Raw genomic sequence first — 241348 nt, 5'->3', positions numbered from 1 at the left:
CCTAGATAGAGTGAATGTGGGGAGGATGTTTGCTGTGGCGGGTGATTGTAGGATCAGAGAGCACAGTCTCATAATACAAGGAACATCCCTTTAGAACAGAGGTGAGGAGGAATTTCTTTACCCAGAGGGAGGTGAATGTGTGGAATTCATTGCCACAGACAGCTGTGGAGGCCAATGCATTGGGTATATTTAAAGCAAAAGTTGATGGGTTCTTGATTAGTCAGGGTGTCGATGATTACAGGGAGAGGGGGACTGAGAAGGATAATAAAACAGCCATGATGGAATGGCAGAGCAGACTTGATGGGCAGTCTCCTGTGTGTTACAGTCTATAATATATGCAATTCACGTTCTTGTGTCTCTCTGTTGCAAGTTGCCCTGCAGGTCTTCTGTGGAGATGTGCTCTGCAGCTACTTGTCCGGTTCAGCCCCTCCCTAACCCACAAACACCAAATACAAATGCAGCTATAAAGAAATTATAAAATGCAGGTTTCCTTCGCAGTCACACACCAGCTAGGCTTTAACTCTAGCGCACACCCACCACTCCCTGGGTAACAAAAAAACTGCCTCTGACATCCATCCTGTCCCACAGGCTCATCCAGTCACCTTCCGCAGATGCTGGAAATCCGGAATAACACACACAACTCGCTAGTTCAGGCAGCATCTACGGGAAGGAATAAACTGTGGACGTTTCAGGCCGAGACCCTTCCTCAGGACTACACTAACAAAAAGGGCAAGAGATTCTGCAGGTGCTGGAAATCCAGAGGAACACACAAAATGCTGGAGGAATTTAGCCGGTCAGGCAGCATCTATGGAGGGGAATAAACAGTTAACAGTTCAGGCCAAGACCCTTCATCAGGACTGGAAGAGAGTGGGACAGAATCCAGAATAAGAATGGGTTGGGGAGGAGTACAAACTGACAGGCAATAGGTAAAACAACACACAAAACACAGGAGGAACTCAATGAAATGGTGACTATTCCACAAGTATTACCTTGTACTTCTTCCTTTGCTCTGTCTGTATGTTTATCCGTCTATCTTATTATTATTATTATTGGGACAGGTTTTTCCTCTTTTCAACATTGGAAGTTTGGAGGTATTTTGTTATGTCCCCCCCCCCCCACAATTTTTATTGTTTTCTTGTAGATTCCTGCAAGAAAATGTATCTCAAGGTTCTGTACGGCATTGATACTTTGATAATAAATTTACTTTGAACTTTGATCTATCTATTTTTATTTATTCTTGTAACCTTTAATGTCTTGCACCGTACCGTTGCCACTGAACAACTAATTTCGCGATGGTAACACTGATTCCGAATTAAAAGTACAGAGAACAGTACAGCATGGGACCAAACTCTTCGGCCCAAGACGCTGTGCTGAACCGATTAAGCTAGTGACATGTGAAGAAGTGTGTTTTCTAATGAGGACTGTGGTTCGGGTTTTACGCCGTTGACAAATTCCTCACGGCAGTAACCTGCGTCACAGATTGAGTGGCTGGGGGAATATTTTGGTTGTCCACCTATTTGCTGTGCGGTTTCCTGGTGCCGCCAGGGTTCCTGGTTTGCAATGTCTGTGGAGCAACGCGAACGCGGGCCTGACGCGGCTGGCCAACGCTCGGGTCTGCGGGAGGAAGACGATGAAAGAGAGTGGTGTTGCACGGCTGACGACAGAAAAACCAGCCTTTTGGCCCTTGCAGTGGCCAGCAGTGAGCTAACAGGTACCAGTAAAAACTACAAGGCAGTTCCTGTCTCAACAAACCCAGAACGCTTGCTGTCTGCCAGACTGGAGGTGTGCCAAAACGTAACTAGTTAGGGGAGAACTTCGTCTGCTTTAGACGAGTCCACAGCAAATAAGCAGAGGCGACAGGAAGAACTTGGCTTTGATATTTACTTTGCACTGTCACTGAACACTGGCTCCAACCCTTGCATTCAGAAAATAATAAACAACAACTTATTTATCGAGCACAGGCGATATAGTTCGAAGTCCTTCACAATAGGATAAACGTGCAAACATAATGTCGAAATAAAAATAAACACGAAAATAAAATACAAAAAATACGTTAGTTAAAAAGAGTAAATAAACGGATTTTGAGCTGGGCTTTAGAAGTGTCAACGGAGTCTGCATTTCTTATAGTTTCAGCTTTTAAATTACAGTCTAGTGCGTAGTTCAAAGAGAAGCCGACCTGCCAATTATCTTTTGAGGGGAAATATTTAAATTTAAGAGACCGCCGGAAGAAGATTTGAGAGCAAGAACAGGATTATAAAACGAAAACGATTCGGTGATGTACTCCGGTCCCACAACATTAAGAGCTTTAAAAACAAGTAAGAGAACTTTAAAATCAATTCTAAAAGATACAGGAAGCCCAAGCAGAGAAGATGGGACGTCCTGGAGTTAGTCTGGCAGTGCCGTTCTGAATGAGTTGATAGAAATAATTGAAAAAAAAGGAACGTGCTGATTTTTTAAAAAAAAACAAAATCTTACAATGCCTGAATCACACTTTAGAATTTATTTTTAGTGATCCTACAGGGTAATCTGGTGAGGTGATAGCATGATTTAAGCGTGTTTAATCATGTTGGTATGGGTGATTTGCCGTTTTTGGTCCTTGTGCAAGAAAGGAACAACTAGTACGGTTATGTATTTTGGATCTGGGCATCTCATGAATGGTTTCTAAATTTTATGACATTTTACATTATAAGTCTGGCTTCAGTACAGGACCTTTTCCAAACCAGTTTTTGTGATTGTATTCCAGCACATTTATGACATTCTAAGACCATAAGGCCTAGGAGCAGAATTAGGCCATTCGACCCATCGAGTCTGTTCCAGCATTTCATCATGGCTGATTTATCATCCCTCTAAACTGTATTTCCATGCCTTCACCCCATTACCTTTGACACCCTGAGTAATCAAGTATCTATCAATCTCCACTTTAAGTTCATCAATTCTATTGTATTTTTTGCTCTACTGTGAATGCCTGCAAGAAGATGAATCTCTAGCAGTATATGGTGACATATACTGGACATACTTTGATAATGATTTACCTTGAACTTTGAATGCCCAATGACTTGGCTGCCACAGCTGTCTTGTGGTATTTAATACCACAGATTCACCACCCTCTGGTTAAAGAAACTCCTCCTCATCCCTGTTCTAAAGGAACTTCCTCGGATTCTGAGGCTGTGGCCTCTGGTCCTAGACTCACCTATTATAGGAAACGGCTACATCCCACCCACTCTATCTAGCCCTTCCAATACCCGAGAGGTTTCAATAAGATCCCCGACATTCTTCCAAACTCTACTGAGTACAGCCCCAGAGGCCATCAAACATGCCTCATATTATTCCTTTCATATCCAGGATCATTCTCATGAACCTCCTCTGGATCGCTGCCAATGCCAGCATATCCTTCCTTAGATATGGTGCCCAAAACTACTCACAATCTTTCAGATGCAGTTTGAGCCATGCTTTCTAAAGCATATATCTTGGCTTGTCCGCCAGGTTTCAAGGTCTTGTCTGATTGGTTGAGCTGTCAATGTTCAGGCTTGGGTTACTTGTGGCTGTATACAGTACTGTAGCATTTGTAGATACAACTACAGGCCCCAATGCACTGGAACCTTTTTGTCTTGTTAATATGTCATGTTATTTTCTCATTGTAAAATTAGTTTGAATAATCCTGTTAAAAATGCCACTTGATAGCGCAGGCGTGTGTTATCCAATTACTTAGTGACTACTCATGAGTCTACAACCAATTCTCAGTATTACTTATTTATATTTGCACAGTTTGTTGTCTTTGTTTATGTAGAATTTTTCATTACTCTATTGTATTTTATTTTTCTGTAAATATTTGCAAGAAAATTAATCTCAAATTTGGACAGTACTGTGTTTGTCAACATGGAGCGGAGAGTGAGTTTGTAAATCTGGTGGGAGCAAAGGATGTTGGGAATGGTTGGGGTGGAGCACTGTGGGAGGGGTGTGGGGCAGAGTATATTTACATGCTGCTCCGTGAGGTTTACTCGTCTCTGCACTGAACTGCAACTAATGGGCTCCTGAATCAGCTGCAGTGATGACTGGCTTCGTGGCTGAGAACTCACTTTTGTGAACTTCAGTTCTGAATGTTATTCATTTACTTCTATTGTTTGCACGATTTCTTTCCTGCACATTGGGTGTTTACCAGTCTTTTTAATGAGTTCTACTGGGTTTCTTTGTTTTGTGGCTGCCTGTAAGGAGATGAACCCCAAAAGTGTATACAGCATACATACTTTGATCAATGTACTTTGAACTTTATTTTGACTTTGATAACTGCTTAAATATTTACCCTTTTGTACATCCCCAAGTCACTTCTGCTTTTAAGGCAATCTACTCACTGAAGGAAAACATCACAGTCCACTCACTGAAGATGCAGAGAACATAGGAAGTAAAGGGCAGATAGATGTCAGTCATGTGTGTCCAAACAGTGACACAATCAGAACTTGGCAGATGGGGTATCATGTCGGAAAATGTATGATTCATTTTCCAAGGAACAAAACAATGGTGGGACAGAAAATGGTGGAGCGACTCAGAAGGAGAATCAGGTTTATTATCACCCTGTAATGTGACGTGACATTTGTTCTTTGTGGCAGCAGTATAGTACAGGTGTGTCCTGGGGGGACTGCCTGGCTTGCTAGTCACGGAAGAATGCATTGCCATCGACGGAGGAGCTGAGCAAAGCCAACGACTATGGGAAAGCCCCAGGCAAAGATGGAATTCCCCCTGAATTCTTGAAGAGCGGGAAGCCTGCCTTGCTGCATCATCTACGCGAGCCTCTTGCTGTGAGGAAGGCCACGTCCCCCAAGACATGCGAGATGCCAACATTGTCACACTGTACCAGAACAGGGGCAGCCGTCGTGGTTGTAACAGCATCTCCCTTCTTCGTATTGTAGGGAAAGCATTTGCCTGCGTCGTGTTGGCATGACTTCAGAGCCTTGCACCCAGCATCTACCCGAGTCGCAGTGCGGGGACAGAGCTGGCAGGTCTACAGTGGACATGATCTTCTTGCTGCACCAGCTGCAGGGGAAGAGACAAGAGCAGCAGAAGCCACTTACACAGTCTTCATTGACCTGAGCAAGGCATTGAACCTTGGCCGCAGCAGGCTCTTCAAATTCCTGCTAAAGATTGACTGCCCCAACTCGTATCATCCTTATGTAACTCGTCAAGTCACTTTTTATTGGCTTTTTGACTATAACTACTGGTACAGTACACAGTAAAAATGAAACAAACAACGTTTTTCAGGACCATGGTGTTACATGACACATTACAAAAACTAGACTGAACTACGGAAAAAAAACAAAAAAAAACTATACTAGACTACAGACCTACCCAGGACAGCATAAAGTGCACAAAACAGTGCAGGCATTACAATAAATAATAAACAGGACAATAGGGCAGTAAGGTGTCAGTCCAGGCTCTGGGTATTGAGGAGTCTGATGGCTTGGGGGAAGAAACTATTACATAGTCTGGTCGTGAGATCCCGAATGCTTCGGTGCCTTTTCCCAGATGGCAGGAGGAAGAAGAGTTTGTATGAGGGGTGCATGGGGTCCTTCATAATGCTGTTCACTATGCGGATGCAGCGTGTAGTGTAAATGTCCGTAATGGCAGGATGAGAGACCCTGATGATCTTCTCAGCTGACCTCACTATCCGCTGCAGCGTCTTGTGATCCGAGATGGTGCAATTTCCGAACCAGGACGTGCACAACACTGTCTGCTTCCGTGGAGCAACTTCTGATGCCTTTCCAGCGAGCAGCAGAGTGAGACAAGGTTGCATCCTGGCACTGACCCTCTTTGGAATCTTCTTCTCCACGCTCCTCCACTGTGATTTTGCAGCGTACACGGAACGCATCTCCCTTTGCGCAAGAGCTGATGGCAAGTTGTTCAACATGGCTTGCTTGTGCTTCGAGACCAAAGTTAGAACAGCCCTCATCTGTGAGATGTCGTTTGCAGATGATGCAGCACTGCCGCCACACACTGAATGCAAACTCCAGCCGCTTCGCCCATGCCCGCGAGGAGCCAGCAGTCTGAAGAAGACAAACTTCATGGCCCAAGATGCAGGATCTTCCTCCAAACATCACCATTGATGGTTGCTCTCTCGACATAGTCGACTCCTTCACCTGTCTTGTGTTGACCATTGCCAGCACCCTGTCCCTCGAAGCAGAGGTGAACAGCAGGCTTGCCAAAGCTGCAGCTGCCATTGTCAGACTGAACAAGAGAGTGTGGGACAACAGGCAGCTGACAAAGACCAAGCTGCGTCTCAGCACACCCCTGTGCGCCAGCAAGGCTCGGACACCATACATCAACCAAGCTCATTCCACCTACGCTGCCTCTTCCCTTCTAATCCTTAATGAGGGCCTTGGTCCGAAACATTGCCTTTTTATTCATTTCTACAGATGCTGCCTGATCTGTTGAGTTGCTCTGGATTTTCAGCATCTGCAGAATATCTTGTGATAGTGAGGTGATCTTTATGCTGGGTGAGACAAGAACCAGAAGTCGTAGGTTTAGCTTGAAAGATGAAGTATTTGAGTGGAACCTGAGTGGGAGCCTGTTCATTCAAGTAGTGGTGCAACAGTGGAACAAGCTGCCTGCAGAAGTGGTAGATGTGGGTTCAGTTGTATCATTGAGGAGGAGATTGGATAGGCACAGGCATGAGAATGGAGGACTATGGAGCTCCAGGTAGGTGGGGCTAGACAGAAAACCGGGCTAGTACTGACTAGATGGGCCAAAGGCACATTTCTGTGCTGTAGTGCTCTATGACTTTGAGTGTAATTGGAACTATTACAGAGAGAGAACAAAAGAGCATGGAGAAACGGACGTGTTGTTGGACGATCAGGAAGCTCAGTCTGACCTAGTGAATCAGCATGAGGTTTATTATCACTCCCGTACATTCTGTAATGGAATTTATTTCACAGCAGCAGTACAGTGCAACACATAAACATACTAAAGCTTACAATTCAGACATAATTACAAAAAGTACAAAGATTGAGATTGTGTTCACGGACTGTTCAGCAACCTGATGGTGGACGGGAAGAAGCTGTTCCTAAAACGCTGTGTGTGTCTTCAGGCTCCTGTACCTCTACTTACTTGCAGGAAGTATGGCAACATCTCTACCGCAAGAAAGAACAAACTTTCATGATGTAACACTTTGCATGTTATCAACATTTCCTCAGTGCTTCACAGTGGATTTCTTGTTATCCTGGTTTATCATACTTTCACAGCCAGAACCATTAAAAAAAATGACGAACTGGAGGAAAGAGTTGGGAATCTCAAAAGACATCAGAAGTTCAAAGTGAATTTGTTATCCAAATGTATATATACTGTAAACAACCTTGAGTTGGGATGGCATGATGGCATAGTGGTTAGCACGATGCTTTACTATACAGGTGACCCAGGTTCAATTCCCACCGCCTCCTGTAAGGAGTTTGTACATTCTCCCTGCGACCTCGTGGATTTCCTCTTGATGCTCCAGTTTCCTCCCACAGACCAAAGGCATACTGGTTAGTAGGTAAGTTGTCCTGTGATTAGGCTAGGATTAAATCAGGGGTTGTTGGGCATTGTGGCTCGAAATGCCTGTTCTGCGCTGTACTGTATTACAATAAATACATAAATAAAAAATGTTCCATGTGTCGTCTGCATCTACATGCCTGTGATTATGTTTCAAGCAAGTTTTCCATACCTTGACCTCACTGTACTTTGAGTATGTCAATTAACTTGGTACATCAAGCCCACAGACAGATAGCTTGATAAAGACTCGGTAAGCAAGTTGATCCAAACAGCTAGGCAGGTGCCAGAATGATGGGCTGTTAAAATTGTCTGGGTAACTTAACCTCTAAAATTTTGATTTATTTTTAAACTGCTCTTTTGAATAATTACCACCTGCCCAAAGTCTGACAGAAATACTGAGAGCTGATGACATACAAACTTTGTAGAAGCATAGAGTAAAAGGGCACCATAGCACAGCAGCAGGCCCTTCAGCCCATCTAGTCCATGCTGACCTGGTCTTTTTTCGAGTCCCATGGGCTTGCACTTGGACCATAGCCCTCCAAACCCCACCCATCCATGTGCCCATCTCAACTGCTACAGTTGAGGTCTCATCCACCACTTCCGCTGGCAGCTTGGACTAAAATGACCTTAAGTCACAGGAGCAGAATTAGGCCATTTGGCCCATCGAGTATGTTCCACCTTTTCATCATGGCTGATTTAATATCCCCTCAACCCTATTCTCTGGCCTCCTCCCCTAAACAAAAATTTGATGCACTTTAAAAGTTCAGAGTAAATTTTTTACCAAAGAACCTTATGTCGCCAACTCTGAAACTCATTTTCTTGTAGGCTTACCCAATCAATCCAATAATCATAATAGATTCCTTGAAAGACTGCACCCAACAGGGTAGACAGCCAGTGTGCAAAGATAACAAATTGTGCAAATACAAAATGAAAGAAATAGTAATAGTAAATAAGTAATAAATATTAAGAATGTGAGAAGAAGAGTTCTTGAAAGTGAGTTCATAGATTGTAAGAACAGTTCAGTGTTGGGGCAAGTGAAGTTGAGTGAAGTTATCCCCTCTGATTGAAGAGTGTGATTGTAACTGTTCCTGAACCTGGTTTTGTGGGTCCTGTGGCTCATGTACTTTGTTTCTGATGACAGCAGCGAGAGGAGAGCATGGCCTGGGTGGTGGATGTCCATGAAGATGAATGCTGCTTTACTGCAACAAACCTTCATGTAGATGAGCTCAGTGGTGGGAAGGGCTTTACCTGTGATAGACTGGACCATATCCACTATTTTTTTCTATATAGGACTTCCCATTCAAAGGCATTATTGTTTCCATACCAGGATGTGATGCAACCAGCAATATACTCTCCACCACACATGTATAGAAGTCAGTCAAAGTTTTAGAATTACAAATCACCACACTCGTGCCACCCTCCAAGTGAAGAAGGTCCCCTTCAGATTCCCGTTAAATATTTTACTTTTCACCCTTAACCTATGACCTCTAGTTCTGGTCTCACCAAACCTGAGGGGATAAATGTTTAATCTCGGGATTTGATTTTAATTCTAGTGCAAGTATCATAGTGGTTAGCGCAACATTTGCAGCCAGCGACTGATTCAATTCCTGTCGCAATTTGTATGTTCTCCCAGTGACCGCATGTGCTTTCTCCCACATTCAAAAAATGTACAGGATAGTAGGTTAAATTGTCACATGTGTCATTGAACAACCTGAGCTCATAGCCCTAAATTTTTTAAAAATCTCTCCAACCCCAGGAAGGTTACTTTGCTGGAGAGGCTATGAGGAGGGTCACCTCAGGACCTCTGGTCATCTGCCCTGCCTGTACATTCCCTTTTTTATTGAGATACAGTACATAGAATAGACCCTTCCAGCCCTTCGAGCTGCACCACCCTCAATCCCCTAATTTAATCCTAGCCCAGTCACAGGACAATTTACAATCACCAATTAACTCGCATCTTTGAACTGTAGGAGGAAACTAGAGCACCCTGAGGAAACCCATGTGGTCATAGGGAAGGACGTACAAACTCCTTACAGGAGGACGGTGGTGGGAGTTGAACCCAGGCCACCTGCACTATGAAGTGTTGTGCTAACCACAATGCTACTGTGTATGCCTGTGCATGTCCTCTGGGTCAGTCTATGAATTAAATTCACCGAGGCCTCACTCTGAGGAGGCCATACACCAGAGGGCGCCGGGGGTTGATCTGATACACCAGGTTACTCTGAATACTCACTGCTGGCGTTTTAGGGCAGTAATGATGGTCCTCAATCTCTGGCAGTGCTCAGGGCTTCCTTCATCATGTCAGTAGCTTCCTCTTGGTTTCCAGTACTGTCAGTCATACAGGTCCCAGGTGGAGTTTCAGGAATACTGTCACACTCAGATGTTGAAGGGTATTTCATTGCTGGTTCCAAAACAATTTTGTTTTGCCAGTCATGGTTGTTAGCCTGGAGTTGAACTCCCCAAAACTGGAGAATTGTGGACCACTTTTAATCTAGTCTCTGCCCTTTGACCTGCTTGGCATGGATGATAATACCAAAAGCCAAAGCATTAAGCCCTGACTGCAGCCACATAGTTCTTCTAGTCATTGAGGTATGCAAGCCACCAAACCTCGACAAAATTGTGGTCCTCTTGGGGGTTCTTCTGAACGACAGGGTGCAAATGTAGGCTTTTCCTTGGGTGGCTAAAATTTGGCAGGATATGAATAGTATACAGTACCACTCCCATCCCAACTTTCGCAAAGGACGTTACTGAGAACCAACTTGCATTTGTTCTTCAAAGGGCCTTTATTACAACATTGAAAAGGCTTACTACCCAAATCAGTCACATCATTCACTGGTCTGAAGGACCTGCCTTTTGTCACGATGACAAGGGCTGAAGCTAGGTGTGGAGAAACGGCAGACTCCGTCACAGAGAACACTGGTGAAGCCTGAATCAGGCATGGAGATATGGCAGATTTTGTCACAATGACAAGGGCTGAAGTTAGGTGTGGAGAAACGGCAGACTCCGTCACAGAGAACACTGGCAAAGCCTGAATCAGGCATGGAGATATGGCAGATTTTGTCACGATGACGAGGGCTGAATCAGGTGTGGAGAAACGGCAGACTCTGTCAGGGTGACAAAGACTGGACCCAGGTGCAGAGGAATGGCCAACTCCCACGTAGTGATGGAAGCAAGAAGTTAAACTTGGGAATACCAACAGAGCATCAGAGGCACGATCAAATGAGACCACGAGGCAAATCTTTCTCTACATACAAGAACTATGCCAAGAGTGCGAAACAAGAATCCACTTTAAATAGAGAGTGTGGAAAACCCGTGCCGGTCACAATTAACTCGGCAAGATGAAACAGAAAGCACAAGGGTTTAAGGACTCTAGTTAAGACAACAATTAGTAAATACAAGTGTTCGAGAAACCTTGAGGTCCGACACTCTCCAGCAAGCCGCACAGATCCGCAGGGCTCGCGACACTTTTCTACAGGGTGAATAGTTGTCTCTGGTATTCAAGAATTGTTATTGATATTGGTTCGTTATTGTCACACATTGAGATACAGAGAAAAATTCATCTTGTATGCTATCCATACAGATGAAATTATTCAACAGGACATGGGTAGGTACCGGAGCTAGAACAAGGTAAAACAATCACAATGCAGAATGAAGTGTTAACAGCTGCAGAGAAAGTGCGGTGCAGGTAGACAATGAGGTACAAGATCATAATGAGGTAGATTGTGAGGCCAAGAGTCCATCCTGTTGAACTGGGGAGCCATTATGATGGCTGTTTATAACAGTGAGGTAGAAGCTGTCCTTGAGCCTGGCAGTGTGTGCTTTCAGGCTTTTGTATCTTCTGCCCGATGGGAGAGGGGGGAGAATGCCTAGGCTGGGTGAGAAAGCACATTCCATGGGCCAAATATACTGAAATGCTGGAAATCCAGAGCAACACACTCAAAATGCTGGAGGAAATCGGGTTAGGCAGCATCTATCGAAAAGAGTAAACAGTTGACGTTTTGCGATGAGACCCTTCCTCAGGCCTGGAAAGGAAGGGCGAGGAGTCAGACGAAGAAGGTGCGGGGAGGGGAGGAAGAAGTACAAGGTGGCAGGTGAGAGGTGAAACTGGAAGGGGGAGGGGTGAACGAAAGAGCTGGGAAGTTGATTGGTGAAACAGATACAGGGCTGAAAAAGGGGGAATCTGATAAGAGAGGACAGAAGAGCATGGAAGAAGGGGAAGGGAGAGGAGCACCTAACAGAGGTGATGGGCAGATAAGTTGAGAGAGGGAAACAGGAATGGGGAAGGAGAGGAGACAATTACAGGAAGTTCAAGAAATCGATGTTCATGCCTTTAGTTTGGAGGCTACCAATCTTCTTAGAATGGGAATTGGAAGTAGATTTGAAATGACTAGTCTCTGGGAAATCCTGCTTTTTGTGGCAGATGGAGTGAGGGTGCTCAAAGTGGTCTCTCAATCTATGTTGGGTCTCACCAATGTACAGGAGGCCCCACCTGGAGCACCAGATGCAGTAGATGACCCCAACAGACTTGCAGGAGAACTGTCGCCTCACCTGGAAGGTCTGTATGGGGCCTTGAATGGTTGTGAGAGAGGAGGTGTAAGAGCAGGTGTGGCACTTGTTCCGCTTGCAATGATAAGTACTGGGAAGGAGATCAGTAGGGAGGGTCAAGTGGACACGGAGGTAACTGATAGGAAATTATAAAGTAGTGGAGGGATGGTATTAATAGGTGGAGGCATTGATCAGCTTTGTACATCAGAAACTGATAACTCTGTTTTTAGTTACAAAATTAACGTGGTTAACGCGATAGACAAATTTGCAGATGACATTTGAAGATTGGGGGTGTAATGGACAGCAAGGAAGACGATCAGAGCTTGTAGCAGTATATGGACCAGCTAGAAAAATGGGCTGAGAAATGGCAGATGGAATTTAATGCAATCAAACGGGAGGTGTTGCTCTTCAGTAGGACCTATCGGGATAGGCCTTACACAGTGAACAGTAGGGCACTGAGGAGTGTGGCAGAACAAGGGGCCTGTTTCTGTACTGTACTTTCTATCACTCTAAAATATTTTGTGGTGGGTTGAGAGTTAACTTTAGAATTCCACTTGGCCAATAAGTTAGTCATTTCAAATTAGCTTTGGTGAAAGTCTTGTTGAAATATCTGGACATCTAATTTATTGTAGAGTAGAACAGAAATCTTCTAAAACTCAGATTTGCTGATCTGTTTATCCCTGGAGTCAATATCATCTCAAAACTGGTATCAGAACTTTCACACAAAGTGCTGGAGGAACTCAGCAGACCAGACAGCAACTATGGAAAAGAGTATGGTTAAAATGTTTTGGGCTACGACCCTTCATCAAGACTGGGGGATAAAAGATGAGGTGTCAGAGTAAAAAAAGTGGGGGTAGGGGAGGAAGAACTGCTAGATGATAGGTGAAACTGGGAATGGGGGCTGAGGTATTAAGTAAAGAGCTGGGAAGTAAATTGGTGAAAGAGCTACTGGGCTGGAGAAAGGGGAATCTAATAGAAGAGGATAGAAGGCTATGGAAGTAAGAGAACGGGGAGGAGCATCAGAGAGAGGTGATAAAGTGAGCGATGGGAATGGTGAAGTGGGGGGAGGGGGGAGCATGACCAGAAGCTTGAGAAAACGATGTTCATGCCATCAGGCTGGAGGCTACCCAGATGGAGAACCTCCTCCCCCACCACCACTCCACAATCCTGTGACTCTCAGGTCTGACTGCCAGCTCTTGGGTTCTCAGAGTCTCCATCTTCCTCTCACCCCCTTCCCTGAACAACCCAACCCTCTCCTCTCCTCTGACGCTACCAACTTCCTTCCCGATCCCAGCCCTCATTCATACTGGGTCTTCACCAACCCCTCTCTGAGGCAGAACGTTTTGTCCTCCATAAGGGCATCACCTTTGTCCCCTTACCCCCACACCTCAGTGAGTTCTGTGCCCACCATGACATTGAGTTCTTCTTTCGCCACCGCCGTCTCTGAGCCTAAGTCTTTGACAAGGACTCTCCACCTCACCCTGATGACTTCTTCTCCTGTCTTCAACCCGCCTCCTCTTCCTGGACACCCCACTCTGGCCTTCTGCCTGCTCTGGATCTTTTCTCATTGCTAACTGTCGAAGGGACATAAACCGTCTCGACTTAACTCTCATTTCTCCAATTCAAATATCACTCCTTCTGAAAGCACTGCTCTCCACTCTCTCTGCACTAATCCTAACGTCACCATCAAACCCACAGATAAGGGGGGTTGATTCTGTTATAGTCTGGCAGACTGACCTCCACTTGCCTGGTGACAACTGTCAGACACTTCTTACTTGCCCCTCAAACTATAGGACAACATCACCTGACTGTGTGGGTGATGCCTCCCTCCCAGATATGCTGAATAACTTCTACGCTCATTTTGAGGCAGAAAATGACGTGGCGGCGAGGAAGTCCACCCCTCCAAATGACCAGGTGCTGTGTCTCACCGTGGCTGATGTGAGAAGAACCCTGTGCAGGGTCAATCCACAGAAGACTGCTGGACCAGACAATATTCCTGGCAGAGTGCTTAGAGGATGTGCAGACCAACTAGCAGATGTTCTCACTGACATCTCCAACATCTCCCTGAGCAACGCCACCATTCCAACGTGCTTCAAGGCCACCACCATCATTCCAGTGCCAAAGAAGTCTTCAGTGTCCTGCCTAAATGACTACCGTCCTGTTGCACTCACATCCATTATTATGAAGTGTTTCGAGAGGCTCGTCATGAGGCATATCAAGACCCTGCTGCCCCCCTCACTGGACCCCCTGCAGCTCGCGTACCGTCCCAACTGCTCAACAGACGACACCATTGCCATCTGGCCCTAACTCATCTGGACAAAAAAGACACGTATGTATGAATGCTGTACATAGACTTCAGTTCAGCATTCAACACAATCATCCCTCAGAAACTGATTGGAAAGCTGAGCCTACTGGGCCTGAACACCTCCCTCTGTAACTGGATACTAAACTTCCTGACTGGGAGACCTCAGTCAGTCCAGATCGGGAGCACCATCTCCTACACCATCACACTGAGCACGGGGGCTCCCCAGGGTTGCGTGCTCAGTCCACTGCTGTTCATTCTGCTGACCCATGACTGTGCTGCAACACACAGCTCGAACCACATCATCAAGTTCGCCGATGGCACGACCGTGGTGGGTCTCATCAGCAAGAACGACGAGTCAGCTTACAGAGAGGAGGTACAGCGGCCCACAGACTTGTGCAGAGCCAACAACCTGTCTCTGAATGTGAACAAAACAAAAGAGATGGTTGTTGACTTCAGGAGGGCACGGAGCGACCACTCCCCGCTGAACAACAACGGCTCCTCAGAAGAGATCAGTAAGAGCACCAAATTTCTTGGTGTTCACCTGGTGGAGAATCTCACCTGGTCCCTCAACACCAGCTCCATAGCAAAGAAAGCCCAGAAGCGTCTCTACTTTCTGCAAAGGCTGAGGAAAGTCCATCTCCCACCCCCTATCCTCATCACATTCTACAGGGGTTGTACTGAGAGCATCCTGAGCAGCTGCATCACTGCCTGGTTCTGAAATTGCACCATCTCGGATCACAAGACCCTGCAGTGGATAGTGAGGTCAGCTGAGAAGATCATCGGGGTCTCTCTTCCCGCCATTACATGACCCACTGCATCCGCAAGGCAAACAGCATTATGAAGGACCCCATGCACCCCTCATACAAACTCTTCTCCCTCCTGCCATCTAGGAAAAGGGACCGAAGCATTCGGGCTCTCACGACCAGACTATGTAACAGTTTCTTCCCCCAAGCCATCAGACTCCTCAATACTCGGAGACTGGACTGACACCAACTTACTGCCATCTACTGTGCCTATTGTCTTGTTTATTATTTATTGTAATGCCTGCACTGTTTTGTGCACTTTATGTAGTCCTGGGTAGGTCTGTAGTCTAGTGTAGTTTTTTTTCTGTGTTGCTTTCACGTAGTTCAGTGTAGTTTTTGTACTGTGTCATGTAACATCATGGTCCTGAAAAACATTGTCTCATTTTTACTATGTACTGTACCAGCAGTTATGGTCGCAATGACAATAAAAGTGACTTGACTTGACTTGAACCCCACGAAGAAGCACCAGGCCAATGTCTCCTACATCACCAACTCTGTTAACTCTGGGGATTTCCTATCCACTGCCACCAAACTCATAGTTCTCTTACCCTGCACCTCCTGTTTCTACACCTACCCAAGAACCACAAACCCATTCTTTCTGGTTAGTCCTGCCCCACTGAACATGTATTTGCATACCCCGACTCAGTTTTATACCCCCTGGTCCAGTCCCTTCCTACCTACATCCTTAACACTTCACATGCTCTTGATCTTTTCAATGATTCCAAGTTCCTGGCCCCGATCACCTTATTTTGATGATGGATATCCAGTCCCTATACACCTACTTGCCCCCACCAGGAAGGCCTCCAAACTCTCCATTTCTTTCTGGATGCCAGAGCCAACCAGTTCCCCTCCACCACCACTCTCCTCCGTCTTGTGGAACTAGTTCTCATTCATAGTAATTTCTGCTTCGGCTTCTCCCATTTCCTTCAACCAAAAGGTCCCAGCTATGCCTGGTTGTTTGTCAGCTATGTGGAACAGTCTCTGTTTGAAGCCTACGCTGGAGTCACTCCCCAACTTTACCCACGCTAGATCGATGACTGCATTGTGCTGCTTCCTGCACTCACGTGGAGCTTGTTGAATTTTTCACTTTGCCTCCAACTTCCACCATGCCCTCAAATTCTCTCTCTCTCTCTCTCTCTCCCCCTCCCTCTCTCCCTCTCCCTCCCTCTCCCCCTCTGCCCCAGATAGCTTATCCACTGATATCTATTATAAACCCAATAAAAGACACCATCCCCTGCTCTCAATTCCTCTTGTCTTCAATGCATCTGCTCTCAGGATGAGTCTTTTCATTCCAGGACTAAAGAGCTGTCCTCCTCCTTCATAGAAAGGGGCTTTCCTTCCACAGCCATCAACACTGCCCTCAACCACATCTCTTCCATTTCACACACATCTGCCCTCACCCCATCCTCCCACAACCCCACCAGGGGCAGGGTTCCCCTTGTCCTCACCTACCACCCCACCAGCCTCCACATCCAACACATAATCCACAGGGATCGCTCCCTACATGATTCCCTTGTCCATTCGTCCCTCCCCACTGATCTCCCTCCTGGCACTTATCCTTGCAAGTGGAACAGCCGCCCCTACACCTCCTCCCTCACTACCTTTCAGGGCCTCAAACAGTCCTTCCTGTGAGGCGACACTTCACCTGTGAGTCTGTTGGGATCATATACTGTATCCAGTGCTCCCAATGTGGCCTCCTGTAAATCGGTGAGACCCGACACAGAATGGGAAACTGCTTCACTGAGCACCTATGCTCCTGCCAAAAACACGTGCTCTCCCAGTGGCCACCCATTTTAATTCCACTTACAATTCCCATTCCAACATGTCAGTCCATGGCCTCCTCTATTGCTACGATGAGGCTACACTCAGGATGGAGAAGCTGCACCTTATATTCTGTCTGGGTAGCCTCTAGCCTGCCAGAATATAATCATCCCCTTTTTCTTTCTTCCATGGTATTCTGTCCTCTCCTTTCAGATTCCCCCTTCTCCAGCCCTGTATCTCTTTCACTAATCAACTTTACATCACCCCTCCTCACCCTCCTTGTGTTTCTTCCTCCCCTCTCCCCACTAACTCTCATCTTTTTTTCCCAGTCCTGATGAAAGGTCTCGGCCTGAAACATCAACTACGGTCTGTCCTATAGATGCTGCCTGGCCTGCTGAGTTCCTCCAGCATTTTGTGTGTGTGTTGCTTTGGATTTCCAGCATCTGCACTTTTCTCTTGTTTGTGATCGGAACTTTCAGTCCAGTTCAGGCTAATTGTGATATGAAGGATCTATTTCTGCTTCCATCTGTTTTTTTTTGACTTCTCTGTTTTTAATTAATTCACTCCTCTGACTGTCTTTGTTTTGTGAGTCAACAAGACTCATTTGGGCCATCAAGTCTGTTCTGTCAGCCACACTCCAAGTGAGATTAGGTAATAAGCAACTGCAGGTCATCATCATTATGAGCTGTGTTGTATGATGTGCCGAACGTGGTTTATGACCATGATTATACTTGGCAAATTTTTCTACAGGAAAATTCTGGGCAGTGTATTACAAGATAGGTGACCCCAGCCACTATCAATACTCTTCAGAGATTGTCTTCCTGGCATCAGTGGTCGTAAAACCAGGACTTGTGATATGCACCAGCTGCTCATATGACCGTGTGCTGCAGGTAACATACACAGAGTGCTGGAGGAACTCAGCAGCATCTATGGGGTGGCATGGTAGCATAGAGGTTGTCACAACACTTTATAGCATCAACTGTAAGATTGGGGGTTCAGTTCCTACTGCTGCCTGTAAAAGGTTAGTTTGCTCTGCCAGTGACCTTGTCAGTCTCCTCCAGGTGCTCAGTTTTCCTCCCACGTTCCAACGTTGTACAGGTTCAGGTGAGGGAGTTGTGGGCAGGGAAGTCTGGTGACTCTTGCAGCCAGACAGACATACTTTATTGAGCCCGAGGGAAATTGGGTTAAATTTGTGCTGCCCAACACAATCCTCACTGATTCGATTTATCACAAATGATGAATTTCCCTTTTGTTTCAATGTACATACGACAAATAAAACTAATCAAATCTTCTTTGGGGGACCCCCATCACCAGGACATACCCTCATCTCATCACTACCATCAAGGAGAAGATACCGGAACCTGAATAGGCATTCAGTATTTCCAGAACAGCTTCTTCCACTGAGCTATCAGATTTGTAAATGGACATTGAACCCACAAACACTACCTCACTTTTGTTCCTGCACTCCTTATTTAATTAAATTATGCAGATACCTTTTTGTAATTTATAGTTTTTTAAAATTGTGTATTGCACTGCACTGCACTGCTGCCCCAAAACAACATATTTCACAACATATACCAGTGACATAAACCAGATTCTGATTCTGATTCCCTGGAGTTACATAGTTAACGTGTTGATCTGAGTCCTTTCATCTGCAGTGGTGGTAGGATTATAGTGGTCTTGAACTCATTCAATACTTCCATTGAGAAGCAGATCGTGACAGAAGCTGCAGCATAAAACAGTTGATTGCAAATCTGTTTTACATCTATCATCGTTTTTGTTTGCTGTTGCAGATTGTCACTTGATCGAGACCATAATCTGAAGCATTAATCATTCTGTACTACAGTGGGGACGATTACACCCTTTACCCTCAGACAGAGGATGTCAGTGCCCTGCTGTCTCTGTGGCTGAGATCAGCTGACTGAGTGCTAATGAAACTAGACCCCTCTGCCCCACACCACCCAGTAATCCCCAATTTAATACTAGCCTAATCACAGGACAATTTACAATGACCAGTTAACCTACCAACTGGAACTATGGAGATGTCCTTCTGCAGAAAAAGGGGCTTCCCTTCCTCCACCATCAGCAGTGCCCTTAACCGCATTTCTTCCATTTCGTGCATGTCTGCTGTCACCATATCCTCCTGCCAGCCCACCAGGAATAGGGTACCTGTTGTCCTCACCAACCACTCCACCAGCCTCTGTATCCACTACATAATTCTCCTTATCTTCCACCATCTCCAACGGAATCCTCCCATCAAGAACATCTTCTCCATTCCCCCTTCCTTCCACAGGGATCACTCCCTGTGCGACTCCCTTGTCAATTCATCTCTCCCCACTGATCTCCCCCTTGGCACTTACCCTTGCATGCGGAACAAGTGCTACATCTGCCCCTACACCTCCTCCCTCACTATCATTCAAGGGCCCCAACAGTCCTTCCAGGTAAGGCAACGCTTCACCTGTGCGTCTTTTGGGGTAGTATACTGTATCCGGTGCTTCCAGTGTAACCTCCTGTATATCGGTGAGAGCCAATGTAGATTGGATGACCACTTTGTCGAACACCTACTTTCTATTTGCCAGAAAAAATGGGATCCCAGAGTGGCCTCCCATTTTAATTCCACTTCCCATTCCCATTCTTACATGTCACTCCTCTACCGCCACAACGAGGCCATACTCTGATTGGAGGAGCAACACTTTATATTCCATCTGGGTTGCCTCCAGCCTGATGGCATGAACATTGATTTCTTGATCATCTGGTAATCGCCCCCTCCCCCATTCACCATTCCCCATCCCCTTTTTCCTCTCTCACTTGCCCATCACCTCCCTCCGGTGCTCCTCCCCTTCCTTTTTCCCATGGCCTTCTGTCCTCTCTTATCAGATTACCCCTCTTCCAGCCCTGTATCTCTTTCACCAATCAGTTTCCCAGCTCTTTACGTCACCCCTCACCCCCTCTCCAGGTTTCACCTACCACCTTGTGTTTCTTCCTCCCCACCTTCTGACTCCTCGTCTTTTTTCTCCCCAGCCCTGATGGAGGGTCTCAGCCCAAAGTGTCGACAGTGCTCTTTTCCATAGGTGCTGCCTGGCCTGCTGAGTTCCTCCAGCATTTTGTGTGTGTTACTCAGATTTTCTCTTGTTTGTGGTCTAACCTATCAACTGGTATGTCTTTGGACAGTGTGAGGAAACCCTCGTGGTCATGGGCATAATGTGCAAACCCCTTACAGGCAGCAGCGGGAATTGAACCCTGGTGGCTGGAACTGTATGGTCTTGTGCTAACCACTATGCTACCATGCCAGCCCATTTTCCTCCTCAGATTAGATGTAATCAATTACATTTAGTTGAAGCTCTAAAATTTTGAGACTATTGAATAGTCCCCTAGTACATTAAAGTGTACTCTCGACCTCACAATCCACCTCATTGTGATCTTGTACTGCACGCTCTCAGTAGCTTTTATGATTTATTCTGCTATTGTTTGTCCTCGTAATTCCACAATGCACCATTATGATGAATTGATCTGTCTGAACCTTTCCACTGTGGTTGGGTGAGACTACAATCAGGGCTCGAGGGTTAAAGGTGAAAGGTGAAATGTTTCAGGTGAACATGAGGGGAATCACCTTCACCCAGAGGGTGGTGAGAGTGTGGAACAAGCTGCTGGCACAAGTAGTGCATGAGAGCTCGATTTCAATGTTTAGAAGAAGTTTGGAAAGCTACATGGATGGTTGGGGTATGAAGGGCCAAGGCAGTTTAAATGGGATAGCATGGATTCGATGAGCCAAAGGGCCTGCTTCTGTGCTGTACTTTTCTTGGACTGTGAACAGAATACAAGGCACTGTATGACAGTTCATATGGCAATTTACCAATTGAGCACATGGCCGTAAGATGGAACATGCGAGACAACCTCTACGTTAGAATAAGCTGTGTGCAATTCTGTTTGAAAGATGTGGAGGGTTGAAAAATTTGCAAAACAGCATCACCAGGATGTTGTCAGGATTTAAGAGAATAGCAGCTACAAGGTTCAGTTTCTCTGGAGGGTCAGTCTGAGGGGCAATCAGATGGAACTATGTAAAATTGAGAGGCAGAGATCGTGTAGACCGCCAGTCTTTCCTACGTTGGAATATCATGTTCCAGAGGACATAGATTTAAGGTGAGGGGGGGAAATTACACAGCAGGGGCTTGAAATGCACTGATAGAGATGGTGGAGCAGATACAATACTGTCATACAAGTGGCACTTAGATAAACTTTGCCAACCTTTTTCATGCCAAAGACCCCTACCATTAACCTTGAGAAGAAAGGTCTTTCAGCCTTCCTTTAACCTACTCCAACATCAATCTAATTCTTCCCTCACATATAGCCCTTCATTTTTCTATCAGCCTTTTTAAGAGTCTCCGAAATGTCTCTAATGTAGCTGCCTTTACCATCTCCCCTGGCAGTGTGTTCCATGCACTCACTGTTCTCTTTTTTTTTAAAAGAACCTACCTCTGACATCCCCCCCACCTATATTTTCATCTAATCACCTTAATATTATGCCCATTCATAATTGGCATTTCCAACCTGGGAAGAAGTCTCTGGCTATACTCTTATCATCTTGTACACCTCTCGCACGTTGCCTCTCCACCTCCTTTGCTACAAAGAGAAAAGCCCTAGATTGCTCAACTTTTCCTCATAAGACATGCTCTCTAATCCAGGCAGCATCCTGGTAAATCACCTTTGCACCCTCTGAAGTACAAAATTCATCCTTCAGGTGATCCTCCACTCCAGTGATAACAAGAGATGACCAGTTTTTTGAAGCATCTTTGGTGAGGCAAACAAGTTAAACGGTTTTGGCATTTAACAAACATGGCAGTTCTCAGTGACACACAGGAGATGAAATTGGTGGTGTTTCCTCAGTCCATAAGACATTGGTGCAGAATTAGGCCATTTGGCCCATCATCTGCTCTGCCATTCTATCATGGCCTATTTATTATTCTTCTCAACCCCATTCTTTTGCCTTCTCCCCATAACCTTTGATGACCTGACTAATCAAGAACCTACCAACCTCTGCCTTAAATATACCCAATGACTTGGCCTCCACAGCCACCTATGGCAATGAATTCCACAGATTCACCACCCTCTGGCTAAAGAAATTCCTATTCATAATGTCTTCAGTTCAGTATTCATCAATCCTTCTGATTCCCCCCCCCCCCCATGTTACAGTTCAATTCTTCCCACCGACTGCAATTCTGCCCTATCATCTGCCTGTCCTTACTCAGTCTCACGCCACACTACCTGTATACCAATTGCCCCATCCTCAGCCCTACCACTCCAGTGCCCTGCCAAATTAGTTTAAGTCTTCACCCAACAGCTCTTGCAAACCTGTTGGCAAGAACATTGGTACCCCTTGAGTTCAGGTGTAAGCCACCTTTTTCTTACAGGTCATACCTTCCCCAGAAGAGATCCCAATGAACCAGAAATCTGAAACCATGCCCTCTGCACCAGTTCCTCAGACACAATAAGACAAGGGTTTTAATGAGCTGCAACATCACCTTGCAGGCCTTGATCTCAAAGAAAAATAAAATCTTCTTTTCAGATTTGGAGTCCTCCATTGGATGTTTTGTTTTTCTCTTTCAGGCAATTGTTATAAAGATGTTTTTCAAGCTGCTGATCTCCAGGGATTCAGGGTAATTGTGCATATTGATCTCGATTGCTTCTACGCTCAGGTGGAAACAATGCAGCATCCTGAATACCGAGGAATGCCTTTGGGTACCTGAACATTTTTTGTCATTTTTAAATGGAATGTCTCATGTTATATATCAGAAACTGTGATGCATTAATTGTAGCAAGTGCACTTGATGTCTCTGTTGGTAAGAATATCACTGGTCTGGAACTGTTATAGAATAGTACAGCATGGCAGTCTCTGAGGCCTAAATGGCCCAGGCCGAGCACAGCGTCCTCTCTGCTGCTCCCAGTTGCCCTTATTCAGCACACAAGCCTCCAAACCCTTCTCCTCCATGTATCTATCCAAATGTCTCTTAAACCTAGCAGGTCTACATGCCTCAACCACTTCCTCTGGCATCTTATTTACCCTTTGTGTAAACAACATACCTCTCAGTTTTCTTTTAAATATATTTCTGGAGGTGCTATTAAGAAAGCAACTCAATGGAATGCATTAAGAAGGCAGCTCCGATGAAAACCATCAAATTTTATGTTGCTACAGCTGAAATCTACAGTTACAGCCATAGTCAATACAGTAAGCAACATTGTCTAAAGGTATTTTTTAAAATAATCTATCACTCACTCCTTACTTGATTTAACATTTGAAAAATATGTATGTTATGTGCTGTGTCCTATGACATGTGATCACTGTCTTTCCATGGCCATAGCTGTTCCTGGCAAATTTTTCTACAGAAGTAGTTTGCCATTGCCTTCTTCTGGACAATGTCTTTACAACATGGATGACCCCAGCCATTATCGATGCTCTTTGGAGATTGTCTGTCTGGTGTCAGTGGTCATAAAACTCGGACTTGTGATATGCACCAGCTGCTCATACGACCATCCGCCACCTGCTCCCATGGCTTCACGTGACCCTGATCTGGGTGGGGAATTTAAGCAGATGCTACATCTTGCCGAAGGGTGACCTGCAGGCTAGCAGAGTGAAGGAACACCTCGCAACTCATTTTGTAGAGGCACATCTCCACCCCACCACGTTGTGCAATTTACGTTTTTTTTATTATTACGTGTTGCAATGTACTGTTACCACGTAACAACAGATCTTGCACCATATGCTGGTGATACTAAACCTAATTCTGATTCTGATCTCTCCCTTCTTGTCTTGTATCTGTGCCTAACCCTGGGGAAAATACAATGACATTCCATCTTAGCCGAATGCCTCATGCTGTTATAAGCTTCATGAGCCCACCTCTCGTTCTCCCACAATGCAAGGAATAAAGGTCCCTGTAACTCTGGCCCTCTAGTCCAGGCAGCATCTGGTAAAATCTCTTTTCCACCTTGACAATGTCTTTCCTAAAACAGGGTGTCCAAAACTGTACACAGCACTACAAGAGTGGTCTCAGCAATAGCTTGTATATTTGCAGCAGAACATCCCTTTTCCGAAACTCAGTGCCCTGACTGATGAAAGCCAGCTTGCAAAACACTACCTTCTCTACCCTGTCTATTTGTGCGTCTGCTTTCACTTATATTCCCAGATCCCTCTGTTAAATGACTCTCCTTAATGCCCTGTTAGTTACTGTATAGGTCTTACCATAAGATATAGGAGCAGAATTTGGACGTTAAGCCCATCATTTCATCAGACGTAATCTATTTCCCTCCCAACCCCATTCTCCTGCCTTGCCTCTGACACCCTGACTAAAAAGAACCTATTGACCTCTGATTTAAATATAAGACATCCATTCTTATCAAGGTCTTTCACCATTCAATAGGTTTTAGGTCACCCCTCACTCTTCTAAATTCCAGTGAAAACAGGCCCAGAGTCATCAAATGCTTTTCATATGACAAGCTGTTCAATCCTGGAATCAGTTTCACGAACATCCTTTGAACCCTCGCCAGTTTCATCACATTCTTCCTAAGATGAGGGGCCCAAAACTGCTCCCAATACACCAAGTGAGGCCTCATCAGTGCTTTATAAAGTTTCAACATTACATCCTTGCTTTTATATTCTAGTCTTCTTGATATGAATGGTAACATCGCATTTGTTTTCGTCAGCACAGGCTCAAACTGAAAATTAACTTTAAGAGAATCCTGCACGAGGACTCACAAATCCTCAGATTTTTGTATTTTTTCTCCATTTAGAAAATAGTCAACCCTTCCATTTCTCCTACCAAAGTGAATGACCATACACTTCCTGACACTGTATTCTATCCGTCACTTATTTGCTCATTTATCTAAACTGTCTTAGTCCTTCTGTAGTGTCTCTACTTCCTCAAAACTACCTATCCCTCCACCTATCTTTGTATCATCTGCAAACTTTGCAACAAAGCCATCAATTCCATCATCCAAATCATTAACATATGATGTAAAAAGAAGCAATCCCAACACAGACCCCTGTACAATACTGCTAATCTCCTGCAGCCAACCAGAAAAGGCATCCTTTATTCCCACTCTTTGCTTCCTGCCAATCGCCCACTGCATTATCTTTCCTGCAATACCATGGACTCATAGCTTGTTAAGCAGCTTCATGTATGGTATCTTATCAAAAACCTTCTGAAAATCCAAGTACTCAATGTCAACCAATTCTCTTTTGTCTATCCTGCTTAATATTTCTTCAAAGAATTCCAAAAGATTTGTCAGGCCAGAGTTTCCCTTGATTTTTTCATGTGCCCTGAAACCACATCCTTAACAATCGACTCCAACGTCTTCATCTGCCCAACCACAGAAGTCAGAGAAACTGGCCTATAATTTCCTTTCTTCTTCCTCTCTCCCTTCTTGAAGAGTGGAGTGACATTTGTAATTTCCAGTCTTTTGGAACCTTTCCAGAATCTAGTAATTCTTAAAAGATCATTATTAGTGCTCTACAATGTCTTTAGCTGCATTTTTCAGAACCCTGGGGTGTACACAATCTAGTCCAGGTGATTTATCTGCCTTTAGATCTTTCAGTTTCTGAAGAACCTTCTCTGTAGTAATGGTGACTTCACACACTTCATGACCCCTGACACCTGGAACTTCCATCATACTGCTAGTGTCTTCCACAGTAAAGACTTAGGCAAAATACTTACTCAGTTCATCTGGCATTTCCTTGTTCCCCCGTTACTACCTCTCCAGTATCATTTTCCAGCAGTCCGATATCCACTCTCACCTCTCTTTTACATTTTATGTATCTTAAGACACTTTTGGTATCCTCTTTAATATTATCGGCTAGCTTACTTGCATATTTCATCTTTATCTTCCAAATGACATTTTTTAGTTGCCATTTGTTGGTATTTAAAAGCTTCCCACAAATTTTTGTTCTATCATACCATATGCCTTTGGCTTTTATGCTGACTTTCATATACCTTGTTAGACATGGTTGTGTCATCTTGCCTTTAGAATACTTCTTCCTTTTAGGGATTTATATATCCGGTGTCTCTGAATTGCTTCCTGAAATTCCAGCCATTGCTGCTCTGCCAACATCCCTTCCTTTGTTCCTTTCCAATCAATTGTGGCCAACTCCTCTCTCATGTCTCTGTATTTCCTTTCCTGCACTGTAGAACTGATACATTTGTCTTCAGCTTCTTCTCAAATTTCAGGTGAATTTGATCACTTTCCCCTGAGGTTTCTTTTACCTTAAGCTCTCTAATCAATTCTGGTTCATTGCACAACACCCAATCCAGTATAGCTGATCCCTAATGAGCTCAATAATGAACTGCTTTAAAAACCCATCCCATAAGCACTCTAGAAGCTCCCCCCTTGGAAACCAACACCACCCTGATTTTCCCAATCTACCTGCATATTGAAATCTCTCTTGATTATTGTAACTTTGCCCTTTTGGCATGCATTTTCTATCTCCCTTTGTAACTTGTAGACCACATCCTTGTTTGGGGTGGTATATCAGGATCTTTTTACCCTTGCAGTTCCTTAACTCTACAATGATCGAACACCTTCTGACCCTGTGTCATCTCTTTCTAATGATTTAATTTCACTTTTTACCAACAGAGCCACACCACCCTCTCTGCCTTCCTGCCTATCCTTTCAATGCAGTGCGTATGCTTGGATATTAAGCTCCCAGCTATAATCTTCTTTCAGCCATGATTCATTGATGCCTACAGCATCATACTTGCCAATCTGTACCTGCTCAAAGTTTAGAGGCCTTATTCCATATACTATGCTCATTCAAATATAGCATCTTTTGCCCTGTATTCACCTTTGTCGATTTTGTCCACCTTTTACATGGGAACTGCAATTCCAATGTTGACTGTAATTTTGCCCTGTCGTCAGCCTCTCCTTGTTGGGAGTCTCACTACACATTGGCTCTGTAAGCCAACTACCGCATCCTCAGCACTATCACTTCAATGCCTGTCCCCCGCCAAATTAGTTTAAACCCACTTAAACAACTCTAGTGAACCTGCCTGCAAGGATATTGAACCCTCTTAGTTTCAGGTGTAACCCTTCCCTTTTGAATATGTCACACCTTACCCAGAAGAGTTCCCAATGATCCATAAATCTGAACCTCTGTGCCCTGCACCAGTTCCTCAGTCTCATACTCACCCATCAAATCATCCTATTCTTGCCCTCATTGGCATTTGGCACAGGCAGCAATCCAGAAATTAGTACCCTGGAGGTCCTGATTCTTAACTTTCTACCTTGCTCTTTAAAATCTCTCTTTAGGACCTTCTCACTTTGTCTACCTATGTCATTGGTGCAAATATGTACAAAGACTTCTAGCTGCTCACCTTCGCCCTTGAGAATATCATGGACCTGATCTGAGACATCCCCAACCCTGGCACCAGGGAGGCAACATACCATCCAGGTGCCTCTATCGTGCCCACAGAATCTCATCGCTGCTCCTCTGATTAAGGAATCTCCTATCAACACCGCAGTCCTCTTCACCTCTCTGCTCTTCGGAGCCACAGCTCCAGACACATCACTGGAAGTCTCCCAGACTTCCTGCATTCCACACAGTACAAAACCCTGCCCTGGAGATATTCTCACTATACAACACAATAATAAATGAGGAATGAACAAATAAGAACAGAGAATTCCACAGATTCACCACTTTTTGGCTAAGAAAACTCCTCGTCAAATCTGTTCTAAAGGGACTTCCATCTTTTCTGAGGATGTGCCCTCTGGTCCTAGACTTTCCCCACTATAAGAAACATCCTCTCCACATCCACTCTATCTGGGCCTTTCAATATTTGTTAGGTTTTAATGAGATTCCCCCCCCCCCCCGCCCCATTCTTTTAAACTCCAGTGAGTTCAGGCCTAGAGCCATCGAAAGCTCCTCATATGTTAACCCTTTCATTCCTGGGATTATTCTCATGAACCACCACTGGATCCTCTTCAATGCCAGCACATCATTTCTCAGATAAGGTCTCCAAAACTGCTCACAGTATTCCAAGTGTGATTTGACCAATGCCTTATGAAGCCTTACCCTGGTTTGAATATCCAAAATGAATCACCTCATACCTACCTCATCCCACCTCCTTAACTGATCAACACACAAAGTACTGGAGGAACTCAGCAGGTCAGGGATCATCGATGGGGAGGAAAGCCAAGAGCCTTCAGCAGGACTGATGAAGGGTCTCGGCTTGTAATATCGACTGTTCATTCCTCTCCATAGATGCTGCCTGACTTTTATTAATTTGGAGGTACAGCATAGTAGCAGGTCATTACGGACCATTGATCCCGACCTTCCCAATTACACCCGTGAGACCAATTAACCTACTCACCTGTATGTCTTTGGAACGTGGGCAGAAGCTGGAGCACCCAGTGAAAATCCATGCTATCACAGGAAGAACAAAGGAACTCCTTACAGGCAGCAGCGGGAATTAAAACCAGGTTCTTGGTGTTGTAAAGTGTAATGCTAATGACTATGCTACCATGCACCCCCTTATTTTTCAGAACATAGAACTCTTTTATGTTCTAGTTTAGATGATTGTCTAGAAAAAGTAATTTCTACTTCTCAGCAGGTCAGGATGAGTTCCTCTAGTATTTTGTATGTGCTGCTCAAGATTTCCAGCATCTTCAGAATCTCTTGTGTTTAGGATTTCAGAGGTTCAAAAGGTTCAAAGGTTCATCTGTGATCAAAATATATATCCCTATACAGCTCTCTGATTTGTCTTCTCCAGATAGCCACGAAACAAAGAAAGAGCATGGAAGTTTTTTTAAGAGAGAAGCATCAAATCCACCCCCCTCACACAAAAATGAATGACAACATGATCATCAACCCCCAAAAATCCTGGCCCCCACACAAAACATTACAAGAACATTGACCCCTCCCCAAACGCCCCTCCACTACACAAAACTAAACAAGAACACTGATCCCCAAGTCCCCTTCCCTGATCTCAAAGGTTCATTTTATTAACACAGTATGTGAGCAGAATGCAATTCTGAAATATGTCTTCTCCAGGTAGCCATAGAATACAGAAAACTATATAAGTAGCAACAAAAAAGAATGGGTGAGAACTTGAAAAAACATAGAAGTGAAAGAGGCCAGTATGAACTACAGTCCAACCCATAACTCAGAATTTCGAATACATTTCTGACAGCAGAGGCTCAAACCCAGCGGCCCTCCGGAGGCAGCAGCGTAAGCCCAGTGGCCCTCCTCTGCATTTTCCTTGATATTTCAAACTACCTCAATACTTGAATTTGTGAGAAATTTAATGGATCGTGGCCCTTTGTCTTGTCTCTTCTCCTCATGGTAGCTCGTGCTTGCATGTTTCTCCTGGAATTTTCTCAGGGACAGCAGAGTACTAGCTCACTCGATCGAACTACAGAATGTAAGTCACAGGCTTTGACAGTTTCAAAAGCAAAATTAAGATGAAAGACTAAGTAGAAGATGTAGAAAAGCTGAAATGATTGACTATCTGGAAGATGTCACCCGAGGAATTGTTCACTGGTGCTACTTTGACCGGTAGCATCTTCACATCACCCTGACCTACCTTGATCTTTTAGAATCATAAGACCATAAGACATAGGAATAGAATTGCTCCATTTGGCCTATTGAGTCTGCACCGCTGTTCCATCATGGAATATAATTTTTTCTCTCTTTTTTCTTTCAGCTGTTCATCAAAAACACCTGGTGGTCACTTGTAATTATGAAGCCAGAAGGTATGGAGTTAATAAAATGATGTCAGTTAGTGTTGCCAAAGAAAGGTGCCCCGATGTAATTCTTATCTGTGGAGAAGACCTGACCCCTTACAGGGAAGCATCGTACCAAATAACAGGTACTTGAAAACTCTTTTAAAAATAAACAGGTCATTGTAATAGTTTTTAATTTTCTCTTCACAGTGTTTTTGCCTGTAAGTCTTTGATTTTCCATTTTTGATTTTTGATTTTCAAAGGTTCAAAGGTCCAATTTAATGTCAGAGAAATGTATACAATGTACATCCTGAAACGATTTTTCTTCGCAAACATCCACGAAAACAGAGAAGTGCCCCAAAGAATGCAGGACAGTTACATGTAATTACCCCAAAGTCCCGCCCCCCCCAGTCCCCCTCCCTCTCATGTGTAAGCGGCAACAAGCAACAATCCCCCCTCCCCCCACGGGCAAAAAAAAAAGCATTGGCTCCGCCACCAAGCACTTAAGCGTGAGCAAAGCAGCAGCAAAGACCCCTAGGACTTCACGTTTCACCCCGCATTCGACATACCATAGGTTCTCTCTCTCTCCCTAATAAGGGAGAAGAAGGTGTCTCCATTTTCCCAGCGAGTAGGGAGACTTAACAAGCAACTCGCTGGTTTATGTTGTTAAGAGTCTGTTGTGTCGCTTTTTTTGAGCTCTGTGTCTGAAGATCGCAAAGATCCCGAGTCTTCGGGCCCACAGCAGTAGATTTTCTCAATCCCCTGACGACACCAACCCTCAATACGCCCGTCATCAGAGTGCCGAGATCTTAGGTTTCCAAATCTGAGCTGGACTCTCAGGCGGAACCCTTGGCGTGCCAAACAACAGTCTTGAAACCCCAAGAACGGGTTCTATTCCTGCAAAGAACCAAAGTCAACATGTAACTCCAGGTCAGGGTCTTCAAAAGAACCCTGAAAGGGAAAAATAAAGATATTAAAGATGGAAATAGAGCTGTTTCCAAAGATGCAAGCAAAGGAGTCTCCATTTAGTGTCATCTTAACTTCACTCCGCCTCCATTTTTCCTTCCCCATCTTATACACAGTACTGTGCAAAAGATTTAGGCACTGTATTACTGCCACAAAAAAAAACAAATTTCATGACATAGGTGAGTGATAAACCTGATTCTGATATGGGTCTCTAATGTGAACGCAGATTGGGAGGGGGGCAAGGAGAGGGGAATTATGGTTGGGAAAAGGGGAAAGGAGAGGAGAGGGAGTGGGAAGCACCATTGAGACATTCTGTAATGATCAATAAACAAGTTGTTTGGAATCAAATGACCTTGCCTGGTTTCCCAGGGCTGGGTGATGGCACCCATGCCATCACTTTCATGCCTGCACTCCTTCTGTGCCACCTGTCCCACACACCTCTCACGGCTCACCACCCTTGTCATTCCCAACACCCTTTCGCGCTTTTGCGCTTTGGCAAATAGAGTACCATGCAAAAGTCTTAGGCAGCCTAGCAGTACATTTATACCTGAGACTTTTGTGTTATATATGTCATCATATACAACCTTGAAATTCATTTTCCTGTGGGCAATCACAGTAACTAAGTAGCAACAATGAAAAGAATGGAACCAATGAAAATCGCACACAGTGAAGATGGACAAGATAACAAACTGTGCAAATACAAAAAGAAAGCACAAATAATAATAACCAATAAGTTTCGAGCATATGAGATGTAGAATCCTTGAAAGTGAGTGCTTAACTCGTGGAAGCAGTTCAATGCTGGGGTGAGTGAAGTTGAGTGGAAGTTATCCTCTATGGTTCAAAACACAGAGAAATCAGTAAATTACTCAACTCAAAAGGCATTAAATCCAAGCCTTCTTCTGTCTCACCGGTCGAGTTCAGCTGGTGTCAGCCGATACTGACAAAGGACAGAAACCCTGGCTGTCTTTGTTTCTTTTTAAGTTGAAGAACATTGGTCTGGAAGTGTACTGTATGTTAACTAACATAGAACAGTGCAGCACAGTACAGTCTCTTCACCCCACAATGTTGTTCCAACTTTTACCCAACTTCAGGAGCAAATTTGATTATTGGAGAAATCCTGGTAGTACTGTGGGAGTGAGCGTAGAGAGCACCACTCTTTTAATCCAGTGGTACTGATTGAAGACATCAGTCTACTCTTCTCTCCAACACAACCTTTTTTTTTCTTCTTCTTCTTCTTCTTTCATCCATGTGCCTATCTAAGAGTTTCTTAAATGTCCCTAATTATATTTGCCTCTATCAAACCCCTGGCAGTACTTTGCAAATACCCACCACTCTCTATGTATAAAAAAAACCTGTCGCTGACAACCCCGCATATAATTTCCTTCACACACCTTAAAAATTATGCCCCCTGTATTAGCCATTGCCACTCTGGGGGGAAAAGTCTCTGGTTGTCCATTCTACCTACACCTCTTTATTTATTTTTAATTTTAATTTATTTAGAGATACAGCATAGTGACAGACCCTTCTGGCCCAATGAGTACACGCTGTGACCAGTTAACCTACCAAATCGTTCGTCTTTGGACAGTGGGAAACCGGAGCACCTGGAAGAAATCCACACAGTTATGGAGAGAATGGAGAATGTACAATCTACTTACAGCAGATGGTCATTGATGGTCATTGGCACTGTAATAGGGTAATGCTAACACTACACTCCCGTGTTCGCCTTCCATCCTCTTGTACACCTCTGTCAAGTCTCCTCTCATCCTATTTTGATCCATAAAGTAAAAAGCCCTAAGTCGCTCAATCTTTCCCCCATAAGGCAAGATTTCTAATCCAGGCAGCATCCTGTTGAATCTCTTCTGCACCCTCTCTAAAGTTTCCACATCCTTCCTATAATGAGGTGACCAGAACTGAACACAATATTCCAAGTGTGGTCTATCCAGAGTTTTATAGAGCTGTGACATTACCTCATGGCTCTTGAACTCAGTACCCTGATTAGTGAAGGTCAACGCACCATACACCACCTTAACCGTCCTATCAACTTGCCTGGCAACCTAGAGGGAGGGATCTGTGGATGTGGACTCCAAGAACCCTCTGTTGCTCCATCCTGCCAGATATCTTAGTAGTGAGTTGCAGCTCGATAAATTCCTGGTTCGACCACATTTGGATTACTGCGATCAGTTGTGTTTGCCTTGTTGTACTGTAAAAACGATGTGAAAGTTTTGAAGAGGGTGTAGAGGAGTTTTTCCAGGATCCTGCCTGGAATTGGAGAGCATTTCTTACAAGGAATGGATGAGCAAGCTAGGGCTTTTCTCTTTGGAGTGAAGAAGGATAAGAGGTGAATTGATAGAGATGTACAAGATGATAAGAGGCATAGATCAAGAGGATAACCAGAGGCGCTTCCCCAGGGTGGAACTGGCTAATATGGGAAGAGGTATAATTTTAAGGTTTACAATATATGAGGAAAATATAATTTAAATTTGGAGGAAGGTATAGTGGGGGATTTTAAGGTAAGTCGTTCTACACAGATAGTGATGGGTGTGTGGATCCCACTGCTAGGGATGGTAGAGACAAATGTCAGTGGAAATCTGAGTCTCATTATTTGCCAAAGTTGGTCTGATGACTCTGTGGTGGTTGGGTGTATCAGGGAAGGGCAGGAGTCACAGTACAAGGACTGGTGGACAAGTTTGTGGAGTAGTGCGGAAGGAATCACCTGCTGATGAATGTGGCCAAAACCCAGGTGATGATGATTGATTTAGGAGGAAGAAGTTGTTGTAGGGGTGGAGGAGTTCACCTCAACAACAGACTTGACTGGAAAACCAACACCATAGCTGTTTACAAGAAGGGATAGGCAGACTCTATTTTCTTTTCTTTTTCAATTTTTTAATTATTATTATTAATATCAACATAATAAGATTAATACATAGATAATGGGATTACAAACACACACATTTCAACTGAACATGAAAGAATAGTTACAATAAGCAGTAGTTACAATATAAATATAAATGAGTCTTCCCAAATCATGGACGATACAAGTAACATATAAACAAAGCAAACCTAGGTATATCATAATATATATTAAAAAAAAACAAAAGAGAAAAAGAAAAAAATTTATGCAAGAAAAACTAATCTAACAATCTAATAACTAATAAGGAAAAAAAACAAAAAAAGAAAAAAAAGGAAAAAATATTGAGAAAAAGGGGCTGTTTATAATATCTAACAAGAATACAAAATCATCTATTTTCTAAGGAAGCTGAGATCCTTCAATGTGTGTAACAGGATGTTGGAGATCTTTTACCAATCTGTTGTAGTGAGTGCAGTCCTCTTTCCAGCTTTATTTGGGGGAGCAGCATCAGTGCTGGTGATGCAAAAAGACTAAATAAACCCATCAGAAAGGCTGGATCCGTCCTTGGTGACAACCTGGACTTTTCTGAGTTAGTGTTGGAGAGGATGTCACTAAATAAACTGTTATCCATATGGACAATCTGGCACATCCTCTCCATACCTACTGAATAAGCAGGTTTGAACAGGATCATTCAGCTCCGCTGTCACAAGGATTGTTACAGAAAATCTTTCCAAAAATCTTTCCAACCAAATGCAATAAACATATACAACAGTTCATCTCTGTGCAACAGAACACACATCATAGTACGATAGTCTCTGTTTTATTATTTCGTACATTGTTATTGCACATTGGTACATTATCATGTATATTATTATTCTGCTCTTTATTAGTAGTTAACTCTGCACACTGCTAAGTGTGTTTTTAAATATTGATGCTGTATTGAAACAATTTCATACTCAGGATCAATAAAGTTATTATTATACATTTAGGGAAATTTAAGAGACTTTTAGATAGGCATATGGATGAAAGGAAATGGAGGGCCACGTGGAAGGGAAGGGTTAGATTAATCTTGAAGTAGGTTTATTTCTGTAATTATTTGAAAACTCAATAAAAAAAGTTTTAAAAAAATCTTGAAGTAGGTTAAAAGATTATCACAACATTGTGGGCTGAAGGGCCTGTACTGTAATGTTCTATGTTCTAAATCATGCATGTTCTAAATCATACATGCATTACTTTGTCATCCCCACATCTAAACTCATAGCTGTAGAGGACCAGAAATAAACTAGACTAACTTGAGAACTATGTTTAGCAGTTGGGCTTTTATCTCCTTTGGTTAATAAGTAAAATGTTTTGCTGTGCAAAAAAATTTCTAGCACTCAATTTACAAGATAAATATTTTTCGGCAATCAAGTTGTTGATCCTTAAGATTGTAACTTCAGTTCATGAAACCCTGGGCTGAGACACTAATTGGGATTGTTATTAATCAAAGGTTGACATCAATGGAGACAGTTTACAAGTCGTCATTCTAGAAACATCATCATCAATCTTTGTTCATCTGTAAATTTACTAATTATTACCTCCTGCATTCAAATCCAGATTGCTAATACATGTAACAAACTTAAATTTAATGAGTCCCCACACCAGTCTCCATAACAATCCTTAATCCTTATCCAACATCTTCTGCCTCCACCTGCCAGGACAACTCTGGAGCCAATTTGTCAATTGCTCTGGATGGTATAGGGTCCTACCTTTGGAGCAGCCTCTCATGTGGGGCTCTTCTCAAAGGTATTACTGAAGTAAATGTATTTATTTAGAGATACAGCGTGGAACAGCCCCTTCTGACCCACTGAGCTGTGCCGCCCAGCAACGCATGTATTTAACTCTAGCCTCATCACAGGACAATTTACAATGACCAATTAGCCCACTAACCGATACGTCTTTGGAGTGTGGGAGGAAACTGGAGCACACAGAGGAAACGTGCATACATGGGGAAGACGTGCAGACTCCTTACAGGCAACATAGGAATTAAACTCTGAACTTCGAGCTGTAACAGTGTCACACTAACTGCTATGCTATCATAGCACCCCAACTTTGCTTACTTACTTACTAACTGGCCATTACACCACTGGCCACATAGCCATGAGGTTATGGTCTTGGAGGTTTTGAATGCATAGTCACTTGCAACAACTTAATTAAGACAATCATTCTATTACAGATTTGCATAGCCATCTTACAGAATCATAATGTCATAGTCATGGAACACTACAGCACAGAAACAGGCCCTATGGCTCATCTAGTCCACTCCGATCTGTTATTCTGTCTAGTCCCATTGACCTGCAACTGGATCAGAGCCCTCCGTATCCCTCCCATGTACTCATCCAAACTTCTCTTAGATGCCGAAATCAAACGCACATCTATCACTTCCTTTGGCAGCTTGGTCCACAATAGCACCACTCTTTGAGTGAAGATCCCCCTCGAGTCCAACTTAAACATTTCACCTTTCACCCTTAGCCTATGACCTGTACTTCCAGTCTCACCCACCCTCTGGAAAAAACCTGCTTGCATTTACCCTATCTATACCACCTTTAGTAGAGATAGTACGGGTGTCTGGCTGTCTTATCTATCTATATCTGTCTGTCTAATCTATCGTGTGTATTTGCACAGATTGCCATCTTTTGTACTTTGGCTGTTTGTGTGTAGTTTTTCATTGATTCTGTTGAATTTCTTTGTTCTAGTATGAATACCTGTAAGATGGTTAATCTCAGGGTAGTAGATGTTACATGCAGTACTGTGAAAGTCCAAAGCACCCAAGCTATGCATATGTGCCCAAGACTTTTGCACAGTATTGTAAGTACTTTCATAATAATTCTTTTGAACTTTGAAGGTAATCAGGAAGGTAATTCTTGCTGTTGCTGCATTGCCTAGCTAAAAGCAACACACACAAAATGCTGGAGGAACTCAGGAAAGGAATAAACAGTCAACATTTCAGCCAAGACCAAGACTATAAAGGAAGGGGGAACCAGCCAGAATAAGGAAGTAGGAAGAGGGGAAAGAGTACATGCTGCAGGTGATAGGTGAGACCAGGTGAGGGGGAAGGTGGGTGGGTGATGAAGTAAGATGCTGGGAGGCCATAGGTGAACGAGGTAAAGGGCAGAAGAAGAAAGAATATGATATGAGAGGACTATGGAAGAAAGGAAAAGAGGAGGGGTAGCAAAGTGATGGCATGTGAGGAGGAGTGAGAGGGTAATCAGAATGGAGAATGGGAAAACGAGAGGAGGGAGGGGAGGGAATTACCGGACGTTGGAGAAATCAATGTTCATGCCACTGGGTTAGAGTTCCCATCTGGAATATAAGGTGTTGGTCCTCCAATCCCATCGTGGCAGTAGAGGAAGCCATGGGCAGACAATATGCATGGTCATGCACTTTGATAGTAGAAATATATGTGTAAAAGGGGGAGAAAATCCAAAAAATTGAGATGCAGAGGGACTTGGGAGTCTTTGTGCAGAACACCCTAAAGATTAATTTGCAGGTAGAGTCAGTGGTGAGGAAGGCAAATGCAATGTTAGCATTCATTTCAAGAGGTCTAGAATACAAGAGCAGGGATGTGATGCTGAGGCTTTATAAGGCACCAGTATTGTGAATAGTTTTGGGCTGCTCATCTAAAAAAAGATGTGCTGGCATTGGAAAGGGTTCAGAGGAACTCACAACGACGATTCTCAGAATGAAAGGGTATTCATTGAGGAATGTTTGATGGCTATGGGTCTGTACTTACTGGAATTTAGAAGGATGGGGGGGATCTCATTGAAACCTTTCAAATGTTGGAAGGCCTGGACAGTGTAGATGTGGAAAGGATGTTTCCCATGGTGGAGGAATCTAGGACAAGAGGGCACAACTTCAGGATAGAGGGGTGTCCATTTAAATGGAGATGTGGAAAAATTTCTTTATCCAGAGGGTGGTGAATTTGTGGAATTTGTTACCACAGGCAGCTGTGGAGGCCAGGTTGTTGGATATATTTAGGGCAAGACTTGATAGGTTCTTGATTGGACATGGCATGAAGTTTATAGGAAGAAGGCCAGATGCGGGGCTGAGGTGGGGAAAAAAAGATCAGCCATGATTGAATGGTGGAGCAGACTCGATGTTTCAAATTGTCTAATTCTGCTCCAATGTCTTATGGACATTTTGGAATGGAAATGAAATCAAATTGAAATGGGTAGCCACCAGGAGATCCTGCCTTTTCTGGTGATCAGAGCGAAGGTGCTGAAAAATACCGCAGCTTAATTTGTTGTTACATAGTCCTGTTTGATAAGTTACATACTATATGCATATTACTGCATAATGCAGGGTTACATAGCCTACAGATTTAAACATGAGATTCTGCAGATGCTGGAAATCCAGAGCAACACACAAAAACATACAGGAGAAACTCAGCAGGTCAGTCAGCATCCATGGAAATGAATAAACAGTTGACATTTCAGGCCGAGACCCTTCATCAGCACTGGAGAAAATGGGGGTGAATGCCAGAATAAGAAGGTGGCGGGGTCGAGTGGGGGGGGGGGGAAGAGGATAAGCCAGAAGGTGATGGGTGAGACCAGGTCGGTGGGGGAATGTGGTGAAGTAAAAAGCTGGGAGGTAATAGATGGTAAAGGACTGGAGAAAAGGGAATCTGATAGGAGAGGAGAAAGGGAAGGAGGAGGGGCTCTTTTACCTTGAATAGAGAAGTTGTTTCTGAGGGACTTGCTGGTTTATACATGAAAGACTCAAAAGTTTCCTTTGTTCCTGTCAAGACAGCTGACTGTTCTTCTAAAACAACAATGAGAGAAATATTGTTGTCTCCTAGTAACCTAAACCATATTGCCTACGTTCAATACATTTTCCACTGATCAGCATTATTCTGTCCCTTGAGTAGGTAACTGTAAATGTGAAAAAAACATCATGTTTAACTTTTGAAATTGCACCATATGGAAAAATCAGTACCTTCTGTTTGTTTAATTCATATTTTGCACTTAATCAATAAAACATGGGGTATTTTATTTATGTATTTATTTAGTGATACAGCGTGGAGTAGGCCTTTCCGGCTCTTGGAGCCAAGCTATCTCAGTTACCCTTGACAAACCCAATTAACCCTAACCTAATCAGAGGACAATTTACAATGACCTGTTAACCTATCTGGTATATCTTTGTACAGTGAGAGGAAACGGGAGGACCCAGAGAAATCCCACGCTTTCCATGGGGAAGGTATATAGAGATTCCTTAACAGCACAGGACTGGAATTGCACTCCGAACTCCGGAATGCCCCAAGATGTGCTGGGGGTAGCCGGCAAGTGTGGCCATGCTACAGGCGCCAACGTAGCATGTCCGCAACTCTCAAACCCTAACCCTTACATCTTTGGAAAGTAGGAGGAAACCATGTCATCACTGGAAAACAAACAAACTCCTTACAGACTCCTTGCTTCCCTCGAGCATGGGAGAATGAGGGGAGATTAGACAGAAGTATACAAAATTATGAGGATATGGATAGGGCAAATGCAAGTAGACTTTTTCCACTGAAGTTGGGTGAGACAAGAGGTCATGGATTAAGGGTGAAAGGCAAAATGGTTATGGGAACATGAGGGAAATCTTCTTCACTCAGAGGGTGGTGAGAGTGTGGAACAAGCTGGCAGCACAAGTGGTGGATGTGGGTTCTATAGTACTGTGCTAAAAGTCTTAGGCACCCTAGCTATATATATGTTGCTAAGACTTTTCTGCAGTACTGTATTTCAACATTTTAGAAAAACTTGGATAGGTATGTGGGTGGAAGGGTTATGGTCTGGGTGTAGGTCAGTGAAACTAGGCAGAGTAATTGTTTAGCATGGACTAGATGGGCCAAAGGGCTTGGTTCTGTGCTGTTGTATTCTATAACTCTATATGTAGGCATGACATTGTGGGCCGAAGGATCCATTCTGCTCTGTACTGTTCTGTGATTTATTTACTGAATTAATCTTCTCTGTATTGTCTTGGATTATTTCTCAGAATTGCTGGAGGAGTTCAGTCCACTAGTGGAACGACTAGGCTTTGATGAAAATTTTGTCGACATAACTGAACTAGTGGAGAAGAGATTGCAACGGATTGGAAGTGGTGTTGTTCCTGCAGACTTGTTTGTATCTGGTCATGTCTACAGTAACCAGGGTAAGAACAATTCCACCACTAACTGCACCGTCTAGCTTTTGATTGTTGTTCCTTCATCCTTCATTGCAGTTAGCATAACGCAATTACAGCGCCAGTAACCTTTTGGGGAAAGCACCTCATCTTAAGAGAGTTTTTCCTTTCAAACGAGCAGATTAAAACTGAAAATGACTCTGGTTAAAATCATCAATGTAATAAATCTGTTGATGTGTAATTGAATGAAGGTATGATAGGCATGGCAGCTTAGGGGGTCACACAGTAGTGAAGCAGTTAGCATAATGTGATTACTGTGCCAGCAACCCGGGTTGAATTCCCGCCATTGTCTGTAAGGTGTTTATGTTCTCCCAAACAAGAGAAAGTCTGCAGATGCTGGAAATCTGAGCAGCACACACAAAATGTTGGAGGAACTTGGCAGGCCAGGCAGCATCTTATTTCTCCAGGTGCTTTGGTTTCCTATCACATTTCTAAGATGTACGGGTTAGAGTTAGTAAGTTGTGTACATGCTGTTGGCACCAGAAGCATGTTAACACTTTTCCACAGTGCATATTTGGATTACATTGGTCGTTGATGTTAATGATACATCTCACTGTATATTTTGATGTTTCAATGTACATGTGACAAATAAATCTGATCATTACATCTTTCTTTAATCTTTGTACAACCCTGTCACTTCAGTTCTGTTCATGACATGCAATGTTCTCGCTAATTGTTTTTTACAGCTGTGCAGACCAAGCAGTGCTCCAAGCAGAAAGTTTTTACATGGCCTGAAAAATGCACGGCATTTTAAATTCTTTTCGTAGTATGTATCCCAAACAAGCACAGACCACAACTCAACACAATAAACAATACAGGGCAGTCAAATCAACCGACAGGCACAATGACAAAAGTAAAAAGTTTTGCCAAACGGCATCAGCTATCAGATGATCAGTAGTATATTAACAATGAGCTACCGACTTCCATTCTGTGTTTATTGTTTCAATTTATAGCAGTGTTGTAACTTGAAACACTGACAATGTAAATACGTTGAAACTCTAAAATATTTCAAAGTATGGATTATATTTATGGATTGTATTATTAGCACATAATTAATTACAGGGTATTTCCCAATTATATTAACATATATTTCAAAATTATATTTGCATAATTTCAAAATTTATTCTCATTATACAAAATTAAATACTAGCTGTCTGGCAACAGAGGATATGTGCATGAGAGCATTTCATTTTCTGCATGGCTGTGCCCTCGCACAGTTTAGAGGAAATACGATGATGTGTTTTTCCCCTCTATCTTATGAGAACATGGTGGCATAGTAGCATAATAGTTAGCACAGCGCTTTACAGTACCTGCAACCCGGGTTCAATCCCCGCCACTGCCTGTAAGGAGTTAGTACATTCCCCCAGTGTTCCAGTTTCTTCCCACAGTCCAAAGACGTACCAGTTAGTAGGTTAATTGGTCATTGTAAATTGTGCTTTGATTAGGCTAAGATTAATTTGGGGGATTGCTGGGTAGCATGGCTAGAAGGACCTATTCTGCGCTGTATGTCGATAAGTAAAAAAAATTTAAAAGTACCCTTTTGACTTTTTTCAGGCTAGCTACTAATATCTTCTTCTTTTGCTCAGAGTCATATTTCATCTGATAGAAGATCTATAAAGTCCTTGTTTTTTTTTGCTTAATTAAAACTGCTCAACAAATGTAAATTATTATACTCCTGTACATGATCATTAAGTTGCATCTTGGGACTAGTTATCTGAACACTATAAACACAAGAGATTGTGCAGATGGTAGAAATCTTGAGGAACACGCACACAAAATGCTGGAGGAACTCAGCAGGTCTGGCAGCGTCTATGGAGGGAAATACGCAATAAACGTTTCAGGTCAGGACCCTTCGTCAGACCTGGAAAAGAAGGGGGAAGAAGAATGTGGGGGAGGGAGGAGGAGGAGCTGGCAGGTGTTAGGTGAAGCCAGGTTGGTGGGTGGTGGAATGAGAAGCTGCCAGGTGATAGGTGGAAAAGGCAAGGGGCTGAGAAAGAAGGAATCTGGTGGGAGAGCAGAATCTGGTGGACCATAGGAGAACTGGAAGGAAGAGGGGCATCAGAGAGTGGTGATGGGTAGGTGAGAAGAGAAAGGGTGCGAGGGGAATGAGAATGGAGAAAGAGAAGAGGGGAAGGGGAGAAATTACAGGAAGTTAGTCCAGTAAGCCTCTGATGTCATCTTGCTCTTTGCACGGTGTTCAGTTCTGATTATCAATGGGGGGGGGAGGGTGGAAGAATTTCCCCTGGGAAGTGTAGGCAGAGTAAGACCATAGCACTGTAGTGGGCACAGCTGAAGGAGGGGGAAGAGAAGTGTCGAGAGAGTAATAATTGTGATGGGTTCTGTGTTGGTGGATTGCCCCTCAACAGAGCTAGGACCAATATCCTTCTGCTGTGGGCAGAGGTTTCAACCGAACCTGCAGGGGGATGAACCTGGAAAGGAGCTTTAAAAAGGCTGAAAATCACATTGGGGGAGCTAAATAGCATCAGAACAGGAAATCAGATTATACATAGGGCTAGCCTGTGAGAGACTGCAGGAATGTTAGATTACATTGATTTAACATAAACACAAGCCATGTATCAAACTAGATTTTTATGTGTATTGCTCAAGATTTCCAGGGTGTTCAGAACCTCTTGTGTGTATGGTGGGAGGGCAGATAGGTAGTCAATAAAAAATGTGAAGTGTTACGGTTTGAAGCACAGTTCTAAATGTCGTGCTAGCACAAAAGGATCAGAATCAGGTCCAATATCATTGGTGTACAGTACATCATGAAATTTGTTCTGTGGGAGCAATACAGTTCAAAACATAAAGAAACAGTTTCAATATATATATATAGGGAAAAAATAGGCAGGTGATGTACATGGGTTCATTGTCTATTCAGAAATCTGATGGTAGAGAGGAAGAAGCTGTTCCTGAATCGTTGAGTGTCTGCCTTCAGGCTCCCATACCTCCTCCTTGATGGTAGCAATGGGAAAAGAACATATCCTGTGTGATGGGGGTCTTAATGATGGGTTCCCCTTCTGATGATGTCCCCGATGCTGCGGAGGCTACTGTCCATGATGGATTGGCTGAGTTTGAAACTTTTGTGCAACTTTTCCTGATCCTGTGCCTCTATATTAGCCAGTGTCACAAACAATGGAGAATGCTTTCCATGGTACATCTGTAGAAAATTGTGACATACCAAATCTTCTCAAACTCCTCATAAAATATAGCTGCTTGCCTATTTCTTTGTAGTGGTATCAATATGTTGGGCCCAGGATAGATTTTCAGAGATGTTGACACCCAGGGACTTGAAACTGCTCACCCTTTCCACTGCTGATCCCTCGATGAGGACTGGCTTGTGTTCCCTCAACTTCCCCTTACTGAAGTTCACCATCAGTTCCTTGGTTTTATTGACATTGAGCGCGAGGTTGTGTTGTGTGTTCAACCAGCCGAATTATCTCACTCCTGTACACTTCCTCCTTGCTTTCACCTGAAATTCTGCCAACAATAGTTGTGTCATCAGAAAATGTATAGATGGTATTTGAGCTGTGTAGTCACACACCGTCCTGTGTGTGAAATAATTGTTCCACTGTATCCCATGCAGCAATGCAAAAACACAATTAGATAAACGCTGTATCTCTAGATAAATAAATTAATAGCAGCTCTGTGAAACATTATACAAAAGGCTCAGTCTTTATTGCTATCCCCTTGGGCCCCAATATAGCATTACACTTTACATAACGTCTTTGGATGCAAATATTATTTATTCCTGGCAAATCTCTTGCTACTTAATTTAGAAGTGAAGAGGAAGACTAACACAACCTTGTGAAACTCAGCCACGAGCAACGCAAGATCTCTGAGCTCCAAGAAAATGTTTCAATAAATACATTTATTAATTAAATGTTGTGCTCTCAAGTGGAAAGTATTCAATTTTAGCTGAAGACTTAAGTATTAATTTGATAAATTGTTTTTTATACATAACATATATCATCTGACTATCGATATTAAGTGTTAGTATGTTAAATAATGCATGGGTGGATCAGAATCAGGTTTATTATTATCACTGGCATAGGTCATGAAATTTGTTGTTTAGTGGCATAAAATGTACTATAAATTATAATAAACCTCTCTCTCCTCTCTTTCCCCTTTCTCTTCCTCCCCCTCTCCCCCCCTTCGCTCTCACACACACATAATTTATAAGGACATATGTATATAGCTAGGCTGCCTAAGACCTTTGCACAGTACTGTATTCGTCAACGTGGAGCGGAGAGTGAGCTTGTAAATCTGGCGGGAGCAAAAGATGTTGGAAATGGTGGGAGTGGAGTGTCCCGAGAGCAATAGTGGCAGAGAAGGAGTGCCAGTGATGGGGGTGGGGTGGGGGTTGGCACGAGTGCAAACACATCCAGCCTTGAGATACCAGGCACAATCATTCGATTCCAAACAGTTGATTTATTTATCATTACAGAATGACTTTCTGGTGTTTCCCACTCCCTCTCCTCTTCCTTCTCCCTTTCCCAACCTTGGTTCCTCTCTCCCTGCCCCCTTCCCACTCTCAGTTTGTGATAGAGAACCATATCAGAATCAGAATCACGTCACTCACGTGTCATGAAATTTGTTTTTATATCTACATATATGTATTTGTAGAGAAACAAGAGATGAGAAATAGTGTTCAGTGTCTGTTCAGAAATCTGATGGCAGTGTGGAAGAAGCTGTTCTTAAAATGTTGTGTGTCTCTTCAGCTTCCTGTAATTTCTCCTTGATGGTAGCAATGAGAAGCATCTTGGGTAATGGCGATCCTTAATGATGGAAGCCACCTTTCTGATGCATCGCCAGTTGAAGGTGTCCTTGACGGTGGAGAGGCTAGTGCCCATGATGGAGCTGGCTGTTTGCAATTTTCGCCAGCTTTTTTCAATCCTTTGCAGTGCCCCTTAATATCAGAGACTTATCTCCATATATGGTCCCATTCTGCGATGGCTGAGTGGTGCCACAACAACAAGCTCCTACTCAATGTCAACAAGACCAAGGAGTTGATTATTGACTTCAAGAAGAGGAAACCGGAGGTCCATAAGTCAGTCTTTATTGGGGGATCAGAGGTGGAGAGAGTCAGCAACTATAAATTACTCAGTGTTATCATTCCAGAGTGTCTGTCCTCGGTCCAGCATATAAGTTCAATTATAAAGAAAGTACCGTAGCACCTCTAGTTCCTTCAGTTTGTGAAGATGTCATGCCGAACCTAAAACTTTGCTAGACTTCTATAGATGTGTGGTGGAGAGTATATTGACTAGCTGCATCACTCACTGGTATGGAAACACCATTGCCCTTGAATGGAAAATCCGACAAAAATTATTAGGTACTGCCCAGTACATCAGGGTAAAGCCCTCTGTACTTTTGAGCACATCTACACAGAGCGCTGTCGAAGGAAAGCAGCAACCATCATCAAGAACTCCCATCTCCCAGATCATGCTCTCTTCTCACTGCTGCCATAAGGAAAAAGGTACAGGAGCCTCAGGACACACAGCACCAGGTTCAGGAACAGTTATTACTGCGCAACGATCAGGCTCTTGAACCAGAGGGCGTAACTTCACTCATGCACCAGTAAATTATTTCCACAATCTATAGACTCCCTTTCAGGAACTCTCCTTCTCATGTTCTCACTAAATATTGCTTACTTAATTATTTACTATTGTTTTCTTTTGTATTTGCGCAAGTTGTTGTCTTTTTGCATATTGGTTGTTTGCCCGTCCTGTTGGGTAAGGTCTTTTGTTGATTCTATTTTGTTTCTTGGATTTATTGATTATGTCAGCAAGAAAACAAATCTCTGGGTTATATATAGTGATATGCATGTAATTTGATAACAAATTTACTTTGAACCTTATCATGAGACAATTTATGATGACCAATCAACCTACCAAGCGTTATGTCTTTGGATTGTTGGAGGAAACTGGAGCACCTGGGAAAAAAAATTCCATTCATACCACAAGGATGTCACACAGGCTCCTTATAGATGACTTTATAATTGAACTCCAAACTCTGGTGCTCTGAGCTGTAATAGTGTTGGGCTAACGGTTATGCTATCTTGGAGCTTTGTAACATATAAGAGAAGGTTCAAACATCAGAGGTGCAGATGGATTTAGGAGTCCTTGTGCAAGACTCCCGGAAGTTTAATTTACAGGCTGAGTCTGTGGCAAAGAAGGCAAATGCAGTGTTGACATTTATTTCAAGGGGAGTGGAATATAAAAGCAAGGCGATAATGCTGAGGCTTTATAAGAGACTAGTCAGGCTGCACTTGGAGTATTGTCAACAGTTCAGAGCCCCATATCTCAGAAAGGATGTGACTGGTGTGTTGTCATTGGAGAGAGTCCAGAGGAAATTCACAAGGATGATTCTGGGAATGAAAGGGTTAACACATGAGCAGCGTTTGGCAGCTTTGGGCCTGCTGTACTTACTGGAACTTAGAAGAACACAGAGGAATCAAATGTTGAAAGGACTAGATAGGGAGGATGTTTCCTTTGGGGGGGGGCTATCCAGAACTAGAGGGCACAGCCTCAAAATTGAGGGATGACCTTTTAGAACAGAGATAAGGAGGAATTTTTTTTAACCAGAAAGTAGTAATCTGTCACAGAATGTGGTTGAGACCAAATCTGTGGATATATTTAAGGAGGAAGTTGATCATTTCCTGATCACAGGGCATCAAAGGATATGATGAGAAGGCAGGTGTATGGGTTGAGTGGGATCCCGGATCCACCATGATGGGATGGCGCAGCAGACTTGATGGACTGAATGGTCAAATTCTGCTCTTATGATGTCTTACAGTCTTATGATCTAACAAGAGATTTAAAATCCATCTGGAAAACATTTTAAGGTACTTAAATGAGTCAGTAATTTTTGGCTGTGCAGAACTGTAAGGGAATGTAAGACACAGGTCTGAATTTGATTACTATTGCAGGCCTGGACACGGCCTTTTCACCTGTACCTCCACTGCTTTCAGCAAGACTACAGGGAAGTCTTTTCCCTGGACAGAACAGCTCTCTGTTGTGCCACCTGCACATTCTGAGCTGTCAGATGACTGCCTGCAGGACACATGACAACTGCTGCTGTCTTGGTAAAAATCTGGTAAGTTCAGTGCTCGCCCCAGCCCTCAGGAATACTTTGAGAGGAGGAAATGTTAATCGCCATGACAAATATTCAAGTCCAGGAAGCCTGCTTGTGTCTTCTTCACATCTTCTAAATGCCCCTGAGAGACTCTGCTTGCTAATTCCTCTGTCTGAGTTGTACCTTTAAATCCCAGTTCCTTAGACACAAGATACTGGACATCCAGAGCAACACACGCAAAATGCTGGAGGAACTCAGCAGGTCACGCAGCAGCTATGGAAATGACTAAACATGGATGCTTCGGGCTGAGACACTTCATCAGAACTCATCCTTCCCCTTCATAGATGCTGCTGGACCTGCCGAGTTCCTCCAGCATCTGAGCTCCTCACTACCTCTGCCTAACTGTAGGTGGTTTCACTCCACACTCTCACTGCTCCCAAGAGATATTTGGCATCACCTTGAATTGGCCGTGGCCTTTATTCCTTGTCGTTTTCCATATGTCCAACAGGCATACAACAAAATTAGGCCATTTGGCCCATCGAGTCTTCTCCGCCATTCCATCATGTCTAATTTATTTTCTCACTCAACCCCTATCTTCAGTCTTCTCTCCCATAACACTTGATGTTGAGAGTTAAGGGGCAAAAGTTTGGGGGTAACACGAGAGGGAACTTCTTTACTCAGAGAGTGGTAGCTGTGTAGAACGAGATTCCAGTAGAAGTGGTAGAGGCAGGTTCAATTTTGTCATTTCAAAAATATTGGATAGTATATGGACAGGAAAGGAATGGAGGGTTATGGGCTGAGTGCAAGTAGGTGGGACTAGGTGAGAGTAAACGTTCGGCATGGACTAGAAGGGCCGAGATGGCCTGTTTCCATGCTGTAATTGTTATATGGTTTTATGGTTATATGTCCTTACTAATCATCCAGACAGTGCTCCCTTCTTGCTTCTGCCATTGGGTAGGGATACAGGGGCATTTGGTCCCATACCACCAGGTCAGGAACAGTTAATACCCCTCAATCATCAGACTCCTGAACCAGCATGAATAACTTCACTCACCTCAACACTGAGCCAATTCCATAACTTATGAAGTCACTTTCAAGGCTCTATAACCGATGTTCTCAATATTATTTATGTAGTTGTTTATTTTTTATTTGCACTCATCTTCTTTTGCACATTCATTTTGTCAGTCTTTGAGTGTATTTTTTAATTGATTCTATTGTAATCCTTTGTTTTACTGTGAATGCCCGCAAGAAAATGAATCTCAGAGAGTAGTATATGTTGACAAATACTGGTATGTACCTTGGTAACAAATTTAATTTCAACTTTGAATTTTGAATCAAGAACCTATTGACCTCTGTTTTAAATATACCAAATGACTCGGCCTCCACAGCTGTCTAAGGCAATGAACTTCACAGATTACAAATATCTGCCTAAAGAAATTCCTCCTTATCCCTGTTGTAAATGTACTTCCTTCTATTCTGAGGCTGTGCCCTCGGGTCCTAGGCTCCCCCCATTGTAGTAAATATACTCTCCACATCCACTCTATCTAGGTCTTCCAACATTCGATAGGTCTCTGTGAGATTCCCCCCCTCATTCTTCGAAACTCCAGTGAGTAAGGCCCAAAGCCCAGAGCTCCTCACACATTAGCTCTTTTATCCCTTGGATCATTTCCCAAGGTTAAAACTCAACTGAATGCTTATCTCCCAGTGAGAGCTGATGTTCTGTAACCTCAGGTCAGACTACGCTTGAAGATCTTCACTGAAGCTGGAAGGTTGCTGCAGGTAGTGACCGTGTATGTGGTGGTGATATTCAAAGTCCCAGGTTCCTATAACACAATATATTTCTTCAGTTTATTCACAATTTGCCATATTATTGAAAGCTTCAAGTGATTTGCAGAAATAAAAGTTCAAAGTAAGTTTATTATCAAAGAATGTATAGTGTATATCTTAATATACTACGCTAAGATTTGTTTTATTCATGGTAAAATAAAGAGATAATTGAGAATCGACCAACCAATGTACAAAAAAAGACAAACTGTGCAAATACAAAAAAAAATCAGTAAATAAATAATACTGAGAGTAATTTGTCATATAAATGAAAGCAGACTTGCACAGGCTATGACCGTGTACTGGTAGGAAAATTGCTAAAACCTTGTTTGCAATTTCGTGAGTAAAACAACTTGAGTCTAACTGTGGACAGGACGAAACAGATGATTATGGACTTTAGGAAGATGCAGGCTGACCACTCCTCAGTGCACAGAAACGGAACCACTGTAGTGAGAGTCAGGAGATATAAATTTCTGTGGATCATAAGGGACGATCACATCTGGTCTCTCAATTCCACTTCTTTAACAGAACAGTGTCTCCACTTCCTGAGGAGACTGAGGTGAGTGAGACATTACCCACCCCCACTCTAACTAATTTTTACAGGAGCATTATCGAGAGTGTCCTTACCAGCTGTATCACCATCTGGTAGGGAAATTGTGAAGCATCTAGCAAGACCCAACAAAGGATTGGAAGGTCCGCTGAGAGGACCATATAGGTCTATCTTCCAAACCATCTGAGATACCAAAAGTATTACATCAGCAATCTTCAACCTCTTTGACCCCCCACCATCAGGCAGGAGGTATCATAATATTAGGATAAGTACTGGGGGAAAAGCTTCTTGCTTCTTTCCCCAGACCATAAGACTACTGAACTCCTTGCCACCATCCAGGTCTCATCACTTATGAGGTGCCAGAAGTGTTATATAGTTTGCTTATTTAACTTGTATCATAAAAGCATCCTATGTGACATGTCAATCTTCTGAAATACGTTTTATTAGTTGTTAATTTATTTGTGGTGATATTACTTTATCTGTTGTGTGTGGGTTATATGTTGTGCACTTTGGCCTGGCGGAATATTGAGGCCACGATGAGGCCACACTCAGGTTGAACGAGCAGCACCTTATATCCCACCTGGGTAGCCTCCAACCTGACAACATTAACATTGATTTCTTGAACTTCTAGTAATTGCCGCCCCCCCCCCCCCCACCCACCGCCCTTACCATATCTTATTCCTGTTTCTCTCTGTCATCTTTTCTTCTTACCAGCTCATCACCTCCCTCTGGTGCTCATCCCCTTTCCCTTTCTTCCATGGTCTTCTGTCTTTCCTATCAGAATCCTCCTCCTCCAGCCCTTTATCTCCTTCACCAATCAACTTCCTCGCTCTTTACTTCATCACCTCCTCCTCTCCTGGTTTCACCTGCCACCTTGTACTTCTTCCGCCCCTCCTCCCACCTTCGTACTCTGACCTCTCCCCTTTCTTTCCAGTCCTGATGAAGGATCTCGGCCCAAAACATCAACTGTTTACTCTTTTCTATAGATGCTCCCTGGCCTGCTAAGTTCCTCCAATATTTTGCATGCATTACTTGGATTTCCAGCATCTGGGGATTTTCTCTTGTTAGGGATGTTGCTTCATTTGGTAGTACATGTGGATGGTTGAATGACCATAAACTTGAAATTTATTTTCACTATGAACACTATGAATATATAATTTTCTGAAAATAAAGCACAGCTTTGTTCATTAATTTATTTCTGTACAGCATTAAATCCAGCCGATGAAAAACATGTTCGTTTGGCTCTTGGATCGAAAATCGGAGATGAGATGAGAGGAGCGATATACGAACGGATTGGTCTCACCAGTAGTGCAGGAATTGCGTCCAATAAGTTGCAGGCGAAGCTGGTGTCTGGGACATTTAAACCCAACCAGCAAACAACATTGTTACCAGAAAGCGTTCTAGACTGTATGGGGAACCTCATGCATCTCAAACAAATACCTGGTAAGACTTCTGCACTAAGCTACTTAATTTTCAGGGTTTTTTGGTGTTCATTCATGGGATCTGAGCATTTCTGTGTTTCTAAGGTGTACAGGTTTCGGGTAGATGGGGCTCATTACCGTGGCTGGGAGAAGGAAAACTGATCTGCAATGTCAGCTGCCTTATGGCCATACCCACTCATGGAAAGGCTTTAGGAGTAAACCTTGTGGGAAAAATCTGGAGCTGGAGTTCCTAAAGCAGTCCTGCCCTGAGTTCAGTGCTAACTGGCAACTCCAGTGACATTGCTGGTGCCAAAATGTATTGGTCTCTGCCTTTCCTTTGGATTTGCCAAGCATGTGGAGAGTTGGAGCTACTCGTTCTCCATATCATTCTTCCCTGGTTTGCATATCACAGTTAGGACAGGACATCCATGGTGGAAACCAATCAAGGGAAGGCCTCCTTGACAAGTTAGGTTTAGTAAGTCGTGTGTATGCTACGTTGGCACCAGAAGCATGACAACACTTTACAGGCTGTGTTGGTATATTGTATATTTCAATGCTTTCATGTACATGTGACAGAAAAGCTTATCTCTCTTAATCTCCAGGCTTTGTTGTGCTTCAGTGAATGTACAGGTGAAAATATTCTATGCTTTCTACATTTTTATTTTTATGCACAAACTTGCCTTTCTGAGTAAAAAAACTTAACTCTAACATCTCCCACCTCCCTATACTTTCCTCCAATCACCTTAAAATTATGCCCCCAGGTATTAGTTATTTCCAACCTGGGAAAAAGTCTCTGGCTATCTACTCAATCTATGCTTCTTTTAGAACATCATCATCATCATTATGTGCCGTGTCGTATGACATGGGTGATGATGGTCTATGGCCATGATTGTTCTTGGTAAATTCTTCAGAAGTGGTTTGCCATTGCCTTCTTCTGGCAGTGTCTTTATAAGTCAGGTGACCCCAACCATTATCAATGCTCTTCAGAGATTGTCTGCCTGGTGTCAATGGTTGCACAACCGGGACGTGACATGCACCAGCTGCTCATATCCACTACCTGCTCCCATGGGGTGGCTTGGGGTGGAGGGGACTAAGCTGATGCAACACCTTGCCCATGGATTACTCGCAGGCTAGCAGAGGAAAGGAGTGCCTTATGCCTCCTTTGATAGAGATGTATCTCCACCCCAATACCCATCTTGTTTTACGCCTCTATCAAGCCAGCTCTCATCCTCTTTGCTCCAAAGAGAAAAGCTTTAGTTCACTGAACCTATCCACATAAGACATGCTCTCTAATCCAGGTGGCATCCTGGTAAATCTCTCTACTTCTACATCCTTCCGATTATGAGACATGAGACATTACATCTGTTGTATTTTAACATGCCATTCCAGGGATTGGTCCTAAAACTGTCAGGCGCCTTGAGTTTCATGGAGTTCACACTATTCATGCTCTGCAAACGTTTCCTTTGGACCTGCTGGAGAAGGAGTTAGGAGTGTGCGCAGCACAGCGAATACACAAGCTCAGCTTTGGAGAAGATAATTATCCTGTCACCCCCAGAGGTCCACCCCAGGTAGGATCTTAACCAAGAAAAAATACAACATTGGAGAAACTGAACAGGGGAGCAATATCTGTTTTGGGCAGAAGTTATTGACATTTAGAACTTGGAACGTGCACTCAGTGGACAGTTTATTAGGTACAGGAGGTATGTATTTCTGTATGTTTGTGGTCTTCTGCTGTCATAACATCTGCATTCAGGGATGCTCTTCTGCACACTACTGTTGTAACATGTGGTTATGTGAGTTCCAGTGGCCTTCCTGTCAGCTTGAACCAGTCTGGCCATTCTCCTCTGACCACTCTCATTGACAAAATATTTTCATCCACTGAAATGCCACTCACTGGATGTTTGTTCTCTGTAAACTCTGGAGACAGTTGTATGTGAAATCCCAGGAGGTCAGCAGTTTGTGAGATGCTCAAACTACCCCATCCGGCACCAACAAGGTCAAAGCCACTTAGATGACATTTCTTCCCCATTCTGATGTTTGGTCAGAACCTCTTGACCATGTCTGCATCTTTCATGCATTGAGTTGCTGCCACATGATTAATGATTAGATATTTGCACTAACAAGCAGGTGTACCTAATAAAGAAGCCACTGTGTGTAGAACACAACAGCACAGTATTAGCCCTTTGGCCCATGCGGTTGTGCCAATGTTTTAACCTACTCTAAGATCAATCTAAACCTTCCCTCCTACACAGTTCTCTAGTTTTCTATCATCCATGTGCCTGTCTCAGATCTGTTAAAAATCTTTGATGCATCTGCCTCATTGCCACCCCCTGGTAGAACATTCCACTACTCTGGTAGCAAAAAACCTACCCCTGACATTCCTCTGATACTATCCTCCAATCAACTTAAAATTATGCTGTGATGGAGACCATTCGGTAAACACACTCCTTACTCACATGCATTCAAACACACACAAACATTGCCTTGGCATCCTGCTGTTGTTTTGCTGAGTGTATGCACGTCAATGCCTTCCCCCTCTATATCCTCATAATGGGTCCTAAACCAAGCTGATGTGCTCAGGTTGGCATTATGGTGCCTTTCCAGCCTTACATGGTGGAATATTCCATTTCCAGGTCAGAAACGGACTTTTTAACATCGTAAACCAGCGGGTTGTTGTTATGTCTCCTGCTCACTATGAAAATGGGAGACACCTCCCTCTCCCTTATTAGGGAGAGAGAGAACCTGTGGGTTGCCAAATGCCGGATGAATTGCGATAGGCTTTGGGGTAACTGCAAGTTCTGTGTCTTTTCTATCGCTTCGCTCACGTTTGTGCTCAGTAGCGGGTGCACTTTTTGTTTTGCCAATGGTGGGGGAGGGGAATTGCTGCTCACTGCCATTTACACGCAGGAGGGGGAGCTGGGGGGAACTTTGGGGTTCTCATGTTTAACTGTCATTCATTATCTGGGGCACTTCTCTGTTTTCGTGGATGTTTTGCAAAGAAAAAGCATTTCAGGATGTATATTGTATACATTTTCCTGATATTAAATTGAACCTTTGAACCTTTAGTACATGTTCTTTGAAAACTGTATATAAGGTGGATACTGCTGTTTATTATGTAATCTATTGTAACTACATTGTGGGATGCCTCATATTCTAATTCATGTGTAGTCTTAAGTTAACTTTGTTGGTAATTAAAGATGCTACGTCCTGGTGCCAAATAAAAATGGGCTCATTACCCAAAGTGAGGGAGAGATTGGGGCTGCTAGGAGTTCACACTGAACAAGAATAAGTATGGAGGTATTATTGTGTTTTCTGGTAGAAATCTGTTTGTAAATATTGGCAGTTTCCACTAATTTCACTAATTTTTGTAGGTTTGATTTCTGACACACCTAATAGTCACCCTTGCACTAGGATGCTAAGTGACTTTTGCCATATTTTCTTTGGTCATAGCCCATGTATCTAACATTTGCCCTCTCATTTCGGGCCAAGACCCTTCATTGGGACTGGAAAGGAAGAGGGAAGATGACAGAATAAGAAGGTGATGAGGGGGAGGGGAATAAGGACAAGCTAGAAGGCGACAAGTGAATATACGTGTTGAGATCCCAGTGATACACTAATCAGTCAAATAACTTGATATTGACATTTTCATGCAGAACAACATTAATCTCCAACAAGGGTCTAAAACAGGTTGTTAATTATTTGCATGTTTTTTCCTCAGTCCCTCAGTAATGAAGATTCCTTCCGAAAATGTTCTTCATTGGTGGAAATCCGAACAAAACTTGAAGAGTTACTCATTAATCTCCTAATCAGGTTTGTAAGACCTTTATGGTTGACCTTTTAAATACTGATGACATTTCCATTGTGATATTATCCCATGTTTATACAAAGAATTCATAATACTTAACACCAGATTCAGGAGCAGTTAATACCCCTCAACAGCACAGTGGCATAGCACAACGTTTTACAGTACAGCAACCTGGGTTCAATTCTTGCCACAGCCTAGGAAGAGATTATACATTCTCCCCATGACTGCGTGGGTTTCTTCTGCATGCTCCGGTTTCCTCCTACTGTTCAATGACGTCCCAGTTTGTTGATTAGTTAGTCATTTTAAATTGTCCTGTGACTAAGTTAGGGTTAAATTGGGGGTTGCTGGGTGGTGCAGTTCAAGGGGCTGGAAGGGCTTATTCAATGCTGTATGTCAATAAATAAATATATAAATACAAAAATAGATAAAACCATCAGGCTCTTGAACCAAAGGGGATAACTTCACTCAACTTCACTTGCCCTAATACTGAACTGCTCCCACAATGTATGGACTCAGTTTCAAGGACACTAAGGCTGTCTACAAGAAGGGTCAGAGCCGTGTCTACTTCCTGAGGAGACTGAAGTCCTTTAACATCTGCTGGACGATGCTGAGGATGTTCTACGAGTCTGTGGTGGCCAGTGCTATCATGTTGGCTGTTGTGTGCTGGGGCAGCAGGCTGAGGGTAGCAGACACCAACAGAATCAACAAACTCATTTGTAAGGCCAGTGATGTTGTGGGGATGGAACTGGACTCTCTGACGGTGGTGTCTGAAAAGAGGATGCTGTCCAAGTTGCATGCTATCTTGGACAATGTCTCCCATCCACTTCATAATGTACTGGTAAGGCACGAGAGTACATTCAGCCAGAGACTCATTCCACCGAGATGCAACACTGAGCATCATAGGAAGTCATTCCTACCTGTGGCCATCAAACTTTACAACTCCTCCCTCGGAGTGTCAGACACCCTGAGCCTATAGGCTGGTCCTGGACTTATTTCCACTTGGAATAATCAACTTATTTATTTAATTATTTAATTATTTATGGTTTTATATTGCTCTATTTCTTCACTATTCTTGGTGCGACTGTAATGAAACCCAATTTCCCTTGGGATCAATAAAGTATGTCTGTATGTCTCTTCACCTCATGTTCTTGATATTTATTACTTATTTATTACAGTATTATTATTTATTTTTTCACTTTTTGTATTTGCAGTTTGTTTTTTTTATTGCATATTAGTTGTTCGTCCTGTTGAGTGTAGCCTTTCATTGCTTCTATTGTGTTTCTTGTATCTATTGTGATTTCCCATGAGAAAATGAACCTCGTGTTGTATACGGTGACATATATGTACTTTGATAATAAATTTATTGTGAACTCTGAACTTTGAAATATTCCCAATGACTTGGCCTTCACGTGTGTCTGTGATGGTTGTCCATTATTTCTGACAGTGACAGGAGACCCAGATGGGAGAGATTTTAAAGTGAAAAGAATGTTGCACTGGGTCAGTTCCACTCTCTCGACCCATATGTCCAGATCCAGTGGTAGGAGTAGTTATCACAGCTGGTGTCTTCCTTGGCTGCAGGGGATGACCATGACCTCTGTGCCAAATCATGTCCTTTGCTCTCCACAGAGTTGCAGAACCACCTTCCTGGCTGTTGGATCTCACAGTAAATCTCATCTGCCCAGTCTACCAGAGCTGACTTTGCATGCTAGGACAGGCATGTCCCTATCTCACTGGGGAATGAAACCCACCACTACCCTCACCTGGTTTAGCCTGACTGTCGAAGTACCAAAGTGTGACCACTGTCACGTGCAAACTGCTACTTGGAGCCACAGGAGAGAGTTGAGTGTCCAGTGGCCCAAAGGTGAGTGAGCTGTCCTGGGATGGACAAGCCCCTTTAGCAGAGGTGCTTCCCCTCCCTGCAACCCTATAATTCTCAACAAAGAGAGCTGACTATCAGTTAAAAGAAAATCTCAGGATATCATCCCATCAGATATGTGACTGCCAGCATATTATATAAATCAGATTGTGAGAACATTGACATCTGATCTACCTCCCTGACATCCCTTGCAACTTTGTCCTTGGACAAGACAGATGAAGGTTGTACCTTCACAAAGTTATTTACTTAGTTAGTTAGTTAGTTAGTTACTTATTTAGTTACTTTCTTTCTTACTTAGAGATACGGCACGAAACAGGCTCTTCCAGCCCACCGAGCCACACCACCCAGCAACCACCGATTTAACCCGAGCCTAATCACAGGACAACTAACAATGACTGATTAACCTTCTAACAGATACATTTTTGGATTGTGGGAGGAAACCGGAGCATCTGGAGGAAACACACGCATTCATGGGAAGAATATACAAGCTCCTTACAGTGCAGGAATTGAACTCTGAACTTTGCCACCCTAAGCTATAATTGTGTCATGCCAACCACTACGTTGCCATGGCACCCTATAAAGTTAAATAGAAAATGTGAGGCCCGTGATTAAATCCTAAATCAATTGCGCTGGCATTTGGTTTCCGGTTCTTATAGCAAACTTAATCCACCAGTTTAACTGCTGGATCTTTTTTTAAAAAAATTATATTAAAAATGGAATTTTAAATTCCCTCCCCCCCCCCCTCTCTTCCATTCCCCATACTGGCTCCCCTCTCATCCCTGTCCTTCTTCTCGTCTGTCTACACTTTCCTCTGGTGCCCCTCCTTCCCTTTATCCCATGGTCCACTGACATGTCCTATCAGATTCTTTTTTCACCCTTTACTGCTTATACCTATCACCTCCCAGCTTCTTACTTCATTCCCCTTCCCTGATCCACCTACCTTCCCCCTCTCTTGATCCCACCTATCACCTGCCATTTTGTACTCCTTTCCCTCCCCACTTTCTTTTTCTGGCTATCTTTCTTTCCAGTCCTGGTAAAGTGTCTTGGCTCCAAAACCTGACCTCCTGAGTTCCACCAGCATTTTGTGTTTGTTAATCTATATTGGAAATAGATTAGATTGGTCTTTTCAAATCTCTGGAGTTGAGTGAGAAAGGACAGAGGGAGCTTAATACTACATTAATAAATAATTCTACGGAGGAAGAATTACTGCCTATATTTCCATGAATACCTATTGTAAAAGACTTCCTGTATCATTTAAAGTTCTCTTACTTGTTTCTAAAGCTCTTAGTGGTCTGGGATCAGAGGACATCACCGAATCATTTTTGTTATATAATTCTGCTCAGGCTCTCAAGTCTTTTTCTGCCAGGCTCTTCAATCTCCCCCAAAAGATGATTAGCAGGTCAGCTTTTTTGAACTATGCTCATAAACTGCGGAATTCAATATCTAAGGGATGCAGGCTTATTTTTTACTTTGAAACGCTAGGTCAAAACCCATTTATTTAACCTTGCTTTTAGTTAATTTTTGTCTTTTATTTTCATGTTTATGTTTTTTAATTTTATTTTCACTTTGCACTTTTATGCCATAGTAAAGCACTGTGAACCACATCATCTGTATGAAAAATGCTCTGTAAATAAGTTGTTATTATGAAAATTCTTTGAAAACTAATTGTTAACTTGCTTACGAATTTAGCTATTATTGCGCATAAATCGCCTCAAATAGTTGTGTTACTTTAGCTTTTTATACCCAGTATAGAGGCCACCATGAATACCTGTCATAACATGAATAATGTGCATGGGTGAAGTACCAGGTAAGGTTATCAGTGCTGAGGACAGCAAGGTTACAGGGTGACTCCGTTCAGTGCCAAGCAGCATGCTGGCAGTTTAGTAACTGAATTGCCTGGATGCTGTTTTATTCCAAATGGAGTCGCACTACAATCCTCAGCAGTGACAGTAAAGCTCCAACGTATCATTCCAATGCCCTTGAACTCCAACACCAGCTGCTAAACATAGTAAGTGACATATTGGCATCCCTTTTTAGCAGCTTATAAAATTCACGAATTAAGATGTGCACCCAGTGGCCACTTTATTAGATACACCTCCCTGTATACCTGCTCATCGATGCAAATGTCTAATCACTCAATCATGTGGCAGCAACTCAATACAGGTATCGTCGGGAGGTTCAGTTGTTATTCAGAACAAACCTCAGCATGGGGAAAAATGTGATCTAAGTGAGGAATGATTTTAGTGCCAGATGGGGTGGCTTGAGTATCGCAGAAACTGCTGATCTCCTGAGAATTTCACACACAACAGTCTCTCGAGCGGAGGTTCCCAACCAAGCCATGGATGCTTACCGTTAACTGAGGTGGGGGGGTCCATGAGCCCCAGGGTGGGAACTGCTGCTCTAGGGTGTATGGAGAAAAAGGGTGCGAGAAACAAAAAACACCCAGTGAACAGCAGTTCTGTGGCTAAAAATGCCTTGTTAATGAGAGAGGTCAGAGGAGAATGGCCAGACTGGTTCAAGCTGACAGAAACTCAAAGAGCCACAAGACCATCTCCAAATGCACAACACATTGACTCTTGAAGTGTGGGTTACAGCAGCAGAAGACCACGGACATACACTCAGTAGCCTCTTTGTTAGGCACATGATTATAAACTGGCCACTGAGTGCATGTTCATAAAGTGGAATCGCTAAGTGCTGTGATCAGTGTTACTATGGTAATATTTGCAATCTTTGCTGGAAGAACTAAAATGGGGTATAATTTTAATGTGATTGGAGGAAAGTATAGGGGGAATGTCCATAAGACCATAAAATATAGGAACAGAATTAGGTCATTCAGCCCATCAAGTCTGCACCGCCATTCCATCATGACTCATCCTGTATCTCATTCATCCCCATACACCTGCCTTCTCGTCATATCTTTTGAAGCCTTGACCAGTCAGGAAACAATCAACTTCTGCCTTAAATATGCCCATGGACTTGGCCTCCACCACAGTCTGTGGCAGAGCATTCCACAGATTCACTATTCTCTGGCTAAAACAATTCCTCTTTACTTCCGTTATAAAAGGTTGCCCCTCAAGTTTCAGGCTGTGCCCTCTAGTTCTGGATACCCTCACCATAGGAAACGTCCTCTCCACATCCGCCCTATCCAGTCCTTGCAACATAAGGTAGGTTTCAATATGATCCTCCGTCATTCTTCTAAATTCCAGTGAGTACAGGTCCAAAACTGCCAAACACATCTCATATGTTAACCCTTTCATTCCTGGAATCATTCTCTTGACCCTCCTCTGGGCTCTCTCCAATGATAACACATCCTTTCTGAGATATTGGGCCTCAAACTGTTGACAATACTCCAAGTGCAGCCTGACTGGTGTTTTATAGAGCTTCAGCATAATCTCCCTGCTTGTCAGAGACAGGTTTTTTTACACAGAGAGTGGTGGGTGCATGGAATGCCCTGCCATGGGTGGTGGTAGATGCAGATACATTATGGACATTGAGAAAAGTCTTAGATGGGCAGATGGACGATAGAAGAATTGTGTTATGTAGGTTGATCTTAGAGTAGGTTAACACATTGGCATGGCATTATGAGCTGAAGGTCCTGTATTGTGCTGTAATGTTCTATGCCTTGTGAACTCAACAGGTTCTGTGGAGGAAAATGAACAGATAATGATTTGTGCCAAGATCCTTTGTCAGGCTCTTCACCATAGATACTGCCTAATCTGCTGAGTTACTCCACTAGTTTGTGCATTCTTCAGCACCTGTAGAATGTCTTGTGTCACTGTATTGGCCATGACACTACAGTTACTGTATATCAGAATCACTTTATTGCCAGTATGTGAAACTTACTTCCTTGGAACATAGAAGACTGAGAGGATATTTGATAGACGTATACCAAATAGTGAGGGGGAAATGATAGGATAAATGCATAGAGTGTTTTTCCACTGAGGTTGGGTGGTACTACAACTAGAGGTCATGGATTAAGCATGACACGAGGAGAAACATCTACACTTCTATATGAGAGTGTGGAACGAGTTGCCAATGCAAGTGGTGCATGTGAGCTCAATTTCAACATTTGAGAGAAGTTTAGATAGGTACATGGATGGTAGTGGTATGGGGGGGTGGGGGTGCTATGCTGCAGATCAATGGGAGTAGGCAGTTTAGATGGTTTGGCACAGACTAGAAGGGCCAAAAGGCCTGTTTCTGTGCTGTACTTTTCTATGACTCCATGATTCTGTACCAGAATTGATTGTGATTCGGCACCAAGAATAAAACACAGGACAATATCATAACAGACAACACAATAGCAACCAACAATTTAGAAGAAAACAGTGCAAGCAGCCATGAGCCATCAACAATTAGCAGAACTGTTACATGCACAAATGTCAATAACCAAACTTAATAAATGTGAACATATGAAGAGACTCAATAAAGCTCAACAGAACAAGGAGAGCCGGAAAGAACACTGAATGGATGTTAGATAAATCTCTGTGCTTCAGTGAATGAATTGTATTGGTCTTGAGAACTATACAGTTTTTTTTTGCAGGTTACAGAAAGATGGGCGTGTACCACGGACCATAAGATTAACAATTAGACGCTCTTCGGCTACTAACCAATGGTTCAATCGAGAGAGTCGACAGTGTCCTGTTCCAAACCAGCTTATGCCGAAACTTAACACAGGTGATGTTATTGTTATTTTCATATTCTCTCACATTTCCTTTCAAAATAGAAAGAGGACATTCAGCCTACATTCAGTAAATGCCAATTATCCATGAAACCAGCTCAAGTCCTCTTTAATTTCCCTGTAACCTGATTTCACTCTTACACACTCTATTTCTTTCATGATGGCCTGGAGAGGTGGCACAATAATATGATTATTGTAATGCTTAACTGTGCCAATGATTGGAGTTCAATTCCTGCTGTCTGTAAGGAGTTTGTATGTTCTCCCTGTGATCGTGTGGATTTCCTCCAGGTGCTCCTGTTACCTACCACATTCCAAGGACATACAGTACAAGTTAGGGTTAGTGAGTTGTGTGCATGCTACATTGGTGACAGAGGTGTGGTGATGCCTGCAGGCTGCTTCAGCACATCGTCGGACTGTGCTGGTCATTGACACAAACCGTTTCGATGTTTTGATCTACATGTGACAGATAAAGCTAATGTTTATTCTTTATTTAGCAATTTTATGTTCAGCACTGTACTGCTGCTGCCACATTATTGTGGCCTGAAGGGCCTGTACTGTGCTATAATGTTCTATGGTTCTGCATTCTTAAAAATGCCGTTTGCTACACTGCAGTTCAAAGGCTGCTGCCATTCTGAGGCAAGTCACCATTGTTCACGATGGAAGTCCAGAGCAACACGCACAAAATGCTGGAGGAATTCAGCAGGCCAGGCGGCATCAGTGGAGATAAATGTTGACCGCTTATTCATTTCTGCAGATGCTGCCTGACCTGCTGAGTTCCTCCAGTATTTTGTGTGTGCCACTATTCAACATAATTCAGAATCGTAATAATGGAGATTCTTTGATTCAGCAGAGTGCATTCCTGTCCTCAGTTGGAAACAACACATAGCCGTGATCAACAGAATGTGGTCAGTAACAAAACCACTGGTTATCTTGGACTTTGTTGAAGTTCTCCTGATGTCAAATAGTCTTCTAGCAATGGAATGAACCGTGCCTGAGGCTTGAGTCAGTGTCCTTGGCCAGAGAAAAGCAAGGCCAGCAAGAACACTTAAAAACAAATGAATCAAAATCAGGGTTATTATCTATGTACAGTACTGTGCAAAAGTCCTAGGCACACATACTGTATGTCACCAGGGTGCTTAATACATTTATACAGTACTGTATTTGTCAACATGGAGCGAAGAGTGAGTTTGTAAATCTCGCAGGAGCAAAGGAAGTAGGTAATTTGATTCCAAACAATTGGTTTATTGACCATTACAGAATGTCTCTCTGGTGCTTCCCACTCCCTCCCCTCTCCCTTTCCCTTTTTCCCAACTGTGATTCCCTTCTCCTTGCCCCCTTCCCACTCTCAGTCCACAATAGAGACCCATATCAGAATCAGGCTTATCATCACACACATCTGTCATGAAATTTGCTTTTTTTTGCAGCAGCAGTACAGTGCAATACACAAAATTATTACAGTATTGTGCAAAAGTCTTAGACACATATATATAGCTAGAGTGCCTAAGATTTTTGCACGGTATTGTATGTCTTGAAATTTATTGTTTTGGGACTGAAATACTATGCAGAAAATAAAACTACTTTAAATTACAAAATAAATAGTGCAAAAAACAAGAAGTAATGATGTAGTGTTCATTGCCCATTGAGCAATCTAATGGCAGAGAGGAGAAGCTGTTCCTCAAATGTTGACTGTGGGTCTTCAGGCTCCTCCCAGCTGTCGTACCTTAGATGATGATGACGTTGCCTCTGTGTTTGTCCTTGATGGTGGGGAGGATGGGGCTCATAATGGAGCTCGCTGAGTCTACAGCCTTGGCAATCCTGTATATTGAGGGTCCACACCATGCTTTAATGAAACCAGTGTAAATGACTAACCAAATCTCCTAACGAATGTGAACTACTGATGTGCCTCCTTTGCGATTGCCCAGGATAGATCTCTGAGGTGCTAATGCCCCGGAACCTGAAGCTGCTCACTGCTGGCCTCTCTTTGAGGATTGCTGGGCGGCCTCCTGACTTCCCTTTACTCAACTCCACAATCAATTCAAGGATAAAGGATCAAAGATCAATTTTGTTCACCAGATATATTTACATATATTATGAATTTATGTGCTGATCAGGGTATGACATGAAAAAAACAATAACATTCAACAATTATGAAAAATAAAGAATTATATAAAAATAATGTTAGAAGTACAGAATAAAACATGCAAAAAAGTACATGAACACCAGCATGTATTTACAGAGTAAACAGCCGTATAAAAAGTGTTTTAAAGTGTTTACAGTTTCTCGACCTTGCTGACATAGCTCAGTACGGGCCTTTTGACCCACAAGGTTCTGCTGACCTGTATAAACACAACATTGAGTTGCTTCTATGACACCACACAGCCAGCCAATCTTTCTCACTCCTGTATGCCTCCTCACCAGCATTTAGATACTACTTATAACTGTGGTGACAGGGATAGGTTTGAACTGAGATAAAGGTAATGTAGTCTGTGACAGCTCTTTGATTACAGAGGGTTGACAAGAATTATTGTGGGAATGAAAGGGTTAATGTGTTTGGCGTTCTGGGCCTGCACTCCCCGGAGTTTAGAACAATGAGTGGAGATCTCATTGAAACCTATCGAATAGTGATAAGGTGGGTTTGGATTGATGTTTCCTACAGTTTCTGAGTCTAAGATCAGAGGGCACAGCCACAGAATAGAAGGACATCTATCTAAAACAGAGATAAGCCACAGGGAAGTGAGTGAGTCTGTGGAATTCATGGCTGTGGAGGCCAGATCATTGGGTATATTTAAAGTGGAGGTTAATGGGTTCTTTATTGGTAAAGGCATCAAAGGATACATAGAAACATAGAAAATAGGTGCAGGAGTAGGCCATTTGGCCCTTTGAGCCTGCACCGCCATTCAGTATGATCATGGCTGTTCATCCAACTCAGAATCCTGTACCTGCTTTCTCTCCATACCCCCTGATCCCTTTAGCCACAAGGGCCATATCTAGCTCCCTCTTAAAATATAGCCAATGAACTGGCCTCAACTGTTTCCTGTGGCAGAGAATTCCACAGATTCACCACTCTCTATGTGAAGAAATTTTTCCTTGTCTCGGTCCTAAAAGGCTTCCCCTTTATCCTTAAACTGTGACTCCTCGTTCTGGACTCCCCCACCATCAGAAACAATCTTCCTGCATCTAGCCTGTCCAATCCCTTAAGAATTTTATACGTTTCAATAAGATCCCCGCTCAATCTTCTAAATTCTAGCGAGTATAAGCCTAGTCGATCCAGTCTTTCTTCATATGAAAGTCCTGCCTTCCCAGGAATCAGACTGGTTAACCTCCTTTGGACTCCCTCTATGGCAAGAATGTCTTTCCTCAGATTAGGGGACCAAAACTGCACACAATACTCAAGCTGTGGTCTCACCAAGGCCTTGTACAACTGCAGTAGAACCTCCCTGCTCCTGTACTCAAATCCTCTTGCTATTAATGCCAACATACCATTTGCCTTTTTCACTGCCTGCTATACCTGCATGCCCACTTTCAATGAAAGTGACACCCAGGTCTCGTTGCACCTGCCCTTTTCCTAATTGGCCATCATTCAGGTAATAATCTGTTTTCCTGTTCTTGCAACCAAAGTGGATAACCTCACATATATCCACATTAAATTGCATCTGCCATGAATTTGCCCACTCACCTAACCTATCCAAGTCACCCTGCATCCTCTTAGCATCCTCTTCACAGCTAACACCGCCACCCAGCTTCGTGTCATCCGCAAATAGGGAGAAAGCAGGAAAGTGGGGTTGAGAGGGATAATATATCAACCTTGATGGAATGGTGGAGCGGACTCACTGGGTTGAGTGGCCCAATTCTGCTCCTATGGCCTATGGTCTTATGGTATTATTACTATGATGGAGGAATATTTTATCTTGAAGGATGAGATGTAAAGGGTTAAGGAATGAGGTATGTGAAAATGAAGGAAGCTGGAGATCCCTAGCACAGGGGTTCCCAACCTGAGGTTCACAGACCCCTCAGTTAAGGGTAGGGGTCCATGGCTTTAAAAAAAAGTCAGAGACCCCTGCCTCAGCAGGTCTAGCACCACCTGCAGAGACAAAATTAGAGTTTGTGGAACGAGCTTCCAGTAGAAGTGGTGGAGGCAGGTTCAGTATTGTCATTTAAAGTAAAATTGGATAGGTATATGGACAGGAAAGGAATGGAGGTTATGGGCTGAGTGCGGGCCAATGGGAATAGGTAAGTGTAAGCGTCAGCACGGACTAGAAGGGCCAAGGTGGCCTGTTTCCATGCTGTAATTGTTATATGGTTACATGGTTAACGTTTCTGGTGATGACAAATAAACAACACATCCTCAGTAACACAAGAGATTCTACAGATGCTGGAAGTCTGGAGCAACACACAAAAAATGCTGCAGGAGCTCTGAATGAGAGGCAGCATCTATGAAGGGGAAGAAAGAGTTGATAATTCCCTTCATTAAGTTGCTAACAGACGTATAACCAGAAATGCTTGTTTTTATTTTAGATTTTCAACACCTGTGTTGTTTTCCTGCTGATGAATGAAGAGGAGGGGTTAAATGAGGAAGTGCTCATTTAAGAGGTTTCATAATACCCCAGTGACAACAATTTTCCGATGATGTCACTGTTGGTAGAGTTGCAGATGGTAACGAGGAGGCGTACAGGAGTGAAGTGGATCAGCTGGTTGGTGTTGCAACAGAAACCTCACAACAGTGGCAAGAATAGGGAATTTATTGCAGACTTCAGGAAGGGAAAGGTGGGAGAACACATGCCAATTCTCATTGAGGGAGCCAGCGTTGGCAAAGGTGCACAGCTTCAAATCCCTACATGTCAACATCTCCAAGGATCTATCCTGGGCTTAGCATATTGATGCAATCATTAAGAAGGCATGCCAGTGGCTCCTCTTGGGTAGGGCCAAAGACTCTAAGAAATTTCCCCACGTGTACGGAGGGGAGCGTTCTGACAGGTTGTATCGTCACCTTGCATGGAGGCTGCAGAGGACTGTGGACTCAGCCAGTTCCTTCATGGCCACAATCCTCTCCACCATTGAGGACATCTTCAGAGAGGCAGTGCCTTAATGAGGTAGCATCCATCATTAAAGACCCTCAACATCTGGGTAATGCCCTTTTCCCATTAATACCATCAAAGAAAAGGTTTGGGAACCTGAAGCCAGAACATCTTCAGACTGTGTTGGCTGTTCACACAGACACATTTTACTGTATGTTTTCAATGTTTGGATGTGTATGTAATAGATAAGGTTAATCTTAATGATGCACATTCAACGTTTTAGGAACAGCTTCTTCCCCTCTGCCATCAGATTTCTGAATGGTCCCTGAACCCAAAGCACTATTCCTCTTTTGCACTGTATTTTGTATTGAAACACACTGAATTTTTTTGTCTTGCACAGTACTGCTGCCAGAAAGCAGCAAACTTCACAACATACAGTAGGTTAGTGATAATAAACATGGGCATTCACAGTAAATACAAAGAAATGCATTAGAATTAACAAAAGCCACACACAATACACCCAACAAGATGGGGTAATAACCAATATGCAAAGACAACAAATTCCAAATACGAAAAGAATGGGGGAAAAATAGAAATAATAATTATAATAAATAAATAAGCAATAAATATTGCGAACATGAGATGAAAAGTCCCTGAAAGTGAGTCTATTGGTTTTGGGAACAGATTAGTGTTGTAGTGAGTGAAGTTGAGTGACATTATCCCCTCTGATTCAAGAGCCTGATGGTTGAGGGGTAATAACTGTTCCTGAACCTGATGGTGTGGGTCCTAAGGCACCCGTACCTTCTATCTGATGGCAGCTGCGAGAAGAGAGCCCTGAAATCTGTTTCTGATGAATTAGGCATGATCTGTGAAAGTAGTAAATTATGTTTGTGGGGGTGGATATATTGATTGATGGTTATCTATTATATTGCCCTTCCTCACGGCTTATTACCCCTCTTCTCTCTAGGGACCTGTGAACTTGTGCCTCCACTGGTTGACATCCTAATAAAGCTGTTGCAAAAGATGGTGGACACAAGATATCTGTTCTTCGTAAGCCTCCTGAATGTGTGTTTCTCTAATCTGATGCAGCCCGCCTTGCCTTCTCCTCTCAAAGGATCGATTGGCTTCTACTTAACGCAGAAATCTCCCGGAAAATTAGACACAAGTCCAAAGGTAAAAGTAAAAAGGCAGCTTCTCGAACAATGGAGAGAGTCTGATGATTTGGGAGATGCTACAAGTCCGTTGAAAAAGAAAAGAAATTTCTTAGAATCTGCTTCAGAGGACAGTTCTGATTCAGCCCAGGTGTTCTCAAATACTGATCTGCCACCTGGGATTGACCTGAATGTATTTAGAGAACTCCCCGCTAATATTCAGAAGGAAATTATATCTGACGCCAGCCGTTCACCGGATCAGCAGAAATATCACAGTCCCCAAAAGCAGAGTATTGAGAAAACACCTCGTAAAAGCAGCTTTTCCTTCAGGTCTCTCACAGAGGATCAGAGGAAGTTGCTGGTACCCCCTGATCCTGAGAGTAATTTGTCCAATCCTAGTGCAGTTCACTGTATTGCTCCAGATTTTCACAGCAGGATGTCAGCTGGTCCTGGAAACCACTTGGAGGCACGAGCTGTGCCAGGCCCTTCACCTCCATGTGAAGTTTTGCAGCCTGCTAAGAGGGCTCCTGAGGCACCCACCGATCAAAGTTCCCCACCCTTCCCCAACAATGTGGATGCAAAGGTGTTCTCACAATTGCCAGCTGAACTTCAGAAAGAACTTCTCGGGGAATGGAAACAGCAAAGGATTATGTCGAAGGTAGATGTAACAAAACGAGACAGCAAAGTCAAACCCAGCACAGGACCCAGACACTGCCAAAAGACTCCCAAGTCCAACAGTATTCTAAGGTACTTTAGCAAAAGGTAGAACTCAAGCTTGATGTGTTTATAGTGTACCACAAAACAAGAATAACCTCTTCAAAAGTGTATATTGCAGAACTGAAAGGACCGGTACTGGAAATTGAGACAAGTCACAACTACTGCTAATAGAACAGAAAACATCCCAGCACAGTACAGGCCCTTCGGCCCACGATGTTGTTCTGACCTTTTAACCTACTCCAAGATCAATCTAATCCCTCTCTCCTACATAACCCTCCAGTTTTCTTTCATCCATATGCCTATCTAAGAGTTTCTTAGAAGTCCCTAATGTATCAGTCTCTATCACCCACCACTCTCTGTGTAAAATAAAAACAACTTGCTTTTGAAATTCCCCCTGTACTACCCTCCAATCACATTAAAAGTACATCTTTACATTTTGGCTATTTCCACCCTCGGAAAAATGCACTGGCCGTTCATACGCCTATCATCTCTACCAAATCTATCTACCTATCTATCAAATCACTGGACGTCCTTCTTCACTCTGAAGAGATAAACCCTAGCTCATTGAACCTTTCCACATAAAGGTATGCTCTGTAATCAAAGCAGCATCTTAGTAAATCTCCTCTGCACCCTCTCCAGAACTTCCACATCCTTCCTACAATACCAGATCTGAAAATATTCCAAGTGTGGTCTAACCAGGGTCTTATAGAACTGCTCTTGAACTCAGTCTCACAACTAATGAAGGTCAACGCACTATACATCTCCTTAACAAACCCATGAACGATAAATTCTAATTTTAGTGGGAAGGATTCTTCTCAAGTTCAAGTTCAGTTTATAGTCAACCATACACTACCAAGTGAAACAATGTTCCTCCGGACCAAGGTGCACAACAAAGTACATATACCTTATACACATAACACATAAAGTAATATTACCTCAAATAAATTAACAAATATTAAACAAATAATAATTTACAAAATAAGTTAAAAAGTAAAGAGTATAAATCTACTGGCACTTCATACATGATGAGACCTGGGTGGTGGCAGGGAGTTCAATAGACATGGCCTAGGGGAAGAAGCTGTTACTCAGCCTAACAATTCTTGTCCTAATGCTATGGAATCTCCTGCCTGATGGTAGAGCAGGGGATCCCAACCTTTTTTTGTGCCATGGACCAATAGCATTAATCAAAGAGGTCCATGGATCCTTGGCAGGGAACTCCTGTGATAGAGGGTCAAACAAGTTGTTGGATGGATGGGACCAATCATTGGTAAGAGCTCTGCATATGCAGTGTTCCTGACAAATGTTTGAAGTCAAAGGATCTTTTCCAAATGTAGTAATACAGAGGATCTAATTCTGTCTACATTTGGCAAAAGTGAAGAAATACAAAACAGAGATTTAATTACCTTCTTCCTCTTCTCACCTGCATCTCTCCAGAGGGGACGGGCAGGCAGTGACTCCCAGGTAATAACAATGGTGCTTGTGTTTTGGACAGTAAAATCTAGGAAAGTTCTGATGTAGGAAATAAAGTGAACACTGAGAAATGGAAGCCCAATCACGAAGTCTATCCTTAAAGCCGGGAACAGTTGAAATTTTAAAGCAGAAATATCAATTTTCAAAGAAGGAAGCTGCTGTTCAAAGTAAATTTATCATCAAAGTACAAATGTGTCACCATATACACTCTGTGATTCATTTCCTTATAGGCATTCACAATAAACACAATAGAATCAACAGAAAAACCACACAACAATCAATATGCAAAAGACAATGAACTGTACATGTACAAAAAAAGGTGATAATAACAAATAAGTAAGCAATAACTATTGAAAATGTGAACTGTAGAGTACTTAAAAGTGAGTCCAGAAGTTGTTCTTAGGTTGACTAATCAGTTCAAAGTTGGGGTCAATGTAGTTCAAGAGCCTAATGGTTGAAGGATAATAACTGTTCCTGAAACTGATGTTCTGGGAGTTGAGGCTCCTGTATCTCCTTCCTGCTGGCAGCAGTGAGAAGAGAGCATGGTCTGGATTGTCAGGGTCCCTGTTGATACATGCTGCTTTCCTGCAACAATGCTTTATGTAGATGTGCCAAATGGTGGGGAGGACTTTACCCGTGATGGTCTGGGCCATATCCACTACTTTTTGAGGGTTTTCCCCATTCAAAGTCAGTGTGTTTCCATACCAGGCCATGATGCAATCAGCTAATATACTCTATAGCAGTTTATCTGAGTTTAAGATGACGTACCAAATCTGCACGGACTTCTAAGGAAGAGCTGCCTTTGTAACGGCACTTGTGTGCTGGACAGGCCTAGGCCAGGCCCATGTGTAACAGCTCGTGTATTATGTTCAGCGTTTTAACCTTAAAAAGTATATCAAAAATCAACGTTATTTGCAATATCCATTTACATGTATTAGGAATTTGCTGTGGTGTGTTAGAGCGACATACAAAGAAATTCAACAATTATAAAGAATAAAGGTTAAAGAATGGATATGAAACAAAATAAGCATAAATACAGAAATACCAGCATGTATTTACAATATAAGCAGTATTATAAAAAGTGATTGAAAGTGTTTACAGTGGAGTGATTTTGGGGCGGGGCTGTCTATGGTAATAGAGAGGGGTGCTGTGGCATGGAACGAACTAGAATGGTTGATCAGATTAACTGCCTGGGGAAGAAACCTTTAAGATGGTGTGAAGTTTTTGTTTAATAGCCTATCGCACTTTCCAGAAGTGAGCTTTTGGAAAAGGCAGTTTACAGAATGGGTTGTATCCACGTTATTTCCTGCCTGCTTCTTTGTCCTGCTCACACAAAAGTTCTGCGGTGACGGTAGACTGTTTGCCAATATGACTGTACTTGGACATGACAATGAAACAAAATGACTGAAAGCAACGTTCTTGAATGCTCGCAGTGTTCCTAAACATGTGGTGTCCTTCAAAGAAAACATTAGATGTGCAGTGGAATGTGTGGTCTGTGTTGCATGGCACGTCAGCTGTGTCTGTTTGCCAATTCAACAGATTGCCGTGATAGTGTTGCTATGATTGTTATAAACTCACTGTGTTTACAAAAATAAAGTTAACTGATTGAATTGTTGTCATTAAAAATTCTGACATGCTGTGCATTTCAGCATTCTGTGGAATTGCTCTAAATTATAATTAAAATGTTTTATAGAATCTATTGTTAGCTGAAAAATCACTGACAATGAGTAATGATGTAGAATTACATTCACAATTCACTTGGTGTTTGTTTTATCTCTGATGGATATCTACCTTTAGATTCAGATTTATTTTATTATGTGTATACTGAAACACACAGTGAAGCATGTTATTTGTGTTAACAACTAAGGATGTGTGGAGGTGGGGTGTGTTAGTGTCGCCACATATTCTGTACCAGTGCCAACATAGCATGCCCACAGTGTTCCACAGAACAACACATGCATATACACAGTCCTCTAACCCCTGGACAGATCACTTTCAACCTCCAACCTCCAATAGTCTCGTGAATTCGTAAAGTCAGGGCTATGTCCATCCAGGCTCAACTTCCAGACTACTGATCTAGAACTAATGAGTGAAGAGAAATCAATTCAATTCTATTCACGTTTAATTGTCGTTCAGCCATACAGGAATACTCATGAATACAGCCAAACGAAGAAGTGTTCTTCAAGGTCAAGATGCAAAACGCAGTACCGACAATCACACACAGCACAAAGCACACACAAAACAGCAGGCACAATGGTATCGTATTCACACAATAGGAGTCAAAAGCTCGTGGCATCAGTCCACAGTTGACCACAATAGAGCCCGTCTCCTGCTGTGTGAACACTGGGGGGAAGCACCAACTTCAGCCTGGGTGCCACGTCACACCTCCCTCAGGTGATACAGCAGCTTAAAGCCAAGTCCTCACATACATAAGATAACAAGCCCATTAGACTCTCAATCAAAATGCAACCACACAAAATATACTTGTATGTAATCCAGACCCTTCAGTCCATTGAAATCTTCAGTTGACCAGAGATTAGTTTTATTTGCCACATGTATATTGAAACGTACAGAGAAATCTGTGATTTCATCAACAAGCAAAGTTTCAAAGTAAATTTATTATCCAAGTCCATCTATGTCACCATTGAGATATTGCCCTGAGATTCATTATTCAATAAATCCACAGAATAATAACAACGGCAGCATCAATGAAAGATCACACCAACTCAGCATTCAACCAGTGTGCAAAAGACAACAAACTGTGCAAATACTAATAGAAAGAAATAATAATAAATAAATAAGCAATAAATATCAAGAACATGAGATGAAGAGTCCTCAAAAGAGAGTCTGTAGGTTGTAGTGTTGGGATAAGTGAAGATATCCCCCTCTGTTTCAAGAGCTTGATGGTCAACGAGTGCTAACTGTTGCTGAACCTGGTGGTGCGAGTCTTGAGGCCGCCACACTTCCAGCACCATCATTTGTGGACATCCTGGTGTTGGGGCACCGTCATGACAAGCTTTTTGCACCAAACCCCCTCCAGGTTTTATTTTACGAGGTTGAGTTACAAGCTCGACACTCAACCCAGGCACGGATGGAGGTCGTGTGAGGGAGCCGGCCGGATTTGAACTTGGGATCTCTCGCCTGGAGTCCAGCGCTGCTACCACTACACCACCAGCCAGTAAGTACCATCATAGCACACCTATAACTTACTAACCCTTATGTCTTTGGACTGTGGGAGGAAACAGGAGCATCCAGAAGAAACCCATGCAGTCACGGGGAGAACATAACATCTCTTTACATAGAGAGTGGCAGGAATTGAACCCTGTAAAGCATTGTGCTAACTGCTACACTACCAAGCTGCTGATCGCACGACGTCCACTGGTGTGAAGTGGAGCTGGCTGGGAAGAGAAAACTACACGATGGCACAAAGAGTTGTGATTGGGACCAAGAGAGCTTCGAACTCTTGGAGGATGGAGGCTGACGGCAATGTGTTACCTCAGAGGGTGGTGAGAGTGTGGAACGAGCTGCCAGCGCAAGTGGTGGGTGTGATTTTGATTTCAGCGTTTGAGAAGTTTGGATAAGTACAATGGTGGGAGGGGTATAGAGGACTATGGTCTGGGTGCAGGTCAATGGGACTAGGCAGTTTAAATGGTTCGGCACAGACTAGGGCTGAAAGACCTGTCTGTACTGTTCTGTCTGACAGGAATAGAGTGGGTCACTGTGAAAGGGGAAGAGTTGGTACAATAGAATCATTAGGGGTCTACTATGGAAGGGGGTAGATACGATAGAGGGGCAGATCAGGAGCCCACAATGGGATCATTGATTGTCATGGAGGACTATATTGGACAAGAATCACTGAAGCAAAGTTTAAACAATACGTACTTTGCATCTCAGGGCAGCGCAAGCTGCATCGGGCTTGACCTTAACCAAATGATGTACGAACGGAAGCAAGTCATGTTATTCGAGCTAAAATCAAACTTGTTTTGCAGCACCACCACGTGGCCAGAGCCTGAACTACAGCCTCGGTGAGCATCACAGAATTGTCCACAGCAGCAGGAATCAGTCAGGTTTATTATCGCTGTTTATTATGTCATGAACTTTGTTGTTTTGCGGCAGCAGTGCAATGCATTACATAAAAGATCACTATAGATTATGATAACTTTCAATGCTCTCTGCTGTCTGAAAGGAGTTTGTAAGTTCCCTGGGTTTTTTCCAGCTACTCGGTTTCCTCCCACATTCCAAAGATGAATTGATTGGTAGATAAATTGGTCACGTGGGTGTAATTGGGTGGCACAGGCTCATTGGGCCTATCACTGTGCTGTATCTCTAACCAAACAAGTAACTAAGAAATATATAAAGAATGAATAAGTGGTGCAAAAAGAGAGCAAAGTAGTGTTCATGGAGCGTTCAGAAACTTCATGGCAGAGGGGAAGAAGCTGTCTCTGAAACATTGAATGTGCATCTTTAGACTCCTGTACCTCTTCCTTGATGGTAGTAATGAGAAGAGGGCTTGTCCTGGGGGGGTGAGAGTCCTTCATGATGGACACAGCCAACTTGAGGCATCATTGTAGGAACACCATAGTGTTACAAAATTTGATGGGAGATGGGATGTATCAAATATTCCTATTGTTGATTAAGCTATATTTATCAATAATATGAATACAAAAGGCACAGGTGGTGAAATACATTTTAGTTGCCACCTTGGATTGGAACTGACTGGGTGAAGTTTTATGGAGAGTGTCAATAACTTTGATTTATTCTGCATTATCATTTCAAAGGACCTGTCCTTCATCCAGAAGGTAAGTGCCCTTGCAAAGAAGGTACAGCAATGCCTCTACTTTCATAGAGGTCTGCAAAGATTCAGCACTTCATCTGAAGCTTTGTCAAATTTCTATAGAAGTGCAGTGGAGAGTATACTGACTGGTTTCACACAGCCTGGAATGGAAACACCAAGACCCTTGAATGGAAAAGCCTACAAAAAGAAGTGGAGACAGCCCAGGCCATCACAGGTAAAGCTGTCCCCACCATTCCGCACCCCTACACAGAGCACTGTCGCAACACCCATCACCATGGATGCCCACCATCCAGCCCATGTTCTTTTCTCACTGCTGCCATTAGAAAAAGGGTACAGGAGCCTCAAGACCACCACCACCAATCCATCAGGTGCAGGAACAGTTATTACCCCTCAACCATCAGCTTTTTGAACCAGAGGGGCTAACTTCACCCAACTTCACTCACTCCAACACTGAATCTAAGGACTCACTTTCAAGGACTCTTCAAGTCGTGTTCTCAATATTTATTATTATTATTATTATTATTATTATTTAGTTTTCTTGTGTTTGCACGTTGGTTGTTCGTTTTTGTTATGTACAGTTTTTCATCGAGTCTGTTGCATTTCTTTGCATTTACTGTGAATGCCTGCAGGAAAATGAATCTCAGGTTAGTAAATGGTGACATATACAGTAGGGACTTTGATAATAAATTTACTTTGAAGTTACAGATACAAAATGCTGGAGGAACTGGGTGACTGTGGCTGCGTCCATTGGCTCCTGGACTGGCTTAACTCACCTTTGCAGCTCGTGATTGTGGACTCACTTTTGGAGACTCTGTGGTTTGACGTTTAATGTTTTGTGTGGTGTTATTTTTGCTGTCTGTGCAATTGGTTCTTTTTTCACACATCTGATGGTTATGTGTGGGTGTTTTCTTTAAAGAGTTTCTGTTGAGTTTGTTTTGTGGCTGTCTGCAAGAACTCAGGTTTGTACAGTGTATACGTATTTTGATAATAAATGTATTTTATCTTGAACTTTGAACTCAGCAGGTAAGGTAGCATTTATGGAGAGGAATAAACAGTTGACATCTCAGGCTGAGCAGAAACTCTTGTATTTATGGCATTTTACTCTGAGGCAGTTGAAAACCCTGCTTATTTGAAGGTTGTTCATGTTGACAGAAGCCTATCTGCTGAATTCTAACTGGAGCCTGACTTTAAATGAATCAACAGTCATGTTATTCAAGAGCCCAATGACATGTTTTCCAATGACCTGAGAGAAGAGGCTTATTTAACTATTTATTTTGCGATACAGTAAAGACCTGCACCGCCCAGCAACCCTCCAATTTAACCTAGCCTAATCGCAGACAATTTACAAAGACTAACTAATCTACAAACATACTTTCGACTACGGGAGGAAACTCCTTACAGAACATTACCAGAATTGTTCTACAAAATCAAAGCTGTAATAGTGTTGTGCTACCTGCTATGCTACCATGGCTCCCTTTTAGCTTTTTTTTTTGTCATGTACATCAAATCATTCGGTGAAATGTGTTGTTTTATGTCAGCAATGACTATGGTCCAACCATGTGCTGGAGTCAACATGGCAGTATTGCTGAGCTTTCTGTACCAACATAGCCTGCCCACAATTTACTAACACTAACTCTTATGGGGCTGGGCTTTGGGAGGGGCAATTGGAGCACCCATAGGAAACTAACACAAAGCAGAGTCACAGGTAGACCGAGCATTGAAAAAGGCTTTCTGCGCACTAGTGGGCAATTGAATATAAAAGTTAGAAGGTTGTGGTGCTGGTGAACAGGACACTGGCAATGTCACACTTGGAGTATTATGTTCAGATCTGGCCATCCTGCTGTAGGAATGATGTAACTAAACGGGAACGAGTGCGGAAAAGATTCACAATGATTTTATTCCTCGGAGTGTAGGAGACTGAGAGGTGATCTAATAGAAGTGTAAAACTCATGAAGGACATAGATAGAATGAATGCACACAGTCTTTTTCAGAGGGTTGGACAATTAAGCTTCCTTAAGGTTGCTATAGCCAGGAATGGTAGTGAGGACAAGATCCCACTAGCTATTAAATGCTCCAAATGGCGTGCGTCTCAAATAGCCTCTGACAACCAAGTCCAGCTCTCGGGCTTCACATGTGCCTTAGCTACTAAGCCCAATGGAACCATTTCTACTGACAGGAGAAGAGACAAAGGCAGACTACAGGCACCTTAAAACTAGTCGCTTCAGGCAGAGAGGGAGAAGAAAATGTCTGGTCTCAAACCTCTGCTGCCTTGCAGCTATATCCACTCATGGGGAAAGCTTTGGGAATAAACTCCGAGGGAAAAATCTGGAGCTGGAGTCCCTAAGGCAGACCTATGTCGTGCTCCATGCTGACTGACAACTACCATGGTGGTGATGCCAAACTGTATCAGTCCCTGCTGTTCCTTCGGGTTCATCAGATACATGGAGTGGGGTTTTTGCTTCATGGGCAACAGCTTGCTCTCCGTCTCATACCGCCCTGGCTTGCATATCCATGGTTGACCCTGACCGGCAGAGGCCTCATCATCATCATGGGCAATCAAGACCTAAGGGTAGAGGTTTTAGGTGAGAGGAATCTGAGGGGCAATTTTTACACAAAGGGTGGTATATATGGGAATGAGCTGCCAGAGGAAGTGTTTGAGGCGGGTACAATAACAACTTTTAAAACAGTTGGACAGGTGTATGCATAGGAAAGGTTTAAACAGTTATGGCCAAATGCTGACAAATGGCTTGGATGGGTCATCTTGGTTAGTATAGACCAGTTGGGCTGAAGGGCCTATATTTTTGCAGTATGACTCTATTACAACTTTACAGAAATCCTACTGAGTGATTGGTTGCCCATCATACCTGACGGTGACAGTTAGATTTATGCAGTTCATGGATGTGAACTGCATGATGAAACGTGTGCAGGAGAGTTTTTAAAGTGGAAAAGCCATTGCACTGGGACAGTTCCATTCTGTCAACCTACAAAGTCCGAATGCAATGGTACAAGCAAGCATTACAGACTAAGGTTTTCCTCCCCACACCTTTTCATTCTGGCACCTTACCCATTCCTTCTCGAACCTGAAGAATGGTCTTGGCCCAAAACCTTGGCTATCTACTTTTCTCCATCGATGCTGCCTTACCCACTGAGTTCCTCCAGCATTTTGTGTGTGTTGCTTGGGGTTTTGCTTGGTTGCAATGGCTGAGTATAACTTCTTTTGTGCCTTGTCATGCCCTGTGCTCTCAATGCAGTACTGCCTCCTGGCCATTTGATCTCACTTTTGACCTCATTCACCCAGTCCTCGGCAACTGACTTCACCCACAAAGACAGGTATGACCCTGTCTCACCAGGGTGTAAGACCACTGGCCACATTAGCCTGCCAGGTGACTCAGCGGGTCAGTCAGCATCTATGGAGATCAGTTGATAGCCAAGGTTTTGGGCCAAGACCATTCTTCAGGCAAGGCAGGGCAGGGCAGCAGTGGGAATTGAAACTTGATCAGTGATCACTGGTGCTGTAACACAATTGTGTTAACCCCTATGCTACCATGCCACCCTATGGAATCTATACCTTGCATGGAGTGCCAACTTATATTCAAGTTATTGGTATTGGAATTGGTTTGTTATTATCACATGTACCAGAATATAGAAAAGAACTTGTCTCATACTCTGTTCATACAGATCAAATCATTACACAGTGCATTGAGGTAGAGCAAGGTAAGACAATAACAGAATGCAGAATAAAGTGTCACAGAAACAAAGAAAATGCAGTGAAGGTAAACAATAAATTGCAAGATCATAACAAACTAGACTGAGGTCAAAAGTCCATTACCAGTTCAAGAGACTGAAAAATATGGGGTAGGAGATGTTCCACACTCACACCACTGTCAGAATGAAGAAGTTCCTTCTCAGGCTCTCTTTAAATATTTCTTTCACCTTTCACCCTTAACCTATGACCTCTAGTTCTTGTCTCACCCAGCCTTGTGGAAAGCAGCCTATTTGCATTTACTCTATCTACACCCCTCATAATTTTGTATGCATCTATCTATTCTCCCCTCACTCTCATAAATTCAAGGGAATAAAGTCCTAACCCATTCAACTTTTCCCTAGAACTGAGATCTTCAAGTCACGGCCACACGTTTGCAAAATCTCTCTGCACTCTTTCAATCTTATTGATATCTTTTCTGTCGGATGTTGACCAAAACTGCACACAGTACTCCAAATTGGCCTCACCGATGTCTTATAGAACTTCTGCATAACATCCTAATGCCAGTATTCAGTACATGGATTTATGAAGGCCAATGTGCCAAAAGCTTTCTTTATAGCCTTATCTCTCTGTGATGCCACCCTCAAGGAATTATTGATCTGTATTCCCAGATCCCTCTGTTCTACCACACTCCTCAAAGCCCTACTGATCACCATGTAAGTCCTATCCTGTTTTTATTTTGAAATCTTGCATCATAATCTATGTGCATGCACTTTCTTTAATTGAATTTGGAATTAGCATTGGAATTGGAATAGGAATTGGTTTATTACTGTGGCGTGTACCAAGATACAGTGAAAAGTTTGACTTGCATACTGTTCATACAGATCAAATCATTACACAGTGCATTGAGGTAGAACAAGGTTATTTCCCATGGTAGGGGAGTCTAGGGCACATCTTCAGGATTGAAGGACATCCACTTAGAACAGAGATGCAGCGAAATTACTTTAGTCAAAGGGTGGTAAATCTGTTGAATTTGTTGCCAAGAGGGGCTGTGGAGGCAAAGTCATTGGGTGCATTTAAGGCAGAGATCGATAGGTTCTTCATTAGCCAGGGCATCAAACCATATGGGGAAAAGGCAGAGGAGAGGAGATGACTGGAAGAATTGGATCTGCCCACGATTGAATGGTGGAGCAGACTCAATGGGCCAAATGGCCTACTTCTGCTCCTATATCTTATGGTCTTATTAAGGTGAAACACTTACAAAGTGCAGACTAAAATGTAACAGAGAAAGTACAGTAGATTGTGAGGTCAAGAGTCCATCGCATCATACTCGATAAAAGTTAACAGTGAGGTAGAAGATGTTGCAAGGGGGCTTGACACCCATGTTCTGATTAGCAGCAATGGCAGTCTGTGCTCCTGAGGCCAAATCACAGGAACTTTGAGTGCTTTGATAAGTTATATCACTGCACAAGAAAAAAGTACAAAGCTCAAAAGTAAGTTTATTATCAAAGTTACATATGAGATTCATTTTCTTGCGGGCATTCACAGTAAATACAAAGAAACAAGAAGAAAAAAGCAACATTTTAATAATAAATAAGCAATAAATATTGAGAACATGAGATGAAGAGTCATTTAAAGTGAGTCCATAGGTGGTGGGAATGTTTCAATACAGGGTGCATGTAGTTCAAGAGCGTAATGACTGAGGGGTAATAACTGTTCTTGAGCATGATGGTGTTCTTAGATCTGAGGCTTCTGTGCCTTCTTACTGATGAAAGCAGCAAGAAAAGAGCGTGGCCTGAATGGTGGAGGTTGTTGATGATGAATGCTGCTTTCCTTTGACCACACTCATGTAGATGTGCTCAGAGGACTTTACCCGTGTTGGTATGTGATGCAGTTTTGGGGCTTCATTTACAAGAAATTGTTCAGTGTAATTGTGAATACAATGCGCACTGCAAGTGGAGACACCCTAGAGAACCATTTCCTACACAGAGCCTGGCTGATCTATATTTTGTTTTATGAGCTGTGACCTTGTGGTTGCATTGCATTCTCTTTCGACAAATGTTATGCACAAAGTTTATTTTTGGAAAAAAGCTGACAGCTGAAAATGTTTGCATTAAGCAACAGCTGTAAGGAAGCTACCAAGAAAGGTCGTATGTACGCCATGTTTATTTAAGTCCAGATATACATACTGCACTTCTCAGAGGAGAAATGTGTAGAAATACTGTTCTTGACTGGGGTGCTTACTACAACAGAAAATAAACCATCTTGCAGAATCACAACCAGGTTTATTATCACTGACATGTTGTAAAATTTGTTGGTTTGTGCCAGCAGTACATTGCAATACATAATAAAAACAGTAAATTACAATAATTATATATAAAATGAATTAAGTAAGTATTGCAAAAATGAGAGAAAAATAAAATAGTGAAAAAATAAAAAATAAAATATAAAATAAAATAAAATAGTTCATGGGTTTATTGTGCATTCACAGATCTGATGGCAGAGGGGAAGAAGTGCTGGAGGAACTCAGCGGGTCAGACAGCAGCTATGAAAATTAATAAACAGTTGTTTCGGGCCGAGGTCCTTCATCAGGCCTAGAAGGGAAAGGGGGAATGAGCCAGAATAAGAAGGTGGGGGGAGGGGAAGAATACGAGCTAGAAGGTGACGGGTGAGACCGGGTGGATGGGGGGCACAAGGTGAAGGGGAAGGTTGGTGTGTGGGTCAATGAGTGGGGGACGGGGAATGAAGTGAGAAACTGAGGCGGGGTGATAGGTGGAAGTGTTAAAGAGTTGAAAAAGAAGGGATCTGATAGGAGAGGAGAGTAGACCCTCGGAGAAAGGGAAGGAAGAGGGGCATCAGGGGAAGGTGAAAGGAAAGATAAGAAGATCAGAGGTAAGAGTGAACCCAGCATGTCAATGAAAGAAAAGGGAAGGGGAGGTACCATGATATCATGTCAACAACCTTTCCCTCAACCTGAAATGTTCACAAATCTTCTCTCCCTGGAAACACTGTTGAGTTCCTTCAGGTAAATTCATTGTTGCCGCATCTTATGCACTCAGTGCCCACTTTATTAGGTACACCTGTACAACGGCTTGTTAATGCAAATATCTAATCAACCAATCATGTAACAGCAACTCAATGCATTATAAACATGCAGACATGGTCAAGAGGTTCAGTCCTGATGAAAGGTCTCGGCCTGAAATGTCGAATGTTTTCACAGATGTTGCCTGACCTGTTGAGTTCCTCCAGCAGTTTTTGTGTGTTTCTTTCTATTTCCAGCATCTGCTTTGTCTTGTTGGTAAGAGGTCAGAACAAAATGTGGAAGAAATGTGAACTAAGTGACTTTGAACATGGAATGATTGTTGGTGCCAAACAGGGCAGTTTGAGTATCTCAGAAACTGCTGATCTCCTGGGGACTTCCATGCACAACAGTCTCTACAGTTTACAGAGAATGGTGTGAAAAACAAAAAAAAATTTCCTGTGAGTGACAGTTATGTGGGTGAAAACACCTCTTAATGAGCGAGGTCAGAGGAGAATGGCCAGACTGGATTCCACAATCAATTCCTTGATGTTACTGATGTTGAGTGCAAGGTTGATATTACAACACCACTCAACTAGCTGATCTACCTCACTCATGCATACATTTGCATACATATATAAAATAATGGATATTTGTCCCTTCGCTTTGACTTTATGCGGAACTTCAATCAGCTGTGCACTGTCTAGTCTGCTGGAATAGAGGTATTGGCTGAGCTGTCAATGGAGCAAGTAAGCATGAAAATAGTGCAGAGGTAACACCTAACACATTGACAATTCCTTGAGTTCTCCCAGCAGTTTGAGTGAAGGTAATACATCAGTTTGAAATTTAACTGTAAAAGATACCACTGGTGAAAGTCCACCAGTCCCAGTATTGTGCTGGAATGTCAACACAGATCGCGTGCACATTTCTAAAGTACTCATGTCTGCCTCAGGGTACTTATCAGATTCAGATTCATTTATTTTTCACATGTGCAGAGTGAAACGTGTTATTTACATTAACAACCAACACAACCCAAGGACGCGCTGGGGACAGCCCACGTTTTGCCACACATTCCACATCAGTATAGCATGTCCACAACATTCAGCAGAAAAAGAACAACAGCCACCTACACAAAATGATGGAGGAACTGAGCACATCAGGCAGCATCTCTGGAGGGCAAGATGTTTCAGGCCAAGATCCCTCATCATGACAGGCAAGAACAGGGGAAGAAGCTCTTTCCTATTAGATTCCTTCATCTTCGGACCTATCAGCTCTCCCGAGCCACCTTCTCAAAGTTCAAAGTACATTTACTATCAAAGTATGTATACATTATACAACCTTGAGATTTGTCTCCGTGCAGGCAGCCACAAGACAAGAAACACAGAATGAGAGAAACAACACACCAGATGTGCAGCGAAAGAGAAAAAAGTCATCTCATCTCACCAATCATCCTCTATTTTGTACATCCACCTGACCCCTTTCCTACCTTCTTATTCCTGATTATTTTCCCTTCTTTTCCTGATGAAAGGTCTCAATCCAAAGCATCAGCTGGTTGTTCCCTTCTACAGACGCTGCCTGACCTGTTGAGTTCCTCCAGCAACTTTTATTGAGACACAATGCAGAATAGACCTTTCAATGCACACCACCCAGCAACCCCCAATTTAACCGCAATTTACAATGACAGATTAGCCATCTGGTGTGCCTTTGGACTGTGGGATGGAACTGGAGCACCCAGAGGAAACCCACGTGGTCAGAGGGAAAACGTACAAACTCCTTACAGGGGGGAATTGAACCCAGGTTGCTGGTACTGCAAAGCATTGTGCTAACCACTACACTACCATGAACCTCTTGTGAATATGAACAATAAAACAATCCTTTTTCCTCCCTCCCACCCACTGTCATAGGCAGTTTGAAGAAGATTATCTTCATACAGTCTGAGAGATCCATAATGTCAAATGCCTTTAAACTGTAACTACAGAATTAAAGATGAAATTAAGTTTAAAAACCTCATGCGTGACAAGAATATTTCTTGGAAAAATTTTGTATGCATTTGTAAGTATCTCACTTTCTAAAGCTATCTTGCATCAACTACAGCAAGGGTTTCGGATTTAAAGAATCCGAGAATAGAATAGATATGGGAGATCAAATAATCTGTTGAGTAACATAGATCTCATACTGTTGAAACCATAGAAATTTCATTTGTGGAACTCATCGTGTCTGGATTAAATAAGTAAAATAGAGAAAGTTTGGAGACAGTGCAAGAGGGAGGATAGACAGGTAACAGAGAAAGGACACACTCAGACCGATGGTTTGAGATGTGTCTATTTTAATGCAAGGAGTATTATGAACAAAGCAGATGAGCTTAAAGTGTGGATCAGTACTTGGAGGTTTGATGTTGTGGCCATTTCAGAGACTTGGATGGCTCAGGGGTTGGAATGGCTACTTTGAGTGCCAAGCGTTGGATGTTTCAGAAAGGACAGGGAGGGAGGCAAAAGAGGTGGGGGCATGGCACTGTTGATCAGATATAGTGTCACAAAAGCAGAAAAGGAGGAAGACATGGAAGGATTGTCTACAGAGTCTCTGTGGGTGGAAGTTTGGAACAGGAAGGGGTCAATAACTCTACTGGGTGTTTTTTATAGACTACCCAATAGTAACAGGAATATCGAGGAGCAGATAGGGAGACAGATTCTGGAAAGGGGTAATAATAACAGGGTTATTGTGATGGGAGATTTTAATTTCACAAATATTGATTGGTATGTCCCTAGAGTGAGGGGTTGAGATGGGGTGGAGTTTGTTAGGAGTGTTCAAGAAGGTTTCTTGACACAATATGTAGATAAACCTACAAGAGGAGAGGCTGTACTTGATCCGGTATCAGGAAATGAACCAGGTCAGGTGTCAGATCTCTCAGTGGGAGAGCATTTTGGAGATAGTGATCACAACTCTATCTCCTTTACTGTAGCATTGGAGAGTGATAGAAACATACAAGTTAGGAAGGCGTTTAATTGGAGTAAGGGGAACCAAGAGGCTATCAGGCAGGAACTTGGAAGCATAAATTGTGAATAGATGTTCTCAGGGAAATGTATGGAAGAAATGTGGCAAATGTTCAGGGGACACACAAAATGCTGGTGGGACACAGCAGGCCAGGCAGCATCTATAGGAAGAAGTACAGTTGCCGTTTCGGTCCGAGACCCTTTGTCGAAGTGTCTCAGCCGGAAATGTCAACCGTGCTTCTTAATCACAGAGTTAACCTGCGCAGCTGCTTTGAGCGTCCTATGGACTCGAACCCCAAGATTCCTCTGATCCTCCACACTGCCAAGGGTCTTACCACTAATGCTTTATTCTGTCATCATATTTGATCTACCAAAATGAACCACCTCACACTTACCTGGGTTGAACTCCATCTGCCACTTCTCAACCCAGTTTTGAATCCTATCAATGTCCCGCTGTAACCTCTGATAGCCCTCCACAACATCTCCAACCTTTGTGTTGTTAGCAGATTTACTAACCCAACCCTCCACTTCCTCATCCAGCTCATTTATAAAAATCACAAAGAGGAGGGGGGTCCCAGAACAGATCCCTGAGGCACACCACTGGTGACCGACCTCCATGCAGAATATGACCAATCTACAACCACTCTTCGCCTTCTGTGGGCAAGCCAATTCTGGATCCACAAAGCAATGTCCCCTTGGATCCCATGCCTCCTTACTTTCTCAATAAGCCTGGCAATGGGTACCTTGTCAAATGCCTTGCTGAAATCAATGTACACCACATCTACTGCTCTACTTTCATCAGTGTCTTTAGTCACATCCTCAAAAAAGTTCAATCAGACTTGTAAGGCACAATCTGCCTTTCACAAAGCTGACTATTTCCTAACAATATAATGCCTCTCCAAATGTTCATAAATCTTGCCTCTCAGGATTTTCTCCATCATTTTACCAACCACTGAAGTAAGACTCACTCGTCTATAATTTCCTGGGCTATCTCTTCTTCCTTTCTTGAATAATGGAACAACATCCACAACCCTCCAATCCTCCGGAACTTCTCCCATCCCCATTGACGATGCAAAGAGTATCGCCAGAGGCTCAGCAATCTCCTCCCTTGCCTCCCACAGTAGCCTGAGGTACACCTTGTTCAGTCCCGGTGACTAATCCAACTTGATGCTTTCCAAAAGCTCCTGCACATCATCTTTCTTAGTATCTACATGCTCAAGTTTTTTAGTCCACTGTAAGTCATCCCTACAATCACCAAGATCCTTTTCCAGAGTGAATACTGAAGCAAAGTACTTATTAAGTACCTCTGCTATCTCCTCCGGTTCCAAACACATTTTTCCAATGTCACACTTGATTGATTCTATTCTCTCATATCTTATCCACTTGCTCTTCACATACTTATAGAACGCCTTGGGGTTTTCCTTAATCCTGATCACCAAGGCCTCCTCATGGCCCCTTCTGGCTCTCCTGATTTCATTCTTTAGCTCCTTCCTGCTAGCTTTGTAATCTTCTAGATCTCTATCATTACCAAGTTTTTTGAACTTTTCATAAGCTCTTCTTTTGTTCTTGACTAGATTTACAACAGCCTTTGTACACCACGGTTCCTGTACCCTACCATCCTTTCCCTGTCTCAATGGAAGCACCTTTGCAGAACTCCACGCAAATATCCCCTGAACATTTAAAAACACAAACATGAGGAAATCTGCAGATTCATCAATTGTGGGATTGAGTTTAGGAGCCAAGAGGTAATGTTGCAGCTATATAGGACCATTGTCAGACCCGACGGAGTACTGTGCTCAGTTCTGGTCGCATCACTACAGGAAGGATGTGGAAACTATAGAAAGGGTGCAGAGGAGATTTACAAGGATGTTGCCTGGATTGGGGAGCATGCCTTATGAGAATGGGTTGAGTGAACTCAGCCTTTTTTCCTTGGAGCGACGGAGGGTGAGAGGTAACTTGATAGAGATGTATAAGATGATAAGAGGCATTGATCATGTGGATAGTCAGAGGCTTTTTCCCAGGGCTGAAATGGCTATCATGAGAAGGCACAGTTTTAAGGTGCTTGGAAGTAGGTGCAGAGGAGATTTCAGGGGTAAATTTTTTTTTACGCAGAGGGTGGTGAGTGCGTGGAATGGGCTGCCGGCAACTGTAGTGGAGGCGGATACAATAGGGACTTTTAAGAGACTCCTGGACTTCTAGATAGGTACATGGAGCTCAGAAAAATAGAGGGATATGGGTAACCCTGAGTAATTCCTCAGGCAAGGACATGTTCAGCACAACTTCGTGGGCTGAAGGGCCTGCATTGTGCTGTAGGGTTTCTATGTTTCCAGAATCTAATGCAGAACATGGGCATTTCACTTTAATATGGCCAGTCCATCATGGATAAAGCATCTCCCCACCATTGAGCATTGTTGCAGGAAAGCAGCATCCACCAACAGGGGCCTCCACCGTCCAGGACCTGCTTTCTTGTGGCTGCTGCCATCAGGAAGAAGGTACACGAGTCTCAAGACTCACACCACCAGGTTCAGGAACAGTTATTACCCCTCAATCATTGGGCTCCTGAACCGGAGGAATAACTTCACTCAACTTCACTTGCCCCATCACTTCAATGTTTCCATAACCTATAGACTCACTTTTAGCAACTCTACATCTCGATATTTATTATTTATTATTATTATTTCTTTATTTTTGTATTTGCCGTTTAGGTCTATAGCACATTGGTGGATTACTCAAGTTGGTGTGGTCGTTCATTGATTCTGTAATGGTCATTATTCTACTCTGGATTTGTTGAATATGCCCACAAGGAAATGAATATCAGGGTCATATATGGTGATGTGTATGTACCTTGATAATAAATTTATTTTGAACTTTGAAGTTTGAAGAATCAGAAAATTTCATCACCTTGTTTCATGTTTCAGCTTCGTTACTCTTCATCATTGCGTGGTGGGGTGGAGATACGTCTCTACCTAAATGTAAATGTAAGGTGCTCCTATTCTCTGCTAGTCTGCAGCTCACTCTTGGACAAGGTGTAGCACCTGCTTTGCCCCCTGATCAGGGTCACATGACGCCATGGGAGCTGGTGGTGGATGGTCGTATGAACAGCTGGTTCATATCACAAGTCCTGGTTATATGACCACTGACACCAGGCAGACAATCTCTGAAGAGTATTGATAATGGCTGGGGTCACTCATCTTGTAAAGATACTGCCCAGAAGAAAGCAATTACAAAGCACTTATATAGAAAAATTTGTTAAGAACAATCATTGTCATGATGTGCACCTACACCATATGACATGGCACATAATGATTCTTCATAACTTTCCAATCTCCAACAGGATCCTACCACTAAGTACGTCTTTCCCTTGACCCCACCCCCCGCTCTCTGCTTTCCAGAGAGAATGCTATCTATGTGACTCCCTGGTTTACTCATCCCTCCTCACTGATCTCCCTTCTGGCACATATTCCTGCAAATGTAATGCCAGCTACCTCCTCCCCAAACAAACAGTCCTTCCAGGTGAGGTGATACCTCACCTGCCAGGCTATGAGGATCATCTATTGCATCTGGACCTCCTGGTGTGGATCTTCCATGTTAGTGAAACCTGACACAGATTGGGGACCACTTTGTTGAGCATCTTCATTCTGTCTACCGTAAAAGGCAGGATCTTCTGGTATTTACCCATTTCAAATTGACTTCCTGTTTCCATTATGACATGTTTGTTTATGGGCTCCACTATGGCCAGGATAACACCAAACTCAAATCAGTGGAGCAAAGCCTCATAATCCTTCTGGTTAGCCTCCAATCTGATGGCACGAACAGTGGCTTCTCCCCACTCCCCATTCTGACTCCCGTCCTACCTTTCTTTTCTCCTTATATGGCCATCGCTTCCCTCTTGTTCTCCTTCTCCTTCCATTTCTTTCATGGTCCTCTAATCTCTCATCAGATGCCAGCTTCTTTTTAGACTTTTTTTTAGATTCAACTTTATTGGCATTGTGCCGAGTACAGATACAAAGCCAGTGAAATGCAGTTAGCATCTAAACAGAAATGCAAAGAATAGTGTTATTTACAAAATAACTGCAAATAAAAAGTAAGTGCTACAGCACACAAATATAAAAGTACTGAGACAGTACAATATGGGTGGAATACTGCTTAGCGCTGTGATGTGAGGTTCAGCAGGGTCACAGCCTCAGGGAAGAAGCTCTTCCTGTGCCCGCTGGTACGGGAGCGGAGGCCCCTGTAGCGCTTACTGGATGGGAGGAGAGCAAAAAGTCCATGGTTAGGGTGAGATGCATCCTTGATAATGCTTTTCACCCTGCCCAGGCAGCGTTTATGGAAGATGTTCTCAATGGTGGGCAATTGGGTACCGATAATCTGCTGGGCAGTTTTCGTCACCCCCTAGAGTGCTTTGCGGTCCGATACGGGACAATTGCCATACCACACTGAGATGTAGTTGGTGAGTATGCTCTCAATGGTACAGCAGTAAAAGTCCGTCAGTAACCTGGGACAGAGGTGAGCTTTCTTGATGCTCTGCAGGAAATAAAGGCGCTGTTGCGCCTTTTTGATCAGGATGGAGGAGTTCAGGACCAGGTGAGATCCTCGGAAATGTGGACACCAAGGAATTTGAAGCTTGATACACTCCACTACAGCTTTGTTGATGTAGATGGGGATGTGAGTGTGCTCCTAGCACGCCTGAAATCCACAATGTTCTCCTTGGTCTTCTGGGTGTTAAGGGCCAGGTTGTTGTCGACACACCATGCGGCCAGGTACTGGACCTCGTCCCTGTAGGCCGTCTCGTTATCCCCTCTGATCAGGCCAACCACAGTGGTGTCGTCTGCAAACTTGGTTATGGAGTTAGAACCATGCACAGGAACACAGTTATAGGTAAAAAGGGAGTACAGAAGAGGGCTCGGCACACAGCCTTGAGGCGTGCCAGTGTTCAGGGTGAGAGTGGAGGAGGAGAGGTTGTCTAACAACAGATTGGGGTCTGTTAGTCAGAATGTCCAAGGTCCAATTGCAGAGGGATGAGCTGATACCAAGCTGGTGAAGTTTGGCAATCAGCTTGGAGGGGATCACATATTGAATGCCGAACTAAGGTCAACGAACAGCATTCTGACATATGAGTTGGGGCTGTCCAGGTGGGCCAGGGCAGAGTGAAGTGCTGTGGAGATGGCATCCTCTGTTGACCTGTTGGTGCGATAGGCAAATTGGTGGGGGTCCAGGGTAGTGGGCAGACAGGATTTCAGATGTGATAGAACCGGTCTCTCAAAGCACTTTGCAATGATGGGGGTGAGTGCAACTAGGCAGAAGTCATTCAGGCCCATGGCAGTGGAATGCTTCGGCAATCTTGAAGCTAGTGGGGACAATTGCCTGGGCCAGGGATAGATTGAAAATGTCCATTTACTTCTTCCACCTAAATACTCCTAGCTTCTTACTTCATCTCTCCTCTCGCCCATGCAACTTCTTCCTCACCTGGTCTCATCTATCACTTGCCAACATGTACACTTTCCCTGACCCACCCACCTTCTGATTCTGATTTGCTCCCCTTCCTTCCCCGTCCTGATGAAGGGTCTTGGCCTAAAACGTTGATTGTTTATTCCTCTCCATGGATGCTGCCTGACTTGTAGAAGTCTGAAGAAAGTGTGGCATTTTAGAACATAAGTTTGGATTTGACCTTTCTATGCTGTAACTTTTGATTTTGTGATTAAAGCAAAAAAAGTTAAAATACTGGAACTGGAATTGTTTTATTATTGTCACATGTACCAAGATGCAGTAAAAAGCTCGTCTTGTATACTGTTGATACAAATCAAATCATTACACAGTGCACTGAAGTAGAACAAGGTAAAACAATAACAGAATGCAAAATAAAGTGGAACAGTTACAGAGAAAATGCAGCGTCAGTGAACAATAGGGTTGAAGATAAAAATAAAGCCCATTGTGAGGTCAGAACTCCAGTTTATTATACAAATGGACAGTTCAGGACTCTGATAACAGCAGGATAGAGGCTGTCCTTCAACCTGGTCTGATATCCGCTCTTGATTCTCTTTTACACTTTATATACCTGAAGAAACTTTTGGTATCCTCTAATATTATTGGTTAGCTTATTTTTGTATTCCATCTTTACCTTCTTAACAATGTCTTAAGTTGCCTTCTGGTCGTTTTTAAAAGCTTTCAATGCTCTAACTTTCCACTAATTTTTGCTCTATAATATGCCCTCTCTTTGCCTTTTATGTGGGCTTTGACTTCTCTTGTTAGCCATGGCTGTGTCCTCTCTCATTTAGAATACTTCATCCTCTTTGGGACGTATATATCCTGGGCCTTCTGAATTGTTTCCAGAAATTCCAGCCATTGCTGCTCTGTTGTCATCCCTGACAGTGTAGTTTACCAATCAATTCTGGCCAGCTTCTCTCTCACGCCTCTGTAATTCCCTTAACTCTACTGTAATACTGATACGTCTTACTTTAGCTTCTCATTCTCAAATTTCAGAGTGAATTTGATAATATTATGTTCACCTGCCCTGTAGAGTTCATTTACCTTAAGCTCTATAATTAATTCTGGTTCATTGCAGAACACCCAAACCAGAATATCTGATCCTCCAGTGGGCTCAACCATGAGCTGCTCTAAGAAGCCATCTTGTAGGCACTCCAGAAATTCCCCCTCCTGGAATCTAGCAACTACCAGCCTGATTTCCCCAATCTAACTGCATATGGAAATCGCCCGTGACTATTGTAACATTTCCCGTTTGGTATGCATTTTCTATCTCACATTGTAATTTGTAGACCACATCTTACTACTGCTTGTACTTCTGTATATAACTCCTATCAGGGTCTTTTTACCCTTGCAGTCTCTTTGCTCTATCCACAATGATTCAACACCTTCTGACCTTTGGTCACTTCTTTCTAATCATTTGATTTCTTTTTTTTACCGCCCCCTCTGCCTCCTTGCCCATCCTTTTGAGACAATGTACAGTATATACTTGTACATTAAGCTCCCAGCTGTAATCTCTCAGCTATAATTCAGTGATGTCTACAACATCATGCCTGCCAGTCTGCAACTATGCTACGTTCATCCACTTTTTGAGGTATACTTCACGTATTCAGTCCTTTATTCACCTTTTCAATTCTGTTTGCCTTTTATGTTGCCACATCCCTTTACTGCAATTTTTCTCTATTAACAGCCTCTCTGCTCTACACATTACCTCTGGTTGTAAACCATTTTCCTCATCTTCAGCAGTATCATCCACCTTTCCTACGATACTTCTTGCATTGAAATATGCGCAGCTCAGGACTCTAATCGCTCCATGCTCAACCTTTTGATCCCTGACTTTGTCTGAGATCTTATCAACATCTTACCAACCTCCCCACTAACTGTTCTGGCACTCTGGTTCCCATACCCCTGCAACTCTAGTTTAAACCCCACCATGCAGCATTAGCAAACTTCCCCACTAGGATATTATTCCCCCTCCAATTCAAGTGCAAACTGTCCCTTCTGTACAGATCCCACCTTCCCAGGAAGAGAGCCTAGTGATCCAAAAGTCTTCTGCCTTCCCTCCAACACTAACTCCTTAGCCAAGTATTAAACTGTATAATCTGCAGTAAGTTTGTCAAATGGGACCTGCATTTGCTGAATCTATGCTGCATCTGCTAAATGGATCTCTCAGGCAGATGCAGCATGGATTCAGCAAAGGCAGGTCCTGTTTGACAAACATACTGGAGTTCTTTGAGGATATAATGAGTGCAGTGGATAGAGGGAAACAGATGGACATTTTATACTTGGATTTCCAGAAGGCATTTGATAAGGTGCCACATAAAACACATATCCATAGGTAAGGATGCATAGAGTTGGGTATGATGTATTAGCAAGGATAGAGGATTGGTTAACTAATAGAAAGCAGAGAGTTGGGATACATGGGTATTACTCTGGTTGGCAATCAGTGGTGAGCGGTGTGTTGCAGAGGTCGACGCTGGGCCCACAACTGTTCATGATATACATTAATGATCTGGAAGAGGGGACTGACTGTAGTGTTTTTAAGGTGACACTAAATTGAGTGGAAAAACAAATTGTGCAGAAGATATGGAGAGTCGGCAGAGAGATATAGATAGGTTAAGTGAGTGAGTAAGGGTCTGATAGGTGGAATACAATGTTGGTAAATGCGAGGTCATCCACCTTGGAAGGAAAAATGGAAGAGCAGGTTATTATATAAATAGTAAAACATTGCAGCGTGCTGCTGTGCAGAGGGACTTGGGAGTGCTTGTGCATGAATCACAAATTGTTGATTTGCAGATGCAGCTGGCTATCAAGAGGGCAAATGGGATGTTGGCCTTCATTGCTAGAGGGATTGAATTTAAGAGCAGGGAGGTTATGCAGCAATTGTACAGGGTACTGGTGAGGCTGCACCTGGAATACTGTGTGCAGATCTGGTCTTCTTACTTGAGGAAGGATATACTGGCTTTGGAAATGGTGCAGAGGAGGTTCACCAGGTTGATTGCAGAGATGAGGCAGTTAGATTATGAGGAGAGATTGAATCACCTGGGACTATACTGTTATGATACGGCATCAATGAATATAGAATTAAGACAGGTTTTTTTTTATAAACAAATAAAACATTTATTAAACACTGCTCAATAAAAAACCAAAAGTAAACAAACGACTAACTTAACTGGAAGTTAACTGCTATATGGCAACTCGAACAGTTCTTAAAGTGATAAATGCAAAAGTCCAAATGATTTACACAGTCAATTAGGAGAGACTTTCCTGAAGTAACAAATTCCTCGACAGTGTGAAGTTACTGTTGATCCCAGCCGAAATATGCCTCGCCCAAAGGATTTACAATGAAGAAAATAAAAATGGCTTAAAGGCACTGACCTTTCCTTGGTGAATAACCCTGATCCAGCCCTTTTTGCTCTTAAAGCAGGGACTATCTCGGATGCTGGTTACTATCTCTTCCGAATGAGGATTCAATAAGGTCGATCCTGTATTACTGATGATGACACCAATTTTACTCGATCTTTTGGGTCTCCGTATTTCCATAAATCTTCACTCTCCAACTGGACTAAACTGGCAGTGTTTGGCAAGACTGCTGGCAATAACCTTTGAGACTTAAGGCAGAAAGTAAAACTACACTTTAAAACAAAACAGCATCATGAGACGAATACGCAGCATAATGGAGTCACTGACGAATTAAACCACAAATTGACCTGCGTCACTGCAGGGCTTTCCCCTTTTATACCTGTTGAAACAGGTCATCACATGACCTCTCACCGGTGGGAAATTACATCACTCCACCATCACAAGACCATTACATCATGCCCAGCAGAGACTCAATTAAATCATGGTCATGTGACAGTCACAAGATATCCACAGGGTATGTAACAATACTCGTTGGAATTCAGAAGAATGAGAGGAGATCTTATAGAAACATATAAAATTATGGAAGTGATAGATAAAATAGATGTCCTGGTCCGGTCCGTGAAATCCACATTTGGGTTCACGGTCCGGTCCATGTTCCTTATTCCAGGGTTTCTGGTTTTCCCCAGTTTCTGTTGAGTCAGCTGATTCTCATTTGGGCTGGCATCATAAATAGCCCGGGATTCAGCCTCTGGCTGCTGGATTGTTCCTGTCCAAAACCCTTGCCTGAATTCCTTCTCTTTACCTTACTGCCCGGAACCACACCCTGTTTGGAACTGGCTGTCTGTGTGCACCTTCGCTAGGTAGGTCCGGCTGTTTTGCCACTACCTAGCATTAGGAACTATCTTGTCGTGTTCTGAGTAATGAGTCCTGGCCCTACGTCCTTACCCAAGGAGGAGTCCCGGCTTGGTGTTCAATGTTCCTGTTCCTCCCTCGACCTAGGCTCTGGGTTCTCGTCATGTCCATGTGCCTCGCCCAGCACAAGAGTACTTTGCCCAGCCTGGTGCTGGGGTTCCCTTGTCTAGGAGTCTCACGTTCAGTCCTGTTGCCTCTCCCTTGAACAAGGCTCTGTGTTTTCATCTTGTCCATGTGCCTCATCCAGTCCAGGAATACCTTGCCAAGCCCAGTGCTGGGATTCCCTTTTCCTGTGCTGTGGTTCCCTTGTCCTGTCCAGGAGTCTCACATCCAGCCCTGTTCCTCTCCTCATCCTGTAGTCACATTTTGTCCTCACCGGGCTCTGGAGTCCGAGCCCGAGTCAAGACCCAGGTTCTGGGTCCTTGTCCAATCTCTGGCTCAGAGTCCAAGTCCAGACTCCTAGTTCCCAGTTCCATGTCCTGGTCCCTATCCTCGTCAAGTCCTAGCCCAGGCCTGGAATCCTTGTCTTGTCCAGGGCCGGTGTCATGTCCAGTGTCCTTTCTTCCCCACTTTCCTTGCTTCCTTCTCACATCTAGTCTTGTTCCTGGTACTTCAGTGTCTGTGTCTTGCATTTGGGTCTGTTCCCAATGTCTCCCCTTATAACAACAGAGGCAAGAAAGTTGTTTCTACTGATAGATAGGTGAGACTAGAAGTAGGGAACATGGCCTCAAGGTTTGAGGGAGTAGATTGAGGATGGAGATGAGAAGGAACAGCTTTTCCCATTGGGTGCTGAAACTGTGGAATTCTCTGCCCAATAAAGCAGTGGAAGCTACCTCATTAAATATATTTAAGACGTTGGATTGATAACAAATAGTAGGGGAATTAATGGTTATGGGGAAAATGCAAGTAGGTGGAAATGAGTCCATGGCCAGATCTGCCATGATCTTATTGAATGGCAGGGCAGGCTCGATGGGCCGGATGGCCTGCTCCTGCTCCTATTAATTATGTTCTTATGTTCCTAGTTCTGGCCCCACAAGCACGTGGCACGGGTAGCAATCCTGAGATCACAACCCTGGAGGTCCTGCCCTTAACAACTAATTTTCTGAACTCCCTATGCAGAGCCTCATCACTCATCCTACCCATATCATTGGTACCTATATGGACCACGACTTCTGGCTGTTCACCCCCCCCCCACTTAAAAATGCTTGATATAGTGGATTCCAGTTATTTAGGACACAACAGGATCAGTATATTTTGGTCCATTGAAGTGAATACCCAATCAGCCATGGTTTCAATGAAATGGTTAAAAAATATAAAAAAGACAAACTGAGTAACAAATTATATATTTAAATGGAATATGGAATAAATTAGAATACTACCAATGCTATTACAGTGCCATAAAACTGTGTGTTAGCTCCTAATGATTATCGATAGAGGAATTAATCCATGTAGCATTCTTTTGACTATAAATGAACAAAATCCACACTGACCCCAGTGCAGATCGTGGCCTGCCTTCATGTAGTGTTCTTGACGATTTCATCCTCAAGGTCTCTATTTTCAGATGATTGCCGATACTTACAAATTCTTCCGAGTTTTCTAACTTGTTGAAATAGGGAAATAATTTCATTTTCATTCTTGGACATTTCAAGCATCTCCAAGCCTGAAATGTCTTACAGCTTGTATGTCGCCAACTACTGGTGACAAAATCACTGCTTTTCAACACAAACACATGCAAATGATGCTGCCTAAAAAATGTTTGCTCTAAACACGGTTTAGTGCAGGCATGGGCAAACTACGGCCCGGGGGCCATATGCGGCCCGTTAAGCTTTTTAATCCGGCCCGCAGAACTTGATGAAATTATATTAATAAACCTTGTTAACGTTTTTTCCCTTCAATTCTGGCGTTTTCCCAATAGATGACGCACTCTATATACATTGACCTTTGTTGAGGTGCAGCGTATTACTCCACATTTGCGCTTTACTCTTTGTTCGGCTCGACCTATTTGTGTGAACAGGCGTTCAGCATCATGAACATCAACAAAGCCAGTCACAGATCCAAGTTAACTGACCAACACCTCAGATCCATCCTGAGAATCGCCACAACAAAACTAAATCCAGACTTTGATGCGCTGGCTAAAAAGGGAGACCAACAACACTGTTCCCACTGAAATTAAAAATAAGTTTCTTCATTGTTATGTAAAAAATGCATTTGAAAATATTTTTTTCAATAAGCCTTACATGTTACATGTCATTTCTGTTAAGTGATGGACATGAGTAGTGCACAGGTGCACGTACATTCTCAAAATAAAAAATGCACTCCAGATCAAATAACGCGCTCCGCATACTGGCGCGCTGTCACTGTTCTGTCCTTGTGCTGGTCGTTGTTGAGTTTTGGCACAGGGGACAATTGAATAAGAAGGAGCAGGACAAGTAGACCTGCATCTCCTACCGTTTTTGAAATAAAGACAGGAGGAGAGTGATGATGATAATATCTTGAAGGATAACAGAATTTTTCAGTGCTTTAAAATAATAACTGTTACTATTAAAAAAAGCTGTATTTTATTCATTTAATTTTCAGTGTTTTAAAAGTCATTTCAATAAATAGCTAAATACCATGGGACATCAAAGACAGATATTTTGTTGTAATGCATTTGTTCATTTTCAATTGAAATTAAAGCACATGTTTTCTACAACTCCCATGATATTTTATTTTCTCTTATGAAATGTATTACCAAAACACCCCGTCCATCTGCTCCTGGTCTGGCCCCCCTGTCAAATTTTAGAACCCTTTGTGGCCCACAAGTCAAAAAGTTTGCCCACCCCTGGTTTAGTGTCTCATGGCCACACAAGTGCAGACAAGTGACGCTAGTTAGAAACCATTCAGCAACAGTCTCCCATCCCAATTAAGTGGTGCAGTGTCCCAAATAAACTAAGGAAAGATTAGTTTATGTTCTTTGAGTTGTCTCAAATAAGTGGCTGCACCAATTAACTGGACTCTACTGTATTACTTCCCATGCATACTGAATTTATCTGATGGATATGACATGCCCTCTTTTCGTTACAAACCTCGAAGTGGAAGTACACACACACTTAAAAGATTTAGGAATAGCTTCTTCTCCTCCATCTTCACATTTCTGAACGGTCCATAAACGCAATCTCATTTTTTTTGCACTGTCTTTATTTTGTAATTTGTGTTTTGATACAGTACTGCTGCTGAAAAAATAACAAATTTCACGCCACAGAACACGAGATTCTGCGGGAGCTGTAAATCTTGAGTAACTCTCACAAAATGCTGGAGGAATTCAGCATCCGCGGAGAGGAATAAACAGTCAATGTTTTGGGTCTCGGCCCGAAACGTCGACACTTTATTCCCCTTCATAGATGCTGCCCGACCTGCTGAGTTCCTCCAGCATTTTATGGGTGTTACTCTGGATTGGCAGCATCTGCAGAATCTCTTGCGTTTATGACATACCTAATTCTGATTTTAAATGTGTTCTAGTCACTAAAATATTCTCATTCTTACAATGCAACAACTTTTGCAAAAAAAAAAGTTTTGTAATCGTGCCGATATTTTCAGGCTTGCAGTAATATAACTTCGCTGAGATGAGAGCGAGTATGAGACCTGGGACAGGGGAACGGAGAGCGCATGCGCAGTGTGACCTAACTGTAGCAATTGTTGCGGGCGGGAGTTTGGAGAAAGTACCGGTGGGCAACGAGAAGGAGTCCGGGATCCCGAGAGGCAAGAGCGGGCAGTAGGGCGTCCGGGAGCCGGAGACCCGAGACCCAAAGGCCAGGAGCCGAAAGGGCGAGGGGCGAGAAACAGGGATCCGGGCACCGGACGGTGTGGAGGTCGCGGGCCGGGGAGCTGGGCCCTGAGGAACAGAAACAGCCATAAACTGACTGCATGTGCCGTTTAAACACCCTCCGTCAGCAGGGTGCACGGTGTGTGTGCCGACAGGTATCGAGGCTATCACTTCGTTACTCTGTTTTTAAATCTGCACCAGCCCCGTAGGTACCTTCCCCATCCCGGGGTAACTCAGAATGTGTGAAGTAACCAGATTCATTATTACTTGTAAAGTTTAATGGCGGTTGGTAGACTTAAGGTGCATTTTTATACTTCCCTAGAATTTTATTCCCATGCAGCTTCCGTGTTAGCCCGGTGTCATCTATGAACTGACTTGCTGACTCTTGTTAAAGAGATTTACCCAATACCTTGGGATCAATTGTGGGTGTATTGAAATTCATACCCTTTTAAATTCGAATCATCCAATCACATGGCAAATGCATGTCTGCTATTTAATTGGATGATACCTTGAACGAATGAGTTTTTATGTGTGAAAGGGACGGCGGTCGAAAACTTTGCGGAAGAGACGTGTTCGGCGTGCTTGAATGATGCTCAGTAGGTGGCGCTAATGCACCTCGTCCACCGCTATTAAACTTCAGTAAATGAGGTCCCCTATGAGGAAATGATTCTGAAAATGCACTGCATTGGCAGAACAGGAAGCAGTTTTAAACTTTACGATCAAAAATCTTTCACTGAAGTCGAGTTAGGTATTACTTTACAGTGTTTTTTTTCCAGCTTAATTTCATTTCAGATTGGTAATCTCAGTTTTTCTTTTATTTACTGAACTTCATTTGTTGCCACCTTCATTCATCAATTGCTATAACTCGCGTTGTATTCCTGCTGCTTATACACTCAGTTGGGAAGTGGAGATGCATTTCTACCAAAGGAGGTGTAAGGCACTCGTTCCCTTTGCTAGCCTGCAGGTCACCCTTGGGCAGGTGGTGGATGGTTATCTGAGCAGATGGTGCATATCACAAGTCCTGGTTATGTGACCACTGGCACCAGGCAGACAATCTCTGAAGCTCTGAAGAGCATTGATAATGGCTGGGGTCACCCGTCATGTAAAAACACTGTCCAGAAGAAGGCAATGGCAAACCACATCTGTAGAAAATTTTGCCAAGAGGAATCATGAGACCATGATCACTCGCATCACATGACACAGCATTTATTGATGATGATACATTTAGTGTCCACTTTATTAGGTTCTGCTGCTGTAGCCCACCCACTTGAGGGTTCCACTTAACATTCCCATTCTGACATGTCCATCTGTGGCCTTCTCCACTGTTGTGATGAGGCCACGCTTAGGTTGGAGGAACAACACCTTGTATTCCATTTGGTGGGTAACTGGTACTTAACCATAAAATAAATGTATGCTCAAAAAATCCCCAACTCCTATACACTCAGTGGCCACTTTATTAGGTACACCTGCTCATTAATACAAATATCTGATCAGCCAATCTTGTGGCAGCAACTCAGTACATAAAATCATGCAGACATGGTCAAGAGGTTCAGCTGTTGCTCAGACCAGAAAGCAAAATGGGTGTGATTTAAGTAACCTTGACCATGGAATGATTCAAACACAAAATCTGCAGATGCTGGAAATTCAAGCAACACACACAAAAGTCCTGACGAAGGGTCTCGGCCCGAAACGTTGACTGTACTTCTTCCTATAGATGCTGCCCGGCCTGCTACGTTCCACCAGAATTTTGTGTGTGTTCTGTAGAATGATTGTTGGTGCCAGACGAGGTGGTTTAAGTATCTCAGAAACTGCTGATCTCCTGTGATTTTCACACACAACAGTCTCTTGAGTTTACAGAGAATGGTGCAAAAATATAAAAAAAATCATCCAGTGAGTGGCAGCATTCTGGGCAAAAATGATTTGTTAATGAGAGGTCAGAGGAGAATGACCAGACTGGTTCAAGCTGACAGGAAGGTGACAGTAACTCAAATAACCATCTGCTTCAATAGTGGTGTGCAGAAGAGCTTTTTAGAATGCAAAACATATTAAACCTCGAAGTGACAAATAAGAGAAAATCTGCAGATACTGGAAATCCAAGCAACACACAAGATGCTGGAGTAACTCAGCAGGTCAGGCAGCATCAATGGGAAAGAGTAAACGGTCAGCGTTTCAGGCTGAATTCCTTTATCAGGATGGAAAGGAAGTGGGCAGAAGCCAGAATAAGAAGGTGGGGGGAGGGGAAGGAGTACAAGCTGGCAGGTGGGGGGGGGAATAAGGAGAATGAAGTCAGAAGCTGGGAGGTGATAGGCGGAAGTGGAAAGAGCTGAAGAAGAAGGCATCTGATAGGAGAGGAGTGTGGACTATGAGAGAAAGGGAAGGAGGAGGGGAACAAGAAGGAAACAATAGGCAGGTGAGGAGAGATTGCGTAAGAGGGAATAGGGAATGGTAAAAAGAGAGAAGCGGAGAAATTACTGGAAGTTAGAGAAATCAATGTCCATGCCATCAGATTGGGGGGTACGCAGAAGGAATATTCTCCAAACAGAGTGTGTCCTCATTGTGGCTATCGTAATGGGTAGCCATTGGAAATCCTGTCTTTTGTGGCAGACAGAGTGAAGGTGCTTGATGAAGCGATCAACCCATTAGTATCCAAGGCAATATGTGAATGTCACAGATGAGGTTCTGTATTGAGGACCATGGCATGTTTTGCCTGTTTGACCATTTGTGGAGTATTTGTATTAACTACATTTCCCTCTTTGTGGGAGCATTACTTCTGCTGACATCATAAGCCTGTCCTTTGGTTTAATTTATGCCACGATACCGTTTGGGTATTTTCCACTGAAAATGCTTTTTGACAAGATCACATGGATTTGGGACCAGTACAGTGCCGTAGCGGTTAGAGTAACGCTATTACATTGCCACTGACGCAGGTTCAATTCCACCACTGTCAGTGAAGAGTGTGAATGTTTTCCCTATGACCGCATAGGTTTTCTCCAGGTGCTGTGGCTTCCTCCCACATTCCAAACGCGTAGAAATTAGGACATAATTGGGTGGCGCAAGCTCATTGGGCCAGAAGGGTCTGCTACCATGCTATATCACTAAGTATTGTGCTTTGTGACATCTTTGTTTTATTTCTGTGTGTCAAGGTGAGATATCGTTGCAAGATGTAATGACAAGGAACATCATGAATGATGGACTACCCTTCCATTCTTCTGACACAGCTCGTCGTTCCTGTGGCTCCCGTGAATTTCCTGGCTCCGTTCTCTACAGAGGGAGAACTTACCAATCAGCATCTGAGGCTCTGGAAGCTTATATTGACAGTTTTGAAAAGAAGCTGTCCTCCCCAGCGGAACATGCGAACAAACTGCATTTGCGAAGCAGCTCCAAACTGTTGTCTACGTCTCCACACAATGGAAGAGAAGGTAAGAATGGTTTTCTCTCGTCCTGAACGGACCACATCAAATTGATAGGGTTGCTACGAAGGCCGGTGGTGTGTTGGCTTTCATTAATCGGGGATCGAGTACATGAGCAGTGAGGTAATGCTGCAGCTCTGTAATACTCTGGTTAGCCCACACTTGGCCTATTGTGCTCAGTTCTGGTCACCTCCTTATAGGAAGGATGTGGAAACTTTAGCGAAGGTGCGGAGGAGATTCACCAGGATGCTGTCTGGACTGGAGAACGTGTCTTATGAGGAAAGATTAAGTGAGCTAGGGCTTTTCTCTTTGGGGTGAAGAAGGATGAGAGGTGTTGATAGAGGAGTACAAGATGATGAGAGGCATAGATAGAGTGGTTAGCCAGAGACTTATTTCCTAAGACAGAAATGGCTAATATGAGGGGCATAACTTTAAGGTGATTGAAAGAAAATGTTAAAGATAGGTTCTTTACACAGAGTGGTGGACGCATGGAACCCCTATGTCAGAGGTAGAGGCAGATACATTAAGGACATTTAAGAGACTTCTAGGTGTATGGATGGAAGAAAATGGAGGACTACATGGAAGGGAAGGGTTAGGATGATCTTTGAGTAGGTTAAAGGTTCAGCACAACATTGTGGGCCGAAAGGCCTGTGCTGCACTGTTCTACCCTCTATCTTTAGTTAATTCTGTCTCTCCTATTATCCTTGTGTTTTCAAAATCAATTAAGAAGTGGATTGTTGCAAGGTTTTCACATAACTTGATGTAACACGAATAAGATAACACCATCAGTACCAGAAATAATTAGAAACACACTTACATTTCCAATATAAAAGGTGACTGCACACGTATTTCTTAGGCTGTAACAACCTTGGCGTCTTGGCAGTATGTAAATACAAGCAACAGTCCTATGCACAAATCTTATACATATATATATATATATATATATGGTTGGGAAAAGGGGAAGGGAGAGGGGAGGAAGCAGGAACCACCAGAGAGACATTCCGTAATGATCATTAAACAATTTGTTTAGAACCAAATGACCTTGCTTGATGTCTCAGGGCCGGTGTGTCCACCCCCTCCCGCAGCTCTCCACTCTCACCATTCCCATCACATTTTGCTTCCACCAGATTTGCAAACTCACCACTCCATGTTGACATCTTTGTATATAACAAGGGTGCCTAAGACTTTTGCATAATACAGTACTGTATTTTTTGGTTATTTTAACAAAAATGAAAGAACTTCAAGGAAAACGTCAACAGACCAACCAGGCTGTGGTTAGAATAGATCCTAAACTAGTTCCTTCTCTTAAAGTCAAAGTTCAAGTCAGTTTATTACTAAAGTACTTATATGTCACCGTCGACAATCCCGAGATTTATATTCTTGTGGGCATTCACAGTAACTACAAATAAACATGATAGAATCAATGAAAAACTGCACATAACGAGATGCATAAAGGATGTATGCAGAATCAACAAACTGTCCAAATACAAAAAGAATGAGAACGAAGAAATAAATAACATCAAGAACATCAGATGAAGAATGCTGGAAAGTGGGTCCATAGGTTGTGGGAACAGTTCAGTGATGGGGTTATCGAGCCTGATGGATGAGGGGTGTTTGAGGTTTATGGTTTAAAGTGTTTACAGTTCCTGGGCCTTGCTGACATAGAGCACAGTTGGGTTTCTCTGGATGCTCCAGTTTTCTCCCACAGTCCAAAGACAGACCGGTTAACTGGTCGTTGTAAATTGTCCTGTGATTAGGCTAGGGTGAAATAGGCCATGCGGCTGGTTGGGTAGGAAAGTCTATTCCTCGCTGTATCTCTAAATAATCTGTTGTCTTGCAGCAGAGTATAGAGCAAGACGTAACAAATGCTCTAAGTTACAATAAAACATATATAGTGTGAGAGAGGTGTAGAGAGGTAGTGTTTATGGACCGTTCCATGGCAGAGAGGAAGGAGCTATTACTAAAATTTTGAGTATAGGTGCATCACAATGCCTAATGTCCAAACCCGGGGACTAGAAACATTCTGTTCATTTTCCTAAGTTATCTATCAGTGCCAAAGTCAATTGGCAAAAAATAATTTTATTTCCAATATGATAAATAAAATTTTAAAAAACAGGACTTCAAGATGGCGCCAGTGAGCAACACAACAAGCGGTGACATCCTGAAGGCAGTTCATGAAACTATCTCTTTCACTTGTTTCAAACGTGATTCTGCTCCTGAGCCGCGTTGGACTGGAACCTGTGATTTACATTTTGATGGAGTGTTTTTGGGCTGACTGAGCGATCTGGCATGTCGCAGCCTGAAGGCGTTGGGGTGGAGTGTGCGGTCTGGAGCCAGGTTTGAGCCCATGATCGACTCCCATCACTTCTCTCCAATGGAGGCATCGAGCAAGGTTGAAGTTGACGAGGCCGAGAGTGGAGGGCAGACGAGTGTTTGGTGCTGTCTGCCTGTATTTGATTGCTCGTCCTCTCCCTCTCACTAGCTGAGGGAAGTACAGGAGTCTTGGGTTCCATTTTGCGAGGATTGATCGGCTGGGCTGTGGACTTGTTTTGAGGGACTTTGAGGTTCATGTTGCATGTGATTCTGGATTCTGTTTGCTGTTTTTGAGCAGTGGGCCTGTGGCCCGGTGCTGAATGGAACTATACTGAATACTGCTGGAGTCTCTGTTTGATATTTTACAGTCTCTATACAAAGTATTAACCACCCTACACCTCCCCCCCCCCCCCCCCCCACCCAGAAGTATTCATGTTTTATTGTTTTACAACACTGAATCACAGTAGATTCAATCTGGTTTTTTTGACTCTGATCAACAGAAAAAGACTTTTTTGTGGCAAAGTGAAAACAGATCTCTGCAAAAAGATCATGCTTGCATCATAGACCGGGGTGCTCTCTACAGTTACTTGATGAGGTAACCGTAACCTTTGGCCAGGAACAGATGTTGTCAGGTGGTGCACAACCTCCATAGTGTTTCGACCTTAAACCATTACACTTTCCAGTCAGTGGATCAGCAGTGGTGTCTGTCTGCTCCTGACTTCCAGCTCAACTCCTCTCACCTACTCCATATCCAGCAAGAGGCACTTTCTGCTTTCTCCCCCATCTTGCCAGCTGCATGATTCTTGTTCTTTTCATCAAGGCCCAGTGCAGACAGCAACCTCCATGTTGAGGAACTTCAGGGCCTTCCTCTCGTGAGCCTCCTCACATCCTTCCTCCCATGGTAGTGTGGGCTCCACCAGGATGATTTTCTTGTCTTTGGTGGACCACAGTACGATGTCTGGTTGAAGTGTGGTTTGCACCACCTCTGCAATTCCCTCCCTATATCGGCCCTCATCTCCCATGATGTGGCAGTTTGCAGCAGACTGGGTTTAGGCCTCATTGATATGACTGACGTGGCTCTCTCCTTGATGAAAGTGACTGCCCTGTTTGCCTGACTGCCAGTTGGTCTCTTTTTACACCTCTCCCGCTCCAGTCTGTCAGCGAGGGACAGCAGGACCTTGTTGTGACGCTACCTATACCGTCCTTGTTTTAAAGTTGTTTTGCATCCTGACAATACGTGTTCCAGTGAGCCCCGCTGACCACCAGGCTTGTAGCTGGGGTCCTCTCTCAGCGCCATGTACGTGACTGTGATGGTGTAGGGAGAGTGTCATACACGGGCCGCAGGAGCAAAGGAATGCAGAAGAGCCCCATTCTCCATAGCTCTGCCCAAGTGACCTTGTGCTTGGGAAGATCAGATTTCATCCGGGTGCCCTGTGATCTCGACTCCACCTTTTGCGCTCACAGTTCCGTATCTGTGCCTTGACTATGTCACGTCTATCCCTTGCACTTACTCTCCCCCATCAGTGGAAGTTTGTAGAGCCGAGACCTTGTCATCCCAGGCATGAGTTGTTGATGATGTCTCTCATTTGCACAAGTCAGGAGATGAATACAAGAAAATTTCCAAGTCACGAATATCCCTTGGAGTACAGTTAGGTCAATCATCAAGAAATGGAAAGAACATGGCACAGCTGTAAGTCTGCCTGGAGCAGGCCGTCCTCAAAAACTGAGTGACTGTACAAGAAGGGGACTAGTGAGGGAGGCCACCAAGAAACCAATGACAACTCTGGAGGAGTCACAAGCTTCAGTGGCTGAGATGGGAGAGACTGAACATGCAACTGTTGCCCGGGTGCTTCACCAGTCACAGTTTTATGGGAGAGGAGCAAAGAGAAAGACACTGTTGAAAAAAACTCACATGAAATATCAGCTAGAGTTTGCCAGAAGCCTGTGGGAGACTCTGAAGTCAGCTGGAAGAAGGTTCTGTGGTCTGATGAAACCAAAATTGAGCCTTTGGCCATCAAACTAAACGCTATGTCTGGTGTAAACCAACCACCACACATCATCAAAAACTCACCGCCCTACAGTGAAGCTTGGTGGTGACTGCATCATGCTGTGGGGATGCTTCACTGCAGCAGGTCCTGGAAGGCTTGTGAAGGTAGAGGGTAAAATGGATGCAGCAAAATACAGGGAAATCCTGGAGGAAAACTTGATGCAGTCTTCAAGAGAACTGCAACTTGGGAAAAGATCTGTTTTCCAGCAAGACAATGACCCCAAGCATAAAGTCAAAGCTACACAGGAATGGCTTAAAACAAAATTAATGTCTTGGAGTGGCCAAGTCAGAGTCCGGAATGAACTCAATCTAATCTAGAATTTGTGGCTGGACTTGAAAGGGGCTATTCATTTATGGTCCCCATGCAATTTGACAGAGCTTGAGCAGTTTTATAAAGAAGAATAGAGAAAAAAATTGCAGTGTCCAGACATGCAAAGCTGATGGAGACCTATCCACACAGACTCAAGGCTGTAATTGCTGCCAAAGGTGCACCTACTAAATACTAACTCGATGGGATTGAGTAATTATGCAATCAATTATTTTGTGTTTGATAATTGTAATGAATTTAGACCAATTTGTGGAAATCTGTTTTCACTTTGATATGAAAGGGTCTTTTCTGTTGATCAGTGTCAAAAAGCCAAATTAGTTCTACTGTAATTCAATGTGGTAAAACAATAAAACATGAAACTTCCAGTGGGTGCGAATACATTTTGTAGGCACCATATGTGCTGTTTGCACAATTTGTTCTTTTTTTGTGCCTTGAGCGTTTGATGCTCTCTTGAACCGTTCCACGGTGTTTCTTTGTTTTGTGGCTGCCTATGGCTACATATGTGCTCTGAATCTTTGAAATGAAGAAGTGACCTGTTACTTACAGCTGATGAATGCCCTTCAGTCACTCAGATATATTAGTGTGTAAAGGGACAGAATTAATCATAGGTTAAGGGTGAAAGGTGAAATATTTAAGGGGAACCCGAGGAGGAACTTTGCAACTCAAAGTGTTGAACGAGCTGCTAGCAGAAGTGATGGATTTGGGTTTGATTTCACCATTTAAGAGAAATTTGGATGTAAAGCGAATGGAGAGTTGTAATCAAGGTGCGGGTCGATGGGACTAGGCAGAAAACCAGTTTGGCACAGAGTAATGGGCTGATGGGCCTGTTCCTGTGCTGCACCGTTCTATGACTAAAGCTGCCCTTTTGGCTGTGTGAATAGTTGCCTGCAGTTCTGTCTACTTAAGCTGCTTGGTGCAGTATGCAAGCTTCAATGTCTTCTAAAAAGTGGTCGCCTCCCCACAGACAAATGAAACAACATAGAACATTACAGCACAGTACAGGCCCTTCAGCCTGTGATTTTTTTGTCAACTTTATAACCTAATGTAACATCTTCCCTCCTACATAACCCTCCAACTTTGCGCCTTTCTAATTATCTGCCTCTACCACCACCCCTGGCAGGGTGCTCCACACACCCACCACTCTCTGTGTAAAGAAATTATCTCTGATATTCCCCTGTACTTCCCTCCAGTCATCTTAAAATTATGTCCCCTTGCGTTAGTCAGTTCCACCCCGAAGAAATGTTTTTGACCGTCCACTCGATGTATGTCTCTAATGAACTTGGAGATCTCTGTCAAGTCACCCTTCTGAAAGGCTGAGTTAAGAGTCACTGAGTGACACAGGAAGGGAAACGGACCTTTGGCCATACGGATCATCAGGCAGACTGTTTGCACTAACACAAAATACTGGAGGAATTCAGCAGGTCAGGCAGCATCAATAAAAATAAATAAACTGTCGAAGTTTCAGGCTGAAGCCCTTCATCAGCACTGGGAAGGAAGGGGGGAGATGCCAAATTAGAAATTGGAGGTAGGGCAAGGAAACCAGCTTGAAGGTGATAGGTAAAGCCAGGTGTGGGGAAAGGTAACGGACTGGAGAAGAAGGAATCCCAGAGGAGAGGAAGTGGACCATGGGAGAAAGGGAAGGAAGAGGGGCACTAGGGCGAGGTGATAGGCAGTTGAGAAGAAGAGGTGAAAGGCCAGAGTGGGGAATAAAAGCAGAGAGGCAAAGGATGGTGGGGGGGGGGGGGGGGTGGGAGAAGAGAAAAAAATGACAGGAAGGAGAAATCGATGTACATGCCGTCAGGTTCCCTTGAGGCTGTTGCTCCCCCTTGCTGAGAGTGACCTCATCATGGCAGAAGAGATGCCATGGACCAACATGTTTGCACTAATTTTACCTACTTTATTGCCCTCACACGGGGTGATAGAGAGAGGAGGAGGCAGAGGGACTGAGAGAGACAGGCAGGGAAGCTCACAATTCCCAGCGTCTGCTGAATCTTTTGTGTTTATGATTTATTTTTGTTATTTGTAGCCTGGGAGTCAAATGCAATTATTGTTAACTAACTGTGTTGTCTTGCAGCTTTCACACAGCGGCATTCCTTCAAAGACTCGGATTTTCCCGCTCGCCCTTTGGGAAGGCAGATGGGTACTGATCCAGACCTCATCAGCCTCACCACCGATGATCTTTTGCATCTTCCGGCAGACGGCTCTCTGCCTCTGACTCGAACCTCTGTGCTGAAATGCTTGTTGAAGGGCAACCACCACTGGGGATCCCATTTGAAACACGACTCCTCGTACCCCTCTGTAAAGCCGTTTCCGGAATGTTCTGAGGCCCGACCTCGCAGGAAGGATGACGACTTTGCACTGTTTTCTGGGAGGGCTGGTGACGAGCTATCGAACTGGAATGCTCATCTCAAACCTCTCCAACTTGTACGTCCAAAGAGAGGGCCAAACAAGGGAGATGAGTGCAAGGCCTCCTTCATTCCAGGAGGCTCTTCTGTGGAAGATTGTGGATTTAGAGACCGTAAGTTTAACACTCTTTCCAGGCAGAGTTATCCAAGGTGGCTGACCAGCCAGAAATCTGAGCTGGGCGTCTCTGGGATAACTAGCGTGCCAGAGCTGAGGTATCCAGGCTGGCTTCAGGACTGTGATCTGGGCTCCAATTTAAGTGGGCTCGATCCTCTGAATGGAAGGCTGTACCCACGGGGAATTCTGTGCGGAACTGAGCTCGTAGAACACAAATTACGCTCCAGTGCTGATAAAGGAACGCCAGAGCACAAACATTTCGGCCATTACTTGCGTAGTGAGGATGAACCATTTCATGTCCATACAGACCCAGGGACGTGTGCCTCTTGGCAAAGGGCACCAGGACACCATTGTTGTACTGAAGAGTCAGAGGATTCTTGCTGCGCTAAACCTTTCAGAGGTATGGTAATCTGCAACGTGGCAGCGTAGTGGTTAGTTCAGTGCTATTACAGCTTGCACCGTTGGAGTTGGAAGTTCAATTCTGGCGTCCTCTTTTAGCAAGTTTGTGCATTCCTTCCCGTGTCTTCATGCGTTTCCTGCAGGTGCTCCGGTTTCCTCCCACTAACATATAGGTTAGTAGGTTAATTGGTTATTGCAAAACTGTCCTGTGTTTAGGCCATGGTTAAATCGGTGGGCTGCTGTGTGGAGCTGTTTGGTGGGCCGGAAGGGCCTGTTCCGTACTACATCTCTAAATAAACAAATAAAGTCATCTAGACATACAAACAAACACGTCTGTGCTGACAGACAGACAGACATTATTGATCCCGAGGGAATTTGGGTTTTGTTACAGCCACACCAACCAAGAATAGTGAAGAAATATAGCAATATAAAACCATAAATAATTAAATAATAGGTTAATCATGCCAAGTGGAAATGCTGGTGGTGATGCCTGTCTACATTAATCCCAGACACAAAAGATGTGGCAGATGGTGGCATTTAGTAACACACACACACACACACACACACTGTGCTGGAGGAATTCAGGGAGTCAGGTAACGTCTACAGTATGTCTGCTGCCACACTGGGGTTGGAGGAGCAACATCTTATATTCCTTCTGGGCAGCCTCCGCCCTAAGGGCGTGAATATTGTTTACTCTTAACTTCCAGTAATTTTTCCCTTTCCCCCTTCTCTCTCTTTTTCCATTCCCCGTTCTGGTTACCCTCTCGCCCGTCTCACCTGCTCATGTCCCTTTGGTGCACCTCCTCCTTCCTTTTCTTTCATGATTCACTGTCCTCTCCTAACAGACTCCTTCTAGACCATTTTACCTCTTTCACCTATCCACTCCCAGCTTTTTATTTCATCCCTCCTCCTCCCCCCACCACCTTCCACCTCACCTGATCTCACCAATCACCTTCCAGCCTGTACTCCTCCCTCCCCTACCCACCTTCCACACCTCACCTGATCTCACCAATCACCTTCCAGCCTGTACTCCTCCCTCCCCTACCCACCTTCCACCTCACCTGATCTCACCAATCACCTTCCAGCCTGCACTCCTCCCTCCCCTATCCACCTTCCACCTCACCTGATCTCACCAATCACCTTCCAGCCTGTACTCCTCCCTCCCCTACCCACCTTCCACCTCACCTGATCTCACCAATCACCTTCCAGCCTGTACCCTCCCTCCCCTACCCACCTTCCACCTCACCTGATCTCACCAATCACCTTCCAGCCTGCACTCCTCACTCCCCTACCCACCTTCCACCTCACCTGATCTCACCAATCACCTTCCAGCCTGTACTCCTCCCTCCCCTACCCACCTTCCACCTCACCTGATCTCACCAATCACCTTCCAGCCTGTACTCCTCCCTCCCCTACCCACCTTCCACACCTCACCTGATCTCACCAATCACCTTCCAGCCTGTACTCCTCCCTCCCCTACCCACCTTCCACACCTCACCTGATCTCACCAATCACCTTCCAGCCTGTACTCCTCCCTCCCCTACCCACCTTCCACACCTCACCTGATCTCACCAATCACCTTCCAGCCTGTACTCCTCCCTCCCCTACCCACCTTCCACCTCACCTGATCTCACCAATCACCTTCCAGCCTGTACTCCTCCCTCCCCTACCCACCTTCCACCTCACCTGATCTCACCAATCACCTTCCAGCCTGTACTCCTCCCTCCCCTACACACCTTCCACCTCACCTGATCTCACCAATCACCTTCCAGCCTGTACTCCTCCCTCCCCTACACACCTTCCACCTCACCTGATCTCACCAATCACCTTCCAGCCTGTACTCCTCCCTCCCCTACCCACCCTCCACACCTCACCTGATCTCACCAATCACCTTCCAGTCTGTACCCCACCTCCCCTACCCACCTTCCACATCACCTGATCTCACCAATCACCTTCCAGCCTGTACCCCCCCTCCCCTACCCACCTTCCACACCTCACCTGATCTCACCAATCATCTTCCAGCCTGTACTCCTCCCTCCCCTACCCACCTTCCACCTCACCTGATCTCACCAATCACCTTCCAGCCTGTACTCCTCCCTCCCCTACCCACCTTCCACCTCACCTGATCTCACCAATCACCTTCCAGCCTGTACTCCTCCCTCCCCTACCACCTCACCTGATCTCACCAATCACCTTCCAGCCTGTACTCCTCCCTCCCCTACACACCTTCCACCTCACCTGATCTCACCAATCACCTTCCAGCCTGTACTCCTCCCTCCCCTACCCACCTTCCACCTCACCTGATCTCACCAATCACCTTCCAGCCTGTACTCCTCCCTCCCCTACCCACCTTCCACCTCACCTGATCTCACCAATCACCTTCCAGCCTGTACTCCTCCCTCCCCTACCACCTCACCTGATCTCACCAATCACCTTCCAGCCTGTACTCCTCCCTCCCCTACACACCTTCCACCTCACCTGATCTCACCAATCACCTTCCAGCCTGTACTCCTCCCTCCCCTACCCACCCTCCACACCTCACCTGATCTCACCAATCACCTTCCAGCCTGTACCCACCCTCCCCTACCCACCTTCCACATCACCTGATCTCACCAATCACCTTCCAGCCTGTACTCCTCCCTCCCCTACCCACCTTCCACACCTCACCTGATCTCACCAATCAGCTTCCAGCCTGTACTCCTCCCTCCCCTACCCACCTTCCACCTCACCTGATCTCACAAATCACCTTCCAGCCTGTACTCCTCCCTCCCCTACCCACCTTCCACCTCACCTGATCTCACCAATCACCTTCCAGCCTGTACTCCTCCCTCCCCTACCCACCTTCCACCTCATCTGATCTCACCAATCACCTTCCAGCCCTTCAAGCTACAACCCCCGACAACCCTGATTAACCCTAACTAATCACAGCACAATTTACAATGACCCGGTATGTCTTTGGACTGTGGGAGGAAACTCACACATTCCATGGGAAGAACGTACAGAGACTCCCTATAGAACAGTGTTAGAATTGAACCCTCTCTATTAGTGTGTGCCAACCATTACGCTACATGGCGCCCAGTGTATGATACATTATTCCCATTTTCCAGCATTTATCCCGTATCCCTGTATTCCTCTCCTAGCTGTGTACCTGTGTACATGTTGTGATTGTGCCATCTCTGCCACTTTCAATGGCAACTCGTTCTATTGACCCATCAGTGCTTGCAAGAAAAGCCTGCCCCTCAGATTTCCTTTAACTTTTTCCCCACTCACTTCAAACCTATCTCCTCTAGTTTCAGAATCCCCAACCTTGAACAAAGACAAACTGGGCCTGTGTTCTATAAGTGAACTTTTAACCGGAGTGACACCAATGTAAATAGAGCGAATACTTTGGTGAGATTATCATGTCCCTTTGGCAGTAGATGGCAATTGAATTATTTTTGCATTATGTTTGATCAGTGGATGGAATAATCATATTATTTTGTCAGTTAATTAATGGGGCATCTTTAATCAGATATATTTTCCATAACATGTTCGTAGAAGTTGGCTGAAGTTTTAGATGTCGTGCTGAATCTTTGCCAACATCTAAGAAAGTAGAGGTGCTGCCATGCATTCTTCATAATAAGTTACGTGCTGGACCCAGGACACCATCCTCTGAAACGTACATAGACCAGTACAGCACAGGAAAGGCCCTTCAGCCCGCAGCGTTATGCTGAACATAACAGTGACTGCACCTGAGATTATGATATCCCTTTGGCAGTAGATGGCAATTTAATTATTCTTGCTTTGTGTTTGCTGAGTAAAGAGGATAATCTCATTATTTTATATGTTAATTATCTTGGCACAATCAAATTCCACATTAATTAACATAAAATAATTCTTGTAGTTCAGACTTGGATGTGTCTTTTTAATGGGCTCCAATTTATTTCTCATTTATGACTTATCAACAATTGTTCATCAGTACTTGCAAATTTCAAAGTAAGTTTATTGTTAAAGTACATATATGTCACCATATACTACTCTGACATTCATTTTCTTGCGGGCATCCACAGTAAGTACAAAGAAATACAATTGAATCAATGATAAACTAAACTCAAAGACAGTCAAACCAACCAAATGTCTATAAGAAGACAAACCGCAAATACAAAAGCAAAGCAAATAACAAATTATACTGAGAACATGAGACGAAGAATCCTTGAAAGTGAGTCTGTAGGTTGTGGAATCAGATCACCGTTGAGGTGAGTGAAGTTATCCCTCCTGGTTCAGAATCCTGATGCTTGAGGGGTAATAACTGTTCCTGAACCTGGTGCTGTGGGTCCTGAGGCTCCTGTGCCTCCTTCCTGATGACAGTATTGAGAAGAGAGAATGGTCTGGATGATGGAGGTCCTTGATGGACGCCGTTTTCCTGTGACACACTCCGTACAGATGTGCTCAACAGCGAGGAGGGTTCTACCTGTGATGTGCTGGGCTGTATTCACTACAATTTGTAGGCTTTTCTGTTCAAGGTCGTTGGTGTTTCCATACCCAGTCAGCCAGTCAAAACACTCTCCACCACATATCTATAGACATTGCTTTAGACATGCTGAAGCTTTGCAAACTTCCAAGAAAGTAAAGACGCTGCCACGCTTTCTTCATAATTGCCCTTGCATGTTGTCCTTTGACCCTCTGAAGTGTGCAGCGCAGGAACGGGCCCTTTGGTTGGCAACGTTGTGCTGGATAACAAGCCACTGTGCGTGTGAGATTTCAATATCCCCTTGGCAGTAGCTGGAAATTCAATTATTTATTTGCATTTGCTGAATAAATGGGGATAATCACATTATTCTGTATGTTAATGAACTTGGCATCTTTAATCAAATTCCAAGTTCATTAACATAAAAATAATTTATGTAGTTCAGACTCTGAAGTACCTTTTTAATGGGCTCCAATTTATTTCTCATTTATGAACTTATCAACAATTGTTCATCAGTACTTTCAAAGTTCAAACTAAATTTATTGTCAAAGAAATCATATCTCATAATACTTGGAGACTAACAATAAAATAACTCAAAAGTCTCCATGGTTGCTGTGAAGGGAAATCTTCACTGACAAATCTGTTGGAATTCTTTAAGGAAGTAACAAGCAGGGTGGACAAAGGAGAGGCAGTGGATGTCATTTACTTGGATTTTCAGAAGGCGTTGGTAAGCTGCCACATACGAGGCTGCCTAGCAAGGCAAAATCATATGGCATTACAGGAAAGATACTGGCATGGATAGGGGAATGGCTGACAGGCAGGAGGCAGCGAGTGGGAATAAAGGGAGCCTTCTCTGGTTGGCTGCCAGTGGCTAGTGGTGTTCCTTGGGGATCAGTATTGGGACCGCTACTTTTCACTTTATTTGATAATGAAATTGATGGCTTTTTTGGCAGAGTGTGGATGATATGAAGATGGGTGGAGGGGTAGGTAGTGCTGAGGAAGCAATGTGAAGTGAGTCCACGTTGTGAAATCGGTTCATTGTGTGGTGAGTGAAGTTATCCACACTGGTTCAGGGGCCTGCTGGTTGAGGGGTAATAACTGTTCCTGAACCTGGTGGTGTGGGACCCGAGGTTCCTGTGCCTCTTGTCCGACGGCAGCAGTGAGAAAGGAACGTGGCCTGGGTGGTGGGGATCATTGATGGTGGATGCCGCTTTCTTGAAGCAGTGCTCGCTGTGAATGTGCTCAATGATGGGAAGGGCTTTACCCATGGTGGATCCACAACAGTTTGTAGGGTTTTCATTTCCTAGTCATTAGTGTTTCCATACCAGGCTGTGACATAAACGGTCAATGTACTCTCCACTGTGCATCTATAGAGGGTTGTCAAAGTTTTGGGTAACATGGTGAATCTGCAAACTTCTAAGAGAATAACGATGCTGCCATGCCTTCTTTGTAGTGGCAAATATGTGTTAAGATCTTCAGTGAAGTGCGTCTAACTTTATAAATTTGCTCTGCATTCACACCAACTGGTTTACCTTGTGTTTATTCCATCAAAGCACTGCAGTTACTAATAAAGCAAAAAAGCCTCTAGCTTGAATATGTAACTTGTCACCTGAAGATATTAAAATGAGCACCTGTCAGTATGTTTCTTTTTATCAGCTCTGTAAAACCCTGATGAGACCACACTTGGAATGTTGTGTTCTGTTGCAGTCGCCTCTTTATAGGAAGGATGTGGAAGCATTACAGAGGGTGCAGAGGAGACTTACCAGGATGCTGCCTGGATTATGAGGATAGGTTGAACAAGCTAGGAATGAAGAGGGATGAGAGGCGATTTGACAGGTGTCTAAATGATAAGAGGCTTAGAGTGGAAAGCGAGACTCCCCCCACCCAAACATTCTGGAGTTTTGGTAGTCAAGCTGTACAAGGGAACATGATTTTATGGTGATTGGATGAAATATGGGTGGGGGGGGTGTTCTCGGGGGTAGGTTTATTACACAGAGTGTCGAGTGTGTGGAACGCCCTGCCAGGGATGGTGGTAGAAGTAGGAGCGTATAAGGATCTCTTAGGTAAGCACATAGATGATGTTACAGTGAAGGATTATGTGGGAGGTTAAATTTACCTTGGAATGCGTTAAAAATTCGGCACAACGTCTTGTGCTATAATGTTCAATGTTCAAGATTGACAGGTTTAATAGAGACTGATATTGATTAATTTTAAATCGGGAAGTCAGAGGCCTGTGCTGAATTGTTGGGTTGCTAAGTGGCATTCAGCTGAAGCACTGCAGTTGTTCTGGAAGAACTTGGGAAAGTTAAAAACTATGGGCTAGAATTCCTCAGTTCAGAAAGTGTTGCTGGAACATATACTTTAATAATGAGAATCAATACAGACATAATGTTCTGAAATATGGTTTGCAGCAGTAGTACAGTGCGATACATAAAAATGCTACAAATTATAATATGAAATATATAAAAATTAGATAAGTAGTTAAAAAAACAAATGCATCACAAGCACATATCATTAGCTAAGCAGCGTTCACAACAAAAAAAAAGGCAAATTAACCATTAGTTATTTATTGATACAGCAACCTCCGATCACAGGAAAATTTACAATGATCAATTAACCAACCTACCACAATCTTTGGACTGTGGGAGGAAACTAGACCACCTGGAGGAAACCCATGTGGTCATGGAGGGAAGGTACAAACTCCTTACAAGCAGTAGTGGGAATTGAACCTGGGTTGCTGGTCCTGTAAACCATTGTGCGAATCACTATGCCACTGTGCCACCTTGGTACAAAATGATGTGTCTGCCATGTCTGCTGGGATTGGAATAGTGCTGTAGTGAATTAGTAAAGATTGCTTAGACCATAAGATATAGGAACAGAATTAGGCTATTTGGCCCATCGAATCTGCTCCACCATTGCATCGTGGCTGATCGATTTTCTCTCTCAGCCCCAATCTCCTGCCTTTTTCCCGTATGCCTTCATGCCCTGATTAATCAAAAATTTATTAACCTCTACCTTTAATATACCCAATGACCCCACAGCCGCTTGTGACAAAGAATTCCACAGAATCGCCACTCTCTGGTTAAAGAAATTCCTCCTCCTGTCTGTTCTAAAAGGACACTCCTCTATTCTGAGGCTGTGTCCTCTGGTCTTAGGCTCACTAATTTATTGTTATTCTTCAGTGTACGAGGGCAAAGGAGAACAAAATGATTGTTACTCTGGATCCAATGTAGCATAAAAACCACAAAAAGCACTAAGAGCCCAATAACTATAAATATAAATGCAATCCTATAAAACTCAATGTACAAGTAACTGTTTGAGTGTGGCCATATTTTGTCTCATCAAAGAATCTTTTCATCCTCCTCTGTGCTCTTTAGAGGACCACGTTGATGTACTCATCCGTAAGGCCGAACATGTTCTTGAAGCACTTTCTCAGCATGTGTCCAGTTTCCGGCAGAATCACTGCAGTCCCGGTACCGAAGAGATCCTGGATGCTGATCGATCTTGGGATAACCCACCTGTTACCTTGTAAGTTGAACATAGCTTCCTCTTTCCTTAAACACATGAGATTGTGGAGATACTGGAAGGCCAGAGCAACACACACAAAATGGCACGTTAGCATAGTGGTGGGCACAGCCGCTTTACAGTACCAGCGAGCTGGGTTCAATTCCTGCTGCTATCTGTAAGGAGTTTGTACGTTCTCCCTTTAATCGCGTGGGCTTCTGCCGGGTGCTCCGGTTTCCTCCCATAGTCCGAAGACATACCGAAGCTTAAAAGTAGCCACCTAAGGATGATATGCTTGGAAACAACACACAATTTTCAAGAGGAACAGACAGAGTGGACAGCCAGCGCCTCTTCCCCAGGGCATCACTGTTCAGTACAAGAGGACATGGCTTTAAGGTAAGGGGTGGGAAGTTCAAGGGGGATGTTAGAGGAAGGTTTTTTACTCATAGTGTGGCTGGTGCATGGAATGCACTGCCTGAGTCTGTGGTGAAGGCAGATACAGTAGTGAAATTTAAGAGACTGCTAGACAGGTATATGGAGGAATTTAAGGTGGGGGGATATATGGGAGGCAGGGTTTGAGGGTCGGCACAACATTGTGGGCTGAAGGGCCTGAACTGTGCTGTACTATTCTATGTTCAAACACGTGAACATACTGGAGCATATCAACTAGGAACATGAGTAAGTCACTGGACCTCTTGAACCTGATCCTCCATTCAGTAATATCAACTTTGATTTGATCATAATGTCAACCCCAGATTCCTTCCCTTTCACCTCATTATTTATCAAGAATCTGTTTGTCACTACCTTAAAAATATTTAATGGCTCCACTTCCATCACCCTTTGGATCCAGGGTTCCCAACTTGGGGTCCACGGACCCTCGGTTAATGGTAGGGGTCCATTTTTAAATTGGCCCTTAGTCCTAAATTCTCCCACAAGAAAAATCATCAGCTCTAGAGCTACCCTGTTCCTATTTCAGCGAATCTTCTGTTTCAATTAAGACATCATTCACACCTCTAAAATCCTGCGGTTATAAAAATTTAGTCTGTCCACCATTTCCCTATTGGTCATCTTGCCCAGTCTAGTAAAGCTCCTCTAATCTTTCTCCCAGCAAAATTAATGTTTTTCCTTACTATTACCTTCGTGGTTCGTTTGTTTGTTATGTGCCATGTTGTATGACGTGGGTGATCATGGTCTTTCCATAACTATGATTGTAATTGGCAAATGTTTCTACAAAAGTGGTTTGCCATTGCCATCTTCTGGGCAGTGTCCTTACAAGACGGGTGACCCCAGCCATTATCAATACTCTTCAGTGATTGTCTGCCAGGCGTCAGTGGTCGCATAACCAGGACTTATGATATGCACCAACTGCTCATATGACCATCCACCACCTGCACCCATGGCTTCACATGACCCTGATCGAGGGGCTAAGCAGGTGCTACACCTTACCCAAGGGTGACCTGTGGGCTAGCGGAGGGAAGGAGTGCCTTACACCTGCTTTGGTAGAGACGTATCTCCAACCCACCACCTACGTCTTCTTGATTAATCTGTTTAAGATCATTTAACGTGATATATATACATGGGGCTCATTGGCATCTTGTGTTCTAATTTTCTAAAATGCTGACTGATCCAATGGAGTTAATGTATCCAACATTCCAAAATTTAGCCTTTTAATCAGGGCTGAATAATCCATTTGCAGAATCATCTTTGTTCTTTAAGATTTCTGGTATTCACATCTCTTCATACTACTCCTGATGTCTGACCAATGGCCAATATACCTGAATCATGACCCCCCCCCCCCTATTGTTCCAGTTAAGAGGGCACTACCAAGTGTATGGGGCAACTCACTGGTAGTTAGAAAGGCAAGAATTTTGACTAAAAACCTTTTCTGAGGTAAATTGTATTAAGTTATTGCTGCAAAATGTGAGGTGGCGAGTGGTGGCTAGTCGAGTTTGAAGGTTGAGCGGAGATGGTGTGTTACAGAACTGATACAGATGGAGTGAGCCATTCGGAGAGGAGAAGTTGGCACAGAGCAGATTTGTTGCCCGTACAACTGGCTTGGGTGCGAGGATCGATCGCTTTCTGTGCTGAACTGACCTGAGGAGCTTAAATGTGGCTTTGGGCAAGATGGCGAAATCTTGGCCCTGAGCGAGTCGTAGCAGCTGGGTCTTAGTGCGAGGTATGATCCGCTGGTTAGACAGTTTAAATTCTGCCCCAGATTGGTGGCGAGAGCCAATTTCGCTCTTTCTCCGCGATGGCCCTGAGGCCATGAATACTGCCCTGGCTGTTGTGTTCTGTGTTCACTAATATGGTGATCTAATAAATGAGGCTTTGGGCCTACTCCGGGCTGCTCCAGGGTTCGGATCTGAGGGTTCAGTTTGTTTCAGAATGTTGTTTGTTCGCTTCAATTGTTTGCATTATTTGTGGGGGGTTTTTCCCTTTCACTTGGGCATTGGGTGTTGGTCTTATTTTTTTGCTTTTAATTGGGTTCTTTTGGGTTTCTTGCATTGTGGCTACCTGTAAGCAAGCAAACCTCAAGGTCCTATAATTTATACATTCTTTGATAATGTACTTTGAATGTTGAACTTGTTTTCAATACCATGGCGTATGGCGCTACGCTAACACAGTTAGTGCGATGCTATTACAGCTCAGTGCATTGGAGTTGGGAGTTCAGTCACGGTGTCGTCTGTATGAAATTTGTATGTTCTTCCCGTAAATGTGTGTGTTTCTGCCGGGTGCTCCATTTTCCTCCCATATTCTAAAGCCGTACTGGTTAGTAGATTAATTGGTCATTGTAAATATTCCTAGGGTTAAATAGATAGGTTGCTGGGTTGGCCAGTAGGGCCTGTTCCACGCTGTATCTCTAAATAAATTAAAATTTCCCTATCATTCTGTTAGCATGTTAACTTGTGTACTAGCCAGATCACTCTACATGGTAGAGCTTTGTAATTGTTTGCTTTTATATAATGCTTTTAAAAAATTTTCCTGTCAAAATGGATATTTTCTCACTTTCTAAATGTTAACTATCACAACATTAGTCATTCTGTGTTACACTGCTTTATTCATGAACACTTGGAATACAAGATGAAGTAAGCAGCGATTTCCTTAAACTATTGTAGGTCTTGATATTTTTTCACATTGCAATCTATTGGACTGTTTCTTAAAAATTCTAAGCTCACTGAAGCATAAAAACTCCAACACCACAATTTGTCTTGTAGTGAAGCCTTTAAAAATATGGTGTGCAGTACAGCAGAGCCATCTGCTGATGAGAAATGTGTTTGTTGACTGAATTCGTTTGAAACTTCCAGAACGGCTGAAGTATTGTGTTCTAAATCTATATTCATATTGAAATGTCCTTTTCTCTGCTGAATGGATGGAAAGGATTGTTTTTATCAAAGATGCACCAGTAGAATTCATGAACTTTCAAAGGCTTACTTTTAATGATCATCTAGTGAACCATTCTGACCGACTCCTTTGCCAGTTTTGCTGAGGTATGTTAGAGTGATGAAGGGTCCATAGATTGTTGGAACAGTACAATATTGGGGTGAGTGAAGTTGACTGAAATTTGCCCCCTTTTGGTCAGGAGCCTAATGGTTGAGGGGAATAACTGTTCCTGAGCCTGATGGTGTGGGTACCATGTTCCCAGTGGCAGCTGTAAGAAGAGAGCATGACCTTGGTGGTGGGGATTCATGATGATCAATGCTGCTTTCCTGCATTGACACTCCATGTAGATGTGCCCAATGGTTCGGAGGGTTTTACCCATAATGGGCTGGACCGTATCCCTTACTTTTTGAAGGCTTTTCCGTTCAAGAGCATTGGTGTCTCCATACTAGGTGATATACTCTTTACTGTATTTTGGAAGTTTATAAAAGTTTTAGATGACGTGCCAAATTTATGCAAACTTCTTTGAAAATAGAGGTACGGTCATGCTTTCTTTGTAGTGCCACTTGCATGCATGTTAGAGTGAGCAAAAATTCTTACTCACCTGTGCTTTGACTGAAGTGGCCATCTTGAAGTGTACGCGCCCCGTAACTGGGTTTACAGACCAGCAGAAATAGAAGTATCCGTTGGAGTCTGGTGGTACCGAAAACTAAAGGTGTTTATTAGTAAACCACACAATACAGTATCAAAAATGCAAATATACATATAAAACAGGTTATCAATACTAAACATAGAAATGTAGGAATTATAATCAACAATAATAAACAAGCTCTATCAATGTCTAGGGGTAAATGAATTGTCATTGAAGAATATAAAGTTCAGTTCATGTGTGCTGAGGTAGTTGCAGTTGCTGTATGGTAAGTTGTTGGAGAGAGAGAGAGAGAGAGAGAGAGAGCAAGAGATTGAGCAGCTGCAGCCAGCAAACCTTCTGTTGTATTCTGATTCCGTTGTACCGTTGTGGTCATTCGGTTATGACCCCTCCGTTCTCGGCTAGACCATTCTTCTGTGGTGGACTCGTCACTCTGGCATGAGTGGACACACACACGAGTCCCCACCGGCCCTGCTGTAACACTGAATTTTGTTGACTGATCTCCTGATTCAGTCTTCGAAGCCCCCACCTTCCTGTGGGTGCACAGCACTCGGTCAGTGTCCACTGGTGTGTCTGAGGGGTGTCTCTCCACACCTGTCTTTTATCCCCATTGACAGGGTATCAGCCATCCATCAACTCAAAATGACCATGTCCATCAAATCAGGCCACTCCTGCTGTCTCCTTAGGAATGTTAACAAGCAAAGTAACGTCCTTGCAGCGAAAGGTAAACAATCCAGGAAGAAGCCATAATACATAAATCAACTGTGTCTCTCTCTTATCTGTAGCAGATGTCCCTGCCTCTGTGCTTCATCTCTCTCTCTCATTAGCAATAGCAATAGTTCATAGTTCTCGGGGGGGGGGGGGGGGAATGGTTAACTCTTCACCCCATTTCTATCAGGTCTGTTCAGCACTCATAACAGAAGCTTCTGGGTAAATGCCATTTCAACTCCTTTGCCCATTCCCACACCAACCTCAAAGATAAAGATTAGCTTTATTTGTTACATGGACATCGAAGCATTGAAACACGCAGAGAATTGAGTCATTGATGACAGTTTGATTGCGTGCTGAGAGACAGCCCACAAGTATCTCTATGCTTTCAGTGTCAACTCATCAACCCATATATCTTTGGAAGGTTGGAGGAAACTGGAGCACCCAGAGGAAACCTGTGGTGTCACTGGAAGACCAGACAGCGGGGAAAATTGAAGCCCGAAGTTAGTACTGAAGGCATTACACTCACCACCCTTTTCTAAGCTGACCTATCAGTCCTCTGCCTTCTCCACTGCCAGGGTGAGGCCAGACACCAAGGTGAAGAACATCTTATATTCCATCCAGGTACTTTACTGCCGGTGATAAGGACATGGAATTATCCAACTTCAGGTTACCCACATCCCCTGTGTTCCTTCCTCTCGTGATCCAACCAGGTGCACACACGCATGCACATACACACAGAGACACACATACATGCAGATACACATGTGTGCAGGTGTGCACATACACACACACACACACACACACAGAATTTTCTCCATTCCAGTCCCCTTTGCAGTTTCATTCCCCTTCCCTATCCTCTCCACCCACTCACTATATCTGAGAAGTCTCCTACCTGCCCGTGTCTCTTTCTCTTCCTTACCGGCTTCCACTTATCTCAGCCAACTGCTGCCTCACTTCTCCCCCCACAGCTCTATGTACCTGTGCTAATGCATTATCTCAACCTGAGATTTTGACCCCCTCAGCCTCCACTGAGTTATTACTCGCTGTGCCTTGGTGTCTGTGAGGCAATTAGGAAGGAACATACTTGAGGCTGGCAAAAAAGGGAGGTATCCAAAGCTGAACAAGAGATTCTGCGGATGCTGGAAATGCTGAATAACGCACACAAAATGCTAGAGGAACTCAGCAGGTCGGGCAGCATCTGTGGAAATCGGTAAACAGTTGAGAGTCTCTATGAATCCCGATGAAGAGTCTTGCCTGAATTGTTGACTGTTTATACAGTTAGATATGGAGTGTAGAAGAGTACCAGCTCATGACATTGTGCTGGCCTTTTAACTAATGCAGATCAACCTAATGCTTCTCACCTGCATAGCCCTTCTTTTCTCTGTCATCCATGTGCTAATCTTAAGAGTCTCTTAAATGGGTTGAATGTATCTGCCAGCACCTCCACCCCAGCAGGGCATTCCACATGCCACTCTCTGTGTGGAGGAGGGGGAGGAAAGCAAACACTAACTGACGTCCCTCTACCCTTTACTCTAATACCTTAAATATTAGCTATTTCTGCTCTGGGGAGAAAAGTCTCTGGCTATCCATTCAGTCGATGCTCTTATCATCCTGTATACCTCTATCTAGCCAACTTTCGGGCTTCGCTCTTTGGTATTAACCCAGGGCTCACAGATGATGACAATTAAGGGCCTCGAACTCTGGTCTTGCGAATGACAGGACCCTGAATCTCCTCACCAGGCTGCAAGCCTGACAGCTGAGAACAACCTCACCGCTGGCCTTCGAACGTAAAGCAGAGGCTTAGACTGCCTATTCTTTAATTCCCCCACATCCCTAACATGACCCCCTTACACTACTTTCTGTCCCCAAAGCCATCCCTATGGAGGCAACAGGGTGTTAAAGTTTTTAGCACAACGCTTTACAGTACCTGTAACATGGGTTCAATTTCTGCTACTGACTGTAAGGAATTTGTATGTTACCCCAGTGACCACGTGGGTTTCCTCTAGGTGCTCCAGTTTCTTCCACAGTCCAAGGACTTACCAGTTAGTAGATTAATTGCTCATTGTAAATTGTCTTGTGATTAGGTCAGGGTTTAATTGTGGGTTGCTGGGCAGAACAGCTCGAAGGACCAGAAGAACCTGTTCCACTCTGTATCTCAAAAACTAATTAAATAAACTTTAAAAAACTACATAGTCTGAGTTTTAACTTCAGTTAAGACTGCAGGTCAGTGCCATCTTGGAAAAAGTAAGTCCTTTGGTGAGTTTTGCTATCTTTGATGACCTGAGATATCTGAAATATTAAATTCAGTGATGAAAGTTAATACATTTGCTATTAATTTTTTGGTAATCTTTTTTTCCTTTTGTTTATTCAGTAAATCCCCAGTACCCATAGGCAACAGTGGAGAAGATTGTTTTGAAGCTTCTGATTTTGCTCGGGCCGATGATGGTGGCCATGACTACCTGACGACTTGCCTTCAGGTCAGTGTGGGGTGAATATTCAATCGGTGAAAGTGAATCTGGTTAAAATGTTCCAACTCAGTTGTCTCATCTGTTATATACGAATACAGGTGGCCCCCGGCTTTTCGAATGTTCACTTTACGATAACTCGCTGTTACGAAAGACCTACATTAGTACCTGTTTTCGCTAACCAAAGAGGGTTTTCGCTTTTACGAAAAAAGACGCCCGCTTTAAATGTGTGTTTACCCTGAGAAAGACTACAATGACCGTGAAGCCTTGTGCAGGCAGTTGTTTGCACATGCGTGTACGTGTGTACGTATATGTGTACATGCGTACGCACCGATGTGTTTTTTTTTTCTCTCCAAACCGATTTTGGCTCGCTGTTTTCCCGAGTTTGATAAGTGAAACTACACCGTACCTACAATATTTCTACTTTATATGAGCTGTATATTTATCATATCATTCCTGCTTTTACTGTATGTTAGTGTTATTTTAGGTTTTTTGTGTTATTTGGTATGATTTGGTAGGTTATTTTTGGGTCTGGGAATGCTCAAAAGTTTTTCCCATATAAATTAATGGTAATTGCTTCTTCGCTTTACAACGTTTCAGATTACAAACGGTTTCGTAGGATCGCTCTACCTTGGGATTGCGGGGGAAACCTGTACAGTGAGCGTTGAAATGAAATTTGTTGTTTCTGTGGAGAAGAATACCTTTCAAGTTTGTCTTCATTCCATTCTCTAGGATATCAGAAGTTGATAGGGTTGTTGAGAAGGCATAAAGTGGGTTGGCCTTCATTAGTCGGGGGATTGGATTCATGAGCCACAAGGTAATGTTACAGCTCCATAAAACCCTGCATAGACCACACATGCAATACTATTTTCAGATCTGGGCCCTTGTAGGAGGGATATGGAAATCTTAGAGAGGGTGCAGGGAACATCTATTCGATTGCTGCCTAGATTAGAGAGTGTGTCTTACGAAGACTGGTCGAGTGAGTTAGGGCTTTTTCGCTTTGGCGTGAAGGAGGGTGAGAGGCGACGGCAGAGGTGTGTAAAATGATGAGAGACATAGATGAGTGTATAGCCAGACACAGAGTAGTGGGTGCTTGGAATTCCCTCCCATGGGTGGTGGTAGAGGCAGATACATTAAGGGCATCTAAGAGGTTCTTAGACGCATGGATGAAAGAAAAATGGAGAGTTCTTTGAGAGGGCGGAGTTAGATTGATCTTTGAGCAGATTGTCCACAGTCTTAAGAACCGTAAATTAATTGCTGATTGGAAATTGTCCCATGATTAGGTTAGGGTTAATGGGGGGTTGTGGGGTTCTTGAGGCAGAGTGGCTCGAGGGCTGAAGGACCTACCCTGTACTATATTGCTAAACAAAGGGTCATCACAACATTGTAGGCCAAAGGGCCTGTACTGTGCTGCAGTATTCTATGTTCTATTAAAGCAACTGGTCATTTATTTTCCCATTATCTTGTTCAAACAAAGCGAGATCTGTGGAAGTCCCGGATAGTGAAGCAATATTCTGCTGTGAGCCTATTCACACAGACAATTTACTTTGCCATTTCTTCAGCTCTTTGCAGTTACAGCCAGTCAGACACATAGTTGCAAGTAACTTTCACTCAGGGACACTGGAAAGCAAGACAGCTTTCATACTGGACAGCACTCTGGCTGAACAGTGAAGGTGGAAGGGCTGCTGAAGAAGGGTTTTAACGTGAGCTGATGCAAAGTTAAGTTTTTGAACTTCTCAGGGTGAAGGGAACAACATGAACACTGCAAGCGTGTAAGCGGACAGCCGGTCAGTCAGATTCTAAAGAACAAAGACATCTTTAAAGCTGGGATCTAGGACAGAGTCAGGTCATCTTGAGGCTTCAGCTCTTTGAAGCTTCAGTAAAGGGAGACTTCAGACAGAGAAAGCAAAAGAAAAACTCTAGATTTAAGTTTTTTTTCCTTCCCTTTATTTCTGCTTAGCTGGGACAGTAGAGGGGCCAGGCAGGATAGTTGAAGCTTCTCTTGTGGGATCTGTGAAAGCATGGAGACCTCTAGTGTCCCTGACAACAACAACTGTGAGAAGTGCATCCGGCTGCAGCTTCTAATAACCTGCGTTAAGGAGTTGGAGCTGGAACTGGATGAACTCTGGATCATTCGGGAGGCTGAAGGTGTGATACATAAGACATATAGAGAGGTAGTTACACCTAAGATGCAGGACACAGGAAACTGGGTGACAGTCAGGAAGGGGAAAGAGGTTAAGAAACCAGTGCAGAGTACCCGTGTGGCCATCCCCCTCAACAACAGGTATATCACTTTGGATACTGTTGGAGGGGTTGACCTAACAGAGGAAAGTCACAGTGGTCGGGTCTCTGGCACTGAGTTTGAATTATATGGCTAAGGAGTTCATACCGGAGGGAGGGCATAAGATTTTCGGATCATTGGACTCTCTTCCAGGGAAAGTAGGACCCCTACAGAAGGGATGGCTTGCACCTAAACTGGAGTGGAAATAATATCTTCGCGGGAAGACTTGTTAATGTTGCATGATTAGGTTTAAGCTAGAGTTGTAGGGGGATGGGAACCGGAGGGCCAGAACAGTTAGTGGAGAGTTTGCGGAGGCAGATATTGGTAAGATCTCGAAGTTAGGAATCAAAAGGTTGAGCATGGTGCGCCCAGTGTCCTGAGCTGCATATATTTCAACACAAGAAGTATCGTAGGAAAGGTAGGTAATAGGGCTGAAGACTTGAGACAATGTGTAGTGAGGAGGAGCTATTGATAGGGGCAAAATTACAGTCAACAGGATGCTGTAGTGTAAAAGGCAAACAAAATCGAAAAGGGTGAATATTCGACTCAAGGTGTTATTTAAATGCATGCAATATTGGGAATAAGGTAGCACTGTTGCACATTGGCAGGTATGATGTAGGCATCAGGTATCATGGCTGAAAGAAGATTATAGCTGGGAGCTTAATGTCCAACAATACACAGTGTATCGAAAGGACGGTGCAGAAAGGCAGAGGGGGTGGTGTTACTCTGTTGATTTAAAAAATGAAATCAAATCATTAGAACGAGGTAGCATGGGGTCAGAACGTGTTGATTCTTTGTGGGTAGAGCTAAGGAATTGCAAAGGTAAAAAGACCCTGATGAGAGTTGTATACAGACCACAAAATGTAGTAAGGATGTGGTCTACAAACTAAAACAGGACGTGGAAAATGCATGCCAAAAGGACAATGTTACAGTAGTCATGGGGTATTTCAGTATGCAGGTAGATTGGGAAAATCAGGTTGGTATTGAATTCCAGTAGAGAGACTTTCCAGAGTACATATGAGATAACTTTTTAGAGCAGCTTGTGGTTGAGCCTACTAGGAGATAAACTATTCCGGATTGGGAATTGATTAGAGACCTTAGGTAAAGAACCCTTAAGGGCAAGAGAACATAGTATGATCGAATTCACCCTGAAATTTCAGAAGGGCAAGTGAAAGTCAGATGTATCAGTGTTACAGTGGAATAAAGGGAATTACAGAGGCATGAGAGAGGAGTTGGTCAGAATTGATTGGAAAAGAACACTGGCAGGGATGATAACAGAGCAGCAACAGCTATAATTTCTAAAAGCAATTTGGAAGGCACAGGATATATACATCCCAAAGTAGAAGAAATATTCTAAAGGAAAGAACCATGGCTATCTGGAGAAGTCAATCCAACCTAAAAGCCAAAGAGAGGGCATATAATGGAATGAAAATTAGTGGGAAGATAGAGGATTGGGAAGCTTTTAAAAACTAACAGAAGCCAACTACAAAGTCATTAAGAAAGAAAAGATGGAATACGAAAGTCAACTACCCAATAATATTAGAGGATACTAAAAGTTTCTTCGAATACATAGAGTGTAAAAGAGAGGCGCGAGTGGGTATCGGACTGCTGGAAAACAATGCTGGACAAGTAGTAAAGGGGGACAAGGGAATGGCTGATGTACTGAATAATTATTTTGTACCTGTCTTCATTGTGGAAGACGCTAGCAGTATGATGGACGTTCCAGGTGTCGGGGGCATGAAGTGTGCGAAGTTACCATGGCCATGTACCTATCCCAACTTCTCTTAAATTTTGCATTTCAACCCTCATCCACCACCTCTGCTGACTAAACTTGTGAAGCTTAATCAAAGTGACACCTTGTTCTTCTTGACTTTCAGAGGAACCACCCTAGCTCGCTGGAGGCTTCTGGAAGAAAGCACCATGGGCCAGTTGAAGCACTCAAGCACATGTTGTTCAGTTTGCAGACAGTGCAGCAGAGTCTGGAGAGTGAACATGCAGAAGAGCGTGAGGAGGTCAGAGCGGTAAACTGAAAAGCTCTTTGGCGACCATGTTGGAATGGAGTATTACAAATTAGTTGCTTAAACTGTCAATCTATTTATTTATTTATGCTCTTTTTGCACTACTGATTTAATTAATTCTTTATACTGTATATATTTCTTACTATAAATGATAGTTTCTTATTATGTAGTACAGTGTACCGATGACACAGAATAACAAATTTCATGACGTTCAGTGATAATATAATCAGAATCAGGTTTAATATCACTGGCATAGTGTATGTTGTGAAATTTGTTCTCTTGCTGCAGCAGTAGAGTGCAATACAAAAAAACTATAGATTACAGTATGATAAATATGCACTTAATTTCATACAGTATATGTGTGTGTATATATATGTATATAAAAAGTATGTATTTTTAAAGAGTGTATTTATGTTATTGTTACAATGTGCCGTGTCATTTGATGTGGGTGATCACGGTCTTTCCATGACTGTGATTGTTCTTGGCAAATTTTTCCACAGAAGTGGTTTGCCATTGCTCCTTCTGGGCAGTGCCTTTACAAGACAAGTGACTTCAGCCATTATCAATGCTCTTTTGGAGATTGTCTGCCTGGAGTCAGTGGTCGCATAACCAGGACTTGTGATATGGACCAGCTACTCAGACAACCATCCACCACCTGCTGACATGGCTTCATGTGACCCTGATCAGGGATCTAAGCAGGTGCTACACCTTGCCCAGCGGTGACCTGCAGGCTAGCGGAGGGATGGAGTGCCTTACATCTCTTCTGGTAGAGATGTATCTCCACACTGCCACCCATTTCCTTATCCATAGAAATAAGAGGCTCCACCATTTTATTTTTGCTTTCCTCTCCCTTCACTCTGCTCCTGTTACTGAATGTTTTCAATTTTCTTTGTTCTATTAATGCTTAATAGAACGATCATAAAGCAACAGGTTTTTGCCTTGTTCCTGACTTGGAAATTGCACCATCTCGGATCGCAAGACCCTGCAGCTGATAGTGAGGTCAGCTGAGAAGATCATCGGGGTCTCTCTTCCTGCCATCACGGACATTTACACTACACGCTGCATCCGCAAAGGAAACAGCATTATGAAGGAGTACACTTTATGCAGTCCAGTGTAGGTCTGTAGTCTAGTGTAGCTTTCTCTGTGTTTTTTTTTTATTACTTAGTTCAATCTAGTTTTTTGTACTGTGTCATGTAACACCATGGTCCTGAAAAACATTGTCTCATTTTTACTATGTACTGTACCAGCAGTTATGGTCGAAATGACAATAAAAGTTGACTTGACTTCCAAAAGAACCTTGAATTGAAAACATCAAAATCCCACACAACCAAAATGGCCCTGCAGAAAACTCTTCAAGATAGCTTAAAGGGAAACAAAATTCCAAAAGACCATAATTGGAATGTTTTCTTTTCAATCTGTACTGTTGCTACAGAGTTCAATGTTTGAATTTATTATAGACAGTAGTTCCAAGGGAAAAAAAACACAGACAGAGGGATACAGACACTGTCTAACTGAGTCCCTCCAACACATTATGTGTGTTGCTCAAGATTTCCAACATCTGCAGAATCCATTTGCGAGGAAACAACGCATTAATTTAAATCAGATTGCAAAAAGCATGACCCACAACTTTAAACTATTCAACATTTGATAAAATTTATCCTGTAGCATTTTAGTTAAAAAATCACTAAATAATAGGGAGGCCCAGTAGTGTAGTGGTTAGTGTAACGCTATTATAGTGCCAACCCCCTGGGTTCAATTTCCGCCACTCTCTAAGGAATTTGTGCGTTTTCCCTGTGGGTTTCCTCCAGGCGCTCCAGTTTCCTCCCACATTCCAAAGATGTGCAGGGTTAGTCGGTTAATTAGTCACATGGGTGTAATGACCAGCTCAGAAAACTATAAGCATTCTGCTTTCCCCCAGTTCTAATGGAGGACAGCCGACCTGAGACATTGACTGCTTTCTCTTTCCACGAGTGCTGCTTTGACTGTCTGATCTCTTCCAGCATTTCTGTTTTTCTGCCTCTATGAGATGGGTATCTGAGCAGAGTGTTCTCCTAAGGTGCCTGAGTGGTGCCTGAGTTGCTTTTTAATGTATTGAGGCCCTCCCTTGGTCAGGGTTGCATCCCGGCTGTCTGTGATACACAAGCTAGGGCAGTACGATACGAGGAGCAGGTTGTTTCTCATACAGCAGGCTCCCCTCTCAATGCAGCTGACAAATCCAGAGGAACGGCAGAGACCAATACAGTTTGACACCAGTGGCGTCGCAGGAGTTGCCAGTCAGCGTTGAACTCATTGACCAAATCCAGCTCCGCATTTTTTCTCCGGGTTTTACTCCCAAAACCTTCCCTGCAAGGCACCTTTCTGTAACATATCATTATATATATTGCTGAGTATCTTCAACTCTTGGTGACCCTATGGATTGTGTAGATGTCCATAGGGTTTTGTGGCAAGATAGATTGCCAGGCTTTTCTAATGCTACACAATTTGGGATCCGGATGGAATTGAACTCAGGACCATCGAACCTGAAGTCCAGTGCTGATGCCACTGCGTCATCGGTTGGCCTGGGTGGTGAATGAGGCCTGGGAGCTTGAGGGTTCAGCACTGATTCCTTGCTGTTCCTAGTAGTGCATTCTTATGGACCAAGATCTCAATGTTGTCCCTGGGATTTGACACCCAGCCCAGGTGTCACAGCTCCAAGTGCTCCTGTCACCATCGGGATTACTCTGGCTTTAACCTTCCACATCCTTTCTATCTGCTCTTTCAAGCTCTGGTGTTTCTCCAGCTTCTCATATTCTCTCTTCCTGATGTTACTGTCTTGACCACATTTATTACGATTGCTTCTTCAGTTCCTTGTCCAGTGTTACTATGTCTGGTTGGTTGGCCAGTACCTTCTGATCAGTCCCACAGGATCTTAGCTGTTCCATTCTCCATACCTTCTCGGGCTTTTCCCTTGGGACTGGGGAGTGTCCAATCCATACTCAGCGCAGATATTCCTGTGCACAATTCCTGCTACTATGTGCTGGATGGTTTCAGCAGATTCCTTACACAGTCTGAATCTTGGGTCTTGCCTGGTGTGATAGACTCCTGTTTCTATTGTTCATGTACTCAGTCCCTGTTCTTGTGCAGCCATGAGCAGCGTCTCTGTGCTGTCCCTCAGCCCTGCTATTTCCAGCCATTGGTGGAACTTCCTTATGTCAGCCACTTCTGATATCTGGTGATGGTTCATCCTGTGCAGTGGTTTGTCCTGCCATGGCCTCTGGTCCTCTGGCTCTGCTTCACCGACTGCCATATCCCCTGCTTGCTGTCTGAGGTTTCTCCTAGCAGGTTGTCCTTAGGGGCCATCTTCCTGACATACTCATGGATGTTTCACATTTCTCCCAGGACTGTGGCCTTGACATTTCCAAGTCCCCATCCTCCTTAATTCCAGCAGGTGTACAGCTGCTCGGCTTTGGACTTTGGATGGAATCCTCCATATATCATTAGCAGTTTCCAGGTCTTGACGTCAGCAGGTTCCAGTTCATTCCTTGGCCTGTGCTTTGTTGTGATTGGGGTATCTAATGACTGGTAGGGTGAATGTGTTGATGGCTCTGATCTTCTTCTTCCCGTTTAGCTGGCTTTTTAGGACGTCTCTCTCCTGGATGTTGCATCCTTCCTTTTGTCTTCATCATGGCTTCCATGCATGTGCAGGATCTCCAGGTATTTGTAGCTGTCCTGTACGTCTAGTATATGGCCTTCAGGTAACTCATCAACTTTGATGAGTTTGCCTCTTTTCATTTCCATCCAGTTGCACTTTTCCAGTCCAATGACATCCCAATGTCTCTGCTGTGCACCCTTGTTGGATGGATTAGTGAGTCAAATGTCTCTTCCGTTTCTGGTAAACAGCTTGATGTCATCCATGTACAGGAGGTGGTTGGTGGTCTCTCCACTCCTGGATCTGGACCCATGTCCAGTCTCTGAGATGATCTGGCTGAGGGGTTCAAGCCTGTGCAGAACAGTGATGGGGATAGTGCATCACTCTGGTATATTCCACATCCGATGGCCACTTGTGCTATTGACTTCGAGTTAACCTCTAGCATTGCATTCCAATGGTCCATTGAGTTCTTGATGAAGGTCCTTAGTGTCTTGTTGACCTTGTACAGAGACAGGTATTCCAGGATCCATGTGTGGGGCATTGAGTCATATGTTTTCTGATAGTCAGTCCAGGCTGTGCTTAGGTTGGTTTGCCTGGTCTTGTGGTGTCACATGACTGCGTTGTCTACCAGTAGTTGGTGTTTGGACCCTGTGGTTCCATTACCAATCTCCCTCTGAGCAGGTCTCAGGAATTTACACACATGTTCCTTCAGCTCGGTGGCCATGATGCCTGACTGGAGCTTCCACGTTGTTGACAGGCGGGTTATAGGCCGGTAGTTAGATGGTGGTGCTCTGTTGTGAGGACCCTTCTCTATGAGTACTGTCCTTCCTTGAGTTAACCAGTCGGGGTGGGAACCTGCTTCAAGCATCTAGTTTATCTGAGCTACCAGCCGTGTTGTTAGTTTGTTCAGTTCAGCCTACAGGCGTGGATCACGTCAGGCCCTGGTGATGTCCAGTTCTTCATACTTGCTCCCCCGTTGCTGGACATCTACTGCTGTGACGTTGACTGGTTCTTCCTCTGGCAGATTGCAGAGGCTCGCTTGTTGGTCTTTCAGCCATTGGGCTCTGGCGTTATGTGATGCTTCTTTCTCCCATATACTCTTCCAGTACTCCTCAGATGCTGTATTGGTAGATTCAGGTACTGGCATGTTGTTCCCCTGGAACTGTGTGAATACTCTTCCTGCTTCTTTGGAGAAGAGCGCATTTATTCACTTGGCCTCTGTGTCCTTAGTGTACCCCTTTAGTCTGGTAACCAGAGCTGTTAATTGTTGCTTGGCAGTTTCCAGGGCTCTGTACTTCCTTTGGTAGCCAGGATGAGTCTTTGAGCTTCCCACCTTTCTGCAGCTCAGTTAGTTTGCTGATCTCTGCAATTGTGGTTTTCATCTTGGCTTCCAATTTTAGTCTCCAGGAGGAGTTATAACAGTACTGTCCACTGTATTTCATGTTGTAGTCCAGCATTTCTAGAACTGCTGCTGCCGATGCATACGTCAGGTTATTGGCCTCAGTTATGTTGGCGGCTGCAATTGTGAGTTGTGCTTCATTGGCTGTTTCTAGCATTCTTTCTAATGGATTTCAACTGGGGAGCCCAGTTCATTGACAGACACTAGTTTAGCTATGATCTTCTCTCTGATTGTAGCAGCCAGTGTCGATGTGCCGAGTTGAGGTTTGGACTGCCATTTCCCGTGTACAAGGTGATGCTGTTACCTTTGTGGCATCTGTGAATTGTCGATGTGGGGTTTGAACTCGTATTTCCTGATCGGCTTGGTTCTGCGGTGATGTTGCTGTGGTGCATCGTGATTGTATGTCTTCCAATTCAAGATGTGATATCAATCCTCTGTTGACAGTGTTTGATCGCTGGGTAACCAGTTATTTTTCTGTGAACGTGGACGATGGTCTTCATTGTTGCCAGAATACCCACTTGATGCATCCTCTTTCACATGGGTTTCTGTTGACGTATCATTCCATTAATTCCACTTCGTCCAGTCTCCTCCATTTAAGGTTTGTTCTGATAGCCAATTTCTCACCAGATAGTCCTGGTTCCCCAACCATTGGCGTGGACCTTGTTAACAGACAGACATATTTTATTGACCCCGAGGGAAATTGGGTTTCATTACAGCCGCACCAACCAAGAGTAGTGAAGAAATATAGCAATATAAAACCATAAATAATTAAATAATAAGTTAATCTGGACAATGTCCAAGCCAGCATGACTCTTCTTGTTCTTGTTACTCTCACCCGGATGTTTTCATGGGCAAATGTAGCATAAGTGTGAGGGGTCCAGCCCAAGACCCTACCAGGCCACGACTGGAACTTGAACCCTGTACCCCCAGTCCGCAGAGCCCAGACAGTCCCTTGTGTCAGCCTCCGAAGTTCCCTATAAACTGTCTCAACTGCTCCGGCTGCTGGTTCTCCCCCTCCGATGGGGGAAAAATATATATATTTTAATCTGTTTTTTAAATTCGCACAATATCAGGACGCATGGTAACGTAGCAGTTAGCGTGACTCTCTTTCAGTGTCAGAGTTCAGAATTCATTCCCGGTGAAGGGGTTTGTACATCCTCCTCATGGAATGCATGGGTTTTCCCCGGGTTCTCTGGTTTCCTCCCACACTCCAAGGATGTACCAGTTAGGAGGTTAGTTGGCCATTATCAATTGTCCTGCGATTAGGGTAGGGTAAAATTGGGGGTTGCAGGGCAGTGTGGCTCGAAGGGCCTGGTGGAACTAGTCCAAATAGATATATCCAATAAAAAAATGATATATTTTTTGCACATTGGTTGGCAGTTTTTTTTATAGGTTCATAAATTCTATTGTACGGCTTTATTTTCCTGTAAATGCCTGCAAGAAAATGAATCTCAGGGTTGAGCCGTAAGAAAGTACAGCATAGAAACAGGCCCTTTGGCCCACCTAGACCATGCCAAACTATTTAAACTGCCTACTTCCATTGACTGCACTGGGACCTTAGCCCTCCATACCCCTACCATCCAAGCACCTATCAAAACTTAAATGTTGAAATCGAGCTCTCATCCACCACCTGCACTGGCAGCTTGTTCCACACCCTTGTGACCCTCCCAGTGAAGTCAAGTCACTTTTATTGTCATTTCAACCATAACTTAGTACAGTACATAGTAAAAATGAGACAACGTTTTTCAGGACCATGATGTTACATGACACAGTACGAAAAACTAGACTGAACTACGTAATAAAAACAAAACACAACACAGAGAAAGCTACACTAGACTACAGACCTAAATAGGACTGCATAAAGTGCGCAGAAACAGTGCAGGCATTTACAATAAATACTAAATAGGACAGTAGGGTAAGATGTCAGTCCAGGCTTAATGTATTGAGGAGTCTGATAGCTTGGGGGAAGAAACTATTAGTCTGGTTGTGAGAGCCCAAATGCTTCGGAGCCTTTTCCTAGATGGCAGGAGGGAGAAGAGATTGTATGAGGGGTGTATGGGGTCCTTCATAATGTTGTTTCCTTTGCGGATGCAGCGTGTAGTGTAAATGTCCGTGGTGGTGGGATGATCTTCTCAGCTGACCTCACTATCTGCTGCAGGGTCTTGCGATCTGAGATGGTGCAGTTTCCAAATCCAGGCAGTGATGCAGCTGCTCGGGATGCTCTCAATACAACCCCTGTAGAATGTGATGAGGGTGGGGGATGGGAGATGGACTTTCCTCAGCCTTTGCAGAAAGTAGAGACGCTGCTGGGCTCTCTTTGCTATGGAGCTTGTGTTGAGGGACCAGGTGAGATTCTCCATCAGGTGAACACCAAGAAATTTGGTGCTCTTTACAATCTCTACCAAGGAGCCGTCGATGTTCAGCGGGGAGCGATTGCTCCGTGCCCTCCTGAAGTCAACAACCATCTCTTTTGTTTCCCCTTGTGGTCCCCTTAAACTTCTCACGTTTCACACTTTATCCATGACCTCTGGTTGTAGTCTCACCCAACCTCATTGGAAAAAACCTACTTGCATTGACCCTATATATGCACCTCGTATACGGTAGTACATGGTGACATAATAAATCTGCTTCGATTTTGACTCATTATTGTTTGGATATAGGTTTCCTTCCATAGCTGCTGTCTGAGTGCCAAGCTCTGCCGATGTGCTGCAAACTAGTGTCTTGAGATTTTTAAAAATATATTAGGTAAAATTATTATTTTGATGCATTTATTAAAATAATGCTTTTTTTAAAATACAGCTACCAGAAAACATTACATCTCACACTCAGGACCTGGATTTTGAAGAGGCTCCTGGCAGCAAGTCATTGCAAAGGTAACTAAAGTAGTGAGCAGTTAGCACAATGCTTTATAGCGCTCGCGATCCTGACTCAATTCCCGCCACTGTCTGGAAGGAGATTGTCGATTCTCCCCATGACCGTTTTCTCTGGGTGCTCAGGTTTCTTCCTACATTCCAAAGACATACAGGTTAGTAAGGGTTAGTAAGTTGTGAGCAGGCTCTGATGCTGGAAGCAAGGCTATACTTGTGGGCTACCCTCAACATCTTCTTTGTACTGTATGCCATTGATGCCAATAATGCACTTCACTGTATGTCTCGTTGTTCCAATGTACTTGTGATAAATAAAGCTAATATTTATTTATCTTTAAGTATTTATTAAGTGTGCCTTGACCTACAGACAAACTATTGGATTGTAGGAGATTGTTACATTCTGTTGTCCAACCAGTGAGTAGCAACCTACAGGTTGTTCATTCATAACATTGTTAAAGTTCAAAGGAAGTTTGTTATCAAACTGCATACAGTTTATGTCACTGTATTCTACCCTAAGATTCATTTTCTTCCAGGCTTTCACAATAGAACAAAGAAATAAAATAGAATGAATTAAAAACTATACAAAAGACTGGCATACAACCAATGTGCAAAAGAAGACAAATTGTGCAAATACGTACCTCGTGGTCTAACTCTCCAATATGCTCAGAATCAGGTTTATTGCCACAGATTTACATCCTGATATTTGTTGTTTTTGACAGCAGTCCAATGCAGGCATCACAAATTACTATAAGTTGCAAAAAATAAATACAGTAGTGGAAAAGAGAAATAGTGAGGTAGTGTTCATAGATCTGATGGTGGAGGGGAAGATGATGTTCCTAATACATTGAGTGTGTGTCTTCAGTTTCCTGTACTTGCTATCTGGTGGTATTAATGAGAAGAGTTCACACGGATGTCCTCTTCTCATTAATGCTACCAGTGGATGTGGAGAAGATGTTTCCTACGGTGGGGAAGTCTAAGGTCAAAGCACACTTCCTCAGAATGGAGGGACATCTATTTAGAATGGAGATGAGAAGGAATATCTTTAGCCAGAGGAATCTGTGGAATTGTTGCCACAGGTGACTGTGGAGGCCAAGTCATTAGAACATAAGAAATAGGAGCAGGAGTAGGCCATCCGGCCCATCAAACCTGCCCCGCCATTCAATAAGATCATGGCTGATCTGTCTGTAACTCAGCTCCATCTGCCTGCCTTTTCCCCATAACCCTTAATTCCCCTACTATGTAAAAATCTATCTAACTGTATCTTAAATGTACTATGTGGTGGAGAAGCCTCGACTGCTTCCCTGGGCAGAGAATTCCACAGATTCACCACTCTCTGGGAGAAACAGTTTCTCTTCATCTCCGTTCTAAGTCTTCTCCCCTGAATCTTGAGGCAATGTCCCCTAGTTCTAGTCTCACCTACAAGTGGAAACAACTTTCCTACTTCTGTCTTATCTATCCCTTTCAAAATTTTGTATGTATCTATAAGATCCCCCCTCATTCTTCTGAACTCCAGAGAGTCTAGTCCCAGGTGACTCAATCTCTCCTCATAGGTTAACCCCTTCATTTCTGGAATCAACCTGGTGAACCTCCTCTGCACTGCCAATATATCCTTGACTTTGGAGACCAGAACTGCACACAGTACTCCAGGTGCGGCCTCACCAGTACCCTGTATAGTTGCAGCCTGACCTCCCTGCTCTTGAATTCAATCCCTCTCGCAATGAAGGCCAACATTCCGTTTGCCTTCTTAATAACATTTTTGCGATTCATGCACAAGCACTCTCAAGTCCCTCTGCACAACAGCATGCTGCAATCTTTTACCACTTAAATAATAATATGCTTTTCTATTATTTCTTCCAAAGTGGATGATCTCACATTTACCAATGTTGTATTCCATCTGCCAGACCTTGGCCCACTTACTTAACCTATCTATATCCCTCTGCAGACTCTCCACATCCTCCGTACAACTTACTTTTCCACTCAGTTTAGTGTCATCAGAAATTTTGCTACGCTACACTCAGTCCCCTCTTCCAAATCATCAATATAAATGGTAAACAGCTGCGGGCCCAGCTCTGACCCCTGCGGCACCCTACTCACCACTGACTGCCAACTGGAGGAACACCCATTTATACCAACTTTCTGCCTTCTATTGGCTAACCAATCCACTATCCATGCCAATACACTTCCTCTGACATCATGCATCCATATCTTATTTATAAGCCTCTTGTGCGGCACCTTATTGAACGCCTTCTGGAAATCCAAGTATACGACATCCACCTGTTCCCTCTATCCACTGCACTCATTATGTCCTCAAAGAACTCCTGTAAATTTGTCAACCAGGACCTGCCCTTTCTGAGTCCCTACTGCATCTGTCTAAGGGAACCACTCCTTTCTAAATATTTCACTATTTCTTCCTTAATGACAGCTTCAAGCATTTTCACAACTACAGATGTTAAACTAACTGGCCTATAGTTGCCCATCTTTTGCATACATCCTTTTTTAAAAAGTGGTGTGACATTTGCTGTCTTCCAGTCCCCTGGGATCTACCCAGAGTCCACAGAGTTTTGGTAAATGACTGCCAACGTGTCTACTATAACCTCCGCATATTCCTTCAGTACTCTGGGATCATCAGGACCAGGGGACTTATCTACCTTCAGGCCCTCTAGTTTGCTCATCACTATCTCTTTAGTGACAGTGATTTTATAGAGGTCCTCACCTCCCATTTCATCCATAGCATCCTTCTTTGGCTTATTAGATGTGTCCTCCACTGTGAAGACCGACACAAAATCGTCGTTTAATGCATCAGCCATTTCCTTATCACCCAATATCAATTTCCCCTTCTCGTCTTTTAAGGGAGCTATGTTGACTTTAGCCACCCTCTTCTGTTTTATATATTTATAAATCATCTGCTGTCTCTTTTTATATTTTGTGCTGATTTACTTTCATACTCTATCTTCCCTTATTTCGTATTTAGTTGTTCTTTGTTGCTTTTTAAAGTTTTCCTAAGCCTCCAGTCTCCCACTGCTCTTTGCGACTTTGTACACAAGCTTTTAATTTGATACTATCTTTTATTTCCTTAGTTATCAAAGGCTGGCTCTCCCCACACTTACTGTCCTTACTTTTGACTGGAATATAACTTTGTTGAGCACCAATCCCTTTGAAAGTATTCCACTGTTCCTCAACTGTCCTTCTGAATAGACTGTGCTCCCAATCCATATTAGCCAACTCCTCCCTCATCCTGTTGTAGTCTCCCTTGTTCAAGCATAATACACTAGTTTTAGATTTAACTATTTCATCCTTCATCTGTATGTGAAATTCAATCATACTATGATTACTCTTTCCAAGAGGATCTCTGACTACAAGATCATTAATCTTACCTGTCTCATTGCACAGGACTAGATCTAAGATAGCATTTTCCCTTGTAGGTTCGCTAACATGCTGCTCAAGAAAGCCGTCACAGATGCATTCTATGAAGTCCTCCTCAAGACTTCCTTGACCAACCTGATTCACCCAAACTATCTGGAAGCTAAAGTCCCCCATGACGACTGCTGTTCGTTCTTACAAGAATCAGATATTTCTTGGTTAATCACCTCTGCCATTGCAAGTTTTATTAAGTGGCCTATAGACAACTCCCACCAGTGATTTTTTTTTTTCCCTTTACTATTTTTAATCTCTACCTAGATGGACTCAACATTCTGCTCTGTAGATCTTATATCGTCTCTCACAATCGCCTTGATATCATCCTTAATTAAGAGCACCACTCCACCTCCTCTACCTTCCTGCCTGTCTTTCCGTATTACCTTGTATCCTTGGATATTTAATTCCTAGTCACCTCCACCTTGCAACCAGGTTTCTGCAATGGCCACTAAGTCAGATGCCTTGGTACTGATCTGTGCCACAAGTTCAATAGACAATAGGTGCAGAAGTAGGCCATTCGGCCCCTCGAGTCTGCACCGCCATTCTGAGATCATGGCTGATCATTCACTATCAATACCCAGTCCCTGCCTTGTCCCCATATCCCTTGATTCCCCTATAGTTCACTAACCTTGTTTCTAATACTACGGGCATTTAGTTAATGTGCCCTTATACTCATTGTCCTTTTGGATTCTAGTGACCTATGCGATTTTTGCTTTTTACTTTTAAGCACTCTACTCTTTTTTCTTCACTAACTCTAGCTTTGGTCTCTGCATCACTTCCCTCTTCTGTGTGGGTTCCCACCTTCCTGCCATATTAGTTTAAAACCTCCCCAGCATTGCATATATTTAAGGCAGAGGTTGATAGATTCTGAATTGGTCAGGTCATGAAAGGATATGGGCAGAAGCCAGGAGTTTGGGGCTGAGAGGGAAATGGATCGGTCATGATGAAATGGCAGAGCAGACTCGATGGACCAAATGGCCTAATTCTGCTCTGGTATCTTATATCCCAGGTGGTGAGGGTCCTTAATGATTTTGCCTCCTTGAGGCATTGCCTATTGAAGATGCCCTCAAAGGTGGGGAGGCTCATGCCCATGATGGAGCAAGCAGTGTTTACAACTTCCTGCAGCTCTTTCTGATGCTATGAAGTGGCCAGCAGTGATGCAACCAATCAGAGTGCTCTCCACTGTACATCTGTAGAAATTTGCTGGTGTCTTTGGTGACATACCTGATCTCTTCAAACTCCTGATGAAATTCAGCTGCTGGTGTGCTGCTGCCTTCATAATTGTATCAATATGCTTGGCCCAGTATCAATATTCAGGAATGTTGACAGCTAGAAACTTGAAGCTGTTCATCCTTTCCTCCATTGACCCCTCAATGAGGATTGGTGTGTGTGTTCTCCCAGCTTCCTTTTCCTGAAGTCCACAATCAATTCCTTGGTCTTCCTGACGTTGAATGCAAGGTTGTAGTTATGACACCACTTAACCTGCTGATCTCTCACTCCTTGTCACCATTTGAAGATCTGCCAATAATGGTTGTGTCATCAGTGAATCCATAGATGGTGTTTAAGCTGTGCTTAGCACACAGTCATGGGTGTAGAGAGAGAAAGAAGAGAGTGGGTAAGCACACATCTTTGAGATGCACCTGTTGCAGTTGTACAAGGTGTTAGTGAGGCCACACCTGGAGCACTGTGTACAGTTTTGGTTACCCTGTTATAAGAATGTCATCCTCAAGCGGGAAGACTTAAGAGGGCGTTGCCAGGAGTTCAGGGTCTGCATTACGGAGAGGTCCAACCCATTGGGACTTTATTCATTAGAGTGTAGGACAGTGAAGGGTAACTTCTTAGTTTAATAGTTACATTTAATATCAGAGAAATGTATACAATATACATCCTAAAATTCTGTTTCTTCACAGACATTCATGAAACAGAAGAGTGCCCCAAAGAATGTGACAGTCAAAATGTTAACGCCCCAAAGCCCCCACTATTGCCCCCTCCCATGCATCAGCAGCAGCAAAGCTATGACCATCTGCCCCCATCCAGAAGTCTTTGAAATATTGAGAGGGATAATGAGTGACAGGGTGGGGGTATGTCTCTACCAAAGGAGGTGTAAGTTTCTCCTTCTCTCCGCTAGCCTGCAGGTCACGCTTGGGCAAGGTGTAGCACCTGCCTCGCCAATTGAAGTACTTGTCTAAATCTTTCTTAAATGTAGTGATAGTATCTGATTCCACTATCTTCTCTGGCAGCAATGTCCAGATATCAGCCATTCATCGAGCTGTGTTAAACAAAAATCCCTGAAGTCCACGTTAAAACTCATTATGCTCACCTTGAAATTGCAGTCGGTGGCTACTTTATTAGGTAAACCTGTACATTTGCTCGGTAGTGCAAATATCTGATCGTGTAGCAACAACTGATGGGCACTACAGTAGTGTAGCGGTTAGCACAATACTTTTGCAGCTTGGGGTGTTCCGAGATCAATTCCAGCACTGTTCTGTAAGGAATCTCTGTCTAGTTTCCTCCCACGGTCCAAAGACATACTGGATCGGTTAATTGGTCATTGCAAATCTTTCTGTGATTAGGGTAGGGTTACTCAGGGTTTGTGCAGTTGCTGGGTGGCGCGGTTCCAAGAGCCAGAAAGGTTCTACTGCACACTGTGTTGCTAAATAAATGAATAACTCAATGCATCAAAGCATGCAGAGGTTTAGCCTTTGTTCAGCTCAGTCAGACTAGGGAAGAAATGTGAACTACGTGACTTTCACTGTGGAATGATTGTTGGTACCAGATGGGGTGGTTTGAGTATCTCAGGAACGGCTGATCTCCTGGCATTTTCATGCACAACATCTCTAGAGTTTACAGGGAATGGTTCAGAAATTTAAAAAAACATCCTGTGAGTGGTGGTTCTGTGGGCTAAAGCACCTTATTAATGAAAGAAGTCACAGAAGACTGGTTCAATGTGACAGGAAGGAGACAACCCAAATAACCATGTGTTATAACAGCGTTGTGCAGAAGAGCACCTCCGTATGCACAACATGTTGACCCTTGAAGGGGATGGGCTACAGCAGCAGAAGACAGGAGTGTATACTCAATGTCCACTTTATTAGGTACAGGACGTAGCTAATGAAGTGGCCACTGAGTGTATGTCTTTGGAATATCTATTAAATATAGCTCATTCCCTTGAATTCAATCAATTACTGAAAATTGTCAGACATCAGGCTACCTCATCTGTTGAGTAATTACTATAAAACCATTTTGTACTGAGACTTATTGGGGGACTTCGTACAAGAATTTGTAGAGCACATTCTTTAATTCCAGCCTAATAAATTAAAGTGCCCTCAGGGCAATAAGTACTTCTGGAACAATATGTCAGAGTACAGGTTATTTAAAATTCAGTGACTGGGGTAAATCAGAAGACTGGAGATAAAGGTCATGCCAAAGAATTTTACAGTCAGTTTGAGAGTGATATTCTGAAGTGCAAAATTAGTGCTGGCAGGTAGGAAGAAAAAGGTACTTGAGTATAAGAAATGCTTAATGAAAGAGATCAGGAGGGCTAAAAGAAGGCATGAGACTACCCAAGCAGAAAGGTGAAGGAGAGTCCGAAGGGATTCTACAGATATGTTAAGAGTGAAAGGATTGCAAGGGACAAAATTGGTCCTCTGGAAGATCAGAATGGTACTCCATGCAGGGAACCAAAAGAGATGGGGAGATCTTAAATTGATTTTTTTTTGCATCTGTATTTACCTGGGAGGTGGTTGCAGAGTATAGAAATGAGGCAAAGCAGCAGTGAGGTCATGGACCCTGTACAGATTACAGAGGAGGTGTTTGCTATCATGAGGCAAATTAGGGTGGATGAATCCCAAGGAGCTGACGAGCTGTTTCCTTGGACTGTGTGGGAGACGTGCAGAAATTGCAGAGATATTTAAATCATCCACAGTGACAGGAGAGATGCCAGAGGATTGGAGGGCAGCTAATGTTGTTCCATTGTTTAAGAAAGGCTGTAAACATAAACCAGGAAATTATAGGCTGGTGAGCCTAACGTCAATTGTGTGAAAGTTATTGGAAGGTATTCTGAGGGACTGTATGCATGAGTATTTTGATAGACATGCACTGATTAGAGATAGTTGGCCTGGGCAGCAAGGAAGACTATCAGGACTTACAGCGGGATCTGGATCAGCTGGATAAATGGGTTGAAAAATGGCAGGTGGAATTTAATGCAGACTAGTGTGAGGTATTACACTTGGGTAGGACCAACCAGTGTTACACAGTGAACAGTCAGGCCCTGGGGAGTATGTCAGTACAAAGAGATCTGGGAATGCAGGAGAGTAATTCATTGAAAGTGGTGGCTTAGGTAGCTGGGTCATAAACAAGGCTTTTGGCTCATTGGCCTTCATAAATCAAGGTATTGAGTAGAGGAGATGGGATGTACAAGTAGAAATTATTTAAGATGTTGATGAGGCCTACTTTGGAGTATTGTGTGCAGTTTTGGTCCCCTACCTATGGGAAAGATGTAAGTAAGGTTGAAAATGTCCAGAAAAATTCACAAGGATGTTGCAGGGTCTACAGGATCTGAGTTGTAAGGATAGATTGAATAGCTTAGGATTTTATTCTGTGGAGCATAGAAGATTGAGAGGAGATTTGTTAGGGGTATGTAAAATTATGAGGGTTGTAAATAGGGTAACTGCAAGCAGGCCTTTTCCTCTACGGTTGGGTGAGACTACAACCAGAGGTCATGGGTTAAGGATGAAAAGTGAAAAGTTTAAGGGGAACCTGAGGTGATGTTTCTTCACCCTGGGGATTGTGAGTGTGGAAGTGCAAGTGGTGCATGCGAGCGCGATTTCAACATTTAAGAGAAGTTTGGATAGGTACCTGGATGGCAGGGTAGGGAGAGTTAAGGTCCTGGTACAGGTCAAAAGGACTAGTTAAATGGTTCAGCTTGGACCAGATGGACCAAAGCGTCTATTTCTGTGCTGTACTTTTCTGTGATTCTAAAAGAAAATGATGCCAGTTAATTATGAATTAGGTTGGCCAGGTAGATGAGGTGTTAAAGGTTTTATTACTTTCACTGAGAAATGCTGTGTATATTTGCATGGAAAGGTGAGTTCCATGTGGCTAACTAAAGGGATTTAAAGGACATTGAGATTGCTCATAATATTGCCAAAAAGTGCAAGAACAATAAACGGTGATGAAAACTGAAGTAGATAATGAGTACAGGACTCAACCAGTAAACACATGTGGTGGTCATTTTATTAGTTTCACCTGTACACCTCATTAATGCAAATATCTTAACAGCCAATCATGTGGCAGCAACTCAATGCATAAAAGAACGCCACCATGGTCAAAAGGTTCAGTTGTTCAGACCAAACATCAGAATGGAGAAGAAATGTGATCTAAGTAACTTTGACCACAGAGTGATTGCTGGTTTTGTGCTGTAGTGTCTTATGCTCTAAACCCCTGAAACTAGTAGTTTACACTGAAGATTTTAAGAGTCACTCAGAAAGTAACTGCAACACAGGGGTGGCATGTTAGTGTAGTGGTTAGCACAACAGGCTGAAAGATGGCTGATGGAATTTAATGCAGACAAGTTTGAGGTAGTGCATCAGTAGGACCAACCAGGGTCAATGTGCCAAAAGCTTTCTTTATGATCCAGCTATCTATGCTGCCACTTTACAGTACCAGTGACCTGGGTTGAATTCCTGCTGCTGCGTGTTAGGAGTTTGTACGTTCTCCTGATGACCCTGTGGACTTTCTCTAGGTGCTTGGGTTTCCTCCCACAGTCCAAAGTTTCACCAGCTGGTATGTGAATCAGTCTTTGTAAATTGTCATGTGGTTAGGCTAGGGTTAAATTGGGGGAATGCTGGGCTGTGTGGTTCAAAGGATCAATAGGGCCTATTCTGTGCTGTATCTCAGTAAATAAATAAACTTGCTATGGCTGTACATAACTTCTGTTTCTCGTTTTATATTGGGGGCTACCTTACTATAAACCATCTTCAAAAAACTCTCTAAGATTGGTTAAAAAATCACACACAAAGCCAAGTTGACTACCTAATCAGTCTCTGTCAATCCAAACAGTTGGATATTTTTCCCCTTGGAATACTGCATCTTCCAATAACTTACCCACTACTGATGTCGGGCTCACCAGCCTATAATTCCATGGCTTTTTCTTAGAGCTTTACTAAAACAACAGAACAGGCAATGTTAGCTACCCTCCTATCCTCCAGCACCTCACCCGTGGCTAAGGTTGTTTTAATTACCTCTGCTAGGCCCGAGCTGGTCTAGACCCAGTTAGGTCCGTAGCAGTTTAAATACAAATCTTCGGTTTTAAGAGCAGTTGCATGTGGATGAAGGATATAATGACAGCTGAAGTGTTTTCTCTCACCAGGGCACTCAGCCACCTGAATCATCTGAAGGAGTTGGTTGATAATATCAGTGCCAAGAAGAAAAAAGAAATGGAGAGTGATCAGTATATTTGAGAAGCAACCTGGGGCAGATATTTTATTGTATAATATCTACAGTATGAAGTTTAACCAAATAAATATAATGTTTAATGGATCAAACTGTGCCAATGTGTTGTGATGTTGGAGTCCCTTATCAGAATCAGGTTTAATATCACTGGCAGATGTCGTGAAATTCTTGTTTTATGGCAGCAATACCTTGCATACATTAAAAAGTCTATAAATTGCATTAAGAATCATACAAATAAAAAATGTTAAGTAAGTAGTGAGGATGTTGCTTACTGAAGTACCCATGGCTGTAACTGTGAATTTCAGCTGTAGTGGTTCTATTGGAGCTGCACACCAAGAGCCATTCCATATTGGCACCATCTATGGAAATAGAAATATAGCTGGGAACGACCACCTTAACCAGGTTTCCATTTCACACCAGATTACATTCTTTCAAAGTAATAAACCCTGTTTGGATGAATTGTTTGTCTGAAGGACGCAAACTGCTTGAGGATCTCAGCAGGCCAGGCAGCATCTCGGGACAGGAATAAACAGTTGACGTTTCGGGCCGAAGCCCTTCATCAGATCGTGACCACAACATAACCTCTTACTCAACGTCAGGAAATCCAAAGAGCTGATTCCTAACTACAGGAGGAAGCAGCCATGAGCCAGTCCTCATTAAAGAAATGGAGGTGGACAAGGTCAATTCTTGGGTTCAGTGTCATTTATTATCAAAGTATATGAATCACACCATATACATCCATTGTGTGTGTACTCAGTAAATCAAAGAATCATAATAGAATCAATGAAAGATTGTCCTGTTGGATGCAATGTATAAATACAAAAGAATGAAATGACTGTAAATAAGCAATAAATATTGAGAATGTGAGGGGAAGAGTTCCAGAAAGTGAGTCCACATGAGGTGGGAACAGTTCAGTGATGGGGTAAGTGAAGATATTGCCACTGGTTCAAGAGCTTGATGGTTGAGGGGTGATACCTGAGGCTCCTGAAGGCAGTGAGAAGAGAACGTGACCTGGGTGATGGGGTGGCTGATGTTGGATGCTACTTTCCTATGACAGTGCCAATGAGCTGAGCCTACATTGGTACTGCAAAGCAAGGGGACAGGAGCCTGAATATCTGTCCCCCTCCTTTTGACTCCTGATGAGAAAACTCTTCCTGCATATTCCCCTCCACAGATGCTGCCTGACTTGCTGAGTTCTTCCAGCGTCTTGTGCGTTTCTCTGGTTATGAATAGTTTTCTGTGAAATTGTTCTTTTCCCTGTAAATGTCTGTAAGAAAATTAATCTCAGTGTATGGTAACACGTACATAATTTGATAATAAGTTACTTTGAACTTTGAGTGGGAGGGGGCAGCAGGCTAATGTATCGCTTTACAGCATCAGCAACTTGGGTTCAATTCCCACAGCTCTCTGTAAGGATGTTGTGTGTTCTCCCTGTGACCAGGTGCTCCAGTTACTACCCACATTACAAAGACGTGCTGAATATAAGTGAATTGCTCACATCATGGGTGTAATTAGCCAGTGAGGGCTTATTGGGTCAGCAGGGCCTTTCACTGTGCTGTATCTCTAAATAGATTACCTACATGCTATTTTTGTAATTAAACATGCCAGAATTAATACTGTTTTCACATTTATTTCACTGTACAGTATTCAATATGGCAGCATCCATTATTAAGGCCCTCTAGCACAGAGCATGCCCTTTTCTGTTACCATGATGTAGGAGGTACAGAAGCCGACAGCATACACTCAGCAATTCAGCAACAGCCTCTTCCCCTCGGCCATCCGATTCCTGAATGGAAATTGAAGCTTTGAACACTACATCACTTTTTTAAAATTACAATTTTTTGCACATTTAAAAAAATCTATTTAGTGTGCAGAGGAGATTTACAAGGATGTTGCCTGGATTGGGGAGCATGCCTTGTGAGAATAGGTTGAATGAACTCGGCCTTTTCTCCTTGGAGCAACGGAGGATGAGAGGTGACCTGACAGAGGTGTTTAAAATGATGGGAGGCATTGATTGTGTGGATAGACAGAGGCATTTCCCCAGGGCTGAAATGGCTAGCGCGAGAGGGCATAGTTTTAAGGTGCTTGGAAGTAGGTACAGAGGAGATGTCAAGGGTAAGTTATTTTTACACAGGGGGTGGTGAGTGCTTGGCTGCTGGTAACAGTGGTGGAGGCGGATACAATAGGGTCTTTTAAGAGACTCCTGGATAGGGACATGAAGCTGAGAAAAATAAAGGGTTATGGGTAAAGCCTAGGTAGTTCTAAGGCAGGGACATGTTCAGCACAGCTTTGTGGGCTGAAGGGCCTGTATCATGTATGTTTTCTTTGTTCTATGTTCTATTCAATATATGTAACTGATTTACTTTTTTTGTTATGTTTTATTTATTATTTTTTCTCTCTGCTAGATTATGTATTGCATTGAACTAATGCTGCTAAGTTAACAAATTTCATGTCACATGCCAGTGATAATAAACCTGATTTTGATTCTGTGCAAAAATCTAAGGCACATATATATAGCTAGGGTGCCTAAGAATTTTGTACAGTATTGAAGTAATTTTATGTATTGCACTGTACTGCTTCTGCAAAAGAAACACATCATATGTGAGTCATGATAAACCTTATCTTGATATGGGTCTCTATTGTGGACTGAAAGTGAGAAGGGGACAGGAAGAGGGGAATTATGGTTGGGAAAAGGGGAAAGAAGAGGGGAGGAAGTGGGAAGCACCCAAGAGACATTCTGTAATAATCAATAAATCAATTGTTTGGAATCAAATGACCTTGCCTGATGTCTCAGGGGCTGGGTGTGTCTGCACCCACAGCAACTCCCCCCCCCCCCCTTGCTCCTGGCACCTTTTCTCTACCACCTGTCCCATAGCACTCCACCCTCACCATTCCCAACTTTCTTTACAAACTTGCTCTCCACATGGACGAATATAGTACATTGCGAATATCTTAGGCACCCTAACAACGTATGTGTGCCTTAGACTTTTGGACAGTACTGTATTTCAAGTTCAAGTTTATTGTCATATTACCATAAATAATTTAACAAATAATAAGGTGCATATATGACACAAATAAAAAAAGTAAACAGTATAACACTACTGATACTTGTATGTTGAGACCTGGGTGTGGCAGGGAGTTCAGGAGTCACACAGCCTGGGGAGTGAAGTTTGATTCAATCCTGATGCTATGGTAACTCCTGACTGATACTGGGAGGTTGGACGGATGGGAAGGGTCATTGCCATTGCTAAGGGTCCTCGTATGCAGTGCTCTGGATGGGTGGAAGAAAAACTTGAGGTGGAATACGTAGAGGAATATGTAAGTTCAATAACAATGCAGCTCATTTGTTTCCCAGTAATTTAATAATTTACACTTATTGCAAAGTATTTCTACTTTTGAAGGAATAAAATGCTAACAAATTTACAGGAAGTTCATCGGAATTAATTATTTATTGATAAAAAGTATGGATTAGGTCCTTCCGGCCCTTTGACTCATGCTGCCCAGCAACCCCTGATTTAATTCTATACTAATCACAGGACAATTTGCAAAAACCAATTAACCTACTAAGCGGTATGTATTTGGACTGTGGGAGGAAACCCACACAATCACGGGGATAATGTACAAACTCCTTACAGGCAGTGGTGGGAATTGAAAGCGAGCTGACCGCACTGAAAAGTGTTGTGCTAGCCACTGCATTGCTGTACGGCCCTGACAAAAAAAAATATACTGAGCTGACACCAATAGCAACTATGCAAGTCCATCCTTTTTCTTCTGCTGAATACATCCACAGAACTTGCAAATTAATTCAAACACTGAGAAAATATTGCAGTCAGTGTCATCTGAATGTCTTTCAGACACTGTTGGTTGTGGTCCACGGTGGTTTATCCACCACTTGCTCCCATGGCTTCACCTGACCCTGATCTGGGGTTGGGTGGGGGAACTAAGCAGGTGCTACACCTTGCCCAAGGGTGACCTGCAGGCTAGCGGAGGGAAGGAGTGAAGAGACATATCTCTACTCCACCCAAACGGTTGCACCTTTCAAAAACAACAGGGAGAACAGTTACTGAGTTATGTTTATAAACACCACGAAGGCATCTGGAATAAATCTAGTCATAATTAAAGTTCAAGGTCAAGTTTATTATCATTCAACCATACACATGTATACAGCTCAATGGAACAGCATTTCTCCGAGGCCAAGTTACACATCACAGTACCAACAGTCCCACACAGCACACTACATAATGCATATAGTATATATAGTTAGGATAGCAGAAAAGCATACTCACACAAAAAAGTCTGAATGGGATGGCGTGAAGATTGATGGTGCGTGGGGTAATTGTCCCAGAGCTACGTTTCTGCAAAACAAGCACGCAGCAGCTTCTCATCTTGCTCGTGCAGCTGCAGACGAACGCCATCCAGCTTGTCTTCTGCCCAGCAAACACTGGAGGGCAATGGCAATGGGATGGGCTGGCCCTCAACTCAACATCAGTCACACCTCTGCTCTCTCCCACAGCATCTCTCAATCTACCCACCTGAGAGGCTGTAACAGGTGACCAGGCATGACAGCCTGTTCCATACAGCAACTGAGACCGTACAATTTCGTGCTGTCAGTCTCGCCGATGAGCCGGAATTGCAGCATGCTACATTACCAATGCCCAACAGAGTCTTGTGCTCACAAGAGAAACGTCCAAGACAAGCACTTGCACCATCTGTTTCCAACACCACCTCCCCTGGGTGGCAAGTGCAGGCAATGACATGGTCTGCAACAAGACAATCACTTGCACTATCTATTTCCAACACCACCTCCCTTGGGTGGCAAGTGCAGGCAATGACATGGTCTGCAACAAGCACACGCTGAGCTCCACTGCTATCCAGCAACTTGCTGGTGGGGTAGACCTGCAGTCCAGGAAAAGCTTGTCTTGCATTCGGTTCATAAGGAGCAAATCAATACACGGTGCATTGAGGTAGAGCAGCCATGCTGAATACAGTGAAACAACTACAGAGAAAGTGCAGTGCAGATGAACAGTAAAGTTCATGATCTTAATGAGGTAGCTTGTGAGATCAAGAGTCCATTTTTGTATACTAGGGAACTGTTCAATAGCCTTAAAACAGCAGGGTAGAAGCTGTCCTTAAGTACCTGGTTACAGCCAGTGGGAGAGGGGAGAAGAGAGTATGCTGACAGTTTGCTGACTCTTGCATGTTAGTTCTTTGTCTCTGTGTGTGGTTTCCCATTGATTCTATTATGTATCTTTTCATTTACTGTGAATGCCCCCAAGATGATGAACCTCAGGGTTACATATGGAGAATGTCCCCGGGTAGGCGTTACCTTTAATTATGCTGACTGCTTTGCTGGTAGTTAGTGGGGTAGACATGCAGTACTTGATGTTCTCAATATCCAGCAGAGTCCTGTTGCTTGGCACTCCAGCTGCTCTGGTTTACTCACACATTCCAATGGCACGCGGGTTAGGGTCAGCAAGCTGTGGGCATGCTATACTGGCGTTGGAAGTGTGGTAGTGCTTGCGGGCTCACTCCAGCACATCCTCAGATTGTGTTTGTCATTAATGCAAACGATGCATTTCACTGTGTGTTTGGATGTACATGTGTCCAATAAAGCTAATCTGTAAACTCTTTGTCCTTAATTTTAAGGTGATTGGAGGAAAACGTAAAGGATATGTCAGAAGTATATTTGTTACACAGAGAGTGGAGGGTGTGTGTAACCTCTTGCCGGGGTGGTATTAGAGGAAGATACATCAGGGGCATTTAAAAACTCTTAGATAGGCAAATGAATCATAGATTATGTAGGAGAGAAATGTTAGATTGACCTTAGAGTAGGTTAAAAAGTTAGTACAACATTGTGGGCTGAATGTTCCTTGTTCTGTGTCCTTAATTTGGATTTAGAATGATGGTTTTATGCAACTCCTGGGTGTTGTTTAAAAACTCATCGAGAGCCTTTCAGGAAGAAAACCTGTCATCCTTAATGGTTCCTAGTACAATAAAATGGACTCTTGGCCTTATAATCTATTTCGCAATGATTTTGCACTTTATTGTCTCCCGGCAGTGCACTTTCTCAAAAACAGAATCGGGATCAGGTTTAATATCACTGCCACATGTCACAAGAAAAGTTGTTGTGTGGCAGCAGTACATTGCAATAAGTGATAATAAAAAAAATACTATAAACTACAATAAGAAGTATATATAAAAATTTAATTAAACGAGCAGTGCTAAAAGAGAGCAAACCCATTCAGAAATCTGCTGGTAGAGGGGAAGAAGCTGTTCCCAAAACATTGAGTGTCTGTCTTCAGGCTCCAGTACCTCCTCCCTGATGGTAGCAAAGAGAAGAGGGTTGTTAATGATGGATGTCATCTTTTTGAGGACGTTACCTTTTCAAACTGATGGATGCTGGGGAGTCCAGTGCCCATGATGGAGCTGGCTGAGTTTACAACTTGCTGCAGCTTTTCCCTCCATACCAGACAGTAATGCAACCAGTTAGACTGCTCTCAACACCTGTAGAAATTTGCAAGAGACGTTCCAAGTCTCCTCAAACTCCCAATGAAATACAGCCTCTGTCATGCCTTCTTTGTAATTGCTTCAATATGCTGGGCCTGGGATAGATCTTGAGAGATGTTGGCACCTAGGAACTTGAAACTGCTCTTCCTTTTCATTGATGACCCGTCGAGGAATGGTATGTATTCCCTCAACTTACCATTCCTGAAGTTCACAATCAATCCCTTGGTATTACTGATGTTGAGTGCATCACTCAACCCGCTGATCAATCCTGTTACTGTGTGCCTCCTCTTCACCAGCTGAAATTCTAACAACAATAATTGTTATTGGCAAATTTATGGAATGGCGCTTGAGCAGTGCCTACTTTAATTGGATTATCAAAATAAAACAGGGACCGATAAATCTCTACAAGTCTAACATCTTGAACTTGATCAGGAAAATGGTGGCAGTGTACTGGAGCATCATTATATGTCTGTGCATTAGGAGGAAACAGTTTTGTCATCCCAACAGAAGTTTAGTCCTGTGTTGGTTAATCAGGCCATAAGTCATAGGAGTAGAATTAGGCCATTCAGCCCATCACTGTTGTCTGCCATTCCATCATGGCTGATTTACCCCATTCTTCTGCCTTCTTGCCATAATCAAGAACCTATCAACCTCTCCTTTAAATATACCCAGTGACTTGGCCTCCACAACTGTTGGTGGCTCTGATCCAATCAGTATGAGCAGTATGCATGAAAAGCTTTTCGCTATGCGTGTGTGGGGAAATCATTTTAAACAGACAGTGGTGGGTACCTGAAATGTGCTGCCTGGTGTGGTGCCAGAGGCAGATACATTAGGGAATTCTAAGAGACATTTTGATAGGTACAAGAATGTGAGGCAACTGGAAGGATATGGCCATTGTGTAGGCAGAAGGGATTAGTTCAGCTGGCTATTTGATACTAATTTAATTGGCTTGGCACAATGTTGTGGGCCAAATGGTCTGTTCCCATACTGTACAGTTCTATGTTGAAGTTGTACATCGGTGGCACTAATAATGCAATTTCAATTCCACTTTCAATGTGATAACAGAGTGATTACTGCAGTTTGAGGCCAATCTGGAATGGATAGTGAGTACTAACTGCCCAGTGGACTCCTCGTTCCACAAAAAATTTTCAAGGTTCTAAGTATATTTATTATAAAAAAAATGTGTGCAATATACAACTCTGAGATTTGTCTTCTCTAGACAGCCATGAAGCAAAGGAAACCATGGAGGCCATTCAAAGAAAAATATCAACTCCCCCCACACATGAGAGAAATCAACTTACGCAAACAGCAATAAGAACAACAAGACCCCTCCCACACACAAGCAAAAGAACAGATTGTGCAAATGGCAGCAAGAACATTAACCACCCACGCACAATAAGCAAATCGCACATATGGTAACAAGGACATCAAACCCTCTACACACAAGAAAAACCAAACATATCACACGAATACTTACTATCATAGTATATGCCATAAAATATATATCATAATATGTAATAGGTAATAGATACATATTTTTTCCAAGGTACTATGCATATACTACAATCTACACTAAAGAGGCACATGGTTAATGATTACTTAAGCAGATGAATTGATTAATTGAGCTTTCTTACTGAGCTGACAAGTGCAAGGATTCATGGTTGGCAGGCACATTAGCAACCATTTCAATGCAATAGAATCAATAAATCAAACCCTAACGACCATGCCATTATTTTTCAGGCCAAGTGGCAGAATGAAAACTGCTTTAAAGGTGAGAAGCTTGTGAACTTCAATAAATGCATGGAGTCCCTCTGGACTGAATGGTCATAAAGTTCTAGCAAATGCTGAGCACCCCACTAATCCTAAATCTTGCTTAATTAAGTACCCATTCAAAGGTCTGACAATTCTAATTATACTCCCCCACCATGCTCTCTTCTCACTGCTGCCATCGGCAAGGAGGTACAGGAGCCTTAAGTCCCAATACCACCAGGTTCAGGAACAGTTATTACCCTGCAACGAAAAGGTTCCTGAGCCAGCATGGATAACTTCACCCACCTCAACTCTGAACTGGTTCCATAAACTATGGACTCACTTTCAAGGACCCCACAATCCATGTTCTTAGTATTATTTATTTAACTTCTTGTTATCATTTGTATGATTTGTCTTCTTTTCCACATTTGTTAGTTTGTTAGTGTTTGGTGTTTATAGTTTTTTTATGAATTCTATTGTACTTACTGCCCGTTACACTGCTGGTGTTCAGGGCAGCAGTGAGGGTCCTCCATCTCTGCCGGTGTTCAAGACTTCCGTCATCATATCAGGAGCTTGCTCTTGCCTTTTACTGCCATCAGTCATACAAGCCTTGGGCGGAGACTCAGGTGACTCAGTTGGGTGTATAAGGATTCTCCATTGTTGTTTCTGTAACAATTTTGCTTTACCAGTCAGGATTGTTAGCCCTGAGCTGAACCCTGAACCTGGAGAACCAGTGGACCACTTTTAACCTGGCCTCTATCCTTTGACCTGTTTGGCATGGGTGACCCCACCAAGAGTCAAAGAATAAGCCCTGACTCCAGCCAACATAGCTCTCCAGATCTTTGAGGCAAGCAAGCCTCCAAACCACAGCAGGGTTGTAGTCCTCTTAGAAGATTGTATTTCTTTATTTTCCTGTAAATGCCTAAAAGAAAATGAATCTCAAGATAGTATATGATGATGTATATAGTGTTACATCCCCCGTGGGTATTTTGTGACTGTCTTATGACCATAATGTAATTGAGTATCTGGTGAGCAAGATGTAATGGTCTCGTGATGGTGGGGTGATGTATTTTCCTGCCAGTGTGAGGTCACATGATGTATTTTCCCACCAGTGTGAGGTCACATGATGTAATTTTCCCACCAGTGTGAGGTCATGTGATGGCCTGTTCTAAAAGGTATAAAATGGGGATAGCCTGCTGCGACGCAGGAGCTTTTGTTAGAATGTCGTTTAAGTCGTCCATTACTCCATTGTGCTGCATATTTGGTTTCATGGCACAGTTTTGTTTTAAAGTGGGGTTTTAATTCTTACTGGAAGGTACACTGTCGTTGTGCCGGCAGTTTTGAAAATCACTGCCAGTTATGTTTGATGCATCTTCGATTTAATTTTAAAGTCTAAGTTTTGGAGAGTGAAGATTTACCGAAGTATGGAAACCCAAAGGATCGAGTAAAGTTGGTGTTGTCGGCGGTTTAATACAGGATTGACCTTATTGGATCTTCATTCCGGAAATAGTAACCTGCGTCTGAGATAGACCCTGCATTGTAAGAGCAGAAAGGGTTGGGCGCAGTGTTATTCACCAAGGAAAAGGTCAGTTCCTTCAAGCCGTTTTTATTTCCTTCATCCTGAATCCTCCGGGCAAGGAATATTTCGGCTGGGATCAGCAGTAACATCACTCACTGGAATTCAGAAGAATGATGGGAATCTCATTGAACACTATCAAATGTTGAAAGGCCTCGATAGAATGGATGTGTAGAGAATCTCCTATGGTGGGCAGTCTAAGATCAGAGTACACAGCCTCAGAATTGAGGGACGTCCATTTAGAATGGATATGGGGAGGAATTTCTTTAGCCAGAAAATAGTGAACTTGTGGACTTTTTTGCCACAGACAGTGGTGGAGATTAAGTGATTGGGTATACTTAAGACAGAAGCTGATAGATTCTTGATTAATCAGGGCATGAAGGGATAGAGTGAGAAGGCAGGAGATTGGGGCTGAGAGGGAAATAGATCAGTCATGAAGCAGATGGGCCAAATGGCCTAATTCTGCTCCTATATTTTATTGTCTTATGATCTTAACACATTTTTAAAAGCAAGCAATATTTTTTGCCCACACTAGTTCTTTATAAAATGATTCATGGTAATCTCATTAAGATGGGAATATGTCACTGAACCTAGCAGTTTTTAGGGGATGAGTCATTATTAATCATTTAATCCTGTGGTTTTGAGCTTCCTTCATATCTTTATCTGGCTCATTATTTACCTGGTATTTTAACTGATTCATTGCGCAGTCTCGCATCCTGATGTATTTATTGCCAAAATCACACTTCGCCTGAAATATTAATTCCCAGATTTTATTTGTTTTTACTCATTATTCTGTTGTAGTGGAGCAGTTTTCATATGGTTTGAATAACTGAATATGATGAGAAGGCTCTGTGCCAGATGAGATATCGAAGGTAGAATTCCTTTTGCAGAAGGACATTATTGATTAGCAATTGAACTGATGAATTGCAAGTAGTTGAAGTCTCATTTTTACAACAGGCTTAAGATCATAGTACTCCAAATGTTACAGCGTAGCACATATGTGACAGTCATCAATCTCATTATTGCTGGTAGATAATTCAAAATCAGAATTGGTTTATTACCACTCACATTTGTCATGAAGTGTATTGCTTTGTGGCAGCAGTACTGTGCAATACATAAAAATGTACCTTATAACATAAAAATATATAGTACAAAAGAGGGCAAAATAGTGAGTTGTGTTCATGAGTTCATGGACCATTCAGGAATCTGATGGCAGAGGGGAAGAAGCTGCTCCTAAAACGGTGAGTGTGTATTTTCAAGCTCCGTACAAAAGGTGCAGTGTGGAAATATGTCCCTACCAAAGGAGGTTTAAGGCATTCCTTCCTCCGCTGGCCAGCAGGTCACCTCAGGCAAGGTGTAGCACCTGCTTAGTGCCCCCGTTCAGGGTCATGTGAAGCCAAGCGAGAAGGTGTTCGTATGAGCAGCTGGTACATATCACAGGTCCTGGTTATGCAACCCCCTGATGCCTGGCAGACAATCTCTGAAGAGTATTGATAATGAATATGGTTGCCTGGCTTGCATAGACACTGCCCAGAAGAAGGTAGGGTCTTTTAAGAGACTCCTGGATGAATACATGGAGCTTAGAAAAGTAGAGAGCTATGGGTAAGTCTAGGTAATTTCTAAGGTAGGGACATGTTCGGCACAGCTTTGTGGGCTGAAGGGCCTGTATTGTGCTGTAGGTTTTCTATGCTTCTATGTTTGTTAGGTAACAGCAAACCACTTCCACAGAAACATTCGCCAAGAATAATCATGATCAAAAAGTCCACAATCACCCATGTCATATGACATGGCAAGTAATAATTAATGATGATCATGTACCTCTCTCTGATGGTAAAAATAAGAACAGGGATGTCCTGAAGGTTGAGGGTCTTCATGATAGATGCATTCGAGGCATCGCCTTTTGAAGATGTCCTCGATGGTGGGGAGGCAAGTGCATATGATAGCGCTGGCTAAGTTTATAACCCTCTATCTCTTTTTCCAGTCCTGTGCATTGGTGCCTCTGTTGTGACTGTGATCGAATTCACTGTGGAGACGTTGAAGCTGGTGATATCAGAGACCCTCCAGTAGTCAGGGTCGACCATGGATTCTGCGTTCCAGCCATCTACGTGGTACGCAAGTCATGGCACTGCAAAGAAGTTGCAGTGCTGGTAGCCAATAAGGTGCAAGGTCACAGTAAGGTAGATTGTGAGGTCAAGGGTCCATCTTATCTACTAGAGAAAGATTCAATAGCCATATAACAGCAGGTAGAAGCTCTCTTGGAGCCTGGCAGTATGAGCTTTCAGAATTATGTGCAGGACATGGAGGCTGGTGGGATGGTAGGTGAGGACAAGAGATATCCTATTCCTGGTGGCATGGCAGGTGTATGGGGTGAGCGCAGACGTACGCATAATGGAAGAGATGTGCATGAGGGTTGCATTGATAGTGGAGGAAGGGTAGCCCCTTTCTTTGAGGAAGGAGGACATCTCCTTAGTATGAAAATCCTCATCTTGAGAGCAGATGCAGCAGAGACAGAAGATTTGAGAGAAGGGGATGGCATTTTAATGAATAACAGGGTGGGAAGATGTATAGTCCAGGTAGCTGTCAGTCGGGCAGTGAGAGTCAGTAGGTTCTAAAAGATACCAGTAGATAAGCTATCTCTAGAGACAGAGATAGAGAGATCAAGAAGTTGGAGGCAGAGTTGATGGAAGAGCTACCCCTTTTGTTTAAGGAAGTGGGAGGAGCCAAAGGAGAAATTATTTAGAGTGAGGACCAATTCCACCAGGTGAAGGAGAGTGGTGTTGGAGGGGAACTGGTTGGGTCTGGTGTTTAGAAAGAAGCAGGGATGGAGGTGGTTAGGGACTGGACATCTATAATGAAAATAAGATGATTGGGGCCAGGGAACACAAATCATACTTTTTTCCATATTTGCTGCCTGGCCTGCTGAGATCCACTAGCATTTTGTGTATGTTTCTTGGATTTCCAGCATCTGCAAATTTTGTCTTGCTCCATTATTTAACTAAGCTCCATATACATATCCAAAAGTCTCTTAAAAGACCCTAACATATCCGCCTCCAGCACTGTTGCCGGCAGCCCATTCCACGCACTCACCACTCTCTGAGTAAAAAACTTACCCCTGACATCTCCTCTGTACCTACTCCCCAGCACCTTAAACCTGTGTCCTCTTGTGGCAACCATTTCAGCCGTGGGAAAAAGACTGACTATCCACATAGTCAATGCCTCTCACCATCTTGTACACCTCTATCAGGTCACCTCTCATCCTCCTTCGCTCCAAGGAGAAAAGGCTGAGTTCAGTCAACCTACTCTCATAAGAGCCAAAGGATAGTAAGGGATAAAATTGGTCCTCTTGAAGATCAGAGTGGTTGGCTATGTATGGAACCAAAAGAAATGGGAGTGATATTAAATGGGTTTTTTGCATCTGTATTTACTAAGGAAACTGGAATGGAGTCTATGGGAACAAGGCAAACAAGTAGGGAGGTCATGGAACTTATACAAATTAAAGAGGAGGAGGTGCTTGCTGTCTTGAGGCAAATCAGAGTAGATAAATCCCCAGGACCTGACAGGGTATTCCCTCGGACCTTGAAGGAGACTAGTGTTGAAATTGCAGGGCCCTGGCAGAAATATTTAAAATGTCGATATCCACGGGTCAGGTGCTGGAGGATTGGAGGATAGCTCATGTAGTTCTGTTGTTTAAAAAAGGCTCAAAAAGTAAACTGGGAAATTATAGGTCAGTAAGTTTGATATCGGTAGTAGGTAAATTATTGGAAAGAATACTAAGAGATAGGATCTACAAGTACTTGGATAGACAGGGACTTATTAGAAAAAGTCAGCATGGCTTTGTGCATGGTAGGTCATGTTTAACTAATCTATTAGAGTTTTTCGAGGAAGTTACCAGGAAAGTGGATGAAGGGAAGGTGTTGTATTTATGGACTTCAGTGAGGCCTTTGACAAGGTCCCGCATGGGAGGTTAGTTAGGAATGTTCAGTCGCTAGGTATACATAGTGAGGTAGTAAATTGGATTAGACATTGGCTCAATGGAAGAAGCCAGAGAGTGGTAGTGGAGGATTGCTACTCTGAGTGGAGGCCTGTGACTAGTGGTGTGCCACAGGGATCAGTGCTGGGTCCATTGATATTTGTCATCTATATCAATGATCTGGATGATAATGTGGCAAATTGGATCAGCAAATTTGCTGATGATACAAAGATTGGAGGTGTAGTGGACAGTGAGGAAGGTTTTCAAAGCTTGCAGAGGGATTTGGACCAGTTGGAGGAATGGGCTGAAAAATGGCAGATGGAGCTTAATGTAGACAAGTGTGAGGTATTGCACTTTGGAAGGTCAAACCAAGGTAGAACATACAAGGTAAATGGTAGGACACTGAGGAGTGCAGTAGAACAGAGGGATCTGGGAGTACAGATACATAATTCCCTAAAAGTGGCACCTAAAATTAGATAGGGTCATAAAGAGAGCTTTTGGTACATTGGCCTTTATAAATCAAAGTATTGAGTGTAAGAGTTGGAATGTAATGGCAAGGTTGTATAAGATATCGGTGAGACTGAATTTGGAGTATTGTGTGCAGTTTTGGTCACCTAATTACAGGAAGGATATTAATAAGGTTGAAGGAGAGCAGGGAAGGTTTACAAGGATGTTGCTGGGACCTGAGAAATTGAGTTACAGAAAAAGGTTGAATAGGTTAGGACCTTATTCCCTGGAGTGTAGGAGAATGAGGGGTGATTTGATAGAGGTGTATAAAATTATGATGGGTATAGATAGAGTGAATGCAAGCAGGCTTTTTCCACTGAGGCCAGGGGAGAAAAAAACCAGAGGTCATGGGTTAAGGGTGAAGGGGGAAAAGTTTAAAGGGAACATTGGAGGGGGCTTCTTCACACAGAGAGTGGTGGGAGTGTGGAATGAACTGCCAGATGAAGTGGTGAATGTGGGCTCACTTTTGACATTTAAGAAAAACTTGGACAGGTATATGGATGAGAGGGGTTTGGAGGGATATGGCCCAGGTGCAGGTCAGTGGGACTAGGCAGAAAAATGGTTTGGCACAGCCAAGAAGGGCCAAAAGGCCTGTTTCTGTGCTGTAATGTTCTATGGTTCTATAAGACATGATCCTCAATCCAGGCAGCATACTTGTAAATCTCCACTGCACCTTTTCTATGGCTTCCATGTCCTTCCTGTAGTGAGGTGACCAAAACTGAGCACAGTAGTCCAAGTGGGGTCTGACCAGGGTCCTATATAGCTGCAACATTACCTCTCGGCTCCTAAATTCAATTCCACGATTGATGAAGGCCAATACACCATACGCCTTCTTAACCACATGTCAAACTGCACTGCTGCTTTGAGTGTTCTATGGACTCGGACCCCAAGATCCCTCTGATCCTCCACACTGCCAAGAGTCTTACCATTCATACTATATTCTGTCATCATATTTCAGCTACAAAAATGAGCCACCTCACACTTAACTGGGTTGAACTCTATCTGCCACTTCTCAACACTGTTTTGCATCCTATCAGTGTCCCGCTGTAACCTCTGATAGCCCTCCACACTATCCACAAAACCTCCAACCTTTGTGTCATCAGTAAGTTTTCTAACCCACACCTCCACTTCTTCATCCAGGTCATTTATAAAAATCACGAAGAGAAGGTGTCCCAGAACAGATCCCTGAGGCACACCACTGATGACCGACCTCCATGCAGAATATGACTTGTCTACAACCACTCTTTGCCTTCTGTGGGCAAGCCAGTACTGGATCCTTGAAGCAATGTCCCCTTGGGTCCTATGCCTCCTTACTTTCTCAATAAGCCTTGCATGGGGTACCTTATCAAATGCCTTACTGAAATCCATATACACTACATCTACTGCTCTTCCTTCATCAATGTGTTTCATCACATCCTCAAAAAATTCAATCAGGCTCGTAAGGCACAACCTGCCTTTCACAAAGCTGACTATCCCTAATCATTCTATGCCTCTCCAAATGTTCATAAATCTTGGCTCTCAGGATTTTCTCCATCAACAACAACCACTGAAGTAAGACTCATTGGTGTATAATTTTTTGGGCTACCTCTACACGCTTTCTTGAATAAAGGAACAACATCCGTAACTCTCCAGTCCTCCGAACCTCTCCCATCCCCATTGATGATATAAAGATCATCGCCAGAGGCTCAGCAATCTCCTCCCTCGCCTCCCACAGTAGCCTGGGGTACATTTCTTCTGGTCCCAGCAACTTATCCAACTTGATGTTTTCCAAAAGTTCCAGCACATCCTCCTTCTTAATAGCTACATGCTCAAGCTTCTCAGTCTGCTGAAAGTCATAACTACAATCACTAAACACAAGGGGATCTGCAGATGTTGGAAATCCAAGCGACAGACACAAAATTCTGGTGGAACGCAGCAGGACAGGCAGCATCTATAGGGAGAAGTGTAGTGGTATGCACAAGAGCATCTCTGAAAGCACAACACATTGAACCTTGAAGTGGATGTTCTACAGCAGCAGAAGACGATGAGCATACACTCAGTGGCCACTGTACTAGGCACAGGAGGCATTTAGTAAAGTTCTCACTGAGCCTATGGATGTGGACCCATAGCATAAACAATAGCAATTCCTTGGCTGTTTGAAGTTTATTCCTGAAATTTATCCTAAATGCATGGATTATTTCAATTACAAAGGAACTACAATTAGTCTTGACATCTGTTGAATTATCAGCAAACATCTAATTTTCAGATCTTACTAAACAGAGGCATCTATAGCTTCAGTATTAACTTTACCCACGTAAAACACAAATATCTCTGATTGATTTCACCCAACAGATGAAATTTTGTATATTTTATATTTTCCTTCAGAATTAAACAATATCCACTTCTGCAAAAACTTCCAACACATTAATTCTGACTCTGTCGATCTGTGATTCACCATTAAAGGAAAGTTATGAAACATGTTTTGAATGGTTAGCTTTCTGGATTGTTCAATAATTGCTGTCAGAGGATGGTGCCGGAGCAAGATTTAATCGAGGCGATTTGTGGATTGGACTGTATTTCACATTATGATGTGTGCACTCGTTCCGGTCTCTCCTTTTCTTGTATTTTTGTGCAGCTTTGAATCGGGACAGCCTGCAGATAATGAACACTGAGCTGAACCGAATACGTAGTCGTTTGCTTTGTGTTTTATATTCTGCGTTTTCACTCAGTCTTTTTTTGTTGTTATTTGCATGATTTTGATGTTTTTCTTTGTATGGGCTCAGTGGCTTTCTTTGTCTTGTGGCGATGTGTGGGGAGGACAAATCTCAGGTTAGTATACTGCATACATACTTTGATAATAAGTGAACTTTGAATTATGTGTTCACTACCATCTTCAAGGGAGGAGATTTGCCTCCTAGACAGGAGCAAATGAAAGCCTTGTCTTGCATCGCAAACAGAAGTTCAGCTGAGGGCCAGGATCCAAAGCAACACACACAACGTGCTGGAGGAACTCAGCAGGACCGTCACCATTTTCGGCTGAAATCCTTTGTCAGGACTGGAACAGAAGGGGGAAGAAGCTGGAATAAAAAGGTGTGAGGAGGGGAAGGAGGACAGCTAGAAGGTGATGGCGAAGCTGGGTGGGTAGGAAAGATAAAGAGCTGGAAAGGAAGGAATCTGATAGGAGACAAGAGTAGGCTATAAGATAAAGGGCTGGAAAGGAAGGACCTGGGTGAGGTGATCGGCAGGTGAGAATAGGTAAGAGGCCAGAGTGGGGAATAGAAGGGGGGAGGAGGAGGGATTTTTTTTACCGGAAGGAGAAATCGATAATCATGCTATCAGTTTGGAGGCTACCCAGACTGAATACAAGGTATTGCTCCTCTACTCTGAGGGTGACCTCATCTTGGCACAAGAGGAGGCCATGGACTGACATGTTGGAATGGGAATGGGAATCGGAAATGTCTTGCATCATGGTAGCATAGCGATAAGTGTTACACTATTACTCACCGTTTGGGGTTCAATTCCTGCAGCTGCCTGTAAGGAGTTTATACGTCGTCCCACAGACTGTGTAGGTCTCATTCAGGTGCTCTGGTTTCCTCCCATATTCCAAGGATGTACAGTTACATTTAGGGAATTACAGGAATGCTGCATTGGCATCAGAAGTGCTGCAGTGCTTTATAAAACACATTAAGTGTAAGTACAACAAATGAGGCTAATCAACAGTATGGAGGCAATTTTAAATGCAGAATAAATACCATTGATACACATATTTCAGGAAGGAATTCAAATGCGCAAATACAATGTGGCTTACAAAGGCTGATCCCACATGGGAAATTCATAAAGGGGGGAAAGAATTTATTTAACACGAGAAAGATCACTCAAGCCTCAATATTCATACATTTGCCCCATAATCACTGTGATCCAAGAGGGGTACTTCAAGACTTCTTTGAGGATAAATCAATAAGCAGATATTATCTACATTCTACCAGTATTCAAAGCATGTTATAAAAGGTTTATGAGTTGGAGAATGCTGTAGACATGTACTCAGTCCAGAGAATTGTCTCAGCTTTATGCATTTCTTTGAAGACAATTTTGTCTTTTCTGTCAGAATTGTGCAGGTAATGTATCTCCACAATTAATTTATCAGCACAGAGACCTTGTCCAGGGTGCATGAATTAAACTGACATTGTTCTGGCTTTCATGAATTTTGATGATTATTGTTATACTGATACCAGTTTGCCTCACTTCTACAAAGATCCAAAGTAATTTGATTGATTAGAGACTGTACTTTAACATGCATTGAATTTGATATTCTGTTTAAAATATAATTTGACTTTAATGATTGTCATGGATTCAATCTTCTGAAACTACACTCGTTCGAGTTGCAGTGACCAGCAATTACCTGGCAACTTGCCAGGCATCGTTTCTTTGCTTCAAAAGCTGATGGTTTCCATGGGAACAGGGCTTGACAGCAAGGAGGAGCCATAGCCTGTCCTGATTCAGTGCTTCACACTGATGCTCCATCAACATCAGTTACATGTCAGATATAAGAACGAGTAAACCTGCTAACTTCTTTCTTTGTTTTCCTATTCACCTCTTTCTATTGATATTCCTCACTGTCTTTAGCCTCAGATTGGTGAATCTGTGCAATTTATTGCCACAGGCAGCTGTGGAGGCCAAGTCATTGGGTATATTACAAGGGGAGGTTGATGGGCTCTTGATTAATCAGGGTGTCAAATATTACAGTGAGAAGGCAGGACAAAGTGGATGAGAGGGATAGTAAATCAGTCTCGATAGAATGGCAAACACAGTGGCTGAATGGCCTAATCTGCTCCTATGTTGTATGATCTTATGGCCTATTGTAGGTTTTTGCAAATAAAAATGGCGGAGCCGTTTCATGTTTAAGAAAATCGTAAGAACTCATTTATTGAACTCCAAAATACTGAACACAAGGTGTGATAGAAGTACTTTATGTAATTGCTTCATCATGTCAGACCAGCCTCTTAAAGTGAACCCTAACTCGACGTCAGTGGCTGTGAATTACGTACGTTTCCACCAATTATGTTACCCTAAGCAGGCCCCCCCAGGATTCACAAAAACCGGCATTGTGAGCCTGTCTGGAGCTCAGACGAGCTGCCTGACTTGGGTCATGTGTTCCATAGGCGGAGGAACAGCAGAGGCCTCTGGCTTGTCCAGAGATGTGTTGACAAGCTCATGGTGATATCATGACGGCAGGAGAAAGGGTAGGGGAAATCCTACAAATCTTGGTGGGTCGGTTTAAGCTGATCTACCAAGATATATTCAGGTTTACCTCTCTTATCTATGATAAAAATCTTTTCTCTCTATTTCAAAATACAGAATGGGCAAACGTAAGGGGGCCTAAGAGGATATTGGTATGCATCATGATGGCTGAAAACAAATGAGCTAGGTCAATAGGTACCTGAGAAAGGAGGTAGAAATAGGTGCAAAGGAATTGAATTTACTGAGAAGGGTAGAATGCTTTTGAGAGTCTGACCTGGAAGTCATGGTGTCAGGAATAAAATCATCTGGCACTCCTAATGGCTGTCCTTACACCAAATCAGCCTCTTTTGAAGCTGTTCTGAGCCCCAGCAGGACTCACAGATGTTCATGTCGACACTCATTAGTCAGGGGAACCTTCAGATCAGCCTTTAAGGTGCAATGAAACTGTTTCTATAGGCCATTGGACTGCAAGTGATATGTTGTGGTGTGATGTAGCCTAACGCCAAGGTACTGGGCCATTGCAGCCCAGAGGTCTGATATGTATTGGGGACCTCGGTCAGAGGAATTATCAGATTGGGTGCCAAACTGGACAACCCAGGTGCTGATGAATGCCCAAGCCACATCTGAGGCCGGCGTTGATAGTAGAGGGACAATCTCTGGCCACCTGGTGGTATGGTTCACCATGGTAACGAGGCATGTAAAACTGGGAGGGGGAAGAGGGCCAACAAAATCCACATTGATATGGTCAAGCCATCACTCGGGTACCTCAGAAGGTGCCAATGGCGCTTGAACATAACAGTTAATTTTTTCTGCTGGCACTCCACACACACACGTCCTTTCTAAGGTTGTGTAATACCAACTTTAGTGCAACCAGTTTCTGTGAGACCTTCTGGCCCGGATGCGAGAGGCCATGTATGCAGTCAAAACCAGTCCTTCTCCAGTTTGCAGGCACTGTGGGGTGAGGGACACTGGATGAGACATCACAGAAACCCCAGCTTCCCCGAACTTACTGTCAGCCAGCCACAGACCCATGACTGCTGTTCTGTAAGCCTGGACCACAGGGTCAGTAACCTGGTCAGCTACCATGCTGGCATAGTCAACCCCTATGTGTACGGCCTCCGTGGCTGGTTATGAGTGGCAATCAGCCACGGCATTATTTTTCCTACTTGATACGTTGTACAAACGTATATCGGTTGTGAACTCTGATATGTAGGCCGGCAGGCATTGCTGCTGTACAGATCAAGGATCTGATATTTTGGCCATTGAGTGCACAAGGGATTTGGGATCAACAAAACAGTGACCTCCAAGAAGAAAGTGAATCGGCGGACAGCCAGATAAAGACCGAGAAGCTCAGGGTCAAACATATTATACAGTACTTACTTTCGGGGGGGGACAGAGCTGCTGGCTGAGGGTGGAGACTGGCTCCACACACCTCGGACCAATTGTTCATGCACAGCACCCACAGCGTAGTCTGAAGCATCGTCGTAATGGCTATGGGTGCATTGGGGAGCGGTTGTGCCAGTCGCATTAGAAAGAGTTCATTTGGTATCATCAAATGCCGTGGTCATCTCTGCTGACTAGTCAAGGATATAGCCTTTAAGCTCACTTTACAGGAGAAGCATAGGTTCAGCGGCTCATGGAATGAAGTGGTGATAGAAATTCACCATGCCCAAAAATTTCTGTATTCTTTTAGTAGTGCAGGGCAGTGGGAAATCCATTGCAGTGGCTTCTTTTGAAGGGAGGGGTTTCGCATCTTCTGCGGAGGTAGGATGGCCAGTGGTTGACAACTTAAACCTACAATTAGTAGGGTTAATGATCAACGCATGTTGGCTCAAGTGCTTGCAAAGTGTGCAGAGAGTTACGTGTTCAGATTTGGATGCACTAGTGACAAGTATGAAATGAAGGTAAGCAAAAAGAAGATCTAAGTCTTTTAATGCAGAATCTATCAGCCATTGGAAGGTCTGTGCTCCATTTTTTCAATCCACAGAAACTGAAAGAGACCAATCAGGGCTACCACAGCTGTTTTGGGGATGTCCTCCAAGCACACAGATACCGGATGGTAGCCCTTAACTGGATCAACTTTGGAAAAAATTAACTTTCCAGCTAAATGTGCCAAAAAGCCTTAGATGTGTGAGACCAAGTAATGATTGGGGGTGGTGGGCTCGCTAAGGCATCGGTAATTGCCCTATACTTAGGGACCATATGGTGGGGGTGAAGCCCAGGGGCTATTTGACTGGCCTAAAATACCAAGTCTTTCAATGTTAGCAGACTCAGTCTTCATGGTTGCCAGCTTTTATGGGTCCAGTCTATACCTATGGGCATGGACTGGTGGGCCAGTTGTGGAAATGTGGTGCTCGCCCCCATATTTTTTGACTATAGTGAAGAATGTGGGCTTGGTGAAGTTTGGGAACTGGCCCAGCAGTCGAGTAAATTCACATGTGGTGGTGCACGTGCTTGTAGGGAACTTACTGGGGGAGCAGGGTAGCAACCCGAAGCCCTTGACATCTACAAGCCAGTTCTTCTTAAGATCAGCTTGGCACACAGGAAATCTGCACCGAGCAGAGGTCCAACGCCTTGGCTAAGTGTGTAACATCGTCCGCTGAAGCAGAGCATCACCCATTGTGTCCCATACGTCTGGATCCTACTGCCACTGGTGGCCTCCCGCAATGTTTTGTCACTCGTTGACTTCCCATTAATAGGTCATACAGACAGCACACTCACTTGAGCACCTGTGTCACACTGAAAAGGTATCTGTAATTAACAGTAAACAACCCAGGCAGCTGGAATCCACAGTGTTCCTAGACCTCTGATATCCTGATGCATTGGCACTGTCGAAACTGCAAGGCAGTCAGCACTTCCTAGCATTCCTACCAAAGTGAGCCTGGTAAAAACACATCCTCGGCGTCATCTGTTTCGTAGCTACCGGCGTCCTTATGTTGGGGACCTTGCTGACCAGGCCTATTGAGGTAGAGAAAGGAGAAGGAATTATGCACCTCTGCCTTTCTAAGTTTATACTGTCAGCCATTTTAGCAAGCTTCCTATATTCCATCACGGGGGCATTAGTGAGGGCTAAGCAAACTTGATCAGGCATTTGCTGCATGAAAAGTTATTTAAAATAACACAAGGATGGTGATTTCCTAGGAGTGACAGCATGTGGTCCATTAGATGGCTTAGCATTTCCGAGGCCAGGTGAGGAGAGAAACTGTTCAGCCTTCTCAGACTCTAATAGTTCAAAAGTCTGTGAAAGGTGAGTTTTCAGCAATTGGTATTTATTGTGTTCAGGTGGGTGTTCTACTAAACCCACCACTCTCGTAGCTGTCGAGTTGCTGAGCGACATTCCCACATAGAAATATTTGATGTTGTTGTTGGCAATTCCTCACAGTGTGAATTGGGCCTCAGCTTGTACAAACCAAGCGATGGCATTTTGATCTCAAAGCTCCAGTAGTTTCAAAGCGACTACTTTGGTTGACATATTCAATAACTCTAGAGGATCAGGGTCACCGATATAGGTTTTCACAAATAAAAACCGGTGGAGGCATTTATGTTTAAGAAAAAGTAAAAATTCATTTATTGAACTCCAAAAAACTGAACACACAGTGCAGTAAAAGTACTTATGTATAATTATGTATAATTATGTCATTCCATCAGACTAGCCTCCTGAAGTGAACCCCAACTCAATGTTGGTGACTGTGAATTATGTATGTTTCTACCAATTGCATTACCCTACATTACTACCCCAGTCCTGTGCTGCACTGTAAACACTTTAAACCACTTTACGTTATACTGATTGTGTTGTAAATACATGCTGGCATTTATGTATTTGTGCACATTTTACTCCAGATCCATACTTCAACTTCTAACTTCATTAGATTTCCTATATACCATCATTGCCCACATCATTCACAGCACATAATGATGATATAAAATTGATTATTTTTATATAATTCTTTTTCTCTTTACAATGGTTGAATGCTTTTGTTCCTTGTGGTATGTTGTGCCGTGACCAACACACCACAGCTAATAAATGTATATTCTACTTTGCCATTCACCTAGAAAACTAGTTAACACTGAACAGATCAGGAGAGAAATTGGGATCTTTCTGATCTATGTGGGTACAGTTCCCAGCAATAGATTTGGACATTTCAGATATACATATTTCATTTTAAGACACTGTTCTTGCTTTCTGCTTTTACATGCTTCCCATTTCATGGTCGATTGACAGCCTGGTCATCAGCAAACACTGGAATTTTCTTGAACTCATTTTGTGGCTTGAAAAACATCTGGGCTAGTACTTGATCAGCACTTGCATGGAAGTAGTCATCCATATCTAGCGTTTCCAGCTGTAGAAGAAATGAAAATTCACTGTTAGAATAACAAGAATTTGGGTGGCACGGTAGCATAGTGGTTAGCACAACGCCCTACAGTACCAGCGACCTGGGTTCAATTCCCACCGCTGTCCGTATGGAGTTTGTATGTTCTCCCTGTGACCAGGATGGATTTTCTCCGGGTGCTCCGGTTTCCTCCCACGTTCCAAAGACATGCCGGTAGATAGGTTAAGTGGTCATTGCAAATTGTCTCATCATTAGCCTAGGTTTAAATTGGGGGTTACTGGGAAACCTGGCTTAAAGGTCAGGAAGGGCCTATTCCATAAAATAAATAATAAATTTGAACTCCACAGACTTTGATAGGAGAGTTTGATGCTCTGGGCCTGTATTGGCTGGAGTTTAAAAGGATGAGGGGGGATCTAATTGAAACCAATTGAATATTGAAATGCCTAGATATAGTGGACATGGAGAAGATGTCCACAGTGGTGGAGTCTAGGACCAGAGGACACAGCCTCAGAATAGATGTCCCTTTAAAACAGAGGTGAGGAGGAATTTCTTCAGTTGGAGATTGGTGAATCTGTAGAATCTTGATTAGCTGATTATCATCGCTCTCAACCCCATTCTCCTGCCTTCTCTTAACTTCTGACACCCTGACTAATCAAGCATCTATCAACCTCCACTTTAAATATAGTCAATGACTTGGTCTAGTGTTAGTGAGGCCAGAACTAGGAAGATTATACAGGTTAACATGTGGCTAAGGTGTTGGTGTAGAGGGGAAGGAATAAGATTTTTGGATCACTGGGCTCTCTTTCAGGGAAGGTGGGAACTGTACAGAAGGGATGGTTTGCACCTGAACTGGAGGGGGACTAATATCCTAGTGGGAAGGTTTGTTAATGCTACATGCTGAAATTTAAGTAAGAGTTTCAGGGAGGATGGGAACCAAAGTGTCAGAACAGTTATTGGAGAGATTGGGGAGGCAGATGCTGCTAAGACCTCAGACAAAGTTAGGAATCAAAAGGTTGAGCATGAGTGCAACTAATGTCCTGAGCTGCCCATATTTCAATGCAAGAAGTATTGTACGAAAGGCAGATGATAGTGCTGAAGACAAGGTAGCTGGTTTACAAACAGAGGCAATGTGTAGCAAGGAGAGGCTGTTGATAGGGCAAAACTGCTGTTAACACAATGAGTTGTAACATAAAAGGCAGACAAAAGCAAACAGGGTGAATACAGGACTGAAGGTGTTGTATCTGAATGTGTGCAGTATACAGAATAAGGTAGATGAACTTGCAGCACAGTTACAGATTGGCAGGTGTGACGTTGCAGGCATCACTGAATCATGGCTGAAAGAAGGTTATAGCGGGGAGCTTAATGTCCAAGGATGCACACTGTATTGAAAAACATGAAAGTAAAGGGGGTGGCATGGCTCTGATGGTAAAAAATGAAATCAAATCATTAGAAAGAGATTACAGAGGGTCAGAAGGTGTTGAATCATTGTAGATACAGCTAAGAACTGCAAGGGTAAAAAAAATACCCTGATGGGAGTTGTAAACAGACCCCCAAACAGTAGTAAAGAAGTGGTCTACAAATTACAATGGGAGATAGAAAACGCATGCCAAGAGGGCGATTTTACAATAGTCATGGAGGATTTCAATATGCAGGTTGATTGGGAAAATCAGGTTGGTGCTGGATACCAGGAGGGGGAATTTGTGGAATGTCTATGAGATGGCTTTTTAGAGCAGCTCGTGGTTGAGCCCACGAGGGGATCAGCTGTGCTGGATTGGGTGATGTGCAATGAACCAGAATTGATCAGAGAGCCTAAGGTAAAAGAACACTTAGGGGCTAAGTGATCATAATATAATCAAATTCACCCTGGAGTTTGAGAAGGACAAGTGAAAGTCAGATATATTAGTATTATAGTGGATTAAAGGGAATTACAGAGGCATGAGTGACAAAATTGCTAGCATTGATTGAAAAAGGACACTGTCAGGGATGACGGCAGAGCAGCAATGGCTGGAATTTCTGGAAGCAATTCAGAAGCCAGAGGATATGGACATCCCAAAGTGGAAGTAATTTTCTAAAGGAAAGATGACACAACCATGGCTAATGAGAAGTCAAAGGCAACAGAAAACCCAAAGAGAGGGCATATAATAGAGCAAAAATTAGGGGGAAGTTAGAGGATTGGGAAGCTGTTAAAAAACAACAGAAGGCAATGAAAAAAAAGTGTAAAAGAGAGGTGAGAGTGGATATTGGACCACTGGAAAATGGTGCTGGAGAGGTAGTAATGGGGAACAAGAAAATGGTGAACTGAATAAGTATTTTGCATCAGTCTTCACTGTCGAGGACTCTAGCCGTATGGTGGAACGTTCAGGTGTTAGAGGGCATGACGTGTGTGAAGTTACCATAACTAGAGAGAAGATGCCTGGGAAACTGAAAGGCCTGAAAGTAAATAAGTCACCTTGACCAGATGGTGTACACCCCAGGGTTCCGAAAGAGGTGGTGATGAGATCATGGAGGCATTAGTAACGATCTTTTAAGAATCACTAGGTTTTGGAATGGTTACAAAACACTGGAAAATTGCAAAGTGACTCCACTCTTCAAGAAGTGAGAGAGGCAGAAGAAAGGAAATTCCCTCCTGGCACTTAATAACCATATAACCATATAACAATCACAGCACGGAAACAGGCCATCTTGGCCCTCCTAGTCCGTGCTGAACTCTTAATCTCACCTAGTCCCACCTACCCGCACTCAGCCCATAACCCTCCACTCCTTTCCTGTCCATATACCTATCCAATTTTACCTTAAATGACACAACTGAACTGACCTCTACTACTTCTACAGGAAGCTCATTCCACACAGCTATCACTCTCTGAGTAAAGAAATACCCCCTCGTGTTTCCCTTAAACTTCTGCCCCCTAACTCTCAAATCATGTCCTCTCGTTTGAATCTCCCCTACTCTCAATGGAAACAGCCTACTCACGTCAACTCTATCTATCCCTCTCAAAATTTTAAATACCTCGATCAAATCCCCCCTCAACCTTCTACGCTCCAATGAATAGAGACCTAACTTGTTCAACCTTTCTCTGTTACTTAAGTGCTGAAACCCAGGTAACATCCTAGTAAATTGTCTCTGCACTCTTTCTAATTCATTGATATCTTTCCTATAATTCGGTGACCAGAACTGCACACAATATTCTAAATTTGGTCTTACCAATGCCTTGTACAATTTTAACATTACATTCCAACTTCTGTACTCAATGCTTTGATTTATAAAGGCCAGCGTTACTTATCCTTGTAAACTGAACAAGTGCTACACCTGTCCCTGTACCTCCTTCCTCACTACCATTCAGGGCCCTAAACAGTCCTTCCAGGTGAGGTGACACTTCAACTGTATGTTTACTGGGGTCATATACTGTGTCTGGTGCTCACAGTGTGGCCTCCCATATATTGATGAGACCCAACGTAGAATGGGGTACCTATATTCTGTCCACCATGAGAGAATAAGATCTTCCAGTTGCCACCCATTTTAATTTCACTTCCCATTCTCATTTTGAATCCATCTATCCATGTCCTCTTCCACTATCGTTATGGGGCCACACTTAGGAACAACGCCTTATATTCCATCTGGGTAGCCTCCAACCTGATGGCATGAACTTTGATTTCTCGAACTTCATATAATGCCCCTCCCAGTTCCTCCTCACTATTTCCCATCCCCTTTTCCCTCTCTCACCTTGACTCATTGCCCACTCGTCATCTCCCTCTGGTGCTCCTCCCAGTTTTCTTTCTTCAATGGCTTTCTGTCTCTTTCACCAATCAACTTCCCAGCTCTTTACTTCATCCCTCCCACTCCAGGTTTCACTTACCACCTTTTGTTTCTCTCTCCCCTCTACACCCCCCACTTTTCGAATCTATTCCTCTTCAGTCCTGCTGAAGGGTCTCGGCCCGAAAGGTTGACAGTTCTCTTTTCTATAAATGCTTCCTGGCCTGCTGAGTTCCTGCAACATTTTGTGTGTGTTGAAAGAATATTACAGGCCAGTTAGTCTGACCTCAGTGGTTGGGAAGATGTTTAAGTCTAATATTAAGGATGGGGTCTCAGGGTGCTTGGAGGCCCATGATAAATTAAGCTGTAGTCAGCATGGTTTCCTCAAGGGAAAATATTGCTTGACAAATCTGTTGGAATTCTTTGACAAAATAACAAGCAGGATAGACAAAAGGAGCCCGATGACACCTATCAATATAGTAGAAACAGATTCTTCTGCTCCATCATCAGATTTCTGAATAGACAATTTTGTTTTCTTTTTGCACTACTTATTTTATATACATATGTTGTTTGTACATTATGTACTGTATCGTGTGACATGGGTGATCACGGTCTTTCCAAGACCTTGATTGTTCTTGGCAAATTTTTCTGCAGAAGTGGTTTGCCTTTGCCTTTTCCTGGGCAGTGTCTTTACAAGACAGGTGACACCAGACATTATCAACACTCTTCAGAGACTGTCTACCTGGTGTCAGTGGCCGCATTACCAGGACGTGGGATATGCACCACCTGCTCCCATGGCTTTGTGTGACCCTGATCCGGGGGCTAAGCAGGTGCTACACCTTACCCAGGGGTGACCTGCAGATTAGCAGAGGGAAGGAGTACCTTACTCCTCCTTTGGTAGAAATGTATCTTCACTCTGCCACCTGAATCTCTCTCTCTCGATATATATAATTTTAACTCTGAATATTTTATGTATTGCACTTTACTGCTGTCGCAAAACAACAAATTTCATGACATATCAGTGATAATAAACCTGATTCAGATTCCGATTCAGTTCTCAAACTGCAGATCATAGGAAAGCAAGAAAACCTGCAGAATCTGACCGTGAGACTTTTCTGAGACCCCGAACCTTGAGTGAATCTTCATCCAAATAAAAATGTGCTCTCACCTGGTCTCCTGTGCTAAACGCAAGGATTAATAAGAGATCTTCAACGCATGTGCTTTTAACGTAGTGCTGTGTTCCAATAGGGAAGAAGAAAACATCACCTCTATCTATTTGGAAATCTGTGGTTGAGGAACCAATTACTCCCACCTGTATGGATAAAACAAAAGATCTGTTCTCAGCGTCCATTTCCCTGGCAAAGGTATCAAGAGCGAGAAAGCGATCAGAATTCAAAGTGTTCAGTGGGGGTTTACTATGGTAGGATTTACATTCCAATCCACAAGGCATAAGACCATAAGAGGTAAGTGCAGAGTCCATCATGGCTGATTTATTTTCTCTCTCAACCTTATTCCCCTGCTTCTCTCTATAACCTTTGATGTGCTTAACTAATCAAGAACCTATCAGTCTCCACTTTAAATATCCCCACCAACTTGAAGCCTACAGCCATTTGTGGTGATGAATTCCACAGATTCACCATCCTCTGACTAAATAAATTCTTCCTCATCTCTGTTCTAAAGGGACTTCCTTCTATTCAGAGGCTGTGCTGTCTGGCCCTGGACTCTCCATGTCCACTTTATCTGGGTTTTTCAATATTTGGTGTCTTTCAATGAGATCCCAATCATTCTTTTAAACTCTAGTGAGTACAGACCCTATTCAAACACTATTCACATGTTAACCCTTTCATTCCCAGAATCATTCTTATGAACCTCCTCTTCACCCTCTCCAATGTCAGCACATCTTTTCTTAAATATGGGATCAAGAACTGTTCACAATACTCCATGTGGTTTGACTAATGCCTTAGAAACATAGAAAACCTACAGCACAATACAGGCCCATCGGCCTACAAAGTTGTGCTGAACATGTCCCTACCTTGGACATTACTAGGCTTGCTCATAGCCCTCTATTTTTCTAAGTTCCATGTACCTATCCAAAACTCTCTTAAAAGACCCTATCATATCTGCCTCTACCACTGTTACCGGCAGCCCATTCCATGCACTCACCACTCTCTGAGTAAAAAACTTACCCCTGACATCTCTTCTGTACCTACTCCCCAGCACCTTAAACCTGTGTCCTCCTGTGGCAACCATTTCAGCCCTGGGAAAAAGCCTCTGACTATCCACACAATCAATACCTCTCATCATTTTATACAGCTCTATTAGGTCACCTCTCATCCTCTGTCGTTCCAAGAAGAAAAGGCTGAGTTCACTCAACCTATTCTCATAAGGCATGCTCCCCAATCCAGGCAACATCCTTGTAAATCTCCTCTGCACACTTTCTATGGCTTCCACATCCTTCTTGTAGTGAGGCAACCAGAACTGAGCACAGTACTCCATGGGGTCTGACCAGGGTCCTACATAGCTGCAACATTACCTCTTGGCTCCTAAATTCAATTCCATGATTGATGAAGGCCAATACAACATGCACCTTCTTAATCACAGAGTCAACCTGCATAACAGCTTTGAGTGTCCTATGGACTCAGACCCCAAGAGCCCTCTGATCCTCCACACTGCCAAGGGTCTTACCATTAATGCTATATTCTGCCATCATATTTGACCTACCAAAATAAACCACTTCACACTTATCTGGGTTGAACTCAATCTGCCACTTCTCAGCTCAGGTTTGCATCCTATCAGTGTATCTCTGTAACCTCTGACAGCCCTCCACACTATCCACAACACCTCAAACCTTTGTGTCATCAGCAAACTTACTAACCCACCCCTCCACTTCCTCATAAAATTCACTTCCTTTATAAAATTCATGAAGAGTAGGGGTCTCAGAACAGATTCCTGAGGCACTCCACTGGTGACCAAGCTCCATGCAGAATATGACCTGTCTACAGCCACTCTTTGCCTTTTGTGGGCAAGCCAGTTCTGGATCCAAAAAAAAAAAAAATCCCCTTGGATCCTATGCCTCCTTACTTTCTCAATAAGCCTTGCATGGCGTACCTTATCAAATGCCTTGCTAAAATCCATATACACTACGTCTACGGCTCTTCCTTCATCAATGTGTTTAGTCACATCCTCAAAAAATTCAATCAGGCTCGTAAGGCATGACCTGCCCTTGACAAAGCCATGCTGACTATTTCTAATCATATTATACCTCTCCAAATATTTATAAATCCTGCCTCTCAGGATCTTCTCCATCAACCTACCAACCACTGAGGTAAGGTTCATTGGTCTATAATTTCTTGGGCAACATTCGCAACCCTCCAATCATCGGGAACCCTCTCCCGTCCCCATTGATGATGCGAAGATCATCGCCAGAGGCTCAGCAATCTCCTCCCTCACCTCTCACAGTAGCCTGGGGTACATCTCATCCGGTCCTGGCAACTTATCCAACTTGATGCTTTCCAAAATCTCTAGCACTTCCTCTTTCTTAATATCTACATGCTCAAGCTATTCAGTCTGCTGCAAGTCACCACTACAATCACCAAGATCCTTTTCCATAGTGAATACTGAAGCAAAGTATTCATTAAGTACCTCTGCCATTTCCTCCGGTTCCATACACACTTTCCCACTATCACACTTTATAGGTCCTATTCTTTCATGTCTTATCCTCTTGCTCTTCACATACTTGTAGAATGCCTTGGGGTTTTCCTTAATCCTGCTCACCATGGCCTTCTCATGGCCCCTTCTGGCTCTCCTAATTTCCTTCTTAAGCTCCTTCCTGTTAGCCTTAAAATCTTCTGGACCTCTAACATTACCTAGCTCTCTGAACCTTTTGTAAGCTTTTCTTTTCGACTTGACTAGATTTATTACAGCCTTTGTACACCACGGTTCCAGTACCCTACCATAACTTCCCTGTCTCATTGGAACATACCTATGCAGAAATCCACACAAATATCCCCTGATCATGTGCCACATTTCTTCAGTACTTTTCCCTGAGAACATCTGTTTCCAATTTAAGCTTCTGATTTCCTGCCTGATACCTCATAATTCCCCTTACTCCAACTCAATGCTTTTCTAACTTGTTTGCTTCTATCTCTCTCTGATGCTATTGTAAAGGAGATAGAATTATGATCACTATGTCCAAAATGCTCTCACACTAACAGATCTGACACCACACCAGGTTCATTTCCCAATACCAGATCAAGTACAGCCACTCCTCTTGTAGGCTTATCTACAAGAGTCAAGAAATCTTCTGGAACACACCTAACAAACTCCACCCCATCTAAACCCCTTGCTCTAGGGAGATGCCAATCAATATTTGGGAAATTAAAATCTCCAATCACGACAACTCGGTTATTATTACACCTTTCCGGGATCTGTTTCTCTATCTGCTCCTTGATGTCCCCGTTACTATTGGGTGGCCTATAAAAAACACCCAATAAAGCTGTTGACCCCTTCCTGTTCCTAACCTCCACCCTCAGAGACTCCGTATTACACACATGCTATTTTATTCTAAACCTCTCAAAATGAGTGCCTTCCTCACCACTGACTCAACCTGCAAGTTGACATTTGACATCCTGCATTTGGACTTCAAAGTCCCTTTGTACCTTAAGTGCAAAGATTTTGGCTTGTTTTTTTTACATTATTTTCTATAAAGTGTAAACACTGGTTGCCTTTATATTAAATAAAGCTGCTTTAGGTTTAAAAAAAAGAACTGCTGATATTCGTTTGTCAAATCCTATACGTAATTTAAATTATATATGAAGGCAGGAATGTCTTGATTTGGTAGTAGAAGTTCAGAAGATCTATCTCCATGACCACCATTTTGCTGAGAACAGGTTTTTTGTTGTTGTGAATAATTTGAATATATTATGTTAATTAACAGGATACATCTAGTATGTAAACACACAGAAAAGTTGCTAAAAGAAAATTTTTTCAGATAATGGCCACTTACGTTACATAATGTTGATGTACTTATAAGTAATTTCTATGCTGTCCATTTACTCTACAGAGAGGAGGTGGAACAGCTCGAGGCCTGGTAAATAACCTATTCCTCAATGTCAGAAAGACAAAGGAGATGATTATCGACTTCAGGAGAACCCGAATCACTCACACTCACTTTACACTTGTGGCTCAGCAGTTGAAACTGTTAGCGGTTTCAGACTTCTGGGAGTGCACGTCTTGCATGACCTGTCATGGTCCTGGAACACGTTCTACACAATCAGGAAGGGTCACCCATGCCTCTACTTTCTGAGAAGGCTGGACTATACTCATGACATTCTACAGATATACAGTAGAGAGCACCCTAACAAACTACATCAGCGCATGGTAGGGAAACTGCACTGCAGTGGACAGGAAGGCTCCACAGTGGGTAGTCAAAACTGCCCAAAGATTCACTGACACCAGCCTACCCACCACTGAGGACATAGACACAGAAAGGTGCTGGAAAGGGTCCTGTAATATCATGAAGGATCCCACCCATCCTGCGCATGGACTGTTTGTCCCACTCCCATCAGGGAGGAGGCTACGTAGCATCCACACCAAGATCACCAGACTCAAAAACAGTTACTTTCCCCAAGCAGTAAGGCTGATCAACATCTCTACCCACTAACCCACCCCTCCACACACCCCCAACCACCACTACTTTATCATTTCCTGTCAGTCACCTTATGTATAGATTGTCCAGCATTACTTTATGGACATACAATCAATCTGCGTATATCAGCTAACTTATGTATTTACGATAATTGTATTTTATTATTATTATTGTGTCCTTTATCTGATTGTGTTTTATTGTGCTGTATCGTATCTGGAGTAACAATTACTTTATTCTCCTTTACACTTGTGCAGGAACTCAGCAGGCCAGGCAGCTTCTATGGAAAAGAATAAATGGGCGACGTTTCAGGCCGAGGCCCTTCATCAGGACTGAGAAGGAAAGAGGGAAAGGGAAAGAGGCTAGCTGGAAGATGATAGGTAAATCCAGGTAGCTGGGAAAGGTCAAGGACTGGAGAAGAAAGAATTTGATATTTCCCTCCCTCTTCCCTCTTCTTCTATTCCCTCCTCTGGCCTCTTACCTCTCCTCCACCTGCTTATTACTTCCTCCTGGGTACCCTCCTGCTTTCTGTTGTCCTCTTGATCAGATTCTTTCTTCAGCCCTTGACCTTAACCACCTACCTGGCTTCTTCTAACTCCTTCTAGCTAGCATCTTTACTCGCCCCTCTCCTTCATATTCTGGCATCGTCCCCCTTCCTTCTCAGTTTTGAAGAAGTGTTTCAGCCAGAAACATTGACTCTTTGCTCTTTTCCACAGATGCTGCCAGATCTGCCGAGTTCCTCCAGCATTTCGTGTGTGTGATGTTGAACAACATTGAATTGAATTTGAATGAAAAGCAAGCAGAGAAACACTTGCAAAATAATGTTCAAGTGAGGAAGGGCCAATTTGACGTGAGTACAAATACTAAACAAGTTATCTGCAAGTGGGATTCTAGCTTGACAGATCATTTCACTTTCACAAATGGATTGTGCAGGCTCCTCATCAAAAATATTTAATGGTCTGACACTGAGTCACTGATGCGAAATGCTTACAAACTGCCTTGTTCACCTCTGCTGTTTAAAATGAAATATCTTGCACATTTATATGTTAAATTAAATTCTGATCTCAACATTGGAAAAAAAGAGAGAATAGTACCTGTCCACAGCCACTTATCACGTATCCCATCTCGTGGGCATTGAAATGGAAGTGAGGCTGCCGGAGTCCATTGCTGTATATCCGTAGTGTTGCTAAGGTGAGCGTGTCTGCATGCTGAAAGAACAGAATCAGAATCGGAATTTGATTTTGTATCACTGGCCTATGTCATGAATTTGTTTTGTGGTAGCAGTACATTGCAACATGTAATAAATAATACAATAAATTACAATAAATAGTAAATATAAAAAATAAATAGTGCAATAAGAGAGAAAAATACTGAGGTAGTGTTCATGGATTCAGTACCCATTCAGAAATCAGATGATAGAGTGTTCCTGAAATGTGTCTTCAAGCTTCTGTACCTCCTCATTGGTGGTAGCAATGAAAAGAGGGCATGTCCTGGGTGATAAATGGTCCTTAATGATAGATGCCACCTTTCTGTGGCATCGCCTTTTGAAGGTGTCCTCAGTGCTGGGGAGGCTGGTGCCCATGATTGAGCTGGCTGAATTTACAACTTTCTGCAACTTTTTCTGAACCTGTGATCGGACCGACAAATGCTTAGCTTTTGTAAGAGTTACTATGAATCAGGCAAGCCTGAGAATCTCCCAAGACTAGTAAATCCATTTTAGTCATAGCTCTTTCAGCTTAGAGCCAGATCATTTAAAGATTAACGATTAGCTTCATTTGTCCCATGTTCTGTATGTTGAAACATCAAAACATACAGTTAAGTGTGTTGTTGCGTCAATGATGAACACAGTCCAAGGAGGTGCTGGGGACTGCTCACAGGTGTGGCCACACAGTTGGCGCTGGCATAGCATACCCACAATTTGCTAACCTGTACATCTTTGGAATGAGCAAACAAACCCACATAGTCATGGTGGGAACATACTGTAAACAGACAGACATCAGCAGGAAATGAACTCTGATCGCTGGTGCTGTAAAGCATTATGCAGCCACTACATTACCATGCCAACCATGTATCCCACTGTGGCCACCCCTGCCACACTGAGCACCGTGTGCTACGGTCCAAGCAAGACCAAGGAAGGAGAATGGACTTTGATGTTCAGAACATGTGGGAGAGCTGAGATGTCAAGAATGCATAAAGTTCTGGTGTGGAGCAGATGGAGCAAGTTCTAAAACCAGGCAACACACACAAAATACTGGAGCAACTCAGCAGGCCAGGCAGCATCTATGGAGAAGAGTACAGTTAACATTTCAGGCTGAGACCCTTAAGGTCTCATGAGTCCTGATGAAGGGTCTCAGCCTGAAATGTTGACTGTTTACTCTTTTCCATTGATGCTGCCTGGCCTGCTGAGTTCCACCAGCATTTTGTGTGTGTTGCTTGGATTTCCAGTATTTGTAGATTTTCACATATTCAGTCTAAAACCAGGCACAGTTGTCCACTGGGAGAGGGTTTGGATATTATGAGATTCATAGATTCAAAGTACATTTACTATCAAATTACGTAAAGAGAATAAAACTCTGAGAGTCGGCCTCCTTCAGGCAGCCACAAAACAAAGAAACACCCTGGAACTTTTCAACAAAACATCAAACACCCAATGTGCAATAAAAGAAGAACAAATTGCGCAAACAGCAGAAAGTGAGTGAACAACACATGGAATATCAAACATCAAACCAGTAGAATTCACTTTGGTGCAGCTGAGTGCTGCCCTGCTGGCCAAAGCAAGCTGCAAGGCCTTTCTTAGCTGAACCGCCCCAGTCGATTGCCCCAATTAAACTACACAAAAACAGCAAAAATATGGTGTAACTAGAATCCAGCAAACACATGCAACATGAACCCCAAAACCCCCCAAAGTAAATCCATAGCCTCACCACAGGATCAATCCTGGTAACATGGATCCCAAGATTCCTGCACCCACCGTCGATAGCAGCTAGCAAGAAGGAATGGAAGACCAGACAAATGCAAGCAGATGGGGCAAGGCATTCACCCAGCCTCTGCTCTCATCCCCATTGACCTTGCTTGACTCCTCAGTCGGAGAAAAGAATGGAGTCAATCATTGGCAGGCGCCCCATCTTCAGTTTCCAAGCCTCCAGGCCACACATTACACTCCCAACTTCACCAAATTCCCGCAGAGACAGCAAAGCACCAGGTTGCTCAATGAATCAAAAAGACACCATCAAAATGTAAATCACATGCTCCAATCACACTCAGCTTAGTTGTAGAAGAACTTTTGAAAGAAGAAGTAAAAAAAGTAGTTTCATGAACTGTCAACAGGACTTCGCAATTGGTCAAGTTTGTTGGTGCCATCTTGACTGTAGAGTAGATAGGAGCAGAATTAGGCCATTCAGCCCATCGACTCTGCCTCACCATTCCTTCCTGACTGACTTATTATCCCTCTCAACCCCATTCTCCGGCCTTCTCCCCATAACCTTTGACACCCTGTCTAATCAGGAACCTATAACCTCCGCTTTAAATATACCTAATGACTTAGCTTCCACAGCAATATATGGCATTGAATTCCACAGATTCATCACCCTCTGCCTGAAGAAATTACTCCTCATCTCTGTTCTAAAGTGATGTCCCTCTATCCTGGGGCTGTGCCCTCTGCTGAACGTCCCAGTATTCATGTGAGTGAGGGAGGGAGGAGCCTCTACAGACCTGTAATTGAGATTGTCCATTTTCAAATGCATAACACTGAGGTACCCAACGCCAAGTGATTGAATTTATCTCAACGTGTTGTCAATGTTACCGTGTATATTTTAATGCTTACCAAAGAAGAGAATATATTATCTAATTCATGTTTTGTCAGGTGCACCACAGACATGATGACTTTCTCTGTTAACTTTCTCCCAGCTGCATCACTCTTTCAATCTTATTGGAACAGTACAAATAATTTCACATTTCCCATATTGCACTGCACCTGATACCTTCATACACTCCCTTAAGCTGTCTATATCCCTTTGCAGGTTTTTCCAACCCTCCTTACATCTTGTTAACCCACCTGCTTTTAAGTTTTCTGCAAATTTGGATCTGGTTAACTCAAATCCTTCATCTGTCATTACTAAAACTTGTAAATATTTGTGGCCCACTGATAGTCACACTGAATACGACTTGTCTCCCTCAAAAATGCTAACAGTTAGTCAGGTAATACCCTATCCAGGCTAATATTTCGTATAGTTCTATGTTTTGAATGAAAAGAAATGCAATGGGAGTCGAACATTTTGCTTAGGGGTTAACCAGCTGTGTTGTATCACAAAAACAGACCATTCAGATCTACTTCAGCCACTCCTCTTCACAGTCCCTCAGCACCCTTCATCTCCCCATGCACTGTCATTTTACACTTACACTCCAAACCTCACACCTACACTAACACAGCCACTGTCCTACTGTGTTTCCATATGCCCTGCTGCTACCAAGAAGAGTTCCTCTTGCCAAGAGACACTTTGTCACTTTATCATTTCCTGTCGAGTCACTTTATGTTCAGATAGTCCTGCACCGAGCATCACTTTATGTACATAAAATCAGTCTGTGTAGATACACTAACTTAGCAGATACAGCCACACCCAACAGTTACTTGCATATTGTGTTTTATAGAATTACTTTTATATTTGTTATCATCTTTGTGACTTTATGCTTATTATGCTTTTTAATGCTTATTTATTTCTTTAGAGATACAGAGTGGAACAGGCCCTTCTGGTCTAATGAGTCACACTGCTCAGCAGCCCAATAATTAACCCAGGACAATTTACATCGCCCAATTAACCCACTAAATGGCAAACACGAGGAAATCTGCAGATGCTAGAAGTTCAAACAACAACACACACAAAATGCTGGTGGAACACAGCAGGCCAGGCAGCATCTATAGGGAGAAGCACTGTCGACGTTTTGGGCCGAGACCCTTCGTCAGGACTAACTGAAAGGAAAGATACTAAGAGAGTTGAAAGTAGTGGGGGGAGGGGGAAATGCGAAATGATAGGAGAAGACCGGAGGGGGTGGGATGAAGCTAAGAGCTGGAAAGGTGATTGCCGAAAGTGATACAGAGCTGGAGAAGGGAAAGGATCATGGGATGGGAGGCCTCGGGAGAAAGAAAGGTGGGGGGAGCACCAGAGGGAGATGGAGAACAGGCAGGGTGATGGGCAGAGAGAGGGAAAGAAAACAAACAATTTCTCCCTATAGATGCTGCCTAACCTGCTGTGAACCCACTAAATGGAATGTCTCTGGACTGTGGGAGGAAACCGGAGCATCCAGAGGAAACCTATGCGGTCACAGGGAGAGTGTACAAACATCTTACAGAGGACACCGGAATTGAACTCCATCTACCGATGGTCTGAACCGTAATAGCGTCGTGCTAATCACTACCGCAGCAACATACATCTTACTCCCTGATCAGATTGGGAATAAACCAGTCAAACAAGAGAAAATCTGAAGATGCTGGAAGTCCAAGAGACACACACAAAATGCTGGAAGAACTTGGCAGGTCAGCAGCATCTTTGGAAAAGAGTGCAGTCAACGTTCTGGGCTGATACCTTCATCAGGACTGGAGAGAAAAAGATGAGGAGTCAGAGTTAGAAGGTGGCATGAGGGGAGGGAGGAACACAAGGTGATAGGTGAAGGTGGGGGGGGGTGAAGTAACAGCTGGAAGGTAGATTGAAGGAAGAGATACAGGGCTTGGAGAAGGGTGAATCTAATAGGAGAGGACAGAAGGCCATGGAAGAAAGAAAAGGGGAGAAGCAAAAACCAGTTTGTTCTCCATTACACTTGTGTACTGAAGAATGACAATAAACTATCTCGAACTGAATTGAATTCAGCTGTGTTGGTGAATGCCAGTATTTTATAATCTGTGATAGTGCTGACCGGATAGTCTGCAAGTGGATCTTACAGACCTTTCATGTGTTCTTATTTATGTTTTTTTCTTTTGCTGTAATAACATGTAATTGAGAAAATACCTGATGAAGGGAGTTGGCAAAGACTTTCTCATTGTCTGTCAGACTCGTTGTGTTTCTTAGGTATCTTGCCCACTGAATGATTCCACCAGGGTAGGTGTAATTCTTCGATCCTGGAATGAGTATAAAATAAAATAAGATAACATTTGAATATACTGTACCAAAATTCCAGAAGAAATCAGCAGATCAGACAGGATAACATTTTTCTGGATTCCACTGAAGTTACTTGGGCATCACTTGGAGATTTAATCTTTAAGACACAGGAGTATAATTAGGCTATTCAGCCCTTCAATACTGCTCTGCCATTCCATTATGGCTGATTTATTATCCCTCTGAACCTCATTCTCCTGCCTTCTCCCTGTAACCTTTGACATCTTTACTAATCAAGAACCTATCAACCTCCGCTTCAAATATACCCAATGACTTGGCTTCCGCAGCTGTCTGTAGCAATGAATTCCACAGATTCACCACATTCTGGAAGAAATTCCTCCTCATCTCTGTTCTAAAGGGACATTATTCTATTTTATGTCTGTACCCACTGGTCCTAGACTCCACTACATACACTCTATTTAGGTCTTTCAATATTCAATGGTTTTCAATGAGATCCCCCCTCTTTCTTCTAAACTCCAGCAAGTACAGGTCCAGAATCATCAAATGCTCTTCATACGTTAACTTTTTAATTCCCAGGATCATTCTCTAGACCATCTCCAATGTAGCTGCACCTCCAGATTGTGTACTTCTCCCCTGCTCTACCCTCTACACTAATGACTGTGTGGCTAAGCACAGCTCAAGCATTATCTATAAATTTACTGATGTCACTGCTGTTGTTTGTAGAATGTCAGATGGCAATGAGGAGGTGTTCAGTGGTGAGACAGATCAGTTGGTTGAGTGGCATTGCAACAACAAATTCACACTTAACATCAGCAAGAACAAAGAATTGATTGTTGATTTCAGGAAGTGGAAATCAGGAAAACACACACCAGTCCTCATCGAGGGGTCAGCAGTGGAAAAAGGTGAGCAGCTTTAAGTTCCTGGGCATCAACAACTCAATCTATCTTGAGCCTAATACACTGATGCAATCATAAAGAAGGCACACCAGTAGCTCTTCTTTACAAGTTTGAGGAGATTTGGAATGCCACCAAAGACTTGCGTAAATTTCTACAGATACACAGTGGAGAGAATTCCGACTGGTTACATCACTGAATGGTGTGGTTCTTCTAATGCGCAGGATTGAAAGAGGCTATGGAGGGTTGATAACTCAGCTCCATCATAAGCACAACCCTCCCCACCGTTGAGGATATCTTCAAGAGGCAGTGTCCCAAGGAGGTGACATTCATTATTAAGGAACCTCACGATCTGGAATATACCCTTTTCTCATTGCTACCATGAGGGACGAGGTACAGGAGCCTGAAGATCCACACTCAATGGCTCAGGAAGTGCTTTCTCCCACGATCAGATTTCTGAATGGAGCATGAACCCACAAGCACTACCTCACTAATCTTTTCACTGTTTAGTATTGTAATTTATAGATTGTTATGTCTTTGCTCATCCTACCTCCTGCATTCACCTGAGTTCACCTATCACCTTCTAGCTTGTATGCCTCCCCCTCCCACATCTTCTTATTCTGCTTTCTTCCCCCTTTCTTTCCAGTCCTGATGAAGGATCTTGGCCCAAAACGTCAACTGTTCATTTCCCTCCATAGATGTGACTGACATGTTGAGGTCCTCCAAATTTTTTTGCGTATTTTTCTAGAATTCCAGCACCTGAACAATCTGTTGTGATTAGGCCTACAGTGTTGTTTCTCAGTCTTGCTGACAAAGTCTAAATTATATTTACATCTTCAAGTAATTTGAGAGTAACATTTAAGTTTACTTATTGAAATGTCATTCATATCTCCTTACCTGGAAGATCATAGAAGTATCTCCACACGATGCTGTCCTCTGATTGAGTATAACTTTCCTCCGTAACAAGTTCCTTCAGGTTTGGTGGGAGGTTTATTGCTTGATCTTCCTTTTGCTTGGGGAGGCTTCTTATAAACTTAACTCCTCCAATAGGCTTCAGATGAACAGAAAGAATAATAACTTCCATCAAATTGTTTCATCATAAGATGAATTTCACAATATATGCCATGATATTAAATCTGATTCTGATATTTTTACATTTCAGAATGGTAAACTAAAACTAGGTTATAGCTCCTGTGTTTAATATTTATAAGTACATACAGTGTTGTGCAAAAGTCTTAGGCACATATATATATAGCTATAGTGCCTAAGACTTTTGCACAGTACTGTATTTGTCAATGTGGAGCAAAGAATGATTTTGTAAATCTGGCTGGAACAAAGAATGTTGAGAATGGACAAGGAAGGGTGTGGGATAGGTGATAGAGAAGGAGTACCAGAGGCTGGTGCAGGTGCAGGCACACCCAGCCCTGATAAACCAGGCAAGGTTATTTGATTCCAAACAATTAGTTTGTTGATCATTACAGAATGTCTCTTTGGTACTTCCCAATCTCTTCCCCTTTTGTCAACCATGTATCCTTCCTCCCTGGCCCCTTCCCACTCCCAGTCCACAATAGAAACCCACATCACTTACCTACTAACAGTACATTCTGCTGCTGATGTTCAGAGCAGCAATGAAGGTTCTCCACCTCCGTCTGTATAGCAGGATTCCTCATTGCTGTTTCCATAGCAATTACTTTTTTGATCAGTCAGGGTTGCTGGCCCTGGCCTGAACCTCTGAACCTGGAGGACTGGTGGACCTCTCTTAGTCTGGCCTCTACCCTCCGAGCTGTTTGGCATGAGTGACCCTACCAAGAACTAAAGCACTAGGCACAGACTCCAGCTCTCCAAGTCACTGAGACATGCAAGACAATAAGGTTCTGGTCCACTTGGAGGAGAGACCCGTATCAGAAGTAGGTTTATCATGAATCAAAGTACTTTTCAAGGCACAGGACAGAGATGTCCCACTGAAGAAATTCTCAAATGGCAGGAGTAGGCAACTGTAGCTGACTAGGAAAAAACCAAGGAAAGGGCGTATAAGGTAGCGAAAGTGAATGGGAAGTTGGATGATTGGAAGCTTTTAAAATCCAACAAAAGGCAACTAAAAAAGCTATAAGAAGGGAAAAAGATGAAATATGAGGGAAAACTAGCCAATAATATAAAGCAGGATACTAAAAGTTTTTTCAGTTAAAATATGTAAAAAATATAAAGAAAGTGAGAGTTGATACTGGACCACAAGAAAATGATGCTGGTGAGGTAGTAATGGGGGACATAGAAATGGCGGATGAACTTCATAAGTACTTTGCTTCAATCTTCACTGTGGAAGACACTAGTAGTGTGCCAGAGGTCCATGAGTGTCAAGGAGCAGAAGAGAGTGTCAAAGGAAAATGTGCAAGGCAAGCTGAAAGGTCCTAAGGTGGATAAGTCACCTGGACCAGATGGACTGCATCTCAGAGCACTAAGTAGATGTATTGCCAAAAAAACCAGCAGATGCATTGGTTATGATCTTCCAAGAATCATTTGATTCTGGCATGGTCCCAGAGGACTGCAATATTGCAATGTCACTCCACTGTTTAAGAAGGGAGGAAGGCAAAAGAGAGGAAATTATAGACCAGTTAGCCTAATCTCAATGGTATATTATTAAGGATGAGGTTTCAGGGTACTTAAGATAAAATAAGTCATTGTAAAATAAGATATTGTAATGAAAGATGCAGAGATGGCAAAGGAACTGAATGCATATTTGCATTAGTCTTCACAGTGGACTTTATTCTTTGGAATGCAGAAAATTGAGGAGAGATTTGATAAAGGCATACAAAATAATATGGGGTATAGATAGAGTAAATGCAAGCAGGCTTTTTCCATTGAGGTTGGGTGGGACTACAACCAGCGTTTGTGGGTTAAGGGTAAAAAGTGAAAAATTTAAGGGGAACCTGAGGGGAAACTTCTTCAGTCAGAAGGTCGAGAGAGTGTGGAACAAGCTATAGAGCACAAGTGTTGCATGCAAGCATGATTTTAAGGTTTGGGTGAAGTTTGGATAGGTACATGGGTGGTCAGGGTCTGGAGGATTATGGTCTAGGTGCTGGTCAATGGGAATAGGCAGTTTAAATGATTCAGCACAGACAAGATGAGCCAAATGGCCTGTGTCTGTGGCTGTACTTTTCTATGACTCTTTGACTCTAACTAACTAAATAAATATGAAGTGGAATTCAGATAGGCAGAGATGAGATGAGTGGCAAGCTCCTTATCTGCATGAGGTCGGGTCTTATTAAAAATTGGATTTCACCTGTTTGTCACTAGATGGCTGCTCAGTTAGAAAAAGTTGCAAATTCCATTAACCGTGGAAAATGGTGACTGTCACAGATAAGCCGTTTCTTATAAGAGGATCTCCTGCAAGAGGCCACAAGGTCATTGTGGTTTGGAGGCTTGCATGCCCCAGAGAGCTATGCTGGCTGAAGTCAGGGCCCTGTGCTTTGGCTCTTGGGAGGGTCACCCATGCCAAACAGGATGAAGGGTAGAGATCAAACTCGTCCTCCAGGTTCAGGGTTTCAGCTCAGGGCCAACAACCTTGTCAAGTCAAAGAAATATTGTTACAGAAACAGCAATGAAGATTCATTCTATGTGAACAAGGACTTATAATGATGGAGGACTTTCATTGCTGCCCTAAGCATCAGTGGTGTGACAGGCAATTACAAATTAATAATAATATGAATTTATATATAATAATAATGAATTTATATAATGAATTTATTTATAATAATACTAATTTATATGAGATTATAATTATCTTAGCCCTGATTGCTCTGGAAATGGACAAGGCATCTTAATATGATAATGCAAATATAGCAGATCTGGGCAACACAGTAGTATAGTGTTTAGCCCCATGCCTTACAGCGCCTGTGATCAGGGTTCAATTCCTGCCACTGCCTCTAAGGAGTTTGTACATTCTCTATGTGACTGCGTGGGTTTCCTCAAAGTGCTCCAGTTTACTTGCACATTCCAAAGAAGTATGGGTTAGGGTTAGTAAGTTCTGGGCATGCTATGTTGGCACCAGATTCCCTCTGCACATCCTCAGTCTGTGTTGGTCATGGACACAAATGAGGCATTTCACTGTATGTTTCAATGTCTTGATGTATGTATGACAAACAAAGTAAACCTGAATCATGTTGGAAGTACATTGGAGAAAGGATTCTACTCCATTGCTGTTAAAGATGCAATGGTGAATTAGACTTACAGAGTAATATTGAGAAATACAGTACAGAGCAGGCCTTTCAGCCCAACTCATCCATAATCATCAAAACTAGTCCCATTGGTCTGCATTTGGCCCATATCCCTCTAAACTTTTCCTATTACAACCATGGACTCTGCCGTGGAGTCTACACACCTGCACAGGTGGGTTGCAGAACAGGTTTGGCAAGCTCATTCACAAGCGTACACATTCCAGCTAATTAGTGTTTCACTCCCTGCTTTTTGCTCTTATCTAGTTGAGACTTGACCAAAAGCACAGCAACATTTACGCTCCTTGTTTACTTTTGTTCTTGTCCGGGGAGGAGATTACCATTTTGACAGATGCTGTAAAGCAGCAGTATTCATTTAGGATTTAGTTATTGCTTCCAGCTGTGGTATTAGCATTTAACTTTCAATTTGAGAGTTTTCATTAATGGTCCTGTTTGTTTAGCATTTATTGTTTTTTCATTTCATTTAAGTTCTGCAACATTTCCCATTAAAGTCAGTGAACTGTTGACCCATTTCAGTGTCTTTCTCTCTGCAATCGGGCCACATCCAAACATTCTGACACTTTACCAACCATGCATCTGCCCAAATGTCTTGTAAATGTCATAGAGTCAAGTCAATTCTTTGACAGCAAGAAGTCATAGCATTATGTTGGCAAATAAAATGAAAATAATGAAACACTGACCTTTAATGACCTGGAAGCAATATCTTCAGGTGTGGAGAAGAATGCGTCATCCATATCAAGGGTTGAAAGTTCGTCATGTGTTGAGAAGAAGAGGAGGAAGATACACTCCTCTTCCCCCACGCTCTTCACCCAGTGAAGCGTGTTCTTTGGGAAAAAGATAACTTGACCTGCTGTAACATTATATGTTGCAACCACATTGGTTCCATCGTCTATGACACCAATCCATGCCTTCCCCTGCAAACATCAAAAAACTCACAATTAAAATGAAGAGAATTTTACAAAAATATGATTAGAAACCACATTTCTTGATATGTAAATAGACAAAACATCTTTGGGACTTGTTTTGATGCTGTTGTTCTGTTGCTTGGTATGTTCTGTTTTGTTGTGTTCTGTGTTATTCTGCTGAACGTTGTGGTTATACTATGTTGGCACCAGAATATCTGGCAACACTTGCATCTGAACCCAGCACATCCTTGTGTATGCTGGCTTTCACTATATGTTTCGATGTACTTCTGATTAATATCATGGTAGCATAGCTGTTTGTGTAATGCTCAGATAGTCAGATTTCAGAGTTCAATTCCGGCGTTGTCTGTAAGCAAGTTTGTATGTTCCTTCCCATGTGTATGGAGGTTGCCTCTAGGTGATCCATTTTCCTCCTACAGTCTGAAGACCTATGGGTTAACAGATTAATTGGTGATTGTATATTGTCCTGTGTTTAACTAGGATTAAATTGGTGGTTTGCAGGCAGTGTGGCTGGAAGAGGCTGTTCCACACTGTATCTCTAAATAAAATAAAAATATACTTGCAGGTTGACCTTAACACATGCTTGGGTGTGTTGGTTGGTAATGTAAATGATGCTTTTCACTACATATTTCAATAAACATGTGATGATTAAATCTGACCATTGACTGCAAGCTGCAAACCAATCTGCCCCGATCAATGTTGCTGCTTTATGCAATTTTGATCATGGTGGACTGGCTTTGCTGCCTACAGTCAATGAAAAACAGAGCACTAGATCGAACTGAGCTGAGCTGAAACTGAACATTCCTGGATTGTTTTGATGACTTTGTGGTTTGATGTTTTATATGTTGTGCTTTTTGCTTTCTTTTTGTCATTTGCATTGATTTGTTCATTTTTTGCGCATTGGGGGTTTGGTGTTTTTCTTTGAAAGGGTTCCAATGTGTTTCGTTGTTTCACGGCTGCCTGTGGGAGGCGAATGTCTGGGTTGTACTCTGCTTGCATACTATGATAATAAAGGTACTTTGAATCTTGAATCTGAAAACTAAAAGAACAGAGTATGAGAAGCTAGTGATGATGTTTTATACCTCAGAGGATGAGAGGTAAAGCAGAGAAAAGAAACAGCAATAGGTAGATAAAAATAGAGTTCAATAATACTGTCCTTCTGTCCACATCCAAGAGGAACAAAGTATTTACCGTTAGTAGATATCCATGCTCATTGGCGTTGAAATGCCAATGGGGAACACGAAGCCCGTCCTTCTCAATTCGCAGGGTACCTATTGTCATTTTGGATTTCATTTCATTTATATTCCTCCCAAATTCCATAGAGAATTTGTTTTCATACTCAGTTGGATTTTTCCGAAAACGACCCCATTGAATTGCACCACCGGGATACTCAAAGACCTGAAAGAACAAGAACCGATACAGTAATAAAGAAACATTTTCTTGAAACACACTTGGTGGCTGCATTAGGTACCTCCTGTGCAACCTGTTCATGGTCGTCTGCTGTGGTAGCCCGTCCAATTCAAGGTTCGGTGTGCTGTGCCTTCAGAGATGCTCTTCTGCACACCGCTATTGTTGCACATAGTTTTTTGAGTTACTGTCACCTCCCTATCAGCTTGAACCGGTCTGGTCATTCTCCTCTGAGCTCTCTCAGTAACATTCGCCCACAGAATCAACACTCACTGGATTTTTTTTTGTTTTTTTTTTACCATTCTCTATAAACTGTGTGAAAATCCCAGATCAGAAGTTTCTGAGATACTCAAACCACCCTGTCTGGCACCAACAATCATTCCATGGTTAAGTTCACTTAAATCACATTTCTTCTCCATTCTGATGTTTGGTCTGAACAACAACTGAACCTTTTGACAATGTCTGCATGTTGTTATGCATTGAGTTATTGCCACGTAATTGGCTGATTAAATATTTATATTAATAAGCAAGTGTACAGGTGTCCCTAATAAAGTGGCCACTGAGTGTATTATGACTTTTAGCATTATCAGACAGTGAACAGATCATTGAGCAATATGGAGACCATGTTAGGTTTTATGAAACACTGAACACACCATAAATTGTTGCTCTAGGTCTCCAAGCTGGAGACATAATAGCTAGCATAATGCCTTACAGGTTAGAAATCGGAGTTCAATTCCCACCACTCTCCATCAGGAATTTGTACTTTCTCCCTTGTGATTGCATGGGTTTTCTCTGCGTGCTTTGCTTCCCCCCCCACATTCCAAACATGTACTGGGGTCAGGGTTAATAAGTTACAGGCATGCTATGTTAACCCCTGAAGCATGGTAACTCTTGCTGGCTGCCCCCAGGACATCACTGTAATGTTTAGACTTTATAAAGCACTGGTGAGGCCTCACATGGAGTATTGTGAGCAGCTTTGAATCCCTTATCTATGAAAGGGTGTGCTGACATTGAAAAGAGTTCAAAGGAGATTCACGTCAGTGATTCGGAGATTGAATGGCTTGTCATATGAAGAGTGTTTGATAGCTTTGGACCTGTATTCACTGGGATTCAGAAGAATGAAGGGAAGGTCTCTCTGAAACCTATCGAATGTTGAAAGTCCTCAATAGAGTGGATGTGGAGAGAACATTTCAGCCTGAGGAGGAATTTCTTTAGCAAGGGAATAGTGAATGTTTGGTATATTTGAGGCAGAGGTTGCTGAATACTTAATTAGTCAGGGCATGAAGGGATACAGGGAGGAGGTAGGAGATTGGGGCTGAGAGGGAAATGGCAAAGCAGACAGGTGGGCCAAATGGCCTAATTCTGTTCCTCTATCTTATGGTCTAATGGTCTTTGAACTGTGTTGGTCACTGACACAAGATTTTCCATTTCAATGTATGTTTCGATGTTTATATGACAAAGAAAACTAATCTTTCTGTTATTAAACCATAAAATCATTATCCAAAATCCTGGCTTCTTTCCAAGTATTTGGGTTTAAATGCTTTGTGTACCAGGAAATACATTAAGAGCACACTTTTTAATCAATGTGAATCACCTCCATTCATTTACGATGCTATACTCCATGGCAGTAAGTTATCTATTTATTTATTGATTGATTTTGAGATACAGTGCACAACAGACCCCTCCAGCCCAATGAGCCGCACCATCCAACAACCCACCTATTTAACCCTAGCTTCATCACAGGACAATTTACAATGACCAATTAACCTACCAACTGCTATATCTTTGGACTGCGGGAGGAAACTGTAGCACCTAGAGGAAGCCCACACAATCACAGGTCTTACAGAGGACACCAGAACTGAATTCTGAATTCCAATTCTCCAAGCTGTAAAAATGTTAAGCTAACCACTATGCTACCATGGTGCCCATGGTATTGTTGATAGGGTTATTAAAAGATATAGAAAAGTACAGCACTGAAGCAGGCCTTTTGGTCCATCTAGTATGTGCCGAACCATTTATACTGCTTAGTCTCATTGACCTGTACCAGTACCACAGCCCTGCATACCCTTACTATCCATGTACCTATCCTAACTTCTCTTAGATGTTGAAATCGAGCTTGCATGCACCAGTTGTGCTGGCAGTTTGTTCCACACCCTCATCACCCCCTGAATGAAGACGTTTCCCCTCATGTACCCCTTAAACCTTTCAGTTTTCACCCTTAGCCCATGACCTCCAGTTGTAGTCCCACTCATATATTCTTCATTTCTAATCCTTACAGATACATTTAAAATTATGAGAAGTGTAGATAAGGCGGACAATAGCAATGCTTTCTCCAGGGTAAGAGAGAGAAACAATAGTGGGTATAGATTTATGATGAGGGGAGAAAAATTCAAAAGAGACCTGAGGAGTAACTTTTTCTCACAGAGGTTGTGAGTATATGAAACAAGGAGTCAGAGCAAGTGGTTGAAGCAGGTACAACAGTATAATTTAAAAAGCACTTAGATAGAAAAATGGAGAAGCCGGTCATAGAGTCATAGAGCACTACAGCACAGAAACAGGCTCTTCAGTCCATCTGGACAGTATGAACTATTTATCAGAATCCCATTGATCTAGACCCAGACTATAGACCTCCATGGGTTATGGAGGGTTGAGGTCTTGAATGGTTATGGGTTGCCTGCAGGAAGTTAGGATTAGGTGAGTGGGACTCTGGAAAGCATGGACATTTTGGGTTGAAGTACCTCTGTCTGTGCTCTGTTGCTCTGTATCTATGACAATGGTCATGCAGGTTGAAAAGGTGGTTTAAGAAGGCACATGGCACGCTTGTCTTTATTATTTGAGAAACTGAGTTCAAGAGTTGCAAAGTTATGTTGCAGCTTTATAAACCTCCAATTTGAATGCACCTGGAGTATTTAATTCAGCTTGTTTATTTACTTAGAGATATAGCAAGTGCCTTCTGGCCACTCGAGCCACACCACCACTTGGGCATTACCCCCAACTTAACCCTAGCCCAATCACGGGACAATTTACAATGGTCAATTAACCTACTAACTGGTACACCTTTGGACTGTGGGAGGAAATCGGAGCACCAGGAGGAATCCCGTACATTTCATGGGGAGGATGTACAAATTCCTTACAGAGGATGCCAGGATTGAACTCTGACCTCTGATGCTCCAAGCTGTTGGACAAACTTAGGTTGTTTTCTCTGGAGTGGCAGAGGCTGAGGAGGAATCTGATAGAGTTTACAAGATTATGACAGGAATAGTTCGAGAGCCAGTATCTTTTTCCCAGGGCTGAAATGTCTGATATCAGAGGTCATGCATTTAAGATGAAGGATGTAAATTCAAAGATATTTGGAGCAAGTGTTTTAAAAATATAGAGTGGTGGGTGCCTGGAATACGCTGGGTGGGGCAATGGTAGAGGCAGATACGTTAGCTACTTTAAAGAGACATTTAAAAAGGCACATGAATGTGTGAGAACTAGAGGGATATAGACAATGTGCATGCAGAAGGGATTAGATTAGTGGGAATTTGACTGTTAACTAGTTCAACACAATACTGTAGGCCAAAAGTTCATTCCTGTGCTGTACAGTTCAGTGTTCTATGTTCTATAACTATCGTATTTACTGCACAATGAATGCCAGATATTGTAATGACCAGAACAGGAACAGAATTAAATTATTCAACTCATCAAGTCTCCTCCACCATTCCATCATAGCTGATTAATTATCGTTCTTAACAGTATTCTCCTGCCTTCTGCTGTAACGGTTGATGCCTTTAAATCAAGAGCCTTATCAAAAATCTGCTTTAAATATCCCCAGTGATTTGGCCTCCACAGCTGTCTTTGGTAATGAATCATTTTCAATGACTCTTCATCTCATGCTCTCTGTATTTATTGCTTATTTATCTATCGATCTATTTATTTATCTATCTAGTTATCTATCTGTCTATTTATTTATCTATTTATCTATTTATTTATTTATTTATCTATTTATCTATTTATTTATTTATTTATTTATTTATCTATCTATCTATCTATCTATCTATTTATTTATTTATCTATCTATTTATTTATTTATCTATTTATTTATTTATTTATTTATTTATTTATCTATTTATTTATTTATCTATTTATTTATTTATTTATTTATTTATTTATTTATTTATTTATTTATTTATTTATTTATTTATTTATTTATTTATTTATTTATTGTGTTTGCACAGTTTGTTGTCCCTGTACTCTGGTTGAACGTCCAAGTTGGTGCTGTCTTTCATTGATTTTATTATGGTTATTATTCTACAATGGATTTATTGAGTATGCCTGCAAGAAAATGAGTCTCAGGATTGTATATGGTGACATATATGTACTTTGATAATAAATTTACTTTGAACTTATAACTTTGAATTCCACAGGTTCACTACATTCTGGCTAAAGCAGTTCTTCCTCTTTGTTCTAAAGGGGGAGACCTTTGAATTATTGTGCCTAAATGAGCCATTAAAACTGGATAAAATACATAAGAAATAACAACACATCTGCAAAGTGGTTCAAAAGCATTCGTACCTCTGATTTATCCAGGTGATAGAGATATTTGTATCTGAGATCAATGCCTCCAGTGGAAGGGTTTGAACTTGGCTGTACTGACTGTTGAGGGTAAAGTTGAGGAATAACATAGATGAGTGCAAGCACGACGACTCCTACTGTGGTTGTAATGACACTTGCCAATAGACACACGAGGAAGAATTTCATGAGGGAAAAACGTTTCACTTTGTCCTGTAACAAAAACCAATTTCATTTTCAATGAGAAATATCTATACTTTCATTGGAAGAACAAAGCTTTAATTACTAAAACCCCACTGAAAATTAGCGGTCAGGTGTAAAATGCAAGTAGACGATTAGATTTTCTCTCAAAAGAGAGACAACCACACATGGGAAACTATGTTCAGCTCTGGTTGCCTCGTTATGGGAAGGATGCAGAAACTTCAGAGAGGGGGCAAGGAGATTTATCAAAACATGCCTAACTTTGCATGTTTTCTCTTTGGAGTGAGGGAGGATGAAGAGTCTTCTGGCCTCCTATGGAATTTGCACTGTTGATTCCCAGAGGTAAATTACTTCAAATCAAATATTCCTTCAGCAGTTTGTAAAAACTTGTCAAGTGTCTAATTGCTTTTCCATATAACCATATAACAACTACAGCATGGAAACAGGCCATCTTGCCCCTTCTAGTCTGTGCCGAACGCTTACTCTCACCTAATCCCACCAACCTGCACTCAGCCCATAACCCTCCATTCCTTTCCTGTCCATACACCTATTCAATTTTTTTTTTTAAATGACAATATCAAACCTGCCTCTACCACTTCTACTGGAAGCTCGTTCCACACAGCTGCCACTCTCTGAGTAAAGAAGTTCCCCCTCGTGTTACCCCTAAACTTTTGCCCCTTAACTCTCAACTCATGTCCTCTTGTTTGAATCTCCCCTACTCTCAATGGAAAAAGCCCATCCACATCAACTCTATCAATCCCCTCATAATTTTAAATACCTCGATCAAATCCCCCCTCAACCTTCTACGCTCCAAAGAATAAAGACCTAACTTGCTCAACCTTTCTCTGTAACTTAGGTGCTAAAACCCATGTAACATTCTAGTAAATCTCCTCTGTACTCTCTCTAATTCGTTGACATCTTTCCTATAATTCGGTGACCAGAAATAACAGAAAAGACGATTTCTAAAAACCAGAGTCATGGTAAATCTTTTCCCCAATTAAAATCAGTAGTGTTCAAAAATTACAATTTATTTTCTAACCACGATCAGAAGTGGTTTTAAAATCCCAACCTCTTAGTCAGTGATTTAGCAGCATTTCTTTCTTTTGTTCCCAGTAGGAAGCACTCCACGTTGGATCAGGAATAGTGATGAAGATCCTTATTACCCAATCCACAATATCTCTGACCCACTACCACCAGGATAGAGGCACAGAAGCATCAGGACTAGGACTGCTTCTTCCCTCAGGCTGTGAGACTAACCAATATCCTGTGACCATCAAGGTGTCATCACTAGGACAGCCAGCTGTTTACTGCTTATGTGCTGCAATATTTTGCTTTATGTGTTGTGTATGATATACATATGTATTTTGGATGCAGTATGATCCTGAGGAATGTTGTTTTATTTAGTTGTATATATGTATAGTCAGATAACACAATAAACTTGAACTTGAACCATTAATTCATAACTTACTTCTAACAATCTGTCAAAGCTCATCTGAATGCCCCAGTTTTCTTCTTACCTGTTGGTAGATTTCCTTCTTTGCTGTCTTCTGAGATTTTTCAACAACTTCCCCAGAAAGCTCAAATGCATGATTTTCCATTTCGAATATATTATATAACCTGCAAAACTAAATTTAGCTTGAAACAGACAGCAGTTATTGCTTGCAACAGGCGGTATCTGGATATGTAGCACCACTGAAGCTATGGTCTGGACTTAACTAACAATATACAACTTTGAAGCATTTTATAGATTAATTTCAAGGAAGTAAAGACTAGCCTTTTCTTATTACGGAAGGGCAAATGGTTTTATGACAACAGTAATCGTTGATTATTTCACGTAAAGCATTCAGATCACATTTTATGACAATGGTAGTAGAGTCATTGTCATAAAGCACAGAAATAGTCCCTTTGGTCCATCTGCTCCACGTCTAACTGTCATTCTGCCTAGTTCTATTGACCTGCACCTGGACCATAGCCTTCCATACCCCTCCCATCCATGTACCTATCTAAATTTCTCTAAATTCTGAAATCAGCCCTGCATTCAGCCACCTGCAGCTCATTCCACAATCACACCATCCTCTGAGGCTGGTCTGATGTGATGACATAATTACATGAAGTTCTGTTACTGTGCTTTTTCTGTTTTGTGTTTGAAATACAATAAATCAGTTGTACAGTTTTTCTTAATCCTAAAAAGCCTCTGCCGACTTATTTGCAAAAGCCTACACTGCTCTAGGTCGATTCCAGAGTTATTGAACACGTTGGCCAATGCAGTCGCTTTGAAACTGCTAGAAGTTTGGGAGCAAAATGCCGTCACTTGGTTTGTACAAGCCCAGGCCCAGTTTGTGCTGCAAGAAATCACCACTAACCCCACCAAATATTTCTATGTGGTACTGTTGCTCAGCAACTCCATGGCTGTGAGAGTGATGAGTTTACTAGAAATCCTGCCTGGACACGGTAAATACTGATCACTGCAAAGTCTCCTTTTATAGACTTTCGGACTATCGGAGTCAGAGCTTGCCAAACAGTTGCTCTCCTTGCCCAGCCTGAGTGATGCTAACCCTTCAGAGCTAATGGACCACAGGTCTCACCTGGGAAATCACCATCATTGTCTCACTCTTCCTGCAGCAAATACCTGATCATGTTCACATATCCCTTGCTAATACACCCATGAAGGACTACCTGGCTAACGTGGCTAATAGCCTAAGCTGAGCATCATTCATCCTCCATTCTCTACCACAATAAGCCCAATCAGCAAGGCCCCCAACATAAGGGACGCCCGTGGCTGTGAAACAGACGATGTCCGCCTTGTATTTTTACCATGCTTGTTCTGGTAGGAACAGTAGGTAAGTAGGTAAGTGCTGCCAACCTTGCAGCTTCGCATCGGGACAACAGAGGTCTGTAAACACCGTAGGTTTCAGCTGCCAGGGCTGTCTGCTATTCATTACGGACACCCTTTCGGGCAATGCTTCCTGTGTGACTCAGGTGCTCAAGTGAGCGTGCCAACAGCTTCGCCTAATGAGGAGATGGTAAAGAGTAACAAAACCTCACTGAGGCTGCCAAAGGCAGCAGGATCTTGATCTACAGGACACAACAGGTGGCGCTCTGCTTCAATGGGCAACATTACACATGGGGCTTCATCCTGGCCAAAGCGGTTAGACCTCTGCTTGGTGCACATTTCCTGTGAGCCCAAGGATTAATAGTTGATCTTAAGAACTGCCGGCTTGTGGATGTCAAGGACTTTGGGTCATTATCCTGCTCCCTACAACAACTCTGTCAAGCACATGTACCATCGCATGTGAGTTTACTCAATTGCTGGGCAATTCCCGAGCCTCACCAAGCCCACATTCTCCCCAACGGACACAAAACATGGGGTTGAGCAACACATTTCCACAATTGGCCCACCAGTCCATGCCTGCACATGTAGATTGGACCTGGAAAAGCTGGCAACCGCAAAGGCTGAGTTTGCCAACATGGAAAGAAACATTGAAACATTGAAACATTGCAGGCCAATCAAACAGCCACTGGGCTTTGCCCTCCATACGGTCCCTAAGTGGTTGCTACCCACGAAGCGATTACTGATGCCTTAATGATGTCACCACCCCTGATCATTACCCGGTCCCATACATTCAAGGCTTTTCAGCACGTTTAATTGGAAAGTTAATTGTTTCCAAAGTTGACTTAGCTAGGGGCTGCCATCAGGCGCCTGTGTGCTTGGAAGACATTCCCAAAAACAGATGCACTAACTCTGTTCGGCTTCTTTGAGCCTTTTGGGCTGGAAAATGCAGCACAGGTTTCCAATAGTTGATGTTATCCGCACTAAAGGACTCAGACTTTCATTTTGTTTACCTGGCTGACATACTTGTCACCAAATCTGAACACGTATCTCATCTCCAAACACTTCTTGAGCACTTAAGCCAACACTAATTGATTATTAACCCTGCTAAATTCCAGTTTAGGTTGTCAACCATTGGCTTTCTCAGTTATTGTATCTCTGCAGAAGGTGCAAAACCTCTCCCTTCTAAAGTAGCTGCTTTTATGAGGTTGCCACTACCCCGCACTACTGAATAACTGTAGGAGATTTTAGGTATGGTGAATTTTTACCATCGCTTCATTCCATGAGCTGCTGAATTTATGCTCCCGCTGTAGAGTGAGCTTAAAGTCAATACCCCTAATCACGAGCTTGACTGGTCAGCCAACATGACCAGGGTATTTGATGATACCAAGCAAGTTCTTTCCAACCCGACACTATTGGCGCACCTGATCCACAATGCACCCACAGCTTCAGACTATGCTGTAGGTGCTGTGCATGAAGTTATTCAGAGGCATCAGCTCCACACACACCCCTCACCACCAACATTGAAAGGAAATACAGCACTTTTGACCATGAACTTCTTGGTCTCTATCTGACTTTCCGCCATTTTGTTTCCTTTTAGAGGGTCTCCACTTTACAGCATTCATTGACTTCAAACCCCTCAAGCACGCGATCGTCAAAATATCAAAACCCCTGATCTACATGGCAGCAACACCAACTGGTCTACATATCAGAGTTCATAACTGATATGCAACAACAGTGCTGTAGCTGATTGCCTCTCACAGCCAGCCATTAAGGCCATATACATAGGGGTTGACTCTGCCAGCATGGCAGCCGACCAAGTTATCGAACCAGAGGTCCAGGCTTACAGAGCAGCAGTCACGGGTCTGTGGTTGGCTGACAGTAAGCTTTGGGAAGCTGAGGTTTCCCTCCTGAGTGATGCCTCAACCAGATGTCCTTACCCCACAGTGCCTGCGAACTGGAGGCGGACTATTTTTGACTCCGTACATGTCTCTCGTATCTCACAGAAACTGGTTGCACTAAAGTTTGTGTGGCATGCCCTTAGAAAGGACGTGTGGAATTGAGTTGAATTGAACTGAATTGACATTTTTTCTTACATCCTTCACCTACCTGAAGAGTAAATATCTTTACGTTACATCTCTGTCTGAATGTACAATGTGCAAATTATACTAATTTGTAACAAATAGTATGTACAGTAAAATAGGCAACAGAACAGTCAATATAGTTTAGAAATACAATTGTGTCAGCATGAATTAATCAGTCTGATGACCTGGTGGAAGATACTGTCCCAGAGCCTGTTGGTCCTGGCTTTCATGCTGCGGTACCATTTCCCAGATGGAACAGTTTGCAGTTGGGGTGACTCAAGTCACCAATAATCCTTCGGGCCCTTATTACACACCTGCCTTTGTAAATGTCCTGAATAGTGGGATGTTCACATTTACAGATGGGCTGGGCTGTCCGCACCACTCTCTGCAGAGACCTGCGATTGAGGGAAGTACATTTCCCGTACCAGGCAGTGATACAGCCAGTTAGGATGCTCTCAATTGCGCTCCTTGGGATATGGGGACTCATGCAGAATCTCTTCAACTGTCTGAGGTGAAAGAGGCACTGTTGTGCTTTTTTCACCACACGGCTGGTATATACAGTCCAAGTGTAGTCCTTGGTGATGTGTAGACCAAGGAACTTGAAGCTATTCACCCTTTCAACCCCAGATCCATTGACATCAATAGGCTTTAGCCTACCTCCTGTAGTCCATAACCAGCTCCTTTGTTTTTGTGACTTTGAGGGAGATGTTGTTTTCTTGATACCACTGTGATTTCTTCTTCTCTGTAAGCTGCCTCATTATTATTTGAGATAAGGATAATCAATGTTGTCTCATCTGCAAATTTAATTAGCAGATTGGAGCTGTGAGTGGCGGCACAGTCATGAGTATACAGAGAGTAAAGGAGGGGGCTAAGGACACAGCTCTGGGGAGCTCCTATGTTGGGGGCCAGAGTGGCAGAGGTAAGGGAGCCCTCTCTAACCACCTGCCTGCAATCTGACAGGATGTCCAGGATCCAGCTGCACAGGGCAGGGTGAAGATCAAGGTTTCTGAGCTTCTCGCCAAAGACGTACCAGTTGTTAGGTTAATTGGGCATTGTAAATTGTCCCATGATTAGGCTAGGGTGAAATTGAGGGATTACTGGGTGGCACAGTTTGAAGGTCCTGAGAGCCCATTCCCTGCCTTATCTCAATAAATAAATAAATAGAAATTAAAAATTAATCTAACCTTTCTTTAAAAGTCAATAAAGATTGGATGAGAAACGGCTGATAAACATAAGAAATAGGAGCAGGAGTAGGCCATCTGGCCCATCGAGCCTGCCCTGCCATTCAATCAGATGATGGCTGATCTGTCCGTAAACTCAGCTCCATCTACTTGCCTTTTCCCCATAACCCTTAATTCCACGATTATGTAAAAATCTATCTCACTGTACCTTAAATATATTTAGTGATGAAGCCTCAACTGCTTCCCTGGGCAGATAAGATGTAGAATGGTATTTTCCCAGGAAGAGTTAAAACCAATCAACTGTTTATGACCATTGCAACAGTAATTTTCAGAAGCGCTCTCAATCTCTGACATAATTGATGTTATTTATGTTCCCTCCTTTATGTGTCTTTATGATGCAGAGCATTTATAGCCCACTCGCCTTGAGAAATACGTAGAAGAGGTATGTCATTAATCACAGTTAAAGGGCACAATTCAAGATTTAGAATTGTTCATTGTCATTTCGAGCATTAAGGAAACTGCAATAATTGTTACTCCAGATCAGATACAGCACTAAAAACTCCCACAATCAGATAAAGAACACACAATAAAAAAGCGCAATAAATTCAGTGGCATGCAAAAGTTTGGGCACCCCTGGTCAAAATTTCTGTTACTGTGAATATGCAAGAGAGTAAAAGATGACCCGATTTCCAAAAGGCACAAGGTTAAAGATGACACATTTCTTTAATATTTTAAGCAAGATTTTTTTTATTTACATCTTCTACAGTTTCAAAATAACAAAAAAGGAAAAGGGCCTGAAGCAAAAGTTTGGGCACCCTGCATGGTCAGTATTTAGTAACACCCTCTTTGACAAGTACCACAGATTGTAAACGCTTTCTGTAGCCATCTAAGAGTCTTTCAATTCTTGCTTGAGGGATTTTCTCTCGTTCCTCCTTGCAAAAGGCTTCTAGTTCTGTGAGATTCTTGGGCCGTCTTGCATGCATTCCATTCCTTTTTTTTGCTCTAAAATTGTGTACTTTATTAGGTACACCTGTACGCTTGCTTGATAATGCAAATATCTAATCAGCCTTAGTGTAACAAACTTGATTGGCCAAATGGCTTAATTGTGCTCCCAAGTCTTATGGTCTTATCATAGTATTAGGAATTTGTTGTGGTGTGCTGGTGAGACCTGCAACAAAAACAACAATTATAAAGAATTATATAAAAACAACATTAGAGATTAAAGTGTGGATAGGAATTGTAATTAATATTTCTAATTGCTTGAGAGGAACTAAGATGCTGCTTAACCTTGACTCCATTAGGTATACTCCATTAGGTATATATTAGGTATACACAGTTGGGAACATACATTAAAAATTACAGTGGATTCCAGTTAAATGGGACACATTGGAATCAGAGTATTTTGGTCCAATTAAGCAATTGCAACAATTAGTTAAGTTTCATGGAAATAGTTAAAAAGGTATAAAAAAAAGGACAAATTACTGTGTTGTGGCATCTTGGCAAGGGTCTGTCTTATCAAATCAAAATAAAAAAACAAAACGATCAAAATCACTGCTTTTTAATTGGTGCTCATCAGCCCGAATGGATAAAGTAACACAAGCATGTGCAACTGATGCTATTTAAAAACTGCTCACTCTAAGCACAGTGTAGTGTCTAATGGTGACACAAGTGCACACAACAGATGGTAGAAACTATTTGGAAACAGACTCCTGTCCCAATTAAGCAGCATAGTGTCCCAAATAAATGAAGGGAATCCCCACTATTTACTTGATTAGTTTTTGTTCTGTGAGAGTAGTCCAAAATAAGCAGCTGCCCCTATTAACCAAGGGCCCAATTGACCAGAATCCACTGTATATCAAAAAAATTTAATTAAGAAATGGAAAAAGAGCAAAATTAGAAAAAGTAGTGAGGTAGTATACATGGGTTAATTGTCTGTTCAGAGGGAAAAAAAACTGTTCTTGAAATGTTGAGCATACAGCCACAGTCTCCTGTACCTTCTCGCTAATGGTAGCAATGAGAAAAGGGCTTGTACTGGGTGATGGGGGTCTTTAATGATGGATGTTGTCTTTTCAAGGCATTGCCTATTGAAAATGTTCTGGATGCTGGAGTGGTTAGTGCCCATTATGGAGCTGGCTGAGTTTACAATTTTCAGCAACTTTAGCTCCAGTGGCTTTCCCCGATGCTCTGTGGAAATAAAACCTGGCTCTCTTACAACAGCCCATGACTACACTCAGTGCCCACTTCATTAGGTACACCTGATGTGGCAGCAACTCAACGCATTAAAGCATGCAGACATAAGCTGGCCAATTGTTGTTCAGACCAAACATCAGAATGGGAGTAGAAGTGCTATAAGTGATATTGACAGTGGAATGATTGCAAGTGCTGGACTAGGTGGGACTAGGAGTATCTCAGAAATTGGCCTTTCAATATCCAATTGGTTTCAATTCCCCCTCATCCTTCTGGATTCTAGCCAATGTTAGGTGTCTGCGGTACAGTGGTTGGCCTCGGTAGTATGGTGATAGTTCTCTGCAGTATGGTGTTAGGTCCCTGTGTTACAACTGAGGTAGCAATACAAGGAAAGGTACTTTGAGCTGTTTTCTAGCTGTAGATTAGATAGATTAGTGTGAAGCATTTGTTAAAAAAAAGGAAAGAGATCATGACTGCTGGCAGTTCAAAGATGTTCTCAAAAATGTCTGTTTCTAAAAGTTATTAAATCTGTTTACTCTACAGGAGTGATAGATGACCTCCATCAAAGTGAGGATCATGAGAATGATCCTGCGATTGAAAGGATTAGTGTATGACGAGTGTTTGACGACTCTGAATCTGTACTTGTGAGAGTTTTGCTGAATGGGGGTGGGGGGGGGATCTTATTGAAAGCTATTGAATATTGAAAGGATTAGATAAGCGGGGACAGGGAGAAGATGTTTCCTATAGTAGGGGAGTCTTGGACTGTGGGGTCACAGCCTCAGAATAAGGTGTCCCTTTAGAAAGGAGATCAGGAGGATTTTCTTTAGCCATTAATAGTGGTGAATCTGTGGAATCCATTGCTACAGATGGCTGTGGAGGCCAAGTATTTGGGAATATTTAAAGTGGAGGTAGATAGCTTCTTGGTTTATAAAGGCATCAAATGTTACAGGGAGAAGGCAGGAGAAAGGGATAATAAATCAGCCATGGTGGAATGGTGAAGTAAACTTGATGGGCTAAATGGCCCACTTCTGCCCTTAGGTCTTATGGTTTTTTATTGTAACATTGTAATTTTATGTTTTGAAATATACTGCTGCCTTAATACAACAAATTTCAAGACATATATCTATGATAATAAATTTGATTTTGATTCTGTTCTAGGCTAGTTGCTGTGTCTCTGAATGTCAACCATTTTACTAACTCAAAGCAACCCCATAGAAAGGGGGATTAAAAAGAGGACTGGCATTATTAGTCAGGGAAAATACCACAGCAGTGCTCAATCAGAACAGACTGGAGAGCTTGTCTGCTAAGGCAAAATGGGTGGAACTGAGGATTAAGAGAGGGATGACCATATTAATATAATTAAATTATAGAATATTACTAAATGTGTGAGATTTAGAAGAGCAAATTTGTAGAGAGTTCACAGGTGGTTGCAGAAACATAAGATTATATGAGTAGATGATTTTAATTGGGACTCCCATAATATAAAAGGGCTGGATAGGGAAGAGTTTGTCAAATGTATTCAGGAAAGTTTCCTTCGTCAAGATATAGAGGTCCTAACTAAAGGGAGTCTGATATTAGATCTCCTATGAGGGAATGAGGCAGAGGATGCAACAGAAGTTTGTGTAAGGGAACACTTTACACCTAGTGATTATAAATGCCATTAGTTTCAAGTTAATTATGGAGGATAGGTCTGGTCCTCGGGTTGAGATTCTAAATTGGCGTAAGGCCAATGTTGATGGTATCAGAAAGGGTCTGGCAAGTATGGATTGGGAGAGATTGTTTTCTGGTAAAGGTGTACTGTACTTGGTAACACATACAACACGCTGGAGGAACTCAGCAGATTGGGCAGCATCTATGGAAACAAGCAGTCAACACTTTGGGCTGACATCCTTTGTCAGGACAAGGGAGGGGGCAGGGGCCCTATAAAGAAGGTGGGGGGAGGGTGGGAAGAAGAAGGCTGGTAGGTGCCAACTGAAAAACCAATCAGAGGAAAGATCAAGGGGTGGGGGAGGAGAAGCAGGGAGGGCATAGGCAGGAAAGGTGAAGAAGGAATGTAAGGGGAAAGCACTATGGGTAGAAGAAGAAGGCAGAATCATTAGAGGTGGTAGGCAACTGGAGGAGGAGGCAGAGTGAAACTGGGATGGGCTGAAGACTACCCAGACAGTATATGAGTTGTTGCTCCTCCAACCTGAGTTTGGCCTTATCATGGCAGTAGAGGAGGCCATGTCTGGACATAACTCTCCAGTTAACCCTAAACTAATCATGGGGTTAGCGAGTGATAAAGCCATGTGTGACAGTTTACAAAACAAGCCCAATCCAGTAGATCCTGACTGCAATTGAACCGATGCTTCTCAGGTTGGTCCCTTTGTGTCTACTTCCCTCGCCTCAGGACCATTTCAATCCCGTCCATCGTGGCGCCCACCTCTAAATTTGTACATCGATTTATTTCTAATTTTAAAAGTTGCCAGTTCTGTGTCTCAATGGAAGTTTGTCTTCCCAACCAGTTCTGCCCAAATTTCTTGGTGAAGTTTGGGTGTTCTCCCCCAGGCTGGATCTTCATGTCCAGTATCCATGCCCCTCCATCAGCAATGGGAACCGACCCTGCTCGGTTCAGCTTGGCATTACCGCTCTGGCACTGGAGAGGGCCCAGTCCATGTGGTCAGCCAAGGGCGACTGGGAGCTCCACTGCAGCACTGAGGCAAACAGTCTCCGAGGATCCCCCATTTGTTCCACCTGGCGATGAAGAGTGGGAGGGGCAGGTTAAGGCCACTCGCCAGCCAGTCACTGCCCTCCCAAGCCACCCCATCGGGTAAACCCCAGGTACACACTGGAACAGAGAACAGAGGAAGGATCCTTGTCTGGCACCAGCAGGATCTGGGGAGTCTGCCCGCTGGTGCCAGAGTCAGGCCGGTTCCCCCAGGTGCTGACAGCCACTGTTGGTGTGTCCTTCAGCAGGGGCACACATCATGTTCTCTGGTGGCACCAAACCAGCCCCGGGATTCTGGTCTCTGGTTGGCACCAGCTCATTTGGAGAAACTACCCTCTTAAGCTCCACCCCACTCAGGGGCACCCATGCTGTGGAGCAGGCAGACACTAGTCTCAACTGGCTCTTTATCTGACTCCCCCTCCTCAGTGTGGAACCATCCTTAGCCACTATGAGGGGCATTTGGGTTCCTAGGGCAGGTTTATGGGCACCAGTGGGATCTCCCTCGAGTGGCTTGAGGAGACCTGTGCAGATGTTCATTGGGTTTGTATTCAGGGGTCATTTTCTCTAGCGAGAAAATAAACTGAACATTTTCCTGATTCTCTTGGAAGAACAGAGATTTTGAATTGTGCTGGACACCTGTCAGAATACGTGCACTCAAAATGAGTCACTGCCTTGAAGAATGGAGTAGAAAAGGCAATAAAAGGTCAGAAAACATCTGTCAAGATTGGTGATGCAATTTGGAAAACAACTTGATGACATGAACATTAATTTCTCTGGTAATTCTCATTCTCTCTCTCTCTCTCTCTCTCTCTCTCTCTCTCTCTCTCTCTCTCTCTCTCTCTCTCTCTCTCTCTCTCTCTCCACAGTTAGGAATGTCAGCCTGTGATTGATTGATTGATGTCATCGTCCCGCCTCACTCAGGCGCTCTTAAAGAAACTGTCTCAGTAAACGACCGCAGGCTCGTAACAATGCCCACGAGAAGATAAATCTCGGTTGTATATGGTGACCTATATTTTAGTAATATATTTACCTTAAACTTTTGATCAAAATTGATTGGGCATCATATTAGCATAGCAGTTAGCACGACACAATTATAGATTATTGTGTCAGAGTTCAAAGTTCATTTCTGACGATGTCTGTAAGAAGTTTGTATGTTTTCCCCATGTGACTATGTGGGTTTCCTCTGGGTGCTCTGGTTTCCTCTCACAGTCCAAAGATGTCGTAGTTAGTATGTTGATATTCATTGTAAATTGTCCTGTGATTAGGCTGGGTTAAATGAGTGGGATGCTGTGTGGCACAGCTGGTGGGCCGGAAAGGCTTGTTCCATGCTGTACCTTTAAATAAAATATATCTCGAGGTAGTACAAACTGACATAAATGTATTTTGAAAATAAATCTACTTTGAATTTTGTACTTTTGATCCTGATTTACACATAAAACGTCAATCTAAATAACAAATCAATTAACAACTCAGAGAATGTGATGACGGATCTGAGAAACTGGGATGTCCATAGTAATACTGAAGCTGGCTGCTTTTTATTCAGTTCCAACATGAAGCTGGTCTTAAGGTTTGCCCACAATTTATCTATGTGTTGAGATGCAGAATAGGCCCTTCTGTTCCTTCAAGCTGTGCCACCCAGCAATCACCCAGTTTAGCCTTGGCATAAGCATGGGATGATTTACAATGACCAATTAACCTACAGCCTGATACTGTATGTCTTTAGACTGTGGGAGGAAATCGGAAACCCACGCAGTCACAGGGAGAAGACACAAGCTCCTTGCAGGCTGTGGTGGGAATGCTGGTTAATAGGCACCTTACATTTACACGGTACAACAGTACTGGGCACAAGAATGAAGAATTTTTAATTCTATTTTGTTACACAGGATAATCTTCTTCAATATTCGTCTATGTGTTTTACTTGTTTACATGTTAAAGGCTCAATACAAATGCAACTTGTTTACTTCTTGTCTTTTACCATTTGGAAAAACATAGCTCACTGAGAAGACTTTATAACACTGAGCCTGCAATGTACATCAGCACTTGTGGGCTGCCCCAGCACATTCTTTGGCTTTGTTGATTGTTAACACAAACGAAGCATTTCACTGTATGTTTCGATGCACATGGGATAAATAAATAAATGAATCTGAATCTGGACTAAACTACACCTTCTCAAGGGTAACTAAGGATGGGCAATAAGTGTTGGCGATACCTACATCCCATAAATGAATAAATAAAAAATAAACAAACCACAAATTTAATGTGAGAATTAGTGGTCCCATTGTACGACACAGTCTTCCTGATTCTTCATTAAATATTGTGCACTCATAGAAACGTTTGGCCTTCTACTTTGCAGCACAGAATTCACAAAGCAGCCTGTCGCAAAGTGTAGGCATTTAGAACATTGAATGTAAAACAGTACAGCTTAGAACAGGCCCTTTAGCCAGCAATGAGGAGGAATGTTTGTAAGCCAGAAGGTGGTGAATTGTGGAATTCATTGTCATGGGTGGCTGAGGAGGCCAAACCACTGGGTATATTTAAAGCGGAGGTTGATGGGTTCTTGATTAGTCACAGCATTAAAAGTTATGGGGAGAAGGCAGGGGAATGGGGTTGGGAGAGATAACAAATCAGCTGCGATGGAATGATGGAAAAGACTGAATGGGCCGAATGCCCCCATTCTGCTTCTATGTCTTATGATCTTAAGTTCTTATGGTGTTGTGCCGATCTTTTAATCCAAGATGAATCCTACCAGTCTCTCCCACAAAATTATGAGGAGTAAATTCAATTTTCCATTGAGGTTGGGTGAGATTGCAAATAGAGGTCATGGATTAAGGGTGAAAAGTAAAATGTTTAAGGGGAACATGAGGGTAATGATCTTCACTCACAGGCTGGTAAGAGTGTGGAACAAGCTGCTGGTGCAAGCAATGCATGAGAACGTGATTTCAAAGTTTAAGAGAAGTCTGGATAGGTACATGAATGGGATACTATGGACCCGGTGCAGTTTGATGGGACTAGGCAGTTTCAATGGTTTGGCATGGACTAGATGGGTCAAAGGGCCTGCTTCTATGCCGTACTTTTGTATGACGCTGCACAGCTGTGGTTTTCTTTCATCCATGAGCTTTATTTATTTCTAACGTCTTACACTGCAATCAAAGCAAAAACACAAATGTAGTGCCAAGAAGACAGATGCAGCAAGATGGCTAAATGAAATACTTCTGCCTGGCACCACTAACTCAGGATTCAAATCAATAAATATGATTTTGAAACTTGATTTCTGCCTGGCATCACTAACATGGGATGCAGGTCAATAAACAGGAACTTAAAACTCTGTGCAGTATCCACCGTAAAGATGCACATAATGAAACAAAAAAATCTAACTATTGTAAAAGACAGCAAAGTACCTAACTTTTAATAATTTTTCCCACTCCCTCTTCTCTCTTCTTCCATTCATCACTCTGCATCTCCTCTTCTCTCCTCACCTGCCTCACACTTCTTTCTGGAGCTCCTTCTCCTTCCCATTCTCCCATAGTCCACTCTCCTCTCCTATCAGATTCCTTCTTCTTCAGCCCATACCTTTTCCACCTATCACCTCCCCCCTTCTCAATTCATGACCCCTCCCTCACCCACTTACCTTTCTCCTGACCTGATTCCACCTATCACCTTCTAGCTTGTAGTCTTTTCCCTCCCCCACCTTCCTATTCTGGCCTACTGAAGGGTCTCGGCCCAAAATATAGACTGTTCATTTCTCTCTATAGATGCAGCCTGACCTCCCAAGCTCCCCCAGCACTATATATGTGTGCATGTGTATGTTGCTTTGGATTTCCAGTATTTTCAGAATCTGTTGTGTTAATAACTAACTATTATAAAGTTAGACAATAAAACAGCGGTGAGGTAGGGCTACTTTTGTTTCTTTATCTAATAAATAGCTTAAGGTCACAAGCTGAAATTCCTTGCCAAGAATTTTAGAAGTCTCAAGCATAGTCAGGAAACGTCAAGGAGTATTGACCCAGAAGTAGAGCAGTGGAGATGACTTAGCAGTAAACAATATTTTACTAATAAAGTGCAAAATAACAAGTCATGAGGGGCCACAAAACAATAGAGAGCAGATACTTAACATGACAAAACAACATGGTAACTGAAAGCTAGGAACAACTGCTTGAGGCTGGATGAGAGATGGGGGTAAATAGGCTGCAGGTGCTGAATTGAAAATGCGTGGCAGGCGACTCCTGTTTGCTGGGTGGAGTCTGAATGGTAACTGACTGTGCAGGACTGACAGCCATGAGCCCGGAGTGTTCTAAAGAAAGTGAAAATCCTTTGAAATTTATAACTTTGTAGAACAGACAAAGATTTCCAACCCAGTCACGCCGAGATTTCCAGTAAATATAAAATCCCTTAGTATAGATCCTATGGATCTTGTTAGCCATATTTTAGTGTGCCTTATTAAATTCACATGGACTTATAACTAGTAATGTACTATTCTAAAGTGATACCTCCTGAATTAACTAGAATCATAATTTTTCAGAAGTTGGTCGTATTTCCATGAGAGAAGAGTTGGTATCCCTTGGAGGATTATACTATTTGAATAATTAATGGTTCCAGAAACCTAACCATTCAAAAGAGGTTTCATATTTTTCCTTCAACGGAGAATTACAGAGAGACTGACAGAGCCAGAATTAATGTTTTTGCAAAACTGGACATGTTAAATTCTGAAGGGAAATATAAAATATACAAAATCTCATCATTTAATGCATGGTGCATGGTGAAATCAGTCAGGGATGCTTGTGTTTTACATGGGTAAATTTAATACTGAACCTATGGATGTCTTTGTGTAGTAAGATCTGAAATTTAGATGTCTGCTGATGTCTACTGAGTGTATGCCTGTGGTCTTCTGCTGTTGTGGCCCATCCACTTCAAGGTTCAAAGTGTTGTGTGTTCAGAGATGTTCGTCTGCACACGCCTGTAGTAATATGTGGTTATTTGAGTTACTGTCAATAGACAATAGACAATAGATAGATAGACAATAGACAATAGACAATAGGTGCAGAAGTAGACCATTCGGCCCTTCGAGCCTGCACTGCCATTTTGAGATCATGGCTGATCATCTACTATCAATACTCGGTTCCTGCCTTGTCCCTATATCCCTTGATTCCCCTAGCCATAAGATACCTAAATAGACACCTTCTTGTCTACTTGAACCAGTCTGGTCTTTTTCCTCTGACCTCTCTCATTCACAAAGTGTTTATTCTCACAGATCTGTCACCCAGTGGATGCTTTTTGTTTTTGCACCAATCTCTATAAACTCTAGAGACTGCCGTGCATGAAAATCCCAGGAGATCAGCAGCTTCTGAAGTACTCAAGCCTCGGGAACCAGCAATCCTTCCATGGTCAAAGTCTCTTAGGTCACATTTCATCACTATTCCGATGTTTGCTCCTAACAGCAACTGAATTGCCTGACCGTGTCTGCATGTTATTATACATTGAGTTGCTGCCACATGAACTTAGAAACCAGAAATGGGTCAATATCTTTACTGGGTGTTTTTTATATACATACCACCCAATAGTAACAGGGATATCGAGGAGCAGATAGAGAGACAGATTCCAGAATGCTGCAGCAATAACGGGATTTTCGTGATGGGAGATTTTAATTTCCCCAATATTGAAAAGCATCTCCCTCGATGGGGTGCAGATGGGATGGAGTTTGTTAGGTGTGTTCAGGAAGGTTTCTTGACACAATACGTAGAAAAGCCTACAAGAGGAGAGGCTGTACTTGATCTGGCATTGGGAAATGAACCTGGTCAGGTGTCAGGTCTCTCAGTGGGAGAGCATATTGGAGACAGTGATCAGAAATCTAACCCCTTTAACATAGCATTTGAGAGGGATAGGAACAAACAAGTTAGGAAAGCGTTTAATTGGAGTAAGAGGAAATATGAAGCAGGAACTTGGAAACATAAAATGGGAACAGATGTTCGCAGAGAAATGTACAGCAGAAATGTAGCAAATGTTCAGGGGATATGCATAGGTATGTTCCAATGAAACAGAGAAAGGATGGTAGGGTGGTGCACAAAGGCTGTTGAATTGCTTGACAGTCAAGAAGAAAAGAAAAGCTTATGAAAGGTTCAAAAAACTAGGTAATGATAGAGATCTAGAAAATTATAAGGCTAGCAGGAAAGAGCTTAAAAATGAAATTAGGAGAGCCATATGGGGCCATGAGAAGGCCTTGGTGAGCAGGATTAAGGAAAACCCCAAGGCATTCTACAAGTACGTGAAGAGCAACTGGATAAGATATAAGGGACTGGATGAGATATAACCCAGGCTACTTTGGAAAGCGAAGGAGGAGCCTCTGGCAATGATCTTTGCATAATCAATGGGGATGGGAGAGGTTCCGGAGGATTGCACGATTACAGATGTTGTTCCCTTACTCAAGAAAGAGAGTAGGGATAGCCCAGGAAATTACAGACCCGTGAGTCCTACTTCAGTGGTTGGTAAGTTGATGGAGAAGATCCTGAGAGGCAGGATTTATGAACACTTGGAGAGGCATAATATGATAAGGAATGGTCAGCATGGCTTTATGAAAAGCAGGTCGTGCCTTATGAGCCTGACTGAAATTTTTGAGGATGTGACTAAACACATTAATGAAGGTATATTGATTTCAGCAAGGCATTTGATAAGGTACTCTGTGCAAGGCTTATTGAGAAAGTAAGGAGGAATGGGATCCAAGAGAACATTGTTATGTCAATCCAGAATTGGCTTGCCCACTGAAGGCAATGAGTGGTTGTAGATGGGCCATATTCTGCATGGATGTCGGTGACCAGTGGTGTGCCTCAGGGATCTGTACTGGGACCCCTCCTCTTTGTGAATTTTATAAAGGAAGTGAATTTTATGAGAAAGTAGAGGGATGGGTGATGCACCATCAATAACTCACACTGAGACGTAAGGCGAGATATTGGCTTTTATTGACTGAAGAAGGAACCAGCAGTGAGTGACCATCATATTACATCCTGGAGAATGAGGCAGAGGATTAGACCTGAATCGCCTTTATACAGGGGCCTGTGGGAGGAGCCACAGGAGCAGTCAGAAGGGGGCGTGTCCAGACAGGCACACGTAGTTCACCACATTCACCCCCCCTTTGTTTGAAAGAGTCCCCATGTGGCGAAGTTTCTTACAGGTCAAGTCTATCAGGTGGTCGAACCTGTCGCTGCGATCTACGTAGCACCGGCTGTGATTGCACCGATGCCAGCAACATTGGTGATTGCACAGGAGATGGAGGTTGTGCTGGTTCCAGCTCATGCATGTGCAAGGCACCTGGTATATAAGTGTCATGAGGAGTCCATGTAGGGCCTGGTGAGCGCGGTGTCACCTCGGGTACAGGGTTCATAGTTACCGGAGAGTGTTCAGGGTAGTGGTCTGCTGCACCTGCGGGCGCCAGGTCGCGGATGGAGGCCATGTCCTCCCGCCCATCAGGTAAGACCACGTAAGCATACTGGGGGTTCGCATGCAGAAGGTGAACCCTCTCGACCAGCGGGGAGTATTTATTGCTCCTCATATGTTTCCGGAGCAGCACTGGCCCCGGGGACATCAGCCAAACTGGTAGAGCGGTCCCAGTGACAGACTTCCTGGGAAAAGAGAATAGGAGTTGTGAGGGGGGGGGGTGGGGCCACCATCCGACCACCTGGGCCCTCCAAGGGCTTGTGCTTGGCTCAATGATCCCCTCCCTGCACCGGTTTACAGTCGGGGTCAGGTTGGCGAACAGCGGCGGGGGAGGGACCTTGAGAGTGGAGAGACTGCAAGTGGTGTCGGTAGCGCAGCTGTCGTGTTGGATGGGATGTGTGTGTCGCTGTGTGTGTGTGGTCAGTGGTGATGAAGGCCCACAGAACTGAGGATTCCGGACAGTGAGTGGTGGGAGGGGCCCATCATATACCATAGTCACACTTTCGAGATGGCTCTGGAAGTCCAGCCCCAATAGCACAGGTGCGCACAGTTTAGGCATGACCAGTAGCGCAAAGTTCCGATACTCTGTGCCTTGCACCACCAATGTCGCTACACAACCCCCCCGGATGTCTGTGGAATGTGACCCAGAAACCAAATGAATCTTCTGACTTACTGGCCGTGTTGCGAGTCCGCAGCGTTGCACTGTGTCCGGGTGAATGAAGCTCTTGGTGCTGCCCGTGTCAAACAGGCATCTAGTCCTGTGCCACTCCACCCGGATGTCCATCATGGACCTTGCGAGCTGGTGTGGGGCACTTTGGTCAAGGGTTACAGTGGCCAGAGTTGAGCCGTCGGGGTACCCGGTAAGCATCGGAGGGTCGGGGGCGGGGCATGCTGACGTCGACAAAGATGGCCGCCCACATCCGGGCATGCAAGATGGCGGCCCCCACGTTTCACCCACAGCGCTGCACTCCGCTCGCAGTTTAGACTTACAGACCTTGGCGAAATGGCCCCGCTTTCCGCAGCTGGAGCAGGTCGCTTCTCGCGCTGGACAGCGTTTTCGAGAGTGTTTTTTATGGCCACAGAAATAACAAAGCACAGGCTTCTGACAGGCCACCACCGTGGTGTCGGGTTCGGGGAGCTCGTGGAATCGCGACTGGCAGCGGCGATTTCGCTCGCGGGAGCCAGCGGTGGCGGGGTCTGAGGCGTCCACGGAACCGGCGGGGAATCACGTGACTGGACAGTGTCGGCATAGTGCAGCGCAGCTTCCAGAGTGTTGGCCGTCTCAATCGCCGAGCGTAAGGTAAGGTCGGCATTCTCCAGCAGTCGCTGGCGCATGTACACTGACCTCAGTCCCGTCACAAAGGCGTCTTGCTCTAGCAGCTCCGCATGCTGTTCTGCCGTGAGCGTCTTGCAGTCACAAGCTCGGACGAGTGTCTGTAGTGCTCGGGGAAACTCGGCGCTCGATTCTCCAGGCCGCTGTTGCCGGGTAGCTAAACGATGTCTTGCGTAGACGGTGTTCACCGGCCGCAGGTACTGTCTTTTGAGGGCGTCCAGTGCCCCTTCGTAGGTCGGCAGGTCCCGAATAATGGAATAAACTTTTGGGGTGACCCTCGAGAGGAGAATTCTGTACATAACGGCAGGGTCAGTCGCACGAAGCTCCGCCAAGTACGATTGGAAGCATACAAGCCAGTGGTCAAAAGCAAGAGCTGCTTCAGGGTCTTGAGGGTCCAAATCCAACCTTTCCGGACGTAAAACGGTTTCCATGTTTTAAAACTTTCAGTCAATAAAATTGATGCACCATCAATAACTCACACTGAGACGTAAGGCGAGATATTGGCTTTTATTGACTGAAGAAGGAACCAACAGTGAGTGACCATCATATTACATCCTGGAGAATGAGGCAGAGGATTAGACCTGAATCGCCTTTATACAGGGGCCTGTGGGAGGAGCCACAGGAGCAGTCAGCAGGGGGTGTGTCCAGACAGGCACACGTAGTTCACCACAATGGGTCAGTAAATTTGCTGATGACACTGTTTTGATCTCAGCCCCCTCCTTTGTGAGAATCGCAAGAGCACCCGTTGGGGGGGGGGGGGGTCAGTAGACCCAGGAAGTGAGAGAGAGAGAGAAACGTGAAAAACTGCACGTCCCACCCGGGATACAGAATAAGATGCCAGCGACTATTGTCTCATGGAGACCACGTGAAAAGCCCTCGGGCAAGGTGGGCTGGTTGAGAGAGAGATTGCATCATCCCAACCTGATTGACACCTGCGACCCCGTGAGGAAGTATAAAGGAGAGTCTCAGGGGGACAGCCCCTCAGACACACCCAGAAGACACGAGAGAGTGATCCCGCAGCAGCGGGAAGCCATTCTGAAGGAAGCCACGTGCGTTAGATTCCAGTATTGGAATTTGTGGCTGGAATCACAGAAAACCGCTTTTAACTAACATTGGGGAGAGGAAACCAATGCTCCCCCGATTTCACGGAAGATTCATCAAGACTCGGCAAGTTCTTTCTCTTCTCCCCCCCAATCTCTCTCTCTCGGTCGCCCCACGCAAAACCCAGCGATTTTCAAAGGGCTGAGGCCTGCAGACTTTCAGAGTGACTTTTATATTTCCAACGGACAATCTATTAACCCCTAGACACCAGCAGAGCTCACTTCTTAATGATGATTATCACTATACCCGCGCTTTAGATTGAATGTTGACGATGTGCACTATCTGAATGTATGTATTAACCCTACTTTTGTGTCCCTTTATAAATAAAAACGTTTGAAAATAGTGACACCAGACTTCAACAGACCTCTCTATCTTTGCTGGTAAGTTATCCAGTTACGGGATACGTAACAATTGGGTTTCTCATCCGGGATTTGACACCAAATTGGGAGGCCAGTGAATGGGGCTTGTAAATCAAAATCTTGAATCTGGTTACGCAACACGGGTAGCCAGACGGGAAACCAGCAAAGATGGATGTGGGTGAATTTATGGAAAACCCGATGGTGGGAGCGCTAGAGGCGGCCACCAAATCAGACTTGTTAAATTTGGCGAAGGGGTTGAACCTCACAGAAGTGAGGTCGTCCATGAAAAAGTGGGAGGTACGAAGGGCCATAACTCAGTATTACGTTGGGAAGAATGTGTTTGAAGATGAGGTATTGGAAGATATCCCTGACAAAGTACCATCAAGTGGGACGGTTCAGTTAGAGGTGGAGAAATTAAAGTTGGAACGTGAACTTGAGTTAAAAGAGCTGGAAGTGGCTGAGAGAGAGAGAGAGAGAGAGGGAAAGGCAAGAGAGAGAGAGGGAAAGGCAAAGACAGCATGAAATTCACCTAAAGAAGCTAGAAGCAGAAGAGAAAGAGAAGGAACGGGCTGAGAAAGAGAAACAGAGGCAACATGACCGGGAAATTGAGAAGATGAAGAACGAGCGAAGAGATCAAGGGTTAGACCAAGCAGAGCGGTTTAATGTTAGTAGGGAGTTGAGATTGGTGCCCCCGTTCGAGGAGACAGATGTCGATAGTTATTTCCTGCTTTTTGAAAAGGTGGCAGTAAATCAGAAGTGGCCAAAAGAGCAGTGGGTGGCGTTGTTACAAAGTGTGTTAAAGGGGAAGGCCCAACGAGCATATGCGGCCTTGTCCCTGGAGGAGGGAGGAGCGGAGAATTATGATGAGGTAAAAAAGGTCATCCTCCAGACTTACGAATTGGTACCTGAGGCCTATAGACAAAAGTTTAGAAATTTAAGGAAAGGGTGGGATCAAACGTATACCGAGCTAGCCCAGGAGAAGGGGGTGCTCTTGGACCGTTGGTGCACCGCGGAAAGAGTGGGCGAGGATTATGGGCGTCTCAGGGAGTTATTTTTGATTGAGGAATTCAAAAGTTGTGTTCCGGAGGAGATCCGGGTGTATTTGAATGAGAAGCCGGATAAGTCCATTTCAGAATTTGCCAGGTTGGCGGACGAATATGCCCTAACCCACAAGACAAAGACTCCCTCGAATAAAGGTCCCCAGAGAGACTGTGGGAACGATCGAGAAAGTCTGACGAGTGAGGCAGAGGTCCCACTGGGAGCTAGCGGTAAGGTTGAGGGGGAAAGGCAAGACGGCCAGAGGGCTCCGGGTTTGACCTGTTTTAATTGTGGAAAGGAGGGGCACATTGCATCTCGATGCTTTGCTCCGAGGAAGGAGATAGGAAGAAGGAAAGCCGCAATCCCTATCGGGTGTGCCGTGGCAATCAGCAAATCGACCAGAGAGCCGAGGGTAGACAGAGTACGAGAAGGCTCTGGGAGTTGTCTGTCACACGGAACCGTGTCTGTGACGGAGGGAGACACACCAGTTTCCGTACGAATCTGGAGGGATACGGGCTGTGAATTATCCCTGGTTAGCCGTAAGGTACTAGTATTTGGTCGGGAAACGGGCATGGTAAAGGTGGAAGGAATAAATAAACGGATAGAAATGGTGCCCTTGTATAAGGTCATTCTGGATTGTGAGCTGGTGTATGGATCAGTTGAAATAGGGGTGCCCTCAGAATTCCCGAGAGATGACGTGGACATCCTGCTGGGAAATGACTTAGCAGGGGGTAAGGTTTGGTCAGCCATGCTGCCGACCTGGCGACCGGAGAATGTGATGGCCCCGTCCCTAACGCCCAAGGACCATCTCGCCGGCGCGGTCACTCGCAACCTGTCGAGAGAGAGAGCTGTGAACGCGAGCAGTTTAAATCTGGCCAGTTTTGATTTGGCCGAGACGTCTTTGCTGACCCTGTGCCATGCGGGTTTAGAGGGTGGTAAGACGAAGAGTAGTAAAGTGAAAGGGCGTAAGGGAAAGGAGATAGATCTGCCCTTAGCGAAGAGAAAGGTCCTAAAGGTAGGAGATAAAGATGAGAAACAGATAAAGCTGTTGAAAGGTCCAGAGTTGGACATGGATGATCTGTCTGGTTTGGCAGAATTGTTTGAAGAACTTGAGAGTTCTAAAGGTGTTCCCGATAATGAGAGGAGGGCAGTCCTAGATGGAAAGGGTACCCTTGCCTCAAAGGGGTCTGCTGAAAAGGCCGAGGAGGTTGTTTCAGCTCGCAGGGTTGCGCATTCCCCGGGTGGGAGCTGCCCAGAGAGTAACTGGGAGGATCGGGGGAAGTTAGAATTTGGAAAAAGGTACGGGTGTTGAAAGCCTGGAAGAGGCCAATGTCCCGTTTGAGTGTGTCCGAGATGGGGATGCACGAGGTGCTGAACCTGGTAACGGAGCTCAGAAGAAGTCTGAGGTATCTGATCCAGTGGAACGGGGCGGCCGTCCTTGTGGGTCAGATGGACTTGGTTCAGTGGAAAAAGGGTTAACCTTGGTAACCGGGGTAAGTGTGAGTTCCCCGGCGTCTGTACTCGAAGGAGTGTTCAAAGTTAATGCAGAATTTAAGAATGGGGGTGGGGGGGTGATGATTGTTGGCGAAGGAAACGAAAAGTCTGTAGTTTCCAAATCGAAGGAAGAAATCTTAAACCTGGCAGATCGCTCACAGAGTGAGCCGGGGAATAGCGGGGCCCCCCACTCTTTTGTTATGCCTGGATGGGGTGTGAAAAGGCTGCCTTCGACATGCTACTTGAGCGAAGAGTTCGAATCAAACTCAAATAGCCTGAAGGGGACCGATAAAAGGGCCAGCCACCTGGGTGAAATCACAGAATTGGGTGGAGATGGTCTAAGTTTGGGGCATGGTGTTGCTAAAGTAACTCCGATGAAGTTCACCACGCAAAACTACTCAAGTTCCCCACGGGGGGCTCGCCGAAAAAGAGGCGACGGTTAATGGGGATGCCATTGTTGGACAGCCAAGCAGGTTGAACGGGTTTGTGCCAAAGCCTGTGAATAATAAAGACAGCCCTTTGGAGACCTGCCGATTAAGTTAAACGACTGAAACGATTAGTATTCGCGTAAACTTTTGTAAATGCACCTAAGCTAAGGTCACACCTCCTTAGTTTTGTTGCTTAAGAAAAAAAAATTAAATAGGTGGTTATTGAATTGAAGTCTGATGTACAGTTCGCAATGTTAAGATATTAAAGAAAGGGACACTGTAATCGTTAACTATTTAGATACTGACGTGAATGTATAACGGTAGTATTTTGTGAAAAGAAAACTTGTGTATTGTGTTAGATCCAAAACTCCTGTAAGACTGTGGACCCCTCCGTTTTAACCGCTGGTAAAAACGTTTTTTAAGAGGGGAGGTGTTATGATCCCAGCCCCCTCCTTTGTGAGAATCGCAAGAGCACCCGTTGGGGGGGGGGGGGGTCAGTAGACCCAGGAAGTGAGAGAGAGAGAAACGTGAAAAATTGCACGTCCCACCCGGGATACAGAATAAGATGCCAGCGACTATTGTCTCATGGAGACCACGTGAAAAGCCCTGGGCTGGTTGAGAGAGAGATTGCATCATCCCAATCTGATTGACACCTGCGACCCCGTGAGGAAGTATAAAGGAGAGTCTCAGGGGGACAGCCCCTCAGACACACCCAGAAGACACGAGAGAGTGATCCCGCAGCAGCGGGAAGCCATTCTGAAGGAAGCCACGTGCGTTAGATTCCAGTATTGGAATTTGTGGATGGAATCACAGAAAACCGCTTTTAACTAACATCTGGGAGAGGGAACCAACGCTCCCCCGATTTCATGGAAGATTCATCAAGACTCGGCAAGTTCTTTCTCTTCTCCCCCCCCAATCTCTCTCTCTCGGTCGCCCCACGCAAAACCCAGCGATTTTCAAAGGGCTGAGGCCTGCAGACTTTCAGAGTGACTTTTATATTTCCAACGGACAATCTATTAACCCCTAGACACCAGCAGAGCTCACTTCTTAATGATGATTATCACTATACCCGCGCTTTAGATTGAATGTTGACGATGTGCACTATCTGAATGTATGTATTAACCCTACTTTTGTGTCCCTTTATAAATAAAAACGTTTGAAAATAGTGACACCAGACTTCAACAGACCTCTCTATCTTTGCTGGTAAGTTATCCAGTTACGGGATACGTAACAACACAAACATTGGGAGTGTTGTGTATAGTGTGGAGGGCTATCAGAGGTTAGAGCGGGACATTGATAGGATGAAAAACTGGGTTGAGAAGTGACAGATGGAGTTCAACCCAGGTAAATGTGAAGTGGTTCATTTTGGTAGATCAAATATGATGGCAGAATATAGTATTAATGGTAAGACTCTTGGTAGTGTGGAGGATCAGAGGGGTCTTGGGGTCCGAGTCCATAGGACACTCAAAACCGCTGCGCAGGTTGACTGTGGTGAAAAAGGCATACGGTGTATTCGCCTTCATCAATTGTAGGATTGAGTTTAAAAGCCAAGAGGTAATGTTGCAGCTGTATAGGACCCTGGTCAGACCCCACTTTGAGTACTGTGCTCAGTTCTGGTCACCTCACTACAGGAAGGATGTGGAGACCATAGAAAGGGTGCAGAGGAGACTTACAAGGATGTTGCCTGGATTGGGGAGCATGCCTTATGAGAATAGGTTGAGTGAACTCGGCCTTTTCTCCTTGGAGCAACAGTGGATGAGAGGTGACCTGATAGAGGTGTATAAGATAATGAGAAGCAATGATCGTGTGGATAGTCAGAGGCTTTTTCCCAGGGCTGAAATGGCTAGCATGAGGGAGCACAGTTTTAAGGTGCTTGGAAGTAGGTACAGAGGAGAAGTCAGGGGTAAGTTTTTTACACAGAGAGTGGTGAGTGCATGGATTGGGCTGCCTGCAACGTCGGTGGAAGCGGATACAATAGGGTCTTTTAAGAGACTTTTGGATAGGTACATGGAGCTTAGAAATATAGAGGGCTATGGGTACCTAAGGTAATTTCTAAAGTAAGGACATGTTCGGCACCATATTGTGGGCCAAAGGCCCTGTATTGTGCTGTAGGTTTTCAATGTTTCTATGATTGGCTAATTATATATTTGCATTAATGTGTGGATAAACAGATGTATCTAATAAAGCGGCCACTAAGTAAAGATCCATCAATGTTGCTGTGCAAATTCAAAGGATTGTGAAGAAGGCACGTGGTGGATTGTCCTTCATTAGTCAGGGATTGAATTCAAAAGCCATGAGGTAAAGTTGCAGCCTTATATAACTCTGGTTAGACCACACTTAGAGTAGTGTGTTCAGTTCTGGTTGACTCATTATGGGAAGAATATGGAACTCAGAGAGGCTGCAGAGGAGATCTAAGAGGATGCTGCCTGGATTTGAGGTGAAGTATTATGAGGATAAGTTGAATGAACCAGGACTCTTGTCTTTGGAGCAAAGGAGATGTGGAGCAGGTAGTGTTGAGGAAACAGGTGGGATGCTGATGGACTTAGACAGATTAAGAGAATGGGCAAGAAAATGGCAAATGAAATATAATGTTGGAAAATGCACAGTTATACACCTTGGTAGTAGAAATAAATGTGCAGACTATTTTCCAAATGGGGAGAAAATCCAATAATCTAAGATGCAAAGGGATTTGGGAATACTTGTGCAGAACACCCTAAAGGTTAACTTGCAGGTTGAGTTGATGGTGAGGACAGCAAATACAGTGTTAGCATTCATTTCAAGAGGTTTGGAATACACGAGCAAGGATGTGATGCTGAGGCTTTACAAGGCACTGATGAGGCCTTACCTAGAGTATTGTGAACAGTTTTGGGCTTCTTGTCTTAGAAGAGATGTGCTGGCATTGGAGACGGTCCAGATGAGTTTAACAAGGATGATTGCAGGAATGAAATGGTTATCATAGAAGGGACATTTGGTGGCTTTGGGTCTGTACTCGCTGGAATTTAGAAGGATGAGGGGAGATCTCATGAAACCTTTCGAAGGTTGAAAGGCCTAGACAGAGTAGATGTGGAAAGGATGTTTCCCATGGTCGGAGAGTCTAGGACAAGAGGGCACAGCCTCAGGATAGAGGGACATCCATTCAAAACAGAGAAGTAGAGAAATTTCTTAAGCCAGAGGGTGGTGAATTTGTGGAATTTGTTCATTGGGGTGTATTTACGGCAGAGATTGATAGGTTTTTGATTGGACATGGCAACAAAAGTTACGGAGAAAAGGCTGGGGAAAAAAAGGATCAGCCATGATTGAATGGTGGAGCAGACTCGGTGGGCCAGATGGCCTAATTCTGCTCCTATATCTTATGGCATTATAGTCTGGGGGACTTTATAGAGGTGTATAAGATGATAAGAAGCATGGATAGAGTAGACACCTTTTTCCCAGGGTAGAAATGTTTTAAATTTGTTACGTTCTGTCATAACAAGAGATTATCAGGCAGACTAGAACAGAGACAAGGATATATTCAAAACTTCCTTGAGGAAACACAGCATCCCTTCTGACCTCTGGAAATCTACACGTGGTTGTTCAAGGAGCATTCAGAACCTTGAGGTAGTTGTTCAAAGTTCAAAGTAAAATTTGAACATATATATGTCACCATATAGAACCCTGAGATTCATTTTCTTATGTACATACTCAGAAGATCTATATAATAGTAACTGTAACAGAATTGCTGAAATACCGTCCAACTAGACTGTTCAACCAGAGTGCAGAAGACAACAAATTGTGCAAGTGCAAATATAAGTAAATAGTAATAAATATTGGGAACATGAGATGAAGAGTCCTTGAAAGTGAGTCCATAGGTTGAGGGAACATTTCAGTGATGGAACTATGAAACTGAGTGAAGTTTTCACCTTTAGTTCAAAAGCCTGATGGTTGAGTGGTATTGACTGTTCCTGAGTCCTGAGGCTTTTGAACCTTCCTGATGGCAGCAGCAAATGGCTGAAGAAGCAGATAATAGAACATAGAACACAGTACAGACCCTTCAGCTTATGGTGTTATGTCAATCTTTTAACCTTCTATACAATCTTCCCTCTTACATAGTCCATGACCTTCCATTTTCTGACATCCAAGTGCCTATCTCAGTTTCTAAATGTTCCTATTATATCTGTCTCTATCACTATCACTGGCAGTATATTCTATGCTCTTACCACTCCCTGTGTGAAAAAACTACCTCTGACATCTTCTTAAACTCATCTTCACTCAAGAGTGAACTCCAGTGTTAGTCATTACCACCAAGGGAAAAAGGGTGCTAGCTGACCACTCTGTCTATGCTGTTCATAATCATACACCTCTATTAAGTCACACCACATCATCCTTCATGGCAAAGAGAAAAGCTGAAGCTTAACATTTTCTCATAGGAAATTACTCACCCACTCATCAACCATGTTTGACCACCCATTATATCTTAAGTTCACAGGTTTATTGATTATCAAAGTATACAACTCTGAAACTGTTCTTAGACCATAAGACCATGAGACACAGGAACAGAATTAGGCCATTCAGCCGATTGAGTCTGCGCCACCATTCAATCAAAGCTGATCCCGGATCCCACTCAACCCCATGCACCTGCCTTCTCACCCTATCCTTTGATGCCCTGACCAATCAGGAAGCTATCAACTTCCACCAGACGGCCTCCACCACAGTCTGTGGTGGACCATTCAAGAGATGCACCACTCTTTGGTTAAAACAATTCCTCCTTACTTCTTTTCTAAAAGGTCACCACTCAATTTTAAGGCTGTGCCCTCTAGTTCTGGATACCAGCACCATAGGAAACATCCTCCCCACATCCACCCTATCTAGTCCTTTCAACATACAGAAGGTTTCAATGCGATACCCCCAGCATTCTTCTAAATTCCAGTGAGTACAGGCCCAAAGCTGCCAATCGCTCCTCATATGTTAACACCCTTTTCCCTGGAATCATCCTGGTGAACCTGCATCTGGACTCTCTCCAATGACAACACATCCTTTCTGAGATAAAGGGCGCAACTTGTTGATAATACTCCAAATACAGCCTGACTAGTGTCTTATAAAGCTTCGGCATTATCTCCTTGTTAATATATTCTATTCCCTTTGAAGTAAGTGCCAACATTGCATTTACCTTCTTTACCACAGACTCAACCTGTGAATTAACCTCCTGGGTGTCTTGCATGAGGACTCCTAAGTCCTTCTGCAGCTCTGATGTTTGAATTTTCTCCCCATTTAGATAATAGTCTGCACTATTGTTCCTTTTAGCAAAATGTATTATCATATATTTCCCAACACTGTATTCCATCTGCCACTTTTTCCACTTTCTTACTATCTGTCCAAGTTCTGCTGCAATCACATTGCCTCCTCAACACTACCTACCTCTCCACCTATCTTTGTATCATCTGCAAACTTTGCCACAAAGCCATCGATTCCATTAATCAAATCATTGACAAACAATGTGAAAAGTAGAGGTCCCAATACTGACCCCTGAGGAACACCACTAGTCACTGGTAGCCAACCAGGAAAAGCCCCCTTTATTCTCACTCACTGCCTCTTGCCTGTCAGCCATTCTTCTATTCATGCCAGTACCTTTCCTGTAACACCACAGGATTTTATCTTAAGCAGCCTCATGTATGGCACCTTATCAAATGCCCTCTGAAAATCTAAATAAATGACATCTGCTACCTCTCCTTTGTCCACCCTGCTTGGTACTTCCATGAAGAATTTTAACTGATTTGTCAGGCAAGATTTCCCTTTACAGAAACCATGCTGACCTTGACTTATTTTATCATTAGTCTTCAAGTACTCTGAAAACTCATCCTTAATAATGAACTTCAACACTTTCCCAGCCACTGAGATTAGGCTAACGGACGGGCCTACAATTTCCCCTCTTTTGTGTTCTTCCCTTCTTAAAGAGTGAAATGATATTTGCAATTTTCCAGTCCTCTGGTACCATGCCAGTACCCAGGCTCTCCAACCCAGGGGGTGGGGAGCAGAGCAGAGCGCATCACTCGACTCCGTAGCGACCTGCAGCAGAGAACCCAAGATGCCGTAGCCATGGGAGTATGGGCACCATGGCAGACACCACTGGAGCAAAAGGAAGATCAAAAAGCCTCAACTATTTGTGCCTCAAGGTCTACCCTGAATCTTCCCGGATACAACACTGGCTGAGACGGAGAGGGCAGAAGCAATTTTAGCCCTCAAGATGTTCCAGCATCACCCCACATGCCATGAGCCCGGGCTTATGTCACCGAGGCAGAAGAGGAAACTGATGAGGGGGAGCCTGTGAGACAGGTCCGACCAGCGCCGCGCCAACCCCACCACGGGCCATGAAAGAATCTCTGCTACTGGTGCGGTCAGGCAGGTCATTTGGCCTGGGACTGCCCCACACTAGCAACACCCAACAGCTCAGCGCAGCCATTCAGGAAATGCCGATCAGGCAGCACCACACCGAGCCTCCAGCAGAATCCCTCCATTGCTGCCCCTCTGGGTGGGCCGTTAGGGTGAAGAGCAAGGCTGACACGTGGACTGCGTGGTGGAGGGCATTGGATGACGTACGTTGGTGGACGTGGGGTCAACCATCACCATCATCCATCCTGGTGTTCTTCTCAACACAGACCAGCCATCCCCACCTGGGTGGACAATGACAGCGGTCCAGTTAGCTCCGGTCGCCGGTGACTGTGCAGTGATGCGAGGGAAGGGGAGGCTGCGCATCACAGTGGGGAAAATGCAGTGGAGCATGTGGTATGGCTCACTGACATCCTTGGCCTGGACCTGCAGTCTCGCTGGGGGCCCGTGTGGATGTGTCGGGGGTAACACTCTAACTTGGTGCTGAAGCCGTGGCTCTCTGGCAGGGCAGCTCCAGGAAGCAGTCTCACCGGGGGCAGCAACCACCACCACTTTCACAGCAGCCCACAGCAGTGCAGCACACCCAGCAGTGGCCCACCGCAATACAGCTGAAACATAGGCAAGTGACGGTGATGGCACTTCTGGTGACAGCCAGCAATGACCACCCCACCATGGACCAGCAGCTGAGCAGCGAATGGGTGAGCAATTCTGTGCTGGCCCGGGTGAGGGAATGGCTGACTGTGGGATGAAGGCCAGAGAGGGCAGAGGTCTCCGCCCTGGGCCCAGAGACCAAGGCCCTATGGGGAATGCTGGAGATGCGCAAAGGGTTACTGTCCGACGGTGACAGACATCTCTTGCAGCTGGTGGTCCTCCACGGGCTCTGCGCCACAGTTCTGCGGCCGGTGCATGGACTGGTGGGGGCTGGCCATTTCGGAGTTGCAAAGACGTTGGGCAGACTGCGTGAATTCTTCTACTGGCCCTGGTGCAGGCAGGACGTGGAGCTGTTTGTGCACGGCTGCAATGCTTGCAAGTCCCAGAAGGGACTGGGCCACCAGTCTAGGGTGCCAATGCTGCAGGACATGGTGGGGGCGCCAGTATGGGTGTACTGCCTCTCTCAGAAGAATGGACTATCCCCCAGACTTGGAAGCCATTGGAGGGGGCCAGGAAAGGTGCTCCACTGCATCTCCGATGTGGTATATCAGGTGCAGTTGCCTGAGCATCGGAAGGCAGTCATGCTGCACCAGGACCAGCTGGCACCATGTCAGCCCTTGGCCACCACTAGCCCAGCGAGGCTGAAGGAAGGAAGTGATACTGCGAGTGACCTGCCTCTTGCCTCACACAAACAGGCGGTAGTGTCAAGACGCACCGGGACTTTTGGACTTTGCTATAGGTTCTGGGGTTGATGGGGATGGCTGATCCCTTAGGTGGGAGCAGTGTGATGTTCTGGGTGGGGACATGGTCAACACCCCGCCCCTGCTTTTCTAATGACCAGTACTGTTCATTGCTCTTCTTTTTGTGGGATTATGGTGGGAAGTTCCAGTTGCATTTTAGCTTGGGTTATACAGTTATTTGCTTGTGTATTTGTGGGTCACTCTAACTGTAACCGGGGTGTCTGCTGGTCACTTTCCCCGTCTCTGTGAGACTGGTTGGGTTCACTCTCCTGGTCATGGTGCCTGGTCTGTTTTGTGCTTATCACAACAAAATGGTTGTTGAGGTCAACCATCTGTCATTATGACCAAATGCTCACCACTGTATCCTTTCATGCCCTGACTAAATGAATTGAATTGAATTGACTTTATTTCTTACATCCTTCACATACCTGAGAGGTAAAAATCTTCACGTTATGTCTCCATCTAAATGTGCAATGTGCAATCATAGTAATTTATAGTAAATAGTACAGTCAATGTAATATACTCAAATCAGTCTGATGGCCTGGTGAAAGAAGCTGTCCTGGAGCTTATTGGTCCTGGCTTTTATGCTGGGGTACTATTTCCCAGATGGTAGCAGCTGGAATAGATTGTGGTTGGGATGGCTTGGGCCCCCAATGATCCTATAGGACCTTTTTAACACAGCTGTCCTTGTAAATGTCCTGATTCATGGGAAATTCACAACTACAGGTGCTTTGGGCTGTCCACACCACTCTCTGCAGAATCCTGCGATTGAGTGAGGTACAGTTGCCATACCAGGCAGTGATGTAGCCAGTCAGGATGCTCTCAATTGTACCCCTGTAGGAAGTTCTTAGGATATGGGGGCCCATACCAAACTTCCTCTACTGTCTGAGGTAAAAGAGGTGCAGTTGTGCCTTTTTCACCACACAGCTGGTGTGCACAGACCACGTGAGGTCCTCAGTGATGCGGAATATCCTCTCAACCCCACATATATTGATGTTAATGAAACTATCAACCTCCGCCTTAAATATAGTATCTATAAAACGTAATCACTCTCACTTCTTGGAGGCTTTTATGCTTTACTGTTTTAAAACATTGTATCACAGTGGATTTACAAGGTGAAAACAAATCTCTGCAAATTCAACTAAATTAATTACAAATATAAAACTCAAAATAATTGATTGCATAAGTATTCACCCCCTTCAAGTCAGTATTTAGTAGATGCACCTTTTACAGCAACTGTGTGGATTTTACAGCTGTGTGGATATGCCTTCAGCAGCTTTGAGCATCTGGACATTGCAATTTTTCCTCGTTCTTTAGAAAACTGCTCAAGCTGTGTCAGATTGCATTGGGATCATGAGTGAACAGCCCTTTTGAAGTCCAGCCACAAATTCTTGATTGGATTGAGGTCTTCACAGTGATGTGCCTACTCCAGGACATTAGCTTTGGTGTTTTTACCATTCCTGCGTAGCTTTGGCTTTATGCTTGGGGTCATTGTCTTGCTGGAAAACAAATCTTCCCCCAAGACACAGTTCTCTTGCAGACTGCATCAGGATTTAGCTGTATTCTGTTACATTCATTTCACCCTCTGACTTCACAAGCCTTCCAGTGCCTATTGCAGTGAAGCATCCCCACAGCATGATGCAGTCACCACTGCGTTTCACAGTAGGAATGGTGTGTTTTTGATGATGTGTCGTGTTTGGCTTATGCCATACGTATCATTTATTCTCAATTTTGGAATCATCAGACCATAGAACCTTCCTCCAGCTGACTTCAGAGTCTCTCACATACTTACTGGCAAACTCTAGCTGATATTTCATGTGAGTTTTTTTTCAACAGTGTCTTTCTCTTTGCCACTCTCCCATAAAGCTGTGACTGGTGAAGCACCCGGGCAACAGTTGTTGTATGTTCAGTCTCTACCATCTCAGCCACTGAAGCTTGTAACTCCTCCAGAGTTGTCATAGGTCTCTTGGTGGCCTCCCTCACTAGTTCCTTTCTTGTACCATCACTCATTTTTTCAGGACAGCCTGCTCCAGGCAGATTTACAGCAGTGCCATATTCTTTCCATTTCTTGATGATTGACTTAACTGTACGCTAAGGGATATTCAGTGACTTGGAAATTTCCTTGTATCCATCTCCTGACTTGTGCTTTTCAATAGTCTTTTTGCAGAGTTGCCTGGAGTGTTCTTTTGTCTTCATGGTGTAGTTTTTGCCAGGATACTGACTCACCAGCAGTTGGACCTTCCAGATACAGGTGTATTCTTACTGCAATCAGTTGAAACCCCCTGACTGCACACAGTCTGCAAAAACATATCTCCATTTAACTAATTATGTGACTTCCAAAACCAGTTGGCTGCACCAGTGATGATTTGGTGTGTCTTATTAAAGTAGGGTGAATACTTATGCAATCAATTATTTTGTGTTTTCTATTTGTAATTAATTTAAATCACTTGTAGAGATCTGTTTTCACTTTGACACAAACGTTTTTCTGATGATCAGTGTCACAAAAGCCAAATTAAATGCACTGTGGTTCATTGCAGTAAAACAATAAAACATGATAACTTTTTACAGGGCTGGGGTGCAAATATTTTTTATAGGCGCTGTATACCCAATGACTTGGTCCACAGCCATCTGCGGCAATGACTTCCTCAGATTCACCAATTTCTGGCTAAAAACATTCCTCATCTCTGTTCTAAAAGGATACACCTGTATTCCAAGAATTTGTCCTCTGGTCCCAGACTCCTTCTGCCATAGGAAGTATCCTCTCCACATCTACTCCATTGAGGCTTTTCATCATTCGATGAGTTTCAATGAGATCCCCCCACCCCCTCATTCTTTGGAATTCCAGTGAGTCGAGCCCAGAGCTATCATTTAGTCCTGATATGATGAGCCTTTCAGTCCTGGAATCATTTTTGTCCTCGTTTGGAGAAACATAGTCTCATCTTAATTTACATTAATGATTTAGATGAAGGGATTAAAAGTAACATTAGCAAATTTGCAGATGACACAAAGCTGGATGGCAGTGTAAAATGTGAGGAGGATGTTATGAGAGTGCAAGGTCACTTGGACAGGTTGGGTGAGTGGGCAAATGCATGGCAGATGCAGTTTAATGTGGATAAATGTGAGGTTATCCACTTTGCTGGCAAGAACAGGAAGGCAGATTACTATCTGACTGGTGTCAAGTTAGGAAAAGGGGAAGTACAGCGAGATCTAGGTGACCTTGTTCATCAGTCCTGAAAGTAAGCATGCAGGTACAGCAAGCAGTGAAGAAAGCTAATGGCATGTTGGCCTTCATAACAAAGGGAGTTGAGTATAGGAGTAAAGAGGTCCTTCTGCAGTTGTATAGGGCCCTGGTGAGACCCCACCTAGAGTATTATGTTCAGTTTTGGTCTCCAAATTTGAGGAAGGACATACTTGCTATTGAGGGAGTGCAGTGCAGATTCGCGAGGTTGATTCCCGGGATGGCGGGACTGTCATATGTTGAAAGATTGGAGCGACTGGGCTTGTATACACTGGAACTTAGAAGGATGAGAGGGGATCTGATTGAAAGATATAAGATTATTAAGGGATTGGACACGCTAGAGGCAGGAAACATGTTCCCGATGTTGGGGGAGTCCAGAACTAGAGGCCACAGTTTAAGAATAAGGGGTGGGCCATTTAGAACGGAGTTCAGGAGGAACTTTTTCACCCAGAGAGTTGTGGATCTATGGAATGCTCTGCCCCAGAAGGCAGTGGAGGCCAATTCTCTGGATGCTTTCAAGAAAGAGTTAGATAGAGCTCTTAAAGATAGCAGAGTCAAGGGATATGGGGAGAAGGCAGGAACGGGGTACTGATTGTGGATGATCAGCCATGATCACAGTGAATGGCGGTGCTGGCGCGAAGGGCCAAATGGCCTACTCCTGCACCTATTGTCTATTGTCTATCTCCATATACATTATATGGTTATATATATTAAGTACATGTATATAGTTAAATGACAATGAATGACTTGAGATGACTTGACTTGAACCTCCATGTATCATAATCCATGTACTTCAATTGTCTTTAACTGATTTTGGAGTGGATTTGGAATAGGAATTAGTTTATTATTGTCACATGTAGTGAGATATAGTCAAAAGCTTGTCTTGCATACTGTTCATACAGATCAGATCATCATACAGTACAGTGAGGTAGAACAAGGTGAAACAAAACAAAGACTGCATGGCAGCATAGCAGATAGCAAAACACTTCATCATGCCAGCAACCTGGGTTCAATTATGCCACAGTCTATAAGAAGTTTGGATATTCTCCCTGTGACCACATGGGTTTCCTCCACGTGTTCCAGTGTTCTCCCATGGTGAAAAGATGTAGGTAGAAGCATTAAATGTTGATTTTCCAGCAATGCAGACATCCCATTGATGAATGTATTTTAAATGATTATTGATGCAGGGTTTTACAATATTGGGCCATAGTTTTCTCTCTAGTATTAGTATTGATTTGTTATTGTATTGTACCAAGATACAGAGAAAGGCCACAAACTTATCAATCACCCCTCGTATGTGCCTGAGACCTTTGCACTGTACTGAATATACCTCTATCAAGTCACACCTCATCATCCGTTGCTCCAAAGAGAGAAGCCCAACTTACTCAACTTTTTCTCATAAGGAAACTACTCACCCACTCATGAGACACGCTTGATGACCCAATAGTAAGTCTTCAGTTCCACATTGACCGTCTCAGATCTCAGAGGAAGTAAGTAATTTCCAATGCTCAATTCATGTGGCAGCACTCAATGCATACAAGCATGCAGACATGGTCAGGAGTTTCAGTAGTTGTTCAGACCAAAAATCAGAATGGGAAAGAAACGTGATCTAAATGATTCTGACTATGGAATGACCGTGGACGGACAGGCTGGTTTGAGTATCTCAGGAAACACTGATCTCCTGGGGATTTTCATACACAATAGTCTCTAGATTTTACAGAGAATGTCTTGTTAATGACAGAGATCGGAGAAGAATGGTCTGACGGGTTCAAGCTGACAGTAACTCAAATAAGCATATATTGCCACAGTGTTGTGCAGAAGAGCATCTTTGAACTCACAATACATTGAACCTTGAAGTTGAAACCTTGAACCTTGAAGGGCTACAGCAGCAGCAGAAGACCATGAACGTACACCCAGAGGCTATTTCACTATGTACGGGAGATTACACTTTAGTTGCAGCTGTTACACTTCATTCAGCAACTGTTACTGTTTTTCCTCATACTATTGCAATGTACTGTGTAATAAATTGATCTCTATGGATAGTATGCAAGACCACGTATACCTCAGAAAACGTGACAATAGTAAACCAATTGACCAATTTGCATTTCTGAAGGAACTGTCTTCTAGTGGCAAATGCATTTATCCTGGGGCTTTCCGATCTAAGGAAGTCCTTCCTTAAATCCAATTTTATGCAAACACCCTCATAAATTTTTATTGCTCTTACCAAGATGAGGATGTCAATTACAGTAATAGAAAGTAGTATTCATTGACATCTTGGTACGGTATATGTACAATTAGTTTAATTATGGGTGGTGCTAGGGCACTGTTCCTTCACTGAGCCCGTATGTATCCTAAGCAAGCATCTGAAATTCTCCTATGCACGTAGGCTTTGTTGCTATGCAGATGGAATTTTCTTTTATATCATGTTAATATAATTTTGAAATGTATGTTAATACAGTTGTGCAATACTATAATTGTGTGAATGCATATAATCCATAAATTTTCCAAATAATAAGCATACCACAACCTTTACTTTGAAACATTTTAGAGTTTCAAAGTATTTACATTGTCAGTGCGTCAAGTTACAACACTGTTACAAATTGTAACAAGAAACACAGAATGGAAGTCAATAGCTCATTTTTAATAAACTGCCAGACACTGAACACTGACGCCATCTAGTCAAAACATTTTACTTTGGCCATTGTGCCTGTCAGTTGTATTGACTGCCTGACTTTGGTTACTTCTGTTGTGAGTTGTGGTTTGCGATCATTTGATGTGCGTATTCCAAAAATAAAACATTTAACTTACCACTCAGTTTTCAGGCCATATAAAAATTTTCTGCTCAGGGCAATGGTTGGTCCATGCAGCTATTAAAAAAAAATAGAGGGAATTTTGTACTAGGGTTAACATGGGAGATACTATATCAATGGAAGAATTATAGGGTGTGTATTCAGAGCTATGTATATAGATATCCATATCGTCTGACAAATTATACTATTCAACAATATGAGGCAATTTTGTTCTATTAATAGCCTCCAGTTCCCTGGTTTCATAGGTGAATCATTGAGTGGACTTATAGAAATCTACCAAATTAATATAATAGAACAGAGAACATAGAACATTATATCACAGTACAGGTCCTTTGACCCATGATGTTATAACAACCATTCAACCTACTCTAAGATCAATCTAACCCTTGCCTTCTATATAGCCCTCTATTTTTCTATCGACAATGTGCTTACTTAAGGGTTTCATAAATGCCCCCAACCTATCTGTCTCTATCACATGGCAGGGTGTTCCATGCACCCACCAATCTCTGTGTAAAAAAACTTACGTCTGACATCCCCTCAAATATTTTCCTCCAAACACTTTCAAATGATGCCCTATCATATTAGCCATATCCACTTTGGGAAAAAGTCCCTGGCTGTCCACTCAGTCAATGGCTCTTATGATTTTGTGTCGGTCTTCATGGTGGAGGACATGTCTAACATGCCAAAGAATGATGTTAGGTGGGACCAAATGGGAGGTGAGGACCTCAATAAAATTGCTGTCACTAAAGAGATAGTGATGAGCAAACTAGAGGGCCTGAAGGTAGTTAAGTCCCCTGGTCCTGATGGGATGCATCCCAGGGTGCTGAGGGAATTGGCGGAGGTTATAGTAGATGCGTTCATAATCATTTACCAAAATTATCTAGACTCTGGGCAGGTCCTGGTGGATTGGAAGACAGCAAAAGTCATGCCACTTTTCAAAAAAGGATATAGGCAAAAGATGGGCAACTATAGTCCAAACAACACACACAAAATGCTGGTGGAACTGACGTCCTGACGAAAGGTCTCGGCTCGAAACATTGACAGTGCTTCTCCTTATAGATGCTGCCTGGCCTGCTGTGTTCCATCAGCATTTTGTGTGTGTTGTTTGAATTTCCAACATCTGCAGATTTCCTCATGTTGCAGCTATAGTCCAGTTAGCTTAACATCTGTAGTTGAGAAAATGCTTGAAGCTGTCATTAAGGAAGAAATAGCGAAACATTTAGAAAGGTGTAGTTCTGTTAGCCAGACGCAGCAGGGATTCAGGAAGGGCAGGTCCTGTTTGACAAACTTACTGGAGTTCTTTGAGGACATAATGAGTGCAGTGGATAGAGGGAACAGGTGGGTGTCGTATACTTGGATTTCCAGAAGGCGTTTGACAAGGTGCCGCACAAGAAAGTTATAAATAAGATACAGATGCATGGAGTTGGAGGAAGTGTATTGGCAAGGATAGTAGATTGGTTAACCAATAGAAGGCAGAGAGTTGGTATAAGTGGGATGTTGCAGGGGTCGGTGCCGGGCCTGCAGCTGTTTACCATTTACATTGATGATTTGGAAGAGGGGACTGAGTGTAATGTAGCAAAATTTGCTGATGACACTAAACTGAATGGAAAAGTAAGTTGTACGGAGGATGTGGAGAGTCTGCAGAGGGATATAGATAGGTTAAGTGAGTGGGCCAAGGTCTGGCAGATGGAATACAACGTTGGTAAATGTGAGATCATCCACTTTGGAAGGAATAATAGAAGAGCAGATTATTATTTAAATGGTGAAAGATTGCAGCATGCTGCTGTGCAGAGGGACTTGGGAGTGCTTGTTCATGAATCACAAAAAGTTGGCTTGCAGGTACAACAGGTTATTAAAAAGGCAAATGGAATGTTGGCCTTCATTACTAAAGGGATTGAATTCAAGAGCAAGGAGGTCATGCTGCAACTATACAGGGTACTGGTGATGCCGCACCTGGAGTACTGTGTGCAGTTCTGGTCTCCAGATTGAGGAAGGATATGCTGGCTTTGGAGGCAGAGCAGAGGAGGTCCACCAGGTTGACTCCAGAGATGAAGGGCTTAACCTATGAGGAGAGATTGAGTTGCCTGGGACTATATTCTATGGAATTCAGAAGAATGAAGGAGGACCTTATAGAAACATACAAAATTTTGAAGGGGATAGATAAGACAGAAGTAGGAAAGTTGTTTCCATTGGTAGGTGAGACCAGAACTAGGGGACTTTGCCTCAAGATTCAGGGGAGAAGATTTAGGACAGAGATGAGAAGAAACTGTTTTTCCAGAGAGTGGTGAATCTGTGGAATTCCCTACCCTGGGAAGCAGTTGAGGCTTCTTCACTAAATATATTTAAGATACAGTTAGATCGGTTTTTACATTGTAAGGGAATTAAGGGCTATGGGGAAAAGGCAGGTAGATGGAGCTGAGTTTACAGACAGATCAGCCACGATCTGATTGAATGGTGGGGCAGGCTTGATGAGCCGGACGGCCTACTCCTGCTCCTATTTCTTATGTTCTTACTATCTTATACATATTTCCAGTAAGATGGTGACATGCATAGTCACAGTGGCCATTCGAGGTCCAACAGAAAGGTGCAATTGTTCGCCCTTTGTGGCTTCTCTATGATCGTGAAACACTGCCGGTTATCAAGAACAACAAATAGTGCAGTTCTACTCCTGATATGCAAGCCTGGGCAGTACGATATGGAGAGCAAGCTGTTGCCTACATAGCAGGATCCCCCTCTCCACACAGCTGATGAATCCAAAAGAACGGCAGAGACTGATACCATTTGGCATTAGTGTAGTCGCAGGGGTTGCCCGTCAATGTTGAACTCAGCATAGGACTGCCTTAGGGACTCCAACTCCACATTTTCCTCTCAGGATTTACTCTTAAAGCCTTCCGCATGAACGGGTATAGCCAAAAGTTGAGATCAGAGTATTCCTTCTCCTCGATAAGCTGCCAATCATGGCTGACTAACCCAATCTGCCCCAAGAGACTGGTTTTAAGGCACTAATAACATGCCTTTGCCACTTTTCCTGCCAGTAGAAATGGTTTCACCAGATGTAGTGACTAAGCCATACGTGAAGGCCAAGAGCTGGACTTGGTCGTCAGAGGCTATTTGTGACGCAAGCCATTGGAAGCATTTAATAGGAAGCGGGAGCTTATCCCCACTACCACTGCTGGTTATAACAAACTTACAGAATCTTGGTTCATATCCCTCTAAGTACCTTTTTAGATGTTACTAATGAATCTGCCTGGATCTCTTCCTCTGGCAGTTAGTTCCATATACTGAGCATTGCCCAGTGAAAAAGGAACCCCTCAGGCTCCTATGGAATCTTTTCCTTCCACCTTAAGCCTATGCATTCTAGCTCCAGGTTCCTCAGTCCCAGGATAAAGGCAGCGTGCAGTCACACTACCCATACCTCTCATGGTTTTATACATCGCTCTAAGACTATTCCTCATTCTCCTGCTCCCCAATGAAAAAAGTTCCAACCTACTCAGCCACTCTCCGTAACTTAGTCCTTCAATTCTAACCAACATCCTCGTAAATCTCCTCTGCACTCACTCTTCCCTCTAAACTTCAGGGATACATGGTGGCACAGTAACTGAAATGCTCCCATGCACATAGCCTTCGTTGCCACACAGCTAGAAAAAGTTTACAAAACTGCATTTAATCATACCCTTCAATTAGTAAATAAAATCAAAATATGTGGTTTTTCAAATTTCAGCTTTCTGATATGAATACTGATAGTATGCATATTACACAAAAAAAACATTTAAAGTTCCAGGCACACAAGGACTCCACTACAGCGCTAGACAAGAGTGCCCTTTAAATAATCAATGAATGTAGGAAACACATGCCAGTCATAATTAACGACAAAATTAAACAGAAAGTACCAGGGCTTAACAACTCCAACAATTAGTACATACATACAGATGCTCAAGAAACCAAGAAGACCAATGCTCTATGGCAAATCACAGAGCCCATAGGCTCATGACATGTATAGCTGTAAAAAAATTGCAAGGAACGTAGACTGCACTCCTTCCAGTTTTGATGTCACCTTTCGTACAGCATTGTGACCAAACTGAACACAATGGCAACCCACCATTTAAAAAAAAACATAAACTACAAAGAAAAAGAGGAAAAAATAAGAACAGAAACTCCAAACACGAGGAAATCTGCAGATGCTGGAAATTCAAACAACACACACAAAATGCTGGTGGAACACAGCAGGCCAGGCAGCATCTATAGGGAGAAGCGCTGTCGACGTTTCAGGCCGAGACCCTTCGTATGCATTTTCCCTACTGCGGTCACTTTGCTGAACAGTTAACTGCCGGTTAACTGTCGGCTAACTATTACTTGGATTGCACTGGTTGTACGTATAATCTATATTTTCATTTATATTTATCATCTGTTATGAGCAGAGAGACAACATCTGCCGGAAGTAAATTCCCTTGTATGTGTACAGGTACTTGGCGATTAAAGTCTGATTCTGATTCTGATTCTGATCCTGTACAGACACACCCATCATCTTTGTATTTCCTTGTATCTTGAACATTCTTACAGTATGACTGCAGATCTATATCTAACCTAGTGGTGCCACAAGAATGAGACATCCAGCATTAAGGATCCTCACCACCCAGGACATGCTTCCTTCTCATTACTGCCATCAGGGAGGAGGTGCAGGGGCCTGAAGATGCATATTCACTAGACAATAGACAATAGACAATAGGTGCTGAAGTAGACCATTCGGCCCCTCGAGTCTGCACTGCCATTCTGAGATCATGGCTGATCATTCACTATCAATACCCAGTCCCTGCCTTGTCCCCATATCCCTTGATTCCCCTATCCATCAGATATCTATCTAGCTCTTTCTTGAAAGCATCCAGAGAATTGGCCTCCACCGTCTTCCGAGGCAGTGCATTCCACACCTCCACAACTCTCTGGGAGAAGAAGTTTTTCCTCAACTCTGTTTTAAATAACTGACCTCTTATTCTCAATCCATGCCCTCTGGTACTGGACTCTCCCAACATCTGGAACATATTTCCTGCCTCAATCCTATCAAGTCCTTTAATTATCTTAAACGGTTCAATCAGATCCCCTCTCAATCTCCTCAATTCCAGCGTGTATAAGCCCAATCTCTCCAATCTCTCTGCGTAAGACAGCCCTGCCATCCCAGGAGTCAACCTAGTGAATCTACGCTGCACTTCCTCAATTGCCAGAATGTCCTTCCTTAAACCTGGAGACCAAAACTGTACACAATATTCCAGGTGTGGTCTCACCAGGGCCCTGTACAAATGCAAAAGGACATCCTTGCTCTTGTACTTAATGATTTAAGTACAGCTTCTTCCTCTCTGCCATCAGATTTATGAACAGTCCATGAACACCATTTCACTATTCCTTTCCTCTGCACTCTTTATTTATTATTTATATTGCTTATTGTACTTTATACTAATTTGTTATGTATTGCACTGTACTGTTGTCACAAACAACCAATTTTACAGCCCACTCTCAGTGATAATGTCAGTGATGACAAACCTGGTCTTGATTCTGATATCATTGTATAGGTGTGAAGATTTTATTTATTCAGAGATACAGTGTGGAACATTGAATCAGAGTAAGCAGATCACAATTCTTATGCTTGAGTTCATTACAACTTCTGTTTTGTTTATGGTCCTGGCCAATTTAACCAGCCAGTGCAAACTACTGAATCAGTTCGACCCTCCTGTGGTGCCTCATTTATAAAGATGCTGTCAGGAAGTTTGCTCAATCTACTAATTTGGCTGTTGTATTAGTAATCCTAATCCCAAGGGTTTTGGTGTGTTTAAGATCTTGCATATTTATTTTTCAGTCTCTGTTGAGGAGAATCCCATTATTAATATTAATTGCAATCATCTCTTAGCTCTGTGTAATAAATTGACATTGAAGCAATGAGAAGCTCTGAGAACCACGAACAGCCCTTACTTTCAATCCCTAGTGCAGACAGAACGCGTCATATATCAGATCAGAGTTTCACCACTCACCCACGCTGGTATGACACACCAGCTTGTTTTAGAATTAAGGATCAACTTTATTTGCCATATAGATTTACAAATATGTATTACGAATTTGCTGTGGTGTGTTGGTGTGACATGCAATGAAGAACAACACTCAACAATTATAATGAATAAAGGATTATATAAAAATAAAGAAATATAAAATGTACGTATATATCTATATATAGATAGATAAGTAGATATACTGTAGATATATATATATATATATTTTATGTGTATGTGCGTGATTCTTCTTTCTCCCATATA

At 43.3% G+C, this 241348-nt stretch overlaps 3 protein-coding genes across 5 annotated transcripts; 2 read left to right on the top strand and 1 right to left on the bottom strand.

Moving 5' to 3' along the window:
- The first annotated feature begins 1287 nt into the window (after nt 1-1287).
- poli (polymerase (DNA directed) iota) lies at nt 1288-70831 on the top strand. Of its 2 annotated transcripts, none has more exons than XM_059989717.1 (9): nt 1288-1711; nt 22534-22665; nt 29616-29780; nt 39458-39613; nt 50295-50531; nt 51899-52077; nt 54228-54319; nt 60731-60864; nt 66973-67238. In XM_059989717.1, the coding sequence occupies exons 1-9, from the start codon at nt 1561-1563 to the stop codon at nt 67098-67100; spliced, it is 1374 nt and encodes a 457-aa protein (XP_059845700.1). In that variant the 5' UTR covers nt 1288-1560; the 3' UTR covers nt 67101-67238. The 2 variants fall into 2 exon arrangements, with proteins under 2 accessions (XP_059845700.1, XP_059845699.1); XM_059989716.1 differs by having other exon boundaries at nt 1487-1711; nt 66851-70831.
- A 26318-nt stretch (nt 70832-97149) lies between these two features.
- On the top strand, nt 97150-148241 carry c14h18orf54 (chromosome 14 C18orf54 homolog). Of its 2 annotated transcripts, none has more exons than XM_059989715.1 (8): nt 97150-97441; nt 100505-100705; nt 107459-108304; nt 116128-116278; nt 123364-123469; nt 127616-127750; nt 135583-135656; nt 145435-148241. In XM_059989715.1, exons 3-8 carry the CDS (start codon nt 107521-107523, stop codon nt 145523-145525), a joined length of 1341 nt encoding a protein of 446 aa, XP_059845698.1. In that variant the 5' UTR covers nt 97150-97441; nt 100505-100705; nt 107459-107520; the 3' UTR covers nt 145526-148241. The 2 variants fall into 2 exon arrangements, with proteins under 2 accessions (XP_059845698.1, XP_059845697.1); XM_059989714.1 differs by having other exon boundaries at nt 100430-100705.
- A 21007-nt stretch (nt 148242-169248) lies between these two features.
- LOC132404510 (uncharacterized) lies at nt 169249-198681 on the bottom strand. The gene is made up of 9 exons (XM_059988662.1): nt 198601-198681; nt 196886-197095; nt 192113-192319; nt 190679-190912; nt 186667-186820; nt 184769-184878; nt 179864-179977; nt 174294-174437; nt 169249-169383 (listed from the first exon to the last, which is right to left on the bottom strand). The coding sequence occupies exons 1-9, from the start codon at nt 198679-198681 to the stop codon at nt 169249-169251; spliced, it is 1389 nt and encodes a 462-aa protein (XP_059844645.1).
- Between the last annotated feature and the right edge of the window lie 42667 nt (nt 198682-241348).

Source organism: Hypanus sabinus, chromosome 14 (genome assembly GCF_030144855.1).
Source record: "Hypanus sabinus isolate sHypSab1 chromosome 14, sHypSab1.hap1, whole genome shotgun sequence".
NCBI classification, from domain to species: Eukaryota; Metazoa; Chordata; class Chondrichthyes; order Myliobatiformes; family Dasyatidae; genus Hypanus; species Hypanus sabinus.
Note: the sequence above shows the minus strand (reverse complement) of the source record. Positions and strands in the feature narration are given on the sequence as shown.

Coding starts and splice junctions, on each gene's coding strand:
- poli (XM_059989716.1), top strand. CDS start 1,561: ATGTCTGTGGAGCAACGCGAACGCGGGCCTGACGCGGCTGGCCAACGC. Junction 22,666..29,615: donor ATACCGAGGAATGCCTTTGG/GTACCTGAACAT, acceptor TTTTTCTTTCAG/CTGTTCATCAAAAACACCTG. Junction 39,614..50,294: donor TCATGTCTACAGTAACCAGG/GTAAGAACAATT, acceptor ATTTCTGTACAG/CATTAAATCCAGCCGATGAA.
- LOC132404510 (XM_059988662.1), bottom strand. CDS start 198,681: ATGGAAAATCATGCATTTGAGCTTTCTGGGGAAGTTGTTGAAAAATCT. Junction 197,096..198,600: donor AGAAGGAAATCTACCAACAG/GTAAGAAGAAAA, acceptor TTTTTGTTACAG/GACAAAGTGAAACGTTTTTC. Junction 169,384..174,293: donor CGTTTAGCACAGGAGACCAG/GTGAGAGCACAT, acceptor TTTCTTCTACAG/CTGGAAACGCTAGATATGGA.
- c14h18orf54 (XM_059989714.1), top strand. CDS start 100,453: ATGACAAGGAACATCATGAATGATGGACTACCCTTCCATTCTTCTGAC. Junction 123,470..127,615: donor ACCTGACGACTTGCCTTCAG/GTCAGTGTGGGG, acceptor CTTGACTTTCAG/AGGAACCACCCTAGCTCGCT. Junction 135,657..145,434: donor GGCAGCAAGTCATTGCAAAG/GTAACTAAAGTA, acceptor TTCTCTCACCAG/GGCACTCAGCCACCTGAATC.